The sequence below is a fragment of the Hemitrygon akajei genome, chromosome 13, assembly GCF_048418815.1.
Source record: "Hemitrygon akajei chromosome 13, sHemAka1.3, whole genome shotgun sequence".
NCBI lineage: Eukaryota > Metazoa > Chordata > Chondrichthyes > Myliobatiformes > Dasyatidae > Hemitrygon > Hemitrygon akajei.
The window spans coordinates 14074659-14318451 of NC_133136.1; the positions used below are offsets into that span (position 1 = coordinate 14074659).

At 41.2% G+C, this 243793-nt stretch overlaps 4 protein-coding genes and 1 long non-coding RNA gene across 6 annotated transcripts; 2 read left to right on the forward strand and 3 right to left on the reverse strand.

Moving 5' to 3' along the window:
- Window positions 1-17220: 17220 nt before the first annotated feature.
- grp (gastrin-releasing peptide) lies at window positions 17221-40160 on the forward strand. The gene is made up of 3 exons (XM_073063923.1): window positions 17221-17509; window positions 27670-27917; window positions 39220-40160. Exons 1-3 carry the CDS (start codon window positions 17353-17355, stop codon window positions 39271-39273), a joined length of 459 nt encoding a protein of 152 aa, XP_072920024.1. The 5' UTR covers window positions 17221-17352; the 3' UTR covers window positions 39274-40160.
- A 23002-nt stretch (window positions 40161-63162) lies between these two features.
- On the reverse strand, window positions 63163-83495 carry rx3 (retinal homeobox gene 3). The gene is made up of 3 exons (XM_073063924.1): window positions 82741-83495; window positions 81856-82097; window positions 63163-64026 (listed from the first exon to the last, which is right to left on the reverse strand). The coding sequence occupies exons 1-3, from the start codon at window positions 83009-83011 to the stop codon at window positions 63574-63576; spliced, it is 966 nt and encodes a 321-aa protein (XP_072920025.1). The 5' UTR covers window positions 83012-83495; the 3' UTR covers window positions 63163-63573.
- Window positions 83496-104070: 20575 nt separating this feature from the next.
- Window positions 104071-139897, reverse strand: cplx4a (complexin 4a). Its single transcript, XM_073063925.1, has 3 exons — window positions 139638-139897; window positions 114131-114218; window positions 104071-104634 (listed from the first exon to the last, which is right to left on the reverse strand). Exons 1-3 carry the CDS (start codon window positions 139802-139804, stop codon window positions 104407-104409), a joined length of 483 nt encoding a protein of 160 aa, XP_072920026.1. The 5' UTR covers window positions 139805-139897; the 3' UTR covers window positions 104071-104406.
- Window positions 139898-154342: 14445 nt separating this feature from the next.
- lman1 (lectin, mannose-binding, 1) lies at window positions 154343-202189 on the reverse strand. Of its 2 annotated transcripts, none has more exons than XM_073064182.1 (13): window positions 202024-202189; window positions 187911-188065; window positions 187719-187826; window positions 185489-185550; window positions 183852-183951; window positions 182951-183074; window positions 182797-182855; window positions 177669-177801; window positions 175190-175380; window positions 173936-174006; window positions 162983-163127; window positions 161164-161285; window positions 154343-156223 (listed from the first exon to the last, which is right to left on the reverse strand). In XM_073064182.1, exons 1-13 carry the CDS (start codon window positions 202187-202189, stop codon window positions 156187-156189), a joined length of 1473 nt encoding a protein of 490 aa, XP_072920283.1. In that variant the 3' UTR covers window positions 154343-156186. The 2 variants fall into 2 exon arrangements, with proteins under 2 accessions (XP_072920283.1, XP_072920282.1); XM_073064181.1 differs by having other exon boundaries at window positions 175190-175383.
- LOC140737656 (uncharacterized) lies at window positions 202188-241261 on the forward strand. The gene is made up of 4 exons (XR_012101218.1): window positions 202188-202318; window positions 212409-212555; window positions 226841-227103; window positions 238876-241261. It is a non-coding gene; the product is annotated as an uncharacterized lncRNA (long non-coding RNA).
- The last annotated feature ends 2532 nt before the right edge of the window (window positions 241262-243793 follow it).

A 243793-nucleotide genomic window follows, 5' to 3' on the forward strand; every position in this document is an offset into this window, starting at 1 on the left:
TTGCAAAGATTCAGCATGACATCTAAAACCTTGACAAACTTCTATAGATGTATGGTGGAGAGTATATTGACTGGCTGCATCACAGCCTGGAATGGAAACACTTTGATCGAAACATCATAAAAAAGTAATGGATACGGCCCAGTCCATCGGGGGTAAAGCACTTCCCACCATTGAGTACATCTACTCAGAGTGCTGTCGCAGGAAGGCAGTATCCATTATCAAGGACCCTCCACCGTCCAGGCCGTGCTCTCTTTTCACTGGTGCCATCAGGAAGAAGGTACAGGTGCCTCAGGACTCACACCCCCAGGTCCACGAGCAGTTACTACCTCTCACCATCAGGCTTTTGAACCAGTGGGGATGAATTCACTCAACTTCACTCGCCCCATCACTGAGCTGTTGCTATAGCCTATGGACTTACTTTCAAGGATTATTCATGTCATGTTCTCAACATATCTTGCTTATTTATTCATTATTATTACGTTCTTTTCTTTCTTTTTATTTGTACTGTTTGTTGTCCTTTGCATGTTGACTGTTTGTCCGTCCTGCTGGGTGCGGCCTTTCATTGATTATATTGTGTTTCTTGGATTTACTGTGTATGCCGGCAAGAATCTCAGGGTTGTATATAGTGACATATATGTACTTCAATAATAAATGTATTTTGATGTTTGAACTTTAAATTGTTATTTTTAGAATTGCTGTTAAAGAAAAAATGTGTTGATATCAAGTTTACTTTAGTTTCTGAAGTTAACATGTGCTTTGATGAGATTTTAACTCATGATCTCAGACTTTGCATTACAAGGGTGGTAATGCAACAACAATGCCTGCACAGCATCAAAGCTGACAGTTAGCAACACCTTACAAGAATAGGATTTAAAAATATGAGAGGATTAATGTATGAGAAGAGCTTGATTGTTCTGGGCCTGTGCTCACTGGAGTTTAGAAGAATGAGGGGGCCATATTGAAACCTATCGAATATTGAAAGGCCTAGATAGAGTGGACATGCAAAGGATGTTTCCATTAGGGGGAAAATTGAGGACCAGAGTGCATAGCCTCCGATAACAAGGACATCCCTTTAGAACAGAGATGAGGAGGGATTTCTTTATGCAGAGAGTGGCGAATCTGTGTAATTTATTGCTGAAGAAGTCTCAGGGGACCATGACACTTGCTATAGTTAAAATGGAGGTTGATAAGTTCTTGATTCATGGGCTGAAGTCCACTAAGGTACTGTGCAGTCCTGATGAATGGTCTTGGCCCGAAACATCAGCTGTTTATTCCTCTCCTCTGCCTGACCTGTGTTCGTTTATCTAGATTTCCAGCATCTGCAAAATCTCGTGTTTCTGCTGTACTATGCTGAACTATTCTATGTTCTAAATAGAGTTCCAACTTCCTCAGGGGTATAGGCCCCAAATTCTTTAAGAAATATAAGCAAGAGTAAACTATTGATCCCTTCCTGCCTGCTCTCTCATCCAATATCCATGATCACCTGAAGGGAACATCTTTTGGGAGAACATCCATTGTGCATATTCCTTGAAGGTAGAGGAAGTAACTTAGGATCAGAACAGATATTGAGATGCTAAGTCTCAAGAGTTTTGCTACTACTAGGTGGTTTACCAGTCTGGCTCAAGGCATGAAATCTTTACACTGAGATCATTCACCCTGAATTTCTAAAGCTGCAAGTAATATTGGGGATGAAGATCTTCCTGTGGTATCCAAGCATCATAAGATAGGGGCATGCTCTTTGTTTTTTTTTTCATTAATGGTCTACGGAGGATGGGTGGCACCGTACTGTAGCCATTAGTGTAATGCTATGACAGCACCAATGACCCGGGTTCAATTCCTGCCACTCTCTGCAAGGATTTTCTATATTATCTCTGTGACATGTAGATTTCCTCAGAGGGCTCCAGTTTCCTCCCACATTCCAAAGATGTATGGGTTAGTAGGTTACTTGATCACATAAGTGTAACTGGGCGGCGCAGGTCTATTGGGTGGAAGGGCCTTTTACTGTTTTGTATCTCTGAATAAAAATTTTTTAAAAAGATAGAATTTTTATGGATGAGAAGTTTGTGAGGGATACTTAATTGTCTGCTGATTTGATATTACCTGTCTTGTTCGATGGTTGAAAATCAATTGTCTTCCTGTAAGTTCCAATTCCCTCGGAGTCCCACCAGATAAAAACAACCTTGGCAATTTGTGGACTGCCTTAGAAAAGAATGATGAAGGTAGCTGCCAAATTGTTGTTCAAAAGCGCCATATGAGGTCATTCTTACTTTCGGCCATCGGGCTCTATAATGAGTCAACCTATAGCCAGGGAAGTGATCTTGTAATCTTTGACTTGTAAATCTTGTACATCTTAAGGTAAGTTATTTTTATTCATTCTTACTTCTCTTCTAATATTTGTATATCTGTGCACTTGAAATGCTACTGTGACACTTAATTGCCCGTGGGATCAATAAAGTACTGATCTTTCTAAAACCTGAAGTATTTGTCAGGAAAATGAGCTTGCCAACTCTTTCCAACCTAGCCAACAAACCATTCTATCCCCACAGTTTGTGGTGGAGTTTTAATTCCTTGAAGACAGTTAAGATGGTTATAAATACAAACGGACTATTGCTGCTTATAATTCAACACCAACGATAAAGAAGGTAAGATACTTATCCAATGGAATGCCTGACCACGTACGAAGGAAGCAAAGAATTCAGCAAGGCACTAAAGCAGATTAAAAGGGAGAACGTTCCAATGCATAGCCACACGTTGTAAAAGAGAACATTTTCGTCATTAGAAATGCACCATAGCAATTCCAGGCAACACGCACAAAATGCTGGAGGAACTCAGCAGGTCAGATTGCATCTATGGACAGGAATAAACAGTTGATATTTCAGGCCAAGACACTTCATCAGGATTGGAATGGAAGGGGGAGGAAGCCAGAATAAGAAGATGGAAGGGAGGGCAAGGAATATGAACTGGCAGGTGATAGGTGAGATCAGGTGAGGGGAAAGCTGTGTGAGTGGGGGAGTTACATCAGGGATGTGACATGATCAACAAGCCACAGAAGGGAATAGGCTGACGTTAATGGGAGAGATAATGGTGAGAGAGGAAGCCATCTAATGGTGAAATTTGGGAAATGTATGCTGTTAGGCACAGTAATCTAGAAATTGTTATCAGTGTTGCTGATCAAATGTGTATCTTGTTGTTTTACCTGCATAATCTGTGTATATTAATTGAAGTATTTAGGAACAATTTTCTCAGCTGTAGCATAAGGTGTAAATGAGATTTTAGTGTCTGCAAAGCTACAATTTCAATTTAGCAAATGCTACAGCTCTAAAAATAGTTTCTATATGTTTGCAGTTATTCCACAGATAATTATCTAAAATCACATAATTTTCTTTAAGTAATAAAAAGAACTTAGCTCATTCTTAAAAGCTCAACTAATGATGGTTAGGTTTCCATCTGAGGGCACAGTAGTGTAGTGGTTGGCGTAAACACTTTACAGCACAAGCGATTGGGGTTCAATTCCTGTCGTTGTCAGTAAGGAGTTTGTCTGCTCTCCCTGTGACAGAGTGTGTTTCCACCCACATATGGATTAGTAAGGGTTAGTAAGTAGTCTCCAGGTAATGTTGGCACCGGAGGCGTGGTGACACTTACGAGCTGCCACAGCACATGTTCAGACTAATAAACAAAGAATTATTTACCTCTTATACTACTTGTACGATTTGTCCTCTTTGCACATTGGATGTGTATTGGTCTTTGGTTTTTCATAGATTCTAGTTATTTCTTTGTTTTCCTGTGGCTGCCTGCAAGAAAAGAATCTCGAGGTTGCATGTGATTTGCGTAATTGATAATAAATTTATTGAGCTACAGCGCGGAATAGGCCATTCCGGCCCTTTGTGCAGCGCCACCAACAATCCCCCGATTGAACCCAAGCTAATCACAGAACAATTTATAATCACTTATTAATCTACCAACCAGTACGTCTTTGGACTGTGGGAGAAAATTGCAACACCCAGAGGAAACCCAGGCCAGGCAGTCATGAGGAGAACGTACAAACTCCTTACAGACTGCGCTGGGAATTGAAACCCGAGTCACCTGTACTGCAAAGCAGTGATGCAAAGACACGCTTCACTGAATTTTTCGATGCACAAGTGACAAATGAAGCTAATCGATCATCTTAATTCCACATGAATGCATCATTTTTTAAAATTTTGCTCTCTATAAAAATGTTTTAAATGTTGAAAATATATAACGTTTTATCTATGCTGGTCTGGCATCTGTACAATGTGATTGGCAATTCAGTGATGATATCACTGTTGCTGATGACAGTGATGATTCAAAGTTGACATCTGACAGTGACTGATGAGAGATAAACTGAATCCTACACCACAAGGATTAGTGGATCCTTGTGAGCTGCTTCGTCACTGACGGTAAGAACCAGCCCAAAAGGATTTTATACTTAAGGAACTTGCAATGCCTCACGCAGAAGGCTGGTTAAACAGTGGCTGGTCAGTGGCCACTTTATTGGGTACAGCTGCTTGTTAATACAAATATCTAATCAGCCAAACATGTAGCAGCAGCCCAATGCATTAAAGTATGTAGACATAATCAAGAGGTTCAGTTGCTGTTCAGACCAAACATCAGAATGGGGGAAAATATGATCTAAATGACTTTGACTGTGAGATGCTTGATGGCGTTAGATGGGGGTGGTTTCAGTACCTCAGAAACTACTGATCTCCTGGGATTTTCATGCACAACTGTCTTTGGAGCAGGGGTTCCCAACCTGTGGCCCATAGACACCTTGCTTAATGGCATTGGTCTACAGTATAAGAAACGTTGGGAACCCTTGCTCTGGAGCTTACAGAAATGATGTAGAAAACAAAAAAAAAACAGTAAGCAACAGTTCTTTGGGCAAAAATGCCTTGTTAATGGGAGAGGTCAGTGGAGAATGGCCAGAGTGGTTCCAGCTGACAGAACGGTGACAGTAACTCAAATAACCACATGTTATAACAGTAGTGTGCAGAAGAGCATCTCTGAACACACAACACAACAAACCTTGAAGAAGATGTTCTACAGCAGCAGAAGACCATAAACATACACTCAGTGGACACTTTATTAGGTACAGGAGGTACCTAATAAAATGGCTACTGAGTGTAATTTTAGAATAATTGCTACAGCTCAGGGAACTCTGAGAAAGATGTTCTGATCTTGAAATATATCTAACTGTAATTCACAAGGAAAATACATAATGGTGGCACAGTATCGTAGTGGCTAGCATAATGCTTTATGAGCCAACAATTAGGGTTCAATTCCCATCACTGTCGGTAAGGAGTTTGTCCGTTTTCCCTGTGGACATGTGGGTTTCGTCCACTTTACACAGAAAGCAGGTTAAACACAATTTTGGAATTACTGCTTGCAGCTTGAGAAAGATATTCTAACTCTGGATAACAACTAACCATGATTCACAAGGAAGATACATGACATGAATTGACTCATAAGACCATAATATATAGGAGCAGATTTAGGTCATTTAGCTCATTGAGTCTGCTTCATCATTCTGTCACACTGATCTAATTTTCCTCTCAGCCCCAATTTCCTGCCTTTTCCCTGTATCCCTTCATGCCCTGACCAACCAAGAATGTATCAACCTCTGCTTTAAATATACATAAAGACTTGGCCTTTGCCTGTGGCAAAGAATTCCACAGATTCACCACTCTCTGGCTAAAGAAATTCCTCCTCATCTCTCTTCTAAAAAGACATCCCTCTATTCCGAGGCTGTGCCCTCTGGTCTTAGATTCTCCCATCAAAGAAGACATCCTCTTCACATCCACACCAACTAGGCGTTTCAACATCCGACGGGTTGCATTTAGATCATAGTCATTCTTCTGCATTCAAGTGAATACAGACCCAGAGCCATCAAACACTCTTCATATGACAAGCCATTCAATCCTGGGTCATTTTCGTGAACCTCCTTTTGAACCCTCTCCAGTTTCAGCGCAACCTTTCTAAGATAAAGGGCTAAAAAAATGGCTCCAAATGGTCGCAGTGAGGCCTCATCTATCAGAGAGGATGGAAAAACTTGTTCTGTAATCGATAAGGTTAAAGATCTTAAGAAAATCATGGTAAATAAGTGCAGCTAAACAAATTCAAGAATCAATATGAAAAGAGGTGAGGTGCTCATGAATGGTTCTGGATATTGATATGCTATTGAGCAGTGTGTAGAAACAGTCATTTTGATTTTGCATGTATCATTTCATAGTAATTGAGGTCTATAGTGCATATTGCTTGAAGATAATATCATGAGCCCTGCTGGGCTGTGCCCCTCTATATGTTAATTGTTGTCTTATCTAGAGTTGTTAAGCCCTTGAGCTTTCTGTTTGATTTTGCCAAGTTTATTTTGACAGGCATGCGTTTTCTGTGTACGGTGATTATTTAAGGCGGACTCCCGATTAGCGCTTATCACGGGTCCTTGTATTTTGAGAATGATTCATCTCGCTGTGTTGCTCGGTCAAGCCATTGACATTCTGTTGGAATTCCTGTGAATAAACTCTTGTTTCTGTCTCTACATGGGAGTCTGTCGTTCCTCCGCAGCTGGGTTCAATCGTCTGTCAGTGTCCACCGTGACAGATGGAGGTGGCAACTGAATAACACAACAGATATTGAGATGCTAAATCTGATATGTTTCTCTGCTTTTAGGAGGCTTATCAGTCTGACCAATTGCCATGGTTCAAGGCATGTGTCTCTTTACATTGAGACCAGTCACCCAGACTTTCCACTGCTGGAGTAATGTGAACACTATCCATGGTCGGCGGGTCCTAGGGCAAAGTCTAAAGTGGGAGTTCTAATGTCTTTGTGTCTTAGAGTCTAGGGCCAAATGCTGGAGGCCCAGAGACAGACTATCCTTGAGTTGGATACGTGTTGGTGTGAGTTTGGAAAAGGGACCTGTTTTGCTATTGTTGTTTTGTATCGTTGTTGTTGTTGCTGTTTTCGTTCTCCTGCTCAGCATTGTGCCCATGTGCCCATGCTCTGTTGGCACTGGAATGTGTGGCAAAACTCGTGGGCTGCTCCTGCCATGTTCTTTGGTGTGTCAGTTGTTAATGCAAAACAACACATTTTACTAACAGGAGAAAATCTACAGGTGCTAGAAATCAAAGTAATACACACAAAACGCTGGAGGAACACAGCAGGCCAGGCAGCATCTACGGAAAAGAGACAGAGGCCATGGAAGAAAGGGAAGGGTGAAGGGCAACAGAGGGAGGAGACGGCCAGGTAAGGGGATAAGGTGAGAGAGAGAGAAATGCAATTCGACTTCCCATTCCCATTCCGACTTGTCAGTCCATGACTTCCTCTACTGCTGCAAAGAGGCCACACTCACGATAGACAATAGACAATAGACAGTAGGTGCAGGAGTAGGCCATTTGGCCCTTCTAGCCAGCACCGCCATTCACTGTGATCATGGCTGAACATACACAATCAGTACCCCGTTCCTGCCCTCTCCCCATATCCCTTGACCCCGCTATCTATAAGAGCTCTATCTAACTCTCTCTTGAATGCATCCAGAGACTTGGCCTCCACTGCCTTCTGGGACACAGCATTCCACATATCCACCACTCTCTGGGTGAAAAAGTTCTTCCGCATCTCTGTTCTAAATGGCCTACCCCTTATTCTTAAACTGTGGCCTTTAGTTCTGGACTCACCCATCAGCGGGAACATGCTTCCTGCCTCCAGCGTGTCCAATCCCTTAATAATCTTATATGTTTCAATCAGATCCCCTCTCATCCTTCTAAATTCCAGTGTATACAAGCCCAGTAGCTCCAATCTTTCAACATATGACAGTCCCGCCATTCCGGGAATTAACCTTGTGAACCTACGCTGCACTCCCTCAATAGCAAGAATGTCCTTCCTCAAATTTGGAGACCAAAACTGCACACAATACTCCAGGTGGGGTCTCACCAGGGCCCTGTACAGCTGCAGAAGGACCTCTTTACTCCTCTACTCAATTCCTCTTGTTATAAAGGCCAGCATGCCATTAGCTTTCTTTACTGCCTGCTGTACCTGCAAGCTTGCTTTCATTGACTGATGTACAAGAACACCTAGATCTCGTTGTACTTCCCCTTTTCCTAACTTGACTCCATTTAGATAGTAATCTGCCTCCCTGTTCTTGCCACCAAAGTGGATAACCTCACATCTATCCACATTAAACTGCATCTGCCATACATTTGCCCACTCACCCAACCTGTCCAAGTCACCCTGCATTCTCATAACATCCTCCTGACATTTCACACTGCCACCCAGCTTTGTGTCATTGGCAAATTTGCTAATGTTACTTTTAATCCCTTCATCTAAATCATTAATGTATATTGTAAACAGCTGCGGTCCCAGCACTGAACCTTGCGGTACCCCACTGGTCACAGCCTGCCATTCCGAAAGGGACCCGTTAATCACTACTCTTTGTTTCCTGTCAGCCAGCCAATTTTCAATCCATGTCAGTACTTTGCCCCCAATACCATGTGCCCTAATTTTGCCCACTAATCTCCTATGTGGGACCTTATCAAAAGCTTTCTGGAAGTCCAGGTACACTACATCCACTGGCTCTCCCTTGTCCATTTTCATAGTTACATCCTCAAAAAACTCCAGAAGATTAGTCAAGCATGATTTCCCCTTCATAAATCGATGCTGACTCGGACTGATCCTTCTACTGCTATCCAAAGGTTTTGTAATTTCCTCTTTTATAATTGACTCCAGCATCTTTCCCACCACTGACGTCAGGCTAACCGGTCTATAATTTTCTGTTTTCTCTCTCCCTCCTTTCTTGAAAAGTGGGACAACATTAGCCACCCTCCAATCAGCAGGAACAGTTCCTGAATCTATAGAACATTGGAAAATGATTACCAATGCGTCCACGATTTCTAGAGCCACCTCTTTAAGTACCCTGGGATGCAGACCATCAGGTCCCGGGGACTTATCAGCCTTCAGACTCAACAGTCTATCCAACACCGTTTCTTGCCTAATATAAATTTCCTTCAGTTCATCCTTTGCCCTAGTTCCTTTGGCCACTATTACATCTGGGAGATGTTTGGGTAGCCTCCAACCTGATGGCATGAACATTGATTTCTCAAATTTCCGCTAACTGCTCCCCACCCCTTCACTATTCCCCATTCCCATTTCTCTCTCTCACCTTATCTACTTACCTGCCCATCACCTCCCTCTGGTGCTCCTCCCCCTTCCCTTTCTTCTGTGACCTTCTGTCCTCTCTTATCAGATTTCCCCTTCTCCAGCCCTGTATCTCTTTCACACAATCAACTTCCAGTTCTTTACTTCACCCTTCTCCTGGTTTCACCTAACACCTACTACCTTCCTCCCCACCTTCTTACTCTGACTTCTCATCTCTCTTTTGCCAGTCCTGATGAAGAGTCACAGCCCGAAACCTCCACTGTTTACCCTTTTCCTTAGGTGCTGCCTGGCCTGCTGAGTTCCTCCAGCATTTTGTGTGTATAATGCATTTTGCTCTACGTTTCGATGTCGTTCGATGTATGATTTTCTTCCAGTGTTTGTCATCTGGGATTCCCTTAATGGAGAATGCCTGTACGCGACTTCATTCATCACGGGGAGGCGGCTGCATGGACAGCCATCACATGGTCCTTGACAGACTGGGGTCAGGGTCCAGTGGCAAGGATTGCAAGATGACTGGGGACCCTTCACTGCTGCAGCCTTCACCATCTTCACTGCCACTGTGATTTGTCATCATTTTCCACCAGCTCCACCATTGAGGTCTTGGTTGGATCGCTCTTTGTCTGGAACCTTCCCCTTGACCTTATCGTTGCGGGAGACCCTACCAGGAGCTAAGCACCAGATGGCATCACTCTCGGGATCTCAGGAACTCACAAGCCTCTCCATCCTGTGAAGGTGACGCTCTGATGTTTCAATGTACGGTACATGTAACAACTGAACCTGAACCTGAATTGGAAACGTTCCAGGTCCTGCTCTTACTGGTCACAGATCCCATGGACAGGACAGTTCCAGCTGCTCAGTTTCTGCACATAATCCTGCAAAACTCCATAGATCCCAACAGAGCAGGCACTGAAGCTGGGAAACGCCACACATTCACTGCTGACACTAAATATTATCTCCCTACAAGTGTGTCCTACCTACCCGAGTTGAGAAACATGTAGATTCCAGCTCACAGAGTCAATACCTGGAGTGTTCCAAATGCTGGAGGTTCACAAGAATGGTCCTAGGATTGAAAGGGTTAACCTGTGAGAAGCATTTGATAGCTCTGGACATATACTCTCTGTAGTTCAGAGGAACGAGGGGAGATCTCCTTGAAATCTATTGAATATTGAAAGGCCTGGATGGAGTGGAAGTGGAGAGGTTGTTTCCCATTGTGATGCAGTCTAGGACCAATCTCCTTAGAACAGAGATGAGGAGGAATTTCTTTATCCAGAGGGTGGTGAATCTCTGGAATTCATTGCCACAGACTGTGGAAGCAAAGCTATTGGGTATATTTAAAGCGAAGGTTGAACATTTCTTGATTAGTAAGGACATCAAAGGTTATTGGAGAAAGCAAGAGAACAGGGCTCAGAGAGATAGTAAATCAGCTATGATAGAATCAGAGCAGATTTGATGAGTCAAATGACCTAATCCTGCTCCTATGTCTTATGGTTTTACGGGATGCACGGGTACTCCAAGTGTATAACACCTACGTTAAAAATTAATATGGCTGAGGTTATCCTCATGATTGTGTGACTGTGTGTCCTTTCTCCAGGTGCTCTGCTTTCTGAGGATGCGCGTGTTTAGGATTATTAAGTTGTGGGCATGCTATGTTGGCGTTAGAAGCATGGTGATACTTGTGGGCTGGATATCTGCTCCCAGCACAACCTTGGACAAACGACACACTTCACTGTATGTTTCAGTGACCATATGACAATTAAAGCAAATATGTCTTCTTTAATCTTTAGCTTCTTTGGACATGACCAACTAGAATGACCCGGCCCATCTATTGTAGGTTCTCCAAGAAGGGGAAGATTCCAGGAATCACTGTGGTGTGATTTGGAACAAATTATCAGTGGAAGTGGTGGATCTGGGTTTTATTACAATATTTAAGAGAAGTTTGGGTAAGTACGCGGATGCCAGGGAGTTGGCGAGCTATGGTTCAGGTACAGGTCGATGGGACTCGGCAAAATAACAGTTTAGCATGAACTAGACAGGGCGAAGAGTCGTTTCTGTGTTGTAGTGCTGCATAACTCTGAAACATTTCAAATTCGCTCCGTATGTGAGGCTAACTGATCAGTCACCAACTGTACCCTTGATTGGTTTGTTCTGAAATGACACTAGCACTGGAAGATCTTGCTATGTAACTCCACAATCATCATGGAAAAGTTCAGAGCTCCCTTTTTATTTTCAATTCAGCCCTAATCATTTCAGAGATTTTACAGCCCTGTTCAACCATTTAACACTTCAGCTGTTAAAATGAGGTCCTCTTCTTATGAGTTGTGAACTCTGTCAGCTCCATCATGGGCACTAGCCTCCATAGCATCCAGGACATCTTCAAGGAACAATGCCTCCAAAAGGTGGCATCCATTACCCGTGACATGCCCTCTTCTCCTGCTACCATCAGGAAGGAGGTATAGGAGCCTGAAGGCAGACATTCAACGATTCAGGAATAGCTTCTACCCTCTGTCATCGGTCTTTGAAGTGGATGGGCTACAGCAGTTGACGACCACGAACATACACTCAGTGGCCACTTTAGGTGCGTGAGGTACAGAGTAATGCGGCCACTGAGTGTAGAAGGAGGAACACCAATGCCTTTGAATGGAAAATCCTACAAAAAGTAATGGACATGGCCCAGTCTGTCACAGGTAACGCCCTCCCCACCTTTGAGCACTGTCAAGGTCACTTAGATCACAGTTCTTCCCCATTTGATGTTTGGTCCGAACAGCAGCTGAACCTTTTGACCATGACTGCATACCTCCATGCATTGAGTTGCTGCCACATGATTGGCTGATTAGATATTTGCATTAATGACCAACTATACAGCTGTGGCCAATACACGTGTGCATCTTAAAATATTATCAATACTATTTTCAGAATTTTCTGGAGCAACAGTCTGCTGGAAGAACTCAGTGGGGTGAGCAGCATCTGTGGGAGGAAATGAACTGTCAACACTTCAGTTTGAAACCCTGCATCAGCATCAATGATTCAGGATCGAGATTCCAGCATCTGCAGCCTCTTGTGTCTTCCTGCACTGACATGGTGAACTTGCCCTCGCTGAGAATCCTGCTTCATACCCAGTGAGTTACAAAATTGAGGAGTAAATGGTTGTTATACTGGGTTCAAGGTGATGGGCAAAAGTCTACTAGCTGTTTCTACCTTATCACAGAAAACATCCAAATCATACTGTACTTTATTTTTCAGATTCAAAAACTGAAGTCAATTGAGAATCAAAATCAATTGAGAAATTAAGCTTTGTAGAACAAAAATGGCAAATACTGTATTCTAGTGCCCGATTCTCACCGGAACATATGTTTCTGCATATGACCTGTTAAGGCAGGGCTGAAATCACCTATCACTCCCAATGACTGATGAATATGTCCGTGCATTTTGTCAAAGATTGCATGTACACACGGCCTGGCTAGACTACGCGTTATAACAGCCACTCTGATCCGATACATTTATTTATCATGCATGTCAAAATGCGTCATTTGCATTAACAACCAGCACAACCCAAAGGTGTGCTGGGGGGCAGCCACAAATACTGCCACACATTCCAGTGCCAACATGACATGCCCACCATGTTTGCAGAATACACACAATCAACAACAACAGAACAGCAAGAAAACAACAGTACAACAAACCTCTTACCACACACACACACAAAGCAGACAAAATGAGAGGGAGATTAGAGAGTAAAAAGAAACACGGGATGGAGCAATGGGAGAGTGAAGATGGGAGGGAGCTGCTGGCACAGTTGCTCTGGAGAATGTTCTAACAAGCATTTGTTCCAAACAATAGAATCACCAAATGATCATTTGGTTCACTGGTTGTCCAATGAAAGAAACTCTGTGGAATTTCACCCCCACCCACTTGCTGAATCACAAATGTAATCAAGAAGAGGGCATACCATTTGGATTTTGAGGAGATTTGGGATGTCACCAAAGACAATTAAATTTTCTGATATATTTAGGGTGCTGAGCATTCTGGTTGGTTGTGTCACAATCAGATCTGGAAGCCCCAATGCACTCAATTACTGCAGAAGGTTGTAGACTCAGACAGCTCCATCAAGACACAACCATCTCCCATCTTTAAGAAGTGCTGCCTCAGGAAAGTCCTACTAAAAACCCTCACCATATGGGATATGTTACTATCATTGGAGAAGAGGTTCATGAGCCTGAAGGCCCCCACTCAATGATTCAGAAACGGCTTCTTCCCCTCTGCCATCAGATTTATGACCAGTCCGCGAGCCTATTTGTTTTTTTCTTCGTAATTTTGTCTATGCTCTGTACTGCTGCCGCGAAGCAACAGATTTCACGTTTTGTAAGCCAGTGATAATAAATTGATTCTGATTCTAAAGCAGACAATAGATAGTGGAATTGTGTTGGAAGGTCCATCCCCCTCAGAGAGGTCAGTCTTTCAGAGGAGGTTCACAGACATCAGAAGCTTTTGGCATTTATCTGTTCAGATATATTGGGATACAGAATGGGCGACCCAGGATACAATTCACCGCACTCTTTACATACAGCCCTCTCTCAAACTCATAGAGGGAGTTTTTGGCAATGACATGATCTAGTGATTACCCCCCTTAAGCACACCCCCTATGAGTCACTGTCCCGCTATTGCAATTGGACTTACCCTGGTGGTTTTACAGCTGTGTGAATTAGGGTTATAGAGTGATACAGTGCAGGAACCTGCCATTCTGTCCATCTACTCTGTGTCGAACTGTTACTCTGCCTAGTTCCATGGACCTGCGCCTGGACCATAGCCCTCCATACTCCTCCCATCAATGTACTTATCCAAGTTTATCTTGTGTTGCAATCGACCCCGCATCCGCCACTTCAGCTGGCAGCTCTGACCACCCTCTGAGTGAAGAAGTTCTCCCTCAAATGCCACTTAAATGTTTCACCTTTCACCCTTAACCCATGACCTCTAGTTCTAGTCTCACCCAACCCCAGTGGAATATGCCTGTTTGAATTTACCCTATCTATTACCCTCACAATTTGGTACACTGCCGCAACAGTGAACAACATGCAAGAGTAATTCAGGAAGACGGCGGGCTGAATGGCCTGAATTCGCCCATTGGCTGCAGTGCGTCAAATTCCCAAGTGTAAGTCCACCGATTTCCTGTCTAGTGCGCACCATTGCTCCAAGCAAGGCGCTGCAATTCTGATCGAGTTTTATGAGCAAAGGTTGAAAGAGAGCCGGAGAAGTTCAAAATACCGGGGCTATGGCGAGAATGTACTGAACTTGTCACGACCTCGTCACGCACCCACCCCTACCCTCCTCTATCTATTTACCCTCGGTACTACATTACACTGTCAACACTTTAAACTACATTGCACAATGCTGTAAACACATGCTTGTACTTATGCACAGTTTATTCCATATTTGTACTTGCAACTTCATTTTTATAGATTTTCATCTCACTGTATCTCCTATTGTGCGGGAATCTAAGACTAGAGGGCACAGTCTCAGAATAAAAGGATGTCCCTTTGGAACGGAAATGAGGAATGTCTTTAGCCAGAGAGTGGTGAATCTGTGGAAGTCATTGCCACAGACAGCTGTGCAGGACAAGTCGTTGGGTATATCTACAACAGAGGTTGATCGGTTCTTGATTAGTCAGGGTGTCAAAGGTTACGGGGAGAAGGCAGAAGAATGGGGATGAGAGGGATAATAAATCACCCCTGATAGAATGGTGGAGCAGACCCGATGGGTCGAACGGCCTAATTCTGCTCCTATTTCTTATGATCTTATAATTCTTTATTCTGTATAGCAGTTGAATGTTGTCCTTTTTGTTGAACTGAACGCCAGCACACCACGGCGGTTTCCTAAGACATGTGGATAAATGGCAAATAAAGTTGATGCTTAATCCTTCAGTTTCCAGTCAGAAACCTCGAATCGGTTCCTTAGTTACCGCTCCATACAACCTCATTGGGAAGGCAAGTCCAAGTCAGGACATAAACCGTAGAGGTTTTTAAACTATCCCGCAAGTGGTGTTTGATCGGACAACCCTCGGTTTTAAAGTCGCGTCTGCAGAAGAATTAGTTAAAAAGTCTTGCGCTGCGGATATGTTGACAGTACTGAAAACAATCAGTCAGGATCCGAATCACATACATATAGCAAGGCTTCATAAGACACAGTGCTGTACAGGAGCAGAATTAAGCCATTCGGCCCATCGAGGTTTTCCGCCATTCCATCATGGCTGACTTATTATCACTCTGATCCCCATTTCCCCCATTCTCCCCGACTAATCACAAACCTATCAACCTCCGCGTTAAATATACCCAATGACCTGGCCCCCACAGCTGCCCGTGACGATGAATTCCACAGACTAGCCTCCTTCTTGTCTAAAGCGGCGTCTTTCTATTCTGAGGCTGTGCCCTCTTGCCTTAGACTCCCCCCACTACAGTAAACATCCTCTCTACACACACTCTACCTAAGCCTTTCAATATTCGACCTCCCTCCATTGATGCTGCCTAATCCTCCAGCATTGTGTGTGTGTGTGTGTGTGTGTGTGTGTGTGTGTGTGTTGCTTCACGTTAATTTTGATCTGTTGGCCTCTTGTGGATGTCCACCAATCCCTGGTCTAGCTGTAGGGAAAGGTGTGAAATTAGTGCCTCGTTTCAGAGTAAACGTTCAACATTACCCAGACGAGGCTGGTGGACAACCGCCCGACTTCTAATTTCACTCCAAAGACGGAAGGAAAAATGTTAAAGTAGTAGGCAAAGTGGGTGTCGGGGATAAGCCCCAATTTAACACACAAAGTGCGGGAGGAACTCAGTAGGTGAGATAGCATCTATGGAGAGACATAAACCATCGACGCTATTCTGCTTGACCTCAGGCATTGTGTGTGTGTGTGTGTGTGTGTGTGTGTGTGTGTGTGTGTGTGTGTGTGTGTGTGTGTGTGTGTGTGTGTGTGTGTGTGTGTGTGTGTGTGTGTGTGTGTGTGTGTGTGTGTGTTGCTCTGAATTTCCAACATCTGCAGATCAAACTTATCCTTAAGCACCAGAATATCGGGCGCAAAAAAAAAAGAGGCACTCAAAAGATTAAAGCATGGTTTGAATTTATTGATCTGGGCGAGAGCGATAGTCATTCAGATACCTAAATTTCCATGAAAACTAAATAAAAATAAAGAATCCAAAACCAATGTTTATCCTTCCTAATTCTTCACCAGCAAGGCATATCGTTCGTTTACCTTCAATGGATATTTTCTGCGCTGTCTGTACGAGAGTTTAGCATCAGCACAAAACTGAAAAGGCGATGAAAGTTGTGGCAGCGATGACTGGACAAGCGATGAAAGGAAGCGGGCGGCAGGATGAGTGAAGCGTGCCGAGTTCTAAAAACCTTACACACACAAAGAGTAAAGCTAACACTAAAATAATGGAAAACATGGTGATTAGACCAGAAGATAAAGCAAGAAGAATAGGGCAATAACAAAGGAGATTTTAATGTAAAGGGGTCAGTGAGGGAGCGATGCAAGTCGGATAACCTTTAGATGAAGTCCTCCCTTGAGTGACTAATGGTGGGACGGTGAGGTTTTCAGCTTCGGTTATCGGAGAGCAGGACAACAGGTCGCCAACATCTCTCATTACCACCGCCTTTTACTAGGCGAGTGAAGGACTGGGTTATCGCTGCAGCTTTGTGAAAGCGTTCACTAGACACAAGCTGGACAACACGGCACCTCAGTCTGTCACTGGGATGAGATGACAGGCGGAGAAGGGTGTGTACTCGCGAGTTAAAAAAGGTCACTGAAGCAAAAAAAACACAAAACTTCCCCCCCCCCTCCCCTCTTTACACAATGGAAAATCTTGATAAGTTTTCCAAAAATAACAAAGGGACCCTTCGTAGAATCATTAAGGCACCATATCCGGCGCCGGGAGACACAATCGATCCGAAAGAGGGATGGATGATTTATACCACACCAACACATCACGCATGCCATCGTCAGCCGCTTTAATTCTGTCGGCTCCCCGTGATTTCGTCACGGTTTCTTATAAATTCCGCTCACACACAGCCGAAGAGAGACGGAGATCATTTCTGTGACTGAAGATCCATCTGAAACGCTCCGGGACAGCGTTTTTCCCAGTCTAGAAGGAAAGAAAGAGAGAGAAGAAGGGGTAGGGAGGGAGATTGGTGAGCAACTACCGGGAGATGGGGTCGGAACTGATTTTTTGGAAACATCGTTTGCTCCTGTCTCTGATAGTTTTCAGCATTGCTACTTCCAAAGTCCATTATGGACTTGCTGCTCCAGTTCAAAATCACGGCGGTTTGTCTAAGATGATCCCCAGAGGCAGCCACTGGGCAGTGGGTGAGTATACAATTTTATTGCTGCTTGTTTCAAACCTGATTCAACTTGGCAAGGGGGCACAAATGGACATTTTATTGGCCTGATTGGCTGGTTGCGATTTTGCCAATTATGTCTTGTGTTCAACCTTCTGAATTCGAGGAACTACAGACTGAGGAAGGATCTCATTGAAACCTATCGAATATCGAAAAGCCCAGAGAGTGGACCTGGAGAAGAGGTTTCCTACAGGGCAGGTTCCCAAACCGAGGTTCACGGACCTCTTGCATTGATCCATGACCCGAAAAAAAAGTTGGTAACCCCTGCGTGAGGGTCTCGGACCAGAGGACGCAGCATCGGAATAGAAAGACATCCCTTTAGAACTGGGGTGAGGAGAACTGTGGAATTCATTGGCACGAACGGCTGAGCCGACAACATCCTCGGGTATATTTCAAGCGGAGTTTGATAGGTACTTCATTAGTGAGGGCGTCAAACGTTACGGGAAGAAGGCAGGAGAACGGGGTTGAGAGGGGTAATGATTGAATGGTGCAGCAGACACGATGGGTTGAATGGCCTAATTCTGCTCCTGTCTTATGCTGTTATGGCCAAATGTGATTTCTCTTCAAATATCAACTATCGGAATTTTACTGAAAATATTTTGAATGCGTATTTGTTTAAAATTTAAGCAGAACTTCTGCGCACTTGCTGTACCTCTGCTGTCGAGTTTCGGCACTCTTTCCAGCCTAGAACAACTTCACACGTTTTGTTTTCTTCGGGTTCAGAACTGTTTATCATCTGCCCGTCGAAACATACTGTGAAATGCGCCGTTTGCGCCAACAGCTAGCACAGGAAATGACGTGCTGGGGGCAGCCCACAAGTGTCGCCACACTTTGCATCTTTTTAAGTAGCTTCGACGCTTTCGATTAATTCATTTGGCAAAGCGTTATATAACGCGTTCGCCCAGAACTTCTCATCCACGGGAGCGCTGCCTGAACACAGTTGCGAAGCTCTATTAAAGTCAAATACAAGTTAGAGGTTAGCACAACGCTTTACAATACCAGCAACCCGGGTTCAACTCCCGCCGCTGCCTGTAAGGAGTTTGTACGTTCCCCCCACCCCTGACCGCGTGGGTTTCCACCCAGTGTTCCGGTTTCCTCTCACAACCAAAGACTCGCCGGTTAGTATGTTAATTGGTCATTGTAAATTGTCCCGTGATTAGGCTAGGATTAAATAGGTGGGTTGTTGGATGTCGCGGCTCCAAGGACCGGAAAGGCTCTGTATCGTAATAAATAAATAATTAAGCAGAGTCATGAAACTCATTTATGCTAATGAAAGGTTTAACCGGATCAAAATGCAACCTCAGATAGAGCTTTTTCTCTTTGGAGTGGAAGAGAATGGGAAGTTACTTGATGGAGACAAACAAGTTGATATCCAGAGACTTTCCCCCAAGGCGGAAGTGGCTCATAGGAAAGGGCATAACTGTCAGGTATGGGGTGGGGGCGGCAGTCTGACGGACTGAGCGGATGAAATCGACAGGGAGATCCAACGGCCAGGAGGGCGGTTCGGAAATGTTCCGTGGGGAGGGAGGGCACGACCAGGCACAGAAGACGTCATGGTCATCCGCTGCAACCCCAGGTTGTGACGCTTGTTCGGACCACCGGACATGGACGTCTGAGGTGGAGGGGGGTGGAACTCCCCCCAGTGCAAAGTCTTTTCCACTTTAAAAAAAACCTCTACCACACAGGTTTCCTGTTATCGTCGAACACGATGGACAACCACCATAATATGGGGGTGGGGGGGAGGATACCAGAGCCAGGTTTCTTTTACACGGTAGCAACACACACAAAATGCTGGAGGAACTCAGCAGGTCAGGCAGCGTCTATGGAGATGTCGTTTGAGGCCGTGACCCTTCTTCGGGACGCTTTCACATGGAAGGTGGCATGCGTTGGGGCGCAGAGGCGGTGCTAGAGGCAGATGCATTAAAGATGTTTAAGAGCCTGTCAGATAGGCACAAGGACGATAGGAAAATGGAGGGCTATGTGGGAATGAAGGATTAGTTTGAATCTTGGAGTAGGGTGTACTGTACTGTTCTGTATTATGCGTTCTGAAACCCCTATAGTGTACTTAGTATTTAACAGTTCGGCGTTGTCCCTGTTAACCTGGATCGTCCTCCTACAATTTTCTCTAATTTACTGTAGGACGGAAGTATTTGTTCACCCCTGAGGGGCAAAAAGTGCATCAACAATAGAAGAAGCGTGCCCAGTTAAAAGGCAGGTGGTCTCGTCTCCAATTATAATTCTATCTCCCTCTCTGGAGCTGGGTAATTCGATTGCAGACAAGATTTTCAGTCTCTAACGCCGTCATTTCACGGACTTCCGAAGTAAGTGTATGGTGATTTCTATGAAGCCTAGAACAGGAGACCGCTCCAGACCAAAACTCCTCGACACACTGTATTTACAAACCGAAGGGAACAGACCTCTGTAACGCAGTATTCACCCGTGAGGGAGGCGCATCCAAATCGCTCGTAATTTTTCAGCTAATTTTAAGACGTAAGAGGAGAGTTAGGCCGTTCGGCCCATCGAGTCCACTCTGCCATTCCGTCATACCCATTCTCCTGTCTTTTCCCCGTAACCTTTAACGACCTGACTAATCAAGAACCTATCAACATCCGCTTTAAATATACCCAGCGGCTTGGCCGCCACGGCTGTTTGTGGCAATGAATCCCGCAGACGGTCGAATGCCAATTCATTGTAACCGCGTCATTTCGGATGAAGGTGCTGCCTGACCCGTTGAATTCCTCCAGCAATTTGTGTGTGCGTTATTTCGCCAATTTAAAAAAAAAATCAACTTCATTCGCCATGTGCACTTGGGAATTTGCTGTGGTGTGTCGGCGCGATGTGATACAAAAAAACCCCAATATTCAACACTTATAGGAATAAAGAATTAAATAACATAATCTTAAGAGGTTAAAAAGCGGTGTGAAATAAAATGTGCATAAAAGCCACAATAAAAAGGGGTTTAACGTGTTTACAGTGCGGTGGTGTGATTGAGGTAATAGATTTGCTGTGTCTGGACCAAATTCTCTTATTACAAAGGCCGACAACAGAACAGTTAGGGTCAGTTTATTAAACAGGCAATATGGTAGAAGTTTGCTTTCTTGGCTCTTGGTATTTCCGCAGATACTGAGCAACTTTCAGGTGAGCGGTAGGATCCCTAATTTGCGGTGGTTTGCGCCACCTCGTGGTAATGTTTGTAATAACAGGCTGAGTTATTAACCGCATTCACAGGTTGGCACTCTGAGTCACAGCCGTCGAAATGGGCTGTGGTCAGAGCAGGTGAACAGTTTCGACATCTAAAGGATACATTTCCCTTGTTTATCTTGTTGCAAAAATTCCCGCTGTTACGTGTGAATACTTTTCAAGAAATATTCAATATACTCTGAGAATTCTTAAAAATGTGCCAACTTGTACTCCTTCCGTTCCCCCCACCCAGCACCTTCTCCCTCACTTGATCTCGCCTATCATCTGCCTGCTTATATTCCGTTACCTCCTCCCAATTTCTTATTCTGGCTTTTGCCCCCTCCCTTCCAGTACTGATGAAGAGTCAACTGTTTATTCCTCCCCATAAATACTGCTGATCTCCTTCAGTACTTGAGTGTGTTGCTCAAGATTTCCAGCATATGCAGAACTTCTTGTGTTATTATTCTGGCTTCTGTTCCCTTCCCTCCTGATCCCGATGATGGGTTTCCTCCTAAAATATCAATTGTTTATTGCTTTCCCTAGATGCTGCCCGACCAGCTGATTTTCTCCAGAAATTTTTTCTGTGTGGTGCTCAAGACATCAAGCATCTGCAGAATCTCTTGCATCTTGAAAATGTGTCCACTGTTTTATAAATGCATTTTTTTTTTGACCAGCTGCGGTGGGGTGGGATCTATTCTAGATTTCCACAGGCAGTCAAATCAGACTTGAAAGAGCTATTAGGTACTGCCATTAGCAACCCTTCTGAATATAATCATTGATTGGCATATAGATAGACTCATTGTGATAACTGTTTGATCAGCTTTGCATGGCTCTGTAAAGTAGGATTACTGAATAAAAATCAATAAAAATCATTCTGCTCCAAGGTAAGTAATATACAAAGACCCCCACCATCCAGGTAATGTCCTCCTGTCACATAAGAAATAGGCACAGTAGTTCATCTGGCCCGTCGAGCCTGCTCTGCCATTCAATAAGATCATGGCTGATCTGGCCACGGACTCACCCCCACCTACCTGCCTTTTCCCCGTAACCCTACTACGCAAAAATCTATCCAACCTTGTCTTAAATATATTTACTGAGGTAGCCTCCACTGCTTCGTTGGGCAAAAAATTCCACAGATACATCACTCTCTGGGAAAAGCAGTTCCTCCTCATCTCCGTCCTAAATCTACTCCCCCAAACCTTGAGGCTATGTCCCAGGCAACTCAACCTTGCCTCATAGTCTAACCCCCTCATCTCTGGAATCAACCATCAGGCAAGAGGTAAAAAAGCCCACACCATTAGATTCAGGAATAGTTTTTACCCTACAAACATCAGGCTCCCGAACTGGACTGGTAACTTCACTCACCTCAACTCTGAACTGATTCCACAATCTATAGATTTACTTTCAAGGACTCCTCATAACTTTGTCTTATTTTGTGCATTGGTTATTTATCAGTATGTTTCTGTTTATATATAGTTTTTGATAAAATTTTGTTGTATTTCTTTCTTTTGCTGTAAATGCCTGCAAGAAAATGAATTGCAACGTATAGTAACATAGTGGCCACTTTATTAAGCACACCAGTGCACCTGCTCGTTAATGTAATTAACTAATCAGCCAGTCATGTGGCAGCTACTCAATGCATAAAAACATGCAGACATGGTCAAGGGGTTCAGTTGTTCTTCAGACCAAACATTAGAATGAGAAAAAAAATGTGATCTAAGTGACTCTGACCATGGAATGATTGTTGGTGCCAGATTGGATAGTTTGAGTATCTCAGAAGCTGCTGATCTCCTGGGATTTTCACACATGACAGTCTCTTGAGTTTACAGAGAATGTTGCAAAAAGAAAACATCTAATGAACAGCAGTTCTGTGGGTGAAATCACCTCGTTAATGAGAGAGGTCAGAGGAGAATGGGCAGACTGGTTCAAGCTGACAGGAAGGTGACAGTAACTCGCATAACCAGGTGTTACAGCAGTGGTGTGCAGAGGAACATCTCTGAATGCATAACGCATCAAACTTTGAAGCGGACTGGTTACAGTAGCAGAAGACTGCATAGGGTTCCACTCCTGTATCTTTCAAGGATAAATGGACTCTGGCATGGTTCTGGAGAAGTGGAAAACTGCAAATATCACTCCATTCTTTAAGAAAGCAGGGAGGCAGCAGAAAGGAAATTATAGACCAGTTACACTGACCTCAGTGGTTGGGAAGATGTTAGAGTGAATTGTTAAGGATGAGGTTTTGGACTACTTTGTGACACAGGACAAGATAGACAAAGTCAGCATAATTTCCTTAAGGGAAAATCTTGCCTGATGAACCTGTTGGAATTCTTTGAGGAGATTACAAGTAGGATAGATAAAAGGGATGTGGTGAATGTTGTATATATGGCTTTTCAGAAGGCTTTTGGCAAGGTGCCTCAAGCTGGTGAGGCTGCTTACCAGGAAAGTTACTAGCATGGTTAGAGCATTGACTAATTGGTAGGAAGCAGTGATTGGGAATAAAAAGATTCTTTACTGGTTAGCTGCCAGTGAATAGTGGTGTTCTGCAGGGTTGGTGTTGGGACCACTTATTTTTATGCTGTATATCAATAATTTAGATGATGGAATAGTTGGCTTTGTTGCCAAGTTTGCAGATGATATGAAGATTGGTGGAGGGGAAGTAGTGTTAAGGAAACAGGAAGTCTGCGTAAGGACTTAGAGAGATTAGGGCAATAGGCATGAGAGTGGCAAATGAAATACAATGTTAGAACATGCATGGTCATGCACTTTGATAAACAAAGTAAATGTGCAGAATATTTTCTAAATGGGGAGAAAATCCAAAAATCTGAGATGCAAAGGGGCTTGGGATTCTTGTGCAGAACACCCTAAAGGTTAACTTGCAGGTTGAGTCGGTGGTGAGGAAGGCAAATGCCATGTTAACATTCATTTGAAGAAGTCTAGAATACAAGAGCAAGGATGTGATGCTGAGAGTTTATAAGGCACTAGTGAGGCCTCACCTTGAGTATTGTGGACAGTTTGGGCTACTCACCCAAGAGAAGATGTGCTGGCATTGGAGAGGGTCCAGAGGAGGTTCACAAGGAGGATTCCAGGAATGAAAAGGTTATCATACGAGGAACGTTTGATAGCTCCAGGCCTGTTGGAATTCAGAAGGATGAGGGAGGATCTCATTGAAACCTTTCGAATGTTGAAAGGCCTAGACAGAGTAGATGTGGAAAAGGGGCATCTAGGACAAGAGGGCACAGCCTCAGGATAGAGGGGTGTCCATTTAAAACTGAGATGTAGAAAAATTTCTGTAGCCTGAGGGTAATGAATTTGTGGAACTTGTTACCACAGGCAGCTCTGGGGGCCAGGTCATTGCATGTATTTAGGGCAGAGATTGATAGGTTCTCCATTGGCCAGGCATCAAAGGTTATGGGGAGAAGGCCAGGGAGTGGGACCGAGGAGGGAAAAAAATGATCAGCCATGATCGAATGGCGGAGCAGCCTCGACAAGCCAAATGGCCTAATTCTATGTCTTGTGGTCTTATGATTTTATAGTCTAATCTGAACGCACAACACGTTGAACCTTGAAGTTGATGGGTTACAGCAGCAGAAGATCAGTTTCCACTCCTGTACCTAATAAAGTGGCCACTGATTGTATGCCTCTGTATTTGACAATAAGTTTACTTCGAGCTTGGAACAATACAAGATTGTGAGTGACAGCAAAGAATTGTTGAAATTGCTCCAGAATTCTAAGATTCGCATCAGGCCTACAAAAAGTATAGGCCTCACAGCGAAGGATTGTTCATAATGAATCTGCTGCACCCAGTAATGGAGAGAACCCCCTTCTATTGGGAAAACTTCATCTTAAGTGTTCCTAGCTGGATGCTTCTAACATGGAAGCTTTTATCAGAGTCAGAAGATGAATTGGACGTTCTTGATCTAATTAAAAATGCAAGAGGGTAATTTAATGAAAATTATGTCGTACTGTTTGCACTTTGAGAGGTGAAAGGAAGTTCTCTGGCAACACATACAGTTCTATATAATTTTATGGAAGCTAATATCAGTTAGAGAATTACCCACATAAAGTGTTCCAGATACTCTCAAAAGCCACACTTTCAACGGTGATTTATTAAGATATATATATATATATATAAATAAGATCTGTAAATTGTGAATTGAAATGTGCTGACAAGCGTTAGTAGTTGTTAACGCGGTGGTAGCTAATTATGATTGTGTTTTTGTTAAAAGCGAAAAATAAACTGTGATTTTTGGATCCTTTCCAAGCGTGTGGAGACTGAGCTTTTAGTAAGGGACTGTATCCTGAAGGAACAGTTAATACTGATCAGACTTTCATTACCAGCTGAAGTGTAGAATCATAGTGGTGGCTGAAAGAATTGTGAAGCGACTGTGATAGTCTTGTGCGTGGCTGCTATGCATTTTAAATGGTCTCCAGGTGACAGAGTGTACCTGAGTTGTATAGGGTGACATATATCAGAGTCAGGTTTATTATCACCCACGTGTCGCGAAATTTGTTAACTTAGCAGCAGCAGTTCAATGTAATACATGATAATATGGAAAGAAAATAAATAAATAAATAAATAAATCACTTGCAGTAAGTGTGTATATCTAATAGTTAGATTAAATATAATGCAGAAACAGAAATAATATTAAATAAAGTGAGGTAGTGTTCAATGTCCATTTAGGAATCGGATGGCAAAGGGGAAGGAACTGTTCCTGAATCGCTGAGTGTGTGCCTTCAGGTTTCTGTGCCTCATTCCTGCTGGTAACAATGAGAAGGCATGTGCTGGGTGGTGGGGGGTCCGCTTTTCTGAGGTACGGCTCCTTGAAGATTTATTTGAGACTATGGAGGCTAGTACCCTCAATAGAGCTGACTAATTTTACAATTTTCTGTAGCTTCTTTTGATCCTGTGCAGCAGGCCCCATACCATACAGCGATGCAGTCTGTCAGAATGTTCTCCACGGTACACCTATAGAAGATTTCAAGTGTTTTAGGTGACAAACCAAATCACTTCAAACGCCTAAAGAAATATAGCCACTGTTTTGCCTTCCTCACAGCTACTTCAATATACTGGGACCAGGTTTTAATCCTCAGAGATCTTGACACCCTGGAACTTGAAATTGCTCACTCTCTCCACTTCTGATCCCTCTATGAGGATTGGTTTGTGTTCCCTCGTTTTACTCTTCCTGAAGTCCACGATCAGCTCTTTGGTGTTATGTCAAGGTTGTTGCTGTGGCACTACTCAATCCTAATGCTGTGATACTACTCAACCAGCTGGTATATCTCACCCTGTATGCCCACTTGTCTCCATCTGAGATTCTACCAACAATGGTTGTATCATCAGCAAATTTATAGATGGTACTTGAGCTACACCTAGCCACAAAGTCATGGGTGTAGAGAGAGTAGAGCAGTGGGCTAAGCACACACCCCTGAGATGTGCTAGTGTTGATAATCAGTGAGGAGGAGATGTTATCACCAATCCACACAGATTGTGGTCTTCCAGTTAGGAAGTTGAGGATCCAATTGCAGAGGGAGGTGCAGAGGCCCAAGTTCTTTGATAATAAATTTACTTTGTACTTTGAATTTTTCAACCAGAATACCTGAAGGATATTAAAAGGGAAAATGTTAAAAAGTTGATGAGAGTATTGCATGCTGCCAACGGAAGTGGTAGATGGAGGTTTGGTTACAGCATTTAAGAGATATTTGGATAGGTACAAGAATGGGAAGGGTATGGAGGGCTATGCTCCAGGTGTGGGTTGATGAGACTGGGCAGATTAATAGTTTGGCATGAACTAGATGGGCCAAAGTGCCTTTTTCTACACTCTAGTGCTCTATGACTCTAAATACTCAGAAACACAAGCATATTCTGCCCTGATAAAGGGCCTCTACCTGAAATATTGACAGTTTATTTCCCTTCATAGATGCTGCCTGACCTGCTGAGTTCTTCCAGCACTTTATGTGCATTGTTTGAAATACTCAGCAGCTCCAGCTGCATTGTCATAAGGGAAACCAAGTCAACCTTTCAGGTTGATTAACCTTTCATCAGATGAGACGGCGTTGACCTGCAACGTCAGTTATTTGTCTTTGCAGATCTCTACTCTACTGCCCGTTATGCCGCCGGCTTTTAGGGCAGCAGTGAAGGTCCTCCATCTCTGGTGGTGTTCAGAGCTTCCTTCATTGTGTCAGTAGCTCAGTTTTCACTGCTGTCAGTCATGCAAGTTCTAGGTGGAGACTCAGGAATACCACCTCACTCAGATGTAGAAGGTTTCTTCTTTGTCGTTTCCATAAAAATTCTTTTTTTGACCAGTCAGGGTTGTTATCCCTGAGCTGAACCCAAGAACATGGAAGACCAATGGGCCACTCTCAGTCTGGCCTCTATATTGTGACCTGTTGGGCATGAGCAACCCTACCAAAAGCCAAGTAACAAAGCTCTGACCCAGCCAACACAGCCCTCCGGGTCGTTGAGGCATGCAAGCCTTCAAAACCTTCGACAAAGTTGTGGTCCTCTTGGGGGAGTCCTTGCAGATGCTGTCTGAAATCCTTTGCATTTCCAGCAAGTTGTATTCACTTCAAATTTCTGACATCTTTTGATTTCTGGTATTAAGTGTTGCTTGTTTGAAAATACATTGTGTAAAGATTAAAGATTCAATAAGAATAGCTTTAATTGTCACAGGTAAATTGAATCATCGAAACAAATGAGTCATTAGCGTTAATGACCAACACTGTCTTGAGATGTACGGGGGGGGGGGGGGGACAACCTGAAAGTGTATTATTTGCATGTAATTTTAATATTGAACCTGTATCAGTCAAAATATTTAAAATGACTCCTTTCATTCCTGGTGAAGGTTCTGCCTTCAAGGGAATGTGGAGATGCATTGAAAAATATTATTTGTGAAATCCTGCCTTTTCATGCTTATAGAGTAAAAATGTCTTTGTTTCATTTTTCAAAAGGACACTTGATGGGGAAAAAGAGTATAGATGATACTCTTTATGGCTATGCCAATGGAGACAGCATGATATATCCAGTTCTGTCAGGAGTTGCTAAGCAGCCAGATGACAGCTTGCAGTTGACCGAGGTGGCCAAGAATTTCTTAAATTTGTGGGAAGAAACCTTGTCAACAGACATTCAGAAATCAAGAGAAGACATTCCAGTACTTAATAAGAAAACACAGCAGACAGCTGACTACAACTTCAAAGAGGCAAGTGTGTTTAAAACAAAATACGTTTTGTAAAATTATTAGCCCCTTGTTATGGCTTATACAAGAGGATGTAAATTGAAGGTGTTGGGTAGAAAGTATAGGGGGGGATGTCAGAGGCATATTTTTTTTACACAGAAAGTAAAATGTGCTGCCAGGAATGATGGAAGGGTCAGATACATTAGGGGTATTTTTAGAACATAGAACCTCCTGACAAAGGGTTTCGGCCTGAAATGTCGATAGTGCTTCTCCCTATAGATGCTGCCTGGCCTGCTGTGTTCCACCAGCATTTTGAGTATACTAAATGACTTGGCTTCCACTGCCGTCTGTGGCAATGAATTCCATAGATTCACCACCCTATAAAAATTCCTCCATATCTCTGAGTTATGTTCTATGTTCTAAAAACAGAGTATCCCAGGTTTAATTTTGGGAAACAGCATGTTGTATGATAGTTGGATTTAATAATTGTATAATGCATTTTGGAATGAGGGTTCAGGTAATCATTATTTTATAGTAAATCCCTACTAAAGCATTTGCTTACGATGTATTGGAGAAACAGGCCTGCAACCAATGTTCATGAAGGAGAGCTATTTTTGTAAAGCAGAGGAGATAATTTCTTGTCTAAAGAAAAACACAGTTCAGTCAGAAAGGAAAAGAAGAATGTTGAAAGACAAAACAAAAGTTGACCTAACTATTGAGTTCAACAGTCGCGAGGTAATGTTGCAGCTCTATAAAATTCTGGTCAGACAACACTTGTTGTTTATGGTCATTTCTGGTCACCTCATTATAGGAAGGATATAGAAGTTTTAGAGAGGATGCTGATGAGATTTACCAGGATGCTAACTCAATTAGAGAGCACGTCGAATGAGGAAACGTTGAGTAAGCTAAGGCTTTCTATTTAGAGTGAATAAGGATGAGAGATGTCTTGATAGAGGTGTATAAAATGATAAGAGGCATTGATAGAATAAGCACTCAGTGCCTTTTCCCAGGGCAGCTTAATTTTAAGATGATTGGAGGGAAGTATGCGGGGAGTGTCAGAGGAAGGTTTTTTTCCACACAGAGAGTGGTAAATGCATAGAACATACTGTCAGGGGTAGTGGTAGAGGCAGATACATCAGGGACGTTTTTGATACTCTTAATGTTAGTGTTGATTTTATTTGATAATGGTGCTGTGAATTGATGGGAATAAACTATTGTACCAAAGTTGTGATTTAAATAGAAAATTATTGTCTGAAAAATGGATCAATTGTTCACCTGGCAGGATGAAAGAAAAATGGGAGGGGAGGGTTAGATTGATCTTGGAGTAGGCTAAAAGGTCAGAACAACATCATGGACCGAAGGACCTGTACTGTGCTGTACTGTTCTATGTCCTATTTTTATATAGTGTTTTCTATAAATGTGATAACTCTATCTAATTTATAGTCATACAATGTACAACAGTGACAACAAAAACACGTGCCTAGTAGAGATGAACATCAAGCAGATACCAAGATAAGAAGCTTAGTCAAAGTATTTGTTCTTTCAAAGCATCTTTGACAGAAAACTTCAGGGTGGTAATTCCTGATACTGGAATTGAAAGCCTTGAAACCAAGAAAAGCAATTAGTATCATTACAATGGTTTTGGGAAGGCCAAGCCCATTTTTTGTAAATTACATAAATTATGGTAAAGTTGAAAGGTCGTTTTTTTATATAAGAGGGTGAAGAAGTGTAGTTTTTCACTATAATTTCTTTAAGATACTCAAACTAAATTTTTTTGTTATTTACATGGAGCATGTGTTAGTGTTGAGTTTATTTGTTAATGATCCTGTGAATTGATGGGAATAAACTGTTGTACCAAAGTTGTGATTTAAATAACCATATAACCATATAACAATCACAGCACGGAAACAGGCCATTCCGGCCCTCCTAGTCCATGCCGAACTCTTAATCTCACCTAGTCCCACCTACCCGCACTCAGCCCATAACCCTCCACTCCTTTCCTGTCCATATACCTATCCAATTTTACCTTAAATGACACAACTGAACTGGCCTCTACTACTTCTACAGGAAGCTCATTCCACACAGCTATCACTCTCTGAGTAAAGAAATACCCCCTCGTGTTTCCCTTAAACTTTTGCCCCCTAACTCTCAAATCATGTTCTTTCGTTTGAATCTCCCCTACTCTCAATGGAAACAGCCTATTCACGTCAACTCTATCTATCCCTCTCAACATTTTAAATACCTCGATCAAATCCCCCCTCAACCTTCTACGCTCCAATGAATAGAGACCTAACTTGTTCAACCTTTCTCTGTAACTTAAGTGCTGAAACCCAGGTAACATCCTAGTAAATCGTCTCTGCACTCTCTCTAATTTATTGATATCTTTCCTATAATTCGGTGACCAGAACTGTACACAATATTCCAAATTTGGCCTTACCAATGCCTTGTACAATTTTAACATTACATCCCAACTTCTGTACTCAATGCTCTGATTTATAAAGGCCAGCGTTCCAAAAGCCTTCTTCACCACCCTATCTACATGAGACTCCACCTTCAGGGAACTATGCACTGTTATTCCTAGATCTCTCTGTTCCACTGCATTCCTCAATGCCCTACCATTTACCCTGTATGTTCTATTTGGATTATTCCTGCCAAAATGTAGAACCTCACACTTCTCAGCATTAAACTCCATCTGCCAACATTCAGCCCATTCTTCTAACCGGCATAAATCTCCCTGCAAGCTTTGAAAACCCACCTCATTATCCACAACACCTCCTACCTTAGTATCATCAGCATACTTACTAATCCAATTTACCACCCCATCATCCAGATCATTTATGTATATTACAAACAACATTGGGCCCAAAGCAGATCCCTGAGGCACCCCGCTAGTCACCGGCCTCCATCCCGATAAACAATTATCCACCACTACTCTCTGGCATCTCCCATCTAGCCACTGTTGAATCCATTTTATTACTCCAGCATTAATACCTAACGACTGAACCTTCTTAACTAACCTTCCATGTGGAACTTTGTCAAAGGCCTTGCTGAAGTCCATATAGACTACATCCACTGCCTTACCCTCGTCAACATTCCTCGTAACTACTTCAAAAAATTCAATAAGGTTTGTCAAACATGACCTTCCACGCACAAATCCATGCTGGCTACTCCTAATCAGATCCTGTCTATCCAGATAATTATAAATACTATCTCTAAGAATACTTTCCATTAATTTACCCACCACTGATGTCAAACTGACAGGTCTATAATTGCCAAGCTTACTTCTAGAACCCTTTTTAAACAATGGAACCACATGAGCAATACGCCAATCCTCCGGCACAATCCTCGTTTCTAATGACATCTGAAAGATCTCCGTCAGAGCTCCTGCTATCTCTACACAAACTTCCCTCAAGGTCCTGGGGAATATCCGGTCAGGACCCGGAGATTTATCCACTTTTAAATTTCTTAAAAGCGCCAGTACTTCCACCTCTTTAATTGTCATAGGTTCCATAACTTCCTTACTTGTTTCCCACACCTTACACCATTCAATATCCTTCTCCTTAGTGAATACCGAAGAGAAGAAATCGTTCAAAATCTCTCCCATCTCCCTCGGCTCCACACATAGCTGACCACCCTGATTCTCTAAGGGACCAATTTTATCCCTCACTATCCTCTTGCTTTTAATATAACTGTAGAAGCCTTTCGGATTTACTTCCACCTTATTTGCCAAACCAAACTCGTAACTTCTTTTAGCTTTTCTAATCTCTTTCTTAAGTTTCCTTTTACATTCTTTATATTCCTCGAGCAATTCCTTTACTCCATGCTGCCTATATCTATTGTAGACATCCCTCTTTTTTCGAACCAAGTTTCTAATATCCCTTGAAAACCATGGCGCTTTCAAACCTTTAGCCTTTCCTTTCAACCGAACAGGAACATAAAGATTCTGTACCCTCATAATTTCACCCTTAAATGACTTCCATTTCTCTATTACATCCTTCCCATAAAACAACTTGACCCAATCCACTCTCTCTAAATCCCTGCGCATCTCCTCAAAGTTAGCCTTTCTCCAATCAAAAATCTCAACTCTAGGTCCAGTCCTGTCCTTCTCCATAATTATATTGAAGCTAATGCTATTGTGATCACTGGACCCGAAGTGCTCCCCAACACATACATCTGTCAGCTGACCTATCGCATTCCCTAACAGGAGATCCAACACTGCCCCATCTCTAGTCGGTACTTCTATGTATTGTTACAAAAAACTATCCTGCACACATTTCACAAACTCTAAACCATCCAGCCCTTTTACAGAATGAGCTTCCCAATCTATGTGTGGAAAATTAAAATCTCCCACAATCACCACCTTGTGTTTACTACAAATATCTGCTATCTCCTTACACATTTGCTCTTCCAACTCACGCTCCCCATTAGGTGGCCTATAATACACTCCTATCAGTGTTACTACACCTTTCCCATTCCTCAATTCCACCCAAATAGCCTCCCTAGAGGAGCTCTGTAATCTATCCTTCCAAAGCACCGCCATAAGATTTTCTCTGACAAGCAATGCATCACCTCCTCCTCTGGCCCCTCCTACTCTATCACACCTGAAGCAACTAAATCCAGGAATATTTAGTTGCCAATCACACCCTTCCTGCAACCATGTTTCACTAATAGCTACAACATCATAATTCCAGGTATCAATCCACACTTTAAGCTCATCCACCTTTCTTACAATGCTCCTAGCATTAAAATAGATACATTTAAGATACTCTCCACCTCCTCCTCTCTTTTCATCCCTAGCAATGCATTCAAATTTATTATCCTTTTCTTTCTTCTCCCCTACAACTTCGGGCTGAGCGCATCCCTTCTCCATCACCTGCCTTTCCTCCCTCACACACTGTCTACTTACTTGCTCTACTGGTGAACTAACCTCCTCTCTCATAGTTTCCTCAAATTGATTTCCGCCCCCCCCATCTTACTAGTTTAAAGTCTGCCCTGTAGCCCTAGCAAACCTCCCCGCTAGGATATTGGTCCCCCCATAAATAGAAAGTTATTGTCTGAAAAACTGACCAATTATTGACTTTGCAGGTTTTGGTCTAGTTGTTGGTGACAGTGGCAATTGTTTCTTACCAAAAAAACCTCAGAGCATTTTTACACAAAAATAACTGATTTTCGTTGATGCCTATTGTCAGTTTAGAAGTAGCCGATTTGTTTTAGTTTTATTTTCTTTGTCCTTTCTAAGGCAGCTATGTTTTGTTTTGCTTAAATTTCTAATGAACATAGGTGCTCAGATATGCTTTACATTAATACAATGTACCCAGCCTTGATGAAGGATCTCAGCCCAAAATGTCGATTCCTTATTCCTTTCCATAGATGCTGCCTGACATGTTGAATTTCTCCAGCATTTTGTGTGTGCTGATCTAAGATTTACATTCCCTGAATATAATAAGTGATCCATGTAATTTAAGTTCAAGTTCAAGTTTAATTGTCGGTCAACCATACATGAATATCCAAAGAATACAGCCAAATAAGTCAGCGTTCCTCTGGGGCCAAGGTGCAACACAACAGTCATACTTAGCGCAGGCATATATAACACATTTAAAATAGCAAAGACATATAAGTTAGCAATAAAATACAGTCACACAAAAAGAAATATGGCCCAAGTCCCTGAGTCCATGAACGTTGCAGCAGTCTGCAGTTGAACACAATACACTGGTCTTCTGCCGAACAAACTCTAGCATGGATGCATTTTGCCACACCACCTCCAGCACTCTGGCACTTCCGATTTGGTCTGTGGTAAAAGTAGAATATAAATTCATTTTAGTCACTGGGGTTAACCAAATACTAGAGCATTAGTTGTATTTTTGGTCCTCTGGCCTCTTGAATCTGACAGAGCTGAAGCATTGTTACATATTGCAACATCCGACCTATGAAAGCATGAAACATCAGGAAAATCAGACAAAGAAATAGAAGTCTATTGACAGATTTAAACTCTGCCATGAAAGCATCTTACTGGGATCGCTCAAAAAGCCTAGATCGACATGAGTTTAATTATCCATAATGTTGTGCAAGTAAAGAACAACTGTGCAAGTACAAAAAGAAAGAGGAAAAGGGTGATTATAATAATAATAAATAAATAAGCAATAATTATCAAGAACATGAGATGAAGAGTCCAAAAAGCGAGTCCAGTTCAGTGGGAAAAGTTCAGTGATGTGCGAATTGAGTGAAGTTATTCCCTCTGGTTCAGGAGCCTAATGGTTGAGGGGTAATAAAAGTTCCTATTGTCTTGTTTATTATTTATTGTAATGCCTGCACTGTTTTGTGCACTTCATGTAGCCCTGGGTAGGTCTGTAGTCTAGTGTAGTTTTTTTGTGTTTTTTACATAGTTCAGTCTAGTTTTTGTACTGTGTCATGTAACACCATGGTCCTGAAAAAACGGTCTCATTTTTACTGTGTACTGTACCAGCTTTAAGTTCCTCAGCATCTACATCACCGAGGATCTCACGTGGTCTGTACACACCAGCAGTGTGGTGAAAAAGGCACAAGAGTGCCTCTTTCACATCAGACGGTTGAGGAAGTTTGGTATGGGCCCTCAAATCCTAAGAACTTTCTACAGGGGCACCATTGAGAGCATCCTAACAGGTTGCATCACGGCTTGGTATGGGAGCTGTACATCCCTTAATTGCAGGACTCTGCAGAGAGTGGTGCAGACAGCCCAACATATCTGTAGATGTGAACTTCCCATGATTCAGGATATTTACAAAGACAGGTGTGTAAAAAGGGCCCGTGGGATTGTTGGGGACCCGAGTCACCCCTAACATCATCTATTCTAGCTGCTACCATCCAGGAAACAGTACTGCAGCATAAAAACCAGGGCCACCAGGCTCCAGGACAGCTTCTTCCACCAGGCCATCAGACTGATTAACTCATGCTGATTGAGTGTATTTCTATGTTACATTGACTGTTCTATTTATTATAAATTACTATGATTGCACATTGCACATTTAGATGGAAACATAGCGTAAAGATTTTTACTCCTCATGTAAGCGAAGGATGTAAAAATAAAGTCAATTCAATTCAATTCAACTCAATAATCTTCTCCTTGGTCTTGCAGATGTTGAGCGAGAGGGTGTTGTTGTGATACCACTCAGCCAGGTTTAAAATCTCCCTCCTATATGCTGATTTGTCACCTTCATTGTTCGGCCAATGATAGTGGTGCCATTGGCACACTCAAATATGGCTTTGGAGCTGTGGTTAGCCTCACAGTCATAAGTATAAAGTGAGTAGAGCAGGGGGCTAAGCACAAAGCCTTGTGGTGCACCTGTGTTGATGGAAGCTGTGGAGTAGATGTTATTGCCAATCCAAACAGACTGGTGTCTGCAAGTGAGGAAATCAAGGATCGAACTGCACAAGGATGAGTAGAGACCTAGATCTTGGAGCTTACTGATTAGCTTTGAGGGGATCATAGTAATGAATACTGAGCTGTAGTGAATGAAGAGTTTCCTAATGTGTGCATCTTCACTGTCTAGATGTTCCACGGTTAAGTCAGGAGCTAGTAAGATGGCATTTTGCTGTTCTCCTGTTGTGATAGTGAGCAAATGGAGTGGATTCAAGCCCCTTCTCAGGCAGGAGTTAACGTGTTTCATCACCAACCTCTCAAAACACTTCTTCATTATGGATGTGGTGCTACTGGACGAGGCAGGTTACCACATATATCCTGTGGCACCGGTATGATTGAAAAAATAGGCAAGTTTCCCCTTGTTTCTTTGGAGCACTGTGCCGCTTAATTTGGACAGGAGACTGTTGCAGAACGGTTTCTAACCAGAGTCAGTCATGTGCACTTGTGCAGCCATTAGGCTCTACCCTGTGCTTTGAGCAAATAGTTTTAAAATAGTATCAGTAGCTCATATTTTGTGTTCAAAATCAATAATTTTTATCACTGATAATTGGTGAGAAATAAGCAGTAAGACAATTCAGTATCATTTTGTTCACTGTGGTTTCAAGCATTCAGTCTTGCCAGAAACTGCTGAAAGTGAAAATGAAACAATTTCCCTTCCTCCACCATCAATGCTGTCCTCAACCATATCTCTTCCATTTCACACACTCTGCTCTCACCTCATCCTCCTGCCACCCTACCAGGGATAGGGTTTCTCTTGTCCTCACCTTCCACCCCACCTGCCTCCACGTCCAGCACATAATTCTCCAGAACTTCCACCATCTCCAATGGGATACCACCACCAAGCACATCGTTCCCTTCCTCCCCAATTTCTGCTTTCCACAGGGATCACTTCCTACCTGACTCCCTTGTCCATTCATCCCTCCCCACTGATCTCCCTCCTGGCACTTACCCTTGCAAGAGGAACAAGTGCTACACCTGTCCCTACTCCTCCTCCCTCACTATCATTCAGGACCCCAAACAGTCCTTCCAAGTGAGGTGACACTTCACCCGTGAGTCTGTTGGGGTCATAAACTGTGTCTCGTGCCCCTAGTGTGGTCTCCTGTATACCAGCGAGACCTGAAGTAGATTGCGAGACCGCTTCACCAGAAAAAATGGGATCTCACTGTGATCACCCATTTTAATTCCCATTCCCAGTCCGATATGTCAATCCATGCCCCCTCTACTGTCATGATGAAGCCACACTCAGGTTGGAGGAACAACACCTTATATTCCGTCTGGGTAGCCTTCAACCTGATGGCATGAACATTGATTTCTTGAACTTCCAGTAATAACCCCGCCCCCCCCCCTCACCAGTCCCCATCCCCTTTTCCCTCTCTCCCTCTTTCACCTTATCTCCTTGCCTGCCATCACCTCTCTCTGGTGCTCCCCCACCCTTTTCTTTCTTCCACAGCCTTCTGTCCTCTCCTATTAGATTCCCCCTTCTCTGGCCCTATATCTCTTTCACCAATCAACTTCCAGCTCTTTACTTCACTTATCACCTTGTGATTCTCCCTCCCCTCCCCCCACCTTTTAACTTTACTCCTCATCTTCTTTCCTTCAGTCCTGCCAAAGGGTTTTGGCCCGAAATGTCGACTGTACTTTTTTCCATGGATGCTGCCTGCGCTGCTGAGTTCCTCCAGCATTTTGTCTGTGTTGCTTAGATTTCCAGCGTCCTGCAGATTTTCTCTTGTTTTTGAAAGTTCCATTCTATTCTATTCTATTTACAGTGGCAAGTTAACTTGCCAACATGCATGTCTTTGGGATGTGGGAGGAAACCTGAGCACAGAGAGAAATCCCATGTGGGAACGTGCCAACTCCTTGCGGGCATCATCAAAGGGTCCGGATTGAACCCAAGCCACTAGAACCGCGAGACAACAATCCCATTAGCTCTGGCCCCATGCCACCAGGCAGCATCTGTTGAATGAGAATCAAAAGTTAATATTTGAAGCTGAAGACTCTATCACAGATTTCAGAGACCATAAGAGCATAAGACATAGAAGCAGAATTAGGCCATTCAGCCCATCGAGTCAGCTCCGCCATTCCATCAGGGCTGATCCCGGATCCCACTCAACCCCATTCACCTGCCTTCTCACAGAGAGGGGGATTCCTATTGCAAAATTCTTTTCTGCACTTTTGGGTAAACTTTAAAAATTTTCTAGATTTGGGCTCTGATACTATGTTACGAAAGCCATTTGCTTAAATATCAACAATCAAATTTATTTGCCATATACATTTTCGTATGAATTTTTGCTGTGATGTGTTGATGTGACATACATCAAGAACATTATTGAACAGTTATAAGAGTAAAGAGTAAAAATAAACTTAAGAGGTTGAAGTACAGACATGGAATAAAATTTGTATAAGTACATAAATTCCAGAAACTACAATATAAACAGCATTATAAAAAGTGGTTTAAAGTCTTTCCAATGCAATGCATGACTGAGGTAATAGACAGAGGGGGCTGGGGTGTCTAACCAGAATGATTGATCAGATTAAGTGCCTGGGGAAGTAACTTTTAAGATGGTGCGTATTTTTTGTTTTAATGCTATAGGGATATAAAAACAAAAAGCTTTATGCCATCTTAAATATCTCTTAATAGCAAGGAAAAACAGCTAAAATGGTACCAAAAAATGGAAAATACTTAACTCAATTGTACTGTGTCTACAGATTTTGTGCATCCACTTACTGTTTTGGGGGCAGCATGGTACCGTATAGCAGTTAGCATAAAACTCTTACAGCAGCAGGAACTGGGGTTCAATTCCAACGCTGTCTGAAGGGGGTCTGCATGTTCTCTCCATGACTGTGTAGGATTCTTCTGGGTGCTCCTGTTTCTCCCTACATTCCAAAGGTGTATAGTTCAGTAGGGTAATTGGGCTCATGGGGCCCATGCCTGTTACTGCATGATGGGGTGGAGATACATCTTTATCAAATGAGGTGCAAGGTGCTCCGTACCTCTGCTAGCCTGCAGGTCATTCTTTGGCAAGGCGTGACACCTGCTCACCCCCCCCCCCCCCACCGGATCAGGGTCACGTGAAGCCATGGGAGCAGGTGGTGGATGGTCTTACGAGCAACCAGTGCATATCCCAAGTCCTGGTTATGCGACCATTGATGCCAGTGAGAAAATCTTTGTAGAGTATTGATAATGGCTGGGGTCAACCATCTTGTAAAGACACTGCCCAGAAGGAGGCAATGTCAAACCACTTCTGTAGAAAAATTTGCCAAGAACAATGGTGGACAAAGATGACAGGGCACATAATGATAATGATGATGGGCCTGTTACTTGCTGTATCTCTAAGTAAGTTTTCAGTTAGGCCGAAAGGGGGATCTTCACCATGTTTGAAACAAATTTAAGCCTCACCGTATCTGCATGTTACCAGAGATCAGCGAGGAAGTATGGAGATCTGAAATCAAGTCAAATGCCCTTTGTTCTATTTACCTTCTTTTTGTGAGATCAATAATCAAGAGGAAAAGAGAGCTAATAAGGACGAGGGAAATAAAATATAAAAATGCAAATATTATTACTCTTTGAAATGTCTAAAACCAGAAGGCTTGTATTTAAGGTGAGAGGAGGTAATTTCAAAGGTGATGTGAGGGGAAAGTTTTTTACACAGAGTGGTGGGTGCCTGGGGTGGTGGGAGAGGCAGATACATTAGAGACTTTTAAGAGACATTTAGACAGGCACATGAATGTGAGGAAAGTGAAAGGATCTGGATATTTCATAGGCAGAAAAGTTTAGTGTGGTTGGCTGTTTGATTACTAATTTAATTGGTTCGAAAGAACATTGTGGGCCAAAGCATCTGTTCCCGTGCTGAACTGTTCTATGTTCTAAACATCCTTAAATGATTAAAATTACCACTCTTTTGCTAATGATAAATATTTCTTCTTTGACAGATGGTGGACTATCTTCTACAGTTTATGAACGTGAAGGACGAAACCCCAAGCTGAATACACAAGAGTTCAACCAGAAATATTCTAAAGAGACTATTATGTTTTTGTCCTCCAAGTGTTTAGCGCCACCAAATACCAGACTAAATCGCTTTTGTTTTAAAATAACTGAATGTTCTTGTACATCTGAACTTGAACTAAATGATTTTCACACAGCAGATTATGTTTTGATGTTTTTCATGTAAATAAGTATTGTAAGGGCCAGTCTTCCAATAGAAAGTTCCTGATGTTACTCTATTTGTGTTTTATCATCATTCACCTTTTTGTTTGCAGCTGCATTATGAATTAAAGAATAAAATCATAATTCATATCATATTAGTTCGTAAAGTCACAGTAATTAAAGCCCATTTTAAAATGGCTTTAATTTAAGAGTCCGTTAGTAGTTACACATAATCTGAATGTTCGCTATGGAACATCACTGCATATTGCAGAACAGTTCCCCCCAGCGCATAATGTTGTGCCTAACTTTGAACCTACTCTAAGATTAATCTTCAAAGAGTTGTAAGCATAGTCAGCTCCATCATGGGCACTAGACTCTGTATTATCCAGGACATCTTTGAGGAGCAATGCCTCAAAAAGGTGGCATCCATCATTAAGGACCCCTATCACCCATATCATGGCTTGTTCTCATTGCTACCATCAGGAAGGAGGTACAGGAGCCTAAAGGCACACACTCGACGATTCTTCCCCTCTGCCATTTGTTTTCTGAATGGACTACCTTACAATTTTTTTTTATTTCTATTAAACTATTTGTTTAATTTAACTATTTTAACTTACTGTAATTCACATCCTTTTCTCTGTTATTATGTATTGCAATGTACTGCTGCTGCAAAGACAACAAATTTCATGACATCTACTAGTGATATTAAACCTGATTCTGATTCCTCCCACAGAGCCCTCAATTTCTCTATCACCCATATGCCTATCTGAGAGTCTCTTACATGTCCTTAATGTATCTGCCTCTACACCAGCCTTGGCAGCGGGTTCCACACACCTAGCACCATCTGTGTTAAAATAAAACTTACCTCTGATATTCCCCTATACTTTCCTCCAATCATCTTGGAATTATGCCTCCTCATATTAGCCATTTCTGTCCTGGGAAAAAGCCTCTGTCTGTTCACTCTCTGTATGCCCCTTATCATCTTTTACATCTCTATCAAGTGACCTCTCATCCTCCTTTGCTTTAATGAGAAAAGCTCAAAGTATCTGCATGACGTGCTCTCCATTCCAGGCAGCATCCAAGTAAATCTCCTCTGCACCATCTCTAAACTTTCCACATTCTTCCTATAATGAGGTGACCAGAACTGAATACAATATTGCAAGTGTGGTCTAACCAGGGTTTGACTGAGCACAGATGGGTAATCAACGTCAGGGAGTGCGTAAAAAGAGCTTTCTTTCAGTCAGGCTCACTTTCAAGATTTAATAAGCTGGGTTTCATGCACTTTTCTCTGAGTTGGATGATGGATGTCAGGGAGTGAGTAAAAAGAGCTAGCTTTCAATCAGGATGGTGACTGAGATTTTAAAGGCCGAGCTTCGCGGTTGTTTCTCTGAGTTGAGGAGTGACCAATCAGCAGGAGGGATTCATTGGAAACAGCCAATAAAAATATCACGGGTGCGAGCGGAGCAGCCATTCTTGAGAGTGTGTCAGGGTTCAGGCTTTGGCTCATCATGCTTAGGTGAGTACAGGCTTGGGTGAGGTTAAGTATCTTGAAAGTATCTCTTTCTGTTCTTAACTGTTCATTCCTCATCTGTTAGGGCACAGTAGTTGAGTGAGAATGGCTCCGGGGCAGTGCTTTGTACTCTGTGTGAGATGTGGGAAGTTTGGGAGACCTCCAATCTCCCAGAAAAACACATCTGCACCGGGTGCACCGAGTTGCAGCTGCTGAGAGAACGTATTAAGGAACTGGAGCTGCAGATTGATGACCTTCAATTCATATGAGAAACTGAGGAGGTGATAGACAGGAGCTACAGGGAGGTAGTCACCCCTAGGAAGGAAAATGTACAGCCAGTGCAGAGGACAACTGAGGCCATTCACCTTAATAATAAGTCTACAACTTTAGATACTATTGAGAGGGACAACTTACCAGTGGGGAGCTACAATGACCGGGTCTCTGGGACTGAGTCTTGTGCTGTGGCTCAGAAGAGCAGAGAGATGAAGAGGACTACAATGTTCATAGGAGATTCCCTCATCACAGGAACAGAGATGAGATTCTGTGGGCGTGTTGGAGACATTGAGATGGCATGTTGCCTCCCTGGTGCCAGAATCAGGGATGTCTCAGATTGGGTGAGTGGGAGTGAGCAGCCAGAAGTCTTGCTACATATTGGCACTAATGACATGGGTAGACAAGGTGAGGAATCCTGGAGAGATTTTAGGGAGCTAGGTAGAAAGCTGAGAAGCAGGACCTCCAGGGTGGTAATCTCCAGATTGCTGCCTTTTCCATGTGCTATTGAGGGTAGGAATAGAATGATTTGGCAGGTAATGCATGACTGAGGAACTGGTGCAGGGGGCAGGGATTCATACTTATGGATCATTAGGATCTTTACTGAGGGAGGTATGAGCTGTACAAAAGAGGCGAGTTACAAGGTGTGGATTTAAACTAATTTGGAAGGGAGGGGGTGGGAACTGGAGTGATAGGGCAGAAGATGAGGTGGCCGGTTTACAAAATAGAGGCAATGTGTAGTGAGGAGAAGCTGTTGATAGGGCAAAATTGCAGTCAACAGGATGAGTTGCAACGAAAAAGCAGACAAAATCGAAAAAGATGAGTACAGGACTGAAGGTGTTATATTGGAACGTGCGCAAGATATGGAATAATGTAGATGAACTTGTAGCACAGTTGCAGATTGGCAAGCATATTGTAGGCATTTCAAGATCATGGCTGAAAGAAGATTATAACTGGGACCTTAATGTCCAAGGATACACATTGTATTGAAAGGACAGGCAGGAAGGCAGAGGGGACGGCATTGCTCTGTTGGTAAAAAAATGAAATCAAATCATTGGAAAGAGGTGACAGAGGGTTGGAAGGTGTTGAATAATTGTGGATAGAGCTAAGGAACTGCAAGGGTAAAAAGACCCTGATGGGACTTGTATACACACCCCCAAATAGGAGTAAGGATAGGGTCTCCAAATTACAACAGGAGATAGAAAATTCATGCCAAAAGGGCAGTGTTACAATATCAATATGCAGCGAGATCGGGAAAATTAGGTTGGTGTTGAGTTCCACAAGGGTGAGTTTCTAGAATGCCTGTAAGATGGGTTTTAAGAGCAGTTCTTAGCTGAGCCCACTAGGGGACCTCCCATTCTGGATCACCTATATAGGCTTCCAAATAGTAGCCAAGATGTGGGGTTGAGATTGCAAAGGGAGCTGGAAAAGGCATGTCACAGTTGTAATGAGAAACTTCAATATGCAAGGGGATTGGGAAAATAAGGTTGGAGTCAGACTGCAGGAGAGGAATTCGCCGAATGCTTTTTAGAGCAGCTTGAGTTTGAGCCTACTCACAGAACGACTATCTTAGACTAGGTGTTGTGTAATAATCCAGATATATTAAGAATCTTAAGGTAGAGAAACCTTTAGGAGGCAGTGATCGTAATATGATTGAATTCATACTGCATTTTGAGAGAGAGAAGCGTAAGTCAGATGCGTCAGTGTCGCAACGGAATAACGGGAATTACAGAGGCAAGAGAGGGGCTTCCCAGGTGGATCAGAGGGGTATACCGGAGGAAATGACGGCAGAGAAGAGGGGGCTGAAGTTTCTGGGAATAGTTCACAAAGCGCAGGATAGAGGTGTCCCACGGAAGAAGTTCTCAAATGGTAGAGGTAGGCAGACTTGGCTGACAAGGGAGGTTAAGGACTGCGTAAAAGCCAAGGAAGGAACATGTAATGTAGTAGCAAAAGTGAGTGGGAAGTTGGATGATTGGGAAGTTTTTAACATCCAACAAAAGGGAACTAAAAAAGCCTTTGGAATGGAAAAGATGAAATATGAGGGCAAACTAGCCAATAATATAAAGCAGGATAGTAAAAGTTTTTTTTTAGTGATTGAAGGAATAAAAGGGAGATGCGAGCTGATTTTGGACCACTGGAAAATGATGCTGCTGAGGTAGTAATGGGGGACAAAGAAATGGTGGATGAACTTAATAAGTATCTTACATCAGTATTCACTGTGGAAGGGACATGAGCAGTATGCCAGAGGTCCGTGAGTGTCAGGGAGCAGGAGTGAGTGCCATTGCTATTACAAAGGATAAAGTGCTAAGGCAAACTGAAAGGTCGTAAGGTGGATAAGTCACCTGGATCAGGTGGACTTCATCCCAGAGTTCTGAAAGAGGCTGCTAAAGAGGTAGCAGATGCATTGGTTATGATCTTTCAACAATCACTTGATTGTGGCACAGTTTGGAGGAATGAAAAATTACAAATGTCACTCCACTCTTTAAGAAGGGAAGAAGGCAAAATAAAGGAAATTGTTGGCCAATTACCCTGACCTCAGTGGTTGGGAAAGGGTTGGAGCCCATTATTAAGGATGAGGTTTGGAGGTTCTTGGAGACTAATGATAAAATAAGTCAAAGTCAGCATGGTTTCTGTGAAGGGAAATCTTGCCTGACGGATCTGTTGGAGTTCTTTGAGGAAGTAACAAGCAGGGTAGACAAAAGAGAGGCAGTGGATGCCATTTATTTGGATTTTCAGAAAGTATTTGATAAGGTTCCACACATGATGCTGCTTAGGCAAGGTAAAATCCCATGGTATTACAGGGAAGATACTGGTATAGACAGAGAAATGGCTGACAGGCAGGAAGCAGTGAGTAGGAATAAAGGAGACTTTTTTTGGCTGCCAGTTACTAGTGGTATTCCTCAGGGGTCAGTATTGGGACCGCTACTTTTCACATTGTTTGCCACATTGATGGCTTTGTGGCAAAGTTTGCAGATGATACGAAGATAGGTGGAGGGGTAAGTAATGTTGAAGAAGCAATGTAATTGCAGAAGGACTTAGACAAATTGAAAGAATGGGCAATAAAGTAGCAGATGTAATACAGTGTTGGGAAATGTATGATAATGCATTTTGGTAAAAGGAACAAAAGTGCAGACTGTTATCTAACTGGGGAGAAAATTCAAACATCAGAGTACAGAGGGACTTAGGAGTCCTTGTGCAAGACTCCCAGAAGGTTAATTTACAGGTTGAGTCTGTGGTAGAGAAGGCAATTGCAATGTTGGCATTCATTTCAAGTGGAATAGAATATAAAAACAAGGAGATAATGCTGAGGCTTTATAAGACACTAGTTAGGCCACATCTGGAGTATTGTCAGCAGATTTGGGCCCCAGAAAGGTTGTGTTGCCATTGGAGAGAGTCCGGAGGAGGTTCATGAGGATGATTTCAAGAATGAAAGGGTTAACTGATGAGAAGCAGTTAACAGCTTTGGGCCTGTACTCACTGGTATTTAGAAGAATGCGTGTGGATCGCATTGAAACCTACCAGATGTTGAAAGGACTAGATAAGGTGGATGTAGAGAGGATGTTTCCTGTGGTGGGGGTATCCAGAACTAGAGGGCACAGCCTCAAAATAGAGAGGCAACCCTTTAGAACAGAGGTAAGGAGGAATCTTTTAAGCCAGTGTAGTGAATCTGTGGAATGCTCTGCCACAGATAGCTGTGGAGGCTGACTGTGAGTATATTTAATGCAAAATTTGGTAGTTTCCTGATTGGTCAGGGCATCAAAGGTTATGGTGAGAAGACAGGTGTATGGGATTGAGTGGAAATGGGAGATCATTGTTAATATGTTGGGGAGAGCATTGCATGGAATGTCTAGAACAGCGACCATCTCAAAATAAAGAGCCATCTATTTGACTAGAATGCATAGAAATTTCCTCACCTTGATGCTGGTAAATCTTTGGAAATCTCTTCTGTGGAAGCTCTGTCGGCAGAATCTAATGAGTTGATACAATGGGGTTAGTACAATAATATGGTGCTGAAATAAAAGATTAAAATGATCTAATTGAATGATTAAGCAGATACAAGATGTCAAATAGACTATTCCTTCTCTGTTTCTCTTGGCTTCAAATCCCGATGCCAGCCTGGACAGTGGCCTCCACTCTTCCCAGATTAATTAACAAAATTGACTGATCAACCAACATTCAGAATCTAACCACAAGAGGTTCCGCAGATAATGGAAATCTTCAGCAACACACACAAAATGCTGGAGGAACTCAGCTGATCAGGCAGCTGAGGACTGGAAAGAAGACTGAATAAGAAGTTGGGGGCAGGAAGCAGCGAGTAGAAGTTGGGGGGAGGGGAAGGTGTACAAGTGACAGGTGATAGGTGAGGCCAGGTGAGGGTGAATGTAGGTGGGTTGGAAGGGAGGGGATGAAATAAGAAGCTAGGAGGTGATAGGCTGAAGAAGAAGGAATCTGGTAGGAGTGAACAATGGAAGAAAGGAAGGAGGGACACCAGAGGGAGGTGATTGGCAGCTAAAGAGAAGGGGTGAGAGGGGAGCCAGAATAGAGGATAAAAAAGAGAGGGGAGGAAAGAATCTCGTACCTGTCCATGGTACTGTTGACTTTTAACCCACTCTAAGATTAATCTAATCCTTCCCTCCTACATAGCCCTCAATTTTTCTATCATGCTTGTGCCTATCTTAGAGTTTCTTAAATGCACCCAAGGTATCTTCCTCTCCCACTATCCTTGGCAGCAAATTTCATGCACCCACAACTCTCCATGTAAAAATAACTTAATTCTGACATCCCCCTATACTTCCCTCAAATCACCTTAAAATTAGCCCCTCTATTATCAGAATTACTTCCTTTTTTTCATTTGGCCTCTCTGTTCTCTAGGTTAACTCTATTGGAAAGTTTAGTTCCTGAACTTAGCTACTTGTAACAATTTCGCAGTAAAGACAATTAGATTCTTCCTTTTTATGACTATTCTGCCACCAGCTGACTTGTCTTATTTTGAATGCAGCATGCACAGGACATGGAACATTACAATATGAGCCCTTCAATATACCATAAGATATAGGAGCAGAATCGGGCCAATTGACCTATCGAGTCAGCTCCACCGTTTCATCATGGCTGATCCATTTCCCTCTTGGTCTTCTCCCCGTATCCCGCCATGCCCTGACTAATCAAGATCCTGTCAACCTCTGCCTTAAGAACAACCTAAAGGTTAACTTGCAGGTGTGAAGAAGGCAAATGCAATGTTAGTATTCATTTCAACACAAGAGCAGGGATGTGATGATGAGGCTTTGTAAGGCACTGGTGAGGTCTCACCTTGAGTATTGTGAACAGTTTTGAGATAAGATCCTAAGTCACATCTTTCTACTGATTTGATGCCATTCTTTGCCAGCAGAGCCACGCCACTCCCTCTGATACTGATGCCAGGCAGAGTCTTGATCTTCACATCTAAGGAAAGATGTGCTGTCATTGGTGAGGGTTCAGAGGAGGTTCACAAGGATGATTCCAGGAATGAAAGGGTTATCATACAAGGAATGTTTGATTCCACCCCCCCCCCCCCCAGTACTCGCTAGAATTTAGAAGGATGTGGGGGAAAGTTCACTGAAAACTTTCGTATGTTGATGGGTCTAGACAGAGTAGATGTGGAAAGTATGTTTCCCATGGTGGGGGAGTCAAGGACAAGAGGGCACAGCCTCAGGATGGCAGGGTGTTCCATTTAAAACAGAGATGCGGAGAAATTTCTTTAGCCGGAGGGTGGTGAATTTGTGGAATTGTTCCCACATACAGCTGTGAAGGCCAGGTCATTGGGTGTATTTAAGGCAGAGATTGATAGGTTCTTGATTGGACGTGGCATCAAATGTTACAGGGAGAAGGTTGGGGAGTGGGGCTGAGGAGGGGAGAAAATGATAACTGTGATTGAATGGTGGAGCAGACTCGACACAAAAAATGGCCTAATTCTGTTCTTATGTCTTATGGTCGCATAACCATGACCTATGTCTTATGGTATAAATACTGGCTGCACGTATGACCATCTGCTCCAATGGCTTCATGTGACCCTGATTGCGGGGGTTTGCTAAGCAGGTGCTACGCCTTTCCCAAGGAAGACCTGCAGGCCAGTGGACGAAAGGAGCACGTTACACTTCCTTTGGTAGAGATTTATCTCTGCCCCACCACCCGATGGTATTCATATTTTGATAATAAATGTACTTTGACTTTGATTATTGCTTTGCCCCTTGTCTTGCCTTTTGCCAAAGGGTGACAGGACAGTGCCTAAGCAATTGTATAGCTAATGCATAGTCGACACTGGTACCTCATTCCTGCTAAAATCCGATATCAGAAACCTCGGGGCAAATGGACCCACCTATTTTACAAGGTTTCTCTATGTGCACATGTGGTGAACTACATATACCTGTCTGGACTGCTCCTGTGGCTCCTCCCACAGACCCCTGCTGACTGCTCCTGTGGCTCCTCCCACAGACCCCTGTATAAAGGTGATTGAGGCCTGAGCCCGGCCTCATTCTCCAGGATGTAGTGTTGTTCATTCTTCCAGTCAATAAAAGCCGATATCTCGCTTCTTACGTCTCAGAGTGAGTTATTGATGGTGCATCAGCGCATAACACACACAAAATGCTGGTGGAACACAGCAGGCCAGGCAGCATCTATAAGGAGAAGCACTGTCGATGTTTTGGGCCGAGACCCTTCATCAGGACTAACTGAAAGGAAAGATAGTAAACGATTTGGAAGTAGTGGGGGGAGGGGGAAATGCAAAATGATAGAAGACTGGAGGGTGTGGGATGAAGCTAAGAGCTGGAAAGGTGATTGGCGAAAGTGATACAGAGCTGGAGAAGGGAAAGGATCATGGGACGGGAGGCCTCAGAAGAAAGAAAGGGGGAAGGGGGGAGCACCAGAGGGAGATGGAGAACAGGCAAAGTGATGGGCAGAGAGAGAGAAAAAAAAACCAAACTAAATATGTCAGGGATGGGGTAAGAAGGGGAGGAGGGGCATTAACGGAAGTTAGAGAAGTCAATGTTCATGCCATCAGGTTGGAGGCTACCCAGTCGGTATATAAGGTGTTGTTCCTCCAACCTGAGTTTGGATTCATTTTGACAGTAGAGGAGGCCATGGATAGACATATCAGAATGGGAATGGGACGTGGAATTAAAATGTGTGGCCACTGGGAGATCCTGCTTTTTCTGGCGGACCGAGTGTAGGTGTTGCACAAAATGGTCTCCCAGTCTGCGTCGGGTCTCACCAATATATAAAAGGCCACACCGGGAGCACCGGACGCAGTATACCACACCAGCCGATTCACAGGTGAAGTGTCGCCTCACCTGGAAGGACTGTCTGGGGCCCTGAATGGTGGTGAGGGGGGAAGTGTAAGGGCAGGTGTAGCACTTGTTCTGCTTACAAGGATAAGTGCCAGGAGGGAGATCGGTGGGAAGGGATGGGGGGGGATGAATGGACAAAGGAATCGCGTAGGGAGTGATCCCTGCAGAAAGCAGAAAGAGGGGGGGAGGGAAAGATGTGCTTGGTAGTGGGATCCCGTTGGAGGTGGCAGAAGTTACAGAGAATTATACGTTGGACCTAGAGGCTGGTGGGGTGGTAGGTGAGGACAAGGGGAACCCCACTTCCTCCAAACCAAGGGTGTAGCCATGGGCACCTGCATGGGTCCCAGATATGCCTGCCTTTTTGCTGGCTTTGTGCAACAGTCCATGTTCCAAATCTATACGGGTATCCATCCCCATCTTTTCCTTCGCTACATCGACGACTGCATTGGTGCTGCTTCTTGCACACGTGCTGAGCTCGTCGACTTCATTAACTTTGTCTCCAACTTTCACCCTGCCCTCAAATTTACCTGGTCCATTTCCGATACCTCCCTCCCCTTTCTTGATCTTTCTGTCTCCATCTCTGGAGATGGCTTATCTACTGATATCTACTATAAGCCTACAGACTCTCACAGCTACCTGGACTATTCCTCTTCCCACCCTGTCTGTTGCAAAAATGCTATCCCCTTCTCGCAATTCCTCCGTCTCCACCGCATCTGCTCTCAGGATGAGGCTTTTCATTCCAGGATGAAGGAGATGTCTTCCTTTTTTAAACAAAGGGGCTTCCCTTCTTCCACCATCAACTCTGCTCTCAAACGTATCTCTCCCATTTCCCGCACATCTGCCCTCACCCCATCCGCCCGCCACCCCACTCGGGATAGGGTTCCCCTTGTCCTCACCTACCAACCCACCAGCCTCCAGGTCCAACATATAATTCTCCGTAACTTCCGCCTCCTCCAACGGGATCCCACTACCAAACACATCTTTCCCTCCCCCCCTCTTTCTGCTTTCCACAGGGATCACTCCCTATGCGACTCCCTTGTCCACTCGTTCCCACCCCCCCCCCCCATCCCTTCCCACCAATCTCCCTCCTGGCACTTATCCTTGTAAGGAGAACAAGTGCTACACCTGCCCTTACACTTCCTCCCTCACCACCATTCAGGGCCCCAGACAGTCCTTCCAGGTGAGGCGACACTTCACCTGTGAGTCGGCTGGTGTGGTATACTGTGTCCGGTGCTCCTGGTGTGGCCTTTTATATATTGGTGAGACCTGACGCAGACTGGGAGACCGTTTCGCTGAACACCTACGCTCGGTCCGCCAGAAAAAGCAGGATCTCCCAGTGGCCACACATTTTAATTCCACATCCCATTCCCATTCTGATATGTCTATCCATGGCCTCCTCTACTGTCAAAAGGAATCCAAACTCAGGTTGGAGGAACAACACCTTATATACCGACTGGGTAGCCTCCAACCTGATGGCATGAACATTGACTTCTCTAACTTCCGTTAATGCCCCTCCTCCCCTTCTTACCCCATCCCTGACATATTTAGTTTGTTTTTTTTTTCTCTCTCTCTGCCCATCACTCTGCCTGTTCTCCATCTCCCTCTGATGCTCCCCCCCCCCCTTTCTTTCTTCTGAGGCCTCCCGTCCCATGATCCTTTCCCTTCTCCAGCTCTGTATCACTTTCGCCAATCACCTTTCCAGCTCTTAGCTTCATCCCACCCCCTCCGATCTTCTCCTATCATTTCGCATTTCCCCCTACCCCCACTACTTTCAAATCTCTTAGTATTTTTCCATTCAGTTAGTCCTGACGAAGGGTCTCGGCCCAAAACGTTGACATTGCTTCTCCTTATAGATGCTGCCTGGCCTGCTGTGTTCCTCCAGCATTTTGTGTGTGTTATTTGAATTTCCAGCATCTGCAGATTTCCTCGTGTTTGTTCTCTATGTGCGCTCTGTGATAGTCTGAATCAACCAGGGTTCAGGGACCAAAACTAAGACTCCTCAATCTGCACAATTCAGCACTAGAGAACTCTAATATAAATGTTCTCTTCAGCACTTAACTGTCAAGGATTTCTTTAGAATTTTACGAACTTTTGTTGCCTGTCACATTGATTGACGGCTACGCTACCCCTCATTCCATTTTCAAAACAAACAGTACTGTTGAGGACAAAGATGTTTCTTTCACCTTATGAATAAGAGTCTAATATAAAAGAGTGCAAATTTAAAGGCAAAACAGCCACATTCAGAATTGTGTATAATGGTTTCACGAGGGCTACCTGAATGCCTAAATGATTTCCTCATTTAAAACCTGGGACTCTTACAGCAAAACATGGATAATACAGAGTGAATTCAAAGCAACGTACACTCAATGCCATTTGCTGAATAGCCTGTCTCATTTGCAACAAGGAATACTTTATGAAATTAAACATCAATCGTTGGCACAATCAGCTAAGCTTTTTATCCCCTTCTGCTTCAAGAATTCTTGTGATTGAGTTCATTTCTGCCAGGAACTTAATATGAAATAATTACCTGCTAATCGTTAAATTACCATGTTGATCCTAATGAATTAAGTCAGAATTCTTTGGGCATATAATGAGCTAATATATCCTAATAGGTCTTAGGACCAGTCTCAACATTATAATTTTCTTTATTTGCAAGCATATTTTCCCTTAATTTTGCTGGAATATGATATAATGGGTGCAAACTCTCTTTTTACTGTAACAGAACTGAATAGACTTGTCTCAGGTGTACTGTATGTCTGGACAGTAAATTTATTTTACTTAGAGCTACAGCGGGAACAGGCTGTTCTGAAATAAAATGTTCACAAATAAAAAAAGTATACAATACTGATTCCTAATGAAGATTCTGATATAATCCATCAACTGGTCCCTAAAGCCTATTAGGATATATTAGCTCATTATATGCCCAAAACATTCTGACTTAATTGATTAGGATCAACATGGTAATTTAACGATTAGCAGGTAATTATTTCATATTGTGTCCCTAGCAGAAATGAATTCAATCATAAGAATGCCCAGCAACCTACCTATTTGGCCAGTAAACACAAAGTACACTGCAGATGCTGTGGTCAAATCAATACGTACAAACAAGCTGGATGAACTCAGCAGGTCGGGCAGCATCCGTTGAAATGAGCAGTCAATGTTTCGGGCTGAGACCCTTCGTCAGGACCGTATTTGACCGTAGCCTAATCAGAAGACCATTTACAATGAACAATTAACATACTAACTGGTATATTTTTGGAATGTGGGAAGAAACTGGAGCACCTGGAGGAAACCCATGCAGTCACAGGAAGAACGTACAAACTCCTTACTTGAATTGAACGTCGAACTCCAGTGTCCTGAGCTGCAACAACATCATGCTAACCATTACACTACAGGATATCCGAGCAATAGAACTATGAAAACTAGGAAGTTATAAAAGGATGCAATATATATAAACACAAAACTTTCTATCCTAATTGGTCTTAAATTTGCCTTTTTTTCTGGAGCAACAGACGTAAAATGCCAGAGGCCAGACACAATCAAAGGTGGGGAATAAGTAGTCGATGTTTCAGGCCGAGATCCTTCATCTGGTTTTCCTGTATCTTGTGTTTATGATTTGCCTTTTTCTAGTTTATATCTAATTGTTTTTTAAGCTTATGGATTGCCTTGAAAGAGTCACTGCAAATCACTCTGTCTTTGTAACTTTTTATCGCTCTTTCTCATTTCCTCCATTAATTTCTTTCTGAGGCTGTGGAGCCTGTGACATAACACTCATGAAATTACCATCTCCTCCTGTACACTGATAACAGTACCGGATGGTTTCATTTCTACACTGATCACTATTGCAAAGTAGGTATCATTATAACACCATGTCACCTTCTCCTGTCAATGCTTTCAGCGTCAGAATCAGAAACTGAATCAGGTTTACTGTCACTGAAGTAAGTTGTGAAATTTGTTGTTTAGCAGCTACAATACAGTGCAAGACATTAAAGGTTACAATAAATTATAATGTAATAATTTACAACAATATACTAAACTAAATAGTGTAATGTTTAATAATAATATAAATTGTATAATATTACATAATATATTTAACTATATCAATTGCCTAGAACATAGAACACTACAGCACAGTACAGGCCCTTCAGCCCACAATGTTGCGCCAACATTTAACCTAATCCACGATCGATCTAACCCTTTCCTTCTGCATAGCACTCCATTTATCTATCATCCATGTACCTAACTTAGAGTCTCTTAAGTGCCCTATATGCATCCACCTCTAACCCTACCCCTGGTAGGGCATTTCACAGACTCATCACTCTCTGTAAAAACTTACTTCTGACATTCACCCTATACTTTCCACCAGTCTTCTTAAAATTATGCTACCTGGTATTAGCCATTTCTGCCCTAGGAAAATGTCTCTGGTTGTCCTCTCAGTTTATCTTTCTTATCATCTTGTACACCTCTGTCTAGTTATACAAATTGAAAGTGGGTTAACCGTGTGAGAGAGAGGCATGTATTTTACTCTGAAGACTGAATGCTGCACAAGGAAGGGACTGTGACTAATGGAAATTATACAGTATAGATGAAGGGGCTGGCATCTGCTATGAGGTTGGAAAATGCAGAGGAATATAAATTGTGAGAGTCCAGCAGATTTTCATTCACAGGACTTTTACAGAGAAGGTTCTTTGCACTGGTGCTCTGCTTCAGGAAGCTAGGTGGCAGTGTGGGCTGTGAAGAGAATTGATCAACACTTTCTGGGATTGTACATAAGAAGCTCAATTTATTTGTCACGTGAGCATCAAAACACCAAAATATATAACGAAGTGCGTCACATGCATCAACTACCAACACGGTCCGAAGCTGTGGGGGATGCAAGCCAAGAGGGTTACCGTGCTTTCAGACCCAACGGAGTGTTCTACTAATCCAATTTAGGGTTAAATTTACAATTTAGCATGCCTTTGGAATGTGAGGAGGAAATGGAGTATCGAGAGGAAACCCACATGGTCACGGGGAGAACATACAAGCTCCTTATAGACAACGGTGGAATTGAACTCCAATTGCTGGTGCCACAAAGCATTCCATTATCCACTACACTACCATACCACCCTTGTGAGTAGGTTGCAGTATATGGATGGTTGGGAACCTGGCAGAGGGGAAATAATACAGGAAAAATTTAAGTCACACAACTTAGTGAAAAAAAATAGAAAGGTAAGGTATGTTAATGGTTAAGAGATAAAAAGTTTTGGAGTTCAGAGAGAAGTGGTGACCTTAGACACAACTTACTGAAAGTTAAAATCAAGAATAGGAATGGAAATTGAAGTCAGTTTATTAATGTCACATGTACCAAAATAGAATGAACGTTTGCCTTGCATACTTTTTATACAGATCAGGTCATTACACAGTGCATTGAGGTAGAACAATAACAACACAGAATAAACTATAACAGAAGACGCCATGGTAGCGCAGTGGCTACCATGACGATATTACAGTTTGGGACATTCCGGAGTTTGGAGTTCAATTCCAGCGCTGCCTATAAGGAGCTTGTACGTTCTCCACAGGAACCATCATGTGCTATGTCTGAAGATGATCTGATTAGTAGGTTAATTGGTCATTGTATATTGTGATTAGGCTAGTGTCAAATAGATGAATTGCTGGACATTGCAGCTTGTTGGGCCAGAAAGACCTGTTCTGTGCTGTATCTCTGAATGAATAAATAGATAAATAAATAAATAGCTACAGATAAAGTGCAGCGCAGTGAAACAATAAGGTGAAACGTCCTAATGAGGTGGACTGTGAGGTCGCGTCTATCCTTATCAGATCAGGGAACCACAATAGTCTTATAACAGCAAGGTAGAAGCTGTTATTGAGAAAACAATTTTGAAAGTAAATGATACTTTAACCTGTATTTCTAGAGGATGTGAGTATAAGAGTAGAGATTTCTTACTGCAAAATCAAAGTGAGACTAAATCTGGAATATTGTGCACAAACCTCCTTTCTATATCTAAGGAAGGATATACAGTGGCATGCAAAAGTTTGGGAACCCCTGGTCAAAATTTCTGTTACTGTGGATAGTTAAGTGAGTAGAAGGTGACCATCTCCAAAAGTCATAAAGTTAAAGATGAAATATTCTTTTCCACATTTTAAGCAAGATTAGTGTATTATTTTTGCTTTGGAGAATTTTAGAGTGAAAAAAAGGAAAGGAGAACGATGCAAAAGTTTGGGCACCCCAAGAGATTTGAGCTCTCAGATAACTTTTACCAAGCTCTCAGACCTTGTTAGCTTGTTAGGACTATGGCTTGTTCACAGTCATCATTAAGAAAGACCAGGTGATACAAATTTCAAAGCTTTATAAATACCCTGACTCCTCAAACCTTGTCCCAACAATCAGCAGCCATGGGCTCCTCTAAGCAGCTGCCTAGCGCTCTGAAAATTAAAATTAATGGTGCTCACAAAGCAGGAGAAGGCTATAAGAAGTGCTTTCAGGTAGCCGTTTCCTCAGTTTGTAAAGTAATTAAGAAATGGCAGTTAACAGAAACGGTGGAGATCAAGTTGAGGTCTGGAAGACCAAGTAAACTTCCCGAGAGAAACTGCTCGTAGGATTGCTAGAAAGGCAAATCAAAATCCCCGTTTGACTGCAAAAGACCTTCAGGAAGATTTAGCAGACTTTGGAGTGGTGGTGCACTCCACCACTGTCACTGTGCAGCGACACCTGCACAAATATGATCTTCATGGAAGAGTCATCAGAAGAAAACCTTTCCTGCACCCTCACCACAAAATTCAGCCTCAGAAGTTTGCAAAGGAACATCTAAACAAGCCTGATGCATTTTGGAAACAGGTCCATATAACCATATAACAATTACAGTACGGAAACAGGCCACCTCGGCCCTTCTAGTCCGTGCCAAACGTTTACTCTCACTTAGTCCCAGTGACCCGCACTCAGCCCATAACCCTCCATTCCTTTCCTGTCCATATACCTATCCAATTTTACTTTAAATGACAATATCGAACCTGCCTCTACCACTTCTACTGGAAGCTCATTCCACACAGCTACTACTCTCTGAGTAAAGAAGTTCCCCCTCGTGTTACCCCTAAACTTTTGCCCCCTCTCAACTCATGTCCTCTTGTTTGAATCTCCCCTACTCTTAATGGAAAAAGCCTATCCACATCAACTCTATCTATCCCCCTCATAATTTTAAATACCCCTGTCAAGTCCCCCCTCAACCTTCTACGCTCCAAAGAGTAAAGACCTATCTTGTTCAACCTTTCTCTATAACTTAGGTGCTGAAACCCAGGTAACATTCTAGTAAATCTCCTCTGTACTCTCTCTATTCAAAGTCCTGTGGACTATTGAAGTAAAAATAGTACTTGTTGGCCACAATGAACAAAGGTACATTTGGAGAAAAAAGGGTGCAGAATTTCATGAAAAGAACACCTCTCCAACTGTTAAGCACGGGGGTGGATCAATTATGCTTTGAGCTTGTGCTGCAGCCAGTGGCATGGGGAATATTTCACTGGTAGAGGGAAGAATGAATTCAATCAAATACCAGCAAATTCTGGAAGCAAACATCACACTGTCTGTGAAAAAGCTGAAGATGAAAAGAGGATGGCTTCTACAACAGGGTAATGATCCTAAACACACCTCAAAATCCACAATGGACTACCTCAAGAGGCGCAAGCTGAAGGTTTTGCCACGGCCCTCAGAGTCCCCTGACATAAACATCATCAAAAATCTGTGGATAGACCTCAAAAGAGCAGTGCATGCAAGACGGCCCAAGAATCTCACAGAACTAGAAGCCTTTTGCAAGGAAGAATGGGCGAAAATTCCCCAAACAAGAATTGAAAGACTCTTAGCTGGCTACAGAAAGCGTTTACAAGCTGTGATACTTGCCAAAGGGGTATTACTAAGTACTGACCATGCGGGTGCACAAACTTTTGCTTCGGGCCCTTTTCCTGTTTTGTTATTTTGAAACTGTAAAAGATAGAAATAAAAAAGTAATCTTGTTTAAAATATTAAAGAAATGAGTCATCTTTAACTTAATGCCTTTTGGGAATCAGGTCATCTTTTACTCGCTTAGCTATTCACTGTAACAGAAATTTTGACCAGAGGTGCCCACACTTTTGCATGCCACTGTATTTATGATAGAGTAGGAATGTTCGCCCATTCCTCCTTGCAAAAGGCTTGAGATATGTCACATTGGCTGCTGGAATAGCGATTTATATTATGAGGAGAAATTAAGCTGAATGGACATTAATTTATTAGTTTTGAAAACTGAGAGTCAAAGTAATTGAAAGGCGTAGCTTTCTAACAGGGCTGGGGTGTCTGGAATCATAAGACTATCAGACATAGGAGCAGAATTAGACCATTCAGCCCATTGAGTTTGCTCCACAATTCGATCATGGCTGCTTTAATATCCCTCATGTTCCTCTTCATTTATTAATCACACATTTTCTGGTAAACGATCACTGCAATCAATAGCCTTGTAACTTTGCTTTTGGAGGTGAGCTTTTGAACTGCCTGTATGACCTGGCACTTTTGCAATCTGAGCTGGATTGTTTGAAGGTGCAGGATGGTTATGGTGTACATACTTTGATAATAAATGAATTTTGTACTTGGTCATCTCTGTTCTAAAGGGACATTTCTATTCTCAGACTATGCCCTCTAGTCCCAGACTCTCCCACTAATGGAAACATCCTCTCCACATTCACTCTATCTGGACAGTTCAGCAGGGTTTACAAATTCATAATAAGTGTTGGTTGTTCAGAACAGAGATGAGGTGAAATTTATTCACCCAGAAGGTTGTGAATCTTTGAATTCATTATCCAAGTGGACTGTGGTGGCTCAGTGTCTGACTATATTTAAGATACGTTTCAAAAGATTTTTGGATGTTAAGTAACTGTGGAATGGAGAATTGCTGTAAGGAAGTGATGCTGAGGACTGAGGTTATGACCTTATTTAACATCAGAGCAGCCAGACAGTATTGGATTCCATGTTGTGTGATCTTAAACTTCTATTAGGAATGGTCTGTATAATAAAGTTATCAGGTGTAAATGAACATTTTTTCTGTGTTTATATCAAGTTGAATTCACACACAATTGTAGCTGAGTCAGAAAATGAATTGCATACTGCTTTTATCTTTAAAGATAATCTTCTGAAAGGTTAGAGCCACCTGAAGTAGAGAAATGAGAGAGATGGTAAGGTGGAGAAGTCAGGGTGAGCAGCGGGGACAAAATGTGGTTCACAGGGCTTTCAATATACAGGCTTTTGGGGGTTCAATGCTAGTCAAACGTTTGATGGGCAAGGTAAATTTGATAATGAGCAACAGAAGATGATTGGATAGCTGCAGTGCAGGGGAAGGGCTGAAGTTGCTACAGGAACTTGATAGAGATCTGCGACTGGTAGAGAGAGACAGGTCTATATTAGTCAGAGAGATCAAAGTTTAAAGTAAATTTATTATCAAAATTATGTATATGCTACCTTGTACTACACTGAAATTCATTTCCTGGCAGGCATTCACAGTAAAACAAAGAAATGCAGTAGAATCAATGGAAAACTACACACAAACAAAAACAATCTACCAATGTGCAAAAGAAGAAAAATGTGCAAATGTAAAAAAGCCAAATAATTAATAAATAATTAGCATACAAATAAAAAGTTAATACAGACATCATGAGTTGCTGAGTCCTTGAAAGTGGCTCCATAGGTTGTGGAAGCAGCTCAGTGTTGCTGGTTCAGGAGCCTGATGGTTGAAGGGTAATATTTGTTTCTGAACCTGGTGGTGCAAGTCATGAGTCTCCTCTACCTCCTTCCCAATGGCAGCTGTGAGAAGAGATCATGGTCCCTGATGAACAGATGCTACTTTCTTGTGGCAGCACTCTTTGTAGATGTGCTCAATGGTGAGGAGGATTTTTCCTGTGATGGCCCGGGCTGTATCCACCACTTTTTGCTCATATTTCCATTCTTGTGTATTGATGTTTCCATACCAGGCCATGATGCAACCAGTCACTGTGCATCTATGGAAGCTTGTTAATGGTGTTATGGTGTATTTGCTGGGCTGGGATGTTTTACCAGGGCTTTGGGGAAAAACAGCTGCCCTTCTTGGCCAAGAAGCTCTGTGGTAAATGCCTTTACTTCACAGATGAACTCTTCACTGTTACTTGTGCAGCAGTCCTGAATTATGAAATCAGTTCCTCCAGAGTGCCAAAAGGAAAATATAAACATTGGCACAATGAGTAAGATTGTTGATTAATGCTTATGTTACTAGTTAGAAGCAACAATGCAATACCATAGCCTTTAACACCCTTGTTTCTGTGGATCAGCAACTGCCTTTGCTAATTGAGTGACCACACCACACAAAATGCAGCAGGAACGCAGCAGGTCAGACAGCGTCTATGGAGGAGAATGAACAGTCAACATTTTGGGCCGAGAATCTTTATGGAAATGAAGGGAGTGGAAGGGGTCTTGGCCTGAAATGTTGACTGTTCATTTCTTTTGATTTATTTCTCTTTCAACTCCATGTTCCTGTCTCCTCTCCATAATCTTTGACACTCTTACTAATTAAGAGCCTACCAACCTATGCTTAAAGTATACCCAATGACTTGGCTTCTGTAGCTGTCTGCGGCAATGAATTCCTCAGATACATCACCCTCTGGCTAAAGAAATTTCTTGTTATCTCTGATCTAAAGGGTTGTCCTTTTATTCTGTGCCCTCTGGTCCTAGACTCTCCCACTATAGGAAACATCATCTACCTGTCCACTCGATCCAAGCCTTTCAATGTTTGGTAGGTTTCAATAAGACCATCCCTCATTCTTCTAAACTCCAGTGAGTACAGGTCCAAGAGTAATCAAAAGATCCTCACTCATTAACCCTTGAAGCTTGGGCCACTTATGTACACTTACTCTGGACCCTCTCCAGTGCCATCACATGCTTCCTTAGATAAGGGGCCAATACTGTTCACAGTACTCCAAATGTAGTCTGACTAATGTCTTATAAATATTCAAATTTACTACCCTACACAACTGTGGGATGGCATGGCAGCAAAGTGGTTAGCACAACGCTTTACAGTACCAGGGCCCCGGATTCAATCCCCGCCATTGTCAGTAAGGAATTTGTACATTCTCCCTATGACCGCATGGGTTTCCTCCGGGTGCTCCAGTTTCCTCCCGCAGTCCAAAGATGTACCAGTTGATAGGTTAATTGGTCATTGTAAAATGTCCCATGATTGGTAGGATTAGGTCAAGGGATTGCTGGGTGGCACGGCTTGAAGGACTGGAAGGGTCTATTCCACATTGTATCTCAATAAATAAATAAGTAGATTACATTATATAAAACTGATAACTTTCTTCTGCACCCTTTCCAAAGCCTCAACATCCTTCCTATAGTGGGACGATCAGAACTGTATACAATACTCCAGATGTGGCCGAAGCAGAGTTCTGTAAAGTTTCAACATTTATTCTGGGAAAGAGAAATTGAATTTGGCAACATTATCTGAGTAATTTGTAAATTTAACAAACAGAGTGGATAAAAAGGAAACTAAAGTTCTATTGTATTTGGATTTACAGAAGACATTCAACAAGATAAGAGTCCACAGCATCAAGCTCAATATATTAACATAAGCTAAGCAAAAGAAAACAATGAGTTAGAATAAATAGATAATTTTCAGTTTGGCCAACTGGTGACAAGTTAGGTGCTGAAGTGTTAACAGCCAGAGTTTTCAGTCACTTACATTGCTTATTAATGATTTGGATGAATGGACTGAATATATCACAGTCAAGTTTAGTGATGCATGTATATGTTACAGAGTCAGTAGGGTGTAAGGGGTGTCCAGGGAGGGGTACCATTGGTGAAGAGGCTTGTTGTGTTCATTCCAGGGAGCTCACTCACCTCTGGTCCCCACCGGACTCTCAGCTTTCAACTGTGGCTCCAAGTAGCTGTTTGCATGTGACAGTGGCCACATCCCAGTACAACACTTCAACCGGCGACCTCGTACCTCGGTCAGATAGGGACAAGCTTGTGCTAGCACGCAAAGTCAGCTTCGGCCGACTGAGTGAATGAGTTCTATAGTGAGGTCCAATGGCCGGTGGCAATGCTCCATGGAGAGCGAAGGGACGACAAGGCACAGAAGACATCATGGTCATCCACTGCAACCAAGGAAGACCCCAGTTTGTGATGCTTGCTTGTACCACTGGGTCTGGACTTCTGAGGTCAAGGGAGTGGAACTGACCCAGTGCAAAGGCTTTTCCACTTTGAAAACTCTCCCACACAGGTTCCCTGCATCATTGGACTTGATGGACAGCTAGCAGAGTCAATAAAGGGAAACATATAGGTTAAGCAAATAGGCAGGAAAAAATTGGCAGATGGAGTATGACATGGCAGATATGAGGTCCTCTACCTTTGCAAAAATAGAAATGCAAAGGGATCTGGGTGTGACTGTACATGAATAAGGTTATCATGTGGGTAGAGTAATTATAACACAGAACAGCAAAGCACAGCACAAAGACTTCAGCCATGATGTTAGGAAGGCAGGTGAGATGTTGACCTTAATTGCAAAAGGGGTGGAGTATAAATGTAGAAAACCCTTGCCACGGGGCCTTGAAGAGACCATATCTGAAATACTTCAGTAAGTTTTAGTCCCCATGTTTAAGGAAGGATATCCTTGTTCACTGGGATGATTCCTGGTTTGAAGGAGGAAAACGTTAGGCCTATACCCACCCAGGATAGGGGACAGCCATCTTACTGAATCCAATAGGATTCTGAGGAGTCTAAAGAAGAAGCAGACTGAAGGGTGTTTCCTTTGCGGAGGAATTAATGACTCAAATATAGTTTCAGAATAAGAAGTTGTTTCATTCAAGACATGGATGATGAGGAATTTCTTCTGCCAAAAGACTGAAGGTCTTTGGAATTCTTGTTGTCTTGAGCAATGACCATAAAGTTCCATTCCATGGAATGAAGGGTTGGTAGAGGTGGACAAAATGTTAAGAGCGGTTAGAGTAGCCAGAGATTATATTCCAGGACAGAAATGGGGAGGGGGGGGGGGGGGGATGTCAGAGGCAGGTTTTCTTTACACCGAGTGGTAGGTGTGTGGAACACACTGACAGGGTAGTGATAGAGGTGGAATTATTAGGGACATCTAAGAGACTCTTGGAAAGATACATGGATGTAAGAAAATGGAGGGAAAGGTTAGACTGATCTTGGAGTAGGCTAAAAGGTTGGCTTAACATTGCAGTCACATTCTACGTTTGATGTTCTCGGATTCTAGTCTCATCCAGCTTCAGGGGAAATGTCTCTACAAGATCTAGCTAGATTTTTGGACTTTAAGGAAGTCAAAATTTATGGGCAATAGACAGAACAAAAGTGGTGTTGAGGCCAAAGTGAGATCAACTATGATCTTATTAAACAGCAAACCAAGTCTACTGCTCCTATCGTATATGTACTTATGCTCCATAAGTGCTGTTGATTCAAACTGTTGGTTCCTCTATTGGTGTTTCCAACTACTACATGGATACCTACTTGGAGAGCAACACTCACAAAATGCTGGAGGAACTCAGCATGTCAGACAACATTTATAGAAATGACTAAACAGCTGGCGTTTCAGGCCAAGATCCTTTATCAGGACTGAAAGGGAAGTGGGAAGATACCAGAATAAAAAGGTGGGAGGAAGGGAAGGAGGACTAGGTAGAAGGTGGTAGGTTGCCAAGTGGGTTGGAAAGGTAAAGGGTTGGTGAAGAAGGAATCTGATACCAGAGGAGACTGGACCATAGAAGAACGGGAAGGAGGGGTACTAGTGTGAAGTGAGAGGCAGGTGAAGAGAAGAGATAGGAGGCCAGAGTGGGGAATAGAAGAAAAGAGAAGGGGGAGGGAAAAAAATTACCGGAAGGAGAAATCTATGTTCATGCCATCAGGTTGGAGGCTAGTTAGATAATTATTTGATCTTGGTTACATATCTGTGGAATCAAATTTGAGCAAACTCTTCAAGTGAAGAATGAAGAGGGAACCCAAGGTAATCAATGTAACAAAAACATGCTACGTGATTCTGGCTTCTTCCCCCTTCCTTTCCAGTCCAGATGATGAGTCTCAGCTCAAAATGTCAATTGTTTATTCACCTTCAGAGATGCTGCCTGACCTTCTGAGTTCCTCCACGATTTTGTGTGCATAACAAAAAAAAAATGCACTTCTAAAAATTTAGAAATACCTCAAATCCATTATTACTGATGAAGTAATACACAGAAAATGGTTGAGAAATTCAGTTGGTCGAGCAACATCTATGCAGAGGAATAATTGGTCAATAATTTGGGCCAAAACCTATCATGAGTCGTGATGAAAGGTCTTGGCCCAAAATAGCAAGGGTTTATTCATTGTCATTGATGCTGCCTGAACTGCTGAGTTGCTCCAGCATTTTTTATGTTTTACTCTGGATTTCCAGCATCTGCAGAGCCTCTTGCGTTTTTACTGATGGAGTTTTCTTTTTAAAGTGACCTAATTGGAAGAATAATTTCATAGCTTCAGCAAGTCACTGCAAGTGTAGTTAGAGTAATCCAAAAAGTCCAAGTCAAAAATCTAACAAAATTTAAAGCATAAAGTACTGTACATCTATATTTTTTCCAAAATTTAAAACTTTAATGTTCTATTTTTAATTAAGGTTCCATTCACTTGCAGAAAAGATAATTTGCTAAAAAGTTGGCTCAGATTTTCTTTCTTATTTGTGAATCTTTCTACAATAAAATGCATATTTTAACAGGGTATTGATATAAAATGTACAAAAATATTAACAGTGGTTTAAACCATTAATTTGTAACTTATCTGACATTCGCTTAGGAAACTACAGACCACGAGAAACTCAAAATTATTGCATCTACAACAAATACATAGTTAGCAACAGATGTACAAAAATAAAAACAGATTAATTAAAATTCTGAGGAATAACGCAGAAAGATTATGCTTCTTTGACATTTAATAACAGCTTTATACATTCAAATTTTAAAATTCTAATCAGCACTTTAAACAATAGTAGAGGATCATTAAAAGACCTCTGCAATCTGCCTCAGATGGTCTGCCAGCTTTTCCCAATGAACTGGATGTGTTCTTTGGCCTTCATTCTGAGGGAGGCTATGCTGGAGTGTCTCTGTTCTGCATCTTCCAGAGGAAATTTGTCCACATAGGGGGTCCCACACTGAAAGGTGGGGGGAGTGATGCCGCCCATAGGTTGCAAGGTATGCCCTAAGGCTGGGGAGTTTAGAAAAGGCGGAGGGGTATAACTGCCCTGCAAGCCCTGTGTTGTGGTGGCCATGAAACCTGGGAGGTTCTGTAATGCAGTTGTGCTGGACATTGGTGAAGTGAGCCAAGGATCCATTGATAAGTTACTGTTCAGACTGCCTATGGCTGAAGACTGTGATGATCTGTTGAAGGATAGCATTGGCGAATCCTGCAATTTCATGGCACTGGTTTCCAACTTCTCTTGCCGCCTCCACTTGGCTCTTCTGTTTTGAAACCACACCTGAAACAAGAGTATATTAGTTTGACAGTTATATAAAACATGGGAATTGTAAGGTCTTTGACCTCGAGACCTGGCAACGGATTGTGTGGACTGCTGAAAGAATCATTGGTTTCCCTCACCCACGATCCCCTCCCCATCCAGGACGTATACCAGAATCGCCACATTCGCAGAGACATCAGCTCTATCAAGGACCCACCCTCAACCCACTATCCCCACCCCCCCCCAACCCATCTGGCCCACAATCTTTTTGACCTCTTACCGTCAGGCAAAAGTTACCACAGTATCAGAACAAGAACAAGGACTGTTAGGCTGGATAACTGCTTCTTCCCCCAGGCTATGAGACTTCTGAACACCCTGTTACCTACCCAGTACACATTAGTTATGACAGCACTAGTAACAGTATAATACTGTTGTATATGTAACTATATATCATATATGCACTATGTCAACTTGTACATCTGGAGAATATTATTTATTATCTGTTAATATTATTATGTTAATATTATTTTATGAACTGTATGTGATAAATATAATTTTTGCACCTTGGTCACAGAGGAATAATGTTTCATTTAGCTCTGTACATGTGTATGGTTGAATGACAATAAACTTGAACTTGAAAATTCATACCAACTGGTTTGCCAGTTTTTCTGACATGGAACAATTGACTGTTGATGTGTGCACTACCCAGCTGACAATTTCACTTTTACTTCCTGGCTCACAATATTTAGTTTAATTGCTATCAATGATCAGTTAATTCAGCAATTCCCGTGGCTTCCCGTGGAATGAGGTATACAGTCATGCACATATTCAGCAAGCAATCTTACAAGATGGAGTTGAAGTCAAATGGCCTTCCAGTCTCACCAATATGTACTTTTCGACATGGTGATAGAGGTCCGGAATACACAACTCTTCTCGGTGCCACTTTCCTTTGCCTTTTTCTAATCGTGTCCTCACTTTTTGCTATTAAGTTGACACTACATTTTTGGCAAATTTGTCTTAGCTTTTTCGTTTAAGCTGCCACTGAATGGCACAATAAGTGTTCTAGCTGGAGGTTAACTTTGCTGTGTGCACTCCATTCCTTTCTCAATTATGTGTATATATTGGTGAGACTGGATGGCCATTGAAGATCACCATAGCGGAAGATAAGAGCACCTTAAAAAACTTGAGAGCAGGACGAAGTGGGATCACTGAACAACGTCTACCATATTCATGTAGACCAAGGTTTGATGAGGCCAACATCCTTGGCCAGGAAGCAGATGCCTACAAGAGAACGATTAGGGAACCACTAGAGATGGAGCATGAGGGGGACCTAAATGTAGGTTCCAAGAGTGTAGAGATAGCTCCAGTCTGAGTTCTATAAGGTTTATTTGTTTTGTGACTATCTTGAGGTTGTATATAGTATACATACAGTACTTTGATAATAAATGTACTTTGAACTATGTAGGAACATTCTCAGATTTGGCTTCCTCAGAAAATGGCCTCCATTTCGCATCTGCTTCGGGGTGCCATGAAATTTGATGTTAACCAACAGGTCCTGGTAGCGTAGCTGTTAATACGATGCTCTTACATCTCGAGGTATTAAATTCAGAGTTCAATTCTGGCACTGTCTGTCAGGAGCTTGAATGCCCTCCCTGTGAATGGGTGGGTTTCCATCGGATGCTCCGGTTTCCTCCCACTGTCCAAAGTAGGTTAATTAGTCATTGTAAATTGTCCTGTGATTGGGCTAGCATGGGTTGCTGAGTGGCGTGGTGCAGAATTAGCCTTAATATTAGCAGTATACATCATGAAATGTATCGTTATACAGCAGCAATACATAATAAAAAGTAGTGAGGTCGTGTTCAGGGGTTCAACGCTCATTCAGAAATTAGATGGCAGATGGGAAGAAGCTGTTCCTGAATCGTTGAGTGTGTGTCTTCAGTATCTCCTAACTGATGGAAGCAATGAGAAGAGGGCAGGTCCTGGGTGATAGGGTCTAGGTCGTTGGGACAGTGGGGGACTGATCTGAGCTCTACCTCTTTAAATAAAGAAGTTCCAACAGAGATGAAGCTCTGGTGCAGACCGGAGGCTAATTATCGCTCACATTAACCCATCCTTCTCAAAGGAACACTTCAGCTCCAACAGGGTACTACTTGTGTAAAGAGCACATAGAGCACTACAGCACAGAAACAGGCCCTTCAGCCCATCTAGTGCATGCCAGCACACTTAAACTGCCTACTCCCATCGACCAGCACATGGACCATAGCCCTCCATACCCCTCCCATCCATGTACTTAGAAATTTGGTTAAATGCTGAAATCAAACATGTATCCACCACTTCTACTATTCTACCTCACTCCACAATTACATCACCCTCCAGGTGAAGGTGTTTCCCTTCATGTTTCCCTGAAACATTTCACCTTTCACTCTTAACCCATGACCTCCAGTTTTAGTCTCACCCAGCATCAGTGGTAAATGCTTGCCTGCGTTAACTTTGTCAATACCCCTCATATGGAGGAAGAGGGGCATGTGGGAGACTATTTCTTGACAACATTCCATAAGCAATGTCAGAATGACATTTTGGCATGGATTAGATGGGCCAAAGGGCCTGTTTCTATGCTGCAGTGTTCTATGACTCTAAGGCTATGACAACTTCAGTTATCAAGCAAATATAGATAACTGCTTTTGTGCACGTTCAGCATGGAGTTGTTGACTAAGCATTACCCCGATAAAGCCCTCCACACCATTACGCTGGTCTACAAGATGTGCTGCCACAAGAAAGCAGAATCCAAAGAGCCCCACCATCCAGGCCATGCCCACTTCTCACTACTGCGTTCGAGCAGGAGGCACAGAGCTCATGTCCTGAACCACTGGATTCTGGGACAGTTATTATCCTACAACCATCAGGCTCTTGAACCACTGTGGATAACTTCAATCACCACAACCCTGAACTGATTCTACAACAGCTAGAGCCACTTTGAGAGACTCTTTACAGCTCACGTTCTCAGTATTATTTTTAATTCGTGAAACCACTTGGTATCCTTGGCCACGCAAGTCTAGGGAACACACACTGCGGTCCTGCCAAACCCGTGAGATTGAGATGGCTCTTCCACCCCAAACCTCAGTTTATGTGGATGCTGTGTAATTTGCTACCCTGTTACAACTCAGTGCCAAGAAATAACAGACGAGTAAAGGAATGATATTTATAAATCTTAACTTAAAGGGTTAATAAAGAAAAGTAAAAAACAGAAAGAGTCCATTATAATTAAACAGTCAAATTTGCACAAGTTGGAGCTCAATTCTTCCAAAAGTCAGACATATTCACTGATCCTCCTTACACCCCGGCACCTTGCCCTGTTGAATCATGATCCCCCACCAGGTCAAATCCTACGACCTGTTCTCTCGAGCATCTTCTCTCTTCATATTCTGCCAAACAAATGACCCAGCTCACACCGGTGTCAAGCACCCAACACAAAAACACACTCCCCCTTCTCCTGAAACACGTTCCAAATCCCCGTCATCAGCTCCATTGGGATCCCTGTTGCTCCAAAAACTTCTGCCCGCAGAAGTAGGAAAGGGGTTCTGTGCTTGCACTGTGCCAGCGTCTGGCCCCTTCAGACTCTATCAATCTGTCTTTTAATGTCATTAGAACACTGCCACTCATCCAGCATTTGAGAGGTCTGCTCGGCCCACGGCTCATACTCCTCTTCCCCGTCGGGGGTGAGCGCTTTTCCCGAGAACGTTCTGAGCCCGACAATAACTGGGGGCACTTTGCCAACTATTCACCAGGGAGGCAAGGGCCAATACCAACTCAGAATGCTGACCCCTCGCTAGAGGACTCATCAGACCTTTCAGACCACTCCTTCCCCTCGCTCTGCAGAAACAAGAGCAACTTGTCTTTACAGTCTCCGCCTCCAGCCATGGGAAACTCTGCTTCCAATTCGGCACCCTCGCCTATATTTGCACAGTCAGTCTTCTTTTGCACGTTGGCTGAGTCTTTATATATAATATTTTCCTGAATTCTATTGTATTTCTTTATTTTCCTGTAAATGCCCACAAGAAAATGAATCTCAAGGTAATATATAATGATATAAACTGTATGTAAATTTACTTCGAGCTTTGAATTTTAATGTTATTTGCACAGTTTGTCTTTTGCACACTGGTTGCCAGTCTTTATGTATAATTTTACATATTCTATTGTATTTCTTTATCTTCCTGTAAATTCTTGCAAGATTCCTGCTCCTGTGTGTAAGGAGTTTGTACATTCTCCCCCGTGACTGTATGGGTTTCCACCAGGTGCTCCAGTTTCTTCCCACAGTCCAAAGACATTTTGAAGGTTAATTGGTCATTGTAACTTGTCCGTTCTTAAACTATGGCTAAATTGAGGGATTGCAGGCGGTGAGGCTCGAAGGGCTGGAAGGGCCTGTTCTGTGCTGTATCTCAATAAATAACTAATGAACCTCAGGGTAGTATATGATGACATATACGTACTTGGCTATTAAATTTACTTTGAACTTTCAAAGATCCTTTACCAACCTGCCTCACTACACAAAACCATACTGTTGCAAATAAATGCCCAAAATAAAACCTTGGAAAACAAGAACACTTTCCACTGCTCAAAGAAGACAGACACTGATGATTAAAACCAGTGTACCATCAAAACCTTTGCCATCTGAGGTACAGTGAAATCAAAGGTCAAGACCTCAAACCCAATACAAAGTTTATGAGCAGCAAACAAAATGCTGGAGGAACTCAGCAGGTCAGGCAGCATCTGTGGAGGGCAATAAACAGTCAATGCTTCAGGTCAAGACCCTTCGTCAGGACTGGAAAAGAAAGGGGGAACAAACCAGAATTAGGAGGCGGGGATGGATGATGGAAAGGATTACAAACAGGCAAGTGACAGACGTAACCGGGTGAAGGGGAAGGTTGGTGGGTGGGGTGGGGGGGGGGGGGTGAAGCAAGAAACAGAGAGGATAGGTTGAATAAGTAAAGGGCTGAAGAAGGAGGAATCTGATAGGAGAGAAGCATGGACCATAGGAGAAACAGAAGGAGGAGGGGCACCAGTGGGAAATGACAAGCAGGGGAAGAAGAGTAAGAGGGGAGCCAGAATAAGGAATGGAAAAGGGGAGAAGGGGAGATGAGAGGAAGTACCAGAAGTTAAAGAAATTGCTGTTCACACCATTAGGTTGAGAGATTCCCAGCACTTTGTGTATGTTATATATATATATGCAAGACTTTCTATCTTGTTTGGTCCTAAACTTGTCTTGTATCTAGTTTATGATCTATCATGCAACACTGAGATGATTGCCCTCTATGCTTCAGTGACATGTATTACCTTCTGCAAAAACTCAAAAGCACCAGTGCACTGGTTGTAATTCATTAGTGGAATGGATAGACAAACGTTAGCATCTTCTCCCAGGAAAGGCACCCCATGGATCGAAAGGGTTAATGGATGAGAAGTATTTCGATGGCTCTGGGCCTGTACTCACTAGAGTTTAGAAGACTGAGAAGGAACTCATTGAATCCGATCGAATATAGTGTGGATGTGGAGAGGACATTTCCATTAGTGGGAGAGTTTAGGACCAGAGGGCTCAGCTTCAGAACAAAAGGACATGCCTTTAGAACAGAGATTAGGAGGAATTTCTTTAGACAGAGTGTTGTGAATCTGTGGCATTTATTACCATAGGAGGCCAAGTCATTGGGTATATTTAAAGCAGAGGTTGATAGGTTCTTGATTAGTAAGGATGTCAAAGATCATGGAGAGAAAGTTCAAAGTAAAATTTATTTTCAGAGAACAGACATGCCATCACATACAACCCTGAGATTCTTTTTCCTGTGGGCATACCCAGCAAATCTCTAGAACAGTAACTGTAAGCAGGATCAATGAACAACAAACTGTGCAAATGCAAATATAAATCAATAGCAATAAATAACGAGAGCATGAAATAACAAGATTGAGTACTTGAAGTGAGATCATTGGATGTAGGAACACCAGAAATAAAATGAGTGGAGTTGTCCTCTTTTGTTCAGGAGCCTGATAGTTGAAGGGTAGGAATTGTTCTTGAACCTGGTGGTGTGAGTCCTGAGGCTCTCGTACCTTCTACCTGATGACAATGACAAGAGCATGGCCTGGGTGGTGAGGATCTTTGATGATGGATGCTGATTTTCTATGATAATGTTTCATGTAGATGTGCTTAATGCTTGGGAGTGCTTTACCTGTGATGTACTGGGCTGAATCGACTACCTTTTGAGAATTTTTCACTCAAAGGCATTGGTGTTCCCACACCAGGCTGTAATGCAGTCAGTTGATACACTTTCCACCACATATTTATAGAAGTTTGTCACGGTTTTTGATGACATGCCAAATCTCTGCAGACCGCTAAGGAAGTAAAGGCACTGTCGTGCTTTCTTTGCAATTGCATTTATATGATGGGTCCAGGACAGGTCCTTTGAGATAGTAACACCCAAGAATTTAAAGTTACTGACCCCCTCCACCCCCGATCCTCCAATGATTACTGGCTCATGGACCTCTGGTTTCCCTCTCCTAAAGTCTACAGTTTGTTGCTTGGTTTTGCTGACATTGAGTGAGAACTCGTTGTTATGAAACCACACAGTCAAATTTTCCAATCTACCTCCTGTATGCTGATTCATCACAACCTTTGATATGTCCCACAACGGTGGTGTCATCAGCAAACTTGAATATAGTAGGAGAAACAAGCAAGTTTATTTGTATAGCACTTTTCAAACACAAGCCAGCTCAAAGTGCTTTACATAGAACAAGATATAAAAAAATCAAATTTCAGACAATATACAAAATAAAATCACACAAAAACAGATATGATAAATAGAAGTTACAGTGCAGGAGATTCTAGTTAAAAGCAACAGCGAAAAGAGAAGTTTTAAGCCTCGGTTTAAAAGAGCTTAAAGTTGGGCAGACTTCAGATCCTCTGGAAGGTTATGCCAGATATGGCGAGCATAGCAATTAGGAGCTGATTTACAATGTTTAGTTTTGACCCTGGGGATGGTAAGCACACCCACCCCAGACAACCTGAGAGCTCGGGAAGGTTCATAATGCAGCAGGAGATCGGAGATGTGTTTTGGCCCTCGACTATTCAGTGTAATATTAGTGTAAACCAGTAGTAATACTTTGAAGTCAGTCCCCCGATGGACAGGAAGCCTGTGTAGTGATCTGAGAACTGGAGTGATATGATCTACCTTCAGGGTCTCAGCAGCATTCTGAATGAGCTGCAGCTGTCTCAGGGATTTTTGGTTTTACAACGACCTGTGAAAACACCATTACAGTAGTCAAACCTACTAAAAATAAATGCACGGATGAGTATTTCTAGATCTTGCTGAGGCATAAGTCCTTTAACTCTTGCTATATTTTTAAGATGGTAGTAGGCCAAGTTTATAATTGTCCTAATATGGCGGTTGAATTTTAAGTCAGAGTCCATCACAACACCAAGGTTTCTGGCAACACACACAAAATGCTGGTGGAACGCAGCAGGCCAGGCAGCATCTATAGGGAGAAGCGCTGTCGACGTTTCGGACGAAGGGTCTCGGCCCGAAACGTCGACAGCGCTTCTCCCTGTAGATGCTGCCTGGCCTGCTGCGTTCCACCAGCATTTGTGTGTGTTACTTGAATTTCCAGCATCTGCAGATTTCTTCGTGTTTACCAAGGTTTCTGGCTTGGCTTGTGGTCTGTAACGACAGGGATTCTAAGTGAGCACTGACTTCTAATCGTACTTTTTTGACACCAAAAACAATTATTTCAGTTTTCTCTTTGTTTAACTGGAGGAAATTTTGGCTCATCCAATCAGTGATTAATTCAATACATTTTTTAGTGATTGTATGGGACCATAGTCACTTGATGACACTTTGTACAAATCTGAGTGTCATTGGCATATTTAAGGCAGATATTTTGTTGCTGTCTATAGTTTGAGCTAGAAGAAACATGTATATGTTGAACAGAGGAGGCTCTAGTATAGACCCTTGAGGCACTCCACATATCATTTTTGTTCACTCAGATACACAGCTACCAATCGATACAAAATAGTCCCTGTCCTGTAAATAGGATTTAAACCACTTTAGGACTGTACCAAAAAGTCCCACCCAGTTTTCCAGTCTGTCCAGTAATATGCCGTGGTCAACTGTGTCAAAAGCAGCTCTCAGATCCAGTAAAACCAAAACTGAACTTTTATCATCATCATGGTTTAAGCGGATGTCATTTAAAACCTGGACCAAAACGGTCTCAGTGCTATGGTGTTGTCAAAATCCAGACTGGACAACATCCAACCAGTTGCTTAGTGCCAAGAAGCTCTTAAGTTGCTGATAAACAACCTTTTTAATGATTTTACTTAAGCATGATAAGTTTGATATAGCCTGTAGCTATTAATTACTGAGACATCTTGGTTCTTTTTTAAAAAGAGGCTGAAGAACTAGTTTTCAGTGTTTTTGGGAAGTAGCCTGATGGAAGAGAAACGTTGCAGGATGTTTAGTGCCATGCAATTAAGAATATATTTTTTTTAAAAGGTTGTAGGTAAAAGGTCAAGAAAATAGGGGGAAGATTTCAGGTGTAGCACAATTTCTTCTGAAGTTTTATAGTTAACTAAATTAGTTCTAAGTGAATGAAAGGATGACACTGACTTCTGACCCGATGCAGAGACACTGACAGCATGTCAAATTTTCTGAATTTTGACAGTAAGAAAGAATGCAAGGTCATTACATGACTTTGTAGATAGAAGTTCAGGCACTACTGATACGAGGTTGTAAGCCTATCAATTGTAGCAAATAAGACACGTGCATTATTATTGTGAAAGGGGTTGAGAGGGAAAATAAATCAGACAGGATTGAATGACAAAGTAGACTCCAGAATGAATGGCCTACTCTATGATTCCTTTTATGGTCTTATTGTCTAATTGTCTTATTGTCATGATGAAAGCCACTGGTCCAGAATCTTTTGGAATAGGAATTCTCATGTTCCTAATGTTTGGAATGTTGCTGGAATTGGAAACTGATAACCAAAGATCTGGGACTTTACTGAACAACATAGCCTTCCATTATCTTTTAAAAAGTAGAGAAAGAAATAGAGAAATGGCAGAGAAGGAAGTGGTGACAACCATAGACTCCACAACCACGAAAACTCACAAATGCTCGATTGTCTTAGGAGGATGAAGAAATGTGGCATGTCCGCATTGACCCTATCAATTTTTATTGATGTACATAGAAAATATTCTATCTGGATGCATAACTGCTTGGTATGGGAACTGCTCTGCAGGTGAACACAAGAAACTGCAGGAAGTTGTGGACACAGCTCAGCACATCACGGAAATCAGCCTCCTTTTCCATGGAATCTGTCAATACTTCTCACTGCCTCGGTAAAACAACCAGCATCAAAGACCCCACCATCCCTGGACATATTCTCTTCTCCCTTCTTCCACCAAGCAGAAGATACAAAAGTTCCTAGTATGATAATGTTTACTCTCAACCTCAATCTACCTTGCTATGATCTTGCACCTTATTGTCTATGATCTTGCACTTTCTCTGTAGACGTTACACTTTATTCTGCATTATTGTCTTACCTTGTACTGTTATGTGTGCTGAACAAACCAGATGGAAATGGGGTCCAGAGCTACCCCCCCCCCCCCCCGCAGGAACTATGCTGCTAATGAGAGAGAGAGAGATGCAGAACAGAGGTAAAGGCATCTGCTACAGATAAGGGAGAGAGAGATGACTGATTTATGTATTATGGTTTCTTCACTGATTATTTACCTTTTGCTAAAAGGATGTTTCTTTGCTCATTAACATTCTTGCTGAGACAGCACTGAGTGGACTAGTTTGATGGACATGGTCATGTTGAGTTGAGGGATGGCTGATACCCCATCAATGGGGATAAAAAGACAGGTCTGGGGAGACACCCTCAGACACACCAGTGGACACTGACCGAGTGTTGTGAACCCACAGAAAGGTGGGGGCTTAGAGGACCGAATCAGATCAGTCAATAAAGCTCACAGTGTTACAGCAGGGCCGATGGGGGCTTGTGCGTGTCCACTCATGCCAGAGTGACGAGCCCAACATGGAAGAACGGTCTGGCCGAGAACGGAGGGGTCATAACCGAATGACCACATCAGTACAACGGAACAAGAAGACAACGGAAGGTTTGCCTGCTGCAGCTGCTCATCTCTCGCTCACTCTCTCTCTCTCTCTCTCCAACATTGCAACACAACAACAACTACCTCAGCATGAACTGAACTCTATATTCTCTTATGACTATTCATTTACCCCTAGACTTTGATAGAGCTTGTTTTTTACTGTTGATAATTATTCCTACACTTCTGTTTTTATTATTGCTAACCTGTTTTATATGTATATTTGCATTTTTGATACTGTATTGTTTAGTTTACTAATAAACACCTTTAGTTACAGTACCACCAGACTCCAATGTATCATTCCATTTCTGCTGGTCTGTTAACCCAGTTACGGCGTACGTAACAGTACTACCTCAACGTAATGATCTGATCTGTGGAAAACTGTGCAAGACACGTTTTCCACTGTATGTGAGGATAATAACTCAATTCAAATTAGTGCCAGATCAGATGTAGAGCAAAGAATGGAGAGGGAGTGAAGGAATGGGTGAAGAGAGAAGTGTGATGAGAAAAGGCAAGCAATGAAAGCATTCACATCTGAAGTTTTAATTTTCTGTGGAAAATTTAAATAATTTAACAGCAGTGATGTAACGATTGTTTAGAGCTTAGAGAGATTGACGGCTATCTGCCAGATGAGTGATGTCAAATAGCACTACACTTGGTGTTGAATACTAGAGGGCATATAGTACCTGTATATCTATGAAGGGAGAGAAAATTTAAAGAGGAGATGCAGGGCAAGTTTTACTTTTACACAGAGTGGTAGATGCCTGGAATGCACCACCAGGAGTGGCAGTAAAAGCAGCATTCAAGAGGCTTTTAGAGGGGTACATGAATATGCAGGTAATTAATGGGAATGGATCATCTATACCAGCAACCAAGGTTCAATTCTCGCTGCTGGCTGTAAGGAGTTTGTACGTTCTCCCCATGGTCGCATGTGTTTCCTCGGGTGCTCCAGTTTCCTCCCACAGTTCAAAGATGTACCGATTGGTAGGTTAATTGGCCATTTTAAATTGCCCTGTGATTAGGCAGCAGCACTGAAATCAGTGGGGTGGGGGGTGTTTGCTGGGTAGTGCGGTTTGTATCTTGATAAGAAGGATTTGTTTAATTTTTATCCATGCACAATAGAAAATATTCTATCTGGATTAGTATGGAAACTGCTTTCCAGGTGACCACAAGAAATTGCAGAGAGTTGTGGACACAGCTCAGCACAGAGGTTATGGGCTGTAAGGCCTGTTCAAGAGCTCTACTGCTCTATGTTCTAATTCAAAACTCATAGAAGTGTTTACACATTAATTATGTCCTGTACCTTAAACTCATCTTTCACTTCCCCAACTAATTTTGTCCTATTATTTTAGACCCACGTTACTTTAAATGGTCAAATAAAACACTTGTGCCAATTTGAATAAAATAATGAATGGTCAAACTTTTGAACATAGAACATTACAAGACAGTACTGGCCCTTCGGCACAATACTGTACCGACCTTTGAACCTACTATAAAATCAAACCCCCCCACAGAGCCCTCCAGTTTTCTGTCATCCATGTGCCACTTTACAAGTGTTGGCTCTGCTACACAGACTTGCCATTTCTTTCTTCTTCTAGTTGAGTTTTCCAGACCACACCCTCCTCCCCACCTGGATGACTTAGGCAAAGTTCGATCCATGAAGCCTCACTGAATTTCAGGCATGTTGTTGGAAAGAAGTTTACTACATTTGAAACTATTCCATTTAACACCTTCTTTAAATTGCAGAGAACATGTCCAGTATAATTGTCAGTCTTCAATCTGCATTTACACAATCTGCCTTTAATCTGTTTGTAATGTAATCCTCTGAGGATTGTCACCTTGGCGTGGTAGAGAGGCTTGTGAGCTCCCGATATCACAAGAGCGATAATGTCTAGAGTTTAGCTGTCTAGCACTTGGGTGCTAGTAAGGTCATGGTAAGGTCAAGGAGGGGGCTCCAGACAAAGACCAATCCAACGAAGACCTCAATGGTGAAGCTGCCAAAAGATGACGATGCATCACAATGGCAATGAAGGTGGAGGAAAGGTCCTCAGTCACCTTGCATTCCATGCCACCGGACCCGGACCCTGACCTGTCAACGACAGTGTGGTGGCTGTGCATGTATCAGCCTCCCAAATTCAACAAACTCACTGCATGTGTTCTCCATTAAGAGAGTAACCTCTTTGGACATCATACTCTAACTTGGTCAGCTCCATCATAGACACAGACATAGACATAGAATAGTACAGCACATTACAGGCCCTTCGGCCCACAATGTTGTGCAGACCCACAAACCCTGCCTCCCATATAACCCCCACCTTAAATTCCTCCATATTATTATATTCTATATCATTCTATTATAGGCACTAGCCTCCATAGCATCCAGGACATCTTCAAGGAGCAGTGCCTCAAAAAGTCAGCATCCATCATTAAGGACCCCCGTCACCCAGGTTATCCCTTGTTCTCATTGCAACCATCAGGAAGGAGGTAAAGAAGACGGAAGGCACACTCAAAGATTCAGGAACAGCTTCTTCCCCTGTGCCATCAGATTTCTGAATGGACATTGAACCCATGAACACTATCTCACTACTTTTGTTTTAAATTTCTATTATTGCACTTACTTAATTTAACCATAATATACATACTTATTGTAATTCACAGATTTCCTATTACATATTGCATTGTATTGCTGCTGCAAAGGCAACAAGTTTCATAACACATGCCAATGATATTAAACTTGATTCTATTCGAGTGATCACATTACTAATGCCTAGTGAAGTTAATGAGCAACATTTTGGAATATTAATGGAATGAATATTAGTGCAGGAGAGAGGTCCTCAGATAAAAGTTCAGCCATGATCTTAGAGAAAGGCTGTGCAAAAGTGAATGACCAAATAATCCACATATATTTTTGTGCTGTTCCTTGCAGAGGACTATAGACTCAGGCAGCTCCATCATGGGCACTAGCATCCCCACTATCGACGACATCGTCAAAAAGGTGATGCCTCAAAAAGGTGGCATCCATCAGTATGGATCCCCATCAACCAGAACATACTCACTTCTAATTACTACCATCAGAGAGAAGGTACAAACACTCAACATTTTACAAACAGCTTCTTCAGTTCCTTCATCTCACTATTTTATTTTTTTTTGCACTACTAACTTTATTATATTGGGTGATGGGATTGGAGATACGTCTCTAATTAAGGAGAAAGGTAAGACACTCCTTCCCTCCGCTAGCCTGCAAGTCACCCTTGGGCAAGGTGTAGCACCTGCTTAGCCCCCCCAACACCCCCCCCCCCCAGGATCAGGGTCACATGAAGCCATGGGAACAGATGATGGATGGTTATATTGGCAGCTGGTCCTATCACAAGTCTGGTTATGCAGCCACTGACACCAAGCAGACAATCTCTGAAGAGTATTGATAATGGCAGGGGTCACCCTGTTTTGTAAAGACACTGCCCAGAAGAAGGCAATGGCAGACCACTTCTGTGGAAAAAATTGCCAAGAGTAATCATGGTCATGTCATATGACACATGAATGAATACATACATACACACTTACATAGGTATGACATTACTTATGTGTCAGAATTATTCATAAAATTTAATGAAGTTAGTCTTCAATTGCAAGGAAATTATGTGAGTTTTTTTTAAAGTCGTATCAGTTGTCTCCACTTTGCTGCCTAGGTAAAATCTATTTAAGTGCAAATTTGTCCAGTGTGACCGTTTCAAATTTCTGAGCCTGGAAACGAGTAAAGTATAGTGCATGATGATCTTCTATAATACTATGCCCACCTGGGACAGCTGCATAAAGATGTGGCAAAGAGATTTCAGGATCTTCCCTCAATCCAAATTCCAGATTGGGCAAAAAAATCCAGTCCTGAACATTTGTAATGAGAAATTAACAGGAAGGGTGGAGGAAGAACTGATCTCTCTACAAAATGACTTTGAGCTCAAGTTGAGGTTCAAAAAAACATCATACTAAGACTTTCATTGCAGAGAGAAATCACTGAACACTATCCTGCACTGTGGAAAAAGATCAAAATGTTCTTTATTGCCTTTCTAACATCATACTTAGCAGAGCACAATTTCAATGCAAACACCCAACTTCTTTCAGTGCAATGAAACAGACTATAAATTACTGAACATGGGGATCTGAGACTCCATCTGAGGGACGTTCAGCCTGATGTTGAGAAACTGATATTCTGATATAAACTGAGAAACTCACTGAAAGGTGAAAAAGCAATGAAGTAGTGAATAGTTGGACTACTAATGCATGCTCTAAAATTGTTGAAGGAAATTATTTTTACTGTATTTAAATAATTTTTGTTGTAGCTTTAAATGGATTTGATTAGTTCTTGCAATTCTTTGAGAATTTTCAGTTCCTCTTTTCTTTCACTGTGCTTCACAAATCAAAATTCTTTATAGCTTTTTATGTAATGGCCAGAAAGGGAGATGAGGGCACTGGAGATGTGGTCTGGAGACAAGGGAGAACCACACGAGAAGGCCAAGAGCTGGACTTGGTTGTCAGAGGCTATTTGAGGCACACAGCATGAGGAGCATTTTTAGGTAGTGGGAACTTGTCCCCACGACCACTCCTCAGCTTGACAACCTTGAATTGTTTAATGGATACATAATATTATAGTAATTTTTATGCTGCCATAATGCAATGAATTTCATGGCATATGATAATAAACCTGATTCTGATTAAACTTACTCAATGACAATGCATTTCATTTAAAAACATGAAATGATGTACAGCAGATAGTGGCAAAGGTCTTTTACTGATTTTGATCCCAGCAAATAAAACAATTGGATCATGACACTTGTGTTTGTTCTGTGTGACTTAAATTGGTTATGACAGATACACAAGTAAAAAGTGAGATTTGAGCTAAAGACTCGGATTAAATGATTAGAAGGTTTCTTCACAATTTCAGTTTTACTGAATGGTAAAATTCCTCCCATGCCCTAGAGTTCAAGTTCTCTCCCCTCCTTCCTGCCAAAGTCTACTTCGTAACCTCTTAGCCTGGAATCATATTTTAAGCAGAAAAGCCTCTATATTAAATTGTTGAAATGCTTTTTCTTGAATAAAACTCAGATAAGAAATAGATCTGGTAGCTCCATCATGGGCACAAGCCTTCCCATAATTGGGGACATCTTCAAAATATGATGCTTCAAGAAGTCTGCGTCCACCATTAAAGACCCTTACCATCCATGACATGCCCTCTACACGCTCAACATTATAGGGACGGCTTCTTCACTTCACCATCAGATTTTTGAGTAGTGCATGAATCCACCATCCATACTATTTATTTTTATGTATTTATTATATAAAATATATACTTATGTATTGTATATACTTATATATATCTCCTTTTATAACTTATAGCAAATTTTATGTATTGCACAGTACTGCGGCCACAAATTTCACAACATATATCAAGATAATATATCTGATTGCGATTTCGAGTTGAAGTTTTTTTGATGAAGGGGGTGAGGGAGATTGCCGATTGCTGTCACGATTTATTTCGCCTACTAGTTTGCCTTGAAAGTGCATTAACAAAAACACCGTAGGAAACCAAGGTACTTATTAAGTTGTGCGGTTTAAGTGAAAGAGAACACGACCTTTTAATTAAACAGAATGTTTCCTTTGCAAGAATGTCACAAGGCTTTACCCCCATTCCAAAATTCATCGCCGAGTGCAGAGCGATAGAATTATATTAATTTGTTCAATTTCGATTCCTCAAATGTATAGCATCAAGCGTGTTTAATGATAAACAGTTTTAAAATGCCCTGCAAATCAACTTTCAATTAAAACGATTTTATTAAATTGTTTACGGAAGTGCTAATTGGTTGAATTCTCTGTACAACTCTTTGCTGGGTACTGAATTTTCAACGTGAAAATGTAAACCATTAATTACTTTCGGTGTTATGAGCTGTACATAGGTCCACTTTCCTCTCCTATCAGATTCCTTCTACTCCAGCCCTTTACCTTTCCCGCCCCCCTGCCGTCACCTGTCACCTTCTATCCACCCTTCTTTTCCCTCCCTCACTTTTTATTCTGCCGTCTTCCTTCTTCCCTTCCCGGGTCTCGGCCCGAACGTTGCCTGTTCATTCATTTCGATTGATGCTGCCTGACTTGCTGAGTTCCTCCAGCATTTTGTGTGTTATTGCTTCAAAATGTTACTGACTGTAACTAGCAAAGCGTTCCACCAACGACCCCCTCCCATGAGATAAGACTACATAATTATTTACGATATTTCAGAATCATTGACTTTGAGGTTGAGAATGATTCATAATGAACACTAAATGTTTCAGGCACGCGTGATTATAAACTTGCCAAGTTGCACACACAGATTTTCGTTTACCAATTCAAACAGGACTTTCGTTGAAGGAATGTGCTTTAACTGCTCCTAATGTGCCGTTCTTCCACTTACGCGGGAGGGTTAATAATTTATTTCTCGTTGACACGCTACTGTGCCAAAAAGTGAAAATATGAAAGCAAAATCTATAGAATTGGGTACAAAGTGGTCCGACGTGTTCTTCCAATACTCTGGTCAACCTCCCTGGCATTCTTAAAATATAGCGTCACTGATCGTTCAGGTTTGGACACCTTATGATTACAAGTCAATCTATATTGCATGACAATAGGTTGTTCGCGCCGACCATCAAACACCCATATTTTACAGAATACAAAAATGCATTCTTCTGGGTTGATAAATCGCGTTTTCAAACAATGAAGCAGCTCTTTTCTAACTACCTGATGGGGCCCTCCGGTTTAGGAAAGGCAATCTGTAAGTAAACCACTGGCTTGCTGGCAAAGTTCAGTTCATCCTTTATTCAAGAAAAAAAAATCCCAGCGAACCTAACTCATCCCTTGAATGCGTAGGTCGGTTGGCGAGTTTACAGTAAGAAACCTGGGCGATCGAACGAAAATAAATATTGACATTTGAAATGGTACAATTAAAAGAATCCTGGTGAAAATAATAAATATATCTGTGCTTCAAAGATCAATTTGAACTCTTATCTCACGATCTGTAAAAAAATTCTAACACTAACTTTTGAAAAAGAGAACAGCGGATTCGAAAACTTGATATTGTCATTACCGATATATTATAATTTTATATTGAAACATTTACTCAGAGTTCATGAGGTAAATTAATAACGGAATGTGGTGAATGGCTGAGTATCACAAGGTTGAACATGACCATTAGATATAGGAACAGAATTAGGCCATTCAGCCCATCGAGTCTGCCCCGCCATTCCCTCGTGGCTGATTTATTACCCTTCTCAACCCGATTCCTCTGCCTTCTCCCCGTAGCTTTAACTCCCTGACTAATCAAGAACTTGGCAATCTCCACTTTAAATATACCCAATGAGCTGACCTCCACAGCCAACTGTGGCAATGAATTCCACAGATTCACTACCATCTGCCGAAAGAAACTCTTCCTCGTGTCTGTTCTATATAGCCGTCCTTCTACTCTGAAACAGTACCTTTGGTCCTAGACTTCCCCACTATTGGAAGCATCCTCTCCACGTCCGCTGAATCTAGGCCTTTGAATATTTGATAGGTTTCAATGAAATCATTCTTCTAAACTCCTGTGAGTACAGGCCCAGAACTATCAAACGCTCCGCATGCGTTATAACTGGCCTATAATTTCCTATAATGACCAGAACACAGAGCAATAGGAGGTAACAGAGCCTCACCTGCACCCGAACCTCGGGCAGATTGACTTTCATGGCCAGCTCCTCTCTGCTGTACACGTCTGGGTAATGGGATTTCTCAAAAGCCCTCTCCAGCTCGTGAAGCTGGTACGTGGTGAATGTTGTCCGGTTTCTCCTGTGCTTCTTTTTGGGCTGTTCCTCGTCCGATAAGTTATGTTCATGTTGCCTGGTTTTCACTATGTCTGGCCGGAGACCTTCCCCGTTGCTGTTCGTACAGAAGTGATCTTTAAAAAAAAGCAAATTACACGGTTACCTATTTACTTAAAAGTCCGTCATGGACGTTGCAAGAGCCGGCTTCAAAAGGTAGACGTTTGGGCGTGGGGCTAGTAACTCCATCCCATTAAAAAGCCCAGAGCAGCAGAATCTCCAAGGTCCTCATCCCTGGGAGAGGAAGGAACTTCGAAGATGGGCTACAATTGGGGACAACTTGAAAAACTGGCCCAAGACTAAGGATTCTAGCGAGCTGTATTTGGCGGCCTACGCCCCCGTAGGGGTGGTGGGTTTAAGTACGTATTTATTTATAGCACATTGTACAATTACAGCAGGGACTGAAGATAATGGAACCGTTAACCGCCTCCTGTTTCGCATCGTTAATAGCAAACAGTTTCGTTAAGAAGGAACGAAATCAGGGTTTATTATCAGTGACATATGTCGTGAGTTTTGTAATTGGTTGGAAATAAAAGTGAGCGTTTCCTACTGAATAAAACTTTCATTGCTACCAAGTAATCATACAATTTGACGAGTTTTACCCAAGTAGGAATTTAATTGTTGCGTTTATATTAACAAAACGTGTTGGGGCCAATGGCATTGGTGAAGCTAATTTAACTTGAATAGAAAATATTTGATAGGAGCAAAACACTTTATTACCGTCAAAACGTTCTGAGTTCTCTTGTTCATGTTTTGAGTTTGACGCTCTGTTACAACAATCCCGGCCGGTGCCTTTTACCCCTTCTTCTGCAATCCTGGAGTTCCTGCTGGAAGGGAAGGTTGAACGGGGAGCCGGCTCATCTTTGGTAAATCCCAAAATCGCGTCTATACTGTGCACCCTGGAAGACGCGGTGCCCGTACTCCTTCCCAAGCTTCCAAATGGTGACAAACCTTCGTCCATCCCGGTACAGCCCGCGCACAGGAAACGCATGGATTATTGTCTGATACTAGTAACTTTAACAGTCCTTCAATAATTAAAACCTAAGCCTTTTTAATCTTCAAATGATCACTAATTCTTCTTTAATATCCCGTCTCCTTTCAATTCTTCTGCGAGGGAGAATATTGCCGCGATGTTAGTTGACTCCTTTAGCCGAGAGTCCTCTAATTAGTATATTTTGGAAAAGTAGGTGGCTAAATAGCAGAGGAAATGTAATGGAGATATATACACCGCAAATGTAGGAACTGTGGTTACAAAAGAGCACGTTTGGAGGACGAGACGTCCGCTCTTTCACCGTTCTAGCACGCACAGCCTTCAGAGTTTAAGTAATGACTCACTGCCATCCATTCAACACTTCTTTCCCTCAAATACCTAGGAGCTTCCTACGAGGCGTGTTCGGGTTTCCAAACGGCGGAGACCGTCCTAGTAAAGACTTCGAACCGCTCGGGTAGCGAATTCGGACCTCTTGCTTGCACTTCTGGGGAGCCTGTGGCGAAACTGTTCCTTATAAATCTTGGAGCAATCTTTGTGTATCCCAGCTGCCGCTGGATGAAAGGATGAGGGGGTGGAGCGGGTGGGGATTAGAACAGAGTTTGTTCAAACAGAACAAGACCGGACAATTGCACATCCATCCTAAACCCACAGATTACCGATGTGAGGTTTACTTAAAACATAAATTATAGCTCAATCCTTTAATAAACTTAGTGGTTTTTCATTGTGCAATGAAAGAAGCTGTTCTGTTTCATAACTACATGGCAACTCTAAATAAATGTATTATCAATGTCCATCTTCAGGGACCCCCGGCACCGAGGCCGTGCTTCCTTCTTGTCGCTGCCCTCGGGAAGGACGTACAAGAGCCTGAAGTCCCACACCACCACTTCAGGAACAGTTCAGGCTCTTGAATCAGCGTGAACAATTTCAATCATCCACAGCACTGAACTGACTGCACAACTTATGCACTCACTTTAAGGACTCCACAACTCGTATTCTCGATATTTATTACTTATTCGTATATATATTTCCTCTCAGCTCAAAATGGTAAAACCTCGGTACGCTGGTGATGTTTAGTATTGTGGCTTACTAGAGGTTTGCATAAATATTGCTGTGCAGGCCTAATTGTTTAATGTTATTATGACCTTGGGATGATAGCAGTTAAAGATATTACTAGTAGGACAATGTATCCTCTGTTCATGTTCCATAGTCTTTCAATTCCCTATTTTAATTCAGCATATTTCTGGTGTTTTTCACTTACTGATTTCTGTATGTTTTGTGTGCTTGGAATGGCTGCATCTATTAGGTAAGTTGGTCTTGCTCGTTTATCCTGTAATATATTAGGACAGTTATTGTGGATTGACATGTCTGTAATAATGGAGACTTTGTAATATAATTTGTAGGACTGTGATTCTAAAACTGGATCAGGCTTGTATTTATATTAAGGTATGGTGTCTCTTATGAGTTTACATGTTAAAGCAAGATTTTGGCGAGTGACGTATGATACTTATTCGTGCCTGTGCACGGTATCCGATTGAGTTAAACTGCCGTAGGATCCTGTAATACTTTGAATTGTTTCTGGATTCTCTTGGCATTTTCTGTATTTATCATCTTGAATTTGTTGGTCCTTTATTACGTATTTTTGGTGTGTGCGTGTGTACACACACGAACTTCTTGGTCCTGTATTACCACAAGGAACGGCTCTGTCGCTGGGAAGAGGTCTCTAACTCCAAGAGTTGGACGCTTCCTTGTCGACATTCAGTCTGATCAGATCGTGGAGCTGTCTTGCACGGAGGATCACGCTTTCTTTTGGTTAACTTTTCCTTCTGTAGTGATAATTTCTTGATTTTTTTTCTGGGTTGTGCTGTCACTTAAGTTTAGTGCAGTGTACTTCATGTCAGAATTGCCAATGCTCGCATAGAGTGCTAAATCCTGTTTCCCATGATGAAAATATATCTTTAGAAGCTTTACTTAACCGTTGTGTAATTTTTAACGACTGTTATTCGTCTTCCTCCTTCTGTCCTAGGCAGTGTTAATCTAAGTGCGTTTGAGTGAACACATTGTTTCTAAATTTTGTCATTACAGTTCTTATTTTTCTTTGTAAATTCTCCAGATCAGTTTCGGACCAAAATATTATGCCAAAAGATTGTGTCAATATGAGTATAGCGAAAGTGTTCCTTGCTGTTATTATATTTTTACTAGTGAGCTTTGTTTGGCAGATTTACTTAAGTTTTGCAGTAAATTTTATCGAAAGTTTTCCCTTTATCGCACTATGATCTATTTTCTTTGCTTGTTGATATCTTAGAAACTTATATGTTTCATATCCCTCCATCAGTTGTATTGTATCCTGTTCTCTGTTTTATATTCTACTAGCTCCATTGCACCTTTCTTTATGTTTAATGTTCTGCATTTATCCAGTCCAAAGTTCATGTTTATAGCTTTAGAAAATCGTTACACTATTTGATTTACTGATGACAGAGTGTATAATTTGAAATCGTCCATGTATAGAAGATGTGTCAAGGTATGATTCTTTTGGTGTTCTCTGATTTGATCCCCTATTTTCGTCCGAAACAGTAAATTAGAGAGCGGGCCTAAAGCGAGACAAACTCATAGAGGGCATAGAGAGTCGCCCTGGAACATACCTTGGTTTATTCTTATTATTTTTATTTCTTTTCTTGTAGTATTTCCACAGTGTGTTATCTTTTGCACATTGAATGGTTATCTGTCTTGTTGAGTGCGGCTTTTCATTGATTCTGCTCTGTTTCTTTCCGCTTGCTGTGCATGCCCGCAAGAAAATAAGCTTTTGGTAGTAAATGATGACATATATGTGCTTTGATAATAAGTTTGCTTTGAACTTTGAGCTATCGTCCGGGCCGAGAAGTCGTGCTGAGCATCTGAAGAGTGTTAATGTTAAAGTGACTTTATAATTATGATCAACAAATTACAATATGGAATTGTGCAAATTAACAACAACGCGTTTCTCATGCACAACCCATTCGTCCGCATCAAAAGGATAAAAATTGCCTTGGTGGGTTACGTATCCCCTATAAAATACAACAGAAAATGTTAATGTATTTTTTTTTACAAAACTACAGAAGTTTATTCACTCACAAGATACACACAATGATCGTGGATTTACTAAACTACTTACAATTTCAAATTAAAACATGGTTACCATTATCTACGAAACACTCAACTTCACTGTTCTCGGGACTCCCCCACTGTCCATCGTGACTGCATGCTCCCTCGAGGGCAGTCGGACACCAACCGAACACCTGAAAGGAGGGAGACAGTCGGCTTGGGCAAAGCCCTCGATGCCCGCCACCTGGAATGGCCATCTTGCCGAGCTATCATTGAAATTCACTAATGGAATGGTCCTCCTAATTGTCATTTATCGGCGTCATAACTGTTGAGCTATTTCGCTTTTGTATGCGTGCTTGCGCCTCCTTTTCCGACCTAACATCGAAAACCCTTGTCATAGTCAGTATATTGAAAGGGATGGTGCGGTCCAGTAATTCCTCCGAATACATCAGAGCGCCTGTTGCTTGTTATAATGGAGTATTCTGTTACGAGTCAGCTGCGAACTCATAAACTGTTTTTCCCCCCTAAGTAGTGGGGTTGATCAACACCTCAACCTACTAACCCAGCCCTCCACATACCCCACACCACTATTTTATCACTTCCTGCCAGCCACTTTATGTACGGACACTCCTGTGCCTAGCGTCACTTTATGGACATACAATCAATCAACTGCGCAAAAATCTTAAGCAGCTGGTTTTTTTCTGTAATATTTCCACAGAGCCCTGATCCCCCCAATCATCGAGACCGTCTGCGAGTACGTAGAGAGACAGAAGCAAAGCGAGACAGCCAAAGTATGCAGAGGAACTGCGATAAGTTCTCCATGATGCTTGGAACAAATTAATCAGCCGATTTTCTTCTAAAACTGCAGGACAGTGTATCGAAGAGAATTAATGCAGTTTTAAAGGCAAAGGGTGGTCACACCAAATATAGATTCGATTAAGTTTCTTATACTGCTTTCTGCACTTTATAATAAATACATTGATTATTTAGGAACTTTTAATTTTATTACTTTTAAAGCATCTACATTTTTGCATGAGTTCAAGACACAGTACTGTCTATAAGCTATTTTATGTATTTATATTTACTGTGCTTTTTATTATTGTGTTCTTTATCTTATTGTGTATTTTTGTGCTGTACCGGATCGGGGTAACAATTATTTCGTTCTTCTTTGTACTGGAAATTGCATTAAACATTAAACAACAGGAGAAGCTCTTGTGGAAGCAATTACCAGGAACGCAGTTTCAAGGAGATGATGCCAATAATTGCTTTCAAGTGTGACATGTGTGCCAACCAGGGCTTGTTAGGTTGTTTATTTCAGTCTATTGAAATGTCGATATATTAATTAATGATTTAATGGGATTTATCGTTAATTAGTTTATCCATAAGAAGAAAGCCTGGCGTCAAATTGCATTTTCCAATTAGCTTGCGGATCTACACCCCTTAAGTTCCTTTGCAACGCATGTAAAAATGCTGGAGGAACTCAGCAGGTCAGGCAGCATCGATGGAAAGGAATAAACAGTCGACGTTTCGGGCTGAGATCCTTCATCAGGACGGAAAAGTTTTCTCATTGGATAGATCAAATCAATATTTGGTGTGACTGCCTTTAAAACTGCATCAATTATCTCAGGTGTAGTTTTATAGGAAATTGAGTTGTCGACGTGAATATTCCTTCCCACAAAATGTCAGTTTATTTTCAGAATGTAAGTAATTATTTATTAACTGTCTGTAGGGACATCACAGCTCTCTCTCTGATTTCTTTTGTGAGAACAACGCTGGGGAAGAAACGGACGCATACAGACACTCCCGCGCCTCGAGTCATTTTACGGACACGTAGTCAATCTATGTATATAACTTATGTATTTGTATTTTTTTATCATTCTGTTCTTTATCTAATTATTTTTTGTTCATCAGATCCAGAGTAACAATTGCTTCATTCTCCTTTGCACTTGTGTGCTGGAGATGGCATTAAACAATCTTGAATTTTGAGTTCCAGCGGCCTATTTCACAAGGTGATTTTTGCTCTTCAATAAATTTGGGCGAATGTCGTTAACGGGAGTGAAATGAATAAATGCAACGTAATGTGTGATGTGTTGCTTCTCTTAAATAGGGTCGAGGAGCCGTTTTCCACTTCTGCTACATTGTTAATTGTTCACAACTTGTACGTTTCAGGATTTATGGCAACACTTAAATGGTCTTAATATTTAAGTTACGGGCTACGTTGGTATCCGTCCTACTTTGTAAATAAAGCAAACAAAGGTTAAAGTGATCACTGCAATTAGAGCTAAACAGAGTGGCTGTGCTTTAAGTCCCATGCCCACACGCTGCTAAGCGGCTTAAGTATTTTTCCAATTTAAGCCAGTTTAGAACGGCTGAGCGTTTCTAATGACCAGGCGGTGTTATCTTTTATTTACAATTATTCCAGAGCGCGGGTTTTCCTTTCGTACAATTTACTGACAGTCAATGACCTGTTGTCATGGTAACAGAGCGAAGTCAGGCATAAAACGTCCAGCGATGGCTATTGTGAGCAATTAAAGAAGTAAGTCAATAGTGTTAAGTTGAAGGTGCGCCCTCCCAGCTCTCGGCTGAGTTATATTGTCTGAACACGTACATTTCGCTTGCTGTCTACGTGTTCTGCGCAAAGTACCGAAACTTTCTTTTAGACCTGCTTGTAACGTGAGTTAAATTAGCGCATAGACTTGGTGGGTGGGTAGACTTTTGATTGCCTTAACCTATCTCCAAACCGGTTAATAAAGACAGCAACTCTTCGCTGCATAATTTTCACGACGAGGGACAGCGCTTAATATTTAGCATAGGGGTTCGTGAGAGCATTTCTGTGGAATCTAAGGTAAGGAAGCTGATAGAGGAAGGTCTGTGTCCCCAAACCTCAATCATTCGTTCCAGATCTGACATGTGCTTGCTTGCCCGTTGGTTATTTTTGAGTAGAAATGTCATTTTGTTTTAAAAAAAGTTAATTATCTGGCCACGTTGATGGTAGTGTATGTGACCCACATCTTCAAAAGGCGATGCCTCAAAAAGGCGGCGTCCTTTATTAAGGGCCCCATCACCCAAGACATGCCCTCTTCTCATTGCTACCTTCAAGGAGAATGTACAACAGCCTGAAGATACACGCATAGCTTTTCAGAAACAGTTGCTTCCTCTTTGCCATCATATTTATGAATTGATTACGAAACTACACTACCGCATTATTTTTGCTCTCATTTTCCACTACTTTAAATTATAAGAAACATAAAATAAATTAGTTTATATTATTAATAATCGCAATGTACTGCTGCCCCAAACAACAAATTTCACGACATACACCAGTGATAGTAAACTTGATTCTGAATAAATATTTCTGGCAGAATGGACTATATTGTTTTGAGATTCTCTTCCATGACCACTCTACCAATTCAGACTAATTGCGTGTCAGCTTCTGTGTCTTTAGCTGAATGAATCGTTCGGATAAACCCTAATCAGTTCATTCACAAGCGGGGTGGTCGTACGGATTTTATTGGGTTTTCTTTTGCTTCGGATTTGGAGACAGAAAAGGAAGGTGTGAAGGTAATTTTATTGAGATTCCTTTGTTTAACTAAAATAAAATCAATAATTCTTGGGAAAGAAAAACTGTATTTACATTATCCAAATCTAGTCATCTCTAACTCACAAATGCAGGAGGAACTCAGCAGGCCAGGCAGCATCTATGGAAAAAAGTAAACAGTCGACGTTTCGGGCCAAGACGCTTCATCGGGACTGTGGAAAAAAAGGATGATGTTAGAGCAAGAAGATGAGGGGAGGACTGGAAGAAATACAAGGTGATAGGTGAAGCCGAGAGGGGGAGGGGCGAAGTAAAGAGCTGCGAATTTGGGAGGTGAAAGAGATAAAGAAGGGGGAATCGGACAGGAGAGGGTAGAACACCGTGGAAGGAAGAGGGAGGAGCTCCTGAAGGAGAGGATGGGCAGGCAGGAAGATAATGTGGGAGAAGGAAATGGGAATAGGAACGCTGAACATGGTGCGGGTCAATTACCAGAATTTCGAGAAGTTCATATTCTTACCATCAGGTTGGAGGCTACCCGGACGGAATATAAACAGTTACTCCTCCAACCTGAGTGCGGTCTCATTGCGACAGGAGAGGAGGCCATAGACTGACATGTCGGGATGGGAATGGGAGGTAGAATTGAACTGGGTGGCTACGTGGAGATACCGCTTTTTTTTCTGGCGGACGAAGGGTAAGTGCTCGGTGAAGCAGTCTCCCAATTATCTTTGGGTCTCGCCGATATACAGGAGGCCACACCAGGACTACCGGTACAGTGGATGGCACCACAGGCTCTCAGGTGAGGTGTTGCCTCACTGAAAGGTAGTGAGGGAGGAGGTGTAGGGGCAGATGTAGTACTTGTTCCGCTTGCAAGGGTAAGTACCAGGAGGGAGATCAGTGGTGACGGACGAATGGACGAGGGAGTCGCCTACTAGCGATCCCCGCGGTAAGTGCGGCGGGTGGGGAAGGGATCGATGTGTTTAGTGGAAGGATTCCTTTGGAGATGGCTGTAGTTACGGAGAATTATGTACTGAGGTTGGTGGAGTGATTGTCCAGAACGAGTGGTCACAGTTTAAGGATAAAGGGGAAGCCTTTTAGGACCGAGATGAGGAAAAACTTCTTCACACAGAGAGTGGTGAATCTGTGGAATTCTCTGCCACAGGAAACAGTTGAGGCCGGTTCATTCTCTATATTTAAGAGGAAGTTAGATATGGCCCTTGTGGCTAAAGGGATCAGGGGGTATGGAGAGAAAGCAGGTACAGGGTTCTGAGTTGGATGATCAGCCATAATCATACTGAATGGCGGTGCAGACTCGAAGGGCCGAATGGCCTACTCCTGCACCTATTTTCTATGTTTCTATGATTGGGCAGGACAAGATGAGCTCTGTCCCTGGTGGAGTGGCGGGCGGATAGGGTGAGGGCAGATGTGCGCCAAATTGGAAGAGATGCGAGTGAAGGCAGCGTTGATGGTGGAGGAAGGGAAGCCCCTTTCTTTGAAGAAGGAGGACACCTTCTTAGTTCTGGAATGAAAAGCCTCAACTTGAGAGCAGATGCGGCAGAGACGGAGGAACTGAGAGAAGGGGATGGCATTTTTGCTAGTAACGGGGGGGGGGGGGGGTGGAGCGAGGTGGGTCCAGGTAGCTGTGAGAATTTGTGGGATTATAAAAGTTAAACTGTAGCGCAGGAAAAGTTAAGGAGTGATACCAGTGTAGTCCTGGAACATAACTGTTCAACTGGCCGCATCACTGCCTGGTATGGGAACTGTACATCCCTTAATCACAGGATTCTACAGAAAGTGGTGCGGACAGCCCAGTGCTTCTGTAGTCGTGAATTTCCCATGATTCAGGAAATTTACAAAGACAGGTGTGAGAAAAGGGCCCGAAGGATCATTGGGGACCCGAGTCACCCCAACCACAATCTATTCCAGCTGCTACCATCCGGGAAAAGAGACCACAGCATAAAAGCCAGGACCAACTGGCTCCAGGACAGCTTCTTCCACCAGGCCATCAGACTGATTAACTCACGATGACTTGAGTGTATTTCTATGTTACATTGACTGTTCTATGTATTATAAATGTGGTGAACTACATATACCTGTCTGGACACCTCCCCCCCCCCCCCCCCCCCCCCCCGCTGACTGCTCCTGTGGCTCCTCCCACTGACCCCGGTATAAAGGCGATTGGAGGCACAGCCCCTTCCTCAGTCTCCAGGATGTTGTGTGGTGGTCTCTTGCTGCTTGTTCTTTCTTCCAGCCAAGAGGACCGCCCCTACACTGCCTTCGAGGCGGGAGGCAGGCTCTATCACTTCCTGCGCGTACCCTTCGGTGTCACGAATGGTGTCTCTGTCTTCCAGAGGGAAATGGACCGGTTGGTGGACCAGTGCCAACTGAAGGCCACATTTCCCTATCTGGATAACATCACCATCTGTGGTCACGACTGGCCGGATCACAACACCAACCTCCAATGATTTTGCCAAGTGGCCAAAACCCTGAACCTTACCTATAACAGGGACAAGTGTGTGTTCAGAACCACCTGACTCGCTATCCTTGGGTATGTCGTGGAGAACGGGGTCATTGGCCCTGATCCCGACTGTATGTGTCCCCTGTTTGAACTCCCTCTTCCCACCACCCTCAGACGGTGCCTGGGCTTCTTTTCCTATTACGCCCAATGGGTCCCTCACTGCGCAGACAAGGCCCGCCCCCTGGTCAAGTCTACCACATTTCCCCTCTCAGCCGAGGCCCGCGCGGCCTTCAGCCGCATTAAAGGGGACATTGCCAAAGCAACGATGCATGCGGTGGACAAGACCATTCCCTTCCAAGTAGAGAGTGACGCCTCTGATTTTGCACTGGCTGCTACCCTCTATCAGGCAGTAAGCCCCATAGCATTCTAATCTTGTACCCTTCAAGGCCTTGAAATTCGGCACTCCGCGGTGGAGAAAGAAGCCCAGGCCATAGTGGAAGCTATTAGGCACTGGAGGCACTATCTCGCCGGCAAAAGGTTCACCTTGCTGACCGACCAACGCTCAGTTGCGTTCATGTTCAGCAACCAACAGTGGGGCAAAATCAAAAATGATAAAATTTTGCGGTGGAGAATAGAACTCTCCACCTACAACTATGACATCCTGTACTGGCCTGGAAGGCTCAATGAGCCCCCTGATGCCCTATCCCGGGGAGCGTGTGCCAGCGCGCAGCTCGACCAGCTATACGCCCTCCATGCAGATCTTTGCCACCCGGGGGTCACCCGATTTTATCATTTCGTGAAAGCCCGGAACCTGCCTTACTCCCTTGAGGACATCAGGACGATGACCAGGGACTGCCAAGTCTGCGCTGGGTGCAAACCGCACTTCTACTGTCCTGACAAGGCGGAACTTATCAAGGCCACCCGCCCCTTTGAGCGACTGAGTGTCGACTTTAAGGGCCCCCTTTCCTCCACCGACCGCAATGTCTACTTTCTCAACATTATCAACGAGTACTCGCGGTTCCCCTTTGCCATCCCCTGCCCCGACACCACTGCCACGTCCGTCACAAAAGCCCTGCGCCAGCTCTTCACTCTGTTCGGATATCCCTGCTATATCCACAGTGATAGAGGGTCCTCCTTTATGAGTGATGAGCTGCGCCAGTACCTGCTGGCTAGGGGCATTGCTACTAGTAGGACCACGAGCTATAATCCCCGGGAAATGGACAGGTGGAGAGGGAGAATGCCACAGTGTGGAAGGCCACACTTTTAGCCCTTAAGTCAAAGGGGTTGCCGGTCTCTCGATGGCAGGAGGTCCTCCCCGAGGCTCTCCACTCTATCTGCTCCCTGTTATGTACGTCCACCAATGCCACCCCTCATGAGCACCTCTTTTCTTTTCCCAGGAAGTCTGCCACTGGGACCACCCTACCAGTTCAGCTGACATCCCCAGGGCCAGTGCTGCTCTGGAAACATGTGAGGAGTAATAAATACTCCCCGCTGGTCGAGAGGGTTCACCTACTACATGCGAACCCCCAGTATGCCTACGTGGTCTTACCTGATGGTCTCCGTCCGTGACCTGGCGCCCGCAGGAGCAGCAGACCACTACCCCGAACACTCCACGGTAACTATGAACCCTGTACCCGAGGTGACACTGCGCACACCGAGCCCTACACAGACTCCTCACGACACTCCTATACCGGGCGTCTCGTACGCGCATGAGGGATCACTGATGCCTAGTGGGCTGACACCTCCAGTTAGGCCGGAACCAGCACAACCACCGTCTCTGGTGCAATCACAGCCGGTGCTACGTAGATCGCAGCGACAGATTTGACCACCTGATAGACTTAACCTGTAAATATACTTGTAAGAAACTTCGCCCCATGGGGACTCTCCTTTAAAACAAAGGGGTGGGGGGTGAATGTGGTGAACTACATATACCTCTCTGGACACGCCCCCCTGCTGACTGCTCCTGTGGCTCCTCCCACTGACCCCGGTATAAAGGCGATTGGAGACACAGCCCCTTCCTCAGTCTCCAGGATGTTGTGTGGTGGTCACTTGCTGCTTGTTCTTTCTTCTAGCCAATAAAAGCCTAGATCTCGCCTCACGTCTCCGAGAGTTATTGATGGTGCATCAATAAATTACTATAATTGCACATTGCACATTTAGACAAATACGTAACGTAAAGATTTTTACTTCTCATGTACGTGAAGGATGTAAGAAATAAAGTCAATAATAAATAAAGTTCCACGTAGCCAACAAAAAGGTAGGCATCGCTCAGACCCATGCGACCCACACCACGCGATGCCTTTGAGCGGAAAATCCTACGAAAGGTATGTTCGGTCCAGTGCATTACGGTAAGACCCTCGCAACTATTGAGCGCATCTATACGAAACGTTGCCATAGAAAAGCAGCATCCATCATCAGAGATTCTCATCACCCACGCCATGCTCTTTTCTCGCTGCGGCCATCAGGAAGAAGGTATGGGAGCCTCAACTCACACCACCAGCTTCAAGAACAGTCACTATCCCTCAACCATCAGGCCCTTGAACAAAAGGGGACAACTACAGTCCTATCCGGTGCTCCCGGTTTGGCCTCACTGATATACAAGGTGAGACCGCTTCGCTGAACACGGTGGCCACACATTCTAATTCCCATTCCCATTCCCATTCCGACAAGGGTAGTCCTTGGCCTCCTCGGTTCAATGTCGCCAACACGGAGTCCCGAGGAGAGCCGCTGAAGCGACCTGCACCTTAGTCATCTCTGAGGCTGAGGTACGCAGGTGTTTCCAAAGAGTGGACAATCGCATGGCCGTGGGACCGGACCGCACGGGATGTGCGCGGCTCAACTGGCAGGTGTGTTTACATACATTTTTAATCTCCCCCTCTTCCAGTGTAGAGTGCCCTCCTGCTTCAAAACATCCACCACTCTTCCAGTACCTAAAAAGACCAAGGTAACATGTCTGAACGACTGGCATCCTGTTCCACTCACCTCAATAATAAGCAAATGCTTTGAGAGGCTGGTCAAGGACTGCATCTGCAGCTTGCTACCACCCACTCTGCACACCCTACAATTCGCTTACCTACATAACCGATCGACAGATGACACAATAGCCACAGCTCTGCACACCATCCTTACAAGCTTGGAAAAGAGGGATGCTTAATGTGAGAATGCTGTTATTGAACTACAGTTCAGCATTTAACAGCATAATTCCCTCCAGGCTGGACAAGAAGCTCAGAGATCTCGGCCTTGACCCTGCCTTGTGTAGCTGGATCCCAGATTTCCTGGGAGATCACCGGCAGGTGGTAAGAGTGGGCTCCCTCACCTCTATCCCCCGATACTCAAAGCAGGTGCCCCTCAAAGCTGTGCCTTAAGCCCCCTCTTTTACTTACTGTATACACATGACTGGGTCACCACCCACAGCTCCAATCCAGTGGTGCCAAGAAAGCAACCTCTCCCTCAATGTTGCAAAAACAAAGGAACTGCATGTGGACTACAGGATGAATGGAGACAGGCTAACCCCTATTGACATCAGTGGATCTGGGGTTGAGAAGCCAAACAGCCTTAAGTTTCTCGACATGCACATCACTGAGGATCTCACATGGACTGTACATGCTTTCACCTCAGATGGCTGAAGAAGTTTAGTATGGGTCCCCAAATCCTAAGGTCTTTCTACAGGGGCACAATTGAGAGCATCCTGACTGGCTGCATCACTGCCCGATATGGAAACTATACCTCCCTTAATCACAGGACTCTGCAGAGAGTGTGGTGCGGACAGCCCAGCACAACTGTAGATGTGAACTTCCCACTATTCAGGACATTTACAGAGATAGGTGCATAAAAAGGTCCTGAAGGATCACTGGGGACCTGGGTCACCCCAACCACAAACTGTTCCAGCCGCCACCATCTGGGAAATGGTTCTGCACCATAAAAGTCAGGACCAACAGGCTTCTTCCACTAAGTCATCAGACTGATTAATTCACGCTGATACAATTGTATTTCTATGTTATATTGACTGTCCTGTTGTACATACAGTTTTTACAAATGACTATAAATTGCACATTTAGATGGAGACGTAACGTCAAGATTTTTACTCCTCATGTATGTGAAGGATGTAAGAAATAAAGTCAATTCAATTTAGTCCAATGCCATACTGCCACAATAAGGACACATTCAGGTTGGAGGAGCAACATCTTGTATTCCGTCCAGTTAGCCTCCAGCCTGATAGCATGTCTCGAACTTCCAGTAATCCCCCCTACCACCTTCACCATTCCCATTCCCATTTCCCTCTCTCACCTTATCTCCTTACCTGCCCATCACCTCCCTCTGGTGCTCCTCCCCTTCCCCTTCTTCCATGGTCTTCCACACTCTCCTTTCAGATTCCCCCTTCTCCAGCCCTTTATCTCTTTCACCACTCAACTTCCAAGTTCTCTGCTTCACCCCATCCCCTCTCTCAGTTTCACCTATCATTACCACCTTGTACTTCATTCTCACCTTCCCCACCTTCTTGTTCTAAATTCTCATTCTTTTTACCAGTCTCACCATTACAAGTGAAGATGTTCCTTCCTCATTTTCCCCTTAAACATTTCACTTTTCACCCTTAACCCATGACCTTGATTTCTAGTCTTACCCAGCCATAGTGGAAAAAGCCTTTCTGCACTCACCCTGTCACTACATCTCATCATTTTGTACACCTCCATCAAATCTCCTCTCCGGTTGAAATAGGAATCACTGTAATCATCCTTCAAGCTTTAAAGAAATTCAAGAAAAAAACTGTAAAATGTAATAAAGGAGTTATTATTATTTGAATAAAAACACTATCAGTATTGAAGATTAACACTTCAAGAAGGACCTTAGGAAGGTTCATTTATTGCACATCAGTCCTTGATTTGCAAACATGATGCTGAACCTTTCAGTGATCCATTGAGGTCCTTGAGGTTATGTGGTTCACAGTGATAGAGAGTGCTAGAACAGAATTTAGTAAGTGGTGAGGAAACAATCACCTAACCAAGATGGTGATATTTGATTTGCAGGAAATCTTGGAGAGGCCAATAGTGGTTACCATGCAATTTTGTTAATAAATGTAACGGCTAATGTAGCACTTTACAGCACCACAACCTGGGTTCAATTCCACCAAGGTATGTAAGGAGTATGTAGAGGAAATAAAGGTTATGGGGAAAAGGCAGGTTTGTGGAGATGAGTCCATGGCCAGATCAGCCATCATTTTAATGAATGGCGGAGCAGGCTCAGCTGACCAGATGGGCTACTCTGGCTCCTATTTCTTACATTCTTATGTTCTTATAAGTTAGAACGTTCTTCCCATGACCACATGGGTTTACTCTGGGTCCTCTGGTTTCCTCCTGGAAAGACATACGGGTTAGGGATGGTAAGTTGTTGGCATGCTATGTTGGTGCCAAAAGCATGGCAACAGTTGTGGGCTGCTCTCAGAAAGTCCTCAGACTGTGTTGGTCTTTGATGCAAATTTCACTGTATGTTTCAGTTCAGAAAACGTGTCCCCTTATTCGGAGGGTGTGACTTCAGATCCCAAACTCTTCAGCACTCACTCTGTCCAGGACTTTTAGAATCTGGTAGGTTTTAATGAGATTCTTCCCACCCCCTTCTATAGATGTGAGGTGGAGAGTATATTGACAGGCTGCACCATGGTCTGGAATGGAAACACCAGTGCTCTTAAATGGAAGATCCTACATAAGTAGTGGATCCATCACCAATAAAGGCCTCCCCACCACTGAGCACGTCGACATGAAATGCTGTTATAGGAAAGCAGCATCAATAAGCAGAGACCACACCACCCAGACCATGCTGTCTTCTCACCGCTGCCATCAGGAAGAAGGTACAGGAGCCACAGGACTCACACCACCAGGTTCAGGAACAGTTATTACCCCTCAACCATCAGGCTCTTGAACCAATAGGGATAATATCACCCACCTTCTCTCACCCCATCATTGAAATGTTCCCACAACCAGTGGACTCACTCTCAAGGAATCTTCATCTCATGTTCTCAATATTTATTGATTATTTATTATTATTATTATTATTATTATTATTATTATTATTATTTGTATTTGCACAAGTTGTTGTCTTTTGCACACTGCTTGAGTGCTCAATTTGGTCTGGTCTTTCATCGATTCTGTTATGATTATTATTCTACAGATTTATTGAGTATTCCCACAAGAAAATTAATCTCAGGGTTGTATGTGGTGACTTATACGTACTTTGAAAATAAATTTACTTTGACTTTTGAACTCTGATATAGCTATAGGATTCAGGTTGCTGTGATGCAACTGGTCAATGTACTCTTCACTACACAACTATAGAAGTTTGTCCAAATTTTAGATGGCATGCTGAATCTTCAGAAACTTCTACGAAAGTAGAGGCACTGCCATGTTTTCTTTGTAATTGCACTAACATGCTGGGTCCAGGACAGGTTCTCTAAATAACAATACAGAGGAATTTAAAACTGGCGACCCTCTCCACCACTGTTCCTCCGATGAGGACTGGCTCATGGACTTCTGGTTTCCTCCTCCTGAACTCACTAATCAGCTCTTTGGTCTTGTTGACATTGAGTAAGAGGTTGTTGTTGTGTCACCACTCAGACAGGATGTTCAGTCTTCCTCCTATATGCTGATTCATCACCGTCTTTGATTTGCCCTACGACAATGGTGTCATCAGCAAACGAATATGACATTGGAGCTGTGCTTGGCCACACACTCATAGCTGCAAAGGGAGTAGACCAGGGGCCTAAGCACACAGCCTAGTGGTTCACCATGCTGATGGTGATTGTGAAGGAGATATTGTTGCCAATCCAAACTGATTGGGGTCTGCAAATGAGGAAATCAAGGATTCAATTGCACCGAGGCATTGAGGCCAAGGTTGAGGAGTTATTGACAGGTTTTGAGGGGATGATGGTATTGACTGTTGAGCTGTAGACAATACAAAACATACTGGTATATGTATCTTTGCTGTCCAAATGTTCAAGGGTTGACTGACGAGTCAATGAGATAGCATCTATTGTGGACCTGTTTCTCCAGAAGGCAAATTGGAGTGGATATAAATTGCCATTCAAGCAAGAGTAGATATATTTCATTGCCAACCTCTCAAAACACTTCATCACTGTGGATGTTAGTGCTATTGGGCAATAGTTTTTGAGGCAAATTACTATGTTCTTCTTGGATATGGGTATAATTGAAGCCTGCTTGAAGCAGGTGTGTATCTTGGACTGCCAAAGTAAGAAGTTAACGTTCTCAATGAACACTCCTGCTAGTTGATCAGTACAGGCCTTTAATACTCGGCCTGGTACTCCATCTGGACCGAATACTTTCCATGGCTTCATTCTCCTGAAGGATGCTCTCATGTTGGCCTCAGAGACTGAAATCGCAGGGTCATTGGGTGCTGCTGTGGTTCGTGATGGTCAAAGTGAGCATAGAAGTCATTGAGCTCATCTGGAAGTGAAGCTCTGCTGTTGCCTGTATCACTTGATTTAACTTTAGAAAAGGTGATAGTATTCAAGATACAGTTTGTATATCTTCCTTAGACAGGACAGCATGAATTGCTGCCAACTGTGTAATTATTTGAATCTCTCAGGAGTGTTGAAAGCCAATAATGGTGATGGAACTGTGAGGTATTTCCAAGTTGAAAAACTGGCAACATGGAGGGGAGACCATTGTTGTTAGGACTCCATGAAAAGTCACTCACATGATTGGGCGTTTCTGTAAATATTCAACAGTATCACACCGGTGCTGCCTGCTCTCTCCCCTCTCCCTTTCCCTTTTTCCAGCCATGATTGCCCTCTCCCTGCCCCCTTCCCACTCTCAGTCCACAATAGAGACCCATATCAGAATCAAGTTTATCATCACCCACATATGCCATGTAATTTGTTTTTTTTTGTGGAAGCAGTACAGTGTAATACATGCACCTAAGATTTTTGCACAGTGCTATAGTAATGTATTACATTGTACTTCTGCTGCAAAAGCATAGTCCAAGAATATTCTGGGGGGGGGGGGGAACCCCACAAGTGTCATTGTGCTTCCAGTGTCAAAATAGCATGTGCACAACTTACTAACCCTAACCCATATGTCTTTGGACTGTGAGAGGAAACTGGAGCAGCTGCAGGAAACCCCCATGGTCATGGGGAAAGCGTACAAACTCCTTATAAACAGCAGCAGGAGTTGATCCCCAATCGCTGGTGCTACAAAGTGTTGAGCGAGCTACTATGCGACCACGCTGCCTGCAAAGGACCAGCATTCAACACAAACTTCAACGAAAGCTGTTCACAGAGGTCCAACCATGTAAGCTTCCTGCTTACTGCATGGGGACTTGCCCATCATCAATCCAAAGGATCCCTGACATTCAGCACTGTGATGTCATTGATTTGACTGCTGAGCCATGGAAGAGTTCCCAAATAATAAAGCAGGAGACAAAAACAGTGTTTTTAACTAATTAAAAGATTTATTGTATATTGTAAAACATACATAAGATTAAGATGCATACTGAAATATCATCACCTGACTACAAAGTGAACCATCATTAAAATCAATTATTTTTAAATGTACATAAAATTAATTATTTTAATGCCAGAGCATTAGCCAAGTGCTATCTATGGCTTAAAGACTCAGCAATCATTAAACAAAATACAACATTTTTCAGCAAATTTTCAGGAAAAATAGCAAATGCCAAAAATATTTGCAATTCTGATTCTGGAGGCTGCTATGAAACTCCTTGGCAATAGCACACACTGTAGAAAAGTGCAGAATGAAAGGGAGCACTTTCTAAATTTGCACATTTTGCTGCACAGACTCTAAAAGTTTACAGTGTTATGCATCATGTCTACAAAATTCAGGTCCTTCACACAATCATCTAAAGTTTAGAACTCTCCAGATTCAGAGTTTTTTATTCATTCAGGACTGATCAATGGTTTGTACTATGGCACCCCATACAATGCATCTGCTTCAAGGGGCAGGAAAATATAGTTTAAGTTTGAAATTACTGCCTTGCTATAGGCTAGGGGTTCCCATCCTTCTTAATGCAATGGATCAATATCATTAAGCAAGGGGTCCATGGACCCCAGGTTGGGAACCCCTGCTATAGGCAGTCAGAAAATAGTTAAAAGTATAAAACACAAAATACAGTAATATATTTGGGTAGCTCCTATCATTAAGATTAATGATCTGTGACCAGTTTATCTTACTGCAATTCAAATATATACCCCAACCAACTTTGGCTCAGAATGAATGACAAGAGACAGCAAGTAACTGTCGCAGTTTCTCCACGGAGGATTTTACTCATTCATGGCAGTTATGTTGCCTGATAATCCACTCTCACAAGTTATTCATTATTTAATCTGTCAAGTGTTTTGCTTTGTTATTGGTTTTTATTTGATCCCATGGATCAATTCACACTGGTTTTGAATGTTCAGTGTTGCTATATTTGGAACAAATAGGTGTTTCATATTTACCCACATAGAACATTGAATATTGAAAAGCCTTGACAGTGTAGATGTGGAGAGAATGTTTCCTGTAGTGGGGGAGTTTAGGACCAGAGGGCACAGCCTCAGAATAGAAGGACACTCCTTTTTAACAGAGATGAGGAGGAAGTTCTTTAGCCTGAGGGTTTGTGAATTTAATCCCATAGATGGCCGTGGAGTCCGTCATTGGGTATATTTAAAGCAGAGGTTGTGGCCCTAAATGTCGACCGTTCACGCTTTTCCACAGATGCTGCCTGGCGTGCTGAGCTCCTCCAGCATTTTGCGTGTATTACTTTGACTTCCAGCATCTGCAGATCTTCTCTTGTTTGTTGATAGGTTCTTGATTAGCAAGGGTAGCAAAAGTTATGGGGAGAAGGCAGGAGATGGGTTGAGAGGGATAATAAGTCAGTCATGAAAGAAGGGTGAAGCAGACTTGATGGGCTGAATGGCCTACCTCCACTCCTATGACTTATTGTCCTACGGTCTTAAATAATAGCTCTATGGCAGGAGTCCTCAACTATTTTTTTATGCCATGGACCCTTATCATTAACCAAGGGTACTGTGGACCCCAGGTTGGGAACCCCTGCAGTGCAGAGTGATATAAAGTGAAAACAGGACTTTCAGCCAACCAAGTCTCTGCCGACTATCAAACATTCACGTGTACTAATCTCTTTTATTCTCCCCACACTCCTGTATCTCCCTCATCTACAGTCAAAGATTAGCTTTTAGTTAGATTTTGTTGTATTAATTATTAGATTTATTTAATTACTTGAACTTAACTTCCTCAGTCCGAGATGGAACTCAGACTTGCATCTCTGGACCCAAAATGCCCAACTAGTAACTTGACCATCACCTTATCAGGTCGAAAAGACAAGAAGCCAATGTGCCAATATGCATGATTTACCCAAAATGTTGACTGCAGGTTTATGTAAAGCTTTCAAAAGGAACTTTAAAAGTATGCTTTGTCTCTGTACATCAGAGGTTTTCAACCATTTTTATGCCATAGGCCAATGCATGAGCAAGGGTTCCATGAACCCCAGGTTGTGAACCCCTGGATCTATACGATAAAATAAAAGTTGCAATAAAGATATTTTTCTTCCTTATTTCAGGTGTCAGGGTAAAGGACAACAAGGTAAGGAACCGGTCGAGATGATGGGCCCCAGATCACTTGTGCAAACTCTGGAAATCTGGAATAAATGGATGAAGTTGCAGCAACTATGGAGAGACAACCAGGGCCAAGATTTCATAGATCTTATGACAAAGTATTAAAGGATCTTTGTCCTGAAATGTCTCTCTCTTCACAGATGCTGATTAATCTGTTGAGTATTTCTGGTATTTTCTTTTTGTTTCAGATTTTCAGTGTTTTCAGTTCTTTTTTATTTTCAATGTTAACTAAATATTTTAAAGACAAATAGCAACTATCAATTGGAGGTGGTCCAGTCATTTCCTTGAACGACAATCCAACAGAGTATATAAACCCAACATTGTATTAATGTTACGTACACAACGCTGGAAGGACTCAGCATGTCAGGCAGCATCTGTGAGAAAAGAGTAGCCAACGTTTCGGGCTGAGACCCTTCATCAGGAATGGGGAGGAAGAGAGGGCGGAAGCCCACTAATAGAGATAGGGGAGGGGTAGGGCCTAGAGGCACCAGACGGAAAACCAATCAGAGGAAAGATAAAGGGGGGAGGGGGAGGGGAGAAGCATGAAAGAACTGTAGAGATAAAGAAGCAGAAAGTTGAAAGGGCAGAGAGGGACCTGGGATAGGGGAAGGGGGAGGGAATTACTGAAAATTGGAGAATTCAATGTTCATACTACTAGGCTGGAGGCTACCCAGACGGTAGATGAGGTGTTGCTCCTCCAACCTGAGACTGGAGGCTACCACTACACTTGTCCCCACACCTCCCCCCTTACCACCATTCCGGGCCCCAGACAGTCCTTCCAAGTGAGGCAACACTTCACCTGCGAGTCTGCTGGAGTCGTCTATTGCATCCGGTGCTCTCGGTGTGGCCTCCTCTACATTGGCGAGACCCGGCGCAGATTGGGGGACCGCTTCGTCGAGCACCTCCGCTCCGTCCGTCACAATAGACAGGACCTCCTGGTTGCCACCCACTTCAACTCTGCCTCTCATTCCCATCTAGATATGTCCATACATGGCCTCCTCTACTGCCATGATGAGGCCAAACTCAGGTTGGAGGAGCAACACCTCATCTACCGTCTGGGTAGCCTCCAGCCTGGTGGTATGAACATTGAATTCTCTAATTTCTGGTAATTCCCTCCCCCTCCCCCTTCCCCTATCCCAGGTCCCTCTCTGCCTCTCTCCCCTTTCAACTTTCTGCTTCTTTATCTCTACAGTTCTTTCATGCTTATCCCCTACCCCTCTATCTTTCCTCTGATTGGTTTTCCACCTGGCACCTCTAGCCCTTCCCCCTCCCCTATCTCTATTACTGGGCTTCGGCCCTCTCTTCCCCCCCCCCCCATTCCTGATGAAGGGTCTCGGCCCGAAACGTTGGCTACTCTTTTCTCACGGATGCTGCCTGACCTGCTGAGTTCTTCCAGTGTTGTGTACGTATTCTTTGATCCACAGCATCTGCAGTTGTATTTTTGTGTATTGTATTAATGTTAATCTCTACTAGTTAAATTCATATATGCATGTTTACAGAAGATGAAATATATCTTGGTGTTATATTAATAACTCATGTGGAGGGCTGTGTGGAAAAATCGAGTAATTCCTCATGAAACTGTTCATGTGAAGAACGCACATACTGGACTGCTACACACTGGGTGAGTTGTATGCCTACAGGGGAGTATCGCAGTTACCACCAGAACTGGAAACTGAGAAAGTAACACTGGCTCACATTAAGCAACATTTCTGTTCGGCAGCCTGCTTTATTTCAGTAATTGTTGCCTGAGCCTTTTCTTTTATTTGGTCTACATCCATATTCTGAAGGTTTTGAATTTGTCCAATAAAAGACTCCTTGACTTCCTCCTCCTCCTGGTCTTCATGTACCATCTTCTTCAGCTCCTCAGGCAGCTCAATGTCATCTCCCGCCATTAGTATTTGATTTTCATCCTGTTCGCTCTATACAAGAACAATCCAAATTTGAAAGAAATAACATATCATTTTTATTTTTAAAACTTGTGTATTGAACTTTTATTTCTGTTTTGCTTATGCTTGATTGAATTAGATGATCCCTTGCCTTTTGAGTCTTTATTTCCCAAATATTGACATGTTAGCGCTAACAAGCAAACATATAGAATATTACAACATTAAGCTCAAGGTGCAGGTGACATTATCATATTAAAACAGCATTGTAAAGACATACAAGATAGAGAGAGTACAGAGGAGATTTACTAGAATGTTACTTGGGTTTCAGCACCTAAGTTACAGAGAAAGGTTGAACAAGTTAGGACTTTATTCTTTGGGGTGTAGAAGGTTGAGGGGGGACTTGATAGAGGTATTTAAAATTATGAGGGGGATAGATAGAGTTGACGTGGATAGGCTTTTTCCATTGAGAGTAGGGGAGATTCAAACACGAGGACATGAGTTGAGAGTTAAGGGGCAGAAATTTAGGGGTAACACGAGGGGGAACTTCTTTACTCAGAGCATGGTAGCTGTGTGGAATGAGCTTCCAGTAGAAATGGTAGAGGCAGGTTCAATTTTGTCATTAAAAAAAAAATTGGATAGGTATATGGACAGGAAAGGAATGGAGGGTTATGGGCTGAGTGCAGGCCAGTGGGACTAAGTGCGAGTAAGCATTCGGCATGAACTAGAAAGGCCAAGATGGCCTGTTTCCGTGCTGTAATTGTTATATGGTTATATACAGGTTGTAGGGTAATCGGTCACATAGGTGTAAATGGGTAGCATGAGCTTGTTGGGCCAGAGGGAATGTTACTGTGCTGTATCTCTAAATAAATAACTAAATGAACAACTTCTGCACCGTTGCACTCACCCCCATCATTGCAAAGTGCTTTGAGACACTGGTTCTATCACATCTGAAATCCTGTCTGCCCACTACGCTGGAACACCATCAACTTATGTATCGCACCAACAGGTCAACAGAGGACGCCACCTCCACAGCACTTCACTCTGCCCTGACCCACCTGGACAGCCCCAACTCTTACGTCTTACATTCATTGACTTTAGTTCGGCATTCAATACTGTGATCGCCTCTAAGCTGATTGCCAAACTTTGCCAGCTTGGTATCAGCTCATTCCTCTGCAATTGGACCTTGGACTTTCTGACTAACAGATCCCAATCTGTTAAGTTAGACAACCTCTCCTCCTCCACTCTCACCCTTAACACCAGTGTGCCTCAAGGCTGTGTGCTGAACCCTCTTCTGTACTCCCTTTTCATCTATGACTGTGTTCCTGTGCATGGTTCTAACTCCATAATCAAGTTCGCAGATGACACCACAGTGGTCGGCCTGATCAGAGGGGATGACGAAGATGGTCTACAGAGATGAGGTCCAGCACCTGGCTGCATGGTGCGCCGACAACAACCTGGCCCTTAACACCCAAAAGACCATGGAGATCATTGTGGACTTCAGGCACACTCACATCCCCACCTACATCAGCGGAGTTGTAGTAGCTGTATCAAGCTTCAAATTCCTTGGTGTCCACATTTCCGAGGATCTCACCTGGTCCCTGAACTCCTCCATCCTGATCAAAAAGGCGCAACAGCACCTTTATTTCCTGCAGAGAATCAAGAAAGCTCACCTCTGTCCCAGGGCAATGACGGACCTTTACCGTTGTACCATTGAGAGCATACTCACCAACTGCATCTCAGTGTGGTATGGCAATTGTCCCATATCGGACCACAAAGCACTCCAGTGTGTGGTGAGAACTGCCCAGTGGATTATTGACACCCAATTGCCCACCATTGAGAACATCTACCATAAACACTGCCTGGGCAGGGCAAAAAGCATTATCAAGGATGTATCTCAGCCTAACCATGAACTTTTTACTCTCCTCCCATCCGGTAGGCGCTACAGGAGCCTCTGCTCCCTCACCAGCAGGCACAGGAAGAGATTCTTCCCTGAGGCTGTGACCCTGCTGAACCTCACATCACAGCGCTAAGCAGTATTGCACCCATATTATACTGTCTCAGTACTTTTATATTTGTGTGCTGTAACACTTACTTTTTATTCACAGTTATTTTGTAAATAACACTATTCTTTGCATTTCTGGTTAGATGCTAGCTGTATTTCATTGGCACAATGACAATAAAGTTGAATCTAATCAAATCTAATCTAAAAACTAAATAAGTTAAATAAATGGACATGGATCATTGCATAGAATTAATTAATTAATTAATTAAGTAAGTAAATAAATACTTATGCAGATAAATAGATTAGAAATGGATAAATGGATAAGTAGAAGAGTAAATCAAAGTCAAAAAGTCAAAATACATTTATTATCAAAGTATGTAAACAGAATACAACTCCAAGATCGTCCTCTTACAGGCAGACACAAAACAAAGAAACGCCATGGAACCTGTTCAACGAAACATCAAACACCCAAAACGTAAAAAAATAGACAGATAAGTAGCTGGATAGATCAATGTGAAATCAAATGTCTTTGCAAATGGGTAGCAGAGCAGAGGGCTGCTGTGGGAGTACTACTCTTAGCTTCTGTTTACACTGAATCCATAGGAGCTGAAGCACTGTTTTAACAGAAGCATCGCTATTATTTAAAAATGTACCTATGGGGCTGATCTCACCCTTTGCAAGGTTACACATGCACATTGCAACAACAGCAGCTTTTAGAGAATGTTTCTATGTTCACTTGTGATGTTCTTTTTGGAATTGAAGTTCACTGCATGAAAATGTCTGCAAAAGTTAAACCCAGGAGCAAAACCGCATTCCAGAATAAATAAACTATATACCTGTCTGGTGAAAATACTCAGCAGTTTTCATGGAGAAGCGACAACTGGATATGCAGAAGTGAACATGAATAAGGCATTGGTCAGATCACATTTTGAGTATTCTGAGCAATTGTGGATCACTTTTCTGAGAAAGGATGTCCTGGCATTGGAAAGGGTCCAGGGAGGTTCATGAGAATGAAAGGGTTAATCTATTAGGAGAATTTGATGTCTCTGGGTCTGACCTTGCTGGGATTTAAAAGAATGAGGAAGGGATCTCAGTGAAACCTATTGAATATTGAAAGGCCTAGATAAAGTGGATTAGGAGAGGATGTTTCCTATAGTGGGGGAGTCTAGGACCAGAGGGCACAACCTCAGAATACAAGGATATCCCTATAGAATAGAGATATAGGGGAATTTCTTTAGCCAGAGGGTGGAGAATCTCTTGAATTCATTGCTATAGGCAGCTGTGGAGGCCAAGTCATTGGGTATATTTAAATTGGAGGTTGATTGGATTTTGATTACTTATGGTGTCAAAGGTTACAGGGAGAAGGCAGGAGATTGGGGTTGAGAAGGATAATAAATCAGCCATGCTTGAAGCACCCCCTTTTTTAGATAAGGGGCCCAAAGCTGCTCATAATACTCCAAATGTGATGTGACCATTCCCTTATTCCTATTCCTATTCACTTCTGCATATTCAGTTTTTTCTTCTTCATGAAACGTGCTGAGTATTTTCACTGGTCAGGCCAATTTCTCATTTATTGTGGAAACTGGGTTTGCTCCTGCAATCAACGTTTTGCAGATATTTTCATGTAGTAAAGAAATCAACTGTTTTAACAGAAAAAGTTCCTCAACTCCTAAGGACCAAATGTCATCCCTGAGGAGTAGTTATAACAAAGAGTTGCTTCTGGTTCAAATTCCTTCTTTCATTCCGTCATTTGGCAAAATGGATTTGGAACCTGGTTTTCATCTAAAGCTCTTCAAGCATCTTGGACAAGTTCATCATTACCTAGGTGCTAATGGGATCAGGAAGCTATTGACAGTAATCGGTTGTCAGATTCCTTTCCTGTTTAATCTTTGCAACTAATTCTTCTCAGTCAGACTTCCAGTTTTTTTTTTCTTAAAGTGGCTCGGACCTAAAAATGGTCAGTATTACAAAGCAACATGGTGAATAATGACTGTAAAATAGCCCAGAAAAGTGAGAGAAAAACTGGAGACACAGAGGGCAGAATTAATGTTCCCTTTAGCTAAAGTTGTGTTTTGGGGCAGGATGCTCTAAGTAATTATGTCACAGAACCCTTTGCGACAGAGAAGTTTTACTTAATGTAACACAGAACGAAGCCATTTGACCAATTTGAGCAATCCCATCAGTCCCTTTTCATACTCTTTATTACAATTAGTTCTCCCTCACATGCCCTTGATTCTTTTGCAAATTGCTCACAAAAGGATGTAATTGTACAGTAAACAGCTAACTTGTCAGAAGGTCTTAATGATGAAGGAGAAAAGCAAAGCAGCCAGTGGAAACCCATGTGGTCACAGTCCAAAGACAACATCCCAGTCCAGAATTGAACTTGGGTCCCTGAAGGTATCTGCACCAGCAATCACAGTTCCACTGTGCTGCCATACCAGATTTCCTATTGCAACATTCTCCGAAGGAAGATTCAAAGTTAAGAAGGGACAAAGTATACTTATAAACATGAGAAATTCTTCAGATGCTGGAAATCGAAAGCAAAACACTGGAGGAACTCAGCCGGTCAGGCAGTCTCTATGAAAATGAATAAACGGTTGACATTGTGGGTTGAGACCCTTCTTCAGGACTGGAAAGGAAGGGGGAAAGTGTCAGAATAAAAAGCTGGGTGGGAGCTGGAGGATAGCCAGAAGGTGATAGGTGAAGCCAGGTGGGTGGGAAAGGTGAAGGGGAATCTGATAGGAGAGGAGAGTGGACCACAGGAGAAAGGGAAAGAGGAGGGGACCAGTGTGAGGTGATAGATGGGTGAGAAGAGGTAAGAGGCCAGAATGGGGAATAGAAGAAGAGGGGAGATGGTGGGACTTTTTTTTACTGGAATGAGAAATTGATATTCATGGCAGCAAGTTGGAAACTACCTAGGCAGAATATAAGATGTTGCTCCTCCACCCTGGCACAAGAGGAGGCCATGGACTGACATGTCACCACAGGAATGGGAATTAGAATTAAAGTGTTTGACCACTGGGAAGTTTCACTTCTGGTGGATGGAGCAGATTGTCTTAAGAGTCAGGAGGGCCTTCAGACTGCTGTTTGCATCACCACCTGGTAATGGAGGCTTCAATGCACTGGGTGGAAAGAAGGTGCAGAGGGTTGTAGAGACAGCCAGCTGTATCATGGGAACAAGCTTCCCTCACCATCAAGGACATCTTCAAAAGACTGCTCCCTTTGCTATCAGATTCCTGAATGGACAATGAGCCCATGTATACGACCTCACTATTTTTATTCTCTTTTGGTACTAGTTATTTTTTTCTTGTTGCTATTTATAGTATATTTTATGTATTGCACTGTACTGCTGTTGAAAAACCGCAAGTTTCAGAAAGGTTTTCTCTCCTTATTGCAACTTATTCTCCCTCACATGCCCTTTGTTTCTTTTGACAATTAGATGTAATTTTACAGTAAACATTCAACCCATCGTGAAGTCTTAGTGACGTAGAAGAAAACCAAAGCACCCACTGAAAACCCATGTGGCCACACTCCAAAGACAACACCCAAGAGCAGGATTGAACCTGGATCTGTGGAGGCATCTGTATCAACGACCATAGTTCCGCTGTGCTGCCCTATCAGCTTCCCTGTTGTTGAGGCCCACCAGTGGTCTGAGTTGACCGTGGATGACACATCCTAGCTGTCTACCTAATACACAAGCTGGGGCAGTATGATACAGAGAGCAAGCTGTTGCCCATACAGAGGCTCCCCCTCTCCACACAGCTGATGAATCCAAAGGACCAATGCAATTTGGCACCAGTAGAGTCGAAGGCATTGAACTCAGTGTTGGACTGCCTTTGTGTTCACTCCCAAAGCCTTCTCCATGAGTGGATATAGCCACAAGGCAGTGGAGGATTGAGTTCAGAGATTTTCTTTTTCTAGGTGAGCTGACAAGCTCCATCTGCCCAAAATGAGTGGTCTTAAGTTGCCAGTAACCCGCCTTCGCCCCATCTCCTGTAAGTAGGAATGGCTCTACTGGGCTTAGTAGCTGAGTGAAAGCCAGGAGCTGGATTTGGTTAGCAGAGGCTATTTCAGATGCATGCCAGTGGGAGCTCATCCCCACAACTTCCCCAGCTATGACGACCTTGAGGAACCACCAGCATACCTATTGCTGAATTATTGTGCCAAAAACAGCTCAAGGAGTCAACAGTTTCCCATAATGTTTTCTTGGTTAGAGTCATAGAAAAGCACAGCACAGAAACAGGCCCTTTTGCCCATCTAGCCTATGCCATAGCCTTTTAAACTGCCTACTTCCATCAGCCTGCACCGGGACCATAGCCCTCCATACCTCTACCATCAAAACCTCACGTAAAAGTTGAAATTGAGCTTGCATGCACCACCTTCACAGCCAGCTCATTTCACACTCTTACCACTTTCTGAGTGAAGAAGTTTCTCCTCATGTTCTCCTTAAAAGATTCACCTTTCATCCTTAACTAACCCTTGTCCACTGGTTGTAGTCCCACCCAACCACAGTGAAAAAAGCCTGCTTGCACTTGTTCTCTCTATACCCCTCATCATTTTGAATAACTCTATCAAATCTCCTCTTAGTCTTCTACGTTCTAAGGAATAAAGTCCCAACCTATTCAATCTTTCTTCATAACTCAGGTCCTCTAGACCCAGCAACATCCCTGTAAATTTTCTCTGTACTACTTCAACCTTATCTACATCTTTCCTGTAGGTAGGTGAAAACTGGACACAATTCTCCAAATTAGGCCTCACCAACAGCCTATACAACTTCAATATAACTTACCGTCTCCTGTACTCAGTACTTTGATTTATGAAGGCCAATGTGCCAAAAGCTTTCTTTACGAACCTATCCACCTGTGATGCCACTTTCAACGAAATATGGGGCTGCATTCCCAGCCCCCCTTGTTCTGCTGCACTCCTCTGTGCCCTACTGTTCACTGTGTAAAACCTACCCTGGCTGGTCCTACCGAAGTGCAACACATCACACTTGTCTGCATTAAATTTGATCTGCCATTTTTCCAGCTGATCTGGATCCCTTCCTCACTGTCCACTATACTCTCTGTCTTGGTGTCAACTGCAAATCTGCTGATCCAGTTAACCATATTATCATCCAGATCATTAATATAGTTGAGAAACAACAACAGGCTTAGCACCAATCTCCACTAGTCACAGACCTCCAGTCAGAGAAGCAACCATCTGCTGCTTTCTAGCTTCTCCCATGAAGCCAGTGCCTAATCCAATTTGCTACTTCACCTTGAATGCTGAGCAACTGAAACTTCTTTACTAACCTCCCATGCGGCCCTTTTCAAATGCCTTGCTAAAGTCCACGGAGACAACAGCCGCTTTCCTGGCAACTTCCTCAAAATCTCTATAAGATTCGTTAAATGTCATGTCTCTTCCACCCAAGTCACCTTGACCCTCATCTGTTGTCACCTATCACCTGCAAGTTTGTACTCTTTCTCCTACCCCCACCATCTTGTTCTGGCTTCTTCCCCCTTCCTCTCCAGTTCTAATGAAAGTTCTTGGCCTGAAACATCAGCTATTTACTCCCTTCCATAGATGCTGCCTGACCTGCTGAGTCCTCCAGCATGTTGTATATTGTTAAGGATGTCTTTTAGCCTTGTGGAGCTCCAAGAACTTGCGTTAAAGAAGTTATTAGCTGTACATCTTGTTATTGTTGGCGGGTTCAAAAAATGTTTTAGAACTGAGACAATTTCTCTCTTCAGGCGCTGTACCATTTCCCAGTGTGCAACCAATTCCTAATCCTCTCCTACCCATGTTCGTTCTATAAATTCTGTTGTGTATGGTCGCAGCAGCAGCCCCTCAGGATTCAAACAACTTGAACTTGTGTTCCTGGCTTTTCCTATAGATTTTTACTAGTCAAAGCCTAAGGTAAGAGGATGGAAGTCATATATAAGCCAGAACTAAACTTCCCTAAAGGACCCCACGGCACGGTGGGATAGTGGTTACAGTACCAATGACCCAGGTTCATTTCCCACTGTAGCCTGTAAGTACGTTCTCCCCATAACTGTGTGGATTTCCTCTGGGTGCTCCAGTTTCCTCCTGCATTCCAAAGATGTACTAGTTTATATGTTAGCTTGTAATGGAAAATTGCCCCGTGATTAGGCTTGGAGTAAATCAGGAGATGCTGGGCAGCACAGGTACAAAGGGCCAGAAGGGCCTATTCCAGCCTCCATGTCAATAAATAAATAAATAAATAAATAACATTTCATTGCCATCATTAAAGGTTTATTTCAGATTTGTTTTCATTTTCAGAACTTAAATTGCCATAATAAATCCAGACTGATATTTGAACCTAAGCATACTAATTCAATAATTTAATCGCTATGCCATGGAGCCCTGTAATTAACAGTACGGACTTTTGCAAAAGTTGGCAGAAACCCCCGACAGGGTTGTAACAGGGATGGCGCAGTAGCGTAATGATTAGTGCAATCACTTTACAATGCCAGCAACCTGGGCTCAATTCCTGCAGCAGACTGTAAGGATTTTGTACATTCTCCCTGTGACCACGTGGGTTTCCTCCAGGTGCTCCGGTTTCCTCACCCCTTTCAAAGATTTACAGGTTAGTAGGTTAATTGGAAACTCTGGGTGTAATTGGACTCATTGGGAGTAATTGGCCTGTTACCGTATTGCATCTCTAAATCAGGGTTTCCCAACCTTTTTTATGCCGTGGACCAATACCATTAAGCACAGGAGCCCTGTTCTTAGTAAATTAAAAAAAGGCATTTTTACAGATTACCTCGACTCCATGTCAGATTGCCTGGTGCAAGATCCATTAAAATTGGTCCAGTGACATCAGCCTTGATCAATTACAACAGGAACATCACAGAAGATTGCTACATGGTTGACATGCACTCAGTGGTCATATTATTAGGTACATCTGCTCATTAATGCAAATATGTAATCAACCAATCATGTGGCAGCAACTCAATGCATAAAAAGCATGCAGAGTGGTCAAGTGGTTCAGTTGTAGTTCAGACCAAACATCAGAATGGGGAAGAAATGTGACCTAAGTGACTGTGGAATGATTGTTAGTGCCAGATAGGGTGGTTTGAGTATCTCAGAGACTGCTGATTTCCTAGGATTTTTATGCACAACAGTCTCTAGAATTTACAGAGAATGGTGTGAAAAATCTAAAACATACCATGACTGAGGCATCTGTGGGTGGAAACACTTTGTTAGTGAGAGACGTCAGAGGAGAATGGTCAGACTGGCTTAAACTGTCAGGAAGGTGACAGGAACTCAAACAACCACATGTTACAACAGTGGTCTGCAGGAGAGCATCTCTAAATGCAAAACACACTGAACCAGGACGTCGATGGGCTATATCAGCAGAAGACCATGAACATACACAGTGGCCACTTGATTTGGTACAGAAGGTATCTAATAAAGTTGCCAATGAATGTACTTAGAAAACAATTCTTTGAAATAATTGCATCAGTGCTTTGTCACAATCATTTAACTTTTCTGAGCTGACACCAATAAAAATGTCTGTTTCACCTTTGGAAGCCTGTACTTTTCCCTTAAGTGGACCCTGAGAGATGCTCTTTCTGCTTTCTTCTGCGCAAAGATACCATCCCGTTCCATTCTGAAAACAAGAATGAACATATCTTTTCAATAGCAAATAAGACTCTCTTAACAGACACTTTGATTGCTAACTGTGTTGAACTGACCTTGATGATTAGTTCTTTGTAGGTGTTGGTTATAGAGGTTTTCAGCAGAAGAACCATGATAAAGACAAAGGCTAAAAATGGAGTACTGTCTTCAGCTTTGGTAAATAGTCACAACCCATTTTTCTTCTCCCTAGTCACTTACAGCCCATTGCCAAATTTGAATTCTTGAAGCTCAAAGTAAATGTATTATCAAAGTACCTAGATGTCACCAGATACAAACCTGAGATTCTGTTTTTTTGTGGGCATTCAAAGTTCAATGTAAATGTATCATCGAAGTACATATATGTCACTATATATAATCCTGAGATTCATTTTCTTGCAGGCATATTCAATAAATCCACAATAGAATAATAACCATAACAGAATGAATGAAAGACTGCACCAAATTGGGCACTCAACCAGTGTCCAAAAGAAAACAAACTGTGCACCTGTAAAAGGAAAAATGTAATAATAATAATCATCATAGTAATAAATAAATAAGCAATACATATTAAGTATATGAGATGAAGAATCCTTGAAAGTGAACCCATAGGTTGTGGGAACATTTCGATGCATTCACAGCGGAACAAAGAAATGCAATTGAATCAATGAAAAACGACACACAGAGAAAGACTGACAAACAGCCAATGTACAAAGGAAGGCAATTTATATAAATACAAATAAATAAATAAGTAATGAGAATATGAGTTGCCCAGTCCTTGAAAGTGAGGTTGCCAATGTTGAGGTGAGTAAAGTTATCTATGTTGGTCTTGGACAAGAGCTTAATGATTGTAAGGTAAAAACTTCCTGAACCTGGTGGCATGGGTCCTGAGGCTCCTATACCTCCTGCCTGATGGCAACAGCAAGAAGAGTGCATGGACTGGATGATGTGGGCACTGCTTTCTTGTGGCAGTGCTCCTTGTAGATGTGTTCAATGGTGGGGAGGGCTCATCACTTTCCGAGTGAATAAGATCCCCCTCATATTCCCCTTAAAAATCTCACTTTTCACCCTTAACAACCCATGACCTCTAGTTCTAGTCCCATTCAACCTCAGTTGAAACAGCCTATTTGCTATTACTCTATCTATACCCCTCATAATTTTGTATGCCTCTATCAAACTTCTCCTCATTCTCCTATGCTCCAGGGAATAATGTCCTAACCTATTCAACCATTTTCTGCAACTCAGGTGCTTCTTAAGGAAATTTAAGAGATTAGATGCAAAATTTATATTTGTAAGATGCAAATGTTTGAACTAGATTGTGAAACAGGAATAGATGTGGGCCAAATCTTCCCCAGAGGCTAATTTTATGTCTAAATGTAATTAAATTGCAACTGGACGAAGAGTCCTTAGTTTTCACTTCAGGGATCAGAGATGTTTTGTGCTCATGTGTCTCTTTAAACACAACTGGTCTAGTTGTTAAAAAAACAAAGTTGACACACGGAAGTTTTGGTGGATTTACCTAAGTGAAAAGGACTGGAAAGAATTCACTTCCAGTGATCAATATAGAGATCAATGCCGTATTAATGAATTGCCATTGATACAAACATTAAGCACGTCGAAACAAGAACTGAATCAAAAATAATTCCTGATCTGTCTGACCCAGGCTTTGTGTTGTACTTACTTTTACTAACTTATTGTGTACAAAATTAGGCTCTCAATATCTGATCCCTATTTTGTCGTATTGAAAGTTAATAGATTGAGTGAGCCAGGGCTTTTCCGTTTGGAGTGAAGGAGGATGAGAGATGACTTGACAAAGATGAACAAAATCATAAGGCTAGATCGAGTGGCTAGCCAAAGTCTTGATTTCAGTGTGGAAATGGCTATATTGAAGGGGTTTAATTTTAAGGTGATTGGTAGGAAGTATAAGGGGGATATCAGAGGTAGGTTTCTTACGCAGAGAATGGTGGGTGACTGCCACGCCCTGCAAGGGGTGAAGGTAAACGCTGATACATTAGGGACATTCAAGCAGCTCTTAGACAATAGACAATAGGTGCAGAAGTAGACCATTCGGCTCTTTGAGCCTGCACCGCCATTTTGAGATCATGGCTGATCATCTACTATCAATACCCGGTTCCTGCCTTGTCCCCATGTCCCTTGATTCCCCTATCCATAAGATACCTATCTAGCTCCTTCTAGAAAGCATCCAGAGAATTGGCCTCCACTGCCTTCCCAGGTGGTGCATTCCAGACCCCCACAACTCTCAGGGAGAAGTTTTTCCTTAACTCTGTCCTAAATGACCTACCCCTTATTCTCAAACCATGCCCTCTGGTACTGGACTCTCCCAGCATCTGGAACATATTTCCTGCCTTTATCTTGTCCAATCCCTTAATAATCTTATATGTTTCAATCAGATCCCCTCTCAATCTCCTTAATTCCAGTGTGTACAAGCCCAGTCTCTCTAACCTCTCTGCATAAGACAGTCCAGACATCCCAGGAATTAACCTCGTGAATCGTGAATCCTATATAAGCACATGAATGATAGAAAAATGGAGGGTTATGTGGGAGGGGAGGGTTAGATTGATATTCACATAGGTTAAAAGGTTGGCACAATATCATACGCTAAAAGCTCTGTACTGTATTGTAATGTTCTACATTCTATGAAAGTCTGACTCACAGCCAAATAATGAGGCCACACCATTGGCACATGGGGTGAATTGTGCATCACCTACTCATAATTTCTAATAAGTGCTTTCTAACCAACGCATTAGACTCTTTACAATTTGCCATTCTAAATAGATTATAATGTTTCAAAGATTTCAACTTCTATTTTAATTTAGTTTTCTCAGCTATTCTGAGGTTTCACTTAATTAATTGACTGAAGCTTTTGCATGTTTTCAATCCTTTTGAACTTTATTAAACCTATTTCACCTTATCAGATTTGAAGTAAAGCTATTGACTTGTGAATTAATTGAATTTGTTCTTGGGATGTGGGCATTGCTAGCAAAGCTGGAGCTGAATGCTTAATCCTGCACTTGAGCTAAGTGTCTTTTTTCTGAGGGTCAGAAGTTTGAGGTTATGTATTGTCCAGATTTCCTTATCCAAGGGGCTGTTATTCAAAATATATTTCAGTGATTTAGATAAGGACCCCACAAAGACCTTGACATCTATTTAGAGTTTGTTTTGTGCCTGCCTGCAAGAAGATGATTCTCAATGTTGTATATTTTATACATACTTTGATAATAAGTGTATTTTGAACTTTGAAGTTCTTGTGTAGTTATAGTTTACAGGTACTTTTTGATATCAAAGTACCTGTAAACTATATTAATAATAAAAAAATACAAGAATAAACCACGCATTGCCTTTTCATCCTTACATTCATAGTCAATATGTTAGTAGTGTTTTATTACAAGACTTAAAACCAACAGCATGCCACTCATGTGGCCCCTGGGGTGATACAGCACTACAATAATTGAGGGGCTTCCTCACCCAACCTGGCCCCTCCCTGCCCAGTAGTTGAAGAACCCCATGCTCTGATCCTTCCCCTCCAGCACCTTGCAATGACTATACCATGCTTCAGTGCTACCTTCTGCAGCATGGAATGCACCAGTCGGTAACTGATATCTCGACGTGCTGGTGGATCAACAAGTTTCGGGCAGATCAAAGGGTGTTTTTGATCTGCCACTGAGTTGATGATGGGCCAGCACTTTATGTCCATCACTGTGTCTGGCCCTGGGAACAGAGAGTCCTCTGGATATACTATCATAAAGGGAAGGGGAATAAATGTTCACTTGGCTGATTCTAGGAATGCTGGGTCAGAATCATTGGCATATGTCATGAAATTTGTTGTCTTTTTGGCAGCTGAACATTACAATACATGGAAATATAGAAAAAACTGTGAATTACAGTAAGTATGTTATACATAATAGTTAAATTAAATAAGTAGTGCAAAAACAGATTTTAAAAAAGTATTGTGGTAATGTTCTTGGGTTCAATGTCCATTTAGGAATCCGATGGCAAAGGGGAACAAGCTGTTCCTGAATCACTGAGTGAGTGCCTTCAGCTTTCTGAACCTCCTTCCTGATGGTAGCAATGAGAAGAGGGCATGTCCTAGGTGGTGGGAGTCCTTAACGATGGACAGCACCGCTCCTTGAAAGTGTCTTGGATACTAATGAGGCTAGCGCCCGTGATGGAGCCAACTAATGATGGAGTCACCAGCAGGAGAAGACATTCAGGTGATTTGTGTTGTATTCAATAGTTTAGATTGATGAAAGGAGATGTTGTTGATATGTATCTAACTCTGATGGGATGAATGCAGGCAGGTTGTTTTGTCTGGTTGGTTGGTGGGGGGGGGGGGGGAGTGCGTGGTGAAATATGTACCAGGGGTCAGGTCACAGGACATGGGGTTAGATATGGTTAGGGATCATTCAGGGGCTGTGAAATTATGAAGAGCATAATTATGCATTAATTAAAATGAGAATCAGTCTTCAGGATATGAAACCTACATAACCACTCATTAGCCACTTTATTGAGTATCTCTGTACCAAGTGAAGTGGATACTGAGTTTACATTCATGGTCTCTTGACCAGGTCTACATAAAAGCATGCAGACATGGTCAAGGGGTTCAGTTGTTGTTCAGACCAAACAACAAAATGGGGAAGAAATGTGATCTAAGTGATATCCTGATGAGCCCCCCATGAGAGACTCATCCAGAAAGTCATGAGGCATGGGATCAGTGGAACCTTGGCTGTTTGGATTAAAAATTGGCTTACAGGAAGAAGGCAGAGGGTAGTAGTGGAAGGAAAGTATTCTGCCTGGAGGTTGGTGACTAATGGAGTGCTACAAGGATCTGTCCTGGGACCCCTGCTCTTCGCGATTTTTATAAATGACCTGGATGAACAGGCAGAAGAATGGGTGAGTAAGTTTGCGGATGACACGAAGATTGGAGGAGCTGTGGATGGAGCTGCAGTTTGTCGAAGGTTACAAGAGGATATAGACAGGATGCAGAGTTGGGCAGAAAAATGGCAGATGGAGTTCAATCCGGATAAGTGTGAGGTGATGCATTTTGGATGGACAAAACAAAAGACTGAGTACAGGATTAATGGTCAGTTACTTAAGAGTGTGGATGAACAGAGGGACCTTGGGGTTCAAATCCATACATCCCTCAAGGTCGCTGCACAGGTTGATAGGATAGTAAAGAAGGCCTATGGGACGCTAGGCTTCATTAATAGACAGACAGACAGACATACTTTATTGATCCCGAGGGAAACTGGGTTTTGTTACAGTCGCACCAACCAAGAATAATGTAGAAATATAGCAATATAAAACCATAAATAATTAAATAATAATAAGTGAAATATTCCAAGTGGAAATAAGTCCAGGACCAACCTATTGGCTCAGGGTGTTTGACACTCCGAGCGAGGAGATGTAAAGTTTGATGGCCACAGGTAGGAATGACTTCCTATGACGCTCAGTGTTGCATCTCAGTGGAATGAGTCTCTGGCTGAACGTACTCCTGTGCCTAACCAGTACATTATGGGGGATTGGAGGATAGGAGAATTGAGTTCAAGAATAGAGAGGTTATGTTGCAACTCTACAAATCTCTGGTGAGACCACACTTAGAGTACTGTGTTCAGTTCTGGTCACCTCATTATAGGAAGGATGTGGAAGCTATGGAGAGGGTGCAGAGGAGATTTACCAGGTTTGGAGAACAAGTCATATGAGGCAAGGTTAGCAGTGCTGGGACTTTTCTCTTTGGAGCGTAGAAGAATGAGAGGGGACTTGATAGAGGTCTACAAGAATATGAGAGGCATAGATAGGCTGGATAGCCAGTACCTGTTTCCCAGGGCATGAATAGCAAACACCAGAGAGCATATGTACAAAGTTAAGGGAGGGAAGTCTGGGGAGACATCAAGGGTAAGTTTTTTACACAGAGGGTTGTGAGTGCCTGGAATGGCTTGCCAGGGATGGTGGTGGAGGCTAAAACATTAGGGGTATTTAAGAGTCTCTTGGACAGGCACATGGATGAAAGAAAAATAAAGGGTTATGGGGTAGCGTGTGTTTAGTACTTTTTTTAAAGGAATATATGGGTCAGCACAACATCGAGGGCTGAAGGGCTTGGACTGTGCTGTAATATTCTAGTGTCTAGTGTCTAGTGACTTTCCTGAATATCCTGATGAGAGACCTAGGTGAGGATGGTTTGGACCCAAGTGCTGCATTATTCGAGGCTAGAACATTTTCATGCATGAACAGTCTCTAGAGTTTGTAGATAATGGACCAAAAACAGAAAAAAAACATCCAATGAGCAGCAGTTCTGCAGGCAAAAACACCCTCTAAATAAGAGATTTCAAGAGAGAACGGCAATATTTCACTAGGAGTTTCAGGAGATTTGGTTTGTCACCTAAGACACTTGAAAACATCTATAGATGTACTGTGGAGAGCATTCTAATAGGCTGCATCACTGTCTGGTATGGGAGGGGCTACTGCACAGGACTGAAAGAAGGTACAGAAAGTTGTAAAATTAGTCAGCTCCATCTTGAGTACTAGCCTCTGTAGTATCCAAGATACCTTCAAAGCGGAGTGCCTCAGAAAGGCAGTGTCCGTTATTAAGGACCCACATCACCCAGGACTTGCCCTCTTCTCATTGTTACTGTCAAAAAGGAGGTATAGAAGCTTGAAGGGACACAATCAGCGATTCAGAAACAGCTTCTTCCCCTCTGCCATCTGATTCCAAAATGGACATAGAACCAATGACCACTACCTCACTTCTTTTATATATTATTTCTGTTTTTGCACTATTTTTTAATTTAACTATTTAATGTACATATATACTTACTGTAATTGATTTACTTATTTCTATATTATCATGTATTGCATTGCACTGGTGCTGCTAAGTTAACAAACTTCACGACATGCATTCGTTAGTCTCGCAAGACCATGGATCTGCGCTTGGTAAGTCTTCTCCAGGGCGTAGGCCTGGGCAAGGTTGTATGGAAGACCGGCAGTTGCCCAAGCAGCAAGTCTCCCCTCTCCACGCCACCGATGTTGTCCAAGGGAAGGGCAAGGGCCGATACAGCTTGGCACCAGTGTCGTCGCAGGAGTTGCCAGAGCGAGGTTGAAGGCAACGTCGGACTGCCTTAGGGACTCCAGCTCCGGATTTGTCCTCAGGGTTTACTCCCAAAGCCTTTCCCATGAGTGGGTATAGCTGCAAGGCAGCAGAGGTTTGAAATCAGAGTTTTCCCTCTCTCAGCCTTCCCAGGCTGACGAGCTCCATCTACCCGAAACACTGGTTTTAAGGTGCCAGGACCCGCCTTTACCCCTTCTCCTGTCCGTAGAAACAGTTCCACCGGGCTTAGAGACTAAGCCACATGAGAAGGCTAGGAGGACTTGGTTGTCAGAGGCTATTTGAGGCGCATGCCGTGAGGAGCACTTTTCAGTAATGGGAGCTTGTCCAACTTAGGTTTAATATCATGACAAATGCCTGTGATATTAGACCTAAGTTAACAAATTTCACATTTGCCAGTGATTCATTCAAGCTACAGGAAAACAATATTAACTCAAATAACTATGTGTTAGAACAGTGGTGTGTGGAAGAGCATCACTGAATGCAAAACACCTTGAACCTTGAAGTGGATGGGCTACTGGAGCAGATGATCAGGAGCAAGCACTCAGTGTCCACCTCACTAGGTACAGAAGGAAGCTAGTAACATGGCCACTTAATATATATGAAAGACATTCTTTGAACTTAGCTGGACTGAACTGAAATCAGACTCTGCCAGCACAAATACCAAACACTGCCACTAGAAAGAAAGGAGGGACCTGCAGAGTAACCGTCCAAAAAATGGCAGCCGCAGTGATACACAGTACATAAAATGCGCAGAAACCATAGGAGAAGAATATATAAAATGCAATCCTTCCTTTCAAAGTCCAAGGCAACAATTCCATTGATAGAAATAAGCATTTGCAATTCAGCATTAACACTAAAAGCTTTGAAATTCAAGGTTATTTCTTGTTGATCGAAGGAGCAATTCAGTATTTCATTTGGTTAAGGACTCAATATGAATCAATTTTCATCTGACAACAAAGGGTAGTGCCACTTGACAAAGTATAAATTAAAGGGACCAATCTGTTATGAGCATGGCTCGAAATACTCACTTAATGACAACGAATTTACCTGGACTCAATGTCTGAAGGCTGAAGCCAAAGAAATGAAGCAACACAGCTAAGTATATTAATTCTAGAATAATCTCATGGCTTTTAAAGGACTCATCAGTTTTTTGATTTTGTAGATACTCTTTTCTGTCCAACATTCAAAGTAAATTTAATATCAAAGTAAAAACGTATGTATATGTCACTATATGATACCTTGAGTGTTTTTGCAGGCGTTTACCAGGAATAAAAGAAATACAATAGAATTTAGGAGGAACCATACATAACAAAGACTGACAAACATGAAATATGCAAAAGAGGACAAATCTTGCAAATTGTACATTTTAAAAAGTCAATTTATAATATTGCGAGCATGAGCTGTAGAATCCTTGAAAATGAGTTGTTAGGTGAGGAGTCCGTTCAGTGCTGAGGTGAGTGCAGTTGTCCACACTGGTTCAGGAGTCTGATAGTTGTGGGGTAATAACTGCTCTTGAACCTGGTGGTGTGGGGTCTAAGGGTCCTGTACCACCTGCACATTGGTAGTAGTGAGAAGAGAGCATGGCCTCGATGTCAGGTGTCTGTGAATCAATTCGCAGTTGTCAGGTTGATGAGAGAACGGTACTGCAATTTGACATCTGACCGTCAGCCGAGGACAGCATGGTAGCATAGCGGTTAGCATAATGCTTTACAGCCCCAGCTGTAAGATCGATGTTCAATTCCTGCTGCTGTCTGTAAGGAGTTCGTACATTCTCCCTGTGACTGCATGCATTCCTCTGGGTGCTGGGGTTTCCTCTCGCTTTCCAAAGATGTACAGTATGAGTTAGAATTGGTAAGATTTGGGCACCGGAAGTGTGGCAGCACTGGAGGCCCACCCAACACAATCATCACTGGTTTGTTTCAACAGAAATGATACATTTCACTGCATGTTTCGATATATGTGTAATAAACAAAGCTAATCTTTTCAATCAGAGCAAAACTGTAAAGAGATTTTCTGAGCAATCATACTTCCAGAAAAAAAGCTATAATCCAAAAATTATCATTTAGAAAAGTTGTATGTTCAGTCCAAGTCATTTGTAGTATCCGAAGGAATGTATTGTATTGATGAAGAGTTATGGCATACTTATTTTCAATGGTTAGGGTACTGAGCATAACATTTGGGAAGTTATATCGCAACTATATTAAACTTTGACTAGGCCATATTTGGAATATACTATTCTGGTCACACATAACAAGTAAGGTGTGGAGGCTTTTGAGAGATGCTGAAGGATTCAGCAGGGTGTTGCCTAGATCAGAGATATTAGCTGATAGAAGCTTACAAAACTATGAGAGACAGAGATAACATAACGTATAAAATGCTGGAGAAACTCAGCAGCTCGGGCAATATCTATGGAGAGGAATAAAGAGTCATTGCTTTGGGCCAAGAGCCTTCGTTAGAACATGATGAATTTTGATTTTATCCTTACTGTTATCTAGGTTGAGTGGGTGCGAAGGGGATGCTCCCTATAGTGGGAGAATCTGGGACCAGAGGTCATAGCCTCAGAATAGAAGGACACCCTTTAGAAGAGAGATGAGAAGTATTTCTTTAGCTTGCGAGTGGTGAATCTGTGGAATTAATTGTTGCAGATGGCTTCTTAGGCCAAGTCGTAGGGTATATTTAGAGCAGAGGTTGATAGGTTCTTGATTAATCAGGGTGTGAAAGGTAATGGGGAGAAGCTGAGAATGGGGTTGAGGGGCATAATCAATCTGCCATGATGGAATGGTGAGCAGACTCAATGGGCCAAATGTCCTAATTCTGCTCCTATGTCTTATGGACTTATGGTCTATGTCTTATGTTTTATTTTTCTAGCTATGAGCGAAAAGAGGCTGAAAACATAATTGGTAGAAGAGCTTAATATCTATTTCCATGGGATTCTCTAAATAAGAGTGGGGGAGCTACTCAAAGAGGATAAGATTTCATAGTAACCCCAGCGGAATGTGGTTATGTTGCTCATACTATTTCACTGAGGCTTGGAAAGTTAATTCCACTGTGTCTGAGAGTATGCAACTTGTATCACTAACTTGTATTTGACAAACTGAAAAAAAATTAGTACCATAGATTTGGTTATATCAGCTTTGGGTCAAAACAATTGCCATTTTCCTCTTTATTTTGCAGAGTGCTGATAAAATAGTTTTTAAATCCCATTTCCTTTTCCTTTAATAGATCACTAATCCTTTTTGTAAACTGCTTAAAGTTATTTTGTTTCTGCCTAGCTTAGCCTAGTCCATGTCAGTCTTTGATTTCCTAAAATATTAATTGGAATCTGTATCTAAACTGTAAGCAATCCTGCTGGCTGCTAATTTTAACTCTAATTCATAATGCCACAGTTAATCAATTTTCTGCTTTGGGAGTTGTAATTTCACTACCATTATAACTTCAGTCTTCCTTGCACTTTTTAAATAAATCACAGTTAACCTATTTTACCTCAAAACAATCTGCTTCCTGAGCATATTCTTTTTCATTTATAATTTAGTCATTCTGCAAATGACTCCAGGGCCAGCAAAGATTTATATATTTTGTTTATTTTGAGATGCAGCGTGGAATAGGCTCTTTTGGCCCTTCAAGCTGCATCACCCAGCAATCCCTCCCTCCTCCTGATTTAACCCTAGCCCAATCACCAGACCATTTACAATGACCAATTAACCTACTTGACCAGGATATCTTTGGACTGTGGGAGGAAACCAGAGCATCCAGAGAAGACCCACACATTCCATGGGGAGGATGTACAAACTCTTTACCAAGGATACCGGGATTGAACTCTGAACTCTGACGTTCTGAGCTGTAATAGCGTCGCAGTAACCACTACAAGACTACAGCCTTTTTTCTGTTAAAATCTCCAAGTGGAGATCAGATCTCTGTCGTGGTGTAAGAACCTCACAGTAGCTTAGCAGTTAGCACAACACTATTACAGTTCAGGGTGCTCCAGAGTTTGGAGTTTATTCCGACTTTGAATGTAAGGAGTTTATATGTTCTCCCCATGACTGTGTGGTTTTCCTCTGGGTGCTCCCGTTTCCTCCCACAGTCCAAAAACAAACTGGTTAGCGGGTTAATTGGCCATTGTAAACTGTCCTGTGATTAGGCTAGTGAATGGTCTGTTCTGCACTGAATCTCTAAATAAATAAATAGAACCTTACCATTTGAGACTTGTTGCTGCATAATCCTGTCAAACTACATGTTGAGGGGCTGGAGCAGTTTGGGAGAGAATGGCAGACACGTTGGAATCTGTGCTGGATTGGGGGCTGGTTCCTCCCATTGGTGCTGCCCTCCAGTGTTTGCTCCTGGAAAACAAGCTGGATTGCTTTCACCTCTGGCTGTGGGAGATGAGGAACTGCTATGTGCTTGTTCTTGCAGAAAAGTGGCTCCAGGACAATGCGCCATGCAGCATCAAGCTTCAGGCCATGCCACTCAGGGACTTGTGCTAATATATTTTTGTGATTGTTTGTACTATTGTATCTACAGTATATGTGCTGTGACTGTACAGTACTTTGTAAAAGCCTTAGGCACACTAGATTTTTATATGGTTTCAAATGTTATTGCCTCCAGACAGCCCTGATCTCAACATCATCAAAGTTGTCTGAGTCATCGTCAAAGTCATCATCAACTTTTTACCTGGAGAGACAGAAACAAGCGAGATAGCCAAAGCCTGTATGAATTGTGACAACTTCTCCAAGATGCTTGAAACAATCTACCAGCCGATTTTCTTATAAAACTGCACGACAGCATACCTAAGAGAATTGATTCAGATGCAAAGGGTGAACACATCAAATATTGATTCAATTTAGTTTTTTTACTGTTTACTGCTCTTTATAATTTTTTTGATATTTAGAAACTCTAGATTTCATTTGCTTTATGATTTTGTTAACATGTGCCTCAGATTTTTGCACTGTACTGTATGTTTTGACAAAGGGTGATCCTTGCAGGACAGTGGCTGTATTTCATTAGGAGTTTGAGGAGATTTGCTTTGTCAACTAAAACACTTGCAGACTTCTACAAATGTACCTTGGAGACCATTCTGACTGATTGCTTCACTATCCGGTACTGGGGGGGGAAGGGTGGCGCGCTGCTGTACAAGATTGAAATAGGTTGCAGAAACTTGTCAAATTAGTCAGCTCCATCATGGGCAGTAGCCTCCATAGCATCCAAGACATCTTCAAGGAATTGGTGTCTTAGGAAGGTGGTGTCCATCACTAAGGACCCCCACCACCCAGGGCATTCCCTCTTCTCATTGTTACCATTGGGAAGGAGCTATGGAAGCCTGAAGGAACAAACTCAGTGATTCTTCCCCTCTGCCAACTGATTCCTAAATGGACATTGAACCCATGAACACTACCTCAATACTTCCTTATTTTTATTTTAGCACTACTTATTTTAACTTAACTATTTAATAGACATATAGTTACTGTAATTCAGTTTTTCTTATATTTATCTATGCATGTATTTCATTGTACTGCTGCCATAAAGTTAACAAATTTTGCGATATATGACGGTGATATTAAACCCAATTCTGATTCTGATCAAACTAAAAAAGACAAGTTCTCTTCCTGTTCCTGCAAAGCTGCAGAAGCCTCAGGAGCCACACCACTAGGTTCAGGAACAATTATTACCCCACAACAATCAGGCTCTCGATCCAGAGAGGATAACTTCACTCAGCTTCACTTGCCCCATCATTGAACTGTTCCCACAATCAAGGGACTCATTTTCTAGGACCCCCCCCCATCTTAAGTTCTCGATATTTATTGCTTAATTATTTATTATTATTGTTTAGTTATTTGTTATTATTTGCACAGTTTGTTTTCTCCTGCACTCTGGTTGAATGCCCTAGTTGGGCAGTCTTTCATTGATTCTGTTATAGTTATTATTCTATGGATTTGTTGAGTGTTGATGGCTGTTCTTCCTTTGTGAAGATCAGGAGGGAAGAAGAGTCCTCAGGAGTGACGGCACAATCGTTGGTGACTGTAGAGGCCAGTTCTGGATCTGCAGTCTCGAGTGCAGTAGGGACACAGGGACAGCTGGGATGCCGGCGCTGTGTCCTTCCTGTGTCTCCTTTTCTCTACAGCAGTCACTCCTCTGGATTCCTCAAAATACTTGGCTGCTCCATGGATCAGCATTCTTCAGCAGTCTGTCACAAGCCAGCTGCTGCCACTGGTTGACCTCGATATTTGCCTGGGAGATCTGCTGCTTAAGCTGGCCTCTCTACCTCTTCCACAGGGTACCACGATCCCTCTTGCCCCGAGAGCGCTCTCCATAGAGTACTGCTTTTGGTAACCTGGAGTTGTCCATGTGAGACATGTGGCCTGGCCAGCAGAGCTGCTGGAGCAGCAAAGTGGCTTCAACTGTTCCACAATGGTACAGTGAGCTGTGACGACAGCTGTGACTGAAAGGTTGTAGGTTGCGTATCAGAGTTTTCCTTCTCCAAGACAGACTGCCTGGCAAGGCCAACAATTCCCATCTACCCTGGTTTGGAATTGGAGTTGTCCTTCTCCTCAGCTGGCTGCCAGCTGAGGCTGATGAGCCCAGCCTGCCCATCCAGTTATACCGCTGGACACTTGTTCACACCATAACATAGCAAACTCAGTAAGAACAGGGTGGTGGCTGTTGATGGCGTTGTAGTGTAGGAGAGGCCATATGTAAGTGACTTCCTGCATGGCCAGCCAAACAGTGGTCCTGCAGCTATCACTACACCTGGAAAGGAGGGGCCATGGGAGACGTTTCACCTTCCTTAAGTGAGCAGGATGTCCAGCCCAGGACTCACCCATCCCCGTAGATATGTTGAGTATACCCACAAGAAAAGGGTTGCTTATGGTAACATATATACACTTTGAACTTTGAATTGCACACAGAAAGGTGTTTTTATTGATGTCATGATATATTGCTAGGATTATTTGAATAGATCAGTCATGATATCTGAAAGTCCTTGAAAAGAACCATTCAAAATCATTTTTGCAAGTGATTTCTTCATTCAAAGATTATTTTAACCACAAATTTACGGACACCCACCCTGGTCATTCTCTCTTTCCCCCTCTCCCATCGGGCAGAAGGGTACAAAAAGCACGTATCTCAGGCTGAAGGATAACTTCTTTCCCACTGTTATCAGACTTTTGATTGGACCTCATATGGTAAGGTGGACACTCACAATCGACCTCATTATGACCTTGGACTTCATCCTCTACCTCCTCTGCACTCTTTCGCAAGTGGTTACACTTTATTCTGCATTGTTATCGTTTACCTTATTCTAGCTCAATGCATTTGATCTGTATGAACAGTATGCCAGCCAGACAAACTTTTCACTGTATCTTGGTACATGTGACAATAATAAACCAACTCCAATTCCAATACCAATCATTCGGAAACCCTTCCACAGAACATATGAACATTTCCTTGCTGGTCAGCTACCAGCTAGGAGGGACTGCTTTCTCTTTAGTATCTTGCTTTCCCCTTTTCCACTTCAAGGGCAAAGCCTTTCTCTTCAACCCAGGCTATTGGCAGATGGAGAATGTGATGCCACTGAGGCTGATGAATGGCTTGTGGCTCTCCTCTTGTGATGTCTATATGTGGAGATAGTCTAGAGGAGGTTCACGAGAATGATACCAGGAATGAAAGGGTTAATGTAAGAAGAGCATTTGATGGCCCTGGGCCTGTACTCACTGTAGCTTAGAAGAATGAAGGGGAATCTCACTGAAACTTACTGAATATTGAAAGGTAGAGTGGATATGAGGAGGATGTTTCCAACAGTGGGAGTGTCTAGGATCAGAGTGGACAGCCTCAGAATAGAAGAATGACCCTTTAGAACAGAGATGAGGACGAATTTTTTGCCACAGGTGGCTGTGGAGGTCAAGTCATTGGGTATATTTAAAGCAGAGATCGATAGGTTCTTCAATAGTAAGGGGATCAAAGGTTACAGAGAGAAGGCAGGAGAATGGGGTTCAGTGGGATAATAAATCACCCATGATGGAATGGTGGAGCAGACACAATGGGCCAAATGGCCTAATTCTGCTCCTATGTCTTTTGGTCTTATGGTTTTTCCTGAAGTATGCTTTCTGTACATATCTCTGACCACCATGAGTGTGGGTGAACTGGCAACAGAGGATCCGTTTGGCTGTATGACAATCTGGCATGTGTACAACATGTCTGATCATTGCGAAAATAGGCAGATTACCTAAATTTCAGGAACCCTCTGGTTTCTAATAACATAATTATTTTATTGCTTTCCTGGCCACTGTGACATTTCCTTTTCACACAGCTATGCCTTGGGCTGGATTGATTGATATTCCTTAAAAGATAGAGTTTATATGAAAATACTAAAAAAAACAGATGCTGGAGATCTGAAGTAAAGACTGAAAGTGCTGGAAACACTCAACGGGTCAGGCAGCATTTGTGGAAAGACATCCAGCACTTCCACCTAAAACTTAAAGGAGCTATGTTGGCTCTGAAAGCATGGAAGTTCTTGCAGGCTGCCCTCAGAACAACCCTTGCTGATTTGATGCAAAAAATGTACTCGTGACAAATAAAGTTAATCTCATTCTTTATCCTTATGGGCAGAAGAGAGACCCCAATGATCCTCTCAGCAGTCCTGTAATCCATTGTAGGGACATGTGACCTGATGCCTCGCAATTCTAGAACCAGGTGGTGGTGCAGCTGGTCAGGACTCTCGATGGTGCTCCTGTAAAAATTGGTTAAAACGGCGGGTGGGGGAGAAGCCTCACTCACTGCAATCTGGTCCGGAAGTGCAGACACTGCTGTGCTTTCTTGACCGTTGAGATTGTCCGTTATGTGCACTCCTAGGAACTTGGTGCTTTTAACTCTCTCCTCTCTGTGCAGTGAGGAATGGTCAGTCTGCACTGTCCTGAAGTCCAATATCACCTCCTTGGTCTTGTAGATGTTAAGCCTCAAGTTGTTGTGCTTGCACCATTCTACCAGCCGCTCTACCTCCTCTCTACACCATCTAGTTGTCATTGTTGATGAGGCCAACCATTGGAGTGTCATCTTTGAACATGATGATTCGGTTTGAACTGGATCTCGTAATACAACGATATGTCAGCAGCGAGGACAGCAGAAGGCTGAGCACTCAGCCCTAGGGGGCACCGGTGCTCAGTGTGATGGAGCTAGAGATGTTTCTGTAAACATGGAATAACTGTGGCCTTCCTGTCAGGAAGTCCGAGATTCAGTTAGTGTACAAAGAGACGTCTTGAAACACTTGACATCCAGAGATCCTCTGGATCACAAAAGCATAGGGCTCCAACATACATTCATATGATGCAATGAACTATAAGTTACAAAGCTCATGATGACCTATAAAATTCAACAGCAAAAGCTGCTGTTTTTAATTATTTCCAATTAATTTAGACCATAAGACATGGGAGCAGAATTATCCCATCTGGCCCATCGAGTCTGCTCTGCTAATCGACATTGGCTTATTTATTTTCCCTCTTAACTACACTCTCAGCCTTTCCCCATAACTTTGATGCTCTTGCTAATTAAGTACACATCAACTTTTGCTTTAAATATGCCCAATGACTAGGCCTGTACAGGCAACTGTGACACAAGGGGTCCATGGACCTCAGGTTGAGAGCACCCGATCTTAGCTTTCAATATCCAGTAGGGTGCAATGAGATTCGACCCCCCTCCCCCCCCCGGCCATTCTTAAAAACTACAGAGTATATAAAACACTCCTCATACATTAACCCTTCCAATTTTATTCTGAGGCCATCTTCATTATTAATCTATTGAACTCGTTATTTATTGTCTATATATGAATCCAAGATATTTTGTTTGTGTGAATGTACATCTATGAGATTGTGTCCCTGAGTTCACTTTTGCAATCTGGACGTTGATTTCCTGAACATAATACCCACAGTGAGGACAGATTACAGACCATTTCCTCAAAATGCAAAATGCCCCAGAAATCAACTACTGGATTCTTTTTAAAAAATAAAAGGCTGATTTTAATGCGTCTTTTTAGAAAGATTAATTCATCAAAAAGCTCTAACAGAAGGGATTGCTGTTTAAGGCCAAAGGAAAACATAATTCAAATTTACTTAGTCTGATCAAACCATTCAGGAATTGAACTACATTTTGCTACACTGCTACAGCAATTTTAAGATACACCGTTTTCCATTTAAAAGATCAATAAATTAAACAAAATGTGGCCTACAGTTTGGGGATTGAAATCATACTGAACCAGAGGCATGAGCAGATATCTAAACACTAAGGAAGTTCTTCATTTTTAGAGAAAGGCATTGAATCTGTCCTCTTGTGTACATAGAAGAGGATGGATTTCCTTGATGGGGAATGCCTGTGCGTAACATTGTTTAATGTGGGGAGGCAGAATGAGGGGCAGCCACCATACGGTCATTGAGAAATCGGGGTCAGAGTCCAGTGGCCTGGAGCACAACATTACTAGGGACCCTTCACTACTGCAGCCTTCCTTCCCCTTCACTGCTGTTCTGATATGTCATCATCTTCCAACAACTCCCCTGTTGATATCCTGGTTGGATCGCTCTTTGTCTGGACCCTACACCTTGACCTTTGCACCATGGGTGACCCTACCAGGAGCTAAGCATCAGATGGCTAAAATCCAGACAGTATCACTCCCAGGATCTCAGGAACTCACAAGCCTCTCCACTATGACAAGGTGGCGATCCTTGGAGAAGGTCGATATAAAACATTTAAAGGAATGGTCTAGAAGAAGTGAAGGGTAGTTTTTCTCAATGTTTTGATTAGTAATTTTCACCACAGATTATGGAAATTTGCTGGGCATGATCTGGCTTTTTCAAATCCTTCATTATTCAGTATGTCACCAAAGACATTCACAAATTTTTACAGATGTATCTTAGAGAGCATTCAAACTGGCTGCATCACTGTGCGATATGGGGGTGGGGGGCTATTACATAGGATCGAAAGAAGCTGCAGAACATCAGAATGGTAATCCATGAAAGGAGCCAAAAGAGATGGGGGAGTTCTTAAATAGATTTTTTTTTGCTTCTGTATTCATTCAGGTGACAGACAGACAGAGTCTATAGAAGTAAGGTGAAGCAGCATTGACTTCATGAACTCCCTAAAGATTACAGAGGAGGAGGAATTCACTGCCTTGAGGCAAATTAGGGTGGATAAATCCCCAGGACCCGACAAGGTGTTCCCTCGGACCCTCTGGGAGACAAGTACAGAAAATGCAGAGATCCTAGCAGAGATATTTAAATCATCCTTAGCAACAGGCAAAATACTGGAGGATAGCTAATGTTGTTCTGCTGTTTAAGAAAGGGGTTAAACATAAACCAGGAATTGATAGGCTGGTGAGCCTGACATCAGGAGTGGGTACGTTACTGGAAGGTGTTCTAAGGAACCGGATATATGAGCATTTGGATAGACATGGACTAATTAGGGATTGACAACATGGCTTCATGTGTGGTCAGTCATGTCTAAACAATCTTATAAAGTTTTTGAGTAAGTTACTAGGAAAGTTGATGATGTCTATAGTGGATGTTGTCTATATGGACTTTAGCAAGGCATTTAACAAGGTCCCGCATGGAAGGTTAATCAAAAATGTTCAGTGACTCGGCATTCAGATGAAATAGTAAATTAGATTAGATATTGGCTTTGTGGGAAAAGCTAGAGAGTGGTAGTAGAGGGTTGCCTTTCTGACAGGAGATCTATGACTAATGAAGTACAACAGGGATCAGTGCTGGGTCCGTTATTGTTTGTCAACTGTATCAATGATCTGGATGATAATATGGTTAACAGGAAATTTGCAGATGACACAAAAGGTTGCGTGTGCAGTGGACAGCGAGGAAGCCTATCAGAGTTTACAGCTAGAAAAATGGTCAGAAAGATGTCAGATGCAATTTAATGTAGACAAGTGCAAAGTGTGCACTTTGGCTGGGCTAACCAGGGTAGATCTTACACAGTGAATGATAGGGCACTGAGGAGTGCTGTAAAACGAAGGGATCTTGGAATACAGGTCCAGAAACAGGGCCAATTTCTGTGCTGTACTTTTATGTGACTATGACTCTAGGACTTTTGCTGGAAACTCATTCCACATTCTCACCACCCTCTGAGTGAAGAAGTTCTTCCTCATGTTCCCCTTAAACATTTCACCTTTCACCTTTAACCTGTGACATCTGGCTCTAGCCTCACCCAGGTTTGGTGGAAAAAGCTTGCTTGCATTAACCCTATCTACAGTACTGTGCAAAAGTCTTAAACATGTGGAAAAAACATTCTTTAAGGCAAAGATGCTTTCAAAAATAATGAAATGAAACATTTCTGAATATAAAAAAATGCATTAAACAGTAAAAAACTAAACTGAATCAATATTTGGTGTGACCCCCCCCCCCCCCTTTGCCTTTAAAACTACATCAATTTTCTTAGCTGCACTGTCCTGTAAGAAAATTGACTAGTAGGTTGTAACAAGTATCTTGGATAACTTGCCACAGTTCTTCTGCAGACTTTGGCTATCTCACTTGTTTTGTCTCCAGATAATCCCAGGGCTCTGTGGAGGCCATAACATCTGAAAGTATATAAAAAATCTAGGGTGCCTAAGACTTTAGCATAGTACAGTATACCTTTCATAACCTTATATATTTCTGTCAAGTTTCCCCTCTTTCTCCTTTGATTCAAGGAACAAAGTCCTAACCTCTTCAATCTTTCCTAATAACTCAGGTTCTCAAGTGTCAGCAACCCCCTTGTAGATTTCTGCTATACTCTTTCAATCTTATTGATATCTTTTCTCTAGTTAGATGGCCAGAACTGCACACAATACTCCAATTTCAGCCTCTTCAACATCTTGTACAATGATAACATAACATCCCTATTTCTGTACTCGATACTTACAGCATTCTGTTTTTGTTTTATATTTCCATAAGACCATAAGCTATAAGAACAGAATTAGGCCATTTAGCCCATCAAGTCTGCTCTGCCATTTCATCATGGTTGATCCATTTCCATCTCAGCCCTAATCTCTTGCCTTCTACCTGTAACCCTTCATGCCCTGACTAATCAAGAATCTATCAACCTTTGCATTAAACATATCCAGTGGTGTACTTGGCCTCCATTGCCACTGTAGTAATGAACTCTATAGATCCAACATCTGTTGATTTTTTTGTTTTCTATATCTGGTATCTTGGGAAAACCATTTGACTGAATCTTCAACATCTTTCTTCCAAAATAAATGAGAAGTGTAAATAAATATTACGGTTGAAGAGATAGAGATAACAAACATCAGTATTGCAGGAAACCCTCCTACGTATATTGTTTCTGGTTAACTGATGAGATGGGGACACATTTAATGTAAAATCATTAAGGCAGTTTTGTGCCAACTTTAACTTGACTAGTCCCACACAAAATCATGGGCTGAAGGGCTTGTCCCTATGCTATACCACTCTACGTTCTGTAGTTAGGCATCTGAGTAACTGACTACTTTGTGTAAGGTGAGAGTCTGTGGTGTTGCTATTATGGGTCATCTATCTTTTGAGAGAGTGGAACTGTCCAAGTGCAATGACTTTGCCACTTTAAAAACTCTCCCACACAGCTTTCTTCGTGCAGGTTGTTAGGGCGGATTTTGGACTTAGGGTGTGTAGCAAAATATTAACTTCAGCAACCAGTCATTAGACCTGAACATGGACTGTAGATTAAATTTGAAATACAGCTCTGGGCATTAGGTTCATAGAGCTGTGATCACCAGTTAATTGAAAAACCAGACAATGTTGATCAACATTTATTTTGGGTGTCTGGAATGTGGGTGCAAAGAAGGAGGTGTGAAAGTTATATGTAATTCAAAGAAAGCATTGTAGATGCATTGTAAATATAGAATTCTCCTTTGTTCTTTAGCATATAAAATATCATGTAATATTGGATCAAACTGGCCTCTTCCTTCAGAGGGTGTCTCATTTTTGTCAAATGAAAAACTATCTGATATCTACCAGTTGTATCTCTCTAGTGACATTGTTCACATTGCAACATTGCTTAGATCATCTTCACAATTTTTAACATTATCATTGGATAAGATAGACAAACAATCATCCACGTACATGAGATAGTGTGACTAACAAGCCAGAAGCATTTCCATTTGACAATTATACCACTTTCAAGGACTCTTTATCTCATGTTCTCAATATTTATGGCTTACCTATCTATCTATCTATCTATCTATCTATCTATCTATCTATCTATCTATCTATCTATTTATTTATTTTTGTGCTTGCATGGTCTTTTGCACACTGGTTGAAAGCCAAGTTGGTGCAGCCTTTCATTGATTCTATTATGGATTTATCAGTAAGCCCACATGAAAGCGAATCTCAGGGTTGCATATGGTGACATATATGTACTTTGATAATAATTCTACTTTGAACTTTGACTTTTAAAGAAAACTTTTAAAAAATCTTCAGCTCAGGGTCCTTCATAAATTCTACTCTTTAAAAAAGCAGGGGATGACTAATTTAAGTTGCTATGTCTTTCCTTTTTGGACATAGAACACCTAGCAATAGAATACAACTAAATATTGTAATACATTGACGGCTCCTTGGTAGAAATCGTTAAGAGCACCAAATTTCTTGGTGTTCACCTGGCAGAGAATCTCACCTGATCCCTCAACACCAGCTCCATAGCAAAGAAAGCCCAGCAGCGTCTCTACTTTCTGTGAAGTCTGAGGAAAGTCCATCTCCCACCCCCCATCCTCATCACATTCTACAGGGGTTGTATTGAGAGCATCCTGAGCAGCTGCATCACTACCTGGTTCGGAAATTGCACCATCTCGGATCTCAAGACCCTGCAGTGGATAGTGAGGTCAGCTGAGAAGATCATCGGGGTCTCTCTTCCCACCATTACGGACATTTACACTACACACTGCATCCGCAAAGCAAACAGCATTATGAAGGACCCCATGCAACCCTCATACAAACTCTTCTCCCTCCTGCTGTCTGGGAAAAGGCACCAAAGCATTTGGGCTCTCACAACCAGACTATGTAACAGTATTTTCCCCCAAGCTATCAGACTCCTCAATACCCAGAGCCTGGACTGACACCAACTTACTGCCCTATTGTCTTGTTTGTTATTTATTGTAATGCCTACACTGTTTTGTGCACTTTATGCAGTCCTGGGTAGATCTGTAGTCTAGTGTAGTTTTTTTCTGTGTTGTTTTTTACGTAGTTCAGTCTAGTTTTTGTACTGTGTCATGTAACACCATGGTCCTGAAAAAACATTGTCTCATTTTTACTGTGTACCAGCAGTTATGGTTGAAATGACAATAAAAAGTGACTTGACATTGTTTAAAAATTGTGATTATGTGAAGAAATAGAGGAACAATAGACTATATTCAACAGGTACAAACGACCTGCTGAGTTCATCCAGCTTGTTTGGACCTGTTGAATATAGTCCATTGTTCCTTTATTTCTTCACATAATCATAATTTACACAGCATCTGCAGTGTACTTTGTATTTAATAGACTATATTCATTAGATGTAATACATTCATCATAAGGAGTAAGCTGTTTAGGACAAAGATGAGGAGAAATTTCTTTATGCAGATAGAGGTGAATCTTTCAGATTTGCTATACTAGAGAATTGTGAAGACTCATTCAAATCAGAGATCGATAGATTTCTGGATATTAAGAGAATCAAAGGATAATGCAGAATGTGCACATAAATGGTTTTGAGATTGAAGAACATCTCTGACCTTGATAAATGACAGAGCTAGCTTGAAGGGCCACTTCAAAAGGGACTTCTTAAAGCAACAGAGGATGAGAGGTGACCTGATAGAGGTGTATAAGATGATGAGAGGCATTGATCGTGTGGATAGTCAGAGGCTTTTTCCCAGGGCTGAAATGGTTGCCACAAGAGGGCACAGGTTTAAGGGGCTGGGGATTAGATACAGAGGAGATGTCAGATGTCTTTTACTCAGAGAGTGGTGAGTGCATGGAATGGGCTGCCAGCAACGGCAGCAGAGGCGGATACGATAGAGTCTTTTAAGAGACTTTTGGATTGGTACATGGAGCTTGGAAAAATAGAGGGCTATGAGTAAACCTAGTAATTTCTAAGGTAGGGACATGTTCGGCACAACTCTGTGGGCCGAAGGACCTGTACTGTGCTGTAGGTTTTCTATGTTTCTATGTTTTTCATATGCACTTATGTTTTTGTATGTAGATTGTCTTGATAAGGAACAGTTTGAAAGAGTTATGAGAACGTTCAATTAAGGAATTAAGAATTAAGGAAGCTCTCAATGATTCAGCCAAAGGCAGCAAACAGAGAGAACTCATCTTTTCAATGGGAGCATCTGTGAACTGGTGTTTTTATGAGATCACAGATATTGGAGATACAGCTTTTAGCAGGCTTTACTAAACTAAATAATGTTAGTGTGGAAATACAGGAAGATATAAAAAGACTTAAAGAAAGGTTCAATTCATTACAAGGTAAATATAATAGTGCAACATATGAGGTGATACATTTTCATAGATGGAAAATAATGTTATTTATTGTTTGGAAGATGGGAAATTAAATCAGGCATTTGGTCTGCAGATAATGTAGATTTAATGTAATCTATGTGACTCAAGGTACATTCCAAACTAAAAGTATTGTACTAATAATAAACAAGTTAACACTAACCTCTTTAAAAAATAATAACATTATTCATAAGATTGATAATTTCATAGTAATTGTTCACTTTGTTTACTCTGGACATCTGACCCAAACATTATCCAAAAACAAGGGAGAGCTACTCGTTTTTGTCTCGTAAATAGTATTCCAACTGGTTGCATCATCATTTGGTTTGGAGGGGCCAATGCACAGTATCAGAAAAAGCCATAGATGGTTGCAAACTCAGCCAGCTCCATCATTGGCACTAGCCTCCCCTGGAGCTCTTCAAAAGGCAATGCCTCAAAAAGGTGCATCCATCATTAACCATCCTCCTCACCCAGGACATGCCCCCCTTCTCATTGCTGCCATCAAGGACCAGGTACAGGAGCCTGAAGCCACACACTCAATGTTTTAGGAACAGCTTCTTTCCCTCCAACTTTAGATTTCTGATTGGACAATGAACCCAGGTACAATACTGTTCTTTTTCTTCTCTTTTTGCACTATATACAATATTTAATTATAGCCTGCAGGTCACCCTTGGGCAAGATGTAGCACTTGCTTAGCCCCTCAATCGGGGTCATGTAAAGCCATGGGAGTAGGTGGTGGATGGTCGTTTGAGCAGCTGGTGGATATCACAAGTCCTGGTTATGTGACCACTGACGCCAGGCAGACAATCTCTGAAGAGTATAGATAAGGGCTGGGGTCACCCGTCTTGTAAAGACACTGGCCAGAAGAAAGCAATGGCAAAGCACTTCTGTAGAAAAAAATTCCAAGACCAATCATGGTCCTGAGACCATGATTGCCTACGAAATTCAACATGGCATGGTACATAATGATGATGATGATACATACTGTATATATTTCTTATTGTAATTTAAAGTTTTTTATTATTATATATTGCAATGTACTGCTGCCGCATAACAACAAATTTCATGACATATGCCAGTGATACTAAACCTGATTCTGATTCTGCATTTTACATCACTCAGATAGTAATACAGATAAGTTTTATTTTCTTTCTGCCTCCATCAAATAAGGTATTTAGTGAACTTTAAAACTGTAAAATAAAGAAAGATGTGTGCCTACTCCTCTGGTTTCTCTGAGTATACTTGCACATTAATTAACACCATGCCTTCAACAACTTTAAAATGTGTTACACACATAAAATGCTGGAGAAATTCAACCAGTCAGGCAGAATAGACAGTTGAAGGGTGAGACACTTCATCAGGACTGTTTGACACATACATAGTACAAACAGTACAAACACAGAATATGCTTGGGGATAGTGAAAAATAACTACAAACTCAAAGCCCTTTCTGTTAGATACAAGAACATTGCTGAGATTTTACAGATTTTTTTTATTTTGCTTGTTAAAGATATTACCTGATGCAATTGTTTCCATAATAATTATTCACATTAATCTATAATGATGCATAGAAAGGCTTTATTATTTTTTATATCAGATCCATACATAGATAGCAAAAGGTTCAGTAAATAAATAATTGATCATTATATATATATAACAGCAAACATAAATATTTTTAAATATCTTCAGAAATGGACTGTTAATAACACTATGCTGCAAAACTGTGTAATTATTTTGCATGGCTTGATACTGTTCTTGAGAATTAAATTTAGTGAAAGTATTTTCATAGTTTTTTTTGTCAAACTTACTTTTCTTCCACAACCTGCTTTTGGTATTCTTCATATTCTTCCCTGGTCATCCCTGCTGCAGCTGCAGGGTCTGTGGAACTTGCTTCTTCTTTATTTCCTTCATCTCCACCTCCAAGTCCTAAATTCTTCACCTGCCCACTCACCATTGATTTCAACAAGAAAGACATCTTTTATTAAGGGTATAACTAATTAGATTTTAAAGTCACAAATACAAAGTATATGTGAGGAAAATGAAGAGAGAACCGGCCAGCCTTCTTGGCTTTTACAATAAAATGCCTTTGAGAAAATGCTTTGCGTTTGGTAATCTGGATTAAACCATTGAACTCTTGAATCTTCCAGAGGCAGATGGTTCAGATCACGCTGCACATTCAATATTCTCCACCATCTATTTCTGTTAACGTTTAAGCTAATGTTTGCAAAAAGCCTTTATCTGTGGAATTTTGCTTACTTTTCATTTGAACAGAATTCAACTAAAAATAAATGGTGTCATAATTTATAATTGTGATTTATTAAATGCAATTAAGTAACTATTAAATCAATCATAATCATGTCATAATTTGAAATTTTGATTTGGTAAATATCTCTTTTCAATCAATAATATATTGTGTCATTATTTGAAAGTTTGATGTGATAAATGAAATTAAGTATCCCTTTTTAATCAACAAAAACATTTGAAATTTTGATTTGATAGATGAAACTAAATATCTCTGCTTTAATCCAGCTGACCAGGGAGATGCTGTTGGAAAACCATTCAGGTCAAAGAGAGATTTGTATAAAAATATAGTGTTTGGAATGTGTTACTATCTGTATTCAGATTATTGTCAAATATGGATATTTAAAGGAAAGTGAAAGTCTTTGCACAACATAACAGAACACTGGAATTATTGGTTTTCTCTGAAGAGTTATTAGTGACCTTCAGTCAGAACCATAAAGTCTCAATTACATGATGAATGAGTTACCAGTTGATATGATGAATGTAATATGTTACTGTCAAAAATTCATGATCAGGTAATCTAAAATAAATATGGCTGGTCATGTGTTTTTCTTGATATATATATATATATATACAGTGGCTACTTTATTAGGTACACTTGTACTTCTGCTCATTAATACAAATATCTAATCAGCCAATCATGTGGCAGCAACTCAATGTGTAAAAACATGCAGACATGGTCACAATTCTATCTCTTTTACCATAGCATTAGAGAGGGATAGGAACAGACAAGTTAGGAAAGTGTTTAATTGGAGTAAGGAGAAACGTGAAGCTGTCAGGCAGGAACTTGGAAGCATAAATTGGGAACAGATGTCCTCAGGGAAATGTATGGCAGAAATGTGGCAAATGTTCAGGGGATATTTGCATGATGTTCTGCATAAGTACATTCCAATGAGACAGGGAAAGGATGGCAGGGTGCAGGAACCATGGTGTACAAAAGCTGTTGAAAATCTAGTCAAGAAGAAAAGAAAAGCTTACGAAAGGTTCAAAAAACTAGGTAATGATAGAGATCTAGAAAATTATAAGGCTAGCAGGAAGGAGCTTAAGTATGAAATTAGGAGAACCAGAAGGAGCCATGAGAAGGCCTTGGCGAGCAGAATTAAGAAAAACCCAAGGCATTCTACAAGTCTGTGAAGAGCAACATTGAAACATAGAAACATAGAAAACCTACAGCACAATACAGGCCCTTCGGCCCACAAAGCTGTGCCTCAGGGATCTGTTCTGGGACCCTTACTCTCCGTGATTTTTATAAATGATCTAGATGAAGAAGAGGAGGGATAGGTTAGTAAATTTACTGATGACACAAGGTTGGGGGTGTTGTGGATAGTGTGGAGGGTTGTCAAAGGTTACAGTGGGACATTGATAGGATGCAAAACTGGGCTGAGAAGTGGCAGTTGGAGTTCAACCCAGATAAGTGTAAATTGGTTCATTTTGGTAGGTCAAATATGATGGCAGAATATAGTATTAATGGTAAGACTCTTGGCAGTGTGGAGGATCAGAGGGATCTTGAGGTTAGTGTCCATAGGACACTCAAAGCTGCTGTGCAGGTTGACTGTGTGGTTAAGAAGGCATATGGTGCATTGGCCTTCATCAACCATGGGACTGAGTTCAAGACCCAAGAGGTAATGTTACAGCTGCATAGGACCCTGGTCAAACCCCACTTGGAGTACTGGGCGCAGTGTTAGGCTCACTACAGGAAGGATATGGAAACCATAGAAAGGGTGCAGAGGAGATTTACAAGGATGTTGCCTGGATTGGGGAGTATGCCTTACAAGAATAGGTTGAGTGAACTCAGCCTGTGATTTTATTGCACAAAGGTCTTTAGAGTTTACAGAGAATAGTGAAGAAAAACATCAAGTGAGTGGTAGTTCTGTGGGTGAAACACCTTATTAATGAGAGAGGTCAGAGGAGAAAGGTTAGATTGGCTCAAGTAGATAGGAATATGGCAGTATCTCAAGAGCATCTCTGAATGCACAAAATGTTGAACCTTGAAGTGGATGGGCTACAGCAGCAGAAGATCATGACCATACATTCAGTGGACATTTTATTCAGTACTGGAGGTATTTTATAAAGTAGCGACTGTGTGCAAATTCAGAAGTATTGAGACTAATTTTGAGAAAAAAACATTTATAGTGACATTCCATGAACACATTTCCAATTACTTAAGAAAATGAATAGCAATTTATCAATACAAACTACTGAGTTATTTATTCTCCATTTTACTTGTGCACTGGTTACATTTATTCTTTATATTTTCAGTACAGAACCAGTTTAATTTTCATAGCCTTGGGATTCAAATCACTGGTAAGTGCAGATTACATTTTCATTATGGAAGAATTATGATCTCAATGTGGTATTATTTGATGAAATGCTATTGCATAGGATTTAAAACCACAAGGTTTATATTCATAAGGATATTAAGAGTTCTGGGAGATGACAAACAGTTCCTACAGGGCTATTTAAAGCCATTTGTAAGTGTGGATGTCTGGACACAAATTCAGTTCCAAATAGTTAACATTAAAATTTTGCCTGATGGTGCAGTTAATTGTAAAATAGGTTTATTATTCTCGGTTGAAGTTTTATTCATAAAGAGGCTAGCTCTGTAACGTGTTTTGGAGAATATGGAGTTGATTTGACATTGTTTCTGTGCAGACCACATAATGTTAGTAGGCTGAAACTCAAAATGCAGGAGGAGCTCAGCAGGCCGGGTAGCATTTCCAGCATCTGCAGATTTCCCTCTGCTTGATGCTGAGTTCCTCCAGCATTTTCTGTGTATTGCTTGGATTTCCAGCATTCTGTATGCAGATTTTCTCTTGCTTGTGATCAGGCTGAAATTGCTTTCAGATCAAAAACAGACAGAAAACATGAGATTATTTCTATGAATCACCTTCAATCTACTTCACATTTGCACCAGATATAGCCTTAGAGAAAGATGTTTATAATGATCTCGTGTGTTCCAGTGGCTTGATGGTGTGCACCTTACATTCCATTTGTAATCTTTTAATAATCACCATCTTGTTGACTCTTTTGTAATATTAAACTTAATTCAGAGACAGAAGAGATGCTGAAATCCGGAGCAATAAGAAAACTACTGCAGGAATTCAGTGGGTCAAGCTGCATATATGGTAGGGGGGGGGGGGGGGGGGAGGGGGGGAGGTGGTATGCAGGGTGAGGGGAGAGGATTTGCCAGCTTATCAGGTTAAAGCACTGCATCAGAACAGAGAAAGAGTCTGGACACAAAACAGAGTCAATTCCTCTCCTCCACAGGTGCTACTTGACCCAGTGAGTTCCTCCATTCGTTTGTTATGTGCTGTGCTGTATGACGTGGGCGATCATGGTCTTTCCATGACCATGATCGTTCTTGGAAATTTTTTCCACAGCACTGGTTTGCCAGTATCTTCTTCTGGGCAGTTTCTTTACAAGACAGGTGACCCCAGCCATTATCAATACTCTTCAGAGATTGTCTGCCTGGTGTCAGTGGTCACACAACCAGGACTTGTGATACACACCAGCTGCTTATACGACCATCCACCATCTGTTCGTATGGCTTCACATGACACTAATCAGGGGGCTGAGAAGGTGCAACACCTTACCCAAGGGTGAGCTGCAGGCCAACGGAGGGAAGGAGTGCCTTACACCCCCTTCGGTAGAGACATATTCCACCCGGCCACGCAAAGAAAGAGTTCCTCCAGTATTTTGTTTATTTATATTAAACATTATCTTTTTCAAATGCTAGAAAGTCATATTCTGCTGATGAGTCAAAGATAGGCCCATGTAAAATGTAACCAGAATACTCTACAGAAGAGCTGAACCCGTCTCTTTCTTGGGCAAAAGTCTCTTCTCAGAAAGGGGTAGAATTAGCAGAAAAATACCAGTGATCTTTGGACAGGTTTTTGATGTCTATGAGGCCTGGAAAACAATTTCCCGGAGTCTCTTCACATGAAAATGTATGGTGAGAGAGTGGGAAATGAAATTGAGACTGATGGTCAGCAACAAATTAATTAAGTGATGGAACATGCTTTAAGGGCTGAATGGTTTTCTCCAGCTCATACACTTTGAGCCCATTTTATTCAGTACCTCCTTTACCTAATAAACAGGTCATAGAGTGTAGCTCATCCACTTCAAGGGGTTCAATGTGTTGTGTGTTCAGAATGTACCTCTACACACCACTGTTGCAGCACATAGCTTTTTCCATTTACTGTCGCCTTCCCATCAGCTTTGGCCCTTCTCCTTTGGCCCACAGAACTGCTGCTCACTGGATTTTTTTCTGACATACTCAACAACCACTCTGTCTGGCACCAGCAATCATTCCACCGTCAAAGTCATTTATATCACATTACTTCCCTGTTCTGGTGTTTGGTCTGAACCACACCTGAGCCTCTTGACCACATCTGTATACATTTATGTATTGAATAGCTGCAACACGATTGGCTGATTAGACACTTTCACTAAAGAGGTGTACAGTTACACCTAATAAAGTGGTCACTGAATGTTTTTTCCATGGTTCCCTGATTGTATCCCATCTCCTTTCCTCATGAATGAGACTGTCTTATAATTTGGATTTTCATCTCACCAGTAAGACCTCATAGGCTGAGTGAGCCTTATGGATCTCAAGGCTTTATCCTGCCCATTAATCTTTGACAGATCTTTGGATTTGCATTTACATAATGAGTTATCCTTCTTGCAACCCCACGAACTTTTACAAACAACCAATTATTTTTAAGTTCAATCAATAAAGATGTGAGCACAAACATGGGGTAGTCAGTTCCCACCAAGGACCATTCATAACCAGAAAACTAGAATCTACTGGATGAAACTTTTGGCAATATTGAACAGAGAGAAATAAATGCTCAAAACAATAGTAAGTTCTTACTTTAATAGAATGGTATTGAAAGTTCATCAAACTAACTAATTCAGGCCCTTTGCCACACAATGTTGTGCCGACACTTTAACACACTCCAAGATCAACTTTACTTTTCTCTCCTACATAGTCCTCTATTTTTCTTTCATCCACACAAAATGCTGGAGGAACTCAGCAAGTCAGGCGGTATCTATAGAGAGGAATAAAGAGCCGAAGTTTTGGGCTGAGAACCTTCAGAAAGCAGAGGGTGGTAGTAGATGGAGGGCATTATAGAAGCATAGAAAACCTACAGCACAATACAGGCCTTCTGGCCCAAAAAGTTGTGCTGAATATGTCCTTACCTTAGAAATTACTAGGCTTACCCATAGCCCTCTATTTTTTCTAAGCTCCATGTACCTATCCAAAAGTCTCTTAAAAGACCCTATCGTATTGTATCCACCTCCATCACCATTGTTGGTAGCCCATTCCATGCACTCACCACTCTCTGAGTAAAAAACTTACCCCTGACATCTCCTCTGTACCTACTCCCAGCATCTTAAACCTGCGTCCTCTTGTGGCAACCATTTCAGCCCCGGGAAAAAGCCTCTGACTATCCACATGATCAATGTCTCTCATCATTTTATTCACCTCTATCAGGTCATCTCTTATCCTTTGTTGCTCCAAGGAGAAAAGGCCGAGTTCACTCAACCTGTTTTCATAAGGCATGCTCCCCAATCCAGGCAACATCCTTGTAAATCTCCTCTGCACCCTTTCTATGGCTTCCACATCCTTCCTGTAGTGAGGTGACCAGAACTGAGCACAGTACACCAAGTGGGGTCTGACCAGGGTCCTATATAGCTGCAACATTACCTCTCGGCCCCTAAATTCAATTCCACAATTGCTGAAATCCAATACACCGTATGCCTTCTTAACCACAGAGTCAACCTGCGCAGCTGCTTTGAGCGTCCTATGGAGTCGGACCCCAAGATTCCTCTGATCCTCCACACTGCCAAGAGTCTTACCATTAATACTATATTCTGCCATCATATTTGACCTACCAAAATGAACCACTTCACACTTATCTGGGTTGAACTCCATCTGCCTTGAGTTTTGTGACCAATGGTGTTCTGGGACCCCAGCACTTTATGATTTTTATAAATGACTTGGATGAGGAAGTGGAAGGATTTTCAGTAAGGTTGTAGATGACACAAAGTTTGATGGTGTTGTGGATAGTTGTCATAGGTTACAGTGCGACATTGATAGGAAGCAGAACTGGGTTGTGAAGTTGCAGATGGAGTTCTGTCTGGAAAAGTGTGAATTGACTTATTTGGAAAATTGGACCTGAAGATCGAGTACGGGGTTAATGTCTGGATTTTTAGCAATGTGAGAGATAGATCTTGGAGTCCACATCTATAGATCCCTCACAATTACTACACAAGTTGATAGAGTGGCTAAGAATGTGTAATGTGTGCTGACCTGTGTAGTTGGGTAATTGAGCTCAAGAGTTTTGAGGTAGTGTTGCAGCTCTATGAAACTGGTTAGACCACTCTTGTGTTCACTTCTGGTCACCTTTTTATAGGAATGATGTGGACGCTTTAGAGAGGGTGCAGAGGAGATTTACCAGAGTGCTGCCTGGATTTGAGAGCATGTCATATGAGGATAGGTTGAGCGGGATAGTGTTCTTCTCTTTGGAGAGGATGCTGGGCAGTGACTTGATAGAAGTGTAGGCTAGGGGCATAGATAGAGAAGGCAACTAGCACTTTTCTCCCAGGACAGAAATAGGTAATACAAGAGGGAATAGTTTTAACGTGATTGGAGAAAATGCCAGTGGAAGGATTTTTTATACAGTGATTGATGGATGTGTGAAACACTCTGCCCGGGTTAGTGGTAGAGGCAGATATATTACAGACCTTAAAGAGACTGTTAGATAGGCAAGTGGATGAAAGAAAAATGGAGGTAGGGAAGGGTTAGAATGATGTTGGAATAGTTGAAGAGGTCAGCACATTGTAAACCAAATGGCCTGCATGGTACGATCTTTAATTTCCAAACTTTGGCCACATCAAATCAACCTCAATAAAATTTGTAAGCTGAATACTGTACAAACTTCCTTTTATGATGGACATTAAACATTGATGATCAAAGATGAATTCCTTTCCAGATGTTTTTAAAAGCAAATAAAAGAGAAGTAATATCAATATGAGTAGAAGACAATCACTGAACAGTGATTGTAAAAAGAGCAAGTAAATAAAATTAGGAATTATTCTTATTGCTCAACTAGTCAAACACTCAAGGTGGATAGATGCTTTTGTTAATCTAATCACTAATTAATGATCTGCCATTAGGAGAAAAATTCTAGGATGTAAGGATAACATTGAGACTCAAAGGCTGATTTAACCATGCAAAAACACTATTGAATTTGAAGTGGCAGACGTCAAAGAAATCTAAATTAATTTACTGCATTCCAAAATACATTAATTATCACATTTACTAAAAATACGTTTAGCCAACTGCTGAAATAATTGAAATTCATCTGGTTAAAGCATAAAAGTAACAAACGGCAAAACTTTTGAGGGTAAAAAAAAATACACATGTACTACTGAGGCAACTGCTTAAATCTTAGCATACAGAATTATGCAGTATTTAGGCCAGAAATAAATCATTTGGTCCAAAAGGTTTAAGGTACATGGTTCCATGTACACCTTCTTCAGAACAGAGGGCAGAATATGTCAGGAAGGTAAGTTCTTGAAGCACTTAAGGGAATAAGATCTAAATGTGAAATGTGTTGTATGGGAGCCAACAACAACTGGAAAGATAATTACATTCATACACACACACACACACACACACACACACACACACACACACACACACACACACACACACACACACACACACACACACACACACACACACACACACACACACACACACACACACACACACACACGTATATATATATATATATAGCTCTTCTTAAGCAGTCCATTGGGATAAAGATGATTTGCTTCCACTCCAGTTTTGGTACCATAAAATATGGGGGCAGAATCAGGCTATTCAGCCCATTGAGTCAACATTACCATTCTATCTTGGCTGATTTATTGTCCCTCCCTCTCAACCCTCAACCCCATTCTCCTGTCTTCGCCCTGTAATCTTTGACATCCTGACCAATCAATTGTGAATCTGTGGAATTCTTTGCCACAGGCAGCTGTAAAGGCCAACTTATATTTATATTTAAGGCAGTGGTTGATAGATTAGAACATAGAAAATCTACAGCAAAATGCAGTCCCTTAAGCCCACAATGCTGTGCCAAACATGTACATACTTTACAAAATAACCTAGGGTTACCCATAGCCCTCTATTTTACTAAGCTCCATGTACCTATCCAGGAGTCTCTTAAACGACCCTATCATATCCGCTTCCAGCACCGTCGCTGGCAGCCCATTCCACACACTCACCACTCTCTGCATAAAAAACTTACCTCTGATGTCTCCTCTGTACCTACTTCCAAGCAGCTTAAAGTTGTGCCCTCTTATGTTAGCTATTTCAGCCCTGGGAAAAAGCCTCTGACTATCCACATGATCAATCCCTCTCATCATCTTGTACACCTCTATCAGGTCACCACTCATCCTATGCCACTCCAAGGAGAAAAGACCGAATTCACTCAACCTATTCTCGTAAGGCTTGCTCCCCAATCCAGGTAACATCCTTGTAAATCTCCTCTGCACCCTTTCTATAGTTTCCATATCCTTCCTGTAGCAAGGTGACCAGAACTGAGCACAGTACACCAAGTGGGGTCTGACCAGGGTCGTATTACCTCTCGGCTCTTAAATTCAATCCCACGGTTGATGAAGGCCAATGCACCGTATGCCTTCTTAACCACGGAGTTGATCTGTGCAGCTGCTTTGAGCGTCCTATGGCCTCGGACCCCAAGATCCCCCTGATCCTCCACACTGCCAAGAGTCTTACCATTAATACTATATTCTGCCATCATATTTGACCTACCAAAATGAACCACTTCACACTTATCTGGGTTGAACTCCATCTGCCACTTCTCAGCCCAGTTTTGCATCCTATCGATGTCCCACTGTAACCACTGTTACATACTCGTGACACGTGACAGTGGTACCCTTGTCACGTGACTGGGATTGAAGCTATACTGGACTTGAGGTAATGGTCTTGTGATGGTGGAGTGACGTCATTTTCCCGCCAGTAGAGGTCATATGACAGGTTTTTTTTACAGGGTATAAAAGGAGGACCCCTCCCTGTGAGAAGGGGCAGTTCGTGGCTGGATTTGCCATGTTGACTTCATGCCACTGCGTGATTTAATGTTATGATGCAGTTTAGTTGAAAGATGAAGTTTTATCTAATGCCTAAAGTTTAAAAGGTCATTGCCAGCAGTTTCTCTACAATACTGCTAGTTGAGAATCAGTGGAGAGTGAAGATTGGAGTTCAGGAGTTAAAGATCGAGGAGAATCGATTTCGACGGTGAAACAGGTTCGACCTTGTTTGGAAGGAATTCGTTGACTGTTCTCGTGTTAATCCCTGCAAAATAACAGAAAGGATTGGGAATAGTTCTGTAAAGGAAAGGTCAGCGCCTTTAAGCCGTTTCGTTTCGTAAATTCTTCGTGGGAATAAGTTCGATCTTGGGAACCGAAACAACACGACAGAAAAGAGAATTTAAATCATCTGAAAAAGTCTCTCCCTTAAATGGACTGTGAGCGTTTTGAACTTTTGGCAATATTACTTTGAAGAACTGTTTTTGCAACATTGCTTTAAGAACTGTTCAAGCTGCCGCACAGCAGCTGACTCCCGGTTACGTCAGTGATTTGTTTACTTTTGGGGGGTTTGTTTTCAGTATTTAATAAACATGTTATTTGTTATAAACACCCCTGCCTAACTCATATATTTATTGTTGCTTGAATCCGTAACACCACAGACAGCCCTCCACACTATCCACAACACATCCAACCTTTGTGTCATCAGCAAATTTACTAACCCTTCCCTCCACTTCCTCATCTAGGTCATTTATAAAAATCACGAAGAGAAAACGTCTTAGAATGGATCCCTGAGGCACACCAGTCTCGCTGAACTCCATGCAGAATATGACCAATCTACAACCACTCTTTGCCTTCTCTGAGCAGCCCAATTCTGGGTCCACAAAGCCTGGTCCCCTTGGATCCCATGCCTCCTTACTTTCTCAATAAGCCTTGCATTGAGTACCTTATCAAATGCCTTGCTGAAATCCATATACACTACATCTACTGCTCTACTTTCATCAAAGTGGTTAGTCGCATCCTCAAAAAATTCAATCAGGATCCTAAGGCACGACCTGCCTTTGACAAAGCTATGCTGACTATTCCTGATCATATTATGCCTCTCCAAATGTTCATAAATCCTGCCTCTCAGGATATTTTCCATTAACTTACCAACCACTGAAGTAAGAATCACTGGTCTATAATTTCCTGGGCTATCTCTACTCCCTTTCTTGAATAAGTGAACAACATCTGTCGCCCTCCAATCCTCTGGAACCTCTCCCGTCCCCATTAATGATGCAAAGATCATTGCTAGAGGCTTAGCAATCTCCTCCCTTGCCTCCCACAGTAGCCTGGGGTACATCTCATCCAGTCCCAGAGCTTTATCCAACTTGATGGTTTCTGAAAGTTCCAGCACATCCTCTTTCTTAATGTCTATATGCTCAAGCTTTTCAAACTGCAGTAAGGCATCCCTACAATTGCCAAGATCCTTTTCAATAGTGAATACTGAAGTAAAGTATTCATTAAGTACCTCTGCTATCTCCTCCAGTTCCATACACACTTTGCTACTGTCACACTTGGTTGGTCTTATTCTCTCATGTCTTATCCTCTTGCTCTTCACATACTTGTAGAATGCCTTGGGGTTTTCCTTAATCCTGCTAGCCAAGGCTTTCTCATGGCTCCTTCTGGGTCTCCTAATTTCATTCTTAAGCTCCTTCCTGCTAGTCTTATAATCTTCTAGATCTTTATCATTACCTAGTTTTTTGAACCTTTCGTAAGCTTTTCTTCTTTACTAGATTTTCAATAGCCTTTGTACACCAAGGTTCCTGTACTCTACCATCCATTCCATCTCACTGGAACGTACCTATGCAGAACGCCACGCAAAAATCCCCTGAACATTTGCCACATTTCTGCCATTCATTTCCCTGAGAGCATCTTTTCTCAATGTATGCTTCCAAGTTCTTGCCTGATAGATTCATATTACCCCTTACTCCAATTAAATGCTTTCCTAACTTGTCTGATTCTTGATTGCTTAGGGCATGAAGGGATATAGGTAGATGGCAGGAGACTGGGGCTGAGAAAAATGTTGGATTAGCCATGATGAAATGTTGGAGTAGACTCAATGGGCAAAATGGCTTAATTCTACTCTATATCTTATGGTGTATTCAAGAACCTCTCAATCTGTTTTAAATATATTCAATGATTTGGCCTCCACAGCCATCCATGGTAATGAATTCCACAGATTTGATACCCCCTGGCCAAGAAAAACATTGATCCTCATCTGTTTGGAACAGCTGGCTGATGAGGCCAATATAGGAACTATGGACTCTTCCACACATGGGGCAGGCTAGTGGATAGGCTGTGAGACTGTGCATTCCTTCTTTCTGTGTATTTGTAGTGCTTGCACTTCACGTTCTCAATCCCATCCTGAATGTTCCTTCCCCACTTTGGCAGTCATAGAGCACTACAGCACACTAACGGGCCCCTCAGCCCATTTAGTCTGTTCCAAACTGATAGATCAGTGATTCCAAGGAGATAGTTTGCTTGACAAATTGCAGTTTGAACACATCAATAATTCCTTTCTGTTGTCAACTTCTTCCCATTTAGAGTGCAGAATAGACCGTCTGTTTCAGGATTCAGCTGGATGAATGTTGTGTAAAATGGTGCTGTCTACAAGGGTCTTTACTTTCTTAGGTTAAGCTTGTCACTGAACACTAACAAACTTCTACAGGCGTACTATTGAAAGAATCCTGACAGGCCGCCTCTTGGTCTGATACAGCAATTCAAATGTAAAAGTGGCAGAGAGAAAAGGAGACTCTGCCAAGTACATCACGTAAGTGAAGATGAGTCCATAGCCAGATCAGCAATGATCTTATTGAATCGTGGAGCAGGCTTGATGGGCCAGATGGCCTGCTCCTTATGCTCTTGTGATGCAAATTCTTCCCCACTATTGACAACACCTATCAGCAAAGATCCCCAATATCAGAAACAAGTTTATTGTCACTGGCATGTGACATGAAATTTGTTAACTTGGCAGCAGCAGTTCAATGCAATACATAATCTAGCAGAGAGAGAAAAATAATAAATAAATAAGATTTTAAAAAACACAAATCAATGTATAATTGAATAGATAAAAAATGTGCAAAAAACAGAAATACTGTATATTTAAAAAAGTGAGGTAGTGTCCAAGGGTTCAATGCCCATTTAGGAATTGGATGGCAGAGGGGAAGAAGCTGTTCCTGAATCGCTGAGTGTGTCCCTTCAGGCTTTTGTACCTCCTACCTGATGGTAACAGTGAGAAAAGGACATGCCCCTGTGTGCTGGAGGTCTTTAATAATGGACACTGCCTTTCTGAGACACCGCTCCCTAAAGCTAACCTGGGTACTTTGTAGGCTAGTACCCAAGATGGAGCCGACTAAATTTACAACCTTCTGCAGCTTCTTCTGATTCCCAAGCTTCCCCAGCTCAATACAGTCTTAATAGGTGATACAGTCTTACGGTGGTATGGTAAAAGTAATGAGTTCAGTTCTGGAATTTGGTTTGAATAGAGTTGGAGAGAGAGTTTGAGTGTTGGTTTATCTTCCAATGCCGATCCTCCACGTCATCCTCCTGTTTTCGAAACTTATTTAAAAGTCACCAACTTGTGACCACAGAAAAGGGGATGCCATCTTCTGTGGTGGAGTTATCAACCCCAGACCAGGGTTAAACACACCGATAGCTCCCCACCGGTCACCCCTTTGTTCACACTGTGAGCAGAAACCCCACCCTTGTCGTGGGTACACAAAGCTCACCAGTGTCCTCCTTGCCTCTGGAGTCGTGCGTCTCGCGTAGTCTATAATTAAAAAGTCATCTGACCTTGCATCTATCTCGGTGGTGCGGAACACCAGTTGTCTATCATATAGCTCCGCCTTTCAGTTTCCAGGGCAACTCAGACTTTGTCTCTTCCTGCTGCTGAATTAGCACACAAGCTGTTCGCTCCCTCTCTCTCTCATTTAAAGGGACAGCCCACTTTAGAATAGTCTTTCAGAACTCGTCACACTGTGCAATAGCCCCTCCATACCAGACAGTGATGCAGCCTGTCAGAATGCTCTCCATGGTACAACTATAGAAGTGTTTGAGTGTATTTGTTAACATGCCAGATCTCTTCAAACTCCTAATAAAGTATAGCCGCTGTCTTGCCTCCTTTATAACTACATCGATATATTGGGATCAGATTAGATCCTCAGAGATCTTGACACCCAGGAACTTGAAGCTGCTCACTCTCTCCACTTCTGATCCTTCTATGAGGATTGGTATGTGTTCCTTTGTCTTACCCTTCCTGAAGTCCACGATCAGCTTTTGTCTAACTGACATTGAGTACCAGGTTGCCACACCACTCCACTAGTTGGCATATCTCACTTCTGTACGCCCTCTCGTCACAACCTGAGATTCTACCAACAATGGTTGTATCGTCAGCAAATTTATAGATGATATATTTGAGCTATGCCTACCCACACAGTCATGAGTATATAGAGCAGTGGGCTAAGCACACACCATCTGGGGTATCCCATTGTTTTTCAGCTGCCATCAGATAGAGAAGCCTGAAATAGCATACACCAGTTCAAAATCAGCTACTTCCTTCAACCATTCTGTTCTTGAACCTACTGGTAAAATACTAACCACTACAGCTTAGCAACACTTGCATTAAAAGTCTTTTATTCTAACTAATTTCTTGTAATAATCTGTGATTAATTTGTCTTTCGTAAATGGTGCTTAGCTGATGCAATTGCACCTGCAAATACAGATACTTGATACAAGCTCTTGTTTAGTGAGCAGGATGTTGCACTTAGACAAAGACAAGTGATGGATAGCATGTCTACTGATTCACTTCACTTCAAGATATATTAACTGAGAAAGAAGCTTAGCATAGGAGATAGTAGCAGCTCTTTCCTTTATGGACCATGAGAACCGATCATGTTTTATATATCTACTGTTCTCCAAACTTACTTTGCACTGCAAATTTACTGAGAACCATTAATAGGAAGACACCAACTCCACTTGTGCTGCTATTTGCTGATTTTCTTTAAATGAGAATAACTCAGACAACTATGCAAAAGGTATTAATAATGAAAGCCTTCAGTAAACTTAACTTCAAACAGTTTTAATACCGTTCAATCATCTTGTCTTTTAATATAACAAGATATTTCATTAAAACATTTCATAGTTGAATGGTTAAAGTCTGTCAACACCCAAATATAAATTGGTTTCCTTGAGTTGCAAGAGGACATTAATTAAAAAAAAAACAATTTCCTTTTTTTAAAAAAATAAAGGAAATTTCACAGATGATCTTCAAATGTCCATTACTGTATACAATTCCCTTTTCTATTTTAAATTATAACCAGCCAACAATCCACACTACCCACCAGTGCACGGATGGCCCATAACGCTTCTAATGCAGTTGGTCAAGACTTGGGGGATAAAGGACTCTAACGGGGTGCATGCAACTGCCGTGGTTGGGAAAGAATCAAATCTCAAGAATTATCTACATTTACAAACTAGGGGTGAATGACCTATTCTTCAGAGCAAATCTGTGCATCCTCAAGGATTTCTTCAACATGATTGACCTCAAGAATGATCTGGATATTCAAATACATATTGATTATCAGAGCATGTATTTTTCATACATTTAATTAAAACACACACACTTTCCGCCTTACACTATACAGTATGCTACTGGAATGAGTCTCTAAGGAAGTTAGACAAGAGTAAAATTTGAACAAAATTGTGGATTTTTTTGGATTGATGTTTTGAAGTACTTGGCTACATGTCAAAGTCTAAAAAATATTGGGCACCCAAGTGCCCTTAGGATAAACTTAATCAGTTGTTTTATATCGGATACACATAGAAGCAATCTTCAAGCTTCAAATGACTTTCTTTCACAATGGTCGGCAGCACAAACAAAAATAACTGGCTGTTCAGAAGGTTGAATTTTATAAACAAATTACAGGTCAACAGACAAAGAAACAGATAGAAATAATTAAGAACATTAATCTGGAGTTCAAAAAATTGAGGACATAGAGCAGAGAGAGTATGAATTTGAAAGGAAGTACACATTCAAAAGATTAAGCACATCTATTAAGAAAGGCCAAAGTTCAGACATGAATGAGACCACAGAAAAAGACAATTTTGCTTTTTAATTTATATAAAATTCTAACATGTTTTTTGGGCAGTTTTTCTTTGCATCCCATTTAGAAGGGAGAGAAAATGTGCCAGAAGTTCCTTCCAGGTACAAGAGCGATACTCAACTCCAAAATACTTGGGTTTTAACAAAGAACTGAACATTTGACAAAAAAAAAGAAAACCAACTTTCTTAGAGAGAGATACTAATGTCAAAGATACAGGGTTACTCTTTAAGGTGAAAGTTAGATTTGACAAAATCGTCACCTGGGACTAAATTATGAAATGCAAGATTAAATCTGAATTTGCAATTGAAAAAGGCAAGAAAAGATTCATGAAAAATTACATGAATTAAAGCCAAGATGAACAAGTTTAGAGAAGGATGTAATTACAAAACCCTTTTTTCCAAAAAAAAGGCACAGACAAAGCAGTATATGGTTGTAAAGTCAAACAATAGTTATGAGCACCCAAGAACTTTCATCTAGTTCTTACTAATTTATTTCCAAATACCTCCAAAGAACAGAATCAGCGTTCTCAGTTATTGCTTTACTTATCATGTAAACATCTATTTCATTCTTCTGTAACATTGTAACTCCATAATGCAGAATTCAAAAAAAAAATTAACTGCCCACAGCTTCATCTTTAGCTGTAGAAAAATAATTTGTATGCACAAAATAATTTTGGAATTAAGGAAATAGCATCCCACAATAACTTAGTTTGTTGAAAAATATTTTTTAAAAAAATTCATTTAGTTTTCCTTTGTTTCATCACAGGGCACTATCAAAGTAAAAACTAAGAACAGTAACATCAAAAGAACTTCTTCGCAGCTGCTTCTTGCTGGCTCCTGCGAGAGAAAGAAATAACTATTAGTAGATGAAAAATATACCATTATTCAGCCTGAAGAAGTGCAAAAGGCAAGATACCATTCACTTTAACTTTTTGGGAGGGGACACAAAGGAATCACATTTTTGACTTTGTAGTCTTCACAAATGGATTGATTTTCATTTGTTTCCAAAAATACCAAAGATAGATGTATAGCAGGAGTTATAAGGAATATAATTTGAACAGTTTTTATTGCCAGAATTCTTTTAACACAACAGCCTAAACCACTAAAGGTTTAAACCATTAAAGTGTGTGTTCATTATTTGCATTAAGATAGGTAATTGATGACACTAAAACAAATGCAAATTTAAATGCAAAACACCAAGGGGAAAAAAGATCAGCAGATGAAATAGCATTTGTGGAACAAGAGAACAGGTAATTTTTCACATCTGGGCAAGACACAAAAGAGCTGGAGCATCTCAGCAGGCCAGGCAGCATCTATGGAAAAAAGTAGTCGGTGTTGCCAGCCGAGGCCCTTCAGTCAGTCCTACTGAAGGGTCTTGGCCCGAAACATTGACTGTACTTTTTTCCATAGACGCTACCTGATCTGTTGAGTTCCTCCAGCATTTTGTGTGCATTGTCTGGATTTCCAGCATCTGCAGATTTTCTCCTTTGTGATTTGATTCCATATCTGAGATCCTCTCTAAGAACGGAGACAGAGGGACACAAATTTATCTAGGTAGAAGAGGTAGCTTTTCTTTTCTCTGTAGGTTAGATTGATCGTGGAGTCGTTTAAAGAATCAACTATTGTGGGCGGAAGGACCTGTGCTATTCTCTGTACTAAAGTAGGGAAGGATAATGATCTGATAAAGATATCAACTCTACAACCTATGGATTCATTTTCAACAACTCTCAGTATTATTTATTATCATTATGATTTGTTTTCTGTATTTGCAAATTTCTTATTTGTCAGTCTTTGTGAACAGTTTTTCATTAATTCTATTTTATTTCTTTGTTCTGTGAATACCCACAAGGAAATGAATCTCAGGGCAGAAATATTTCAAATGTCATTAGAAACGGGGATGGTGCCGGAGGATTGGCGTTTTCCTCATGTGGTTCCATTGTTTAAAAAGGGTTCTAAGAGTAAACCTAGCAATTATCAGTGGTAGATAAATTAATGGAAAGTATTCTTAGAGATGCTATATATAATTATCTGGATAGACAGTGTGTGATTAGGAGCAGTCAACATGGACTTGTGCGTGGAAGGTCATGTTTGACAAATCTTATTGAATTTTTTGAAGAGGCTACTAGGAAAATTAACAGGGGTAAAGCAGTGGATGTTGTCTATATGGACAATGTTGTCAGTAAGGCCTTTGACAAGGTTCCACACGGAAGGTTAGTTGGGAAGGTTCAATCGTTAGGTATTAATATTGGAGTAGTAAAATGGATTCAACAGTGGCTGGACGGGAGATGCCAGAGAGTAGTGGTGGATAACTGTTTGTCAGGTTGGAGGCCGGTGACTAGTGGTGTGCCTCAGGGATCTGTACTGGGTCCAATGTTGTTTGTCATATACATTAATAATCTAGATGATGGGGTGGTAAAATGGATTAGTAAGTATGCAGATGATACTAAGATAGGTGGCATTGTGGATAATGAAGTAGGTTTTCAAAGCTTGCAGAGAGATTTAGGCCAGTTAGTAAGAGTGGGCTGAAAGATGGCAGATGGAATTTAATGCTGATTAAATGTGAGGTGCTACATTTTGGTAGGAATAATCAAAATAGGACAGACATGGTAAATGGTATGGCATTGAGGAATGCAGGAGAACAGAGTGATCTAGGAATAATGGTGCATAGTTCCCTGAAGGTGGAATCTCATGTGGATAGGGTGGTGAAGAAAGCTTTTGGTATGCTGGCCTTTATAAATCAGAGCATTGAGTATAGGAGTTGGGATGTAATGTTAAAATTGTACAAGGCATTGGTGAGGCCAAATTTGGAGTATTGTGTACAGTTCTGGTCACCGAATTATAGGAAAGATGTCAACAAAATAGAGAGAGTACAGAGGAGATTTACTAGAATGTTACCTGGGTTTCAGCACCTAAGTTACAGAGAAAGGTTGAACAAGTTAGGTCTTTATTCTTTGGAGCATAGAAGGTTGAGGGGGGACTTGATAGAGGTATTTAAAATTATGAGGGGGATAGATAGAGTTGACATGGATAGGCTTTTTCCATTGAGAGTAGGGGAGATTCAAACAAGAGAACATGAGTTGAGAGTTAAGGGGCAAAAGTTTAGGGGTAACATGAGGGGGAAATTCTTTAATCAGAGAGTGGTAGCTGTGTGGAATGAGCTTCCAGTAGAAGTGGTAGAGGCAGGTTCGATTTTGTCATTTTTTAAAAAATTGGGTAGGTATATGGACAGGAAAGGAATGGAGGGTTATGGGTTGAGTGCAGATCGGTGGGACTAGGTGAGAGTAAGCGTTCGGCATGGACTGGAAGGGCCGAGATAGCCTGTTTCCATGCTGTAATTGTTATATATGCTGATATATACAGACATTGATAAAAAATTTAGTTTGAACTTTGAACTAACATAGGGAAGCGTGATGGTGAAATAAAACGAATGTCTGATAGAAAGACATAAGAATAAGCTCATTTGATCAAAGATGCATAGCTAGTGGATAGCACTGCAAAGGAATTGTTGCTTCATTCGGATAAGGAATAAAATATGCAAAAATACATAAAAAGCCAGCATGTATTTACAATGTAAACAGTATTATAAAAAGTGGTTTAAAATGTTTACAGCGCAGGTAACGGAGGGAATAGATAAAAGGTTTAACTGGATTTGTTGAAGAATGAAACATCTTCGTTCTTTAACTACGGCTTCTCCCCAACAAATTATGGCGCATTCAGCTCATCTGATAAAGAGCCCAGGACACAAAAACATAACTGCTTTTGGTTGTACAGATGCTGCCCCACTTGCACTTTTCCAGAATTTTCTGCAAATAATTGTTTGTTTCTCAGCATAATTAATGGCAACTAAATAAATTTATGCATGTTCCCATGTGGAAAAAATTATGAGTGCCTAGGTCAGTGACATTTGTTTAAAAGTACAGAAGGGACAAGCGGGGCAGCCATTGTTGGGAGTAGGCCAGTGGTGAGAGTAGGAGTGTCAGGCTTTGTCTCAAAAGAGGCGCTGGTTTTGGGGCGTTTCTGTTAAGGTTCCCCTTTCTGTACCTAGTGTAGTAAATGGCCATTGTGTGTTCTTTATGCTGGGGATGGAGTCTTGAGAGACCCAGAGTCTCCCAGGGGACCACATCTGCGTGCAGTGCATCCAGATACAGCTCCTTGAAGACCTTGTTAGGGATCTGAAGCAGTAGCTGGATGACCTTTGGCTTGTACAGGAGAGTGAGGAGATTATCGATCAGAGATAGGAAGAAGTAGTCACCCCTAAGTTGCAAGAGGAGAGTAGCTGGGAATGTGAACAGGCAGTTCAAGTGGAACACCCCTGTGGCCATTGCCCTCAATAATAAATACACTGTGTTGCATACCGTTGTGGAGTTTGAACTCCGAGGGGAGTGCCAGAGACCGTGTTACTGGCACTGAGCATGGGTCCATGGTGGAGAAGGGAAAGAGGGAGGAGAGGAGAGTGGAAGTGATAGGGGATTCAATAGTCACAGGAACAGACAGGAGACTCTGTGCACGAGGGGGATCAATATTCTCACAGGCAGGCTTGTTAGAGCTGTTGGGGAGGGTTTAAACTAATTTGGCAGGGCGGTGGGAAACGGAGTGAAGGGACTCAGGATAAGACATAAGGTGAAAAAGCAGATTGCATGCAGTCAGGAAGGACAGGCAGATGATAGGACAAAATTGCAGCCAACAGGGCGAGTATCAGTGCATTAGGGATGCAGAATCAAAAATGGTATCAAATACAGTACTCAAAGTGTTATATCTCACTGCACTGAGTATAAGAAATAAGGAGGATGATCTTGTTGCACTATTACAGACTGTCAGGTATGATGTTGTGGCCATCACTGAATCGTGGCTGAAGGATGGTTGTAGTTGGAAGATGAATGTCCAAGGTTACACGTTGCATCGAAGGGATAAGAAGGTAGGCAGAGGGGGTGGCATTGGTCTGCTAGTTATGAATAGCACCAAATCAGCAGAAAGATATGACATAGGATCAGAAGATGTTGAAACCTTGCGGGCTGAGCTAAGAAACTGCAAGGGTAAAATGACCCTGATGACAGTGAAAGCTTATGAAAGGGAAGTATTTCCTATAAGAAGACACCTGGAATTTACAACCTTTGAATATGATTGAAGATTTGATTGTCGTCAAAAGGTTTACTCCCCAAGTTGTCAGGGTGGATATCTAATTTGGGGCGAGTTTGAATGTTTATGACATTACGAAAGGAGGGATGGATGGTTGAGAGGGATGTCACAGAGGGGAGAAAATAAAGTGACGAAGGGGAAAGATCAGCAATTTTGGGAAAGAACAGTATTCTGCAAGAACAAACTGGTGGCTGTAAAGAAAGTCTATAGTATGATGCAAACTTATCCTTTTTCATGTTCTGGACATTATGTTTATGACTGGACTCACTCACAAACATTTAGATTTGCTCAATCAAAGATCAGAGTTATGTGGTTTGCCAATGCTACTTGGCATGACCCTAAAGTGTCTGGTAGTCAAGTACTAGAAATTTGACCAGTAGTCCATATGTACCATTAGGAAAAATGCATCAGATACAAGATTAATTCATTATATTCAATTCAAAAATGTCAACAATACTATGCTGATTTTGAACAATGATACTGATCTTGACAGCATTTAAGCCAAAACAAAATTAGTGCTAATGAATGCTGGACATTCCATGTAAATTTCCTTATAATTTAATTAAAATTCACTAATTGCATCCTTATAAGCATTAAAAGCCAAAAATAAAACCCACTTCATCAATGTAAATTATACTTACCTATACATTATATAACCAATGAACAATACCGTTTGAAAGGCCACAAACATGAAGAAATGAGTTGTAGATAAACATGATGGGAATGGGGGTAATTCTGGGCATTTAGGCTTCTCAATATTTACCTGTTGAAAAACATGAGTCATGACTTAAGATTTACATTAGCAAATATACAGTAGAATCCTCAAATAGCACAGCTTTGAAATATTAATTGATCCAGTCAAATACAAAGCACCTGCTTCCAGTTACCCAAGTTCATCTCTGATCTCTGTTGCCATTTGTGTGGAGTTTGCATGCTCTCCTGGGACTGCACAGGTTTCCTCCAGGTTATCTGGTTACCTCCCTCGCCTCAAAGGTGAACTGATTGTTAGACATTTAACCAATTACAAGTGTATGTGGCTGGTGAGAAAATCAGGGGGTTTTAACTGACATGTATGAGACACAAGGTTAAAAGGGAAATAACTGGGTGACTGGTATTTCTCCACGAGTCAGCCAAAGACTCCTAGAGAATGTCCTATGGGTCATTCCGCAGGACATACTCATCTGTCCAATGAGAATGACTCAATGGATCAAATGTCCACAATCTATGATGTAAGAAAAATGGACTTGACAAAATTGAGAGATGCTAAGTTAGTCAAGTCCCAGTATTCTCCGTTTCACAGAAGACCTGATCAAAATGGTTGCTCTGAAAACCCTTCAAGGGAATTTATCTAATTAGATGAGTATACAAGATAGGTTAAAGGGAGACAGCAAGTATTACCTTTATACAAAGACAGATGGTGTTTCATATGTGAATTTCTACGGAGAATCAGACCAGGTCATGTTTTGTTGTGGATGGCAATTCCATATCTCACTGCCACATATCTCCCATCCATTGTTTTGGACAGTTCTACACCATAGCGCCATTGTACAGAAACACGATGGAAGTTGAATGTTTATACACATTGCCTGCTCTACCACATGACTAAGCACACTAAGCTGTGAGTTCTATAAAAAAACATTAGTCATGAATTAAGTTTTTAATTAGCAAATATACAGTAGAATCCTCAAACAGCACAGCTTTGAAATATTAATTGATCTAGTCAAGCTCGAAGCAGCTACCTCCAGTTACCAAAGTTTAATTCTGTCCCATATATTTGGCTTAATTTTGAAATATTTTTAATATGTCTGATGATCAGAAACTCCTGAAGAGGTCTTGACAGCAAGAGCAGTCAAATTGTGTTTCCAGTTCCTGTAGGAGCCTTAGTTGCTGCTACTGTGCATTTGCACTTTGTGATACAGCTATAAGCAGCAAGACTTGATTTTGACTGAACCCTGGGGGTCACAGAAGGTTTAGTGCAGCTACAGTGATCAAAAGAGGAGCAATCATGAGGTACGGGCTGCATCAAACTCAGTGGGTGAGTCTAGGACCAGCAGGCTAACTTCACATCAACTGCAGAAACAGTTGTCTAGGGTCCAAAAAAATAGTTGACAAGGTTGCAAACTAGACAGAGGGGATGCAAAGGGAAATGTTAAATTGCCCTACCTCACAAATCATTAATTTACTCATTTATTAAAATCGAAAGGAGTTTTGCAGTCTCTGCTAATCTTCAGGAGCGGATCAAATGAACAGTAAAACTACATCAAAAAGTGGGCAATGCTAATGCCAAGCAAAATTATAATTTCCTGTTAGCTCCATCTCACTAGTAACTACATCATTAACTTTTACATTAAGCAAAATTGTTAGATCTAAAGACTTTGGATGCTTGAAAAAGCTAGAAGTATTGCATAACAAACAAGTTTAGTTTGTTCTGAACTCTGAAACAAGACTTGAAGCACTTACATTTCTTTGTACCAATGCACCAAGGTCTCTTTTCACAACATGGAGGTGTTCTTTGATATCATTGAAATGCTGAGTCATTTCATACCCTCCAGTTGCACCACCTGGAAGCTGAGCTGCCTGACTCAGGGCATTAGTTACTGAATTCCTAAAGAGATAGACAAATGTCAATGTGAATAGTTAGATAGCTGGCTACATTCAAAACTTTCAAAGTAATGCTACAAAGACAGACAATTACTAAGTTACATAAACACAAGAGATTCTGCATTTCGGATGGAAATCTTGAGCAACACACATGCTAGGGGAACGCAGCAGGTCAAGCAGCATCCGTGGAGAGGAATAAACAGTTGACACTTCAGGGCAAGACCCTTTACCAGGACTGCTGTTTATTCCTCTTCATAGATGTTACCCAACCTGCTTAGTTTTTATGTTACTTGTTAGTTTTCATGTTACTTGTCAGTTTTCATAAGATTGAAGATACTGAACTGCAATCAACTGATGAAATATGTGAAATGCAACAACCAATATAAGCACTCAAATTTCCAACTGCAAAAATAAAATGTGACAAGATCTTTGGTGTTTACAAGTCTTTCCACAGAAGCTGCCTGAGCTGCTAAGTACTTCCAGTAACTTCAGTATTTGACTTTTATAGATATATCAATGTATTGATTAAGGATGTATTCAGAATATGAATTGCCTTGTATCCTCGAACTGATTCAAAGGATATTTGGCACTTATTCAAAACACATCTACAGCAGATGTGATCTCAATGGCTCTCCACACAGCCTTCGATCACTTGGACAATCCAAATACCTAGCAACATAAAAAATTGCTGGAGAAATTCAGTAGGCCAGGTAGCATCTATAGAAAAGAGTAAACAGTCAACGTTTTAGGCTGAGACCCTTTATCAGAACTGGGAGGGAAAAAAAATGTTTCCAGTCCCTATATTTTTCCAGTCCAGAAATAATATCTCTATTTTGTTGATAATCAACTCTGGCGCACCACAGGGGTGTGTGCTTAACTCACCGCTCTCTCTCTACACCCGTGACTGTGTGTCTAGGCATAGCTCAAATGCCATCTATAAATTTGCTAATGATACAACCATTCTTGACAGAACTTCAGATGGTGATGAAAGGGCATACAGGAACGAGATATACCAGCTAGTTGAGTGGTTTCACAGCAACAACCTTGCACTCAGCATCAGCAAGATCAAAGACCTGATTGTGGACTTCAGAAAGGGCAAGATGAGGGAGCACAAACCAATCCAGAAGTGGAGAGAGTGAGCAATTTCAAGTTCTTAGGAGTCAATATCACAGAGGACCTAACCTGGATGCAACATATTGATGCAGCTTCAAAAAAATACAAGACAGCAGCCATATTTTATTCAGCGGTTGAGGAGATGTGGTTTGTCAAAATGTTCAGAAATCTCTATAAATGTACTGTGGAGAGCATTCTATCTGCTGGATCACCATCTGGTATGGGGAGAGGCAAGATCGAATTAAGTTGCAGAAACATGTAAAATTAATCTACTCTATCATGGGTACTAGCCTCTGTAGTATCCAAGACATCTTTAAGGAGCAGTGCTTTGGGAAGGCAATGTCCGTCATCAAGGATCCCCACCATCCAGGACATGCCCTCTTCTCATTGTTACCATTAGGAAGGAGGTACAGAAGCCTGAAGGCACACACTCAGCAATTCAAGAACAGCTTCTCCTCTGCCATCCAATTTCAAAATGGACATTGAGCCCATGAACACTACCTCACTACCTTTTTTTTGCACTAGTTATTTTAACATAACCATTTAATAGACTATATATATGCTTAATGTAATTCAGTTTTTTTCTCTTTATATTTATTAAACATGTACTTCATTGTATTGCAGCCATAAAGTTAACAAATTTCATGACATGCTGGTGATATTAAACATGATTATGACTCTAAATATACCTTTTTACAGATTGCCCACTGAAAAGCTGAGATAGATTTCATCAATATAATTCTTATGCTGAACCTTACATAGAGAACATAGAAATTTACAGCACATTACAGGCACTTCGGCCCACAATGCTGTGCCAACCATGTAACCTACTCTAGAAACTGCCTAGAATTCCCCTAGCGCATAGCCCTCTATTTTTCGAAGCTCCATGTACCCATCTAAGAGGTTCTTAAAAGACCCCATTGTATCCTTCTTGGATTGTTTGCCTTGGAGGTTTAGAGGCTGAGGGGTAACTTGATAAAGAACATAAAATTATGAGTGATATATATGTATATGTCGAGGAAAGGCATAGTTTTCAGGTAAGAGAAGAAAAGGTTTAAAGGAGACTTTATGTGGCAAATGTTTTGTTTTAGAGAGTGTGATAGGCACTTGGAATGCACTGCCAGGGAAGCAGATACAACAGCAGATTAAGATACATTTAGACAGACAGAAGCAGGCAGAGAATCGAGGATACAGACCATATCTGGGCAGACGTGCAGTTACATTGGCATGATTGTCAGCACAGACGTCGTGACCTGAAGGGCGTGTTCCTGTACTGTACCATTTTATGTTCTTCAAGGGACATAATTAAGTAGCAAGTGGGCCATTTCCAGTAACAAACTTCTGTCTGAGAAACACACTCATCCAGTCTGAGTACTCAAATCTTCAAATCAAAAACTTAACAAAAACATCATTCTTCAAGACCCTTCTCCTAGCTGAACTTTACTTTTAACATAACAGAAAAACAGTTAAACTGTTTAAGGACAATTGAATGAAATTGATGTCTTAAGTGAGATGTAATAAAATTTACAATTTGTAGTAAAGTTACTCAGTTTATCAGGTTATTGATAGCCTTCACCTTAAAAGTTGTATTGGCTAAGACATTCATTTGTTTTAATCAAGGCAAAATAACAAACCTTTAGGGCAAGATTATTCCTTTAATCGAGGATTACATTTCTTAGATTCAAACAAATTAGACTGAGTTCATAATTTACAATGGAAATTACACTGGTTTTGTTAGGAAATTACCTTAAGCACATTGTGTAAAAGGAAAAGCAATATCAAATTCTGTTTTAAGTACAGGAAGTTTAAAAATGTTTCTTATTCTTTTATACCAATTGACAAGTCAAATACTTCACTTTTTTTAAAAAATTTTGACATGTGTGATTTTAACGAATACCAGACACATTGGGAGGTTATTGCAATGGCTCTGCACTTTTCTAAAGTAGATTAGAGTGAGTGCTAGAGGCAATTTTATTGGGCTTTTTAATCCCTGTCTGTGAGCATAATACACAATCATGAATTTGATCTTTGAACCATTTCTCAGTTAATCTGTCTGAAACCACACATTTCATTCAGATTGGTTCCTCATAAATCTCTACACACTTTATCAAACAGCAATAGTCAAGCAAATGAGGAGAAAGGAATCTCCTATGGCAGTAAATAGCAACTGGCTTGGTACAGGCATATATTTCACAACAAAGTTTTAAAAGGACTGTTATTTAAAAAATTGTGCAACTGCAGTGAACTTCAAACCATAAGTTAAGAAAAATTAACTTAAAATCAAAAACAGCATTTTTTTCATAAATAGAGAGTCATATTGCCTAGTATCACGTTTGATGTCAAGAAACCAGTCTTAAACCTTTGCTTAAATCTGTAAGGAATTAAAAAGTGAACATTTCTTTCCTTTGTATTATGCATTTATTGATTGTTTTTAAATCAAAAGCATAGCTGAGGGACCCATGTTACTTTGAAAAGCAATTTGTTCATTGCACTTTTCTAATTCAAAGTATTCAAGGGGTTAGAAATCAAGTCATTACAGATTTTCAATGGAACCATAAACAATTGTTCTAATTTTGTTTGCAAATGTCACTAGTTATGAATAGAACATTCAGTAATTACCCATTAAAATAGAAACAAGACTGACACTTGTGAATGACCAGTCAAAATATGCAATTCCACAAATAAAATCTGGCAAGTGCTGAAATAATGATAATGGCATTCATCGAAAACAGTTCTTGAATTTTCATTTAGCAGCATAACTGGAGTTAACACCAGCTTAAAAATAACAGTGCAAAACACATAGGACGTTTACAAGGTATCTATGCCGGACACACGTTTTATGCCGTTTTTATGCTACCTTGATTATATGGCCAATTAAAAAGGTGGTAAAAATTAAATAAACCCCAGGATTATGAAAATTTGAGAACTCAGCAAACAAGAAACAGGATATTGATAAGGAAATTAAAGATAGAACAGTCTAGCAAGAAACTAAAGCATTAATGGATAGGCAAAAAGGAAATCCTTATTCCAGCTTCATATCTCATTTACAATATTTTCATCTCTTCATACAATGCAGATTTAATCTTTCAATTATAACACTAACTTACTGTGTTATCAAGTGGCGGTTTGGTTTTATATGTATTCTTCATATACAAGGAATTTATTTTGAATGAAAATTTCAGAAAGGCAAGAGCTATTTATAAATTTATGGCTATATTTTAAACAAAAAAGCTGATTTCACTGATAATCCAGCAACATTTAAACAAAGTAGTCTATCATAATTTGAATGATCAGAAACTCATATACAATTTACTTCATAATGCACAACACACAGATATCATCAGGAAATATTCAAACTAAACATATAATGAAAAGGGTTAAATAAAAAGGAAAACACAAAAATTTCATTTAGAACACACCTTTAAAAAAAGGTTCATCTAACCTAATTAGCCCCAAGTCTCCAATAGCTCTGCACTGTAACTTATCAAGGCCAATATTTCCTTTCTGTAGCACAGTACGTAGAATATGATCTCCACAGAACTTCCAAGTTAATATACAGTATACTACCACCTTCCAGTAATTATATTCATTGTGACTGCAGATCAGATTGGTAAACAGGATTTAGCAATTGACCTACCACTGTTTTACTGTAACTCCACCCAAGTTCTGACCATCATCACAAACATGACTAGAGGTCAACTACAAGTCCTGTATTAGGGGCATTCAGGTAACAAATGCACCTTTAAAATTTCAGATCAGTGGTTTATGAAATATGTGAGATATAGACTAAAATTAACTGTCACAAAATTTGTGTGAAGTAAATAAGCTGCTCCCTGCAGATCCATACATTACAGTGCGGTCTGACCAATGCCTTATAAAGCCTCAACATCACATTCTTGTTCTTATATTCTAGTACTCTTGAATGAATGCTAACATTGTATTTGTCTTTCTTACCAGGAACTTAACCTTTAGGGAATCCTGCACAAGGACTCCCAAGTACCTTTGCCCCTCTGATATTTAAATTTTCTCACCATTTTGAAAATAGTCTATGTCTTTATTTCTTCTAGAAAAGTGTATGATTATATACTTCCCTACACTATACTCCATCTGCTGCAACTTTGCCCACCTTCTCAATTGGTCCAAGTCCTTCTGACAACTCCATGCTTCCTCAACATTACCTGCCCCTCCACCTATCTTTGTATCATCCGCAAACTTAACCACAAAGCTATCAATTTCGTAATCCAAATGACTGACATATAACACCTGCTTAACATCACTTGTCACTGGCAGCCAGCAAGAATCAGCCTCTTTTATCCAACTCTTTACCCCCTGCAAATCATCTATCCATGTTATCCATCTCATCTTCCTGTAATACCATGGGCTCTTATGTTGTTAATGAACCTCATGTGCAGCACCTTGTTACCCTTTATACATTTGAAATATATTTATACATTTGAATAAAAACTCTTGGTATCCTCTGATATTTTTGGCTAGCCTATCTTTATATTTCATCTTTTCTCTCTTTATGGCTTTTTAGTTGCCTTCCCTTAGTTTTTAAAGAAGTTTCCCAATCCTATAACTCCCCACTAATATTTTTGTTATATTCCCCCTCTTGCTTTTATGCTGCCTTTCATTTTCCTTGTCAGCCACTGTTGCCTCAGTCTCCCTTCAGAATACTACTTCTTTGGGATATCACACCCGAATTGCTCCTAAAAAATCCAGCCATTGCTGTCATCTCTGCTAGTGTCTCCTTCCCCAGTTAACTAGTGAAGTGCTCCACTCTCATGACTCTAATTCCTTATACTTCATTGTAATACTTATACATTTGATTTTAGCTTTTTCCTCTCAAACTGCAGGGTAAATGTTCTATTATGATCATTGTCTTCTAAGGGTTCCTTTACCTTAAGCTCCCTAATCAAATCTGTTTCATTACATAACACCCAATCCATAATTTCATTTTCCCTGGTGGGCTCAGCCACAAGCTGCTCTAAAAAGTCATTTCAGACATTCTACAAATTCCCTCTTTTGGGTCCCAGCACCAGATGTTCCCAATCTACTTGCATATTGAAATCGTCCATGTCTTATTATAACATTTCCCTTTTTACATGCCTTTTTATCTCCTGTTACAATTTATATACCACATCCTAGCTACTGTTCAGAAGTCTGTATACAACTCCCTTCCGGGTCTTTTTACCCTTGCAGTTTCTTAACTCTACTCCCAAGGATTCAGCATCTTCTGATTTACGGATTTCAATTTTTACAGAGCTACACCATCCCCTCTGCCTACATGTGCCTATCATTTCAATACAAGATGTATCCTTGGATGTTAAAGCTCCCAACTATAATCTTCTTTCAGCCATTTCTCAGTAATGCCCACAACACCATACCTGCTAACTCTGTGCCACAAGATCATCTAACATATTCCATAAATTGCATATATTAAAATATAACTCCGTCAGTCCTGTATTCATTATCCTTTTCAATTGTTCCACCTCATCCTACTGTCTGCAATTTTGCTGCATCATCTGCCTGTCCATCCCCAGTCTCACTACACACTGCATCGACTTCTGTACTAAATAACTCATCCTCAGCCCCATCACTCCGGCTCCCGTCTCCCTGCCAACTTTGTTTAACTCCGAACAGCTCTAGCAAACCAGCCCACAAGGATATTTTTAATCAAATAATCTTTCAACCATGAACAAAAATGTACTGACATGATGTTAGTTATAGAAAGTATGATTTTATGTTACGTTCTTCTAAGAGGATATTACAGATTAATAAATGGGGCATTGACATGTACACAACATCTTACAAAAACATCAATTAGGAATGATGTGTAAAAATTAAATTGTTAGATTGAAGGTACAAAGAAGTCACAGAAGGATGTTTAAGAAATTAAGCTACAAACCTGTTGGACAAGGAGTTACTGTATAATTTAGGAGTATTACCAATAACAATTTTCTTAATCCTTCTGACAAGGATCTTTGCTTAATAAAGGAGATGTTGACTTGAAAATTACAACTTGCTCTAGATATTTTAGTTCTTCTGATTAAACTGATTAGTAATTCTGAGACATTCAAACAAGCAAATCAATTTGAAACAAAGGAGATGCTCTCTTAAGAACCTGGCTGAGATTGTTGCTCATGTTATATTTTATTAGACATTGTTTAATCTAGTAAATTTTGAGATCAGGCAAGCCATCTTGTAATGCACTTGAAAGTACAAAAAGATGGAATGAGACAAGGATGTAATTGCTAAAAAATCTAATCCGTTGTCTTCAAATAAAGTCAAGATTATTAAAATCAAAGTCTGCTCAATGATGTAATAAGGTTGCCGATTTGCTTAATCTATAATTTTGTAAGATTTTGCAAGTTTGCAATCTCTAGGCTCAGCTGCCGTGGTAACTCAGTAACATTTAACACACTGTTTGGAAACATGGAGTTCTTTAACACGTTAAATAAACTTAATTGGCTGTAAATGTTATTTAACTGTCCATTAATTTAAATATAAGCAGTATTTTATAATTTAGAAAGAGAAAACAAAAATTCCTAACAATGAATTGCAGAAATATGTCGTCGGATGGTGTCAGCAATTAATTTATAAAGTTAACTATGAATTTTAATCACATGCTTCAATTTCTCCTCGAATCTCAAGAGGTTATATTATTAACTGTCTACTTTAAGTAAGTGAAAGGAGAATTAACTGGGAAGTGAAAAATAGTTATGTGAGTGAGAAAGTTTGAGAGATACATGGAAACAAGGGAACGAGTATGACAGAATATCTTTGGTGGAAGGTGGCAGGGACCTGATGGGGCAAATACCTTTCCACTGTGCCTTATGATCCAAGTGAAATGGACGTCTGAGAGCATGAAAATTGTTTATGCTGGAACACTGCTGACTCAATCTGCAAGTTAACCTTCAGGGAATTCTGCACAAGGACTCCCAATTTCTGAATTTTCTCCCCATTTAGAAAATACTCTATGCATTTATTTCTTCTACCAAAGTGCATGACCATACACTTCCCTACTGTATTCCATCTGCCACTGCTTTGCCCATTCTGCTCGTCTGTCCTAGTCCTTCTGCAGACTCCTTGTTACCTCAACATTATTTGCCACTATATGGCATGTTTATTGTTTAGATGAAGAACAGCATATCAACCTTAAATTTGTCTTTCACTAATTTAAAGCAGAAACATTTTACAATTGAAGTAAATTAAAAGGTGGCATTAGCAAATCTGGTGACCACAAAGTTATGAAAATCCAATGAGTTCAAAAGATTTCCGGCAGGAAAGCAAACCTGCCACCTTTACATAGACTGTTCAGAGTATTGTGTTGCAATATCCTGCATCACCCTCTGAAGTGGTTCAAAAAGTTTATGGCCATTAAATACTGGCTTGCCCACATTATGCACACTACAACGAAAGATTTCTTAATAAGGTCTTAAAATGGTCAGAATAAATGCAGTGCTGAAGATAAAATGGTAGAACTTGTGTTAATGAGTAAATAGGGATACAAATCAATGGGAAAATTATTAATGTCAAAAGGTTCTGGTCTACAGAGGTGCAGTACATTTTGAATGAACATCACATCCTTTATGCAAGCTGTTTTTAAAAATACATATAGCATTTTCTGGGTGGGTTAGTTTTTATTCTATTCGAAACACATGGTGGAAGACGTTTCTCTGGTCAAAGACTGTCAAACAATCAGTCTGCAAAAGACGACAAATCGTGCAAATAATAAAGTCAAGTAAGTAATACTCAGGTCATGAGTTGCTGAGTCCTTGAAAGTGATTCTACAGCTTGTGGAGTCAGACCAGCATTGAGGTGAGTGAAGTTATCCACACTGGTTTAGGAGCCTGATAGGAGCCAATGACTATGGAGGTGATGGGTGAGAAAGATCAAGTGAAGTTAGGATTTATACAATGGATGCAAAGTGAAAAGCCAACATGAATGGGGATTTCAGGAAATGAACAGAGGCACAGGAATCAGCAGAAAGGTGTAAATATGCAAACTTCAACAGTTTTGAACATAAAGGCTGGTTAAATCTCAAAAATCAATTCCTTGGGAAATTTCTGTGCACCACTTTTCAATGAGAGATCAGGAGTTACAAACAGCTCCAGAATGCACTGTCACAGCTGATCAAAAAAAAATCCCCAAACCTTTAGCTGGGAACTCGAACACCTCACCTTGTTTAATCTCTTTAATTAAAGAAATAATTCAGGAAACTGTGAATACTCAAGGTTTCCCATATTAGTAAATTTTATATAGAATTATATTTATTTTTCATTTTATATGCTGTTTTACAGTATATGAGAACAAAAACAAATAAACATATAATGTTAAGCAGTTCTTTTTGCATGCAATTTCTTTTCATGAAGATTTAATCTCCCTGTACCAAAAAATAATCTTGTATGTGTTTTGGAAATATCTCAGCTTTCACTGTTTTATTCACAGCAGCTTAAGTTATTGGTTGTTATTTCAGGACAACATAAAACTTGATTCAGTGGTTTACTGGCTGCCGTCATTTCCAAACTTGATAGAATAACTTCTTGCTGGAAGGAAATACAAATTCAAAGCCAAGTCAAGAAGATTACTGTTACGCAAGAACTTCTTCATTTTTGGGATGCAATGGCTGGATGATGAGGAAGGGTTTAACTTCACACCAAATTAAAAAAAAAACATTTTATCACTACAAGATTTTTTAAAAAACTAGAGGGACTGTAGGTGCTGGAGATCTAGATCAACAGATCAGACAGCATCTACAGAGAGAAATGGGTAGTCAATTTTGTGAATCAAGACCTTCCATTAGGTCTGCTAAGAAGGTGGGCAGATAGCTAGTATAAAAAGGTGAGGGAAAGAGTGGATCCGGGTGAGATTTAAATGAAAGACAAGTAAGGAAAACAAGAGTAGGAACAATGTAAGCTGGGAGCTGACATGTGAAGGTGACAAAGGACTGAAGAAGCCAGAATCGATAGAAGACAGCAAACAATGGAATAAAGGAGATATGGAGGGGAACCTGAGGGAGAACTATGTGGGAGATGGGCAGATTGAAAGAGTGAGGGAGAATAAAGAAAGCGGTGTACAGCACTGTGCAAAATCCTCAGGCATGTAAACATAGCTAGGGTGCCCAAGACTTTTACATAGTACCGTATTTGTCAACCTGGAGTGGAAAGCGAGTTTGTAAATCTGGCAGGAACAAAGGATGCTGGGAATGGTGAGGGTGGAGAGCCGTGGCTGCAACCACCAAGCAAGGTCATTTGATTCCAAACAATTGGTTTACTGATCATCACAGAATGTCACTCTGGTGCTTCCTGCTCCCTCCCCTCTCCCTTCCCCTTTTCCCAACCATGATTCCTCTCTCCCTGCCTCCTTCCCATCTCAGTCCACAGTAGAGACAAATATCAGAATCAGGTTTATCACTTACATGTCGTGAAATTAAATATTTTTCTGTGGCAGCAGGACAGTGCAATACATAAAATTACGACAATACAATGCAAATATATTAGGCACCCTAGCTATATACATTTGCCTTAGACTCTTGCAAAGTACTGTAGATGTTGGGATGAAGGAAAACAAGGTGGGGGAGGCTGGCGGCAAACAGAGTGGTTACCAGAAACTACAGATGATGTTCATGCTGTTAGGATTAAACTGCATTCAATATATAACATAAAATGTTATAGACCAGAATTATTAGTCACTCACTTCAGTTCACCAACATGCCTCAGCACCTCCTGCTGGTATTTCACAACATTGTCCAATTCTGCTTGAGGTAGCTAAACAAAACCAACAATAAGTTCGATATTAATTGGGTCGGAAACGTAATAACCAACTTAAGAACTGTTCCTAATGCTCATCAATATAAAAAATTAATGAAGTTATACTTATAGATACAGAATGATTTTTATATCTGAGTACCAATGTACTCAATTCCTAGTTAACAATACTATAATACTTGTGTTAGCATTTCTAGAAGAAACTATTTTTGTTTTTATTACATCAGCACACAAAACTGAACATACAGCACACACTGGAGCAAACATGACAGCATCACTGGTAATATACTAACTTAGTTAGAGTTGATAGGTAGTCTTACGAAAAAAATTAAAACATAAAAAATGCATCTAGAATGCAGTATTTCAAAAGACAAGGTCCTATGCTATGATCTGATTATTCTCCCTCATCTGATCCTAAAACATGTCCACACCTCCATCCCTATCACAGGATACTCCTAAAGAGGTTTAATCTTTGCTGATTTAATCGATTAAATTGCAGTTCTCATTTGGCTGCCAATTAGAGTTTGAGATGATCATCAAGTCCTTTCAATGGGGGATAGATCTACATTAGCAAAAAGTAAATCTCTCTTACATACTGTATACTTTGAAAATCTGAAATCATTAAAAGAAACCTAACATAATTCAAATGATATTTTGCCAATATATTGGGGAGGGGGGAAAGAGGGGTGAATACTTTTAATAGGCAATGTATCACTTCTGACCACAATTTTGCTTCGCAACATTGAGTTCAAATTGTGTGACTTCAACTCAATAGAAAAGAACACTTGTAGATAAAGATCAGATAGGTAGAGGTTTATGTACTTCTGTACAAGAATCATATGATCCACCAACTGCAGATAAATAAAATTGCTCCACCAAATGAGTGTTAAGTTTATCATTATCAGAACTTAGCTTCAAAGGCTGATTAAACTGTCAAGTCACAGCATATAGAGGGCACAAAAGGAAATTTGCCTTTTAAGGTCAAGACAACACAACATAAAGAAAGCAAAGTTATTGCTGTTTCATCCACATCTTGGGAACTAATAAATTAAAGAGTTGAAAATGATGAGGAGCAAAACAATAACATAACTATAGCACTCATATTTGCACATCTTATGCTGAACAACAAGAAACTGAAGGAGTGCTTTTACTTCAACGATCTAACTCTGTCAAACATATTTACCTGTCCCATCTGTGGTACCACATTCGTTCCCTTCTTTGATATCTCCTCGCTTACGAGATTCACATATTTTCTCTGCTCATCCAGAATCATGTCGAGTTGCCTGTTCAACTGCTTGATTTCGAGGTGGATTCGGTTCTGGCCTTCAAAGATCTGTCGTAACTCTCTCTCACTCACACTTTCAAACATGTCATCTACTGAATTGCAATAAAACCTGTTAGACTTTAGATAATTTGGCAACTACTTATTTATTTATACTCAGTGTAGAACATGGAGTTTAAAAGAGCAAATAAAGGGAAATAAGAGCAAATAAAAATAGTTAAATACATACTGCAAAATGCTACCTTAATTTTAAGTAATCAGAAAATTCTCTTTCAAGGAAATAAATATCCAGGCAGTAATTTATTCTTTTGTTTTTAATCTTATCTATATATGGTCTTCCTCAAGTCACTCATTAAAAGGATGACGTTGACTAACTGACATTCAAATGGGAACTGGATTCTGGTTAACTTCCCCTTCAGTGGACTCAATTTAATGGTAGTGAATTATTTTGATTTGAAATCCAAATAACACAGAGGAAGCAACTTCCAAGTTCATTTCACGGGTTGTACAATTTCAACAGATTTTACCTTGGATTGTAATAAGGATATTCCAACTCTAAAATTTCATTTTCAGAATTAGGACATTGCTAATAAGGTCAGCATTTATTACTGCAGCCCGAAGGGTCTGTTATAGTCCCAAGCTCAAAAAGTTCAATGCCTATACACTCCCTACATTTTATTAAATACGCTGTTCTGTGGTTTTGATGTGATTTGCCTTAGCTTAGATAACAAATAAGTGAAGGCAAATTAAAATAAAATCTGAATCCTAGTTAAGAATAATGAACTCAATTAAACCTTCTGTTACTGAAATAAATGGTATTGACTCTGGAAAATCCAACGTTGATACTCTAGTATTGTTTTTAGTCAGCATACATCAGGATGCTCTTTATCAACTACAGCTCAAGATTCAATACCATCATTTCCTCAAAGCTAATTAGTAAGCTTCAATAACTTATCCTCAATACCTCCATGTGCAACTGGATCCTTGATCTCCTCACTTGCAAACCCTAGTTTGAATTAGCAACAACATCTCCATCAGTTTCCATCAGCACAGGAGCACCACAAGGCTCTGCGCTTAACCCCCTGCTCTACTCACTTTAATGATGATCAAGACTAGCACAGCTCCAACATCATACTTAAGTTTGCTGATGACACTAATGTCATAGGCAGAATCAAATCAGTACATAGAAGGGAAACTGAAAATCTGTCTGAGTGGTACCACAACGACAACCTCACACTCAACGTCAGCAAGACCAAGAATCTGATTAATGACTTGAAGAGGAGGAAACAGGAAGTCTATCAGTCAGTCCTCATCAGGGGATCAGAAGTGGAGAAGGTCAGCAATGTTAAATTCCTGTGTTAACATGACAGCACCCCTACTTCTTTAAAAGTTTGTGAAGATTTGGCATGCCATCTAAAATTTTGACAAACTTTTATAGATGTGTGGTCAACGATATATTGACTGGTTGCATCAGGGCATGGTATAGAAATACTAATGCTCTTGAATGGAAAAATCTACAAAAAGTAGTGAATATGGACTACTCCATCACGTAAAACCCTCCTCACCATTGAGCACATCTACAGGGATTGCTGTGGCAGTGAAGCAGCACCTATCATCCAGGACCCCCACAATCCAGGCTGTACTCTCTTCTTGCTGCTGCCATCAGGAAAGTACAGAAACCTCGGGACCCACAGCAGCAGGTTCAGGAACAATTACCCCTCTTGAATCAGAGGGGATAACTTCATTCATCCCATCACCAAACCTTTCCCATATCTCAAGTTCTTCATATTTATTGCTTTTTTTTTCTTTTATATTTGCAAAATTTGTTGTCTTTTGCACATTAGTTCTTTGCCCATCCTGTTAGATGTGGTCTTTCATGGATTCTATTGTTCCCTGGATTTACTGTGTATACTTGCAAAAACAAAACTCAGGGTAGTATATGGTGACATATGTACTTTGATAATAAATTTACTTCAAACTTTGAAATACAAGTTCTCTTGCCCCGCTTCCCACCTGTTAAACAAAAATCCTCTGCATAGTATTTGCTTTGTACTTTCCATTTCAAGTTCATGGAGGATTTTGCTTTTAGTTATGAAAAATTGCAAGAGGTATTTCAACTTTCAATGCAAAGCATTTAACTAACAGTAAGTGCACAGATCCACATTAATGCTAAAATTGCAGCCAAAAACCACAACCTCTATGCTACTGACTGCACTTTAGTTGTCAATGCTCAATGTTGTACTTAAAGCAAAATGAATAAATATATAACTTCTGTATGATGGCCATAACTTTATCAGTGAAAATTATGACCACACATTTTTCTAACAAAGCCTTGGGAAACAAAAACTTGAACCAAAATTGTTACATCTACACTTTCAACCTTGTTCTCCTTGCACATCAGGATGGTCTTTCTGGAATTCCTCTTTCTTTTTATCAAGTGCCTGCTGGAAATTTTCATACTCCTCTCTATACTTCTCCTTTTCTTCTTGGGGAATTGTTGAATCAGCGGGCTCCTATAACCACATCAAAATTAAAATTATGTTTGAAGTCAGTCATAAAAGATACTGCAGTAGAGAATGAAGGCATGATTAATTATTAGAATATCTAGAAAGCATCAATGCAAAAGCTCCATAGTTCTATAAAACATGTAACATAATTGAACTTGTTGTGACGAGTTGGAATTGTAAGTTTGGTACAATGCCACCAGTTGAAGGGCCCAGATTCTACGGTCCATGTTGAACAGGGCAATAAGTTGGTACCTTTATGGAAGAATCATGCAAGGTGAAGGGGTACTATTGATCCTGAGGCTCTACCTTCCAGCTCGCTGGTCTGTTGAGTTTCCTGAACTCTTTTCTAATCCTAGAATTCATCTTAAATCCTATCTCCTTCTACTGCCTTATTTCCTGATACACAGAACAAAGCCCTTCACCCTGCCGACACCAATCACATTTGCCTGCATTTAACCCATATCCTTCCAAACAGTCGAGGAGGAATTTCTTTGGCCCACATGGTGAATCTCTGCCACAGACAGCTGCGGAGGCCAAGTCATTGGATATAATTAAATTGGAGGTTCCTGATCAGTAAGGATGTTAAAAGGTTAAGGGGAGAAGGATGGAGAATGGGGCCGAGGGGATACTGTAATAAAATCAGCCATGATGGAATGGCAAAGCAGACAATGGGCCAAATGAACAAACTCTGCTTCTATGTTTTATGGTCTCAAACTATTCCATGCCTGCCAAAATGTTTACATGTTGTAATTGTACCTGCCCCTACCACATCATCTGGTTTGGCAATAGATTCTTCCATATACCTTAAAGTTGTAAATTTTATACAGCTCAATTAAAAATTTTCCCTCAAACTTAATTTGTTCTTCACAATCCCAAATCACCTTTCCTTTTAAAGTTCTCAACTGCTGGAAGCATTCTCTTACAACTTTCATCTTCACTGCAATCAGGGGACCAGTACCGTATGCTGTAACCTATCTGTGACCCAAGAAATGTTTTCCACAAGTTTGCGGGGTTTCCATGTCATTATATTTTATGGCATGACCAAAAAAATGCTTTGAGCATCCTTTAACCACCTTCCCTATCACCTTCAGAGATTTGAGAACATAGAATGCCAACATCTTTGGCTTCCTCTGGACTTCAGTGCATGCCCACATACTACATATCTCTTACTCTGCCTTGTTCACCCTCCCTAAATCAAATATTTTAAACTTTTCCAGATCTATTTCCATTTGCCAGTTTTGGTCCACATGACCGATAGTGGCTACTTGGTAAAATTTACAATTTTCTTTATGAACCACAAAGTTATTGGCTGAATTTTCTTGGTCTTGAACTAGGAAAGCTATGTCAGATTTATATGAGGCAAGTAAATTTGATGAAAGGTTACTAATTTTGAGCGGAATAAACCCCAGAATAATTTCCTTTTCATTGTAGAAGTCCAACAAGTAGTTTTCCAAAACTGATTATTAACTAATTACTTCATTGGTAAAAATTGAAGTAAAACTAGAAAATTGGAGTAGGCCATTCACCATTTAGAGTTGTTCCATTAGTCAATATAATTATGGCCAATCATTCTAAACACAATACTCTGTTCCAGCATTCATCCCCCACAACCCATCTCTTAATTCTTCCAGCTCGTCCTTTATTGATATGACCTTAACCTCTTGATAATAACTTGCACAGGATGCAAGAAAAATTTCCTTCTATTGATCTACAGATTACCCTTTACTGTGACCCATATTCTGCTTGTGCCCTCTTCGCACCTTCATGCGTAAATCCAATCTAATTTGAACTTTGTGGATTTCTCTGAGATCCTCTATCAATCTTTTAAAATCTAGTGAATACAAGCCTAATTGACCCAATTGTTTCATGTCAATCCTACTACCCAGAATCTGGTCAACTTTCACCAAACTCTCCATAGTAAGAATATCCTTCTATGTTATGGATAATCAGATTAACAAGCAAAACGTGGAGTCACCAAGGCACTGATCAATTGCAGTATAACATCCCTGTACCTGTAAACATGGCAAAAGGACAACAAAGACACTTTGAAACTTGCCCTTTTCCAAAGGACTCTTTCAGATAACAAACTGCCTGCCTGTTATTGCCAAATAGATGGCTTTGCATTTAGCCTCATTAACACACATAAAATGCTGGAACTCAGTAGGTCATGCAGTGTTCAAAGAAAGGAATAAACAGTCAATGTTTCAGGCCAAGACCCTTCCATAGATGCTGCCTGACCTGCTGAGTTTCTCCAGCTTTATGTGTTACTCTGGGTTCCTAGCATCTTCAGAATCTCTTGTTCATTATTTAGCCTCATTATATCTGCCCACCACCTCCATTAGTTTAAATCAACCTGGTGCTTTTCTGCATCCTCAAAGCTCTCTCTCCTACCCAGCTTTGCCTCACCTGAAAACTTGGAGATATTACATTAAGTTCTTTCTTGCACATCGTTACCACTACTTACAAATATCTGAGGTCTCAGCAATGATCCCTATGACACTGCACTAATCATCGCCACTCAGAAAAGCACCTGTTTATTTCTACTTTATTTTCTGTCAGCCACCTGTTCTCCATGCACGTCACCAGTTTATGGCAAATCCCATGTGTTTTAAATTTGCACAATAATCTCACCTGAGACCTCATGAAAGTATTCTGGGGGGAAAAAAATGAAGATCAAATGTTTAAAGAGAACATGAGGGGGAACTTCTTCACTCAAGAGGTTGGTGAGAGTGTGGAATGATTTGCCAGTGTAAGTGGTGGATGCAGGTTCCACTTCACCATTTAAGAGAAATTTGGATGGGTACAAGGATGAAAAGGTTATGGAAGGCTATGGTCCGGGTTCAGGTTGATAGGTTTAGGCAGCATTTTTCAGCATGCCTAAATGGACCAAAGGATCTAATTCTGTGCCGCAGTGTTCGATGAAGTGGAAACAAAATAATTGTAGAATTGATGAATAACTTTATTTTGTTTCATAGGTTTTGCTAATAAATATCATTGCAATTTCTCTATTGTTTACATTTTGCACAGAACAAATCATAAATATCTAAAATATGGAGATTATTAAAATCCATATTTCACACCAAATGCGTAATGCTCCAGTGATCGTTTGAACAAAACCATACCACAATCAAAAAGCTGAGAAAAGAATATGTACAGCTTATATGGTTTCAGCAATGCCCCCACAGATTTGAAAATAAGTTGTCTATTTTGCCAATTTTATTTGACATATTTGATGTATTCACTCCATTTTCCTTCTCTCCCCATTTGCTGGAGCCAACAATCAAACATTTTGTCCACTAGCACAGATTTAAGGCTTTTAGCCTTGAACATTTTGAAGGTCAGGTCAGTTTATTTGCTTTGATTGCTATCTTTTAATCAAACTTTTTGGAGCAATGGGATCTAGGAGTTTATGAAAATGAACTGCTGCTTGCCTTGGCCTGAAATATCGACTGTACTCTTTTCCACATATGCTGCCTGGCTTGCTGAGTTCTTCCAACATTTTGTGTGTGTAGCTGCTTACTAACAGTCCTTTATTTACAGTTTTAACTCAGAAGCTGATCAACACTTTAGAACAGAGGTTCTCAATCTGAGGTCCACAGGCCCCTTGCTTAATGTTATTGGTCCATGGCATACAAAAGGTTGGGAACCCCTGCCTTAGGGAAACCATCAGCCAGGATTGTCAGATATTAATTTAAATTGCAACTTCAGCATTCCTTATTAAAATTAAATAAAACCAACAACTTGAAATCGCCTGGTATGCAAGTTTAATGCACAGATGTTGGTTGTTGCCAGTAATTTATTGTTCCTCCATTTTCCAATGCATTCAAGGGAGAACCCCGAAACTCAGTTGACCTTGTATTTCTCTCACAAACCAATTCTGCTGGTAAGATGCTTTCAAATCTTGAACCAGTTATCTAGGTTAAGTTTTACAGTAATAGTCACTGCATAGCAAACTACTGAGCCTCAAAAACAAAATTTAGTTAATAATTAATTTAATGTATGTCCTTTGTAATTCTTTCACAAATATTTTGAAATAACAAATGATAGACTATTTACTTTGCACAAGGTCTGAAAGATTTCCATCTTTACGCTTAAAAGGTTAATTAAAAGTTTGCTTTCTTATTCCTAGTTATCAGCATGAGAATCTATTAATGTAACCCAGTACATCATGGAAAAAGTTGCCAAATCCACCAAGTGCAGGAGAAGGCTTATAAGCAAGAGCAAGAATAGGTGACTATGGTTATTCAGCAAAAAAAGTGATGGAGCACATTGGATGGTACGATTCTTGTTCTTTTCCCACCAATCTAAAGGACTTGTAGCAGATCATTACTGTTGCAAGGTTTTGGCAATCCAGCCGAAACTATTTTCAGTAGTTTCTGCAAGCCAAGATCATGCTTGCTGGCAACAATACCAGGACTTGAGGAATTTATTCTGCTCTTTAGATAATTTAACACAGTTAAACTGGTCTCTGCATTTTGCCAAGGGCAATTCATAATATTTAATGTTTAGCACATTATATCTCACTGAAGTCTTTTGAACTCTGAACTTAAATACATACAAGCTTTTAAAAATACCATGGCATTATTGCAAATTACCTATTCAATACCTCACATGGAGAAAAGGGAATCCATTTCTTATTAAGCCTCTTTACATTTGAATTTTTTCAATACTTAATTTTTATTTATTGTTATTAGTTATTCAGAGGTACAGCATGGAATAGGCCCTTGCGCCGTGCCACCCAGCAACCCATCATGATTTAACCCCAGTGCAATTATGGACCAATTAACCAATGACTGCAGAAGGAAACTGGCACCCCTGAAGGAAACTTGAACACAGGAAGGAACATACAAACTTGCTTACAGAGAACACTGGAAGTAAACTCCAGACTCTGACATCACTAGCCTTAACACCATTGTGCTAACCACTACGCTACCATGGCTATAATGTCAACATTCTTCGAAATGATATGCTTTGGCTTATCTTAATTAACTAAAAACTTACCATTGGCTTTCCAGGCTCAAAAAGTCTGAATGTCAGAAAAGACAAGACATCATGGTCATCTGTCAAGAAACAGAAAAATATACTTTTTTTAAAATCAACTGTGAAGTCCATTCTAAGCCAAAGTGTAACTACTTTAAATAAGACCAAACATTACCTGCAAGGGCCCCAGTTGCTGCAGAAATTCCAAAATAACCTTCAGATGGAAGAGACATATTTTCTATTCTTGCACAAAGTTCATAATCATCATTATTTGGAGTAAAGCCATTATGTATCATTACCTACAACAGCAACAGACAAATATGAATGCCTTACTATGCATCACCAAGTGACCCAATTAAAAACTACTTAAAAGTAATCTCTTGGGTAGCAGACAGGGCTCGTTAGCTGTGTTCAGCAGCTCAACTAGGAAAAGGAAAACTCTGAACTCAAACCTCCACTGCCTGGAAAGAGGAAAGGTAGCAGAAATAGGACTGATAAAAAAATAATCTGCTGGACTCAGTGGGCTGAATGTCATTTTTTTTATATTTCAAAAGAAATTACTAAGGTTTAATCAGAAATACTCAAGATCTGTAAATGTTAAAAAAGAATCAAATTCTTTAAGAATGCGGGAACAAAAGAAAACTTTTGCTTTAACATAAAGGAATTAAAATACAGAGATATATAATCTTTGATCAATCACATTAACCCCCTGATATTAAAATGAAAGCAAGAAAAATAACTGAGAAAATTCTCATAGAAAATCACAGATCACCAGATGACAAGGAAAATGCTGAAATATGCTACAACTATAGAACATGTAACAGGAAACAGAAGAAAAAGTGAAAATTATACAAGACACATTTGAAACCCAGCAGAAAATGTTATTTCTGCAACTATTCAACATTAGGAAAGCTTTCCAAAACATACAAATTTACTTCTGAATCTTGGGAATAACAGAAGAACATAAAAAGAACAGTAATTCTCAGCTTATCTGTTCAGACTAGATTTGCTTGATTAAATGATGAAATCTCAAGGCTGTAATCTATTTTGGATATGTTACAGCACAGAAAACTTACAGTCAATGTTTTTCTGTAGTAGATAATTCTGGCTCTTACAGGGTAAGGCTTGTTTCTAAAATCTCTTAAACAAGAACCCAATGCTTGTGTTGCACCATCACTGCAGAAATAAATGAATGTGACAGTCAAACACATAGAACGATTAACATAAAATTTTATTTAGATTCATATACTTTAATCCTGAACTTAAAAAGAAAAATCAACATTCATGTCAATCTCACAAGTGGCATTGTTTCCGAAAAGGTAGACGAGAGTCTGCCGGGGGGGGGGGGGGGGGGGGGAGTGGAGGTGGGAGGTGGTGGTGAAGAGAAAGGCAGCACTCAAGTTTAGTGATTATTGTAAAGGTATTAGTCCCAAAAACCCAGGTTTAATTCCACCGCTGTATGGAGTTTGTACATTCTGCCCGTGACTGCATGGGTTTCCTCTCACATTGCAAAGACATACAGGTGAGCAGGTTAATTTGTCCCATGGGTATAATCTGGTAGCACAAGCTCATTGGGCCAGGAAGGCGGGCTACTGTGCTGTATCTTTAAATAAAATGATTTATTTTAGAATTCTCTACCTCATAGTTGTGGAAGCAGAGGTACTCAATGTATTGAAGGAGGAGACTGACATATACTTAAAGTGCAAGAGACTTTTTGAAGGGCATATAAACGAAAGAAAAAAGTAGGGATAAGTTAGATTGATGTTAGAGTAGCTTAAAAGGTCAGCACAACATCACGGGTTGAAGTGCCTGTACTGTTTTGTGTTGCATGTTCTAGGGAAATGGAGAGATATGGGAGAGGAGCATGGAGGCCCAGAATGGATCAGATGTGGTCTTCTTAATTCAGGATTAAGAAGCTGGCCTACCTATTTTGTTTCTATTTTTTTAAATCACTCAAGAGTTTCTAAGATCATATAATTAATCACATTTTGCTTTTTTTTTGTATGCTTATTGAAGTTGCACTTACAGACAAAAAATTCTGACAGCTGATTCTGCTGAAATGAATAATTTAACCATTAAATGTTAGAATAGATCAGAGTATCACTTAGATCAGTCAAACAACAGAAAACATGCTAGATCCCCACTCAACTTAAAGTGCATCAGTGTAACAGCAAGGTCAGAACAATGACCAAAAATTAAATTGGATATGTGGGCTATATGTAATGCAGTACATGAATAAGACATTCATGTTTTTTTATTAAGATTTTTAGGATATTGCTATAAAAGGATCTCTCACTGATAAGGAGTCATAGCACAATGATCCAACCATGAGTGAGCTCAGCATAGTGAAGACTGTGACAAAAGACAAACATCTTTTAAGCATTTACCAATTATGCAAATTATCTGTTGGCGTATCTACAGATTCAAAATAGGTTGAATGACAATGTTAACTACTTAACACCCGGAGAATATGAATTGATTCAAAATTCCACCCCCCCCCCCTTCATTGCTAACAAATGTTAAGTGTCAAGGCAATAGATAGAGGAAAACAAGATTGTAAAATGACCAATACATATAGCCAAAACAAAAATCTACCCACTTTGGGAAATGGAGCCCTTGGTAAAATTTGATGCTGTACTTGGTGGATGTAATACCAGGTCAGATGTAGCACTTAAATATGAAAATTGTAAAAAAAAAATTAAAATAAACTTACTTCTGATGATCATAAAGTTGATTCCCATTATTTCCAACAACAAGTATTACTGGGTTATTTTTCTGCAAGTTACAAAACAAATTTTATAGAAACATAGAAAACCTACAGCACAATACAGGCCCTTTAGCCCACAATGCTGTGCTGAACATGTACTTACTTTAGAAATTGTCTAGGGTTACCCATAGCTATTTTTCCAAGCTCCATGCACCTATCCAGGAGACCCTTAAAAGACCTTATCGTATCCGCCCCCATCCCATTCCACGCACTCACAACTCTTTAAAAAAAAACTTACCCCTGACATCTTAAAACTGTGCCCTCTTGTGTTAGCCATTTCAGTCCTGGGAAAAAGCCTCTGACTATCCACATGATCAATGCCTCTCATCATTTCCCCAGGTGTCAGGTAAGGGAGGGCTGATTTGGAGGAGATGGGAGACAAGCAGGTAGATGAAAGATGGGTGCAGACAATAAACAACCTGAATGTCTTATACCTATGCAGAATGCCACACAAATATCCCCTGAATGTTTGCCGTACATTTCTCTGAGAACATCTGTGACAGAGGTGACCTGATAGAGGTGTAGAAGATGATGAGAGGCATCTATTCCCAATTTATGCTTCCAAGTTCCTGCCTAGAGCTGCATATTTCCCTTTCCTCCAATTAAATGCTTTCCTAAACTGTTCTTATCCCCTCCAATGCTATGGTAAAGGAGATAGAATTGTGATCACTATCTCCAAAATGCTCTCCCACTGAGAGACCTGACACCTGACCAGGTTCATTTCCCACTACCAGATCAAGTACAGCCTCTCCTCTTGTAGGTTTATCTACATGTTGTGTCAGGAAACCTTCCTGAACACACCTAACAAACTCTACCCCATCTAAACCATCTATATGGTTATAAACCCCTTGCTCTAGGGAGATGTTAATCAATATTTGGGAAATTAAATTCACAGCATTATGGGTGAATTTTGCTTTAAAAATTAACAGCACCTTTTTACCAGCTTCAATACACTGATTTAATAATTAGCATTTGTACATGATTGATATTCAAAAGAAATATTTACTTTACCCAAGCAAAACACTTTAGCATCAGTTAAAACAAAAATACAGAGCAAGCAAGGGGATTAAAACAGTAATATTTATAAAATCAAAAGGTTTCATCCATGCAGTAACTTTACACAATTATAAAGTTCAGGAGCAACAAACAATATTGCTGGAGGAATTCAGCAGAAAGATGAGACGCAAGCCAAAGTGATTGGTGGTCAGGAAAGGAGGCAAAATAATGGACAGTGCATGTGTCAGGTAAGGGAGGGGTAATTTGGAAGAGCTGGGAGACAAGCAGGTAGATGAAAGATGGGTGAAGACAAAAAAGGCAAATAGAACAAATTGGCAGCAAGGGAGTCAGTGGGGAGTGCCTCTACTTGGAGAATTTTTTGCATTGCAAAGCAATAGCATCCAACGACATTGAAATGAATGCTATGCTTGAAAGCCATATTCCATTCGTGCTTATGACAGATGAGCACTGAGTGGAATGTGTTACAAACCTTGAACTTGTACTCTTTTCAGTCAAGTTCAGCTAACAAATGCTGAGACATCTGGTATTAAAATAATTGTCACCACTTATGAGGAAGAAGTTACCTTATTTTGTAGGCTTAGATCCATCAAACAAAAAAAAAATCTAATTTATGTTTGACCATAAATAATGGAACTGTGCACTGAATAGATTTTGTATTAAATTTCCCTTGAATCTGGGCTCTACAATTACCAAAAATACATCAAAGTCCTTTTCATTCAAAGAGTTCTCAAATTTTAAACACCTTGATGTGAAAAGTCAATTCTCTCAATATATTGCTATATATTTGGGATTAAAGAAATGTGAAACCCGAGGATTGCAGAAATTTTGGAAACGCTGTAGAACTGCAAAGTCAGTACAATTATGAATGAAAATGTCAATTTTTGTATTTATTCTTCTGAGAAAAATACAGATGACATTTTTGAACACCAAATGAATGTAAAGATGGGGTGGGAAAAATTCATCTGTGATATCACACAGACTTGATCCACATAACTGAGTCCAGGTCAGGTTTTATTTTCTAAAGTCTTCTTGAAATGATACACTCCCAGCTGGCTAGACAAGAGGAAGAAATACAATGCACCTACTGCATTTGGAAGACTTTATTTTAAATGAGTCAAATTAATTATTAACTGCTATGAAATTAATTATTTATAAATACCTTCCCATCATTATCAAAGGAGTCAAAAAAAATGCCAAGACCATTCCATGAGTCAGCTGCTCCAAAAACTGGACCATCTAAGCCTTGACCTGCCGTGTACCAGACTGCCTGATATGAAAGGAAAGCAAATTAGGTTTGTAAGTTCCACAGCAATTTTTAAAAATACAAAATAATATTTTTAAATGTCATTACCAGTCCATCAGCTCCAACCCTTCCTCTTCCTGTCACGCGAAAAGTAATTTCAATTTCCCAATTTTCAAAGCTAAGTATACTTTTTGTCCAGACAGATCCCTTTTGACTTTTCAGTGATGGTGTTATCCTGACTTGGTCTGCACTAGGTATTGCATCTAAAGTAAATCAAAGAAAATGTATAGAATGATTAAACCAACTTGTTCCAAAGGCCACAATCAAATTACCCCAATCATAAACCATCTCAGTTCACTGACTCTGCTGAAGTAGGCAATCAAGCACAGAGAACGTTTCTATAAAGTTATAAACACTGAAAAATAAAAGCAAGTTGAAGTTAATAGAATGATATTAAACCAAATCTTTTGATATTCAAACTTCAATCTGATATTTTCCACTAGATGATTGTGAACATCATAGAACTTTGTTGACTGATAGGATGCAAAACTGGACCGAGAAGTGGCAGATGGAGTTCAACACAGATAAGTGTGAGGTGGTTCATTTTGGTAGGTCAAATATGATGGCAGAATATTGCATTAATGGTAAAACTCTTGGCAGTGTGGAGGATCAAAGGGATCTTGGGGTCCAAATCCATAGGACGCTCAAAGCAACTGCGCAGGTTGACTCTGCGGTTAAGGCGGCATACGGTGCATTGGCCTTCATCAATCGTGGGATTGAGTTTAAGAGCTTAGAGGTAATGTTGTAGCTCTATAGGACGCTGGTCAGACCCCACTTGGAGTACTGTGCTCAATTCTGGTTGCCTCACTACAAGAAGGACGTGGAAACCATAGAAAGGGTGCAGAGGAGATTTACAAGGATGTTACCGGGAATGGGAAGCATGCCTTATGAGAATAGGTTCAGTGAACTCAGCCTTTTCTCCTTGAAGTGACGGAGGATGAGAGGTGACCTGATAGAGGGTTACAAGTTAATGAGAGGCTTTGATTGTGTGGATAGTCAGAGGCTTTTCCCCAGGGCTGAAATGGCTAGCACGAGAAGGCATAGTTTTAAGGTGCTTGGAAGTAGGTACACAGGAGATGTCAGGGGTAAGTTTTTTTTAAATGCAGAGAGTGATGAGTGCGTGGAATGGGCTGCCAGAGGCAGTGGTGTAAGGGGAAACGATAGGGCCTTTTAAGAGACTCCTGGATGGCTACATGGAGCTTAGAAAAATAGAGGGCTATGGGTAAAGCCTAAGTAGTTCTAAGATAGGGACATGTTCAGCACAGCTTTGTGGGCTGAAGGGTCTGAATTGTGCTGTATGTTTTCTATGTTTCTATGATACTAAATTATGATAAAGGCAAACTTTTTAAAATATTTTTAAAAGTAGTAATCAGATTTTAGCATGCATCAATTCTGTTCAGGGTTCTGTAATTAACAATGTAATTTTCCTTTCTTTACATTTGATTTTTCAAAATTCAACACCTCATACTTGCCCAGGTTAAGTTGATCTACATCCCACTGTAGCATTCGACAATCCACGCTGTCGATAACACTACCAATTCCTTTATTATCTGTAAACTCACTAACCTACGCTTCCACTTTTTCAAAATCGTCCATCTGTTTTCTGTTGACGAGCCAATTCTGAATCCAAACTAGCCAAGTCACTGTGAAAACTATTCATTGTCATTTTCTATATCAACTTTGTTGAATGCCTTACAAAAATTAATTTCCAATTTCAAATATGTGCAGCTTTTGATTTTAAGATCATTTCCCTCCCTATATTGGGTATTAATCTGATGAATTTCTACAATTCTGCACGGTCATTTTATGATTCACCGGTTAGTTTCAGAAGTTTCAAATCTTCAAAATGGAAATCTAGAAGTTGTAGATACTAGAAATCAGCCGGAAAATAAAAGCAGAATACTGGAAAGGCTTGGCAGGTTAGGTAGCATCTGTGAAGAAAAAGCTTAATATCTGAAATTATGAGCTTTCATCAGAGTGAAGTTGTTTTTACACTTGTGTTGCCAATACATACTAATGGCATATCAGATAAAAAATTCTCATTTTAATTTCCAGATCGCTTAAACTAAATAAATGGAATAAATCTAAATTCTACGAAATAAAGGTTGATCACCTAGAATCTGGCAGTCAGTAATCTTGTTCCACTGCTGGGTTCGGCATAATTTTCACCAACATAATTTCAAATTTCCTGCATCGCCGCACTAACCCATCGCTACTGATTTGATGGCGCCATTAGCAGGATCAGTTGTTGGCACCGTCTTTAAAAGAAACAAGTTGTTCCTTTCTGTTATTCTGCATTTACTTTTATAACCTGTGCTTATCTAGCTCATGTCTTCCTTGAATAAAGGAAGTGCTTCTTGTGGTGTTAAGTGCAAATACCATACGTTATCTATACAAGATAAGGTTGAAGTTCTGAAAAAACTTGACAGTGGTGTGTCTGTGAAAAGTATATGTGACTTGTATAACATTGGCTCTGCCACAGTTTATGATATAAAAGAAAAAGAAGTTGCTCCAGTTATTTGCTGACAGCGAATGAAAAAAATGTGCATAAGGAAAATAATGAAAGATGGAAGATGTTCACAACTAGATAACATTCTCAAAATGGTTTTAAGCTGCATGTCAGTGAAGGTGTAGAACTGTCAGGAGAGATGGTGAAAGACTGAGCAAAATTATTTCATGAAGAACTAGGACGGGATTAAGAGTGTGATTACTGCGTTTCAAGCAGCAACATAACAAAATTTTGTGCAGTGTGTGGTGAAAAAGTTGGCAGACAAGCAGCTGCTGAGTCTGAGAAACATCGATTTCTCAAAATTCCAGTAATGCCTCCCCTCCCCATTTCCCATCCCCTTGTCCTTCTCTCATGTTATCTCCTTGCCTGCCCATTTCCTCCCTCTGGTGCTCCTCCCCCCACACTTTTCTTCCTTCCATGGCCTTCTGTCTTTTTCACCAATCACCTTCCTAACTCTTTGCTTCATCCATCTCCTTCCAAATTCCACCTATCACCTGGCATTTTTCTCCCCCCTCCCAACACCTTTCAAATATACTCCTCAGCATTTTTTCTCCAGTCCTGCCGAAGGGTTTTGGCCTGAGTTGTTGACTACTTTTTTCCCCATTAATGTTGCCTGGCTTGCTGAGTTCCTCCAGCATTTTGTGTGTGTTGCTCAGATTTCCAACACCTGCAGATTTTCTCTTGTTTGCCGAGTTTGCTCAGTTAGTTTCTGATGAAAATTTAAGTCCCACCATATATTGGCGTTGTACTCCAGGTCAAACACTGACTAAAGAGGATGTAGAATCAAAGACAGATTATAAAGCATCAAAAGATCTTGTCACTGAGTTGGGCTGCTCTAATGCTGCAGGAACTCCAAGGTGTAGGTTGTTAGTCATCAGCAAAAGATTCCATCCCAGGAGATTTCAAAGGTATGAAGCAGTTTCCAGCAATTTACCATGCCAACAAAGAAAGGATAGATTACAACAGACATTACAACTCTACAAATCTCTGGTGAGACCGCATTTAGAGTATTGTGTTCAATTCTGGTCACCTCATTATAGGAAGGATGTGGAAGCTATGGAGAGGGTGCAGAGGAGATTTACCAGGATGTTGCCTGGATTGGAGAAAAGTCATATGAAGCAAGATTAGCAGAGCTGGGACTTTTCTCTTTGGAGCGTAGAAGAATGAGAGGGGACTTGATAGAGGTCTACAAGATTATGAGAGGCATAGATAGGGTGGATAGTCAGTACCTGTTTCCCAGGCACCAATAGCAAACACTAGAGGACATAGGTACAAAATTAAGGGAGGGAAATTTAGGGGAGACATCAAGGGTAAGTTTTTTTTATATATAAACACAGAGGGTTGTGAGTGCCTGGAATGACTTGCCAGGGATGGTGGTGGAGGCGAAAACATTAGGGGTATTTAAGTGCCTCTCGGACAGGCACATGGATGAAAGAAAAATGGAGGGTTATGGGGTAGTGTGGGTTTAGTACTTTTTTTTAAAGGATTATATGGGTTGGCACAACATGGAAGACTGAAGGGCCTGTACTTTGCTGTAGTGTTCTATGGTTCTATGGTTCATTACATTGGAATGGTTTGTTCCAGAAGTGACAGCACTGTGAACTCTGTTGGTCTGGAAAAAGATTGTAAAATAATGCTGACTTTAGGTAACTGTCTAGGATTTCACAACTAAAATGAAGTGAGTTGCTTTACGTTTAAGAAAAACCATAAGACATTTTATTGAACTCCAAAACTTGAACACAAAGCATGCTAAAAACCCTTCACGTAATTACATCATCACATCAGACCTGCCTCTTAAAGTGAACCCAACTCAATGTCGGTGGTTGTGAATTATGCATGTTTCCACCGATTATATTACCCTGGAATTGCTCTGCACACCCAACAACAGGACTCTTGGTAAAGAATGTTTACGGTATCTACCAGCCACCTAAACTGTACATCATTAATTCAAGCCCTGGACAATGCGATATTAAGCTCTTTAAGGACTAAATATCGCTCCCTGTTTATGAAGCGGCTACTGAGTGCTGTTCACTCTGGTGGACCAGCACAGGAATTTGTGAATGAATTGCTTTTCGTTTGTCATTTCCTTTTTCTTTATTATGCAAAGGTGAGGTAATCATCAAGTGTGTTAGAAGTGTTGATTTATTTAATTCTAACCTAACCACCTGTAATTCAGTTTTTTAAAAAATCACTAATTTGGCACTGCACAGTCCCAATCATTCCAGATTTGTGATGGTCAACCTGAACTAAAAGAACGTGTTTAAAACAGCCACAGCAAAATTTGATCTTTCTATATTCACATTATATACAATGGATTCAGTTAATTGAAACACACTGGGACCAGTACATTTTGGCCAATTATGCAGTAGCCCCAATTAGCTGAAGTTTCATGGAAATAGTTAAAAAAGGTATAAAAAAACAAACTACCATTTAACTGAGTACCAAATCATGTTTTTAAGTAAAATACAGAACAAATTAGAACACTACCAATACTACAGTACTAAAAAACTATTAGTTGGGCTTATCGTCATCAATGGAGGAATTCATCTAGCGTACAGTGCTAATTGAACAAAATCAGCACAATTAGTGCAAATTATGGATGAGCTTCATACTATAATAGAGGATTGCATCCTTGAAATCTTCACTTTCTTTATACCATTCATGATGATTGTCAATACTTTCAAATTCTTTGTAGTTCCCAACCTGTAGTAGAGAAATCATTTCATTTTCACTCATGGTCATTTCTGGCATCTCTGAATGCTTGAAACTGCAATAAGCCAAGCAGTTCTGAATTGTAAAAGTGCTCATTTCTCACCAATCATCAGTGACAAAAATCACTGCTCTTTGAACACACACGCAACTAACGCTATTTTAAAACTGTTCACTCTAAGCAAGGTGTAGTCTCTAACTTACAGAGAATTCACATGACTGATGCTAGTTGGAAACTACTCGGTAAGTCTCCTGCCCCAATTAAGTGGCAGAGCGTACCAAATAAATGAAGGAAATCCCAGCTATTTTCTCAATTGATTTTGATCTTTAAGAGTTGTCCCCAATGAACAGCTGCACCAATTAACCGATGGGCAAATTGACCAGAATCCACTGCATCACTAATGTGCACGTTTATGACAACACAAGGAAACTACAATTAAAATATTTATCTTTTGAATGTAGCATTTCATGCAAAATGAAAAGCAGCCAACAAAGCAAAATCAATTTAGAAATTATCAGTATTTGGGTTTTCATATCTACAACAGCTGCAGAAAGAGCAAAAAAATTGCTCAGGAACCAGATTTACCAAGTAGCAAATGGCCCATTCCCAACTTCCATCTACAGGCTTCCCCTGCTCTCCGAAGGTAGAGCGTACCTATGAAACGGTTCGTAAGCCAGAATGTTGTAAAGTGAAGAAGCATTACCATTTATTTATATGGGAAAAAAATTGTGAGCATTCGCAGACCCAAAAAATAACCTACCAAATCATGACAAATAACACATAAAACCTAAAATAACAGTAACATTAGTGAAAGCAGGAACGTTATGATAAGTACACAGCCTATATAAAGTAGAAATACTTTGGTCATTCCTATCAAGAGTGCACCAGCATTAAGAAATTGTGTATTTTAAATTACAAAATCCAATTTTAAGAAAACATGACCACCTTTAAGGGCCTCATCACCCAGGACATGCCCTCTCCTTATCGTTACCATTAGGAAGGACATACAGAAGCCCACTGGCACACATTCAATGATTCAGGAACAGCTTCTTCCCCTCTGCCATCTGATTTCTGAATGGATGTTGAACCCATGAACACTACCTCATTACTTTTTTAAATTTGTTTTTGCATTACTTATTTAATGCATATACACCCACAGATACACACCTTTACAGTAATTCAGTTTTAAAAATATATATTGCATTGTAATGCGCTGCAAAATTAACAATTTTCACAACATGCTGGTGATATTAAACCCGATTCTGAATCATTAGCTAATTTTCTGAAAACTAATTAAGCAGTACAGTCTCTTCATGGATTTTCACTATTATATCGCTGAGATATTGATCTTAATTAATTCATTTTTCACCAAAAGGCGAGAGGCAGAGCGAAGTCAAGATGGTGCTAAACAGTGACTCCTTTGCTTGCATCTTCAGAAACAGCTCTATTTCCATCTTTAATATCTTTATTTTTCCCTTTCCGGGTTCTTTTGAAGACCCTGACCTGGAGTTACATGTTGACTTCGGTTCTTTGCGGGAATGGGACCCGCTCTCGGGGTTTCAGGACTGGCTGTTGTTTGGCACGCCAAGGATTTAGCCTGAGAATCTGGCTTGGATTTGGAAGCCTAAGATCTCGAGGCTCTGGAGATGAACGAATCAAGGGTCGGTGTCACAGCAGGAGACCCGTGTGTCGTCAGGAGAGTCGGAAAATCTTCTGCTGTGTGCCCAAAGACCCGGGATCTTTGAGATCTTTGGGAACAGAGCTTGGAAAAAGTGATGTAACATACTTCTATCGTAAACCAGCGAGTTATTTGTTATATCCCCCAACTCGCTGGGGGAAAAATGGAGGCACCTCCTTCTCCCTTATTAGGGACAGACAAAACCTGAGGTATGTCGAATGCTGGGTGAAATGCGAAGCCTTTGGGTTAACTGCAAGTCTGTGTCTTTGCTATTGCTCTGCTCATGCTTGACTGCTCAGTAGTGGGTGCTGATGCTTTTTTTTTGCCAGTGGGGGAGGGGGTATTGTTACTTGCTGCTGCTTACGTGCAGCAGGAAGGGGAGCAGGGGGGACTTTGGGGTTCCTATGTTTAACTATCGTTCCTTCTTTGGGGTACTGCTCTGCTTTTGATGTTTGTAAAGAAGAAAGCATTTCAGGATGTATATTGTATAAATTTCTCTGACATTAAATTGGACCTCTGAAACTTAATTAAAGGTACACCAGCCTTTGGCCCTAAAAATACCCTACACCACTACAGAAATTAGTTCTTTCAATTCATGCATATTTACTTAAACAATTTTCTAGAAATTCATTCCTTCAGAAATGTCAGAATAACTACATTAAAAATAGTGCACTATTCACTATTTTCCACTCTTCCCTCAGCAATCTCAGATGCATCCCACCTGAATTACTACTTATATACTGTTTCCTGCAGGTTTCCTGTACTTCTTCTTAGTTTTCTTTCAGTAAAGTAACTATAATTTTCAAATTACTACAATTATCATCTACTGTTGCACAATTCTGGGTTCATCACTCTAGGAAAGATGTGAAAGCTTTGGAGATGGTGCAGTAGAGATTTACCAAAATGGTAATAAGAGACCGCATGTACTAGAGAAACCTCAAAGAACTACATAATGATTTGATCTGTATGAACAACATGTATGACAAGCTTTTCACTGTACCTCAGTACATGTGACAATAATAAACCAATTCTCAGACACTTGCATAAGGGCAAATAAAGCAGATGCTACCTTTATACCATGAAATAGTTGAAACAAAATATTGAAGGACGGGGATAGCTGTCAATTTGAATTCTGTGAACTGCATACACATTCCTATTGCCCAGACTCCTAGCAAGAAGCAACTTCCTGACTTCAATCCTACAAGCTTCAATTTTTCTTATGTCAGAGTGTAATCATATGTTTTCTAGAAGTACCTACCGGGTGGGAGGAGAGTAAAAAGTCCATGGTTAGGGTGAGATGCATCCTTCATAATGCTTTTCGCCCTACCCAGACAGCATTTATGGTAGATGTTCTCAATGGTGAGCAATTGTGTGCGGATTGGTTTTTCACCACACGCTTGAGTGCTTTGCGGTCCGATATGGGACAATTGCCATACCACACTGAGATTCAGTTGGTACAGCGGTAAAAGTCCGTCAGTATCCTGGGACAGAGGCGAGCTTTCTTGATGCTCCGCAAGAAATAAAGGCGCTGTTGCAGCTTTTTGATCAGGATGGAGGAGTTCAGGGACCAGGTGAGATCCTCAGAAATGTGGACACCAAGGAATTTGAAGCTTGATACACGCTCCACTACAGGTTTGTTGATGTAGATGGGGACATGAGTGTGGCTCCTAGCACGCCTGAAGTCCACAATGATCTCCTTGGTCTTCTGGGTGTTCAAGGCCAGGTTGTTGTCGGCACACCACATGGCCAGGTGCAGGACCTTGTCCCTGTAGGCCGTCTTCGTCATCCCCTCTGATCAGGCCAACCACCTTGGTGTCGTCTGCAAACTTGATTATGGAGTTAGAACCATGTACAGGAACGCAGTCATAGGTTAATCACCAAGAAATTCAAAATTCTTTAATGTCATTTCTAACACACATGTGAATGAAATAATTGTTAATCTGGATCCAATGCAGCACAAAATGAAACACAATTAAGATAGAGAAAATAATTTTTTTAAAAAACACAATAAATGTAGGCATTTTCCTAGCACCTTTCTGTATATACATTCTTGTTGGCAGGTAGGCTGGTATGGTAATGCATTCCACTATCAAAATTATACAGGTGACCCCCACATTCCTAGCTGTGTTATATGCTTGTGTCAAAAAGAGAATTGAAGAAAAAGATTTATTTTCTCTTCTCACTCACACAAAAGGGAAAAGAAAGAGTAAAGCTTACTTCAATAGGAAGGTGGTCCATTAAACAAGACAAGCACATTAACCCCCAAATTCCTCCTCCCGCACAAAATGTGGGGAATGAGGGGAGACTTGATTGAGGTATACAAAATTATGGGGTGTGTAAGTAGGGGAAATGAAAACAAGCTCTTTACACTGAGTTTGGATGAGACTAAAACTAGAGGTCATGAGTTAAGGGTGAAAGGTGAAATGCTAAGGGGAACATGGGGGCGAAGCTTCTTCACTCAGAGGGTGGTGAGAGTGTGGAATGAGCTGCCAGCAAAAGTAGTGGATATGGATTTGATTGATATGGATGGAAGGGTATGGAGGGTTGTGGTCCTGTTGCAGATCAATGGGACTCGGCAGATTAAGGGTTCAGCATGGACTAGAAGGGCCAAAGAGTCTTTTTCTGTGTTGTCACACTGTATGACTATGACTCAATGTCAAATGTATTCACATCCTTAAAGTAAATCAACTTTTGCCCTCTGAAATAGAGTAGTAGGCTACTCATTTACATTGTACAAAGGTGCTTAGATAATGGAAACTTAGCTGACTAGAATTTAGATTTATACCCATAATAAATATTTAGAGAAAATACCTATAATTACCTATAATTAATGCACAAACACACCCAGAACACCTCCAAAATAAAAACATCCAAGATTATTATGTCTAATCACGTACGATTTGAACCATGGCCAACACTCAGTTGCCAGGCTAAGCCCACAGAGCCTCTTTACTGCCACAGTGCTGAGCAGTTGACGTACCAAGCTACTTTGCACCACAGAAAGCACTCCATCTGCTCTGCACATGACTGCAAGAACCTGCAATTATGGACACAGCTCAACAAATCATGAAAACCATTTTCCTTTCTATAGTGTCTATACATCTAGCTGGCTAAGTAAAGCAGCAAGCATAATCAAAGACCCCACCCGCTCTAGACATTCTCTCTTCTCCCCTCATCATTGAGCAGAAAATACAAATGTGAAAGCGCGTACAGCCAGGATCAAGGACAGCTTTTATCCCACTGTTCCCAGATTCTTGGAGTTCTTGTATAAGATGGAGTCTTGACCTCACAATCTACCTCTATGATCTTACAGTTCATAGATTATCGACGTTGTCCTGTCTCATAGGTTTTACACTTTATTCTACATTCTGTTGTTGCTTTAACTTGTTTGACATCAATTCACTGGGTAATGATTTGATCTGTATTAGTATGCAAAGCAAGTTTTTCCACTATATCTTGGCACCTATGCCACAGGCAAACTGATTCTTCAAGCCTAAAGATGATGGCAGATATTCTTCATCAACGGCATTTCCTGGACAATTCTCAACTCTCAATTTGCTTATCTAGAAATTCATCCATCTGTGTTTTCAATGAAGTGAGAAACCAAGTCTCTACAGGTCTTTGTGGAAAACAAATCCAAAGACTTTTTAATCATATGCTTAAAGGAATTTCACACCTCTATTCTAAAAGGTCAATACCATATTCTGACACTGCAATCCCCGTCCTGGATTCTGCAGGCAGGGTAAACATCCATTGTTATACACACAGAAACAGGCCCGTCAGGCTCACTCATCCAGATGGCCAAAATATCTATCTATGCTGATCCCATCTGCTTGCATTTGGCCCATGCCCCTCTAAACTTTTACTATGCGTGTACTTGTCTAAATAGGTTTTAAATGATGTAACTGCACCCACCCCTTCTGGTAGGTTATGCTCTGTATCCTTGCCCCTCTGAATGCCATAATACATTTTCCCCTCTCACCTTCAATCTACGCCCTCTAGCTTTACACTCCCCTACTCTGGAAGGAGGAGTGTAATTATCTACCCTATCTTATGCCTGAACAGAGTCTGTCAGACCCCGAAAAAAAATACAAAGTGCTGGTAGAACTAAGTAAATCCGTCAGCATCTATAGAACAAAGTTAATAGTCAATGTTTCAGTGCCGAGGTGCTCAGTTGACCCTGAAAGAGGAGAAGTTTCATTGAGATGATTTCTCATCTTTCAAGCTCTGGAAAATGCAGACTTATTCAAAAGTATTGAGTACAGGAGTTAAGATGTTATGTTGAAGTGGTATAAGATTTTGGTTAGGACTAATTTGGATTATTTTGCTCATCTACCTACAGAGAAGGTATCAATAAGACTGAAAAAGTGCAGAGATAATTTACAAGGACATGTCAGGACTTGAGGACCTGAGTTACAGGGAAAGGCTGAATAGGTTAGGACTTTATTTCCTAGAGTGGAGGAGAATGAGGGGAGATTTGATAGAGCTATACAAAATTATGAGGGGCAGATAGGGTAAATGCAAGTTGGTTTTTTCCACTGAGGTTTGGTGAGACTAGAACTAGAGGTCAGGGTTTAAGAGTGAAAAGTTAAGTGCTTAACAGGAACATGACAGGGAACTCCACTCAGAGGGTGGTGAGAGTGTGGAATGAGCTGCCAGTGGATGCAGGATTGATTTCAGCATTAAAAAAATAAATTGAATAAGTACACGGATGGGAGGGATATGGTGGGCTACAGTTCGAATGCAGGTTGATAGGACTAGGTAGTGTAATAGTTTGCCAAGGACTAGATGGACTGAAGAGCCTGTTTCTGTGCAGTACTACTCTATGACTCTACACTGTAATTTCACAGAAGTTCCAGAAACCCATCTAGATAGATAATTTATTGATCGCAAAGGAAGTTACAGTATCGCAGTAACATTACAAGTGCACAGATATAAATATCAGAAGAGAGGTACAATTAAAAAATAAGTTACTACAAACAGTCTAATGGGGGGGGGTCATCACTTCCCTGGCTATAGACTGACTCACTATAGAGCGTAATTGCCAAGGGTGAGAATGACCTCATATAGTGCTCTTTGGAGCAGCGCAGTTGTCTTAGTCTATTACTAAAAGTGCTCCTCTGTTCAGCCAAGATGGCATGCAGAGGGTGAGAAACATTGTCCAGAATTGCCAGGATTTTCCAGAGGATCCTTTGTTCTACCACAGCCTCCAGTGTGTCCAGTTTTGATTCCTATAACGGAGCCAGAATTTCTAATCAGTTTAATGAGCCTGTAGGCATCAACTGTGTTGTACCATTTGACAAAGTCCTCCACAGGGTCCTGTAGTGATCCTCTCACCCTCCCTTTATACACCCAACTATTGCTGAGACATCAGCGAATTTCTGCAGATGACATGACTCAGTGTTGTATCTGAAGTCTGAAGTATAGGGTAAATAGGGTAAACTGTGGGGTGTCAGTGCTGCTTATAGCCATGTCTGACACTCAGCTTGGAAGCCTTTGTGAAGGCTTCTAATGAATCTTTGCAGCACTGCACACTTTCAATGGCAAGTACAATGCATTCTGGTTAATTGAGTCATCGGTTAATCAGGACAGCCATTTACTTGGGACAACTCAAAGAACAAAAAGTAATCGAGAATATAGTTGGGATTCCCTTCATTTATTTGGGATACTATGCTGCTCAATTGGGACAGGAGACTGTTTCTGACTTGTGTCAGTCGCTTGCACATGTATGGCTATTAGACACTACACCATGCTTAGAGCAAACAGTTTTTAAATAGCATTAATTACGTCTGTTTGTTCAAAAAGCAGAGATTTTTGTCACTGATAGTTGGCGAGCAACAAGTGGCAAGACAATTCAGAACTGTTTTGTTCACTGCAGTTTCAAGCATTCATACTTGGAGATGCCAGAAATGGCCAGGAGTGAAAATGAAACCATTTCACTACTTCAACAAGTTAAAGTATACGAATAAATTGAAGGTATTTACAATCACCTTGTATGTTACAATGAAAATGAAGATTTGGAAAATGCAATCATCAATAGCATTATATGAAGGCAGTCCATATCTGTACTAGGGGTCTGTACTGATTTTGTTCATTCACTGTTAATCAAAAGAATATAGAGGTGCACAATGGATGAATCCCTCCATTAAATATTAGAAGCTACTAGAGTTTGTTCTGTATTTCTGTTAAATACATTAATCATTACTCAGTTAAATAGCAGTTTGCCTCTTTTATTCTTTTTTAATTATTTCCATGAAACTCGGGCAGCCATTTAATTGGGTCAAAATGTACTGGTCCCGATGGGTCCAAATTAACCGGAATCCACCGATTGCTTTTTTAAAAAAAAGTCAAGACAAACAAAAGCGGATACACTAAGGCCTCAGATCTTATGCAAATCCTCTCATAATAAAGGCCTTGCTCATTGCTTGTTGTACTTGTGAACAAGGACAACTTGACTCCTTTGAATAGCAACATTATCTAATCTCTAGCTATTTTTTTAAGATCTGCTTTTCAGTTTTGTGTAAAGTCAATAATCACACTTTTTCCACATTACAGTCCATCTGGAATAGTCCCACGGACTCATTGTGAAAGTCTGCTTTTTAACACGTGGGCTTTATCAGTCACCTTAAAAGCAATAAACCTTTAGTGAAAGCAAGCTAACCATTAATCCTGAAGTGCTGCCTCAAAATAATACAAAATCTGATTCTATAATGGTAGCAAAGCAGTAACAACCTTTCAGAAATTCTTGCCAATTGTTTTTTAGACTTAACCAAAGCTGAACTGCAGTTACTAGCAATAAACGCGACGCGCAAAATGAGGCACACCCTGATAACGGGACTGCAGATGTAGATAACATCTTCCATAACGGGAACTGATTTCGTTTAGGAATTAGTCTGTTAAAACGGGGATGGGGTGCACAACGGCTCGGTTAAAATGCATCAACTGCTGGTGGAACTCCAGGTGAAGAGTCTCGGCCCGTAACTCAACTGTTCATTTCCCTCTACAGATACTGCCTGACCTGCTGAGTTCCTCCATCATCGTGAGTGTGAGTAGATCCAGATTTCCAACATCTGGAGACTCTCTTGCCTATCGGATACGATAAAGCTGGTGCGGTACTGACAGCCGTCAGACTATAAATACATATAAATCGGGCTCCTCCTGCACCCCCCCCCCCCCGGAACGTTGACCAGGATCGGTCCATCGTCAAGGACAGGAACCGGGTCCACTCCACGTACTCCCCACATCCATACCCCCTCCCACTTACTGCCAGCGTGCGTCCAGAAGGGGATGGTGCCATCGCTGTGTACCAGTTGGGGTCCCTTGAAGCTGTACTTGTACTCGAAGCGGCGGCTCGGCAAATCGGCAGAAGCCCAGCAGACAGCCAAGAGTTGAAGCTGCAGCCACACCAGCCGGCTCACCAGCGCCGCCATCTTCACCGCCGCTGACGCGCCGCGGCCCGGAGCCCGCCGGGAAAGCTGCTCGAGCCAACACGGCGCTTCGCCATTGGTCGGCGGCGCTGGGCATGCAGGCAGGTCTCAGCAGGAGGGGGTGTGAAGCAGGTTTGTGATTACTGGCATGCGGCGTGAAATGTGTTGTTTTGCAACGGCAGCAGACAGAAAATATTATTATAAACTGCCAAATAAATAAACAGTGCAAAAGAAAAGGGAGAAAGTCTGCAGATGCTGGCAGTCCAAAGCAACACACACTAAATGCTGGGGGAACTCAGTCGCTCAGGCAGTGATAAAGGGTCTCGGCACAAAACGTCAACTATCTATTCTTTTCCAGAGATGCTTCCTGATCTGCTGAGTTCCTCCAGCATTTTGCTTTGGAAGAATGAGATATTGTTCTTGGATCACTCAGAAATCTGATGGTGACGGAATGTCTAAAAATAAAACTACAATTACACAACAATTAAAGAGGAATTGAAGTAAATTTTAAATTAATATTAAAGTTAATGTAATTGATATAATGATGTTTATTATTGCTGACATATGACAGGAAATTTGTTCTGCGGCAGTAGCACAGTGCAAACACATAAAACTTAACTATACAAAGATATAAACGTTACTATAAGTTACAAAGTAAAAGAGTGTAAAAGAAGGGGAGAATGAGTATTCATGGACCGTTTGGAAATGTGATGGTAATATAATGTCCAAAAATTAAAGAGAAATAACATGAGCTGTGTAAATTTAAAATAAAATGAGCTGAGTATATTTAAAATGACGCAACTGTATAAAAATCTTATTGTGAATCGGGTTTATTATTGCTGACACATGCCATGAATTACAAAATGATCAATCAGCGCAAAAGAGGAATAACAAGGTAGCATTCATTAGTTCTTGGATTATTCAGAGCTTTGATGACCAAGGGGACAAAGCTATTTATGAATGAATTACAAAGCTTCTAGTTTTTTTTTGTTAGTAGGAGATAGTAAAGTAGATAGTTGTTCAGAAAGATTATGAAAGTTGTCAACCCAAAATGTTGCCGAGTCTTGATGAAGGGTTTTGGTCTAAAACGTCGACTTTCTCTCCGTAGATGCTGCCTGACCTGTTGAGTTCCCCCAAGGTCAGAAAGTAGCATAGTATTTCAAAGAGCAATTGTAGTAATAATATTTTTTAAACATATAGTTGAATGGAATTTGTTAGTCTTATTTTTTCTAGTTATCTGGAGTTGGTTTATTATTGTCCCATGTACTGAAATACAGTGAAAACCTCTCCATACATTATATGTCAGATCATTATATAGTGCAAAGCAGAACAAGATAAAACAGTAACCAAAAGACCATAAGATGTCGGAGCGGATGTAGGCCATTTGGCCCATCGAGACTGCTCCGCCATTCAATCATGGGCTGATCCAATTTTTCCAGTCATCTCCACTCCTGTGCCTTGTCCCCAAACCTACTGATGCCCTAGCTAATCAAGAACCTATCTATTTCTGCCTTAAATGCACCCAATGACTTGGCTTCCACAGCCATTCATGGCAACAAATTCCAAAGATTTATCACCCTCTGACTAAAGTAATTTCTCTGCATCTCTGTTCTGTTCCAGGAAACCATGCTGGCTTTGGCCTATCTTGTCATGTGCCTCCAGGTACTCCGTAATCTCAACCCTAACAATCAATTCCACAACTCCCAAACTACTGATGTCTATAGTTTCATTTCTGCTGCCTCCCACCCTTCTTAAATAGCAGAGTAACATTTGCAATTTTCCAGTCATCAGGTACAATGCCAGAATCTATCGATTCTTGACAGATCATTATTAATGCCTCTGCAATCTCTCCAGCTCTTCCTTCACAACCCGAGGGTGCACTCCATCAGGTCCAGGAGATTTATCCACCCTCAGACCCTTCTGCTTCCTGAGCTCCTTCTCAGTCATAATTTTCACTGCACATACTTCACTTCTCTGACATTCTTGAATGCCTGGTATAATGCAGATGTCTTCCATTGTGAAGACTGATGCAAAACACACATTCAGTTTCTCTACCATCTCAGTGTCTCTCATTACAATATCATCAGCGCCCTTTTCTATTGGTCCTATATCTACCCTCAACTCTGGTATCTTCTTTGATATTAGTTGCCAGCTTCCTTTCCTTTGTAATGACCTTCTTCTGCAAGTTTTTGTAAGCTTCCCAATACTCTATCTTCCCACTGGCTTTGGCTTCCTTGTATGCCCTCTCTTTTGCTTTTACTTTAGCTTTGACTTCACTTGTCAGCCATGGTAGTGTCCTTCTTCGATTTGAAAAATTTTTCTAATTTGGACTTGTACTTCCCTCATTTTTCGCAGAAACTGCAGCCATTGCTGCTCTGCTGTCCTTCCTTCTAGTGTCCCTTTCCAGTCAACCTTGTCCAGTTCCTCTGTCATGCCATTGTAATTTCCTTTATTCCACTGAAATATTGACACTTTGGAATTTCTCCTTCTTAAAGTGAACTCGATCATATTGTGATCACTGTTCCCTAAGGGTTCCTTAACCTTAAGCTCTCTTATCACCTCTGGATCTTTGCACAACACCCAATCCAGCACAGCCAATCCCCCAGTGGGTTCAACAACAAGGTGTTCTAAAAAGCCATCCCTTAGACATTCTACAAATTCTTTCTCATGAGGTCCAGTACTGGCCTGGTTTTCCCAATCCACTTCCACGTTTAAATTCCCAACGATTATCATGACATTGCCCTTCTGACACGACTTTTTTATCTCCTGCTGTAATTTGTAATCCATATCCCAGCTGCTGTTTGGAGACCTGTATTCAACTGCCATTAGGGTCTTTTTACCCTTGCCATTTCTCAACTCATAGAGACTCTACACCTTCCAATCCTATGTCATCCCTTTCTAATGAATTAATATCATTTCTTATACACAGGGCCACAACACTCCCTCTGCCTACTAACCTATCTTTCTGATACACTGTATATCCTTGGACGTTCAGCTCCCAATGGCAGCCATCCTGTAGTCAAGTTTCAGAAATGGCCACAATGTCATACTTACCAATCTGTAGCTGAATTTCAAGATTGCCCATTTTATTTCTTATGCTGCATGCATTCAAATATAACATTTTCATTCCAGTATTTGTTACTTTCTATTTTAACTGCACCAGACCTCTATTGCCCTGTAACGCATCCCACTGGCTGTGATTATGCCTCATTTCCTGCCTGTCCTTTCTACTTCTCTGTTGCACATTATCTTTGAATATTTCCTCAGCCCTAGCACTCTGGTCCCCATCCCCCTGCCAAATTAGTTAAAGCCTCCTGAACAGCTCGATGTAACCTGCCTGCTGGGATATTGGACCCCTTTGGGTTCAGGTGTAACCTGTCCTTTTTGTGCAGGTCATAACTTCCCCAGAAGATGCCCCAATGATCCAGGAACCCAAAGCCCTGCCCTTGCACCAGTCTCTCAGCCACACATTAATATGCCTGACCATGCTATTCTTGCATTCATTAGCACGTGGCACAGATAGCAATCCTGAGATTACTACCCTGGAGGTCCTGCTGTTCAGCTTCCTACCCAACTCCCTGAATTCTCTCTTCAGGACCTCCTCCCTTTTTCTACCTATGTCATTGGTACCAACGTGTACCAAGACCTCTGGCTGTTCACCCACTTCCTTCAGAATACTCTGTACCCCATGCGAGACGTCCCGTACCCTGGCACCTGGAAGGCAACACACCATGCGGGTATCTCTATCAGGCTGACAGAACCTCCTGTCTGTTCCCCTCACTACTGAATCCCCGATGACTACCATATTCCTACCCTTCTCTCTCTTTGAACAATGCCAAATAAACTGTAACAGCTCAGGGAAAGTTCAGTTAAGGTAAACAATAAGGTGCAAGATAACAAGGTAGATTATGAGGTACAGATTCCAATTTATCATACCAGGGAACTTATCTGAGATATTTTAAAATAATTTATAAAACTTTAGGCAGTTATTAAATGCTGTTAAAGTGTTCCGGGAATTCAGAATCAGGTCTATTATCACTGTCATATATGATGTGAAATTTGTTATTTTTGCAATAGCAAAGACAAAATAATTATATATTACAGAAAATAGTACAGAAGAAATGAATAACAAATTACTGTTCATGGGTTTATAGACTGTTCAGAGATCTGATGACAGCAGGGAACAAGCTGTTCCTGAATCGATGAGTGGGTTTTCTGACTTCTGTACTTTCTCCTTAACAGTAGCAATAGAACCACAGAACATTACAGGCAGTCTCCGGGTTACATACAAGTTCTGTTCCCAAGTCTGTCTTTAAGTCAGATTTGTATGTAAGTCGGAACAAGTACATCCGGTATTATTTAGTGTCAGTTAGTCAAACGTTCATCTTAGTATATATTTTATCTTTCTATGCATATAAAACACTTAAGAAACGTATGTATTCCATTAATTAAACCACTGCGTTGCTTAGTAATAATTGTAGCTTTCATCGGGGCAGAGCCTTTCACATGCTCCATTATTCTCACTTTATCCTTTAAAATTGTTCTGACTGTAGCCTAATGCTTTTCCAATGACCGATGGCGTTTCAACTCTTTCCAAAAGCTTTATTATTTCCACTTTATTTTCAATTGCGATCACTTCCCATCAACGGAACAGAAACATTGCAGGCGGCGGGTCCCGAGCAACGCCGGCTCCCAAGGTCCGCCGGGTCCTAAGGACCACCTCACTGAATTCCCCGGGTCCTAAACTCCACCGCACTGAGGCAGGTTAAATGGGACAAGTGGGGGCTGTGCTGGGTTTGGGTACTGTATTTGATCCTCCACAATATTCTGCATGGGAATTTAAACTGGAGGTGGCAGTGTTTGTTTTTACGAGGTCGAGTTGTGCGCTTGACATCAACCCGGCACGGATGGTACGGGAGTCACTGGATCGACATCAACCCAGCACAAGAGCGGTCTGACACTGGATTGAACTCGTTCTCGAGCCCGGTGCTGATCTCACTGCGCCACCAGCTGACCGGAACAGTGGTGGGGGGGGGCGTGGTCAGGGTGAATCCTGCTAAGAAAAATTTAAGCCAAATACAAAGTTACACACTCAACACAGTGTCAACGGCAACAACAAAATGGTGGACGGTATTCTCCTTCCTCGGTTCGTAAGTACGAGTTGTCCGTAAGCCAGATGTTCGTAACTCAGGGACTACCTGTACAGCACAGAAACAGGCCTTTTGGCCCTTCTTGGTTGTGCCGAACCATTTTTCTGCCCAGTCCCACTGACCTGCACCTGGACCACATTCCTCCATACACCTCGCATCCATGTTTTTCTTAAATGTTAAAAGTGAGCCCGCATTTACCACTTCATCTGGCAGCTCATTCCACACTCCCACCACTCTCTTTCTGAAGAAGCCCCCCCAATGCTCCCTTTAAGCTTTTTCCCCTTCACCCTTGCATTCACTCTATCTATACCCATCATAGTTTTATAAACCTCTATCAAATCTCCCCTCGTTCTTCTACGCTCCATGGAATAAAGTCCTAACCTATTCAACCTTTCTCTGTAACTCAGTTTCTCAAGTCCTGGCAACATCCTTGTAAACCTTCTCCGCACTCTTTCAACCTTATTAATATCCTTCCTGTAATTTGGTGAGCAAAACTGCACACAATACTTCAAATCCGTTTTCACCAATGCCTTATACAACCTCAGCATAAAGTGTTCTGGGTATCCTCACTTTTCATTGAGATTTATTGGCCTTTGATTTATAAAGGCCAATGTGCCAAAATCTCTCTTTACGACCCTATCTACCTGTGACTCCGCTGTTAGGGAATTTTGTATCTGTATTCCCAGATCCCTCTGTTCTACTGCACTCCTCAGTGCCCTACCATTTACCTTGTATGTTCTACCTTGGTTTTTCCTTCCAAAGTGCAATACCTCACACTTGTCTGTATTAAACTCCATCTGCCATTTTTCAGCTCACTTTTCCAGCTGGTCCAAATCCCTCTGTGCAGACTTTGAAATCCTTCCTCACTGTCCACTACACCTCCAATCTTTGTGTCATCAGCAAATTTGCTGATCCAATTTACCACATTATCATCCAGGTCATTGATATAGATGACAAATAACAATGGACCCAGCACTGATCCCTGTGGCACACCACTAGTCACAGGCCTCCACTCAGAGTAGCAATCCTCCACTACCACTCTGGCTTCTTCCATTGAGCCAATGTCTAATCCAATTTACTACCTCTCCATGTATACCTAGCGACTGAATCTTCCTAACTAACCTCCCATGCGGGACCTTGTCAAAGGCCTTACTGAGGTCCATGTATAGAAACATGGAAAACATAGAAAATAGGTGCAGGAGTAGGCCCTTCGGCCCTTCGAGCCTGCACTGCCATTCAGTGTGATCATGGCTGATCATCCAACTCAGAACCCTGTACCTGCTTTCTCTCCATACCCCCTGATCCCTTTAGCCACAAGGGCCATATCTAACTTTCTCTTAAATATAGCCAATGAACCGGCCTCAACTGTTCCCTGTGGCAGAGAATTCCACAGATTCACCACTCTCTGTGTGAAGAAGTTTTTCCTCATCTCGGTCCTAAAAGGCTTCCCCTTTGTCCTTAAACTGTGACCCCTCATTCTGGACTTCCCCAACATCGGAAACAATCTTCCTGTATCTAGCCTGTCCAATCCCTTTAGAATTTTGTACGTTTCAATAAGATCCCCCCTCAATCTTCTAAATTCTAGTGAGTATAAGCCTAGTCAATCCAGTCTTTTTTCATATGAAAGTCCTGCCATCCCAGGAATCAATCTGGTGAACTTTCTTTGTACTCCCTCTATGGCAAGAATGTCTTTCCTCAGATTAGGGGACCAAAACTGCACACAATACTCTAGGTGCGGTCTCACCAAGGCCTTGTACAACTGCAGTAGAACCTCCCTGCTCCTGTACTCAAATCCTTTTGCTATGAATGCCAACATACCATTTGCCTTTTTCACCGCCTGCTGTACCTGCATGCCCACCTTCAATGACTGGTGTACAATGACACCCAGGTCTCGTTGCAACTTCATTTTTCCTAATCGGCCACCATTCAGGTAATAATCTGTTTTCCTGGTCTTGCAACCAAAGTGGATAACCTCACATTTATCCACATTAAATTGCATCTGCCATGAATTTGCCCACTCACCTAACCTATCCAATTCACCCTGCATCCTCTTAGCATCCTCCTCACAGCTAACACCGCCACCCAGCTTCGTGTCATCCACAAACTTGGAGATGCTGCATTTAATTCCCTAGTCTAAATCATTAATATATATTGTAAACAACTGGGGTCCCAGCACTGAGCCTTGCGGTACCCCACTAGTCACTGCTTGCCATTCTGAAAAGGTCCCGTTTACTCCCACTCTTTGCTTCCTGTCTGCCAACCAATTCTCTATCCACATCAATACCATACCCCCAATACCGTGTGCTTTAAGTTTGCACACTAATCTCCTGTGTGGGACCTTGTCAAAAGCCTTTTGAAAATCTAAATATACCACATCCACTGGCTCTCCCCTATCCACTCTACTAGTTACAGCTTCAAAAAATTCTATAAGATTCGTCAGACATGATTTTCCTTTCACAAATCCATGCTGACTTTGTCCAATGATTTCACTTCTTTCCAAATGTGCTGTTATCACATCTTTTATAACTGACTCTAGCATTTTCCCCACCACCGATGTCAGACTCACCGGTCTATAATTCCCTGGTTTTCTCTCCCTCCTTTTTTTAAAAAGTGGGGTTACATTAGCCACCCTCCAATCCTCAGGAACTAATCCAGATTCTAAGGAGTTTTGAAAAATTATCACTAATGCATCCACAATTTCTTGGGCTACTTCCTTAAGCACTCTGGGATGCAGACCATCTGGCCCTGGGGATTTATCTGCCTTTAATCCCTTCAATTTACCTAACACCACTTCCCTACTAACATGTATTTCCCTCAGTTCCTCCATCTCACTAGACCCTTGGTCCCTTACTATATCCGGAAGATTATTTATGTCCTCCTTAGTGAAGACAGAACCAAAGTAGTTATTCAATTGGTCTGCCATGTCTTTGTTCCCTATGATCAATTCACCTGTTTCTGTCTGTAAGGGTCCTACATTTGTCTTGACCAATCTTTTTATTTTCGCATATCTATAAAAGCTTTTACAGTCAGTTTTTATGTTCCCTGCCAGCTTTCTCTCATAATCTTTTTTCCCTTTCCTAATTAAGCCCTTTGTCCTCCTCTGCTGGTCTCTGAATTTCTCCCAGTCCTCAGGTGTGCTGCTTTTTTTTTGCTAATTTATATGTTTCTTCTTTGGACTTGATACTATCCCTAATTTCCCTTGTCAGCAACGGGTGCACTACCTTCCCTGGTTTATTCTTTTGTATACAACATCCACTGCCTTCCCTTCATCCACTTTCCTGGTAACCTCCTCGAAAAACACTTAATAGATTTGTTAAATATGACCTACCATGCAGAAAGCCATGATGACTCTCCCTAATAAGTCCCTGTCTATCCAAATACTTGTAGATCCTTATCTCTTAGTACTCCTTCCAATAATTTACCTACAACCGACATCAAACGTATCGGCCTATAAGAGGGCAAGTATGTTTAATCCTTAATGACAAACTAATAAAATCATTCAATTCTTCCGTAATTCATGTAAAACAAAAATGAGCAAGACTAGTGAAACTGGATCAAATCAAACAAGGAATGAACGGTCAATAAAACAGTCAACCCTCACTACTCACCCCCTCTCTAAACTGCCATGCAGGTGAACAGGTGACCATATTCATTTATTTATACCGCCGCCCAAACTGATGTGACAAATTACTTTAAGCCGAAGGGAGAATACGCAACACAAATATAATACAGACGGACAATAAATAGATATCTGGCTTCTACAAGTGTCATCGTACCTTTAGAATGGAAATTGTCCGGGGCAGCTCCATAACAGAAAATACAACTGTAGATTTGGCCAGGCTGTAACTGCATCCTTTCACTGTGTGACATGCAGTAAAACACAGGAATGATCAGCAGGACCGTTCAAGTGTTTTGTCATCGGTATACATATAGTACACCAAGTGTAAATACCAAGACAATTAGCTATTTTTCAGCAGCAGCATAGTACATTACAAACATGAGGAATATGTTAATGTAAATTTAAATTTATATACAGTAAGTTATACATAAACATTGACTTTAAATATAACACTGATTCATGCCATCTGAAGAAATTCTCTGAAGATTTAGCAATAGTTGGGTGTATAAAGGGAGGGTGGGAGGATCACTATAGGACCCTGGTGGAGGACTTTATCAAATGGTGCAAGCTGACTCATTGCAGCTCAGCATTAGTAGGACAAAGGAGATGGAGGTGGACTTTAGGAAGACCGAGCCTGCATTGCTCCCTGTTACTATTGATGGTGAGGACATGGATGTGGTGAGCACCTACAAGCACCTGGATGGCAGACTTGAGTGGAGCACCAGCACCGAGGCTTTGTACGAGAAGGGCCAGAGCTGGCTCTATTTCCTGAGAAGACTGAGTTTCTTTGGAATATCCAGGCCTCTCCTTCATATGTTCTACCAGTCTGTTGCCAGTACAATCTTCTACGTGGTGGTGTGCTGGGGCAATGGCATTAACATGGGTGATGCCAACAGGCTCAATAAACTGTGTTTATTGATTGAAAAGGCTGGCTCGGTTATAGGAGTCAAACTGGACACACTGGATACTGTAATAGAACAAAATCCTGGTAATTCTGGACAATGTTTCTCACCCTCTGTATGCCACCTTGGCTGAACAGAGGAGCACTGTTAGTAATAGACTGCTTTTAGTAATAGTTAGTGCCAGGTTTCTATTAGATAGGTGTGGCACAGTAATGTAGCAGTTAGTGTAATTGCTTTGCAGCGCTAGCAATCACGTAATGGGTTTTGATTCCTGCTGCTGAGGAGTTTTTTATGTTCTCCACATGACCACGTGGTTTTCCTCTGGGTGCTCTGTTTTTCTTCCACTTTCAAAAGACGTATGGTTAGGATAAGTAACTTGTGAGCATGCTATGTTGGCACCAGAAGTGGGGTGACACTTGCAGGCTGCCCCCAGTACAGTCTTTGGCCTGTATTGGCCATAGACCTGAAAAAAATACATTTCACTATATGGTTCAATGTTCTGGTGTGCGTGTGACAAATAAAGCTATTGTCTTCTTTAAATTTTAAAACAGTTCAAAAATGTGATGGCATTGGTAGAGAAACCGTTGTTGCACCTTGAGAGTGGGTCGTCAGGCTCCTGTACCTTCTGGCTGAAGGAAGTATTGAGAAGATTGAGCTTGGCGTAGATTAAAAGGTCAGCACAACATCATGGGCCAAAGGTACTGTGCTGCAATGTTCTGTATTTTATATCTGGGGAGAGCAGAGGAAAGAGAACAAGGGAGGCTACAAAATGACGGTTGCAAGGTCACGTGGATGCTAATAGGACAAACGTCAATCTAAATAGATTAAATAAAAATAACAGGATTGCTATGCACTGTTGCTCGTTTGTTATTATAACACAGTAATTTGTTATATCTGCACCATACTGCTGCCACAAAACAGCAAATTTCATGTGTAAACTCAGTGCTAATAAACCTGATTATGAGAATGTAAACTGGAGAAACAAAAACCAAAGGTCAGACTGTGTAAAATAAGATAGATGAGAAGAAATTTCTTCAACCAATGGGTAGTGAGTTTTGGACTACTTTAGCCATATGACTATAAGACGTTAGAAGTAGGTCATTTGGGCCATCGAGTCTGCTCTGCCATTCACTCATGGCTGATCCTTCTTTCCTCCTCCTCAGCCCCACACACCAGCCTTCATCCTGTAACATGTCCAATCAAGAACCTCTCAATCTCTGCCTTAAATACACTCAGCGACCTGGCCTCCACAGCTGCCTGTGGTAACAAATTCCACAAATTCACCACACTCTGGCTAAAGAAATGTCTTGGCATCTCTGTTTTAATGGATGTCCCTAATCATGAGGCTGTGCCCTCTTGTCCTAGCCTCCCCCATCATGGGAAACATCCTTTCCACACCTACTCTGTTTAGGCCTTTCAACATTCAAAGTGTTTCAATGAGATCCCCCCTCATCTTTCTAAATTCCAGCGAGTACAGACCCAGAGCTATCAAACATACCTCGTATGGAAACCCTTGTGAACCTCCTCTGCAGCCTCTCCAATGCCAGCACATCTTTTCTTAGATGTGGATCCCAAAACTGTTCACAATACTCCAGGTGAGGCTTCCCCAGTGCCTTATAAAGCCTCAGCATCTTGTGTTCCAGACCTCTGGAAATGAATGCCAACATTGCATTTGCCTTCCTCACCACTGACTCTACCTGCAAGTTAACCTTTAGCATGTTCTGCACAAGAACTCCCAAGTCCCTTTGCATCTCAGATTTTTGGATTTTCTGCCTGTTTAGAAAATTGTCTGTACATTAATTTCTTTGACAAAAGTGCATGACCATGTATTTTCCAACATTATATTTCATTTGCAATTTTTTTGCCCATTCTCCTCATTTGTCTCAGTCCTTCTGCAGCCTACCTGTTTCCTCAACACTATCTGCTGCTCCATCAATCTTTGTATCATCTGCGAACTTCACAACAAAGCCATCTATTCCATCATCTAAATCATTGATATACTGTCATGGTCCAGATTGAGTTCCCTTTAAATTTACCTTGTTTGTGTTACGATCTGGACCATTGACTCCTTGTTTCCCTTTAATTCCCTGTTTTCCTGTGTCCCTCGGGCTTGGTGATTAACTGGCGACCGAACCGACAGTTTGTAAGTCTCCAGTTTCAGCCGTTCGGCGCAAGACCGTTAACGAAATCACCGTAGCCACTGAAGCTAGTGCGAGCCAAAGTCATCTGGCCAGAGCCGACTAAGTTTCTAGCTGGAGCAAGCCAAGACTCCTCCTGGAGCAAGTGCCAGCAAGCTGCCTTCCCTTGCCAGAGCGGGTCCGGGCAAGGTTAACCTGCCAGGGTGAGTCAAGAGCTCCTGCTGCTTGGAGCAAACTTGGGCCCAGTTATAGTACCGTCCATTGTTGTGTGGCCTCATATCCAGCTCAGTAGGCAGGCCGTTTGCCGCTACTCGAATGGACTGTCGTTTTATCGTCTCGTATCCAGCTCAGTAGGCAGGTTGTTTGCCGCTACTCGAATAGACTGTCGTTGTTATATTGTCTCGTAACCAGCTCAGTAGGCAGGCCGTTTGCCGCTACTCGAATAGACTGTCGTTGTTTTATCGTCTCATATCCAGCTCAGTAGGCAGGCCGTTTCCGCTACTTGAATGGACTGTCGTTGTCTTGTCGTCACGTATCCCGCTCAGTAGGCAGGCCGTTCCGCCGCTACTCGAGTGGACTGTCGTTTGTGTTCCATGTATGAATCCCGGCTCTCTGTCCTGTCCCCAAGGAGGGGTCCCGGTTCTGTGTTTCTGTGCTCATGTCCTGGCTCTGGTGTTCCAAGTATCAAGTCCTGGCTCCTGTGTTCCAAGTATCAAGTCCTAGCCCCCGGATCCTGAGTCCCAGCCTAGTCCCAGGCCTGAGTCCTCGTCCATTATGCCTATTCCCGCTTCCTCTTTGCTCTCCTTGATTTCTCTCTGTTCTATCCTTGCGTCACGGCTCTCCTTGTAAATTGTAGTAAACTCTATTTAGTTAACCTTACGAAATGTGTTTGTGTCCTGCATTTGGGTCCTCCTCCAGCACCCTTGCCCCTCCACGTTGTGACATATACAGCATAAAAAGAAGCGGTCCTAACACGGACCCCTGTGGAACACCACTAGTCACTGGTAGCCAACCAGAAAAGGATCCTTTTATTGCCACTCACTGCTTCCTACCAAGCAACCAATGCTCTAACCATGCTAGTAACATTCCTGTAATACCATGGGCATTTAACTTAGTACGGAGGCTAATGTGTGGCATCTTGTCGAGGACCTGAATGTCCAAAAATACAACATCTACTATATCCCCTTTATCTATCCTACAAGTAATCTCCTCAAAGAATTCCTACAGGTTTGTCAGGCAAGATTTTCCATTCGGGAAACCATGCTGACTTTACCTTGTCCTGTGTCACCAACTACTCCATAACCGCATCTTCCCAAACACTAAGGTCAGGCTAACTTGGTCTATAATTTCCTTTCTGCTCCTTCCCCCTTTCCTAAAGAGTGGAGTGACGTTTGCAATTTTCCAGTCCTCTAGCACCATGCCAGAGTCCAATGATTTCTGAAAGATCATTACTAATGCCGCCACAATCTTTACCGCTACCTTTTTCAGTACGCTAGGGTGCAGTTAATCTTGTCTGGGTAAAGTATGTACCCTTGGGTCTTTCAGCTTTTGGAGCAACTTCTCCCTTGTAGTAGTAACTGCACTCATTTCTCTTCCCTCACACCTTTCAATATCTGGCATACTGCTAGTGTCTTCCACAGTGAAAACTGATGCAAAATACTCATTTAATTCATCTGCCATCTCTTTGGCCCCCCATTATTATTTCTCCAGCCCCATCTTTTTAGCAGTGCTATATCCACTCTTATCTCTCTTTTATTTTTTACATGCTTGAACAAGCTTTTACTTTGATATTGTTTGCTAGCTTGCTTTCATGTTTCATCTTTTCCCTCCTAATGATTATTTTAATTGCTTTCTGTAGGTTTTTAAAAGCTTCCCAACCCTCTGTCTTCCCAATATGCCCTCTCTTTTGCTTTTACATTAACTTTGACTCCCCTTGTCATGGTTTTACTAGTTTGTCATTTGAGTATTTCTTCATTTTTGGAATTATATCTATCCGGCACCTTCCTCATTTCTCCCAGAAACTCACACCATTGCTGCTCTTCTGTCATCCCTGCCAGCATCTCCATCCAATTTATTTTGACCAACTCTTATACCATAAACAAGAGAGACCCTGGAGATGCTGGAAGTTCAAACGTCGCACACAATGCTGGAGGAACTCAGCAGGCTAGGCAGCATGTACGGAAAAAAGTACAGTCGATCTTTCGGGCTGAGACCCTTCTCCATTCCTGCTGAAGGGTCTCGGCCCGAAATATCGACTGTACTTTTTTCCATACATGCTGCCAGGCCTGCTGAGTTCCTCTGGCATTTTGTGTGTGTTCCTCTCTCATACCACTGTAATTTCCTTTACCGTACTGAAGTACTGCTACATCAGAATTTACTTTTACCCCATCATATTTCAAGTTGAACTCAAGCGTATTGTGATCACTGTTTCCTAAGGGTTCTTTTACCTTAAGCTCCCTAATACCTCCAGTTTATTACATAACACCAAATCCAGTATTGCTGATCCCCTAGTTGGCTCAATGGCAAACTGCTCTAAAAAGCTGTCTTGTAAGCATTCAACAGATTCACTCTCTTGATATCCATTTCCAACCTGACTTCCCAATTGACCTGCATGTTGAAATCTCCCATTACTATCATAACATTGCTCTTTTGACGTGTCTTTTCGATTTCCTGTTGTAATTTGTGGTCCATTTCCCAGCTACTGTTTGAAGGCCTGTAGATAGCTGCCATCAGGGTCCTTTTACCCTTGAGGTTTATAACTCAACCCACAAGGATTCAACATCTTCCAATCCTGTGTCACCATCTTTCTAATGATTTGATGCCATTCTTTACCAGCAGAGCCATGCCACCCCCTCTGCCGAACTTCCTATCCCTCAGATACATTGTGTAAGCTTGGACATTTAGCTGCCAACTACAATCATCCTTCAGCCACGATTCAGTGATGGTCACAACATCGTTCCTGGCAATAGTGCAACAAGATCATCCACCTTATTTCTTATACTCTGTGCATTGAGACATAACACTTTGAGTACTGTATTTGCTACCCTTTCTGATTCTGCATCCCCAATGCACTGATACTCAGCCTGCTGGTTGCAATTATGTCCTATCACCTGCCTGTTCTTCCTTACAGTCTGACTGCACACCATCTTTGTTTTTTTGTCATCTATCCTATCCAGAATCCCTTCACTCTGGTTCCCCCCCACCCCTCCACCACCTCACCAAATTAGTTAAAACCCTCCCCAACAGCTCAAACAAACCTGCCTGTGAGAATATTGGTCCCTTCAGGTTCGGGTGCAACCAGTCACTTTTGAACAGGTCATACCTCCCCCAGGAGAGATCCTAATGATCCAAGAACCTGAAACCCTGTCCCCTGCACCAGCTTCTCAGCCATGCACTAATCTGCCAAATTATCCTATTTCTACCCTCACTTGTGCATGGCACAGGCAGTAATCCAGAAATTACTACCCAGAAGCTCCTGTTTCTCAGCTTCCTACCTAGCTCTCTAAATTCTCTTTATAGGACCTGGTTCCCATTCAAACTTTTCCGAACAAATCGGCTTCTCTTATTAATTCTTTTATGATTGATTCAGCTATCTGTGAAATTTGGCGTTTTCTACACCCTAATGATAAAGAGTTCTCATACTTTTCCCATGTGCATCATAATTACTCAAGGATTGATTACTTTTTTATTGATCAGCATTTACTTACAGATGTTATGGATTGCAAATATGACTCTATTGCTATATCTGATCATGCACCTTTGAAGTTATCTATTAAGGTGACGGATTCATATATTAGTACTAAAAGTTGGAGGTTTAATCCTGTTTTACTGCAGGACTCTGACTTTGTTAACTTTATTAAACAGCAAATTGATTTGTTTTTCTCAATAAATTCTACAGCAGACATCTCTAGTGGAATTCTGTGGGATACTTTTAAGGCATATATTCATGGACAGATTATTTCATATTCTGCCGGAGTTAGGAAACGAACTAATTCTAAAATATCAACATTAGTTGATAAAATTAAGGCAATTGATAAGATTTACGCATTGACCCCTAGTAAAGAACTTTATAAAGAAAGGGTGGAACTTCAAATGGAGCATAGTTTATTATTAACCTCTTCGATTGAAAGTCAGTTAATTAAATCGAAAGCTCAATTTTATACATATGGAGATAAGTCTGGTAAATTACTAGCTAACCAATTGAAAATTGTTTCGGATAAGCGACAAATTACTAAGATTCGTAAACAAGATGGTACTCTGACGATTGATCATAAAGAGATAAATAAAGCCTTTCAAGATTTTTATAATTCTTTATATCAATCAGAATGTACTAAAGACTCTTCTATAATGAGTGAATTTTTAAGGAAATTGAATATTCCAAAAGTAACTGTTGAGGATAGTGTATTTTTGGACACACCTATTACGGAGTCTGAAATAGAAAAGGCTATTTTCTTAATGAACTCGGGTAAAGCTTCGGGCCCAGATGGTTTTTCTGCAGAATTTTTTAAATCCTTTTCTTCTATACTTTCTCCTTGGCTTTGTAAAATTTTTAAAGATGCATTAAGTATAGGTAAACTACCACAATCTTTTTATGAAGCTTCTATTTCCTTAATTCTTAAAAAAGATAAAGACCCCACTGAATGTGCATCTTATCGGCCCATATCTTTGCTGAATATGGATTTTAAGATTTTTAGTAAAATTTTGGCTATTAGATTAGAAAATATATTGCCTCGGATTATTTCTGAGGATCAGACTGGATTTATTAAAAATCGTTATTCATCTTTTAATATTAGAAAATTAATTAATATTGCTTATACTTCTTCATCTAAAATCCCAGAATGTGTCATTTCCTTAGATGCCGAAAAAGCATTTGATAGAGTCGAATGGTCATATTTATTTAATACTTTGCAACATTTTAACTTTAGTTCAAAATTCATATCATGGATTAAATTAATATATCAGAAACCTTTAGCTTCAGTCTTCACTAATAATCAAAGATCCCCTTTTTTTCAGTTATTTCGGGGTACAAGGCAAGGTTGTCCTTTAAGCCCTTTATTATTTGACATTGCTTTGGAACCCTTGGCTATAGCTATTCGTGAATCACCCAATATTTTAGGTATTACCCGTGGGGAGACGATGTATAAGGTATATGCGGATGATTTGTTATTATATATATCTGATCCTGAAAGATCTATTCCTGCTATTTCTTCTTTGCTTGCTCAATTTAGTAACTTTTCTGGATATAAATTGAATTTTAATAAGAGTGAACTTTTTCCATTAAATATGCACACTTCAATTTATAATCGGGTACCATATAGAATTGTCACAGACTATTTTACTTATTTAGGTATTAAAATTACTAAAAAACATAAAGATTTATTTAAAACTAATTTTTTGCCTTTAATAGATCAAATTAAGTAACTTGCTAATAGGTGGTCCCCGCTATCTTTGTCTTTGGTAGGTAGAATTAATGCCATTAAGATGATGATACTACCTAAATTTCTATATCTATTTCAAGCATTACCAATTTTTATTCCTAAATCTTTCTTTGATATAGTTGATTCTAAAATATCTTCGTATTTGTGGCAGAACAAAAATCCTAGGTTAGCTAAAAAATATTTACAGAAGCCTAAGAAGGAGGGCGGCTTGGCTCTACCAAATTTAAGATTTTACTATTGGGCAGTTAATATACGGTATTTGATATTTTGGATACAAGAATTGACTACAATTGCTGGCCCACAATGGGTAAATTTGGAATGTAAATCTGTTCAAGATTTCTCATTGATTTCAATCTTAGGATCTTCACTTCCCTTTTTGTTATTTAAAATGAATAAACAGATAACTAATCCTATAGTCAAGTATACATTACGAATCTGGTTTCAATTTCGTAAATTTTTTGGTTTGAATAAGTTTATACTGTCAAGTCCTATAACATCTAATTATTTTTTTCGACCATCTTCCATAGATCAAGCCTTTTTTTTATGGAAAACAAAAGGTATAACATGTTTTCGTGATCTGTTTTTGGATGATAACATTATGTCCTTCGAACAGTTATCTAATAAATATAATTTATCTAAAACCCATTTTTTTAGATATCTACAAGTTAGAAATTTTTTATATAATGAACTAAAGTCTTTTTCGAAAGAATGTCCATTGGACATTACAGAAAGAATTTTAGCTCTTAATCCTTGTCAAAAGGGTTTAGTTGCTATTATTTATAATATGATTATGAATCTACAACCAGATATATCAGAAAAAATTAAGAAGGAATGGCAGGAAGAACTGCATTGCCCTATATCTATTGAGCAATGGGAAAATTTTTTATTATTGGTAAACTCATCCTCTATCTGTGCTAAACATGCTCTAATACAATTTAAGGTCGTACATAGAGCTCACATGTCTAAAGATAAACTTGCTCGATTTTATTCGTATGTTAATCCAACCTGTGATAGATGTCATTCTGATATAGCTTCGTTGACTCATATGTTTTGGTCTTGTCCTTGTTTACAAAACTATTGGAAAGATATTTTTAATATTATTTCAAGAGTTTTAAATATTAATCTCCAACCACATCCTTTTACTGCAATTTTTGGTCTACCAATGATAGATAATAAGTGTTTATCCGCTTCATCCCAACGAATGATTGCATTCGTTACACTAATGGCTAGAAGATCCATTTTATTGAATTGGAAAGAAACTAACCCTCCAACTGTATTTCAGTGGTTTTCCCAAACTATTTCCTGTTTAAGTTTAGAAAAAATTAGAAGTGTGGTTTTTGATTCTTCAGTTAAATTTGAGGAAACTTGGAGACCATTTATTCAGCATTTTCATATGAATTAAACGGTCTGATCCTGAACCTTATTGTCACTATCCTGAATTGTATGGAAGGAGGTTGGGAGTCATAGGCACTACTGTATATATATAACATTATGCGATTGCCCATGTTGGTTAGTTTTTTTTTATTTAGTTGTTGTTTTTTTTTGGGGGGGGGGGTTTTTTCTCTTAAATCATTTATATTATAATATGAGTTTGAGAGATTCTATGTATTGATCAATATATATTTGAATGTCAATTAATCTATTATGTACTCTCAAATGTATTGTAATAATATTTTTCTTCTGTTTTTTTTTAAAAATTAATAAAAAGATTTGAAAAGAAAGAAAGAAAGGACCTGGTTGCTTTTCCTTCCTATGTCATTGTTAACAATATGTACCAAGATATCTGGCTGCTCTCCATCCCTCTCCAAAATGTTGTGGATTCTGTTCGAGATGTCCCTGACCCTGGCACCTGGGAGGCAACATACCATTCGGGACTCCCATTCACATCCACAGAATTTCCAATCTGTTCCCCTGACTATTGAGCCTCATATTATTACCACTCACCTCTTCTCCCTCTTTCCCTTCTACACCACGGACCCATGGTCAGTACTAGTAACCCGGTTTCCATGGCATTCCCCTGGAAGGTCATCTCCCACAACAGTATGCAAAACGGTATACTTATTATTCAGGTGCATGGCCACAGGGGTTCTCTGTGCTAACTGCCTATTCACAATTCCATTTCTCCTGACAGTCACACAGCTGCTCACCTCCTGCAACTTCAGGGTGACTACTTCACTGTAACTCTGATTATCTCCTCACTCTCCCATACAAGTCGAAGGTCATCCAGCTGCTGTTCCAGATCCCTAACACGGTCTGCAAGGAGCTGCAACTGCATGCACCTCACGCAGATGTAGTTTCATAGGAGACTCTGGGTCACTTAGGACTCCAACATCCGGCCTGAAGAACACACAACTAGGTACAGTAAGAGGGGAAACAAGGGGGAGCTTTAACAGATGGTTACCCAGAGCCAGCACCTCTTTCAAGCCAAAGCCTGACACTCTTACTCTTTCCACTGGTCTACTCCCAACAATGGCTGCCCTGCTTGTCCCTTCCGTACTTTTAAACAATGGTCGCTTTCCTGTGAGAAACCTCGTGCTGATTGGGCCGTCGGAATTGTTTGCCCGTGAAGGTTGTCTTCACACTGAAGATATGTTTCGTCATGTTCTGGTGTATGGTAAACTAGTACACAGGATAGATTCAGATCAGGCAGCTCAAAACTGGGCACCCATGAGGCACTGTGGATAACCAGCAGCAGGAGAAAGGAATAGTTCCAAAACCTCTAAACTCATGGACTCACATATTCCTCACTCTACCACCATTACCAGGCCAAGAAATCATAAATAAAAGAGATTCTCCATGCGCTGGAAATCTTGAGCAACAAAACTCTTTGTGCAACTGGATCCTTGATTTCCTGACTTGAAGACCCCAATCAGTTTAGATTGGTAACAGCATCTCCTCCACAATCTCCATCTGCAAGGGGGCACCACAAGACTGTATGCTTAGCCCCCTGTTCTACTCACTTTTTTTATTTATGACTGTGAGGCTAAGCGCAGCTCCTATAGCATATTTAAGTTTGCTGATGACGCCACTGCAGTTGGCTGAATCCAACATAGTGATATATCAGCATATACGAGGGAGATTGAAAATCTGGCTCAGTGGTGCCACAAAGCCAACTTTTCTCTTAATGTCTGCAAGACCAGTTTACTGATTATTGACTTCAGGAGGCAGGAACTGGAGGTCTATGAGCCAATCCTCATCAGAAGGTCAGAGGTAGAGAAGGTCACAAACTTTACAATTACGAAGAAAGCAAGACAACGCCTCTACTTTCTTGGAAGTTTGCAAAGATTCAACATGACATCCAAAACTTCGACAAACTTCTATAGATGTGTGCTGGAGAATATATGGACTAGTGGGATTATTGCCTGGTATGGAACCTCTAATGCCCTTGAGGGAAAATCCGATAAAACATAGTGGATACAGCTCAGTCCATCACGAGCAAACTCCTCCCCACCATTGAGCACATCTACATGGAGTGCTGTCACAGGAAAGCAGCATCCTTCATCAAAGGCCCACACCACCAGGAACAGTTCTTACCCCTGAACCTTCAGGCTGTTCAACCTGTGGGGATAATTTTACTCCAGCAACACACATTTTGAGCACCTGCAGATTTTCTCTTATTTGTAATTGGATAACTTTACTCAACTTCATTTGCTTCGTCATTAATCTGTTCCCATAACCTATGGACTCACTTTCAAGGACTCTTTATCTCATGTTCTCGATATTTATTGCTTATTTATTTATTATTATTTTTATTTTGTATTTGCAGTTTGTTGTCTTTTGCACATTGGTTGTTTGTCTTAATGGGTGTGGTCTTTCATTGATTCTATTATTTTTCTTGGATTTACTAAGTATGTCTGCAAGGAAGTGAATCTCAGGGTTGCATATGGTGATTTACATGTACTTTGATAATAAATTTACTTTGAACTTTCAATACACACAAAGTGATGGAGAAACTCAGCAAGAAGGGGAGCACCTATGGAGAAGAACAGGCAGTTAACATTTTGGAGTAAGATCTGAGCACTTTGTGGGTTGTAGACCAAGGAATCATATCTGCTTCAACATGGAATTCCAGGAGCAGTGTCTGGTATGGTTAAAATATGAAGTGCCAGATGAATGAAGGTGCACAGTCACTTGAATGATAAAGTGTAAGAAGACTGTAGAATATTCAGAGCTAAGGAATGTCACAAACAACAGTTGAAATTAAAACTTTATAGTCCTAAAAAGGAATTCAGTGTTTTGAACATAAAAACATAAGAAATAGGAACAGGAGTGGGCCATCTATCAAGCCTGCTCCGCCATTCAATAAGATCATGGCTGATCTGGCCATGGACTCATCTCCACCTACCTGCCTTTTCCCCATAACCCTTAATTCCCCTACTATGCAAAAATCTATCCAATCTTCTTAAATATATTGGTCTCCAGTGCTTCATTGGGCAGAGAGTTCCACAGATTTGGTGCATCTTAGCTTTATCATCTCTTTCTACACAATAACGAAGTAGATCAGATGTGAATATAACCTAATTACTGATGAGTTTCTAGAAGACCTGATTAATTTTTGACAAATGAAAAGTTCAACTCCATGATTTGTGAAGAAAATGGCTCCTTGCAGCTTCCTACTAGGAGACTGGGAGACAGAATGTATAAGCAATTCCCAGTACTCAAATTCATAAGTTGTGATCATGTACCACAAAAATCTTTTGAGGTTTTAGGTAGTGCCTCGCGGGAATTGCAAGCAAGGCCTATAATACAGTAATAGCCCATTTGTAAGTTGTGAATGGTGATTCTAAACCCCCTTGGTTCAAGAGGACAGGGTGGCATCAACAATGGAGGGAGAAAAAACACGTTCTTTGAAGAAGGAGGACATCTATGATGTCCTGGAATGGAAAGATGCATCCTGAAGACAGATGGGATGGAGGCGAAGGAACTGAATAAAGGGAATAGGATTTTTACAGGAGATAGGGTGGAAAGAGGTATGGACAAGGGAACCATTGGAATCAGTAGGTTTATAAAAGATGTCAGTTGACAGTTTGTCTTCAGAGGGGAAGAGAGCACAGAAACAGGTTATATGGCCCATCTAGTCTGTACCAAACTCAGAATCTGGTTTAATATCACCAGCATATGCTCTCAATCAGTGTTTGCTCGCAGGTCGGCGAAACTAGAATTAAGGAGAGCTTCGCAGGCATTTGTACATTCCAGAGGTCCAATTCGCGTCGGGAGCAGAGCACTGTGAATTAAATAAAAGTACAGAAGGGGCAAGTGGGGCAGCCATTGTTGGGAGTAAACCAGTGGTGAGATTGGGAGTGTCAGGCTTTAACTCAAGAGGCTTCAATGAGAAGAGGCTGAGTCCAAAGACACAGGTTAGAAAATTTGGTCTTGGTTGCTGATTGTACAGTGCAGGCAGGGTAGCGGACATGGCAGTGGAATGCTCTTTCTGTGGGGTGTGGGAATTCATGGAACCTGATAGTCTCCCTGATGACTACACCTGTGGGAAGTGCAGCCAACTCCAGCTCATAAAAGACTGCATTAAAGAGCTGGAGCTGGATGAACTTAGGATCGTCCGGGAGGCAGAGCAATTGATAGATACAACTTTTGAGCAGGTGGTTACACCCATAGCGCAGAATTTGTGGAATAGATGAGTGAGCAGTGAGAAAGGTAAGGGGAGAATGTCCCCCTGTGGCCATTCCCCTCAGCACGGGTATACCACTTAGCATATTGCTGAGGGGGGTTGACCTATCTGGGCAAGGCAGCAGCAGTCAGACTAATAGCAATGTGGTCGGTTCTGAGCCACAGAAGTGTACGGTGAAGTCAAGCAAAGAAATACTCATAGGAGACTCGACAGTTAGGGTACAGATAGGAGATTCTGTGGCAGCAAAAGAGAGACCAGAATAGTGTGTTGCCTCCTGGATGCTAGGGTCCAGAATGTCTCTGAGCGGTTGCAGAATATTCTTGAAGGGGAGGGTGAGCAGATGGAGGTCGTGGTACATGTTGGTACCAATGACATAGGCAGGAGAAGTGTAGAAATCCTGCGCAGTAAATTTAGGGAGTTGGGAAGGAGGCTGAAGAGCAGGACCTCCAAGATGGAAATAATCCGGATTACTCCCAGCGCCACAAGCTAGTGAAGGTCAGAGTAGGAAGATAGCGCAGATGAGTGAGTGGCTGAGGAGAGTGTGCAGGGGGGCAGAGTTTCAAGTTCTTGGATCATTGGAACCTTTTCTGGGGAAAGGATGACCTGTACAAATGGGATGGGTTGCATCTGAACTGGAGGCGAACGAATATCCTGGGAGGGAAGTTTGCTAGTGCTATTGGGGAGGGTTTAAATTAGATTTGCAGGGGGGTAGGAACCAAAGTGAAGAGGTAGAGGATGGGGCTGTTGGCACACAAGTAGTGACAGCTTGTAGGGAGTTTTTGAGGAAGGATATGCAGATGATAGAGCAAAGAAGCGCTCAGCCAGATGGTTTGAGATGTGTCTCTTTTAATGCAAGGAGTATCATGAGCAAGGCAGATGAATGTAGAGCGTGGATCAGTACATGGAACTATGATGTTGTGGCCATTCCAGCTACTTGGGTGACTCGGGCAGGAATAGCTGCTGAGTGTGCCAGGCTTTAGATGTTTCAAAAGGAACAGGGAGGGAGGCAAAAGAGGTGGGAAGTGGCACTGCTAATCAGGGTTAGTATCATGGCTACAGAAAAGGTGGAAGTCATGGAGGGATGGTCATTGTGGGTGAAAGTCAGAAACAGGAAGGGGGCAATAACTCTACAGCGTGTTTTTTATAGGCCTCCCAATAGTAACAGAGACATCGAGGAGCAGATAGGTATGCAGATTCTGGAACAGTGCAATGTTAATAAGGTTGTTGTAATGGGTGATTTTAACTTTCGTAATATTGACTGGCATCTCCTCAGAGCAAGGAGTTTCAATGGGGTGGAGTTCTGTTGGTGTGTTCAGGAAGATTTCCTGATGCAGTATGTAGATAAGTCAATTGAAGGAGACTCTTAAATGGAGCTTAGTAAAACAGAGGGCTATGCAGTAAGGAAATTCTAGGCAGGTTCTAGATTTGGTTACATGGTTGGCACAACATTGTGGGCTGAAGGGCCTGTAATGTGCTGTAGATTTCGATGTTTTTATATGTAGAGAAATTTGTTAACTTTGTGGCATTAGTACAATACAATACATAATAAATATATTTTTAAAAACCTGAATTACAGTAAGTATTTATATTAAATAGTATATTAAATAGTTAAATTAAGTAGTGCAAAAACAGAAATAAAAAATAAATAATTTTAAAAAATAACTTCTGTTGAATAAAAGTTAAATAAAAACTGTTATTCTCCCTAGTCCCAATGACCAGCATCTGAACCATAGCCCTCCGTATTATTCCCATTCATGTACTTACCCATATTTCTCCTAAAGGTTACAGTTGCTGCAGGAAAGCAGCGTCGAACATCAGGGACATCCACCACTCTGGATAAGCTGTCTTCTCACTGCTGCCATCTAGAAGAAGGTACAAGAGCGTCTGGACTCACTTCTAAGTTCGGGAACAGTTTTTACTCCTCAACCATCAATCTCAACTTTGGCTCTTAACCAAAGGGGATAACTTCACTTAACTTCATTTGCCCCATCACTGAAATGTTCCCACAGCCTATGGACTCACTTTCAAGGACCCGTCGACTCAGGTTCTCGATAATTAATTAATTAATTAATTATTGTTATTATTCTTTCTTTCTTTTTGTATTTGCACTGTTTGTTGACTTTTGCACACTGGTTGACACCCAAGTTGTTGCAGTCTTTCATTGTCTCTATTATGGTTATTATTCTATTATGGATTTATTGAGTATACCAATAAGAAAATGAATCTCAGGGGTAAAATACTGATATATACATACTTTGATTATAAAGTTACTTTGAATTGAACTTGCATTTACTACTTCCGCTGGCAGACTGTTCCACTCTCCCACCACCCTATGAGTGAAGAAGTTCCCCTCAGATTCCTTTAAATTTATCACCTTTAACTCGAAACCTATGATCACTAGTTCTCCTCTCGGCCACCCTAAAGAGAAAAAGCCTGCTTGCATTTACCCTGTCTACACCACTTGTAATTTTGTATACCTCTGTCAGATCTCCCCTCATTCTCCTCACATTCCAGGGAATAAAGTCCTAACCTATTCAATCTATCCCTATAACGCAAGTCCTCAATTTCTGTAAATTTTCTTTGAAACTTTTTCAATCTTATCGACTTCTTTCCTGTAGGTAAGTGACTAGAACTGCTCACAATACTCCAAATTTGGGGTGGTGTTGAGGTTCTCAATACCTTTCCAAATATCCCTTCTCCATATGAAACAGTCATAAGCCAAGGAATCCTCAGAATCATTGGAGTGTTGCATTTCTTCAAGGTGTTTTGAGTACACACTTTTTTTCCCATCTACCCAGTACTATTTTTCCATGCTGAACTCAGATTAGATTGGGGGGGGGGGGGGGGGGGGCTGGTATTGGTTGTGTGAATGACATGGCCAACTGACTAGGAAAAATATACAGATATTGTTGAAACTGCAGATTTTAAGAACACCCCTGCATTCTAAAAGTCTGTACTGCACTATACCTTTTTATGTTCTTGGTTCAGCAAGAACTTAGGAGGACAAATTCAAAGTACATTTGTTATCAAAGCATGTATGCAGTATACAACCCTAAGAAAGATCTTCCTGCAGACAGCCACGAAACGAAGAAACACCATGGACCCCACTCAAAGAAAACATCAAACATCTAACACACAAAAAAAACCAACATCAAACCACAGAGTCCTTGGAACAAGCTAGAATTGTTCAGTTCAATACAATTTAATGCTGTGCTGTTCACCAACCTCAGGCCACAGAGCCGGTCTGTCCCGATCAAATTGGGAAAAATGGCAATAACAAAAGGAATAACCAGAAGTCCAAACACATATAACATGAACTGCAGAGTTCTCTAAAAACGGGTCCAATTTACTAACAGTGCCAATCAAACCTTGCTAAAGAACCAAGACTCCAGCACCTTCCTTTGGCAGCAGAGGGAGAGAGTGAGAGAGACCAGTCAAACACAGGCAGACGGTGCTGAACACCAACTTGCCTTCTGCTCTTCTCCTCGTTGATTTCAATCTTGCTCAATACTTTAATCAGAGATTTGGTCAAGAATTGGAGCCATTCATTAGTTCACACTCCGCCATTAGATCACATACTCCATCCTAACCCCACTGTCAACCATGTTGCATTCCCTCCAGGACAACAGAGGCACCAGGTGACTTAGTCAGCCCAAAAACACATTATCACAATGTAAATTACAAGTTCTAATTGCACCCAAGTTAGTAATAGAAGTATATTTAAAAGAGATGGAGAAGACAAAATTGTAATTTCGTGAACTGTCTTCAGGTATGTTGATTTTTAATGCACAAGGATTTCAGTGCAGGGGCAGAGACATCTTTCTCCAGTTACATACTGCCCAGTGAGACTGCATCTGCATGAGATGTATGGGTCTGGTAAGAACATACGAACCTAAGAAATGGGAGCAGGAGTTGGCCATCTGACCTGTCGAGCCTACTCCGCCATTCAATAAGATCATAGCTAATCTGGCCATGGACTCATCTCCACCTACCTGCCTTTTCCCCATAACCCTTAATTCCCCTACTCTGTGCTGATGGGAATGGCACAAACAGTCCATAAGCAGGGTGAATGGGATCTTTCATGGAGTTACTGGCCTTTATCTGGCATCTTTCTGTATACGTGCCCCTGAAGAGGGATGCTCACTAGTTTTGAAGAATGAGATGACTGTACAAGATGCTTTAGGAGCTTGTCAGGAAAGATACAGAACTGGTGCTTCTCCAGCTGGAGACTGGAGAACTATACACTCAGTGGCCTTCTGCTACTGTAGTTCATCCACTTCAAGGTTTGACATGTTGTGCATTCAGAGATGCTCTTCTGCCCACCACTGTTGGAACACATGGCTATTTCAGTTACTGTCGTCTTCCTGTCGGCATGCTTTTCTCACTCAAAGGAATATCCAAGAGGCTATGAAAGCTCAAATTCTGAGTCAAGACAGAGATTGATTGATTTTGATATATTGAGCAAATCAAGGTTATATAGGTGAATGCAAAAAGAAGTTAGCATTGAGGTAAAAAATCTACCATGATCTTCCTAACTGGTGGAAGTGCTGAGAGGGCATGTTCAGATCATTACTATCTGTGCTCAGAAGTGTTTTACCCATATTCTCTGTTTCCTATTTGCCAATAATCTCTATTTTCTTTGTGCCATCTAGTCCATGACACTTTCATGAACAAAAAGTACCGTGCAAAAGTCTTAGGCACACAGATATAGCTGTATTTGTCAACGTGGAGCAGAAAGTGAGTTTTTAAACCTGGATGTTGGGAATGGCGAGGGTGTAGCACTGTGGGAGGGGTGTGGAACAGGTGGCAGAGGAGTGTCAGGGACAGAGGATGGTGTGCGTGCAGACACATCCAGCCCTGAGACACCAGACAAAGTCATTTGATTCCAGACAATTGGTTTATTGATCATTACAGAATATCTCTCTGGTGCTTCCTGCTCCCTCCCCTCTCCCTTCTCCTTTTCCCAACCATGGTTCCCCTCTCCAGGCCCCCTTTCTATTCTCAGTCCACAATAGAGGCCCATATCAGGGTTAGGTTTATCATCATACGTATGTCATGAAATTTGTTTTTTTATGGCAGCAGTATAGTGCAATACATAAAATTACAACAGTGTGCCTAAGACTTTTGCACAATACTATGTGTGATGTGGGAGATGGAAGATCAGTAATTTTCAGAGGCAGAAAGAGTGAAGACAGCAGGTCTAAAGAGGTGAGGTTAAATCTAAGGCAGGAGAAGTTATTAACACTTGGAAGGAAACTGGAGAATTGGGAAAGAAAATGGAGAAGTTGCACAAAAGAGGAGAGAAAAGAAAAACATCAGGGAGGGAAAATGTCAAAATAAAGGCAAGGGGAAAACAAAAGGCAAGAATGCAACATTGAGGGTGGTAAGTCTTGATTTGAGAAAACAGAAGATGATTCCATCTGGGGAGACATTTCATCACATCTCCCCTCAATATTTTTGAATGGTTGAGTCAACATAGACCAAAGAACAATTAAATTTTAATTTGCCCATTTAAAAAATATTACTGACAATGATATTTTTGCTGGATTATGAAATTAGTCCTTTACTAGTTTCAGGATGAGTAGATATGGATTTTAAAGATCGTGATAATGTAACTTTGACGTTTTTGCCTAATATAGTTAATGAAGAATGTAGAGGTGGCATGGCAGCATAGTAGTTAGCAGAATGCTATTACCACACCAGTGATCCAGGTTTATTTCCTGCCGCAGTTTATAAGGAGTTTGTATGTTTCTGACCATGTGGGTTTCCTCCAGGTGCTCCGCTTTCCTCTCACATTCCAAAGACATATGGGCTAAGTTAATTGTCATGGGGTGTAATTGGGGAGCGTGGGCTTGTTGGGCCGAAAGGGCCTGTTACTCTGCTGTATCTGTAAATAAAAATTCTAGAGAGTCCCAGTCTTGATGAAGAGTCTTGGCCTAGAACGTCAACTGTTTTTTCCCCTCCAGGGATGCTGCCTAACTTGCTGAGTTCCTCCAGCATTTTGTATGTGTTGATTAAGATTTCCAGCAACTGCAGATCTCTTGTGTTGATGATTTAAGAATTCTGCTATATTGTTGAACATAGGACGCAAATCAACAGTGTAAAAGGTAAAAAGGAAAAGAAAGCATTTTTACTGGAGGTGAGGGTGCCTTTGGTTCAATCCTGCAGCCAACAGAAATCCAGAATTTTCAAAGTTCAAAGTACTTGTTATCAAAATATGTATACATTATACAACCTTGAGATTTGTCTCCTTACAGGCAGCCACAAAACAAAGAAACCCAAAGAACCCATTAAAAAAAAAGGCTGCCAAATACCCAATGTGCAGAGGGAAAAAAGTCATGCAAACAATGAGAGTAAGCAAATAGCATTCAGAACAAAAGTAGTTCATAACCACAAAGCCCGGAGTAGCCAGAGCAGGCCACATTGTCAGACTCAGTTCAGCGCAAAGCTGAGTGTAGCCTGATCCTCGCCTCAGGGTGTTCAGACACCCTGACTTTTCAATCCATCTGGCCTGGCATTTAAACCATCCAAACATCGGGTCGTTCCTTGCACTAGCATCTGGACCTGATAAGCATTAATGTGTTCTGGGCTTGAACATCATTCCCCCCCACCCCCATGTATCGGCCTGGCATTAGTTCCTAAAAATACTTAAGAGCATGAAAATTCGTTGCAGTCGTATATGAAGAAAAAACATGAATTGGTTCAGTTAACTTCCAGGAATCATTATAGACTTGTGTAGATCTACAGATGTATTGTGAGGAGCATTCTGACAGGCTGTATCACTGTCTGGTATGGGGGAGGGGGTGCTACTGTACAGGATTGAAGTAAGCTATGATCAAGTGTTGCAAAATTAGTCAGCTCCATCATGGGTACTAGCCTCTGTAGTATTCTAGACATTTTCAAGGAGTGGTGCCTCAGAAAGGCAATGTCCATTATTAAGGACCCCTACCACCTCATTGTAACCATCAGGAGGAAGGTACAAAAATCTGAAGGAACACACTCAGCAATTCAGGAACAGTTCCTCCTCTTCCATCTGATTTCTAAGTGGATATTGAATCCATGAACGCCACCTCATTCAATTTTAAAAATTTGTTTTTACACTACTTATCTTCATTTAACTATTTAATATACATATATATTTACTATAATTCATTTCCTTATCTATATTTATCATGTATTGCATTGCACTGCTGCCACAGAGTTAACAAATTTCATGACATACTGTACGCTGGTGATATTAAACCTGATTCTGTTTAGTTCGTTAATTTTATCTCAAAATCAAAAATGACGTCACATCAGATGAGGTGATTTAACATGCTGGATGAAGATCTCAATCACAATGATTGTTAAACTCATATCATTCTATCCATGTAACTTAATGTTGCAGATTTCCATCATCTGCTGTTCTTCCTTTTAAATCATAATGGCTAATTTAGGTAGTACTTATTTATTCTTGTTACAATGTCAAAAATTGCTATTCGAAGTGGCTATAGTTCTGAAACAAGGTAGATAATAATTTTAACACTATATATTGTGAAGTGACATAAGTTTTAATTATATTAGGTCCAAGACATTCTATCACATGCTGGCATGTGTGAGAAAGAACATGCTGAATGGAACTAATCTGTGGCCTTTGCCAAGGTCTAGTTCAAATATATTTAGAGTGGATTAGATTGTTTCAGCTGTCAAAGTTTCTGTTTTTATGACAGCATTAGTACTAATAAAATATAAAAGCTTGTAATTGATTTTCTAATGCTTCAGACACGGGAGACTGAGGCCCAGACAAAATCTTTAGTCCATTTATCTAATTAGACTGAAATAGCAAATTGTACTTCTAATCCTGTAAGAGGGCTAAGTACATCACTGGACAAGAGCTTTAAACCTCTACTGTTGACTGCAGCTATGTTAAACTCTCTTACTATTATGGAAGTAAGAAATTAGGTTGTTGTAAAAAGATTCCTAATTAGCCGGTTTCAAAACACTTACAGGATTATATTGTAAATTATAAGATTAGGGAGACAATACCTCTCCAGTTTCATTCTTAGTTTTCTTTCAAATATTTCTGAAGAACATTTATGTATTAAATATTTTTGCATTAAATAATCAATTAACTATATTCATTATAATGTTAATTATACTTTGTGAGAACGGAGCAAAAGTTAACTCAAATACGTATTCCTGTTTCTTTAAAACGGAGCTAAAACTTTTGGGAACTGGCCTGCCTTTTTATTTAAACTGAACAAACAGGCAGCTAAGAATTGCAGAATAGTAGAGTAAACTTATTATCAAAGTCCTGCAGTATGTGTCACCATGTTCAACCCTGAGATTAATTTTCTTGGCGGCATATGCTGTATGTCCAGTAATCATAATAGAATCAATAAAAGACTGCACTGACAGGGCGGACAACCGCACTGCAATAGAGAACAAACTCTGCACATATAAAAAGAAAGAAAGAAATAATAAATAATAATAATGATGTTAAATGAATAAGCAATAAATATCACGAACATGGGATGAAGGGCCCTTTAAAGTGAGTCAATAGGTTGTGGGAACACTTCAATGATGGGGCAAGTGAAGATGAGTGAAGTTATTTCTTTTGGTTCAAGAGCCTGATAGCTGAGGGGTAATAACTATTCCTGAACCAGGTGGTGTGAGTCCTGAGACTCCTGTACCCTCTTCCTAATGATGGCAGCAGCGAGAAGACATCATGACCTGTGTGGTGGGAGTCCCTGATGATGGATGCTGCTTTCCTGCCACAGGTCTCCATGTAGATTTGCTCCTTGGTGGGGATGGCTTTAGCATGATGGACGGCCATATCCACTACTTTTTGTAAGATTTTCTGTTCAAGGGCATTCATTGATCTTTCCATACCAGGTTTTGATGCAACCAGTCATTATACTCTCCACATCTCTACAGTAGCTAGTCAAAGTTTTATGCCAAATCTTAGCAAATTTTAAGTAGAGGCACTGTTGTACTTCCTTTGTAATCGCCCAGGACTGGTCCTCTGAAATGATAACACCGAGGAATTTAAGGTTGCTGACTTTCTCCACCTCTGGTTCCCCCAATGAAGACTGGCTCATGGACCTCTGGTTTCCTCCTCCTGCAGTCAATAATTAGTTCCTTGGTCTTGCTGACACTGAGTAAGATGTTGTTATGGCACTACTCAGCCAGATTAGCAATCTCCCTCCTATATGCTGATTTGTCGCCCTCTTTGATTCGGCTTACAACAGAGAACTAAAAAATGGCATTGGAGCTATGCTTAGTCATACAGTGAGTGTAAAGCGAATAGACCAGGGGCTAAGCACACAGCCTTGTGGTGCACATGTGCTGATGGTGATTGTGGAGGAGATATTTTTGCTAATTTGAACTGACTGGGGTCTGCAACTGAGGAAATCGAGGATCCAAATTTAAAATTGTGAGGGGCATAGATACAGTAAATGGAAGCAGGCTTTTTCCACTGAGGCTAGAACTAGAGGTTACAGGGTAAGGGTGAAAGACAAAAAGTTTGAGAGGAACTTTAGTGGGAACTTCTTCACTCAGAGGGTGGTGAGAGTGTGGTACAAGCTGCCAGCGGAAGTGGTGGCTGTGGGTTCATTTTCAATGTTTAAGAGAAATATGGGTAAGTACTTGTATGGCAGGGGCAGGGAGGGCTATGGTTCAGGTGCAGATTGATGGAATGAATAATTTGTTATGGATGATGGACTGAAGGACCCGATTCTGTGTGGTAATGCTTTATGCTCCTATGACTATAATAATCATTCAGAAAATCAAGTGAATTGGGATCCAGGGAAATTTGGTTGTATAGATTCAGAATTGGCTTGCCATAGAAGTCAGAGGCTGGATATAGATGGAACATATTCTGCCTGGAGGTTGGTGACCAGTGGGTGTTCCACAGGGCTCTGTTCTGGAATCCCTGCTCTTTGTGATATTTATAAATTACTTGAATGAGGGAGTAGAAGGGTAGTGTGCAGATGACACGAAGGCTAGTGGTGTTGTGGATAACGTAGATAGTTGTTGTAGGTTTCAGTGGGACATTGATAGGTTGTAGAGCTGGGTTGAGAAATGGCTGTTGGAGATAAACCCGGAAAAGCGTGAAGTGGTTCACTTTGGAAGGTTGAAGTTGAGGGGAGAATACAGTTAATGGCTGGATTCTTAGCAGTGTGGGGGAACAGAGGGATCGTGGGGTCCACTTCTATAGATTCCTCACAGTTGCTTGCCAGTTGATAGGATTATTAAGAAGGTGTGTGATGTGTTGACTTTCATTAGTTGGGAAATGGAAGCTTTAGAGAGGGTGCAGAGAAGATTTACCCAGATGCACCCTGGATTGGAGAACATATGAAGATATGTTGAGCGAGCTAGGGTTTTCTCTTTGGAGTAAAGGCGGATGAGAGGTGACTTGATAGATGTGTAAAAGATGATAAGAGGCATAGATTAAGTGAACAGCCAGATACTTTTCCCAGGATGGAAAAGTCTAAGACAGAGATGCATAATTTTAAGGTAATTGGAGGAAAGTGGGGAGGGTGGGGAACATGTTAGAGGTAAGATTTTTATAGAGGGTGGTAGGTGTGTGGAATGCACTGCCAGGGTGATGGTAGAGGCAGATATATGAGACATTTAAGAGACTCTTAGGTAGGCACATGAATGATAGAAAAATGGAGGGCTATGTGGAAAGGAAGGGTAAGCACAACATCAGAGGCCAATGGGCCTGTACTCTACCATTCTGTTTTCTACGTTCATGTTTGAACAGAATTAAAATTTTAGTTTGACAAATGTTCAGTGATAAAATTCTGTTCAGGTAAGAGCATATATTCTCTTGAGTATTTATTTCTCTTTCATTCAATATGACCAAAATTGTGAAAATAAAAATAATAATACCATGATCATGAGTTGTAAAGTTCTTGAACATGAGTCTGTAGGTTGTGGTGTCCATTCAGGGTCAAGGTGAGAGAAGTTATCGACATTGGTTCAGGTGCCTGATAGTTGTAAGATAATAACTGTTCCTGAACCTTGTGATGTGGGACCTGCGGCTTCTGTACCTCCTGGCCAATGGCAGTGGTGAGAAGAAAGCATGGCCTGGATGTTGGGGGTTTATGATGATGAATGTTGTGTTCTTCTGGCAGTGTTCCTTGTAAAAGTGTTCAATGGAGGGGAGGGCTTTGCCTATGATGGACTAGGCTGTATCCAACACTTTCTATTCCTAGTATTTCCATACCGGTTTTTAACATACAGGATACTCTCCACTGTGCATCTATAGAAGTTTGTCAAAGTTTTAAATGTTGTGCCAAATTTATACAAACTTCTAAGAAAGCAGAGTTGCTTTCATGCCTTCTTTGTGATAGCGCTTACATGCTGGTCCCAGGACAGATCCTTTGATATGATATGATATGATATTATGTTAATAAGCCTGATTCCGATTCTGACTGGCTAGGTATTAAAAGTTATGCAATGACCATGGATATAGGAGCAGAATTACCCCATTCAGTTCAAGTTTGCTCAGTCATTCAATCATGGCAGATATATTATCCCTCTCAGCCTTCTCAGAATCAGAATCAGGTTTAATATCATTGAAATACTGTATGTCATAAAATCTGTTGATTTGCAGCTGCAGTACATTGCAATAAATAATAATAAATTACAGTAGGAAGTATATATATAAATAAATAAATGATGCAAAAAGTACTGAGGTAAAGTTCATGGGTTCATTGTCCATTCAGAAATCTGGTGATGGAGGAGAAGAAGCTGTTCATGAAACGTTTAGTGTGTGTCTTCCTTCCCCTTAACAGTGGCAATGAGAAGAGGGCATGCCTGGGAGATGGGGATCCTTAATGATGAGTGCCACTTTTTAGAAGCACCTCCGCAACATCCGCCACAAGCAGGACTTCCCAGTGGCCAAACAGTTTAGTTCCAATTCCCATTCGCATTCTGACATGTCGATCCATGACCTCCTGCTGTGCCAAGATGAGGACACCCTCAGGGTGGAGGGGCAACACCTTATATTCTGTCTAAATATCCTCCATCCTGATGGCATTAATATCAATTTCTCCTTCCATTAATCTTTTTTCCCTCCCACTTCCCTCTTCTTCAATTCCCCCTGGGTCTCATCCTCCTCTTTCTACTGTTGTCTATTCTCCACTCCTATTAAATTCTTTCTTTCCCAGCCCTTTCCCATCCAGCTGGCTTTAGCTATCGCCTTTCAGTTAGCCTCTGTCCCTAACCCCCACCTTTTTATTCTGACACCTTCCCCCTTCCTTCTCAGTCCTGAAGAAAGGCCTCAGCCCAACACATTGACTCTTTTCTGCCTGACCTGCTGCGTTCCTCCAGCATTTTTTGTGTGTTGCTTTTTGAGGCATTAGCTTTTGAAGATGTCTCGATGCTGGGGAGGCTAGTGCCATGACAGAGCTAGCTGAATTTACAACTTACTGCAGTTTTCCCGATCGTGTGCAGTGACCCCTCCATATCAGACTGCGATGCAGCCAGTTAGAATGCTCACCACAGTATTTCTCAGAGTACAGAAAGTACGAAGTACATTTATTATCAAAGAGTGTATACTATATACAACTTTGAGATGCCTCTCCTTACAGTCAGTCACAAAACAAATAACTCAATAGAACCCATTAAAAAAAAAGACCATCAAACATCCAATGTGCAGGAAAAAAACTAAATTGTGCAAACAATAAAAGTAAGCAAGTAACATGCTGAACTGAAATTCATGAAAGTGAGTCCGCAGCTACGAAGCCAGTCGTCAATGCAGCCAATTCGGGAACCTGTTAGTTGCAGGCCAGAGCTTCAGAGCAGTGGAGAGATAAGTGAAGCTACAGAGCAACGAGCTGAACTGGCCCATCCCTCACCTCCAGCCCCAGCACGCTGAACTTTTCAACCTGGCCTGGTGCTTAAATTGTCCAAACCTGGGTTGTTCCTTGCTCTCGCACCTGGGCCCTCAGCCTCGATAATGCTCGGGCCCAGGCCCCGCCACCTCTGCATAGCCTCCGCGGGCCTTGCCTCGGTTCTGCGGCATCGAATCACCTGCATATCCAGTTCAGCAAATCCAAAATTGGCTCAACACCGCCCCCCACAACCGGCTCTCAAACCCAGGCCCCGCCACCTCGATTTGGCCTGTATGTGACATGCCACGTCCTTTGAGTCCACACACAAAGATCCCAGGTTGTACAAGCGGTTCAAATGCTTAACTCCAAAAGGGAAGTGGCAGGCTGTTGATTGCAGTAATCATTTACCAGAGAAAGTGCTCCCAATGGCGAGGAGGAATTAAAACAGAGTGGGAGTAATGACTGGGATCTGGAACTGCCCACCCGCTGTAACATTATTATGAAGTTGTAAATAGCACAAATTCTCACATTGCTGTTCTGGATTTTAATACTGAGCTATGTAAGGAAATAATTCTGACGTGGACAGTCCCGAGCCCGGCTGCAAAAGAAACAAGGTTGGGCATGGGGCTAGCAACTCCATCCCGTAAAACTTTAGAGCTACAGAAATGCCAACAGATAGAGGACTCTGGTGAGCTGCCCCAGTAGGGGTGATGGGCTCAAGTAAGTACGGTAAGTACTTTAGGAAATAGAAATAAAAACGAAACAAAAAAAACAGCTATTCAAGGAATCTGAAACAAGATCAGTGTCTTCAGAAAATTCTCATTAGGACAGACAGCATCTGTGGAAAGAGAAATGGAGGTAATATTTCAGATAAAATATCCTTTCTCAACCCTTTGTCAGGGCTAGGAAAAAGAGAAAACAAGTTACCCTGTTTCCAAATGCTGCCAAAGCCTCTTTGACCTGTAACATTAGCTCTTTTTCTCTGTCCACAGACACTACCTGAGAACAAGAAATGTCAACCTACACTACAATGGATCAATGTTAGAGTAAGAAACATATGTGAAGAATTGTATTTGTAGCAGATGAGATGTCTGTGGAGGATTACTGGCGACTGGCACATCCCAAGCTGCAGGACTACTTGCTGAGGGACGCACTGAAGATTGGTGCACCCACTACAAGGGCCCGGTGGAGAAAAAGCACAGTACAGAGTTCTTCCTCAACTGGAGAGGGAGAGGCTTGATTGAGTGAGGAACCCCTCGAATATTGTAGTAGTCTATCACCCCATGGGGCTACGTGAGTGGCAACAGTTCTATTGGTTTTAAGGAACACAATAGAACAGCCCTGAAAGCATTAACTATGGATGTAAGAAAATAAGGCATTTCATGGGTTGGAGTCTTATAAATATTTTTATCATGAATTAAGTTTATTTTTATGAAAAAAGCTAAGGTGAACTGAGGATGTCACAGAACTGCAAAAAGGCAAATATACGACTCCATATCATCCCCTGAAATATGCATCACAAACACCCACATGCATTGGATATGCAAAACTTAAAAGTGAAATTGGAACCCCATGCATGTCACAATATTTCTGATTCTCCATCCACTGAGAGCGCTTCCATGCAGCTAATGATGGATCTCGGCCTGAAGTGTCAACTGATCATTCCCCTCCATAGATGCTGCAAGACTTGCTGAGTTTCACCAGCATTCTGTGTGCTTTGCTCAGTTATAAAGTCTAATACCTGAGAAGAGAAGACAATTTACTCATTGGCAAATAACATTGAAACCCAATTCGGGTCAAACGTGCTGCTATAGATGTACTTCAGTATCACATCTGCTACTTAAAAATTAATACAATTTTCAGATGGATTCACTCAGTTAAATAGTATAGAGTGATATAAAGTTGAACTGAAAGACCGTGACATATGATTTCTGTGGTGAAGCGCTTCATTCAGATCACTTTATGGATGACAAAATAGAGATAGAAAAGTGAGTGACACAAGTATTGTCACGTTAGGGCGCTACCCACTGGGAGACATTCGCTTCCGTTTGAAAGAGATGCCTTTGGGAATCATGTGTTCAGAATCACCTTGAATGTTGTGTCATCTTAGCTTGACCAGATCTGCAAGGACATATTAACCTCCTCTTGTGATTTCAAAAAAACATTCTAATTTAACAAGTAATTAAGGGTCACATGTAGGATAAGGAGCAGGATAATCTGGGATTATGTACAGGAAGCTTTGTTTCCACAGCAACCTAAACGACGGGGGTGTTAACGCTGAGGTCACTCAGTTAATGAACAGAGAACAGTTGTCAGTTCCAAAACATTGTGGCTTGGCAATTGGAAATGCATCGGATAAGTAGAACTCTTTGAAATGTTGCTTCCTAAAGTTTCAAAGTAAATTTATTATCGAAGTACTTATTTGTCACCATATACAACCCTGAGATTCATGTTCTTGCAGGCATACTCGATAAATCCATAATAGAATCAATGAAAGACTACACCAACTTGGGCATTCAACCGGTATGCAAAAGACAACAAACTATGCAAATACAAGAATAAAGAAATAATGATGAATATGGAGAACATGAGATGAACAGTCCTTGAAAGCAAGTCCATAGGTTGTGGGAACAGTTCAATGCATGGGCAAAAGAAGTTGGTTCATCAGCCTGATGGTTGAGGGGTATAACTACTCCTGCTGGTGTGAGTCCTGAGACTCTTGTATCTTCTACATGATGGAAGCAGCAAGAAGAGAGCATGACCTGGGTGATTGGGGTCCTGATTACGGATGCTACTTTCCTGTGACAACATTTCATGTAGATGTGCTCCATACCAGGCCATGTTACAATAGTCAATATACTTTGTATCACACATCTATTGAAGTTTGCCAGAGTTTTAGATAGCATGTTGTAGCTTCGCAAACTCCTTAGAAAGTAGAGACACTGTCGTGCTTTTTTCATATTTGCACTTACATGCTGGGCCCAGGGCAGGTCTTTCAAAATGATAACAGAGGAATTTAAAGTTGCTGACCCTCTCCACCTCTGATCTTTTGGTGAGGATTGGAAAGGAAGGGGAAGACGGCAGAATAAAAAGGTAGGGAGAGGGGAAGGAGGACTAGCAAGAAGGTGATAGGTGAAGCCAGGTGGGGAGAAAATGTAAAGGGCTGGAGAAGAGGGAATCTATAGGAGAGGAGAGTGCAGCATGGCAGAAAGAGAAGAAGACGGAATACCAGGGTGAGGTGAGAGGCCAGACCGGGAAATAGAAGGAGAGGGAAGGGGAAGGGAAAAAAATTACCGGAAGGAAAAATCGATATTCATCCTGTCAGGTTAGAGTATGAGATGGAATACGAGATCTTGCTCCTCCACCCTGGGAGTGATTAATCGGATTTTCTCAGTTGACTTCATGTTCATTTGTCTTCTTTTCTGCTCACTGATTTATTATCAATAAAGTTTTACCTCAAGAAAAGTGGTTTAGTCTTCTATTGACCAGCTTATTTAATATCTCCACTTACTGATCACCCAACACAGGCTGGAAATAACCTTCAGCCTGTACATTTTTGACAGTTTCCAATGAAGCCGACAAATTGTTAAGCACTTAAAGCAATTACTTTCTCTTTAGGTACTGTATATCTTTAAGATAACTCTGCCATGAACAGTCCCAAGCTCGGCTGCAAAAGGGGGAAGGTTGGACATGGGGCTAGCAACCCCAATCCATAAAAACACAGAGCTACAGTATCTGCTATAGAAGCTTTAAGCACCTCATCCCTGGGACCGGGACAGAGGTGAGCAGCTATTGGCAGCCCAAGCACCAGTAGGGGCGATGGGCTTAAGAGAGAAGAGATATGTTTAAAATAGATAGATAGATAGATAGATAGATAGATAGATAGATACTTTATTCATCCCCATGGGGAAATTCAACTTTTTTCCAATGTCCCATACACTTGTTGTAGCAAAACTAATTACATACAATACTTAACTCAGTAAAAAAATATGATATGCATCTAAAATAGTATAAACAATGAAGATTAAAAATCAAGGCATTCTATAATTATAAGTATTTTGTTTATTTATTTATTGTGATACAGCACAGATTAGGCCCTCCCGGCCCTTCGAGACATGCCGCCTAGCAACCCCCGAGTTAACCCTAGCCTAATCGTGGGACAATTTACAATGACCAGTTAACCTACCAACTGGTACATCTTTGAACTGTGGGAGGAGACACTCGCAATCATGGAGAGAACATATAAACTCCTTACAGAGAGCAGCAAGAATTGAACCTGGCTGACTGGTACTATAAAGCGTTGTGCTAACTACTATGCCACTATGCTATGATTTATACTAATAAACCATGGTCTAATTAGAAACCAAAAATATTTTAACTTTTTTTTCCATTGCAGACCCATAGAATTCTATTTTATTTTCAGAATAACAGAAAACTAAAGGAGCCTGTTAGTTGCAGGCCACAGCCTCAGTCCTCAGAAACCTTAAAAACAAATCTTCATGGTTTTCAAATGGTTATGGGTCAACAATCTGTCAGTTTCGTTCAATTAACCTTGTCAATTGACATACTGATGAGCTGCTGCTGTGAACTAGAAATGCTAGAGTTTAGTTCAGTAACAAGAAAGAAAAAAACTAAACATCAAGGGACATTGTTTATTACAAATGTAATAACTTTAATACTACATAATCTGACAGGTCTCCTGTAATCAGAAGGGGATTTACTAAATTGTAGCAAGAATATTTAAACGAGAATTTAATTGAATTAAAGCATCAAGTGAAATTACTAAATGAGCCCTTTTACATTCATGCAAATTTCTTTCTTGCCTTTAAAAAAGAAATGAACAAGTAGTTCCCAACATTGATCAACATCTTTATCTTTGAACTGATCTACCATTCTGGGATTTTTTCTTTGTTATTTAGTTGTTTGTGCAATTTATCATCATATCTGCTGCTATAGGGCTTAAGGTTTCACCTTTCCTCTGATTCCTGTGCTTGTGATTCTGAACAAGGTTCAAAGTAATTTTGTTATCCAGGTATATATATGTCACCATTACAATCCTGAGATTCTTTTTTTGCAGGCATTCACAGTAACTACAAAGAAACATAATAGAAGCAATAAAAAATACACAGAAAAGCAGACAACCAATGTGCAAAATACAAAAAAATTGTGCAGATACAAAAAGAAAAAACAAAATATATTATAAATAAGTAATAAATAATATTCAGAACATGAGTCCTTAGGTTGTGGAATCAAATCACAAACAAGAGAAAATCTGCAGATGCTGGAAATCCAAGCAACACACACAAAATGCTGGAGGTACTCAGTAGGCCAGGCAGCACCCCTGGAAAAAAGAACAGTTGACATCTCAGCCCGAAACATGGATTGTACTTTTTTCATAGATGCTCCCTGGCCTGCTGAGTTCCTCCAGCATTTAGCTATGCTCCTTAGGTTGTGGAATTAGTTTAGTGTTGGGGTGAGTGACATTATCTACTCTGGGTCAGGGGTCTGCTGATTGAGGGGTAATAACTGTTCTTGAAGCTGGTGGTGTGGGACACAAGGCCTCCTTCCCAATGGTAGCAGTGAGAAGAGGGCATGACCTGGATGGGGTCCTTGATAATGGATGCTGCTTTCCTGTGGCAACACTGGACAGTGAATATTAGCAATACTTCAATTAACCTACCAACCAGTACATTTTTGAACTTTGCGAGGAAACTTATGCAGTCATGGGGAGAACGTACAAACTCCTTACAAAGAGCAGTAAGAATTGAATTTATGTATCATAACTAAACCCAATCCTGTCCTCATTTAAGTATTTCCCTGCATACTTTTATTTGAGATTTTTTGTTTTGTGATATAATGCAGACTTCCTTTCCACAATTTTACATGCTATCCAGGCTCAGAACAGTTATT

What these genes read in the sequence shown, in the direction of transcription:
- rx3 (XM_073063924.1), bottom strand. Translation starts at nt 83,011, where the DNA reads ATGCGTTTCCTGTGCGCGGGCTGTACCGGGATGGACGAAGGTTTGTCA. An exon ending in GAACTCAGAACGTTTTGACG is followed by an intron (nt 82,098 to 82,740) that starts GTAATAAAGTGT and finishes TTTTTTTTAAAG; the next exon opens with ATCACTTCTGTACGAACAGC. An exon ending in TGCCCGAGGTTCGGGTGCAG is followed by an intron (nt 64,027 to 81,855) that starts GTGAGGCTCTGT and finishes CTCTTGTTTCAG; the next exon opens with GTGTGGTTTCAAAACAGAAG.
- lman1 (XM_073064181.1), bottom strand. Translation starts at nt 202,189, where the DNA reads ATGGCGGCGCTGGTGAGCCGGCTGGTGTGGCTGCAGCTTCAACTCTTG. An exon ending in GGGTTGGAGCTGATGGACTG is followed by an intron (nt 187,827 to 187,910) that starts GTAATGACATTT and finishes CTTTCATATCAG; the next exon opens with GCAGTCTGGTACACGGCAGG. An exon ending in TGATGTGCAAGGAGAACAAG is followed by an intron (nt 175,384 to 177,668) that starts GTTGAAAGTGTA and finishes ATTGCAATTCAG; the next exon opens with TAGATGACATGTTTGAAAGT.
- cplx4a (XM_073063925.1), bottom strand. Translation starts at nt 139,804, where the DNA reads ATGTCTTTCTTGTTGAAATCAATGGTGAGTGGGCAGGTGAAGAATTTA. An exon ending in AAGCAGGTTGTGGAAGAAAA is followed by an intron (nt 114,219 to 139,637) that starts GTAAGTTTGACA and finishes TCTTGTTTTCAG; the next exon opens with AATGGAACGGGATGGTATCT. An exon ending in AAAAGTACAGGCTTCCAAAG is followed by an intron (nt 104,635 to 114,130) that starts GTGAAACAGACA and finishes GTTCTTGTATAG; the next exon opens with AGCGAACAGGATGAAAATCA.
- grp (XM_073063923.1), top strand. Translation starts at nt 17,353, where the DNA reads ATGGGGTCGGAACTGATTTTTTGGAAACATCGTTTGCTCCTGTCTCTG. An exon ending in AGGCAGCCACTGGGCAGTGG is followed by an intron (nt 17,510 to 27,669) that starts GTGAGTATACAA and finishes ATTTTTCAAAAG; the next exon opens with GACACTTGATGGGGAAAAAG. An exon ending in CTGACTACAACTTCAAAGAG is followed by an intron (nt 27,918 to 39,219) that starts GCAAGTGTGTTT and finishes CTTCTTTGACAG; the next exon opens with ATGGTGGACTATCTTCTACA.